Here is a 244,482-nt window from a genome sequence, read left to right on the forward strand (position 1 = left end):
AAACAAAGCAAACATTATTAACCTTGAAATTGATCTTATTTTGTCTACTTTACACTCCAATCGCTATGCTGAATGTCAATATACATCAGCACTAAAACCCAGATTACTAAACTTACATTCTTAATTTAGTTTAATAGGAGTAATTTGGGAGACATAAAAATTTTATCTATTTGCAAAATTGGAGTAATATACTGGGACATGTGTTAAATACGTCTTACAATATACTTTGAATTAGAAGTGGTTATATGAGTATATTATTTTCTTTCTCTAGTAAGAAATTAAGGAGCTTTGGTGGTGGAGTGGGTTATATCCAAATTGGTTGCTAACCACAAGGTTGGCAGTTAAAACCCACCAGTTCCTCCACAGGAAAAAAAAGAAGTTTTCTGCTCCCAACCCTCCCTCCAGTGTCTGGGGTCTTAAAGGCTTGCAGCTAAACAAGCATCCATCTAGCAGGGAAGCAACAAAGCTCACATAGAAGAAACACACCAACCCATGTGATCACAAGATGTTGATGGGATCAGGTATCAGGCATCAGAAGACCCAAAACAAACAGCCATTTCAATGAGAATGTGGGGGGTCAGAATGGAGACATCCCCTCACAGAAGGGACACAAGGAAGGGAAAAACCAGCCAGGTGCAGTATAGCACTGACGAAACACACAAAATTCCTCTAATTTTTTAATGCTCCCTCTGCCTCCCCCCCACCCCCTGCCAACTATCATGACCCAATTCTATTTTACCAATCTGGCTAGACCACAACATGCACACTGGCACAGATAAGAGCTTGAAACACAGGGAATCCAGGACAGATAAACCCCTCAGGACCAATAACAAGAGTAGCAATACCACTAGGGTAGAGGGTAAATGGGGGTAAAGGGTGAGAAAAGGGGAACCAAATGATCAATGTCCCCCCAAGGGGGGGATGAACAACAGAAACATGGTTGAAGGGAGACAGTAGATGGTGTTCAATATGAAAATAAAAATAATTGATAAATTATCAAGGGTTCACGAGGATGGGAGGGTTGGGAGGGAGGTGAAAAAAGAGGAGTTCAAGTTGAAAGAAAATGTTTTGGAAATGATGATGGCAACCTATTTACAAGTGTACTTAATACAAATGATGTAGAAATTGTGATAAGAGCTGTAAGATCCCCAATAAAATGATTTATTAAAATTAAAATGTTTACATTTATAGCCTGGGAAACCTATAAAATCAGTTCTACTCTCTGCTATATGGTTGCTCTGAGTTGGAACCAGCTAAATAGTAGTGAGTTAATTATAGCAAATATCATTTTACTAAATCTTAAGAAAGCTATTTGCATGAAATAGATTATTATATTCATTAAAAACAGTCCAACTTGCTACATGGATTTTATTTTTAAAGTTACTTATTTCAATGTACCAAAAGCTTCTTCCTTAGCTACTATGAGATATCTCATACTCAGGCCCAAAATCAAACTCACTGCCTTTGAGTTGAAGCTGACTCAAAGTGATCCTGTAGGACATGGTAGAACTGCCCTGTGGGTTTCTGAGACTGTAACTTAAAAAAAAAATCATTTTATTGGGGGCTCTTACAGCTCTTATCATAATCCATACATATATCCATATGTCAAGCACATTTGTTGCCATCATCATTTTCAAAACATTTTCTTTCTACTTAAGCCCTTGGTATCAGCTCCCTCCCTCTTCACCCTCCCTCCCTCATGCACCCTTGATAATTTACACTTTTTTTTAAGAGACTAATTCTTCATGGGAGTAGAAAGCTTCATCTTTCTTCCTTAGAACATCTTGTGTATTTTAATCCCTGACCTTGCAGTTAGCAACTCAGAGCATAACTACTATACTACCAAGGTTCCTGGAGTTATTTCTTTCAATGTTCAATTTGTTTATAATTTTGTATGAATAATAGTGAAGGGAATGCAATTACTCTGTAAACAAAAAGTCAGCTACGCTGCATTTGGTGAATTTTCACTGTATTTGGGTTGGCATGGAGTGATAGGAAGGGTTTTTCTTTTCTGTGTTGGTTTAGAAAGTACAATGAAGAATGTTCTCAAACTCAGGTTAAGGTTTAGCTTAAACCTTAGAATAAAAGTTTAAAGTGTATTTTGAGCTACGTCCCAACACCACCACTTATATCTGTGAAGCCTTAGGCAAGTCTGCAATGTTTCTGTAGCTCACTTTCCTCACCTCTAAAAGGAGACAATAGCAGTGCCTGTCTTGTAGCGTAGCTTGAGAAGACTGAATAAATACTCAGAGCAAAATCTGCTGCTAGCGAGTAGTCCATAAATATTACTCGCCATTATTATTATCGTTACCATCATCAATATAGACATTTAAATAAATCTGACTTAAACTCCCATCCCGTCTATGCCGACTCATCGCAGCAGCTCTACAGGACAGGGCAGTGCCCTGTGCTGCTGAGACTGTAACTCCTTATAGGAGTAGAAAGCCTGGACCTTCTCCCATATACTTAAATAAGCATCTTTTAATCTAGATCTGCGAAGCCATCGGGAGATGGAACAAGTACGCATAGTGGCTCTGGAATGTCAGCTCTAGGGAAAGGCCAAGGGCTGAATGGGCCACATAGACTGATGACTCAGACACAGCAGCAGTTCAGATTTCCACAGTGATCCAGTCCTTGGCTTCTAGCCTAGGGCTGACACCAAGAATGCCAATTAGGGGTAAGACTGATGAGATTTTGTAACATGGGGTGCTGTTCATTAGAGAGGGGAATCAGATCACTTCCATCTCACATAGAATGGCAATAGTGAACAACCAAGTTCAGATTCAAACCAATAGCACAGAAGTAAAATGCTTCATATCTAGTTACCATGCTCCTGCGCCATCTGCTTCTGAATTCTAACTTTTCAACTATCCGGTGCCAAGGGGCTAAACATAGCTACAGGACTTAAATTATAATATGATCTGACAAACCATGTATCAAACAAGACGTCGATGGCCAAATAAGTAGAGTGGTGACAAGTATCAGAGCAGTATGGCCCCTCTATAGCTTATGCTTTACAAGAAGACAATAATATCTGAGTGGACTAGCAAATAGGAGCCCTGATGGTATGGTGGGTAATGCATTGGATTGGTAATTGCAACGTCAGCAGTTCTACCCCGCAAGCTGCTCCAAAGGAATCAGATGAGGCAGTCTGTGCCTGAAAAGATGTACAGTCTCAGAAACCCACAGGGCAGTACTGCTCTGTTCTATAGAGTCACTATGAGTTGGAATCGGCTCAGTGGGAGTGAGTTTTGATTGATACTGTAACTATTTCACTTGTCATCTAATCTAAATAAGAACGTTGACATTAAATTTGTATTACATTTTCATTAGCAAAACTATTGCTAAGGTTAAGTGATTTAGAAAGGAGAAATCTAGGCAAGTTAGGGATAGCTTAGTGTTTTGTGAGGCTGAATTGTCTAGCAGGCTAATGTCAAATGCACATTAGCACCACATGAAATAAAATAAAGCTGATTTGGAGCTACTAAATAAATGTTGCGAATGATCACATTGATGACCTGGGACAGATGTTAAATATAAAGGACAGGATTGTTTTAAATCCTATTATATAAATGCTCTTAAGTATTAATACTGTGTTTGAAAATGTTTTATTGAGTTTTATTAGCTATTTCTCATCAGAGTCCTGTCAACAGATTTTCTTTAATCCTCATGTTTTATGGATGAATAAACTAACATCAGAAAGAATAATTAACTTGCTAGGTTTACATGGCAAATCAACACTTTGAAAAAAAAATCTAAGTATTAAACATTGTCATTCACATAAATAATTTTTCATCTTAGTTTTCATTTTATGTACACTAGAGAATTTGACTTAAAAATTAATAGATATTTCAATTGATTTATATGCATTCTAATTTATCAATCCCTGAATCAAATTCATATACAATATGAAACATCTTAGCATAATTCTGTTTTATTTCTTTGGTTTTTTAGTTTAATTTTTTTAATAACAATATTTCAGAGTACACAAATCACGATTATGAACTAGTTGTAAAGCTTAATTTGCACCGAGTTCTAGCATAGTGGCCCTGGGTGATCACCCCTGGGTCCCTTCTGAGATGGTCACTGGAAAACACGACTCCCTGGGTAGACCACCCAAATCTCCGCAGCCTCTTACTCATCTTTTTCTAAATTTTTGTTAAAAGATCATTTTTTTAAAAAAGATCGTTTTAATGGGGGCTCTTACAGCTCTTATAACAATCAATTGTATCGAGCATATTTGTACAGATGTTGCCATCATTATTTTCTCTATTTCTAATTATAGACAATGTTCTTGTTGGAGGCCAGCAAATTGGTTTCAACTTATCACAAACCTACTTACATCAGACAAAACATTGGCCAGTCCTGCACCATTCTGTTCTGTTATCTGATCTACAGGTTACTTATTTTTATAAACATTGAAAACTGTTTTGTTATTTTAAGAAAGCATATGAGTAAGTTCCTTACACTATTAACCTCTGATTGGTCTTCTCTCCAGTATGTCTATAAAGGAGCATTGGTAGTGAAATAGTTAGGTGTTCAAGCTATTAACTAATACGTTTCATTCAAACCCACCACCCACTCTTCACTAGAAAAAACCTGGTGACTTGCTTTTATAAGGGGAGCATTTATGACAACATCTTAGAATCAAAACCATGAGGAAATGACTCCCAGGGCCTTGGTCTCAGGGTACAACATAATTCACCAAGACAATGCTCTACATCCAACACTGGCGAATCATAAAAGCTTGTGAATGACCATGCAAGGTGCAACTATCAGTCACTTCATGTTCAGAAGAAACAAGAGTAAAGAAAATCAAAGACGCAAAGAAATAATCCAAGGCGAATGGACCACAGGCACCACTGTCTTCACTAGCCCAAGTCTGGAAGAACTGGCTCGGAGAGGGATCACAATAGCTCCCATTGAATAGGAGGCCCTGGTTAAGTGGTAGAAAACTAGGGAACAAAACTCAAAATAATAAAGAAGTCCAGGCCTAGTGGTCTGACAGAGCCTGAGGGAATGCTTGAGACTATGGCCCTTAGACACCCTTCCGGTCTGGAAATGAACTTCCCTGTGGATTAACCATAGGCGATCAAAAGGATAGACTGACTCAGCTAAAGCTCAGAAGATAGGAGAGACAGGAGAGAACAAAGGGAATTGGGGAAACAGCAGAGGTGGGAAGAGTGCTGTCACACTGTGGGGATTGCCCTGGTCATCAGACAGAAGGTGCATGAATTTTTAAATGGAAAATCAGTTTGCTGTGGAAATTTTCATCCAGATTATAATCAAAGGGGTTTTTTTAATTAAAAAAATTTTAAGAGATAGAAATGAACTATTTTCCTTATGAGTATATATGTAAATTATCAAAAATATATTGGTGGCAGAGAGTTATGTTGGACTGGGATCTGCTAGTCTTGAAGTTTGAAACCACTAGCTACTCCTCGGGACAAAGACAGGGATTTCTACACCAATGAACTCACAGTTCGACCTGCCCTGTAGTCGTTGAGTCTGCGTGTGCTGGGTGGCTGTAGGCTGGAATACTGCCTAGAAGACCCTGCGGGTAATTCTGCTCCTTTATGTAGGGCTACTCTGAATCAACTCGGTGACACACATTTTATTTTAACTCATTCCCTCAATGTACAATCACTTTTATTCCACTTTCTCGGTTTCCTGTTTCTTCCTAATCCTCTGAATCCCTCCTTGCCCAATCCTCTGAATTAAAAATGAGTTGAAACAAAATGTAGGAATTGTTGAATGTACAACTAATGACCTGCTGTCAATCTTCACTTAATTCATAATACAATTTTTTAAATGAAAATACATAATAAAAAGTAACCATAATTGTCTGGCACAATGGTTCTCAACCTTCCTCATGGTATGACCCCTTAATTATTTTCATTGCTACTCCATAATTGTAATTTTGCTACTGTTATGAATCAGGCAATCCCTGTGAAAGGGTCATTTGACCAATAAAGGGGTTGTGACCCCAGGTTGAGAACCACTGGTCTAACAGTCATGGTTCCGTCTCTGTAAATAAAAGCTTTTACTCTGTAGTAAAAGCTTTGTCCCATCTCCAACCCTCATTGTTTGTGTAACTGGTGTCTAGTCACTTAAATTTTGAATCTGTACAAGTCATCAATTCATGTATTGTGGTCTAAAAAATGTCCTGTACATGTCTAATTGCCTTTTCCCAACAGTACTTTAAATTCTACACCATTGCTAAGTTAATGACCCTAACAATAGAATTACCTTATGCCCCATGAGGATGATGTATAATGCACTCCAACAAAATGATAATGATGTTTCTCAAGTGAACCAGGGACACATATTAACTACACATATCTGACTGGATTCTGAGTTTGCACTGAATTGTAGTCCTAGTCTAGGAACATTTAGTTTTTATGACATGGTCACTGAAGATATAGGTGCTTTAGCAAAGTGTGGTGAAGAAATAAAACAGTGCCAGGTTACCTAAAAGAACAGGGTTAGGGGTCTTAAAAGGTTGTCTCAAAACTAAATGTTTTGTTATTCATCTCAAAAACAAAAGAAAACACAAAACTAAATGTCTCAGAAGAGCGAGTTTGGCTCTTTAGGGCGGCAGCATGGAGGGGGAGGTTGGCGGGAAATGGGGACGCAACAGTGATGAGTACAAGAAAGAAGAAAACGTTCTAAAGCACATTGTGGTGGTGATTGCACAACTCCACAAAACTCTCAACTGAGACCCATAACATCCTAAAATTGGAGCAAAAGTTCAACATGCAATACATGTAAAGGAATCTTAAGAAATAACATGCAAATGTATTTATAAGGGTGTTCATAAAGAACTGTTTATAATACCCAAAATTTAAAAGCAGCATGTACTTTTTAACATGGAAGTATAATCGATATATAAACTTGTGTTTACAAAACATTTCAAAGCAGCAATTACACATATGAAGAAATTCTAGGCAATGATGATGGCAACAGATGTGCAAATGTGCTTGATATAATTGATGTGTGGATTGTTATAAGAGCTGTAAGAGTCCCCAATAGAATGATTTTTAAAAAAAGAAATTCTCATGACCCTTATACCATTAAATAGATGCAAATAAAAACAACCAGATATTCTTTTACCAGAGCATAAGTAGTAAAGTTTAAAAAAAACCCTGCAGAAAACAACAAATGCCAGTGAGGATGTGGAGATATTGGGACCTCATATATTGCTGGTGGGACTGTAAAATGAAGCAATTACTTTGGAAAATGATGTGCTTCCTTAAGAAGCTGGACATAAAAAGACCATATATAATCCAGCAATTCCAGTACTTGGCACATATCCTAGATAAATCAAGCGATGGCATGAATAGATATACACACACCCATGTTCATTGCAACATTACTCACAATAGCAAAGAGGTTGAAATAACCGAAATACTCATCAATAGAAGAGTGAATAAAGAAATTATAATACATACACACAATGGAATACTACACATCATGAAAGAATAAAGATGACTCATCAAAGCACCTCATAACATAGAGGAACTTATTTTAAGTGAAAGAAGTCAATCACAAAAGAACAAATATTATTCACTATTATAAAAGTCAAGGAAGGTTTTCACACTAAAACAAATATCCTTTTATGGGAAGAGTGGAAGAGGAAGGAAAAGAGAATCACCAACTAGAGGGAAGACAACTTGAGTGGAGTGGAAGCAAAATACATAAATTTAAAAACCCAGAACAATGAGAAAAATAATGACAAAACAAACAAAATTAAAACAGTACCAGTAAACAACAGTGCTATAGTTTATAGTTTATGACCTAATACAACTTGACTCTCTATTGTGCAGGGTCAAGTTGATTTCTGAATTAGTCTGATAAGCCCTTTGCAAATTTTTCTGATTCTAAGTAGTGCTGGTTTCTGCAAACATCTACTGTCAATAAAAAGAAAAGACCACAATCTATTAGAATCATTATTGAATAAAAAGTCTTTCTTACTGAAAAGCATTTCTTAATCATTTAATTATATTTAGCACTGACTACCAAATGGCTAAATACTCCGAAAAGAAAGACTGGATCATCAACAGGATCTCCTCACAGAGGACCAGTAGTTAATACTTCCACAGAGGAAGGGTCTCATCTCTTTGGCTACACACTTCTTAAACGTTCCACGGGAAAGATCATATACTGTTTTGTTAGCAGACAATTTGGTATGTATATTTTTAAATAATTTTATTGGGGGCTTATACAACTCTGATCACAATCCATATATCCATCCATTGTGTCGAGTACATTTGTTACCATCATTACTCTCTAAACTTTTTCTTTCTACTTGAACCCTTGGTATAAGCTCCTCATTTTCCCCCTTTCCCTAGCCCCCTCCTCCCTCATGAACCTTTGATAATTTATAAATTATTATTTTGTCATGTCTTACACTGCCTGATGTCTCCTTTCACCCACTTTTCTGTTGTCAGTCCCCCAGAGAGGGGGTTATATGTAGATCATTGTGATAGGTTCCCCCTTTCTACCCAACCTTCCCTCGACCCTCCCAGTATCGCCACTGTCACCAGGGGTCACAATAAAAAGCATGACCACACATTGCATGATAGCATTACTAGGAAATGTACAGAATAAGCAAATCTCTAGAAACAGAAAGCTGTTTGGAGCCTTGATGGAACCGTGGAAAAGTTCTCGGCTGCAGTGGGAACCTATAGCAGAAAGATGTGGTCACCTGCATCTGTCAAGATTACAGCCTTCGTGACTTTGTAGGCAGTTCTGCTATGTCCTATAGGGACAGGGCTGCCTTTGAGTTGCCAATTGGTAAAGCCTGGGTATGAGTTTGGGTGGTTTCTTAGATGTGTGGTTGTATGTGTATTGAAAATGTAAAATTGCAATGGTTACACAATTCTGTAGGTATGTTATGAACTGAAGGATTTACTTTAAATATGGTATGTGAATCACTTGCATATTTCAATGACTAGTTGCCCTCCTGTTCATTCCAAGGCAAGGAAAACGAATGTGTGTATGCACAACTCAAGGCTGTGACCTTTTGGAAGCAGAACACCAGCCCTTTCTTCCAAGGCATCTCTTGGTGGGTTCCAACCTCTCACCTTTCGGTTAGTAGTCAAGTGCTAACCATTTACACCACTTAGGAACTGGTTATCTTAGGACGCTGTTCTTTTAAGAAGATCTGAATTTCTGCCATCTAACTTTCCAACCTTTTCCTATTGAGCGTAGGAGATGATTTGTGAATGGCACTTACTGGTTTTGCCATCATTAAGGAATTGTAATTTTAAAATGCAAGGCCAATCCCATTGCTGTGTGATGGATTCCGACTCACGGAGACCCTGTAGGACAGAGTAAAACATGGGCTATGTGGAACTAAGCTCACTGTCATCTGGTCGGTTCCTATTCACAGAGACCCTATACAACAGGGTAGAACTGCCCTTGTGGGTTTCTGAGACTAACTCTTTACCCGAGTAGAAAGCCTGGTCTTTCTCCTGGAGCAGTTGGTAGTTTACACATGTTGACCTTGCTGTTAGCACCCCAACAGGCAACCCACTACAGTACCAGGACTTGAACTGTCCCCATAGGGTTTTCAAATCTGTAATCTTTATGGAAGGCAGACTGCCATAACTTTCTTCCAAGAAGCTGGCTGGTGGTTTGAACAGCCAACCTTTCAGTTAAGCAGCCCACTGTTAAATTACTGCAGTACAGGAGCTCTGTTCCAATGCAATAAAACCAAAATTCTGATTCATCGTGATTTAAAGCTTTTGAGACTAAAACAGTACAGCAGCAGACAGACTCGTCAGTCTTGCCAAAGCAACTGGTGGATTTGAACTCCCAACCTTGTGGTTAACAGTCGAACCCCTAACCCACAGTGCCACCAGGGCTCCATTTAAAATGCAATATAATAATGGAAAAATGAATTTCAGAGATTCTGACCCTACAGGATTGTCCACACTGCCACATCTTTATCCCCAGGAGTGGCTGGTAGTGTTAGACAAGCTGAATACTTAAACCCTTCTCCTGCCAGAGCATCCGCTCCACACCCCACTCAATAAGGTGAAAGTGGGTGGTTCTGATGAAAACGGCTGGTAGGAATGGATCCAAGACGATTTTAACCACGCATAATCGTTAGAGTCTTGGAGGTATCTTTCTCCTAGGCAATATTAAAAATTTTAAATGACAGGACATCCCCTTAAGAAATTTCTAGCTTTATCTCCTAAGGTGAGTTCTGAGGGAGAATCTTACCTGGCACGAAAACTGTGGAACTCCAAAGGCTACAGAAGGTTCCCGGTTGGGCTCAAGGCCCCTCACCTCACTTGCTGAGGGCAGGGGAGGCTGCCTGTAGCTTTCCCTTCCTGGGCTTGCCCTTCCAGCTAATTTTAGGCTGCTTCCTCATGCGGCTGCCATGGGTATCGGAGCATGTGGCTCCCCTCGGAGGAGCTATTTTCTCCTATGATCCTCACTTGTTTGTTTCCAACTTCTCTGTCGGCTCCAACCCTCCCGGCTTATGTGAGACTGAACTATTTCACAGTATAAAGTCTATTTCAGAATTATGCTCATGCTGGTCTACATTTATTCTGTAATCTAGACCAAGGCAAACATTTTACATGAGATTTTTAGTAGCCAGGTTTCCAAATTATTTATCTAACAAATACTTCTTAGATTCCTATTACAGATAGGATATTTTCATAGGTCACATGCTAGGTCTAGGTAATACATTTTCATTAGTCACAGGTAATCAGTGATGTACAAAGACAACTTGTATTTCACTGGTAAAATGTTGATAAACGAGGATAAAGATTTATGAAAAGATTTATTAAAAGTTTCTGTTGAGGCTTGAGAGTATAAAAATCAGTAATAAAATAATTTGTTCTCAAAGAATGCACAAGACATTTCAATATACAGAGAGATACAAAGAGGCCAGAGCTTATAAAGGCCTCTTGAGATTTAGTTTAAGAGAATAAGTAGATTTACTCATTCAATTATTAGCAGAAATAGGCTTGAAATTATTCTATGAACCTAATACTCAGCTTGTCACCTAATATTACAGGTCCTTTCCTAACAAAGGTTGCGATTTGAATAAGGAATAATTACTCAATTAATAGATATGCACTTAAATATATTAACTACAGATTAATAGATGTTCATTAAAATATGATTACCATATACTCATATATGTCTATAGTCTTCTCCATCAAGTGTTTCATAATTATCTCTTCCCATTGTTTTGGAAGATTTAAAAAAATCATTTTATTGGGGGCTCATACAACTCAACACAATCCATACATCCATCGTGTCAAGCACCTCTGTACATTTGTTGCCATCACCATTTTCAAAACACCTTTTTTCTACTTAAGCCTTTGCTATCAACTCCTCTTTCTTCCCCTCCCTTCCTGCCCGGCTTCCCTCATGAACCCTTAATAATTTATAAATTATTATTTTGTCATGGCTTACACTGTCCGATGTCTCCCTGTTTTGGAAGATTTTATATAATAAAATTTACTAACAATTTCTCATCATTTATAAATCAAAGCAAAATTTTTACCTATTAGAAATTCTGATTAATATGAAACAATTAATGTTCATTCATTCTTGAGGATAAAAATCACTGCCATTGAGTCGATTCTGATGCACAGTGATCCTCCACAGGTTTTCTGAGACCGTAAATCTTTACGGGAGATGAAAACCTCAACTTTCTCCCTCAGCTGGCTGGTGGGTTTGAAACCCCATCCTTGTGGTTAACAGTTGAACATTTACCTGATAATGCCACCTTATTCTTAAAGACAGAAGGTTGCAAGGTCCTGACTATGAGTCCACAGTCTAGTAAAGAAGAACATAGGCATTGTAACTGTTCTGCTGTAAAATGGCAAGTGCTACAGCAGAGGACAGCAGTGTGTGTGTGTGTGTGTGTGTGTGTTTGCGCGCGCGCGCGTTTAGGGGAGAACAGAAGGGTGAATGGTGTGTTTGCGTGGAGGGTGGGGGTGGGGTGGATGTCATCTGTCACAGACAGTTCATTAAAACAGTGTGCCTGAGCTGAGTCTTGAAATATGAAAATGTCACTAAGTTGGAGAAGTAAAATGAAAATGGAAGGTGGTATGAGTCCTGATTTCAGAGTGTATCAACTTAGAGCATGGTGTGATGTGTAGGATGTGGCAGGGATGAGGTTTCAGAGGAAAACATTGAATGGCTAGATAAATATTTAAGCAGACATGATCAAATCTGCATTTTAGAAAGATCTCCCCAATGGCTGTGTAGATAGACAAACCAAAAGATCAGTATTAGATATCTGAAGCTCACAGGGGATGTCAGAAGAGTGGGCTGGAATTGGTGATTGCTTCAACTGAGAATGTGATGGAGGCATGAAGGTTAAAATACGTATAGTTTAAAGCAAACCAAGTATGTTTTTGTACTTTATTGACATCAGAAAACAAATTGCCTACTGATTTATAAGATATAAGTACGCAAGTACAATAAACAACATGGAAATGCTCTGCCGCATCTCAAACCAAGCCAAACACCAAACCCACTGCCATCAAGTCAATTTCAACTCATAGTGCTTCCTAGAGTTTCCAAGGCTATACATCTTGACAGGAGCAGACTCGCCTGTCTCCTGAAAAGCAGCTGATGGGTTTGAATAGAGGACGTTGCGGTTCGCAACCCGACACGTAACACCACATGGACACCAAGCCACTCTGTGCAGCCTCTCAAGGCCTTCTCTATCACTGTGAGCACTTTGCTAAAGGGTCCTGGTGACCTGGTAAGAGAGGCTTCTAATCACAAGGCTGGCAGCTCAAATCCCCCGGTCACGCTGAGTGAGAAAGATGAGGCTGTACGCTCCCATAAGATTTATAATCATGAAACCCTGAGGTGTTGGTGCTATTCTATGGAGTCAGAGGAGTACAAGAAGTCTGGAGAAGGCATTCTAGATGTTAAAGCACAGATGGAAAATGTCAACATAAAAGATACATTTGAATACATTCAACTTAATAAAACTTTTACTCATTTGATCAGTATAATATTGAGCACATCCATCATTTGGTTATACCTTGGGTGTCTGCCCCTGTAATATAGTGATATCCTGCCCCTGACATGACTAAATTCTGCAATATTTGGAAAAAGGTCCTTAACATCTGTAGTCTAGGTACTTTAGAGAAACAAATCCACAGAAACTCATGTATAGGAGAGAGTTTTATAAAACGGTTAAGTGCACATCAAGAAAACATCCCAACCCAGTGCTGCCCAAGCCCACAAGTCCAACATTAACCCATATGTCCAACACCAATCCAGAAAGTCCTCCTCCATCTCACACAACACACACAATGATGCCGACTACAGGAAGAAAGCCGAGTCAGTGAGCATGTAAGCATCTCAGTGCTGGCAGGGGTCTCCTCACGGCTGCTCCAGCACCAGGGCTGCATCGGGGTAGGTCCATGTGGCTTCTCCTCAGGGATGTCTTGCAGGAAGTGAGCCTTGCAAGCTGAAGCAGGGAACTGGCTAAGGCAGCTGCACCCTGGTCTAACCATCAGAAAGCAAGAGATTGGAGAACTAGAAAGGCGAGGCTCACCAAGTCATTTATCGCTCAGCCCTTCAATTAACCCCACGTGTTTATCGGCCAGGTTGGCACAATAAACTAACTCACTATCTTCATGAGTAAAAATAAATTACAAAACACTGGCATCCCAATTGGGTTTAGTTAGATTGACCTCTATAGGGTGGAATAAATTTTGGAATATGGAAAATAATTAGACTGCTATTCAATGGCATGTTAGCAGAATGTCTCTTCGGGTGACATTTCTGATGGCTATTTGAGTCTTTGTCTTTTACACTAAATCATTTACATTAATAATAATGAATATTGATATATATTTAAATCTATTTTAATTTTGAAAAATGGGAGTGCTCCATACTAAATAAAATTAAAGACAGAAGGATTTTTTGCATTACTTGAAAGAAACCATCTTTTAATTTATAATGAATTTGGAGCAGAATGATGATAATTTACCCTTATCATAAATTACTTCAGTGGGTAGTTATATTCTGACTATGCAGTTCTTTAAACATTAAAAAAAAAGATGTTTTCCACACCAATAATAAAACGAACCAAGACTATTCCACAGGCTTTCTATTTTCCTGTCAACACTGTCAGGGCTGGTGGAATGGGAGCAGTGGTAAGTGGCTCTTTGGAAGTCAGCTTACCGAGTGATGAATGCTTCCTCCAAAGACTAACAGATGGAGCTGCCTGTTGAAAGTGAATAGCAGCAACGTTTCAGCACGCCTCTTAAGATCCCTATATTTTAAAAGAGTAAATATTCTCCTTTGGCTATTTAACATTTTTTTTCAATAGCAGCTTGAATCGCATGCATATTTCATGAATAAGCATATTTGTCACTTTAATATGGTTAAACGGCATGTAGGAAATATGAAGGCGGTAACTATAATTTGTCTTCTAGGAACATTGTGTCCTTCCTAGTCACTACTGCTTCACTGCTCTGTCAAGCTATCAGGGCTTACACTGACATTATAAGTACACATGCTTTTAAACACTAATGAAGATCGATCCATAAAAAATGATCGTGTTTTATTAGTTATTTATTTCAGGGTGCCAGCTGTTACGATCATCCTTTACATTTTTTCAAAGAATCCAAGTAGCAGTGTATATTATCAAGCGTTTGCAGTCACTGTACATCAAAGGTATCTCTCTGTATGTATGTTGAAGACAGCTAAAAATTCATTCTCTAACTCAAAAAGGAAGTCACTGCCATTGAGTTTCTTCTTAAGGCGAGGCTCTGAAGTTTCCGGCACCCTCCCCCACCCTGATACCAACCATCCCAGGCTGTTCCTTCTCTTTACCTGCGGTTCTCTGTGATCCGTGAACTTTGGCCATGTTACCATGAGAGGCCTCCTACTACTACTCAGTGCCATCCAGCTGATGATGACGCATAGCAACCCAATAGAGGACAGGGTAGACCTGCCCCTGAGTTTCTGAGACTGTAACTCTTTACAGGAGACTCCAGCAAAAACACATCAAGCTTGGTAAAGTAAAGTAGAGGGCCAGTAAAATCTGCTGCATAAGATGCTACTTTGAGGACCAAAGTGTGACTGACCCAAGCCATAATATTTTCAGTTATTTCATATGCATGGGAAAGCTGAACATTGAAAGACTGGGGAAGAACCAATGGATTGGACATCCCCTCACAGAGGGGCCATTGGGAAGCGATGAGCCAGTCAGGGTGCAGTATAGCACCGATGAAACACACAAATTTCCTCTAGCTCTTTGGTGTTTCCTTCCCCCCACTATCATGACCTCAATTTTACCTTACAAATCGGATTAGACCAGAGCATACACACTGCTATAGATGGCAGCCCAAAACACAGGGAATCCAGGATAGATAAAATCCTCAGGGCCAACAAGGAGAGTAGAGATATCAGGAGGATTAGAGGAGGTGGGGGAAAAGAGGGAGTCAATCACAAGGATCGATCTAGAACCCCTTCCCAGGGGGATGGATAATGGAAAAGTGGGTGAGGGGTGACGGAGGATGATGTAAGATATAGAAAAAATAATCTATAACCTGTCAAGGGTTCCTGAGGGAAGGTGGGTAGGCGGCAGAGGGAGGGGGAAGAAATGAGGAGTTGATATCAGGGACTCAAGTGGGAAGAGAACTCTTTGAAAATGATGATGGCGGCATATGTGCAAATGTGCTTGACACACTGGAGGAATGTATGGGCTGTGATAACTGATGTAAGAGCCCCCAATAAAAGTATTTTTAAAAAATAGAAAAAGAAAATATCATGGATTGCCAGAAGAATCGAAAGGTCTATCTTGGAAGAAGTATAGCCAGAATTCTCCTTAAAATCAAGGGTGGTGAGACTTTGTCTCACATATTTTGGACAAGATCAGTCCCTTTGGTAAAGTAGAGGGATGGATGGATTGACACAGTAGCTCCAACAATAGGCTCAGGAATTTTCATGTTTAGGAGAGATGTGTTCTTGGACTTGATGAAGATTATGCTGCTGGTTTAGGTTAATACAGAACCTGGCAGAAAGAATCAAATAGAGTTACCTTCCCAGATTTCATAATTGAAATATAGCAGCAAACTAGTCCAATATGCTACCCAAAAGTATGACTGGTTTCTTTGCTTTCTTTAAAAAAAACAAAAACCAAATAACATAGTCTTGAAAGATTTGTATACATATAGATCTCATACTTCATACTGTATTGCTTTGATGCTTACTAGTATATAAAATTCATGGAGTCTTCATTCTATGATTGCTGTACATTAAAGTTCATTTTTAAATATAGGTTATTATAAAGTTAAATTTTTGTTTTTTAAAGGAATTTTTTCCTTTACACACACATACACACAAATTTTTTTTCCTTTACACACACACACACACACACACACACACACACACACACACACACACCAAAGTAGCATGTTGAACACTTCATTCAGAAAGAGTAGTAACTGGAGTAAGTGCATAGTAATTTCAAATGCATGAAGATATCCCCACTTGCTGGTCAAGGGTCACATTACATGTGATTTTTCAATATTATGTCTGAATGTCAGTCAATTGAATTACTATAATCAGAGGAGCAAAATCAAACACAAAGAAATCCAAGAGTTTTAAAAAGAGAACATTTAAAAATGTTTCTGGTTTCCATAAAATAAACATTACTAGTGTTTTACACTGGGATACTGAGAAAAAGATGGAAGTCAGAATGTGAATTTGGAGCTGGAAAACGGGTTGGAGATAATTTTGAAAGTCAATGTTGGAAAGGGTTCCTATAATAAATATCCAGAATTATTATTAAGTTGGAGATTAAATGACATATACTATAATATGTAATCCGATCAATAAAATTAAGTTTTGCTTGCATCTATTAAAAAGAAGATCCACAGCTGCTTCTGGCCTTCTGTATTAGTCTGGGTACATTAGAGAAACAAATCCACAGAAACTCACATATGAGAGAGTTTTATATAAAGATTAAGTGAACATCAAGAAAACATTCCAATCCAGTGCTTTCCAAGCCCACAAGTCCAACATTAACCCATATGTTCGACACCAATCCATAAAGTCCTCCTGTATCTCACAACACAGACACAATGATGCTGACTGCAGGAGGAAAGCCAAGTCAGTGAATATGTAAGCATCTCAGTGCTGGCAGGGGTCTCCACATAGCTGCTCCAGCATCCAGGGCTGCATCATTGTAGGTCCATGTGGCTTCTCCTCAGGGATGTCTTGCAGGAAATGAGACTTGCCAGCTGAAGCAGGGAACTGGCTAAGGCAGCTGCACCCTAGTCTGACCATCAGAAAGTAAGAGACCCCAGAACTAGAAAGGCAAGGCTCATTGAGCCATTTATCTCTCTGCCCTTCAATTAACCCCACAAGTGTTTATCGGACAGGTAGGCACAATAAACTAACTACCTCACCTTCCTACTTATTGTCAGGAAAAAGCTCTTTTCCCCATCTCACGCATTTCTGGGCTAGGCCCATAGTGGCCTAGGATAATAGAAAAAGGGTGTTATTGTAATACAATTCAAAAAGAAGAAATATACTTTTTCAAATTTAATCTTTCCAAGACCGAATTATTTTCTGATTTGAATTTTTTGTTGAAACCACGTGTTTTCAGTATTGGAAGGCATTCTGGAGGAAACGGAAAAAAATGTTTAGGTACGATGGATTTTGGTATATAATTAGTGAGATACTATATATAGTAGTCCATGGGTCTCTGGTGCTGGAAATGTTGAGCCATGGCCCATTTCTTCAGATTCCTATAGTTATACACACCCTCCCTGATAGCAGTATGCACTGAAAGTGGACTAGAAGCTTCCCACTCAAGCCAAAGGTGGAAATGTAGGTGGTCATTTTATGTACTACTGTCTGTCTGTAGGTGGTCATAAAAAGGTGAAGGTCAAAGCAGAACACTTCCTAGCCAAAACCTGTCCTCCTATTTCCTATCTCTACCCATTTGAATCTTCTTAAAGGTACTTACTATTCAAAAGCAAACTCACTGCCATCAAGTCAATTTTGACTCTGAAGGATTCTATAAGACAGTCGATTTTAAAATTGGTCAGCATTCCTTCCTTTCTCAGGTTCCCTACAAATCATCGACCATAGCCTTGTTAACCTATCCCCCAAAAACGTTGAATCTACCTTCTTTATCTCCATCCCCACTACCTACTCCCACTTGGATTATTACAACAGAATCTTACTTTAATTTTATGTCCTTTAAGGCAATAACTCGGGAAGAAGATGAAGATTTCTATTCCTGTAAAGATTTACTGTCTCAAAAGCCCACAGAGCAGTAGGATTCTGTCCGAGAGGGTCCCTATGAGTCAGAATGGACTCAGTAGCAGGGAGATTTTAACAGGCTCTTAAATAATCTTGTGTCCTCCATTCTTGTCCTAGTTTAATTTAGCAATCCTGTCCAGTTTTGTAATCTTATCTTTAGCAAATATGATCACTTTCTGGTTCCTCTGGACTTACACCTGTGACGTTTAGGTTTTTCTTTTCTTTTTTTGAATGTTTAGCTTTATGTGTCAACTTGGCTAGGCTACAGTGGCTGGTTGTTTGGCGAAATGCTAGCAGTCTCCTTGCTATTATGAAGTAGTGGCCTGTGAGTAAGTCAGTTGACTTTCAGTAAAGCAGATTACCTTTCACACTGGAAGTGGACCTTAACCTTTTAGGTGAAGGCCTTAGAGGAAAAAGAAATTTCTCAAGGATATCGTCTGCTTCCAGATTATAAGTGGACATTTTACCAGAACTCTTTTACACTTACTTTTTCCATTGGCTGACTTACAAATATGAGGACACAAGCTTCTAAGACTCTCCAGCCTGTCTCTGGACCTACAGATTTGGGACTTTCCAGTTCTCCACAATTTTATGAGCTAATTACTTAAAATAAATCTCATAAAAATATATATTTCACACTACAGACTTGAGGTTTTTATTTTTAACAGAAGTGAAAATAATAAAATCTATTAAAACATTTTACTCTGGTTTTAAATTAAAATTTGTATTACTGATGATGTACAACACTCTCCCAAATGCTCTCTTGTTACCTGTAATTCAGGAGAGATACCCACCTACCCACTGCCATTGAGTCGATTCCAACTCCGAGTGATTCTATAGGTTAGAGTAGAACTTCTTAGTATTGCAGGACTAAATTTTTAGGGGAGAAGAAAGTCGTCTTGCTCTTCCTCAGAACAGCTGGTTGAGGTTTAAACTGCTGACTGTGGCTAGCAGACAAATGCCAACCATGGCTCCTCCAGGAGAGAGCATGCTGCTGTGGAGTCAGTTCCCACTCATAGTGACCCTACTATGTACACTAGAATGAGACATGGCCACAGCCCGTGCCATCCTCACAATTGTTCGTATGTTTGAACCCATTGTTTTGCCAAGGTGTCAGTCAACCCACCTTGTTGAGGATTGTGACAGACTGTCAACTTCAGCAAAGGGGTAGTTAGAGTCTAGCCTGTCACTAAGGTCATAGCCAATGAGGCCTCTGTGTGAGCAAGGCTGTCTCCTTAGGAGTCTGGGAACTCCTGTCTTCATCCCTGGAGGCAAGACACACACTCTCCCTTCGAGACATTCCTGTTGAAAAGCCACATGGAGTTGCACTGATGGAGCTAGAGCCCTGGAGCTGGAGGTGCAGAGTGGAGACCCACACCAGTGCTGAGATGCTTCCACTGCCACTGGATCCATAAGACTTTCCACCTATTGCCCTGTGATTTTCCTGCATTTGGCATCATTACATGTGTTGCGTGAGTCTGAAGAGGAATTTGTAAACTGGTATCGGACATAAGGGCTAATATCAGGCCTATGTACTTGATCTGGACTGGGTTGGGATATTTTCTTAATATACAATTACTCTTTGATGTAAAGCTCTTTCTTATATACATATGAGTGTCTATGAATTTGTTTCTCTAGTCAACCTGGACTAACACAAGGATCTTCCTCTTTTTCACTGCCCCTCTGCTTTACCAAGCATGATGTCCTTCTCCAGGGACTGGCCTCTCCTGAAACACACTAATAATAATAAAAGCGATCTTCTGTAAAACACTTGCTGCATACAAGGTACTGAACACATCCTCTTATGGAATATTAGATGTGAAATATTAGCACCCCTCACTTATAGAATTGAGATTGAGAAATTACTTTCTGTAAATCATAGGACACTTCTGTGTGTTTTGGGGGGATTGACGTACAGTGGTCTTAGATGGGCTACAAGGTTCGGGTTTTGAATCCAGACAAATACCAGAAGCCATAGAGCTTTTATACAACAAATTTGTATTATCCTAAACCTGTGATCCTATACTTGTTTCACTTTAAAGATGATTACTGTCTGTTTTTTGAGATCTTGCACCATAGGATTCACAGGCTCTAAAGTTAAGGACATCCAGAAATATGTATTTTAGTTCTCCAATACAGATCTATTTTTATAAAAATATTTCAGATTTAGATGTGGTACGTGGCAGACAGTTGTCCACCATGCTCTTAATTCTTCTCTAGGAACTAAAAAAGGGATTATATTTCCCAGCTTTTTTTTTTTTTGCAATTACAGGTACAGTTTTTGTTAATGTTAAGGATGCAGAAGTGATATGTGACAATTCCCAGACTGAGTTTTATAAAGCTTCCTCAGTCTCTGCCCCTCCTGGATGTCATTATAAAGTTCATTCATTATGAATATCCATTTGCAACCTTAAAGGAGTAAGAAACACTTTCATTATTAGCATAACACTCAAATGTTACTGTTTATTTGTTGCAAATACCTATCTTAAAGAAAGTGTTTATTTGTTGCAAATACTTACCTTAAAGATCCTGAATTCCATTAACTTTCCCCTTGGATGATATATTCTAAGACATCGAGTCCTAGAGCAATGTAGATGTGAAATAATTAAGTTAAGATTTTTTTTGGGGGGCATTTCCACCACTCCCAATTGTGCAATTATCCTTTTTGAACTTGTACACATCTTGTAACTTTTACACTGTAATAAGCTAAGTATTCTATCTATCAAAGACACTTCCCTTATCTGAAATAGTTTTCAGTAACAGATAAAAGAAAGCCTACTATGGAATCCTTCCAGATTCTCAGTATTTACCAATAAATAGCAGTTTGTAGCACATTCTACCGTGAATTTAAAAAGTCTCTGTTTTAAAAGTTTCCAGTTTTTAAGATGAGACTAACATAGGGAGTCTAGTTTTACTTATTTGTAAATAGCAGGGACTATAGCCCGCACACTACTAATTATCTCACTATGAAGGACGTTCTTGGATATTTCTTTCATAATGTGCAAAGTAATGAGTCAGAATTCTCCGGACCTCCAATAGGTGATGTTGGCACTGCATTGGAGTAGCTTTAACGATTGACATAGATAAGCACTAGTTAAGGATAAGTGACTTCAAAGCCTTGATATTCGGACTTGTGACGTTTCATCTGCTACTTTAAATTCTCCTTACGGAGAGAATAAAATAACTGGATTCTCTTAGACAAACTCCAACACGGCGATTTTTTTCTTCATTAAAAGAGCCTCGTGCATGGTGAAGCTTGTTATTACACTGGTGGACAACTGCTGCCCTCTTCTTCCCACCCCCCCGAAATCCCACTTGCTTTCTGGGTGTTCAGCTTTTCTGGAAGCAACGAAAACCAGCACACTGCGCAGGCGCGCGATCCACGGGGCCTGGGAGGATTCCGGCGCAGGCGCGCGGGCGGGAAGTGGGCGGGCTCGCGAGCGTGCTCCGCGGCCCACTTCCGGCCGGCCCCTCCCCCCTTCCCCGCGTTGTCGCCTCCCCGCCTCCCGGTCTTCCTTCTCCCCTGCCTCTCCCTCCACTCTCCCCGCCCCACACGCTCTCCACGGGGCTCGCCTCCGCCCTTCCCCTCCCGCTCCATCCGGGTCGCTGACGGCTCGTCTCTGGACTGGTCAGCGGTGGCAGCTGCTTTCCTCTGAGGAACCCGGTAAAGTTTCACAGAGGCCAGCGAGGGGAGCCGCGGAGCCGCGGCGCCGACGCCTGAGGAGCCCTGGTGACCGTCGCCCCTGGCTGAGGGCGGGGGTCCAGGAGCTGGAGCCCGGCCCGAGCCGCCGCGTCGCCTGGCTTTCTGGGGAGGGGCCGCTCCGCGTCGCCGTGGGCTCTCCCTCCGGAGGGGCCGGTGAGTCGTTGCCCCCGTGGGTTCGGGAGCGAGTGACGGCGTTCATTCAGGAGGGGGCCGGCCAGGCTGGCGGCTACAGGCCGACCTGGCGCTGGGCGCTTTCTGCGCGAGCACCCGGGTGGGGGCGGGGGCGGAGCTGGGGGAGAGGTCACTATCGGGGCCCCCGGCCCGGGGGCTGGGATGTCGCACCTCCCGGGGGAAGGGCCTCCTGGAGCGCAGGGCCGCCGGGGCCGCCTCTGCGGCTGCTGCGAGCGGGCGGCTGCTGTAGTTGGCTGGTCTGGTCGGTCCACGAGGTTGTGGGGTGCGAGCGATTTCTCTCCTCCGGGCCCCGGCGTGCTGTGGTTGGGGTGCACGGAGTGCAGAGAAGGCTGGGCATAAACTGCTTCGCATCCCCTACCTGTTGCTGGCGAAGGGACTCCTTCCCCAGGCCCCTTCAACTGACTTCTTCAAGAGAAAGGTGGTTAGAAACCTCGTGTGCAGAAATCGGGGTCTTTTCCTGCCTTCCCTTAAAAATTTAAAAAAAAAAAGAAGAAAGAAAAAGAACTACCGGAAGACAATGCGGCAACTCTTGAGTAGTGACGCCCCCAAAGAATGAAATCAAACTTCATTCAGCGGACAGTCGGTGGCATGCGGTAGCTTCAGTGCCTGCTAGGGAGAACGTAGGAAAACGGCATTTTTAAACTAGGCAGGTTCTCTGTGAAGGACTGGGTGTCAACAAGGGGGAAAAGACGAATTTCTCCTAATGCTGTTATTTAGTAATTTGATGTGCTTCAAAATCTACGTAGGATTAGGTGGCGTGGGCTGGGATTGTTACTTGAGTGTTTACAATCAGACATTTGCTGTCAGTGTGCTGGAATGGTCTACGGATTTCGCCATGAAACTCACGGCTCCAGCCCCCCTGTTCCTGTTCTTGAAGAATCGGCAGCGCTAGACTCGTTTGCAGGCTTCCCCATCTTCCAGTGTTTGCCCCAGAGACATAAATAGATAGGTTGGTCACTGGAGAAAGTTCAGTCTCAGCTACCGCCTCTAGTAGAAAATGTTGTCTTTGGCGGAAACATCTTTGTTTCTACTGCATTTCCCCCTCCTGTATTGTGGTTACTAACATTTAGTTTTGAAATTGAATTTGTGTAAGGTCAGAACGTTTCTTTTTTGGATTTGTACGATATAATATTGGAGGCTATTGGCTTAACCTCATGACATAATTGTCTCCACTGCCAGTTAGGACAAAAATAGTGTAAATTATTGGAAGAATTACTTAAATTGAGGGAAATTTAATGTTTTCCTTATTAATTTTGTATGTTACAGATCAGAACTTCATTTTTCTCTTGATGTGGAGGTAGGTATAAGAAGGTTTAATTATGCCATGATTTGTGGTAGATTTCTGCGGTTGGCTAAATGTTTCACTATTTGAATTTTGGGGTGGTGGATAGATGCTTCCTTGCTTGTTCTCCCCCCCCCTTGCTTGTTCTTATTGAAATTATATTTTAAAGCAAGAAATAAATAAAATGAGATTGATTTAATTAAGATTTGGGATTTATCCATTAGTTTATTTCCAAGGTAACAAAAAGTCAAAACTAGTTAGCATGTCTATAATTGTGAAAAGAATCACGGAGGATGGCTGTAATTTCTCTATACTTTTCTACAGGTTATATTTAAAAAATACAAGTAGTTGACTTTTGAAACTTGATGGTGTCAGCGTGGTTTATTATAAAGTAGACTTAACGTAGGCTAGCACTTGAAAAGACAATTACACATCATGTTTTCTTTGAAGCCATATTAACTTTTTCCTTGTCTCCCCAGACATAGGATTACTGCCAGCTTTCCAGTGTCTAAGAAGGGAGTTTTTAATTGAAACTGGAAGACCAAAAGAAATACAAGCATGTTGTGCTGGGGAAATGCATCCTTTGGACAGCTAGGCTTGGGTGGAATTGATGAAGAAATTGTTCTAGAGCCCAGAAAAAGTGACTTTTTTATAAATAAAAAGGTCCAAGATGTAGGATGTGGACTCAGACATACTGTATTTGTTCTGGATGATGGAACAGTATACACATGTGGATGTAATGATCTAGGACAACTAGGACATGAAAAATCTAGAAAGAAACCAGGTAAGTTGGCAATTAATTTTTTTGTTGTTGCTATTTAGAATAAGTATATCACTTAAATTTTGAAGTATTATTTTTCTCTAGTCCTAAATCCACATTCTCTCACACTTTAAAAAATGAAGAAGTTCTTTAAGTAATTATGTTCTTTATATTTGCATGCTTCTAAAAGTATTTAAATTATTTTGCATGTGTTTTAATTTCACAAACCTTTATTGCATGAGGCTTTGGGTTTCAGAACATAAACAACTGATGTTGTAAAATGATGAAAAGGCAGCCTGCAGTGTGTAGAATTTTAGTCTGGAGAGCGTAGGTATATAATATAGTCTGTTGAGCCTCTTTAGTAAAAGTTTTGTTCAACCGTCTTGGGCAGATTAAAAAAAATCATTTCATTGGGGCTCTTGAAGCTCTTGTAACACTCCATACATTAATTGTATCAAGCATATTTGTACTTATGTTGCCATCATTTCCAAAATATTTGCTTTATATTTGAGCCCTTGGTATCAGCTCCTCTTTTTTCCCCTCCCTCCTTTATCCTCTTACCCTGTTGAACCCTTGATAAATTATAAATTATTATTTTCATATCTTATGCCATCCACTGTCTTCCTTCTCTCATGTTTCTGTTATTCATCCCCCTGGGGGTGGTGGTTATATGTCAATCATTGTGATCCATTCCCCCTTTCTCTCCCTTCTGCCCCCCCCCCCACCTTTCCCCTACCCTCATGGTATCCCCTACTCCCATTGTGTTACTGAGAGGTATGTATATCGTGAATTCTGTGTGTTGAGGGTTCTTATCTGTACCAGTGTACATGCTCCGGTCTAGTCGGATTTGTAAGGTAGAACTGGGGTCATGATGTGTGGTGTATGGGAGGGTGGGCGTGGTGGTGGCGGGGAGGAAGCATTAAAGAGCTAGAGGAATGTTGTGTGTTTCCTCGGGCTGACTCATTTCTTTGATCCTTATGTGAAAGGATGTCCAATTGTCTATAGATGGGCTTTGTGTCTCCACTCCATCCCCCCCTTGCCCCCACTCTTTCACATTGATATAATTGCTTGTTTTGGGTCTTTTGATGTCTGATACCTGATCCTATCGACACCTAATAATCTCACAGGACTGGTATACTTCTTCCATGTGGGCTTTGCTGTTTCACTGCTAGAACTTTTTTAACTTCAAGCCATTAAGACCCCAAACACTGTATCTTCTAATAGCCGGGCACCATCAGCTTTCTTCATCACATTTGCTTATGCCCCCATTTTCACTTCAGCTTTCCTTGGGAAGGTGAGCATCACAGAATGCCAGGTCATTCGAACAAAATGTTCTTGTGTTGAGGGAAGACTTTAGTTGAGGCACTGTCCATCTGCTACCTTGATACTTAACATATAAATGTATATACATAGACAATGTTAATATATTTACATATATGAATGTCTGCATTTATAGCGCTATACATGTTTTTATCTCCTAGTTCTTCCATTTCCTTTTACTTTACTCTTGTCGCACTATCACATTGAACCTTCATTCGGCTCTCAGTAATTCCTCTCATTTATATTGCACTTGATCAAACCCCACCAGGTGTTCATCTCCATGTTGGGTAGATTTTGAGCTCATAATTTATGTGGTTTTTAATATATCCCAAAGTAGGGGTGGGGGGGAATGAAAGTTTTAAGGTTTTTTAATATGAAATGTTCTGATTTTGAAGTGGGCATACAAGCCCAGTTTATAATTATAGGACAATATGAATTCTGAAGAATTTAGTCACATGTTGTTTCCTTGGATGTACTTACATATTTTAAAATCAAATGTTACCACTCTTAAAAATATTCTTCATATGAATTTTGCTTTCATTACCAACCAAAAGTTAATAAATCAAGGCGATAAATTTAGATAAGACTAGCAGTACTGATGTATCATTCTCTTAACTTTTTTTTCTCTTTAATGACACTTCTGTGCACCTTTTGAAAAATATCCCTTTATTTAAATAATTTCTTTTGCTAGTCTGCTCTTGAGACATTAATGTAGGTACCCAATAAATATAATTAAGGCATAGTTCTTTCATGATACCTCACCTTTGCAAAACTTCACTTTTTTAGCTTGTAACTGTTGTGTAGTTTTTCTATCTTTGTGGTTAGACTGTATCTCTTTTCTTCTACCTTCCTTGCCTTCATTTGTAACTTCACATTTATTGGCTGAATGGTTGATTTAAGTATTGTGAGGCTCAGGCCAATGGTGGCTTTCATATTCTCTACTAAGATTTTTTTTATGGAACCGTATTAGATTTTCATAATCTCAGCATTGGGGCGATTTTGTTGGTGAAAATGAGTGGTAATATATTTAAAATAAAATGAAAATAACACAAAAATGTTCATTTGAATGGTGGATCTGCTTCTGAATCAGACACTTTTCTTTAGCTTAGAATGCTGTCTCAGATTGAGATTTCCATGACATTAGAATTGTTGCTAGTCCTTGTGCTAACATGTCCCATAGAAATAACACCCCATTATGGTTTTAGTAATTTCTGAGAGGCAGCTGGGCAAATAGCAAGTATAAAGCCAGCAACATAGAAATTGCAGTGTACGTACTGAAATTTATTAAGACTTAAAGATCTTAAATGTTATTAAATGTTCCCTGTTTTATGTCCAGGACAAAGACACTGAGCCCTGATAGTATAATGAATATAATGCCTGGAACAACTTCTGCCTCTATGGAAAGATTCTCAGAAACTTCACTAGCCAAAGAGACTTCTTCCTGGTCATGTTGACATTGTGATGATGGTTGCATTGTGACATCTGTATAAGTCTATTGATTCATCCTGGAAGCATCATTTGGTAATAGAAAGTTGAGAGAATAGGTTTCCTTAGCTTCTGATCTGCCTCTTTATGGCTCATTTCTGACCAGGGTGTACTGTATACGCTAAACTGTGAGACAAAAAAGAGACATGAACTTTGTCTGAAAAATTTAGAGCCTGGGCTGGAAGTTAAGCATACATAAATAAAACAGCTGAAGGTAATGGAATTTGACATGCTGTGTACACACACACACACACACACACACACACACGCATACACACACCTTATATAGTCATGTATAAGTCGAGTTTTTCAGCACATTTTTAATGCAGTTTTTGTGGTAAAATTGTGTGCCTCAGCTGATATTCGGGTCACCTTATACTTGAGTATATACGGTGTGTTTTGAATCTAGAGAATTTAAATAATGAGAAATATCATTGTGGGCTTAAAACTAAAGATTCCGGTGGAAATGAAGTGTTTAGCCAGTAAAAATAAAACGGGTAGCTGTTTAGTTTTTTGGGGGAATAAAGCTTGTGGGAAGAAGGGCAGCTGGTACTTTCCCAAATACCAGCAAAGCTTTTTATTACCAGAAGTCCAAGCCTCAGTGGGAGAAACTAGAAGTTCAAGATAGTTCCTCTGGTAGGAACTTCGTTTAACCTCAGTTGTTTTAAGGTGCTTGAGTGGTAAATTTCCAATAATATTTTTAATGAAAATTATTTCCATTTGGGATTACTCCTTAATGATTTAAATGTGCCCCATCCTCAGAGCTTCTTTTTTTATTTAATAAAAAGTGTGTGTGTACTAGATTAGAAGATAAAGGACTGTTAGAACTTACTTAAATGGGTTTAACTTTAAGGTCTTTTACGGTCATTGAGTTAACCATGTATTTCTAGGACTTTATAATAACATAGACCACTTTATCAGAGCTTTAAACTTGTGTGAGAAAGAAGACACACAGAAAGGATCTCAAGTTGTCGCCTCACAGAAACCGGTTTTACAAACAGATTAAATGGTCTATGGCTAGGAATAGAGTAAAAGAGAAGGAATAATGATAATATGAAGGCTTTGGCTTCACAGTGCAGTAAATAGATTTGACGTATTGACTGTTGGGAGAGAGTTTTCATTCTCCCAAGGTTGAGGTCCATAACTATACCATGAAGGAATCCTGGTGATGCTGTGGGTTAAGTGTTGATCTGCGAACTGCTGGGTCAACCATTCAAACCCACCAGCAGCTCTGCTTATTTGCTGAAAGATGAGGCTTTTTGTCCCTGTAAAGGTTTACATTCTTACCCTGTATAGAATTGCTCTAAGTCAGAATCCATTCAGTGTCAGGAGGTGTTTTTTTTTTGTTTTGTTTTTTAAATATATCCAAGGACCCTTGGTGGTACTGTGGGATAGACATTGGACTTTTAATCATGGGTTCGTGGTTCAAGTCCTGCAGCCTCTCTTTGGGAGAAAAAATGAGGCTGGCTGTTGCTGAAAAGATTTACAGTGTGGAAAACCACCTATAGGATTACTATGAGTCGAAATCAACTCAATGGCAATGTTTTTTTAAAAGTATACGAAGATGTAGATAATGCCCATGCTCATCTCTGCTCTCATGTACAGGCATACCTCAGAGATACTGTAGGTTTAGTTACAGACCATTGTCGTAAAGTGAATATCACAATAAAGTGAGTCACAGTGTTTTCGTTTCCTAGTGTTTTGTTTCCACTCTACAGTAGTCTTTCAAGTGTGCAATAGCATTATGAAAATGCTTGAGAATTACCAGAATGTGATACACAGGTATAAAGTGAGCATATGCTGTTGAAAAATGGCATTACTAGTGTTATTCAACTTAGGGTTGTCAGAAACCTCCAATTTGTAAAAATCTAGTGTCTTTGAAGCTCAGTAAAGTGAAGCATAACCAAACAAGATTTGTATGTACACATATGAGGAAGCGTTTGAAAACTAGTGGAAAAATGGAATGAAAGACATTGGAAATTTTCTGCAGATTTTTTGAAGCCCCTTGGGTATGTATACCCCTTGCTGTTAATATTTGCTTTTCTGAATTATTTCAAGGGAAGTGAAGTTATATTCACTTTCAGGATTGTAGTTTTCCTTCATTAGAACTTATGTAATACTTTTATTTTAAGCTAGTGGCTAGCATTTTCGTAATTTGTCTCTGACAAATGTGTTAATATTTAATATGCTAGACTTATACATCTAAATGATTTGTTTCATTTTTATACACCTTGCAAAAATAATTCCTGAAGATTATAACTATAGGAGATGTATACCTTAATGAACAAGAACATTTACTCACTGTATATCCAATTATAGGTATAATTTGGTGACTCTGGTGCTAAATGTGTTTTATATACCTATTTTTATTTGTTTCGTGTTAGAAAAAGTACTAAACTGTGTTATGACTGCAAATTTGTAGGTGATGATGTATAGTTCTTTCTGAAAATGACTTTTGGTAGCGTTTGTTTACAAAATTCTTTCATGTAGAGTATCTCATTTAAACTCTCAACAACTTTATGAAGGAACTGGAGAGGCAAGTATTGTGGCCTCCAGCTTATTGAAATAGATGCAATTAAATGAGATCACTTGGGCTAATGAATGTGCCGAGAACATTCCAAATCCTGAGCTTTTATCTTTATTCTACAAAGCTTTTCCATTACCATATTTAGGAGGTAGAGTAATTACATGTTTAGGAGGAAACTAGATTCTCACTGGTATTTTGATAAAATCTTTTAAAAAATTTAATTTTATGCTTAATTTTTAATTATAAATTCAAAGAGAAAATCATTTAAGGGCTCATGAGAGGGTTGAAAGTTTCATTTTTAGGACGTGATATTGTGTCAACAGGAATTAAAATTCAAATATATTTAGTTTTTCACTTAACCAGAAGGCCAACTCAACTTGGAAAGCCAGCCATATAAAATTTATCTTTGTCAGTCCTCAACTGTTTTATAGATGATGCATGTTGATTCTGTGTGGCAAAATGTTAATTTCTGTTGTTGGTTCATTCCATTAAAAGCACTTTGGTCACACAGCAATAATTGCTTGCTTGCTTTCCTTTCTTCTGCATTTTCTGACCTCTCTGTAAAACATACATCTAGCAATGAGTTGTACCTTAAAATGTAGTTAAAGAAACAAATATAGGAAAATAAATTTAAATATAGTAGCCACAATTATTCACTTAAAGTAGATTAGAAATACCAAGCTTCACAACACATTTCTTATTGAACCAAAGCATGTAAGACCAAGGAAGCTCATTATATTTTATAAGCTTCTAATTTTATGATGCTTTCTAAGAGAAAAATGTGGACAATATGAAAACTTGAAAAATGTAAATTGCTTTGGTCAGGAGTGTATGTTTGCTTTGGATGCTTTGCTTTGAGAAAGATTAGTTCTCAAGCATCAGTGTCAGGGGTAGGGAAAAAATCAGTATGCAAACAGATGACTACTCTTAGATGTATAATAATACTTTACTTTGTGTAGGACCCCACATCTGAGGAATTTCAAGAACATTACACAATAACTCATGGTTCCTTTCAAAATGCTTGTGACACAATTTGCAAGAATTATCCTCATCTTAGGGGATAAATATACGGAGAAATGGCAGCACAAGTTGGTAAGTAACTTGTCAAAACAGCAAGTGACTGGTGAACAATTATAAATCAAATCTGAAAGTTTGAGTATACCAGTCTCCTACCTTAGTCACGAAAATGTGCTTGTGTTTAGAGTTATTTATAGTAGTAGTATCTTCTGTTGAGGCAGATCAAATACTAATGCACAGATTGTTTCTTTGCCAGTTTATTTGATGGCCTAATGAAACAAATCATTTTACCCAGATGCTTGTGTTCTGATGCATCTTTGGTACTTTATTAATAATCCTGTGTTATAAGCAATATTAAACATAAATGAACAAAAATGTACTGTAGTAACACCCAGATTTTCATCTTTTTTTATATCATAATCTACTACATCTTTGTTATCTAACTGCTATGCTTTGCTACACTGCTATCCAAAGTCTGTACTACCTGCCACTTACAGTTGATTTGGTGGTGGTTATTGGATCTTAGATTTAGGTATTTGGGCTCAAGTCTGCCACATAACTCTCTGGAGGACGCCTTGATTTGGTTTGTAAAACATTTAACCCACATAGAAGACACTAACTGTAGACGCCTGATCTCAACAATCTGACCAATGAAGGCTTCTTTTCTTTTTGTCAATATTTTTATGAAGACTTCTTTTCAAGGGAAGGGAACCAATGGGTTTCTTTCTGTAATTTAGTGCAAGTGAGCCACATACTTCTCTCAGAAGAACCAAGTGTAGTAAATTTAAGTTTCACAGTTTGAGCATTGCCAAATGTTCTTGTTGCAGATAGTAGTTTACGTGGTTTAGTAAGAATTCATAGGGTTTCACGTCCAAGCATGTGATACAAATGACAACATTTGTCATTTGCTAAAGCTCTTTTCTCATAAATCTTAGGCATTTAAAAAATTAAGTTGAATAAATAAGTCAAAAGTCAATATAGATCATTAACTTCGTAAGCTATAAAGAATATCAGGTGCTTGAGATATATAACACCTAGTAGAGCAAATGTATTCAAACACGGTTTGGGCTAGGATTGGGTAAGTGAGTAGAAAAGTGGGTGGCATTAATGGAGAAGTCATTAACGAACTTACTATTTATCTCCTTTTAGCACTTTTCTGTATTTTTTTTCCTGTCTTGATGGAATTAAAAGACCACAATTGGTTTTCTATCTTAATTGTACTACTGTTAGTTACTTTGTATACAAGAAAAAACTATGCTTGTGTGTACTTACACAAAAATATATTTGCGTAATTATTATAAAAGGGCAATGTTGAATTTTGTTGATTTATTCCTTAAACCAATATTTTACTTAGTTAGAATTGCCCTTTTGTATTCATTTCTAGTGTGGCAGGAATTTAGTTGATAAGCCTTTCTTGGCCATAAAGAAAGCATTCTTGAATCCTATTTTAAAGTATCTGAATTATTTCTTTGTTAATATCCTTGTTTTGTTTCATTTTATTACGAGTTATTCTGAAATATGAATACATTAGTTTTTTGTATTCACTACTAATTGTAAAGGAATTGTCTTGAAAATTTGGGAAATGAAGGAAAGTATAAATTAACCATAATGCTATAATGGCATAGATAAGTAGCATTATCATAGGCTTTTCTGATATAGTTGAGATTAAAGATTGGGAATCTGTTCTTGTATCTCAACTTTTTTAATAATAGTTGAATAATGATTGATTTTTGTTTTTACATTTGACTGTTATTTAAGGATATTAATTTAGCATTTTACAATTTCAATGTAATAAAATGTATTCGTGAGTTCTCATTTTTTGGAGTTTATTTCTAGATTTTTTTTGTCTTAAGTAATCATGCCATGAATATATGCACAAATGTTGTCTTTATTCGAATCTTTGTAAGTGAAAAACGTTGGCAAGCTTTTGGTATATATTGTTTAAAAATTTAATTGGGGACACAAGCCTAGTGGAGAAAAGTAGAAACTCATAAGCATGCTTAAAGGGTTAGAAGATATGGAGAGTACCTTGTAGAGATGGATGGTATGACCATTTGGGATGGGTTGAATTGTGGGTGAACAGTGAAGAGAAATCTGATATAAAGTGGAAAGAGATAGTATTTCAAGAAATAACGATGAAGGGTGCTTTTTTAGGTATGTCAGCGTCAGTTAATGAAAATGTTGTGGGAAAAGTGACTAGGAAAGTTAGAAAGGGTAAATATTGAAGTCAGATTATAGAGCTAAAAACTTGAATTTAATATGATGAATAGCCACTGATAAATTGTATTCGTAATTATCAGGGGATTTTAGAAAGGAGGGGTTGGAGGGGAGATAATTTAAAAGTAAAGAAATTAAGTTGCAATAAACAACTCTGTGCCAGCAAGTCAAACTAGGTATAATCCTAGGTGGAATCATTAATTAAAAATAAAAGTAAGGATTCTAGGAAGAGGAAGAATGTCAACTTGGTTAAATTTCAGAAGAGTAGAGAAAAGATGGTGAGATGAATTTTGTTTGGACTTAATGGTGATATATAGGTAGTAGTAAAAAGTCCAGGACTGTAAAAAGGGAGAAAGATCAGGGTTAAAGGCATAAAATCCCCTGATGGTAACCCGCGGGAATCACCACTGACAAGAAGATTCGGAGGTTCCCATCCACCCATAGATTCTGGCCTGGTGTTCTTCCAAAAAATCAACACAGTTCAACTCTGACATACATAGGACTGTCATGAATTGGAATCAACTCCAAGTAGCAAGCTGAAGGCATGAAGTGTTCCATTTTCAATTTTGTTTTATCTATAATTCAAAATAAGCTAACATTCTAGCTATAAATTTCTAACCTGATAAGTAATTAATACCCCATTAGTAATACTTAATTTCATGTCTTTGAGGAAATGCTTAAATTATTTGGTGATACAGGACCTTTATTAATTTAAGGTAATGTAAATAATTACCAATCCTAGTTAATCTGTGTTGTGAAGTTGAATTCTTATATTACTGTATATAGATTGAATTATCTATTTACCTGTTCATTTAAACTTTATTAATAGGTTCATTTACTTATTTTTAGCTGATATAAACCTGATAACCTGTATGTTTTCCTTCATGAACTCTCGATCTGATTGAAAACAGCTTTTGAAGCTGCAGACAATACAATTATGTAGAAGTTGCTTCTGGTTCCAACAGTTACTAAAATAAATTGTTAATTATTGGATATTTGCTGGTAGAGTAGGTGAGAGCTTCTGGGAAAGATAGAGGGCTTCATAAAATTTGTAGGAAAATGGAATTAAAACTTTTTCAAAGAAATTTTGAGCCCTTGCATATGCCCTCTCGAGTTAATGGTGTTGACTTCTGGGAAAGAGGAAAGGGAGTGGGAAAGAAATGGGGTAAGGCGGCTACAGGAACCAAGCAAGGAGTAGATGCAATTGTGTATGGAAGCAATTTCACCTTTGAGTCATTAGAAAAAGTTTGTGGCTTTTTCAGATGGCATGAATAAAATAGAGTTTAGATCACCGCCCACAATTGATTTCCAAGTATTGTTGATAAGATGTGTACTTTCTGGTCTAGGTATTGCTCAACTATAAATTTTATAACTAGGCTTTCTAATATGAAATGGATCTGGCATTCCTCTCTGAAGAATAATTCAGAAAAGGACATGAAAGGCAAATGTTACCTGTGCCCGAACAGAGGTTTATTTATATACTCAGTTGGTAGATTAAGTTTCTGCAATTGGGACAGAGTGAAAGGGAACACTGAGACCTAGTATGGCAATGGGTAATTAGAAAAGAGAAACTTTGTAATAGAGAAATTTAATAGTGAAATGCCATTTAAAAATAGGTACTAAAAAGCTGATTTTTAAGAGTAATGGTAACCAGCATTGGTAATCAGTTTTATGGATGAGGAAATTAAATTTAAGGAAGTAAATTGAGTGCCTTCTATCATTTGCCCCCACCCCCCATGAAAAACAAAAAAGTACTAGGAACAATCTATTTCTAAAATAGTGGAAGATTAAGACAGATAAAATAATACAGGAATAAATTAATAAATGTGCAAGACTACTAAGGAACCTACCGCATATACTCGAATATAAGCCAACCCAAGTATAAGCCGAGGTACCTAATTATTACCTGGGAAACCAGAAAAACTGATTGACTCGACTATAAGCCTAAGGTGGGAATTGCAGAAGCTATTGGTGAGTTTCAATAATCAAAGCAAATGAAAATAAAATGACCAAAAATTGAGACATCAATGGGGTAATGTATTTAAATATTTATTTTAAATAGAAAACATAAAAGGACAAGTCATTTAACATTAGTAAACCAGCGCAGTAAGTGGAAAATAAGTTCATCAAAAACAATAAGGTATCAACAACGATACCTTAAGAGACGATTCCCTGAGCTCAATCAGCAACCAAGCTAAAATGTAAAGAGTTAAAATCCTTCAAAACGGAATTCCTCATCATCATCCGTATCCCAATGCAGAGCTTCAGCTGGTGTGAGGTCATCATAGATGCTGTCCTCACCGATCTCGTCATCATCACCATCACTGCTGTCATTTTCATACAAAGCACAGTCTTCACTGCCATCCATAGCATTACTAATACTACATTTCTGAAGGCACGTCGCACCATGTCTTCTGGAATGTCTTCCCATGCATTTCGAACCCCCTTTGCTATATTAACTCTATTTCAGGCTTCATGAGATTTCTTCCTTTTGTTAGTCGGGCTTGACCAGATGACATCCATTCATGCCACATCCTTTGCACACGGTCTTTAAAAGGCTTAGTCAAAGACACACGTCATAGGACGACTCTGATTGGTTAGATGTGAGTAAACAAACATTCAAAGCCCTGGAGTGTCAGCCGGGTACACCTAGCTGGGGTACCACTGACCTGTGTATAAGCCGAACCCATTTTTCAGCACATTTTTGTGCTGAAAAACTCGGCTTATACACGAGTATGTATGGTAGCTTAAATTTAAACCACATTTGTGGATTCAAAAGAAAAATAAAGCAGTCTTTGTTAAGTCAGTTCTGACTCTTGGAACCCCATGTGTGTCAGAGTAGAACTGTGCTCCATAGGGTTTTGAACTGCTTGTTCTTATTATTTTATTTTTAAATGCCTTTTTAAAAAAAGTAGATCACCAGGCCTTTCTTTTGAGGTGCCATCGGGTGGACTTGAATTTCCAATCTTTCAGTTAGTAGCCGAGAGCCTTGGCGGTTTGCACCACACAGGAATCCTCATGTGAGTAGAAACACCGAACTTCATAATAATGTTACTTCTCTCTAAAATTATTGGTAAATTTAGTGTGATCTTAATGAAAAATTCAACAGTTCTTTTCTGGGACTTGCACAGATGTATTGCAAGTTCATGCAGCAAAGGGGAAAAAAAACAAAGTAGCCAGGAAAAACTCTTAGACTAAGTAGTAACCAAGCTAGACACTATCATTTTAATTTTGAAGTCTTAATACTAAAACTCAGGAGAAAGACACACTTTCTACTCTTGTAAAAAATTTTAGTTTAGGTACCTTCCGGGTAGTTCTACTCTGTTGTACAGGGTTGCTTTGAGTCAAAATTGACTTGTTGGCAGTGAGTTTGGTTTTTGGAATATTTAGACTAAACAATAAATAAACCAGTAAAACATTAGAAAGCTCAGACATAGACCCTAGTCATCTGAAATCAGAAAAGAACAAGTGGGGGACTACTCAATATAAATAAGGTTTTGGAGTAAGAATTAAAAAGTTGAATTAATAACTATATTTGGATAAATTTAAGTGGATTTAATATTTTAGTGCAAAAACTGAATTGATAAATGTACTTAATCATTTTCAACTTGTTGCTGTGAGTTTTAAAAAAATACAGTTATTTTGCAAAAAGGAAAGCCTTTCCAATTGAATAGACAGAAAATAGATTGCATAAAAGTAATCACTATGGATAATTAAAATATCAGTGAAAACATGACTCACATTATAATCAAAAGGCTAAATTGATATTAAAAACACTCCATATGTTGATAAATAATCCAACAACAAAATGGATAAAGCATTCAAAACGACAGTTCACGCAAATAATATAAAAATGGCTCTTAAACAAAAAACAGTTCTGCTTCTTATTAAGGGAACTGAAAGACTAAGGTGCCATTTTAAAGTTTGATAATACACTTTGCTGGTAAAGCTGTCAGGAAACAAGTACTGGTAATCATACGTCGGTATCAGTGTAAATTGGTAAACCACTATGGAGGGTAATTTGACAACGTGTCAGAATTACAAATGCACATATCCTTTATTTCTGGGATATTTTTTGTGTTATATATTTGTAGATATACAAAATTAACAGTTTCAATATTGTTTCTAATACCAAGCAATTAGAAACAACCTTAATGTCTTTCTTTGTTATTTTGACACCGACTAAACAAATTAGAACTGTCCATAGGGTTTTCTTGACTGTAATCCTTATGGAACTTGATTGCCAGGTCTTCATGCTTGGTGGATTTGAACTACCAATCTTTTGGTTAGTGCTTGACCATTGCCCTAGTGTGCTTGACTCTTGCTGTTTTGCGCCCTTGAGTTGATTCTGACTCATAAACTACAGGACAGAACAGGACTGCCCCAGACGGTTTCTTACCCTGTAGTATGTATAAGAGCAGATCACTTGGTCTCTTCTTTAAAGTCATTAGGGGGTTTGAACTGCTGAGTACTTAACCATTGGACTCCAGGACTACTTTGTCTATTAAACCCCCTGCCATCAAAGTGATTCTGACTCAGTGAATTTGTAGGATAGAGTAAAATTCCATAGAGTGTCTGAGGCCGTAAATTTTTTCTAGGAGCAGATTGTCTCATCTATCTCCTGTGACTGGTGGGTTTGAACCTCCCAACATTCCTCTTAGCATCCCAGTATTTAAACCACTGTACCATCCTTTGTTAAGAGCTCTTACATTATGGTCCCATTCAGTGTAATACAGTGTAAGAAAATAATGCAGTTCTTAGTGTACTGATATGGAAAGCTTCCAAAGATATATTAAGTAACAAAACCAAGGCATAGAACATTGAATAGAATGCTATTTTTTAAAAAACAATTTTGGGCGAGGTGATTTCAATTCATGGTGACCCTATATGTTAACAGTATATGGGGGTTTTAATGACTGTGACCTTTAGAAAGTAGATTGTCAGACCTTTCTACCAACGTAGCCCTAGATGAATTTAAACCACTAACCTTTGGGTTAGTAGCCTAGTGCTGAACCATTTGCATGACCCAGCTATATTTGGGTAGCAAATGGAAAAATAAAGACCTGTGTTTGCTTAGCTATACCTAAGAAACCCTAGAAGGATACTAACTAGACGTGTAAAAAAAGCATTGCTAGTAGTGTTCTAGTTCATAAGTGCATGGGTTTATTCTAAACAAAATCTGTTTACATGGGTGGCTGCAGAGAAGTTTTCTTAATAATATATTTTACTAGTCTTATTAGGATTACTTCAAGTAGAAGGTGTCATGGGGAAAAATGATGTTGAGGTAAGGGCTGATAATATGTTTTTAAGAAAACTGAAGTAGACATCTTTCCAAATCATTGAAACTTTGCAACAACTTTACAGTAATGCTGCCCCACAGAAAATAACAACTTTTATATGAATCAGTGTTTTAAGGGAGGTCATGAAGACCACAGATGAGCTAAAAGTGAAGATGGTCAATCACAATGAATTAAACTGTTGCTTACGTCCAGAAACTAATGGAAGAACACTAGAATTACTATTAATGTGTTAGCTTTTGAGATTGGTATCTCACATGGTTCAGCATTTTCAATTTTAAGCAGATCACTTGGCCTCAGCAAGCTTTTGTCTTGGTGGATGCCAAAAGCATTGTGCAAAGATGACCTATCTCAAAGAGCTGTGAAGAAAATTCCATGGAATGAATAGCATCCAAGGATGTTTTGGATTTCCTAAAGTAATCCAGAGAACAAAGTCCAATGAAAATTGGATTCTGCTGACCCAGTTTTAAATTCAAGGCCATGAGATCAACGCAGAAAGTTATGACAACTATTTTTTGAGATTCCAGGGGAAATTTTGATAGATTTTCTCTAAAGTCACAGGACTATCAACGTGGTGGGGAGTACTTAACTAGGAGGAAGTTTCAAGGCAGCTGAAATCTTCATTGGTGAGAAAAAAAGCCAGGAAAACTGCCCTGAAGGATTCACACCCCCACCCCCACCTCCCCCACCTCCCCGCTGTTTACCATACCTCTGCTCATTCTTTGTGATCAGCAGGTACTATTGCACCAAAGGGTTGTCTTTGCGATCATGTCACTGAGAACATCCCACCTATCCTAAAAGCTTGATCTTGCCCCTTAAGATTTTTTGGTTTCTAAAACCAAAAACATTGAAGGCAAAAGTAATTTGTGTCCCTTGAGAATGCTAAAACTTCTGTTTCCACATAGTATAAATCAAAGAGTGCAAATTTTTTCAGGTAAATGTTCATATTGCCATTGAGTCAATGGCAATTCATAGTGACTCTATAGGACAGGGTAGAACTGCCCCTGTGAGTTTCCAAAACTGTTACTCTTTACAGGAATAGAAAGAATATAAAATAGAAAGCCCCATCTTTCTCCTGCAGAGTGACTGATGGTTTCAAAACGCCTACCTTGCAGTTACCAGTCCAACTCCTAACCACTACGCCAACAGGGTATGAGGACGTGTTAGAAGGAAATAATGCATTCATAAGTATGTAGACCTAGATGGAAGGATATACCGAGAAACAATAAGTTCACATATTGACAATTTTGTTTAATAAAGGTTTCTATGATCCTGAAACAGTGCTTTTTGACTTACCCTTGTAAATCTAGTAGCAGGTTATTCTTGGTGCAAAAGCAGGAAAAGCAGGGTTGAGAACTAGAACGATGGACGGTGTGGGTGGCACAGACACTTTATTATAGACCTTTGTTAGAACCATGTAAATATGTGTTCATTTTTCTTCTTTTTTTTGTTTTTAGAATAAGCCCTGTATACAAACTCTAGCTTCCTTATTCATTAGGTATATATGTTATCCTGGAGCCTACTTAAACATTGGTGAAGCCTCTTTGTTTATGTTTTCCTTTCTGTAAAATTAGGATAATCATCACTTCCGGGGAGGCTATATCATGGCTTCAGTTAGATGCTCCTTAGTTCTCAAAATGACATCTTCTTTAATACTTTAAAGAGGTTGTTTGCAACAAATAAGGCCTTAAACGTAAATTAAATTACCTTAAACAAAGTAACATATTGTGTACCAAGCAATTCTTAGCATATGGTGAATGCTTTTTTTAAATGTTTGCCTTAAAGGGGAAAAAAAGGCTGTTATTAGAATGGGAATATAAATTAGGGCCTGCCTTACATTAAATTTGGGCACTAAGCCGTATTTATTCAATAAATAGGTGCCTTTCTTTGTCCCAGACATTGTGCTAGGTATGAAAGTATGTCCTTAATGTTGGTATTCAGTTACTTCCACTGCTTGTTGCACTGTGGTAGCTTTCATGTTGCTGTTATACAGGAAATTAAGCCACTGGTGTTTCAGAAGAGCTTCCCTAGTAAGAATTAGAATAAAGATGGATATTGTAGACACTAGCTTAAATAGACTTATAAATAATTTTTAATCAGAAAATCATGGTTTACTATGGCAGGCATGAGAAATTCAAGATACAGGGCTGCATTCATTGTCAGAAAACATTTTAAGATCTAGAAGTACAGTGCTGTCTGTGGTGGATAATATCTATACACTTGAAAGAAAGACCAGTTAATTGAATCATTTAGATTTATGTACCAAGCCAGTAATGAAGAAATCAATCAATTCTACCAACTTGTTCAGTCTGAAATTGATCCAATATACAGATGTCATTGGTAATTTACTCATGATTGCCTTTAGAACGTTGGAAACAGGAAGCAGCAAGCAGGAAACTCTGACCTTGGTGATCAAAGTGAAGCAGGAGGTAGCATGATAGAATTTTACATGATCAGTTAGTAACTTCATGGCAAATACCTTTATTCAACAACATAAATGGCATACATGTGAACCCTACTAGCTGGAATACACAGAAATTGGATATATAACATCTGTGGGAAGAAATGATGAAGAATCTCAATTATCATCAACCAAAGCCAGGCCAGGGACTGACTAGGAACCAAACCATCACACATGTTCATATTGAAGCTGAAAAAGTAGAATTAGCCCATGAGAGTCAGGGTACGAGCTTGAGTATATCCCACATGAGTATAAAGACCCATTTCAAGAACAGATTTGATGCGGTGAACACTTGTGACCTGAGAAGTGTCAGATGACAGTAAGGACATCATACCTGAAGAAAGAAAAAGGCTATTAAAAGGATAGAATAGGGATGAGGGAAAAAAAAAAGACCAAAGTGGATGTCAAGAGATGCTAAAATTTCTTGAACATGGAATGAATGGAGAATTGGTGAAGTAAAAGAACTGAACAGAAAATTCCAAAGGGGGGCAGCTCAAGAAGACAAAGTATTCTAATGAATTATGAAAAACCCTGGAATTAGAAAAGGGAAGGACATGTTTAACATTTTAAGTTGAAAGAAACGGAATAAAAAGTTCAAACTTCAAGTTAAAATATTTAAGGATTTCATTGGCAAAATAGTGAATGACCTTGGAAGCCTCAAAAGGTAGGAATATATAAGGATCACTGTGTCAGAATAATTGGTTGACGTATTAGTCGATATATTTCCAGAGGTAGCATATGATCAAGCAATGTATTGGTCATATTGATTGCACAAGACCTCTAGTATCAAAGATGTCACTTTGACTACACCTGAATGAAGCTGTGGTATTTTTGATCTCATGTGCATGTTAAAGCTGAACAGTACACTGCAGAAAAATTGTGCTTTTCAATGGTATTCAATGGTGAGGAATATTGAAAGTATTGTGAACTGCCAGAAGAACAAGCACATCTGTCTTGAAGGAAGTACAGACAAGGATCGCTCTGCCAAGTGAGGTTGGCAAGCCTTTGACTCACACACTGTGACATGCTATCAAGAGAGAATAGTCCTTGGAAAGGGACTTCATACATGATAGAGGGTCAGTGAAAAAAAAGGAAAACCCTCCTCAAGATGAATTGACACCAAGTCGGCAACAATGGCTTCACACATAACAATTGTGAAGATGGCCTAGGTCAGGGCAGTATTTTGTTCTGTTGAACATTGCAATGAGTTGGAACCTAAAACAAGAACAGTGGCTTTGTGTGGAGTGATAGTACATTCTGCTAAATTTATGTTGTTTTGAGGATTAACTGATGAGCAGCATTTCAGGTACTTAACAAGCTCTTAAGAGATGTTGGCTATTTTCCTATTTATGGAGCCCTGGTGGCACTGTGGGCTAAGTGTTGCACTACTAACCCAACGGCGGTGGTTCACACTCACTGGCTGCTCCACTGGAGTAAGATGAGGCTCGTCTTCTCCCATAAAGATTCACAGCCTCAGAAATTCTATGTGGTGTCACTATGGATTGAAATAGACTAGACAACAGTGGATTTGTTTGGTTTGGTTTTGGGTATACCTACATGTAGATAGGGAGTCTTGGTGGTGTAGTGGATACTTGTTGGGCTGTGATCCACAAGGTTGACAGTTCAAAAAATACCAGCAGCTCTGCAGGAGAAGGACTGGAATTTCTACTCTATAAATAGTCTCAGAAACCCACAGGGTCTTGCTATGAATCAGTATTGACTTGATGGCAGCGAGTTTGGTTTTTTTAGTTTATATAGATAGAATGCATAAAAGGTGTGTAAACTTGTGAAAAATCCATTACAAAGAATTTTTTAACCTACTTAGTTGTACTTTCATATTTTACTGTGGCCTGTTGACCAAGACATGTAAGTTATGTTAACTTTAGATTTTTATCAAGAAATTTATTATTTTCTTAATTCCGAGTTATATTCATACCAAATCCCTGTTGACAATTACTAGTATTAATTTTAGAGGTAAACATTTCCATTTAATTCTTGGGTATTTTAAGAGTCTACAAAAAGTATCAGTAATCAATTTAAGGATAGAAAAGTATATGCTTCAAGTGAAATAATCTTGGTATTTGTTATTAAACATTATAATAGATGTATTGATTGATATTTTTATTCATAGATGCTTCACTAATCCTTAGTGATTTATGTCTTCCCTTTAAGTCAGAATTGTAAAATGCATCATCTGCATGTTCAATTGACTAATTGAACAATTAATGAGCAATAAAATGAGAAGAAAAACTGTAAAAAAAAGAGGGTAACAATTTTATTTTCCCCCCTCTTTTTTCCCCATATATATCTTATTTGCGTATATATTAAGACTGGGTAGTAAAGACAAGAAAGGCTGGAGCTAAGCTATATATATGTATAAGGTAATCTATTTGTAATTTCATGATACAAGTTCTTGTGAGTTCTAAAATGTGATTTTAGACATGGGTTTTAAGTGCACTTTACATTGTTCTAGCCAAAACACTTGCCCATGAGGTTGATTGTAACTTATAGTAACAGAGTAGAATTGCCCCTGTGGGCTTTCTAGACTGTAAATCTTTATGAGAGGAGAAAGCCTTTTCTTTCTCCCACAGAACAGCTGTGCTTTCAAATTGCTGACCTTGTCTTAGCCCAACCATAACCCACTACACCATCAGTACTCCTTTGCTCTAGTTAGAGTTCTGTATTATTCTGTGAGGAGGGAAGAGGAAACCTGTCTTTTTAGTGACTGGGTCCCTATATAGGTAGGAGAAAGACAGGGTTGTCTACTCCTGTAAAGGTACTAAAGGGCATACATTTATAGAATTATAGTACCCACTGCCAATAAAATTTTATTGCTTGAGGATTGTTTTGAGAAGTGTACCCTTAGTCAATTTTGCTTAAATAAATCTTTTGCCTTACTCTTTTGATTTTTTTTTGTACGGAAATAATGTAATTGTAAAATAGAAACTTATAAATGACAAAATCAGGCTTTGCTGTAATTGATTGCATTTTTCATAAGTTATTTCTACATGTGGGGTTACCTTTAAAACACAGATGGCAATACTTAGCTAACTTTATAGGAATGTCTTTAAAAAACTTTTTCTTTTTTTAGACTTGTTCCAGTTTTTCAGAAAACTTTGTGCAAAAAGTGCAGAGATTTCCTGGTTAATCCTTTTCCTTTATGCATTGTTTTTCCTGCTAACATATTGCATTATTGTTGTACATTTATTATAATTGATGAACTAATATTGGTACATTATTAATTTATGTCCAAAATTAAAAATAAGATCCACTGTGTTGTACATTCTAACAAATGCTTGATGTCATCTGTCTATTACATAATCATTCAAAAATAGTTCCTCTTTCCTAAAAATGCTTCCTTTAAAAATATTTATATATCAAGATCTGTGGATAAATGAAGATGCAGAGTAATCTAGCAATGTGTTTGTTTTCACTCAGTTGCCTGTTTTAGAATTTTGAATATTGTTAGATGCCATCAAGTAAGTTCTGACTCATAATGTCCCTATGCACAGGGAATGCGCCATTCTCAAAATTGTTCCTATACTTGAGCCCATTGTTGGAGCCACTGTATTAACCCATCTGGTTAGTGCCTTCCTCTTTTTTGCTGCTCCTGTATTTTTTTTAATTGATTTCCTTCTTTTTTTTTTTTTTGAGTAGTATGCATTTTATTTATTTATTTTTAACAATTTATTAGGGGCTCATACAACTCTTATCACAGTTCATACATATACATACATCAGTTGTATAAAGCACATCTGTACATTCTTTGCCCTAATCATTTTTTTTCTCCTCTTTTCTTTTTTTACATTTTATTAGGGACTCATACAACTCTTATCACAATCCATACATATACATACATCAATTGTATAAAGCACATCCATACATTCCCTGCCCCAATCATTCTCAAAGCATTTGCTCTCCACTTAAGCCCCTTGTATCAGGTCCTCTTTTTTTTTCCCCTCCCTCCCCTCTCCCCCCTCCCTCATGTGCCCTTGGTAATTTTTTTTTCCTTTTCTTTTTATCTATCTATCTATTTATTTATTTATTTTTATTTTAACAATTTATTGGGGCTCATACAATTCTTTTCACAGTTCATACATATACATACATCAATTGTATAAAGCACATCCATACATTCCCTGCCCCAATCATTCTCAAGGCATTTGCTCTCCACTTAAGCCCCTTGCATCAGGTCCTCTTTCCCCCCCCCCCTCCCCATTCCCCCCTCCCTCATATGCGCTTGGTAATTTATACATCGTTATTTTGTCATATCTTGCCCTATCCGGAGTCTCCCTTCCCCCCTTCTCTGCTGTCCCTCTCCCAAGGAAGAGGTCACATGTGGATCCTTGTAATCAGTTCCCCCTTTCCAACCCACTCACCCTCCACTCTCCCAGCATCGCCCCTCACACTTTTGGTCCTGAAGGTATGATCCACCCTGGATTCCCTGTGCCTCCAGCCCTCATATGTACTAGTGTACAGCCTCTGCCCTATCCAGCCCTGCAAGGTAGAATTCGGATCATGGTAGTTGGGGGAGGAAGCATCCAGGATCTGGGGGAAAGCTGTGTTCTTCATCGGTACTACCTCACACCCTAATTAACCCATCTCCTCTCCTAAACCCCTCTATGAGGGGATCTCCATTGGTCGACACTTGGGCCTTAGGTCTCCACTCTGCTCTTCCCCCTTCATTTAATATGGTATATATATATATACACACACATACATATACACACATACACACATACATACACACGCATGTATAAACATACAGACACATATATCTTTTTTTTTTTTTTTTTTGCATGATGCCTTATACCTGGTCCCTTTGGCACCTCGTGATCGCACTGGCTGGTGTGCTTCTTCCATGTGGGCTTTTTTGCTTCTGAGCTAGATGGCCGCTTGTTCACCTTCAAGTCTTTACGACCCCAGACACTATCTCTTTTGATGCTGCTCCTGTATTTTACCAAGCATGATGTCCTCAAGGGACTGGTCTTCCATGAGATGAAGCCATCACCATTTTGTTTGTAAGGAGCACTTTGACTCTTCTTCCAAGACAAATTTGTCCTTTTGGCAATCCATACTTCTTAACAGTTTTCTTCTCCAGCACCACAATTCAAATGCATCAGTTCTTCTTTGGTCTTCCTTATTCAATGTCCAACTTTCACAGCTTTTAAAGGATGCCAACTGTGAATATATTAGTAATGCATTAATTTTTTATCCAGATAATATATTATTTACTGTTTTCTTTGTTTACATGACTTTTAAAGATGCTGTTTTTGACGGGTATCTTAAGGTTTAAACCCTAGTTAGCAAAAGACTTCTGATTGATTGCTTTTATATTTTGTAGGGGAATTATCTAATAATAGGTGACATTGAGTTGATTTTGGCTCATAATAAACGTATGTGGCAGAACAGAATTGCTTCATAGGTTTTTCTTTGCTGTGATCTTCATGGAAACAGATCATCAGGTCTTCCAAGACTTGCTGGGTGGATTCAAATCACTACCTCTTGGTTAGCAGTTGAGTGCTTATGCTACTAGGGCTTGTTGGTGCTTTTTAATGTAAACCTCATACACAATTATTAAATCAACTTGTGTTACATCCCCAAGTGAGTTTGTATTTCCTAGCTATATCTGACATGTTGGTAAGCATCTACCGTATATACTTGAATATAAGCTGACCTGAGTATAAGCCGAGGTACCTAATTATTACCTTGGAAACCAGCAAAACTGATTGACTCGAGTATAAGCGTAGGGTGGGAAATGCAGGATGTAAATTAACACAGAGACCAGAGGGGAGAGACGGAGTGCAGCTACAGGCACATCCTTCCCGGTTCAGCTGCCGGCGTAAGTGAATCACTGTGGATGCTTCTGGGAATTGGAGCCTGATTGGTTAGATGTGAGTAGACAAACATTTAAAGTCCTGTAGTGCCAGTGGGGCTTTGAATGAACAGCAGAGGAACAGGCAGTCACCCTCGAGATGTTACACCTCGCTGGTACCACTGACCCATGTATAAGCCGAATCCCAGTTTTACTTGGCTTTTACACGAGTATATACAGTAATTTGTTTTGAAATTTCTTCATTGGATTTGAAGGAGTTACCTGTCCAGATTCAGCCAGCTGAATTTTTCTAGATGAATTTTCACAAATTCAGGAATTGATGAGTAAACAGGATCTCAAAAGATATGTTTCTTATCCAACTGTAAGGAGTCAACCGGAAGAACTTACTCATGTAACAAAAACCTGGACCTGTCTTGCTTTTCTAAAAGGATGTGTTAAAATTATTTTTTTTTAATTTTAAGGTGTTTCATCTATCAAAGTTTGCTTGTTTAAAATTTATAAGTGAACAAGTTTATAGTGTGCATACCAAGTGATTAGAAGGAAACTTGATATAAAAATGAAAACTTTTCAGGTTTGCCATTTTAATTGGTTCTTACAAATCTAAAAATGAAAATGCTTTGCAATTATGAAGCTAGAGAAGATGACTACTTTCTCAATGTGATGTATTACCAGTTTTCAAAATAATGCATTTCAAAGATTTAAGTATAAGAAGAAGAATCAGAAGTAATGATGCACTATAATCTTTTAGAGAGGTATTTGAAATCAGATATTAATATTTACAAGATGCCTATGCTTCATCTCTTAGCTTTTTTACTTGTGTGTCTAAAAAAGAAATGTTCTTCCAAAGGCACTTTTTTCCCGCTTGCTTTTATTGTCTGTATGTTCCTGTTTTTTTTTCCTTAAGATCAGTGATAACTTTTTCCAATTTTTTATTTGAACATTTTAAAATGCAAGAAAAATGGAACAAATGGCATAATTATCAATAGTTTAAATTTTTCCTTAGATTACATTTTGATGTAAGGGATTTTAATATGGTATGTGTTTTTTATATAGGTACTTTTAAATTTCTGGTTTATGATTGACTAATGATCATATGCTATTATAACTTTTCCAACAAGTTAATAAACACAATACATTTTTGCTTCCAACATCTTATAAACTAGAAACACCAAACTTAACTGCTGGTGACTCAATTCTGACTTACGGTAGCCCTGTGGGGAGGGGTAGAACTACCCCTGTGGGCTTCTGAGGACTGCCCCTGTTTATGGGAATAGAAAGCTTCATTTTCTCCTGCTGAGCAGCTGGTGGTTTTGAAGTCCTGACCTGACGGTTAGCAACCCAGCTGTGTAACCTCTGTGCCTGTGAATCCAGGAAATCATTGTTTTGTAATGGGTTTGTATGGCAGAATTTCCCTTTGTTTTCTGCCCCCTTAGTTGGATTTTCATACTTTTCCCTAAGGAACTCTGGGTCCCTGATTTTGTAGTGGGTTGTATGTTGGGCTGTTAACTGCACAGTTGATTCAAAATTCACCATTTTCTCCACAGGAGAAAGATTAGGCTTTTTACTCTCATAAAGATTTGCAGCCACAATAACTGATAGGGACAGGTTTTCTCTTCCTGTAGGGTCACTATGAGTCAGAATCAAATTAATGGCAGTGAATTTGGTGTTTCAGATGACCTGTTGTTATTGTAGGTTAGGTGTTGGGTTTAAGTCACAGGTTAAGAGGTTTCAATCCACCAGTCTTTCAATGGGAAATAATAGATGGGGTGTGAGACAGATGGGTCTTTTTGCTCTTGTAAAGATTTCCAGCCTAAGAAACTTAATATGGAGTCTCTGTGAGTCAGAAGTAATTCTGTGGCATTGAGTTTGAATTTTTGGTTTTCCAAAGGTAGGGTGAATTAACTTTTCCCTTAATCTTTCCTGTGTCATTGGCATTATGGCAAGTGTAGCATGGTGCTTAAAAGTTAGTACAGTTAAAAAAATTTAAAAAGTTGATGCACTTAATCAAGCTGGCACAGTGTTTGGTTATGTAAGCTGTTAAATTTGGTATGAATTCTTTGCTTTTTTTCCACATACAGACCTCAGTGAGCCTTGTTTTCTAGCGAATTTTTGTTTTCTTTTATTCCACTTATTCTTCCTTTATTCTTGCTTATAATTGGGTCAATTTTAACAGTATCTTGTGTTGAATATTCAACCAGATTGTGACATGGGTTTGAAATATCACTGTGCCACTGACTAGCATATTTGGAGAAAATGGTTAAGGCTATTTAATTTGATAGATCATTTGAAAAAAAATCTTAAGTAATTAAAAAAATTGTACTGGAGAGATCAATATTGTATCTTTATTATCTGAAAAGTCTGCTATTAGTTACCATTGCCAAGTTGTATAGTTTTTTTTCTAAAGTAGGTAACCATTTTCAAATAGGTTTCTCAATAATGTGGCTGCGTTAAATTTCTGAAAGAATTGACATTGTTTATCCTGATTTTTCAGTTTGTAGAAAAAAGATTGAAGAGGTCTAGTCAGTTTTTAAGTGAAAGCATTGGCTTTTAATACATTTGTTTTAATAATTTTCTCCAAGCTTTTATATTATATTTTGTTTATTTTTTTCTTTAGATCATACATTCACAAGCAAAGCAATATATATATATTCACATTGAAAATTTTTTGTGTTTTCATTTGATTCTTAATTTTTTTCCTTACAATTCGGTTTTTTAAATAATATGAAGGAGTTGTACAACATTACCACAGTCAGTTTCAGGTCATTTTCTTCATTCTGTATCCATTATTATTAGTTCTCCATTTCCCTCCAACCTCAACACTAAGGAGCTATTACTCTAGTTCTTTTTAGATTTATCTGTCCTGGATTTTATATCAAGAAAATCATATTAAAACAGCAACAAAATCAGACACACAGAAAAACCTCAACCACAAAGTGGTCAAAAAAGAAAACAAAGGGCAAAATGTTGAATTTTTAACCTAACTATATCTACAGTCTGCTTTTCAATGCACTTTTGTGGACAAAAGTGTTCACGTCCTGGGCAGTAATAGCCCGACAGAGTTCATTGGAAGCATAATACACTTGGGGACTCTGCAAATGGTTTGGGGCTTTTGCTGTCATTTCTACCCTTTCGCAAACTGTAGGTGCTCAGAATTTAAGTGCTAATACAATTCTCTCCTCTAGTTTTGGTTTTTATTATTTACAATCCTTGGTTCACAGTGGGCTGTGAATTTAGCCGATTATCTCTTCTAGATGACTGCTTATTTTAAGACAGGTGCTCAACCTTCTTAATGCCACGACCCTTTAATACAGTTGCTCATGTTATAGTGACCCCAACCATAAAATTATTTTCATTGCTACTTCATAACTGTAACTTTGTTACTGTTATGAACCGGGCTACCCCTGTTCATTCGACATCTAAAGGGGTTGCAACCCACAGGTTGAGAACCACTGCTTTAAGACAACAGAAGGTATTTTTTCTTAGATCGTGCTATTTCTTCATCAAACTTGGCTGTAATACCCATATCTTCAGTGATCACTTAGTTGAGAACAAGATTGAGCAGGGCCACAGTTTACAGTTAGGTGGCAAGCTGAGGATCCATTCATAGATCTGAGATTTATATACATCCCTGGTCTACTGTAGAGACAGCATTATCAGCTTCTTGAGAAAGAAAATAGGTAACCTGCAGAGGACATGTGATATTTCTAATAAACTGTCATTAATCTAGCCAGTGATTCACAATTTAAAATTCTGAGAAAAGGACAATGTATATCCATCACTCACTCACTCACTCACTCACTCACTCACTCACTCACTCACTCACTCACTCACTCACTCACTGCTGATTCAGCCATCCCCTCTGGATTTCTGAGACTAACTCTTTATAGTAAAAGAAATCCCAGTCTTTCTCCAAGGGAGCTGCTGGTGGTTTTGAACTGCTGATCATGTGGATCACAGCTCAATTTGTAAACACTGCCACCACCTGGGGAAAGGTTATTGGACTAAAATACATGGGACATTCATTCACTTGAACAGATTAAAATCCTGAAATCACTGAATGCTTTTAACAATGAAAGTTAGACACAAAGTAACAATGTTGACAACACTCTTAGGTAAAACTATGCCTCCATTTTTTCCCCTTAAGCCTTCATTCTGTATAGCTAATTAATTTTATGTATATACTTTTCTTTAATATATAACTTTTTATATATACTTTCAAATATTATTTCCCTTTCTCTTCCTTCCACAAAGGATAGCAAAACTCATATGTTCTTTTATATCTTGATTCTGCCAATTTCCCTCCTTCCTCCCCATTATATATATACCCTGAAGATCTTCCATTTTATACAGTTTCTTCCCTCACTCATTTTGTTTTACTTTGTATGGTATTCTGTTGTGTAGAGGGAATCCTCTGTTGATGGATACTTAGTGTTTCCAGTTTTTTGCTGTTCATTAGCTATACTTTTATACTTAGGTATATCTGTAGGATAAATTTCAGAAAGTGCTATTGGCCAGATCTAAGGGTAAGTGCATATCATATGTGTTTTGTTAGATAATGTCGTATTCTTCTTAGAGCTAGTACTGTTTTACTCCCACTATCAGTGCACAACCTGAGAGGAACCCTGGTAGTGCAGTGGTTTAAAGCAGCAATGATACCATTGTGTGCTTTACAGATGTTGCATATCACTGGTTTGCTAACCAAAAGGTTTGAATCTACCAGCTGTGGGATTGATTCCTATTAATAATAAAGTATAGGTCAGTTTCTGAGGTTTTAAATCTTTATGGAAGCAGACTGCCTTATCTTTCTTTTGAGTAGTGACTGGTGGGTAAGAACTTCCAACACTTTGGTTTGCACCTGAGCACTTAAACATTCTTTACTACCAGTGTGACTTCAGTAGAAATTATACTTACCAAGTTTTGGTAAGCCTTACCAAATTTTGGGTATCAGGTGAGAAATAGCATTACTTTGGAGTTTTTTTGTCTCGTGTGTGTTTGTCTTTTAAATTAAACTTCTTAATGCACTAGCCCACATAGAAGAGTACATCAATTGAAAACATATAGCTTGGTGATTTATCTAATTGAACATAATATTGGCTTGTCTGTGTAACCTGACTTTACATTTCTCTCATTAATCAAGTTGATAAACTGTTAATACAAGTAAGGAGCCCTGGTGGTGTATGAGGTTATGAGTTGGACTGCTAACCAGAAGGTTGGTGGGTCCAACCTACCAACTACTTTGTAAGCCTGTAAGACCAGGCTTTCTGTTCTTGTCAAGATTGACATCTCGGAAACCCTCAGGAGCGGTTTTCAACCTGATGGCAGTGAGTTGAGTGTGTGTGTTTCTTTATAGGTCTTTTTTTCCCCCCGTGTTAAGTTTTTACAAATTCGAAAGGTTATTTTTTGTTTGAGATGAGTAACTTTTTTTCTACTATTATTTTCATAAGTCTTTGATTTTCTTTTTAGTGGTATTTGTTTTGGTTTATTTTTACCAAAAGAAATTATTGGAATTTTCCCAGTTAGGTACTTCACATTTGTTTTTTCTAGTGTCACTGTTTCTCAGAATTCTTTCTACTATTATTCAAGGCTTAAATAGATAAGTCATATTTTCATCGCTATCTTTTGTTTATTTTTCTTAGCCTTTCCCATCTTTACCTTATTATCCTGTTTTTCAGTAGACTTTAACCCTTTGATGGCAAGAACCATGTTTCATTTATCATTGTATCTATAGTGCTTGGAAAACAAGAAGTACACTGTAGATGTGTTTGATATGAATGTGTGTGTCTTTTTCGGATTTTGGTTTCTGATTTTACAGCCAATGTTATTCACACTATTTGTCAGTCTGGCATTTTCTACTTTTTACTGTTATTTCCTTTGAGGATTTCCTGGAGACACTTATTTCTTGGACCTCTGTCAAAGCTAACAAATTTTTTATATTGTCCTTTTAATATCATTAAAATTTAGGGAAATGTTCTGATATAAAGAAATGGTATCATACTTCTGATTTTCTTGAGTTGGAGGGAAAGCCAATTATATTCTGGCTTCATTTTTGTTTATATGTATTTCTATAATACAAGGAGGCTTCAAGAGTTTGTAGAATGATGGAATCAAAAGACAGTGTAATTTTTTGAGCTTTTTGAAGTTCCCATGCAAAAAATTTAAACATACACAAAAGGTGTGAGATTACAATAATGAACTTAAGTGTATTGGTCCCCACTTTAAAAAATTATCAACACTGTATTGTAACATGGCTCACTACCATCAAATTGATTGTGACTCATAGCAACCCTGTATGACAGAGTAGTACTACATCTTTTCGGGATTAGAAAGCCGCCTCTTTATTCTGCAGAACTGCTAGTGCATTCAAACTACTGACCTTGTGGTTGGTAGCCCAATGCGTAACCATCACTAGGGCTGATTAAAGTACTTAAAATGTATCATTACGTGTTTTGAGTTATACCTTTAGGTTTTAGTATCTTAAGAGTTATACAAATTGGTGTACAAGATCTAGAGCTAACTTCCCACCCGAAATTCAGGATAATTAGATAACAATTCATTTTCTTCATACCTAGGGATCAATTTCTTTAATGTGGTGTGCTTTATTTTTGAACCGCTGCATTGTATATTGACCCAAAATAATGTTTCTAAAGAGTTCCTAATTGAGCCAGTTCTAATCACTCTTCAACATGTGGCTTTCAGGTTTATTGAAGATAGTAGTTGGAGTTTTCTGATGAAGCTTAAAAGAAAACGTTAATTTTAAACAGCATTTACTAAAACGACTTGCAGTGGTCTCTGTAAGGAAAATTTCATTGCTTATCTTAACAAAAACTAAAAAACAATCTCACTTCTCCCAATTATATGTCAGTGAATACTGACAATCTTATGAAGAGCCAATATATTTTAGTTTCTGGTTTAAAATGTAAACATTTTTAGCCACGTAGAGAATTTTTGTATCTTTTGTTATGAACCCTATCACTAATAGTCATAATTTACTTTTCATTACTCAGTGTATATTTTATAAGATCTTACAGATGTTATCTACAGAAATTTCCAAGTTCAAGTTCATAATTTCAAAATCATCCATTATTTTGTGGTTGGTTGCCTTCAAGTTGATAGTGATTTTATGTTGGCAATTATGATTTTATTGTACTTTTAAAATTAAAAGCACAACTTTAAAAGATACCTTTTTTCAGGTGAATTCTTTACTGGTAATAACTTTGAGTAGAGAAGACTTTCTGAGAGATTTTTTATGAATCTCAATTTCTTGCTTACAGGTTCAAGTCACTATGTGCTACAGTGTGTATCTGCACATATTTGCCACAAAGAGAATTATTTAGTGTGTATTTAAACAACCTAATCTTTTGCATAAAATGAGAATTTCATGTATTTTATTCTCATTGGAAGTTTAAAATTAGAAGGTAATTTTTTCTTCTTGATTTTTTTTTTAGAGCAGGTTGTTGCCCTGGATGCCCAAAATATTGTAGCAGTTTCATGTGGAGAAGCTCATACATTAGCATTAAATGATAAAGGCCAGGTATATGCTTGGGGTCTTGATTCTGATGGACAACTTGGCCTACTAGGATCAGAGGACTGTACCAGAGTACCCAGGTAACAAAGGTGACCAAAAGGTCTTCAACAAATTTGTATAATAAATTTGTTAATATGAAGTTTAGATTGTAAGTCATTTTGCTTAATGTGAGCATTTAAGAGTTGACATTTAATTATTTTCTTCCATTTTAAGTCTTCAGTAGTTCACTGGGTAGGTTATTTAATTTGGTAGTATCTTTTTTTATATGCTCCATATTTTTCTCCACAAGCAGTTAAATTTATATTTATGCTTATAAAGATAAGACATGGGGAATACTCACTTTATGGTAGAATTTCTCACGCTGAAATGTTTGTTACTTTGACTAATTTAAAATATCAGAACTACTTAATACCTTAGCTATTGGAATATTTATTAAATATTGATTGCCTGATTTTTATAACTTACAGACATCTCTATGAATGTAAAAAGTCCATCCTACTTGGTATAAAAAGAGTTTAATTAGTTTCTGATTTTTAATACTTCAATGATCACAATTTAATGTGTTAACTATTAGCTTATATAAAACTAGAAAACAACATGTGTAAGTAGATTTTAGAGAAGTTACCTAATATCTTAAATCATAGAAGTTCTTACCTCTTCCCTAAACTCTTTGGTTATTTCCTTCAGGTAATAGTTATTGGAACAAATGAGAACTCTCTATAGAACCAAAGTATACTTAAACTAAATTTACATTTAGTTCAGGTGCAGGTGACATTTTTTACATACACTTAGTGTATTTTTAAGTTAAGATTGATATGTTTAGAGAGGCGGGAGGGGAAAAAAGATTGATATGTTTGTTTCCGTTGAAAATGCAGGTTATAGCTAATAGGACAAGGGGTATGTCAGGGTGTGTCCTTGCGCTATGCTTTTCCATCTGTGTAGGGAGCCCTGGCCATGTAATGGGTTAAGGCTTGGGCTGTTACTACCAGCCACTCTGGGAGAAAGTTGAGACTGTCTGTTCTCGTAAGATACACAGTCTTGTATCTTATGAGGTACAAGGACATCATGTATGGTAGAGGTGCAATGAAAAATAGGAAGGCCCTCAATGAGATAGATAGACATAGCTGAAGCACAGTGACTGCAGTAATAAGCTCAAGCATAGGAACAATTGTAAGGATGGCTCAGGCCCAGGCAGTGTTTGTTCTGTTGTGTATAGGGTCGGAACCAACTCAACAACAATAGGCTTTTCCTATGGATTTAGAGATATCATTTGGCTTTGAAGGTACTGTTAATAAAGCATATATAGAAAACAGGAGGAAACATATCTGTAAGATTTCTAGAATTTAGTGCTTATAGACTTTTTATTAGTTATCAGAAGAGTAGAAATTCATATTAGGCTATACTTTCTTAACCACTTTTATATGAATATGGAAATTTTCAAATGATTTTAAATTTTAAGAATGTAAAACTTCCTTTTTACTAGATTTTAAATACTTTTTGCATAGTTTAGTTTTGAAACCATTACCACTTGGGAAAGAAATTATTCAGTCCTTTTTTATATAGGATATATTCAAAGGGGCTTCAAAATGTTCCTGGCAAAATGGAATTGGAAGATAGTGGGAATTTCCCCTGAGTTTTTTTGTTTTGTTTTTGAAGCTCCCTAGGATTAGCGTTTATAAAAAGATGTTAAGACCTAATTTTGCTGGCTTTTAAAAAATGTAAATGGTAGTGCATAATTTTCCACATAAACTTTGAAGAAACAATAGCTAGCAAGCTAGCAATAAAATTGTAATGTGTTCTTTATAATTTTATTTCTCTGGTATAGGTATAATTTAAAAGTTTATAAGAAGATGATACAGCTATTCCTAAACTATAGAAACTAAACATGTTTGAGTTAAAATTTATTTCCTGGTTTAAGCCAATTTTAGCAAGAGTATATATAGCACTTGCCTCTTTTTAGCACCTGACTTTAAAAAGAAAAGGTAGGTTTTTTTTTAATTGTAGAGACTAGAGCAGTTGTGAACCTAAAATTTCAAAATTGAAAGATGTTATTTATGCATTTTCTTAAATGACTAAGCAAAATGGTGCCTTAACTAGAAATAGAAAATTATTTTTTTATTAGAAAATATTTAATGCTTCTTTAAGGTTCTCGTTAATTAATGCAGCCTTTTCATTAGGCTTTGTTAACATTAGTTGGGATTTTATCTTCAAAAACGAAAGTGCCAATGCCTACCATCTCCCTTTATTACCATTATACATTAAGTTAGAAATGTAGGAGAATGTAACAGTACACATTTTCAAAGCCTAAAAGGTTTTTCCAGATTCACCGGGAGGTATTTACATTCCATTTCCAAATTCATTAACTTAAAATTTTGAACAGTTTTTTTAAGACTCCAGTGAAGAAATTATTTAGTTCGTTACAATGAACCAACTATTTTATTGGTTCTATTTAAAATTCTTTGATATACTGTAAATATTGGGGTAGTTTTGTTGTTTGAAACCAATGTGTATGTCACAAAAGAATTCATGTTAGGTTCGGTTTAATTTTTTTCTTTTTATAGCCACTCAGACCAATGTTTCAGTCTGATAGGTAAGGAATCTAAAGGATTTTTAAGGCTGTGACCCTTCTCTGGGGAGTCATTTTAATGATAAATAGTCTAAAATATTTGTTGTAAAGATCTGAATTTTGATTTTCATTACATAAAGTTGATTAGTGAGGAATCTATATGCTTTATAGTTTTAGACAAAATCTGACTTTTTTTCAGTGAGTGTATTTTGATCTTTTTAAAAATTTGAAACCCTAAAGCATTTAAATTATATTTTTACCTTAAAAAATGTAATGCTCTTGATAAGTTTTACAAAATTCTATTTCATTAAATATATTCTACTTCATTATCTCTTTAGGAAAAATAGAGCATAGTAAACCTATCTATTAAATTGAATTTTAGAGTTGAGTTTTTTTTAATTTTACATCCCTTAAAGCTAAAACAAAGCATTACAATCTGTCTCACTCCCAGTCTCAACGTATTAATAAATATATATGACGATGAAAGAGAATATTTTGTTGAGCATTCTGATGGCACAGAATAATCTCTTTCTGTAACAGTGGAACCATTCTGTAATATGTAATGACTGTTTTATAGTATGTTTTAAAAATTGTTATTTATGTTGTAGTCCAAACCTTATGATAGGGTTTTGCAAAGGAGAATCATTGAGAGTAAATTGCAGTGCAGACAGATATTTTGTGTAAATTTATTACTAGTTTAACTAAAGCCTCCAAGGCTTTACAAATTCACGTATCCTTTAACGCAGGGGTCCTCAAACTTTTAAACAGGGGCCAGTTCACTTTCCCTCAGACCCATTGAAGGGCCGGACTATAGTTAAAAAAACCATGAACAAATTCCTATGCACACTACATATATCCTATTTTGAAGTAAAAAAACAAACGGGGCAAAAACACCCAGTGGGCCAGATAAATGCCCGGGGGCCGTAGCTTGAGGACCCATGCTTTAATGCATTTAAAGAGCCCATTTGGTATACATTGTACTGTTAACCATATGATCAGCAGTTTTACCCTAAAAGCTGCTCTAAGGCAGAAAGACAAAGCCACATGCTTCTGTAGATTTATAACCTCTCACAAATGCAAAGGGGGCAGTTCTGTGTTCTGTAGGATCACTGTGAGTCAGAATTGATTGGGTGGGTTTAACTGTATACACCATTTGCCAGGCATGATTCGATGCACAAGGGATTCTATAGTAATAAGACACGTAGTGTCTGCCTTCACAGAGTTTATTGTTTAGCAGAGAAACATTTAATGAACAATTAAAATCATTAATCATGATAACTGCTATGAAGGAAAAAAATGGGTGCTATGAGTGTAGCATTTAAACATGTTTTCCTTGGTCTAGCAATTTAGATTTAATACATAGAATAGTTTTTTTTCTTTTTAAATAATATTTTAAAAAATTTCCACTATTCAGTATTTTGGTGCACTTTAAAAGTTTCGTAGATAAATGAAATTAAAAGATAATGGATTTTTTCATGGACTTTTTGAAGCCACTTTGTATGTACATTAGTCCTCATAAGCAGTAATAGTAAATGTTCAATAACTTCAGCACAGCTGTATAAGTCCATGTATTTTTTTATTCCTAGGGTGTTTGTATCACCAGGGTTTGATTTTGCTAATTGCAGAAAAGTGGCATATTACGTTTGAAAATTGAAGTTGCAGATTCAGTTGGATCTCTTTAATTGTAGCAGTACCACTCAAATTTTGTAGTTAACATAAATCCACTCTATAAAAATATTTTTAATACAACAATATAGAATTAGAGTAACTCTCCTTTCTCCTGCTCAAAATTTGATTTGCTGAAGCTGTTTCCCGAAAATCATGGGTATCGACACTCTGGTCAGAACTTGTTCCGGACTCTCATATGGCAGAATCAGGTCAGGTCACAGTATCAGGTAAAGGGAAATAAGAAACATATCCCCTTCCCCATTTTTAAAAAAAAATTATAAAACAGAATGACTAAGATGTAAAACAGAATGACTAAGAGAAGGGGGAAATGCTTACAAAGAATACAGGATGTTTGCAACACAGTAATCTTGGTAACATTTTACAAATTAGCCTTTAGATGGCATTACAATTAAGCAAAGTTTCAGGAAAAGAAAAACAAGGAAATACAAAAATACGGAGCAAATACAAGATGGCAGAAATAAGACTGGAGACATCAGTGATTAAAATAAATGTGAATTGATTAATTGTCCTTAGTAAAAGTAAACTGACTCTTACTGGTTTAGATATAAAGTGGAAAGATAGCCAAAGAAGAGAATATGTTTCATTATTTATAAATTGTGAACATCATAGGAATCTCCATTGCTTCTTAAAGAGACTTGATAGAGAAATATGTCATGAAACATCAGTTTTACACAGATAATATACATTTGTTGTATAAATATATTGTAAAGCTTCAGATTTTAAGCTAAAATTTTAAAAACCTGATAATATAAACATCAGGATTATAAGAGCATATTTCATGTCTAGGTCACATTTGTGATTTGTTTACAAGATATACTTTAGGTAAATTGAGTTTAAATGAGAAAAATAGCATGGCCTGTTAGATCAGTTGAAAACTCTACTTTCACGTAGTTTTATTGATTAGGCATTTCAGATCTGAGTTAAATGGACCTGACTGATCTTGATCTCTTTTCTTGTTTTCTAGAAATATTAAAAGCTTATCAGATATCCAGATAGTGCAGGTCGCTTGTGGATACTATCATTCACTTGCACTATCTAAAGGTGAGTATTGTTTTTTATGCTCCACCCACCTTTGTGTGTTTTGAGTTTTGTTATGTGATACTTTAAAGGAGCAGAAAATCCTCCAACTTTTTCTATTTAAACATATTCACTTCCATGTGAATTTTAGGATTAATTTATTGATTATCACCCACAGAAAAGCATAAAAAGTTTTTTTGGGGTTACATTAACTATGGACTAATTGGAAGTTTTTTATAATATTGAGTCCTTTAATTCTTGAACTGCTGCTATTCACTCATTTAAGTGCCCTTTTCATTTTTCTCAATAGGGATTTGTTTTATGTGGAAAGGTCTTACGCATTTTTTAAATTAGAGGTTTACCTAGTTATTGGATGTATTTCATTGTGAAGTAACTTTTCAGTTTAATTTTTAAGTTTTTCATTGTTAGTATTTAATTTTATAGGTAAACATTTTATAAGCGAGGACAGGGAAGAATTTTGAGCAGCCTATTAGCTTTGTCTGCTTTCCTCGTTTATTCTTTTGACTTATGTGTCAGGTAAAAGATAGATTGTGGATTAATAAAAAAAACCTACATTAAAAAAATAATTTTATCGACCGAGTTCCATTGATGTTGGTATTACACTTTAATGTAAATTTTTAGAAAGTTTTCTATGAATAAAACACTAGGCTAGAGTTGTGGAAAAACACAGATAAGTGAAAACACAGATAAGAGAAAAAGTGTTAGGGAAATACATTAGTGGAAGAAACAAATATGCTGATAGTTTTAGTGTGAGGCAGGAAAAAAATACTATTTGGAAATAATTTTAAAAGTCTAATTGGTTGTAATTGAAATTACAAGGGCATTGGTATTTGATGGAACACTTGAAAGATGAGTAGCTGTTATTAAGAATTGGAGAAGTAGCTAAGGCGGACGGTACACTTAGTGTATTTGGGTATTGGCATATAGTTTTCTTATGTGGGTATTGGGAAGGAGGCATACTAAGAATTGAGGCTGAATTAAAAAATTTGTTAGAGGTCCCTTACATCTACGTCATAGTAGGGAATTAAGACTGCTGTATACACTGGGAAACCTGACGTCTGAATGTATCCATTGCTGCTTTACCAGTTCCAATAATTTGGACCAATATAAATTCAAACCCAAAGATTTTACTGATGGTGGCAGTTTTGTATTTTGACTAATATGTGTTAATAGATGCTTTTTTTTAACTCCCGTGTAGTTTTGTGCTTTAATAGTATCTTACTTAACAAAAACAGTTTTTTGAGCACTGTTAGTCCAGGTAGACTAGAGAAACAAATTCATAGACACTTATATGTGTATAATAAAGAGTTTTATATACAAGAGCAATTGAATATTAAGAAAACATCCCATCCCAGTCCAGATCAAGTCCATAAGTCTGATATTAGCCCATATGTCCGATACCAATCTATTAATTCCTCTTCAGACTCATGAAACACATGCAATGACGCCGAATACAGGAAGATCACAGCCCAGTGGGTGGAAAGTCTTGAGGATCCAGTGGTGGTAGAAGCATCTCAGCGCTGGCGTGGGTCTCCACGTGGCTCCTTCAGCTCATGGGCTCTAGCCTAGCTCCATGTGCCTTGTCCGCAGGAATGTCTCGCAGGGAGTGAGTCTGAGTCCCACCTCCAGAGACCTATTTATCTCCTTAGCACCTCTAAATGAGGTCATCAAGCTGTAACCTGATTTACAGGCTAAACTCCTCCCCTTCACTCTTAAGTCTCAAATTGACAAGATTCTGTAACTACCACAAGCACTTAGAATGATTGGTAGACCAGTGTTGGCATAGTGGTTAAAGCACCTGGCTGCTAACTAACTGAAAGGTGATATTTCAAACCAACAAGCCACTCTGTGGAGGTGGAGGTGTGGCAGTTTGCCTCTGTAAAGAATATAGCTTTGAAAGGCCTATAGGGCAGTTCTACTCTGTTCTATAGGGTTGCCGTGAATCAGAATCGACTTCACGGTATCAGGTTTGGATTTTTGTTTAGTATGAATTAGGTACCGTGTTATGTTAATGGACTAGGTATACAATGTAGGTATACACTACTAGCTTTCATAGTATAATCCTATATACATTGTGTGTAATTGTATACAATGATAGGGACTTTAGAGAAAAAGGTTAGAGCATTTAGAACATATATTGCAGGGGCATTGGGCTTAATCTGGGAAATCAAGGAAGGCTTTCTACAGAATGAAAGTAGAAGTGAACTAGACAAAGATAACCAGATTTAGGCAAAGGAAAAAAGTATGTGGAAAATGGGCGTTGGAGAATATCGAGGAAAGCTAGCATGGCCAGAGCGTAACAGGTGAGGGAGGAATATGAAATGTGCTTGGAAATAAAAGTAGTTTATATAGAGCCCTGTAGTCCTTACCAAGGCATGTTTGTCCTCCAAGGTGGAAGACACCATTATTTTTTTTTTGCAGGGAAGCAACTTCAAATCTGCATTTCTATAAATTCTCTCTGCATACATAAAAATCTTATTTGTAATATGCATAAACATTTCTGGAAGAACATATTAGTCACTGATGAGAGATGTTGTTGCTTGGGCAAAGACCAGGAATCCGATTTTTATAGGGAATTTACTTCTAAATATAACCCATTTTAAGAAATATGTCAATTAATAGTTTGATGAAAATGCGTGTAAAGTTGAAAAGTAAGGCTGCAGTAGGGAAACATGATAGCAGGAAGAACCAGGTGAAACAGCTAATCTGTTCAGATCAGATTTTTCTTTATAAAGCAAACTATGTACACATATGACTTCATAATGGGTTGAATTTCTGAAAAGTAAGAGAGGAGGTGTTTAAAGATGACTCCTTAGGTTTATGACTTCTGTAAATCAGTTATTCCATTTACTGAGATGGAGAACACTGGGGAAAGGTCTTGGAAGTGGAGATGGGGTCATTAATTCAGCTAAGATATTCTGAGATGGAATGTCCTTATACAAGTGGAGATGTGAGGTCAATTTTAATAAAAGGATTTATTGCTCAGAGGGAGAGGTCTGAACTAGTGGTAAGCTTTTAGACATTGTCAGCATATTGCTGAAAATTGAAGCCTTGAGCTTGGATAAATAAACCCTCTTATGAGAAAATACAGACTAATGAAGAGTATAGGTCATCTCCAGTCTATGAATAAGATCCAACCCTTGTTAAAGTGAGTTGGAATAGGTGCCCACGGTTCTTACTAGTCTTTGTATTGATTTAAAAAGTGCAGGTACAGCAGCAAGAAAGGTGATTGTGTGTGAAGAGAGACAGCGGTCAGTGTAAAACCTGAAAAAAAAAAGTATAAATTATCAAGGGTTCATGAGGGAGGGTTTTGAAGATGATGATGGCAACTATGTACAAATGTGCTTCCTGCAGTGGATGTATATATGGATTGTGATAAGAGCTGTAAAGGCCCCAATAAAATGATTTATTATTTTAAAAATGTGATTGTGATGAAGAATTTGTTTTGAGTAGGGGTTTCAGTTGGATCAAGATGAAGACAGATTTACATAATATTAAAGGGCAAGTAGAAGTTGTCTGGCTGTTTGTAAGCCGGAGACTGCTGTACTAAAGAGACAGCCCTTTCTTGAGGTGCTTAAAGAAATTAGACTACACTCATTAGTATCCCAAACTCCTGGCTATTTATTTATTTCGGCTCCTAGCAACCCTAAAGGACTAGGAGAGCTGTGCTCATAGGCTTTCCAAGGCAGTCACTGTGGAAGTAGACTGCCACATCTTTCTCCCATGGAAAGTTCCAGGTGAGCAATTTTAGAATTTAGAATGCTCAAACATATATGTATGTCTTAGTATGTTTCCATATGAAAAACATTTAATTGTAAAAAGAGAAGTACATATTTCCATATGGTGAGAAGGATGGGAAACTACAAATGATGTGTGTGTGTGTGTTTGTGTGTGTGTGTGTGTGTGTGTATGAGAAAAATAGTTAATTTTATGATTTTTATTTCACAGCAAGTGAAGTCTTCAGTTGGGGACAGAATAAATATGGCCAGTTGGGTTTAGGCCTTGACTGTAAAAAGCAGGCTTCACCACAACTGATTAAGTCCTTGCTTGGCATCCCTTTCATGCAAGTTGCAGCAGGAGGAGCCCATAGCTTTGTACTCACCCTTTCTGGAGCTATCTTTGGTTGGGGACGAAATAAATTTGGTCAACTAGGTCTGAACGATGAAAATGGTAAGTTCTCATATAGTTAAATGTACTTTAAAGGAAAGATTGTCTTTTGACATAGAGCAGGGATTCTTAATGTAGGGAGATAATGAGTTGCGGATAAAATTTTCTATTTGATAATAGTATTTGGGGGATGGAAAGACAAAAAATTCCTTTTTATAAAATAAAATATGGAAAGTATATCTGAAAAAAATCTCTGATTTAGCAAGATGTACCTTTAATTTGGAAAATGTTTCAAATTAATAACTAGAATTACTACATTATTGTTTGCCACTGGTAGAAAAAAAATTGGTAAAATTGGGGAAAGTAATCTATTGGAGATTTTCAAGAAAGTTAATTTGAGTCATTAAAACTAATTTTGGTTGAACTTTACTTTTAACACTCACTGGTGCTAGAGTTTTGAAAATGAACATTTTGAATTTTAAAAAATTGTAAGTCCTAGTAATGAGTTGGAATCTTGGAACTGTTTTTTTGTAACTTCATTGGGTTGAATGCCAATATCTGCCCCATAAGACCTGCAGTTTCAAAAAGTTCATTACCTTAATGGCTAACACAACACACAATTGAGTTGTTGCTTTAGTAATAATTTTTAATTGCAAATAATACTTGCAATAAGAATTAAGAGAATATTTTGTTCTCCATACGAAAAATTAAGTCAGATTTAGGACATATATTTTACCTGTTACAGTAACAAAAAATATACTCTTAAAACTTTTAAGTAGCGTCATATGAGTATGTTAAGAGTGAATATAAAAACTGGTGTGTGTGTGTGTAAAATTAGAAGAGTGAAATAGTTCTCAAATTTGTAGATTGCCATATCTCATGCAAATTTTCATATGGGCAGTTTAACACTTGCATTGGTTTTTCAAAACCCCTTCTTTATCGCAGTAATGTAAATAGGCAAATCTGGGAACCCATTTTACTAGACTTGTCCTACAAATTCAGTGAATTATAGTTAATATTTATTTATTCATCATTGTTTATTTAGTTTTGGAAACTAGAGGAAACACATTTTAGAAGAGTTCTAATTTAAGAAACGGCGTTAACGTCTCTTGTTGGAATTTTCAGATAGGTATGTTCCTAATTTGCTAAAGTCACTAAGATCTCAGAAAATAGTTTATATTTGTTGTGGAGAAGATCATACTGCTGCTCTAACTAAGGTATTGTACTTCCAAACCTTTTTATTATTATTCATAGTAGTAGTATAATAATTAATGAAAAATTATAATGTCTACATTAAAACTTGAGTTATTGATGTCAAAATAATTTACCTTGAGGAATAAAAGACATAGATTATTGTTGTTTGAAAAAAATTACCTTTGTGTCCAATTTCATTTTGTTATACATGTTTATTGTGATACATACACTATTGTATTTGGCCACAGGAGAATGATGATGAAGCTTTCTACCCCATAAAGAGTTACTGTATTAGAGACCCACAGAGGGTCCTAGGAGTGAGTTGACTTGATGGTGAGGGGTTTTTTTATTTGGCTGAGTTCATTTTATATGAAATACTGTTGAAATGATACTTAAAGTACTCCCAATTTATCAGGTTTGCTGTGCTGTAGGTATTGATCCCAACATATAACTCTGCTTCATTTTAATTTAAATCATTTTGGCTTATAAGTACTTTATAGCAAGTATCATAAGCCTGTCTGTCAGTAGCTTTAAGTCTGACTTCTCGCTGTCTTGGTTATATGCTAATCAGGGTAGTACTACTAAATTCCCAGAAACCCCAAGTTAAATGAAAATAAAAATATCTTTATCAGGAGCACTGTTTGTGGTAGCTGTGCTAGAGGAAGTTTTGTTTTTTATTGGCTAAACTAGAAATCACTGTTGAATCTTTTTCTCTTTTTTGGCCTATGTAGTAGATAGAATTAGTGTGAAGAAGTTCCCCTCCAATCCAACTTAACTTTTATACCCCCTACTCCCATATTGGAAATTTTAAGATGGGGAAGTGTTCTTAGTTATTGCCATGTATATTGTACTCAGGGTATTAAAGCAGAATCATAATTTATGAAAGTTAATCAGATATTTTACAGTGCTTTATTTTATACATATAGTTGTGTTTATTTTTAAAATCATTTTATTGGGGGTACTTACAGCTCTTATCACAATCCATAGATGCATCTACTGTGTCAAGCGCATTTGTGTATATGCTGCCATCATCATTTTAAAAACATTTTCTTTCCACTTGAGCCCCTATAGTACATTTTTATATGGAAGCTTTATTATACCTGCTAATCTTAATACCATATTATTAACTTTAGCATTTGAATTAAAAATGTAATCCCAAAAGATTGGTAAATTACAAAGTTTAGTTATTTTCTTTTCATTGGTATTAGAAAGAAATAAGGTTGTGTTAAGTAAGAATAAAAGTTATCTTGTATTGCTTCATTTCGTAGTTCTAATTTTGTGATTAGAAACAATCAATGTTAACTGATTTTCTAATTTAGCCTTTCAAATACTTACGTATTTTTCCAGGAAATGTATTTCTATCTGTTGATTTTTTTAAGTTGCTAATTCTATTAATCTTTTGTATTCTTAGAAGACAGTAGATTGTGTATCCTTCTGTTCACTAATATTTTTTATTTATATTATTAACATGTAAATATTTAACTATTTTATATTTTTAGTTTTATTTTATTTCATTTTATAAATTTAAGTTGGATAGTTTTCTGTATTCCCCAAATAAAATAATTTATTTAGAATGTAATTCCACATCGATTTATCTGTTCTAGAAAAAATTTTTTGTAAATAAGATTGCTTTAAGAAGTGGTTTCCTTATGCCAAACTTACATTAGGTAGTTACTTCAAGGAGAGATTTACAGTCAGACATGTTATAGCAGTGTCACTAAAAAATAACAAATTTGTAAAAGTCATTTACAAATTCAAAATGCAGATCACATATGTACATACACAATTTGGTCTAGCAATCTTCAAAGAATCTCTTGGTGTGAAATTTCTATGCAATAACCTACTTATTTACTATGACATATTAGTGAAGACTGGACGAAATCCAAGCGGTCATTAGTAGCAATCTAGTTGAATACTGATAGAATACCGTGACCTGTAAAATGGAATGAGATTTCTATATACTGATGCGGGCTGATCTCAGGCTATGCACTTGGTCTTCAAAAAGTTTGTGGAAGAATTCCAAAATCCTTTCATTGCATTTCTCCCAGAACTTTTTGCATCCTTGTATTGTTAAGTAAAAAGAGCAGAGTAGAAAATAGCTGTCCTTCATGAAGAAAGGTTATAAAAGGTTAATGTGTTATATGTTGTTTAGATTTAAAAAATGAAAGAATAAGTAAAAATTGACAGTTACTCCAAATGTTAATCATGCCTTATAATTTTGACCTTGGAATTTAGTAACTATAATATTTAATTTAAATAGCAAAATTATATCCCCCCCCAAAAAAAAAAACCAGAAAAAAACTCCACTGGGTAGAGCTTTTGTATGTACATTTGGTGGCGATCATGGAACAATTTCCTCTGACTTAGTACACCCAGTTGCTGCTCCTGGGGAGGTTCTCTGATCACAGTGACTTTGTCCGTAAAAGCTGTTTCGCTCAAACCTCGTTTTTGGTGATGAGCGATAGAACTTCATGTGGCTATGAAATTTTGTTTCTTGCTTGGGAAAACTGCCACAGAAACTGCTGTGATGTTGAACACAGTTTACAAGGACAGTGCTATGGGAAAAACTCAAATACACAAGGGTTTTCTCATTTCAAAAAAGGTGAAATGTTGATTAATAACAAACCTCATTCTGGACATCCGTCAACTTCTTGAATAGGCAAAAATGTCGACTTGTTCATTTGGAGCTTGTTCCAGCAATTCAGATTGTTAATCAAGTTTTCTCTTTAGAGGATCTGAAAAGATTGTAGCACTGTGCGACAAAAAAAGGCAGATGAGGAACTTGTTGTACCACCATGTTAATGCACCTGCTTACACAGCCATTTCAGTGCACCAGGTTTTGGCAAAAACCAGCATGCCTCTCTTGCCCCATGCACCTGACTCACCTGACCTCACTCTGTGTGACTTCTTTTTGTTTCCTCGAATGAAGAGGGACGTGAAAGGACAGTGATTTAACAGTGTAGAAAAGGTGAAGGAAAGCATGAGGGAGGTGCTGTCAGCCATCCAAACACATGAGTTTGAAAAGTGTTTCCAAGAATGGAATCGTAGATTTGACAAATGTATTAAGTATAATGGAGAGTACTTTGAAGGTGATAAGGTGGTTTTGTTAAAAAAAAAAAAACACAAAAAACTTAAAATACATAGCTTGCAGGGAGGGGTGTATTCCAGTTTTGGAGGTACTTTCCCATATTTAAATATTTAGAAAAACTTCAAAAATTTGAAAACAAATAAATGAGTGTGACTATCTAACAAATACAACCACACCTGTCTTATGATTCTAAAGAATAGTGTTTTACTATGCACGTCTTGGTGGGAAATAGTTTAAGGATAGACCTAATCCACGAAGAAAATTCAAACTACATTCTGTAATGTGTATAATAATACATTTGGAGTTAACATTTTCAACATTGATAAAAATGTCACTTTATAATTTTTAACTTAAGAGAAACTCTATTAATTTTGAGTCTATTTTGACTCAGCAACCATATATGACAGAGTAGAAATGCTCCTTAGAATTTCTGAGACTAAAATTACCAGGCAAACAGATCTTTTCTTTTACCGAGCAGCTGGTAGGTTTGAACAAGTGACCTTGCAACTAGCAACCCGGTATCTAAACCACTGCCTCATTAGAGCTTTTTTAAGAAGAGTTTACTACCCAAAACACCTAGGAATTAAGTTAAAATTCGGTGACTTTTACTTTGAATCAAAGTATCAGTATTACTTATTTTATTTTTCTCACTGTGGTCAATGAACTAACCTAGAAATAATGAAGATGTATAATGTAGTTATAAGCTTTCTTGAATGTTGTAGACTGTCCCTCCTTAAGAATGAGGGCTTCTTAGAGAAGAATTTCACTCCACTTTTGAAGCAATAAAAATGTATAAAATAGACATTGGACATTTTGTTGTAAGATAAAAAGCAGGAGTACTGATGTTATATCAGAAGGACAATTTGAAGAAGCTCTCACTGGGTACCAAAAAAATGGCTGCAAAAATAAAAACATAATGTACGGTATTACTTGAGTATAAGCTGACCCGATATCAGCCAAGGCACCTAATTTTACCACAAAAACTGCATTAAAAATGTGCTGAAATGGTCAGCAAGAGAAAGCTGAGTCCCCATGAATAGGAGTGGAGAGCGCTCCCTCTGGGCATTTGCTGACTCACAGAGCTAGAGTGTCTTGGGACCAAGGCTTTCTGGCAGAATGGGGTACCTCTGGGCACTTACTGGCAGAGCTAAAGACCTTTGTAACAGTTGCCAGAGTATGGCAGAGGTCAAGAGGCTGCAGAGTCAAGGGACCGGAGAGTCATGCCTGTAGCGCTGCTGAGGAATATTGACCGAGAAGAATATCCCGAGTCTTTGCCAATCCCGAATTGTTACTTGTTACTGCCCTAATAGACTCTGTAATCATATTGTCTGTGAGTTCTATGCGGCCATTGAAATGCGTTATCGCTGGCCAGTAAACCACCTTGCAGATGAGAAAAAAAAATGTGCTGAAAAACTCAGCTTATACACAACTATATACGGTATGTAAAAATTATGGGTTTATAATGATATTCCTAAATCAATGCAAAATTGATTGCTTGGACAAAACTAATTTTTATGAAAATTGGTAAATCTACATTTATAGATTTTATTTTAATTTACCTCATTAATTTAATACTTGATGAGGATAAATGTTATTTGTGATATAATTAAAACTAGTAAGTATACAAGAAATTTTAAAATTAGAAAAATCGCTATTTCACACATACACAAAAATTGCTGTTTTACTTTACATGATGAAGATCATGAATGTAGGCAAAAGTCAACATTCAGTTTAGTGGGGACAGAAAAGACTGACACAATTTGGCACCCTTACCTGTCCTTAAATATCACCATTCAGAACTTCTGTCTGAGATAATGCAACAATATAGGGAAATTGAAACATGGCCCGGGTATTCGTTGACATCAAGAAACATTAATTTCATTATATATTGCAGTATTATTGTAAGGAGCCTCAGTGAGTTACATATTGGGCTTGCTAACCACTCGCTTAACAGTTCCTCCATGGGAGGAAGATGAAACTTTCTACTTCTGTCAGTTTTACAGTCTTGGAAACACCAGGGGCAGGTCTACCTTGTCCTACACAGTTGCTGTGAGTTGGAATCAACTTGGTGGCAATGAGTTTGGTTTTGTTAGTAGTATTGTGACTATATATGTAAATATGTGAGGGTCTAATTCTGTTATAATGATATTAGGATTTTTTTAAAAGCTCATCTTTTGGAGATATGTGCCATTGAAAATGTATAAGCATATATAGGTGTGATTATTTGATGGTCATAGTTTGCTTTAAAAGTATTCCAGTTAAAAAATAATAATTCCATTTTAAACCATTGAATTGTGAGGGAGGGAAAAGTCATTGAAGTAAGTAGGTAGTCCAATGGCTTCTCTTGCCAAAAAAAGGAAAGTAGAGGGATCATTGACAAACCAAGATTATGTCTTTCCCCTGTTGTTGAAATGGAGTGATGGTTACATGATGGTTTATTATATTTTATCTTTTTGTCTGTGTTTGCATTTTTTGTGTGTTTTTGTTTAGAATTTTCTATGATTAAAGGTTTTAGGAAGACATTTCATTCCTTAGCTATATAAATACATAATAAAATATGTAGATTATTAAATAATGAGAGAATATAAAATTGTATGTATAATTAAGGCTATGAAGAAAATCCGTTAAATTAAAAAATAGTAATTGTGGTTGATCTAAGTTGCCATTGCACCTTTTTTTCCCCATTTTTACACATAAGCTCTAATCTATTTACATATTTAAAAAATCTATTTGGAAGAACATTTCTACAACGTAGTAGCTATACCTACAAATACTCATATTTGTGCAGTCTGATTACGTATACTCTTCGAAGAGCTTTATGCTCAAAGCAAAACTAGTTTAAAGACCTAGACAATGGCAGTTTTTTATTTGTGACGTTTCATAGGTGAAATTTCACTAGGGTAGAATGCTGGTGAAAGACACTGCAAAGAGATGATTTTTTTTCTTTAGTGATAACTTTAAGTATAGTGGTTACATAATTAAGTATTTTTAAAATGTGTGAAAATATTTAACCTTCAGCTTGGACCAGGTTTTGATATTTTACTTCGAAAGCCTTTGTTAACTGACAATTAAATTAGGACAATTAAAAAACGATGAATTTCAGATCAGCTTTTTAGCCTCTGAAAATTAGTCTCAAATTTTTTTTAAATTAGGTCTTCTAATGATACTACGTTTTATCCTTTTAGGAAGGTGGAGTGTTCACTTTTGGAGCTGGAGGTTATGGTCAGTTGGGTCATAACTCTACTAGTCATGAAATTAACCCAAGAAAAGTTTTTGAACTTATGGGAAGCATTGTCACTCAGATTGCATGTGGAAGGTAAGCTCTTAATGTATATATAAAAATTTTTTAGTCTTTTTAACATTTGCTTAACAGATGTAAGGATCAAATAACTAAAGTATAGCAATCACCTCCAAATGCCTTGTTGATGAAGTCTTAATAATTTGTTAAAACAAATGTGAGGCAAGGCGTTTATCTGTTTGTCACACTGTTTTTTATTGTATTTAGCATATATAGTGAAGTCACATCACTTGGTGTGGATAGTATCTCCATAGTCTCTGTAATTCCCTCCACGTGAGTCATTGGGAGTGTATACACATAAGGGGTAGAGGACTCTTAGGAGGGGATTAGTCAGTTTTGCCATTTCTCTGGATATAAGTGAGCCATTTTGGAAGCAAGAAGGGAATCCTGCAACCATCATGAAAGAAGAACCAGCAGTGGAGCAGATATATCACTGACATACCTTGACTGAAGGTGAGCAGAGGAGCAGTGCCAAGATTGTGAAGCACAGCCATGAAGTTGACCCAAGAAACAAATAAAGCCAAATGCCTTCATGCAGGAGGCTGCTTGCAGAATAGACTACTCTTTAGGTATCTTTTAATATTAAAGGAGCTTCCTAACATTTTCCCAAGCAGACTAGCTGTTTATTCTTTAAAGTGGGACTAAACATGTTTAGATATGTCTTTGCAATCAGTAAATTACTGCAGACTATGTGTCCCTCCCATCTCTACCACCTCACCCCAGAAACACACATGTTTTAGTCCAATTGGGCTGCATTGTAAAAATAAGTCCAATCAAAAGTTTCTGAGGGGGATCTGCTGGACCTGTTAATTTCAAGACCAGCCCATATCATTGTGGAGACTCTTAGGGAATTTCAAAGGGATAGTCCTTATGAGATTTTCTTGAAAGACACAGGTTAACCATGGGAACTTACTAGAAAGAAGTGTTTAAAAGAGGAAAAAAAGGGGGGTGGGAAACAGTATGGTTGAGAAAATGACAGAAAAGTTAACCAAGGAAATAGTTCTCTAACACCGCAATGCATGCCACCTGTTTATTCGTCCAGTGTTAATTTAAGGATTAAGAATGTACGGATGGAGTCTAGGCTGTCAATTTGGAGAGAGCCAGTGAGACTTCTGTGTGGTCATTGATTGCCTTCTCCTGAGAATTCTGGGAAATCTGGTACTTCCTCCTTGGAGGCGGGAGACACACCTCCCTCTGCTACTCCCTGTGACACATTGCAATCAGACCTTGGAAGACTGAGAAACCACAGAGAGGCCCCTGCCAGGGCTGAGATGTTTCCAGTGACACTGAACCCAAAGACTTTCTACTCAGTGGCTTGTGATCGTCCTGCATTTGGCTTTATTGCACATAGTTCGTGAGTCTGAAGAGGACTTTATATATTGGTATTGGACATATGGGCTAATATTAGACTTAAGGCCTTGGACTGGACTGGGCTGGGATGTTTTCTCAATGTTCAATTGCTCTTGAATATGAAACTCTCTCTCATACACATTTATGTCCATGGATTTGTTTCTCTAGTCAACCCAGACTAATAGGTATCAAGAATTGTCCTTAGGGATTTCTTTGGGAAACTTTACTCCGAAGCCCTAATCTTGCCTCTTTAAAATTCTTTCTATTCCAAGAACTTGAAGAACATATAAAATGAAATTAAATTGAGTGCCTTTGGATGCCAAAACTGCCATTTGATATTATGTAAACCAAAGCACAGATTTCTTTGGGGAAGGGTTAGAGAAATGGAAATACCGCTTATAGAAGTGTGTATAGACATAGGTGAAGAATATGTAAAACAGTAGCTTCACATCTTGATATTTTTTGTTTAATGAAAGGTTCTGTGATGTTACAGTAAATCACCTTACTTTATGTGTATATAACCTTTTACTCTATTTTCTGTTTGTCATCCTTTGTGGCTGCCTTGATTATTTGTGTTTTTTATTGCTGTTCTTTAATTCTAATTCTATGTATCTTTTTATTTATAAAACAGATCATTTGAGGTCTTAATGAAGGTCATTGTGGTTTGCACTTCTTACTCATTCTTTTAAAAATTCTTAATGAACATTCTTTTTGTTGTTGTTGTTGTAAATTTTTCATTCTTATATAAAGTGTGCCCTGAGCCTGGCACCATGTGAAGCCCAGACCATAGGAGGTGCTGCCACATGAGATTTTAAAAAAATGTTATAAATGCAAAATCATGCATTGCAAGTTAGTAGGCGTACTATTCTAGAAGATGATAGAATGAATAGGAGAGATGTAATGTTTAAAGAAATAATAAATGAGAGCTTTTCAAATTTGAAGACATAAAACTTGAGATGGAGTAACATAAGTATTAAATTGTATGTTTTTACTCTATTCCTAAATGTACACTACTGAAATACTACTATCAACAAAAGTATACTGGTGGATCTTTCAACTTTAGTTCTGCAGTTTCTTTTGTTTGTTCCCACTAGAGGAATCTGTGTACATGCAAATAGAAGTCAGTCTCCCCCAAACAAAGGAAGCGTTTCTATTATGTATTGGTATCTTGATATTTGTGGGGATCTTCAAAAAGTAAATGGAAAAAGTATGTAAATAAATTCAGACTAACTTAGTGTATAATGTCTGAACAGGTATCAGTTTGAAAAGAGCCCCTCTCAGAGCAACTTGAATTTTCCAACTAAATTCAAGTTAAACAAACGTCAGATTTTTTTTAGCTTTTTATTTATTTATTTTTAAACATTTTATTAGGGGCTCATACAACTCTTATCACAATCCATACATATACATAAATCAATTGTATAAAGCACATCTGTACATTCTTTGCCCTAATCATTTTCTTTTTTTACATTTTATTAGGGGCTCATACAACTCTTATCACAATCCACACATATACATACATCAATTATATAAAGCACATCTGTACATTCTTTACCCTAATCACTCTCAAAGCATTTTATTTCCACTTAAGCCCTCTGCATCAGGTCCTCTCCCCCCCCCTCTCTCCCCCCTCCCCCCTCCCTCATGAGCCCTTGATAATCCACAGATTGTTATTTTGTCATATCTTGCCCTATCCGGAGTCTCCCTTAACCCCCTTCTCTGCCGTCCATCTCCCAGGGAGGAGGTCACATGTGGATCCTTGTAATCAGTTCCCCCTTTCCAACCCACTCACCCTCCACTCTCCCAGCATCGCCCCTCACACCCTTGGTCCTGAAGGTATCATCCACCCTGGATTCCCTGTGCCTCCAGCTCCCATATGCACCAGTGTACAACCTCTGCCCTATTCAGTCCTGCAAGGTAGAATTCAGATCATGGTAGTTGCGGGGAGGAAGCATCCAGGATCTGGAGGAAAGCTGTAAAAATAAACTTTTACTTTAATGTTTAAATTAAAAACATCAGTAAAACAAATTATCATGAAATTATGGTGAAGCTTGAGTGGAAGAAATCATTGAAGTTTTAGTAAATATTTATGTGGACAATGCCCCCAAAGAAATCAGTTTATAAATGAACAGCTCATTTTAAAGAAGGGACAGGACAAAAACTATAGTGGCTGATCATCCACATTAATTTTCAAGGAAAAGAAATCATTGATTAGCAGGATAAACATCAGTACTGTAGACATCTCAATTGGTTCAGCTTGCATAATTCTGATAGAAAAATTGAGTATACTTTCTGCTTGATGTGTGCCATAACTGTTGGTATCCGAATAAGCTACAGATAGAGGAAAGCTTTCCATGGAAAATTATAGCACAGGGAAATCCAAATCCTAGAGCATTTCTTGGAAGAATTGTAATAGTGTGGTGAAGTATGGGGTATGGTTCTGAACACAAAACACAATTAGAGTACTGGAACTATAGGAGCCCCTGTGGCATAGTGGGTTAGGTGTTGGGCTGCAAACCACAAAGCAGGAGAAAAAGGCTTTCTACTATGTGTTAGTCTGGGTAGAATAGAGAAACAAATCTATGGACACTTGTGTATAAGAAAGAGCTTTATATAGAAGAGCAATAGAACATTGAGAAAACATCCCAACCCAAGGCCGTAAGTCCGATACCAGCCCATATGTCCAAATACCAATCTATAAAGTCCTCTTCACACTCACACAAAAAATGCAAGATGATCACAAGCCAGTGGGTAGAAAGTCTTTTGATCCAATGGTGTTGTAAGCATCTCAGAGCTGATAGGGGCCGTCTGTTTCCTCTGGCTTCAGAGGTCTGGTTGCATCCATGGGCTTGTTGGGCTCAGGGCCCTAGGGTATTTCCCATGTGTCTTGTCAGCTGCAAAATCTCCCAGGGAGTGGCAAAGAGAGACATGTCTCCAGGCTCCAAGGAGCAAGTACCGGATTTCCCAGAATTCTCAGGAGAAGGCCATGCCCACACAGGCCTCATTGGCTATGATCCGATTGACAGACTGGACTCCACCCCTTCACTCATAATCCTCTCAAATTGACAATTACATAACTGCCACATACTAAAGAGATGCAGTCTCGGAAACCCTATAAACAGAATTGACACAATGGGAGTGAGTCAGACCAAGAGGTATAGTAAGTGGTCCAATCAAAGCATAAGCAGACTTGATGAGTCAAGAGCAAAGGTTATGGCAACAGTTTTTTTGAGGTATTCCGAGCATTTTGTTTTACTGTGGAAGGCCAAAGAATGATAACAGTTGCTTGTTCTGAGAGTCTTAAGAAAGTAAGCTAAAAGCTTAGCAGAAAAATGCCCAGGAAAGCTTCTCCAGAGTCCTTATCCACCAAAACATTGCTTTTGCTCATTTTTAGTAAACAAGAGTAAGTTTGCAAGAGTTTCGATAGAGGTATCATTAGACGTTACTTTACATTAAAATAGTGATTTGAATCCTTCTGATTTTTGCTTCCTAATATTAATAAGCCTTTAGAGGACACTCTTCCAGTAATAATTTAAAACAGACTATATTAACATGGTAAATTTCCCAATACCTTCAGTGTTCGCTAGTGTCATTCCTGACAAAACTGTCTTGACCTTGATGGACTTATTGAGAAATTGTTGGGTTTTTAAAAATCTTTCAATTCCATTTTTTTACAAATTTTTGGAAGTCACCCTGTGTACTGTCGCTTCTAATTAGTAGTGGTTTACTTGCCTAAAATTTGGATAGTACTCAGCTGCTGAACCTTCATAGGTTAGCACCCTGACAGAAGGGAAGGGTGGGTAGGGAACCTCTCTTTTGTACCACATTGTTAGATGCTCCTTTAGTTGGAATTCATCTATTATGAGGAATAACAATATGAATCTGGACCTTTTGCATTTTACATGTTTGTGGTAATTTTCTTGACTAATGCTGTCTGCATGTGTGGAATTAGCGCATTTAGTCTAGGATAAAGTCATAAATGAATATAGAGAAATTTTAGAAATTGAAAGGTCTTATTGATAAATTCTTTTTTAAATAATACTTTCATTAGGTTATATTTTCTATGTCTTTTTAAACATGGAATTGTTTGGGAAGTAATACTAATTCAGATTTTCTATCATTCTGTTTTAGGCAGCACACATCAGCTTTTGTTCCTTCATCAGGACGAATTTATTCTTTTGGGCTTGGTGGTAATGGGCAGCTAGGAACTGGTTCAACCAGCAACAGGAAAAGTCCTTTCACTGTGAAAGGAAATTGGTTACCTTATAATGGGCAGTGTCCATCAGATGCTGGTGAGTGCTAGTGTATGAAAAGTGTGCTATATACCTTACAGCTTATATTAAAATGCTGTTCTTGAATGATGAAACTTTTAAAGTCTGAAATGGAAGAATTTCAAGATACCTATTATTAAGTCAAAATAGCAAGAAAAAGAAAAGTTGTAAGAGCTCCGAATAAAATGATGTATTAATAAAAATAAATAAGCTAAATGAAATCTACCTCATTGTTTCCTTATTGATGTTAAGAAGTTCTATGATATTCTTTTATTTAGTATGTTTACACTTTGACTTAAAAGATAATAAAACAAAGCAACATGAATAGACGTGTGCTCCATAGAACTGTCATTGACTGATTGCTCAGAAGTGGATCACCAGTCCTTTCTTCTCAAGCATCACTGGTAGATTTGAGCCTCCAAACCTTCAGTTAGTAACAGCCTGTTAACCATTTATACCACCTAGATACATCTTTTACAAATTATTTTTAAAATGTTTATTTTAAAAAGCACAACTATTTCTTCTGTAATGCATAATTCTAAATCCTGTTGACATTCTTACTTCTATCCAAAATGGAGTCTGAACTTGAAACAAAACCTGATTTTTTAATCCCTATATATGGATCTCAACCCTTCCCAGGCTTTTCATTGTGTTGTGTTAACTTGAATGTTTGTTGAATGCAAATAATTTGGTTTTGGTGCTACAATTTTATATGTCTAGTGTATGTTATCAGTTCTTTGGAAGAAAAAATCTGACCATCTGCTATCACAAAGATAAACAGCCTAGGCAATTTTATGTGTCAGTTAGTTTCCTGTCATGTAAGGTTACTGCGATTTAAACGGTTTTATTGGCATAAAATTCACATATCATACAATCCAATAGTTTGATCATATCAAGAAGAGTTGTACATATATCACCACAATCAGTTTTAGGACATTATTAATAATGTTTGACATCTTAAGTGCTGATGTATTTTCTTATTGCCAACAAAAAGCTGTGTGTGCCACACTACTTTTGTATAGCTTTTATTAAAAGAGAAAATAAATTTATAAATTACTTAATCCATAACATTGGTTATCTTTTTGTTGTTCCTAAAATGTATTTAGAATATCATAGAACTTCTTACCATCAATAAGAAAAATGATGAGGTATATTTCATTTAGCTTATTTATTTTTATTCATACATCATTTTAATGGGAGCTCTTATAACTCTTATAACAACCCATACATCAGTTTTATCAAACACATTTGTACATATGTCGCCATCATCATTTTAAAAATATGCCATCATCGTTTTAAAAATATTTTCTTCTTGAGTCCTTGGTATCAGCTCCTCTTTTCCTTCCCTACTCCATCCTCCCACCCTCGTGGACCACTGATAAATTATAAATTACTATTTTCATGCTTTACACTGCTGTCTCCCTTCGCCCATGTTTCTGTTGTTAGTACCCTAGTTGTCATCAGTTCCCTGTTTCTTCCCCTTCTTCTCCCACCTTCCATTGTGGTATTGCTGCTCCCATTACTGTTCTTGAGGACTTTATCTGTACTGGATTGCGTGTGTTGAAAGCTCGGATCTGTACCAGTGTATATGCTGTAGTCTAACTGGATTTGTAAAGTAGAACTGGAGTCATGATAGTGGCGCGGAGGACGCATTAAAGAACTAGAGGAATGTTGTGTGCTCCGTCAGTGCTATACTGCACCTTTGCTGTCTTGTTCTTTTTTTAAACCCTTCTGTGAGCGAATAACCAATTGTGTACAGATGGGCTTTGGGTCTCCACTCCGAACCCCCATCATTTGTATTTGTATATTTGCTTGTTTTGGGTCTTCTCATGCATGATACCTGATCCCATCAACACCTCGTGATCACACAGGCTGGTGAGCTGCTTCTTTCTGGGCTTTGTTGTTTCTCAGCTTGATGGCCTCTTGTTTATCCTCTGGCTTTTAAGACCCCAGATGCTATATCTTTTAATAGCCGGGCACCATCAGCTTTCTTCACATTTGCTTATGCACACATTTTGACTGTAGCCATCGTGTAGGGAATGTGAAAATCACAATTTGCCAGATTACTAGAACAAAGTATTCTTGTGTTGAGTGAGTACCTGAGTAGAGACCCAATGCCCATCCACAACCTTAATACTAAACATTTAAATATATGTATATAGATCTATGTCTCTCTCGTTATATATTAATATATGTACATATGTGCATGCCTATATTTATACCTCTAAATGTCTTGCCTCCTAGTTCTTTCCACTATTTTTTTACACATGAAATTTAAGTTTTATTTAAAAAGGTAAGACTTCATATACATCTTTTTTTCTTTTGTGAGTGAGTGTGAGTCAGTGAGAGTGAGTGATTCAGTGAATGAGAGTGAGTGTCTATATACATCTTTTTTAATGGAAGTTCAAGTCATAGCATCAAGCAATGAGTCAACATTACAAAACTTTGCAGCAGTTGTTAATATCGTGGTAACATTTTACCAGTGTAAAAATGTAACAATTAAAATCACAACTTGGATCCTCAGTGATTGAAGTATTTCATTCCAGCAATAAGGACTGGTCAGTTTTCAGATAACATCCCTTCGGGAAAGCCGTCGTGGTATTTTCCTTTTCCTAGTGCATGTGATCTCACACGGTAGGGTAACTGGCTGCTGTAGCAATTCCAGTGGTTGTTTGGTTCTTTGGCCAACTTTATGTACCCATCTGTACCCCAAATTGTGCCCCAACTGTTCTTGGCAATCCAGAATTTGTTGTTTGAGTCTGAGTCTTTTCCTTCAAAGCCATAGCCAACCACAGAACCCCATGGTCCTGATCCTTGCTGCTGCAGCTTGAATCAAAATAAATTCCATCTTTATAGAACTGGAAGGTCATCTGGCTTGCATCAGTAGCAACCAGAGATGGGACCCACACATGCCACCGCCTTCATCAGTGCCTTTTCCAGCGGAGGGGTTTTTATGAAGCCCGTATCATTGACAGCAGAATACTGAGGATTGTAGTGGCAATCTCCTGTGTCCATTCTAAGGTGGATGAAATTCCTCTGAATGCAGGCCTCCATTGTGAAGAGCACACAGGAAAGCATTATCCATGAGGCCACCATTGCAGCCCTCACTGCCTTCAGGCCAGGAACAGTCCACCTGGTTCTGTTCACTGAAAGAAACAAGTTTGCCAGTTTTCCGGAACATCTGCCCTTCAAGGGTACTAGTTTAACTAAAAGCCCAATAAGAACCACTCTGACCCTGATTCTTCACAGGGGTCACGTAGCCTTTCTGACTCTAATCCACAGATTGGTGGTATTATCAGAAGGAGGTTCATTGAATGCCTTCCGTTTATTAAGTTTCTGGATTTCAAAGCCATTCATCACCTGCCTGATTCTTCATTGGTCATATCATTTAAAAAACATTCATGCCCAAGGTGTAGCCATGCTTCCCCTGGCTGTATTCTTGATTATGCAGTTCAAGCATCTTCATATTTTTTCCCAGACTGCTCTTCTCCAGCCTTCTTCATTTGCACCATATAGTCTCTTGTATGTTGACTTCCACTTATTCCACCGCACATCTAGACTTTGATCATGTTTTAGAACAGCTGAGACTACTCCCAAGCAAATGATAGCCAGATTGTCATTTGATTCTCAATACTTTGTCTTGGTCACATTGGGCTTGATCAAACCCCACCGGCATTCTACGCCCTCCTCCCCATCTATTTTAGATCTTGTATTGTTCCCTTATCCCTGCGTGCGTTTGTTGGCTTCCTCTTCCCTTTCGCCCACCTCCGACTCTTCCCTGTCCTCCCAGGAGCTGTGGGCCTTGTTGTTTTCTCCTTGGAATTGATTATCCTGCCTATCCTACTGTGGATAGACATGATAAAAAGTAAAAAGAAAGAAAAGTGATGTGGAACCTATAAATAATTCCAAGTCTGTCAGGTAACCCTTTTTACTGTTTTCCAATCAGATCTGGTGAAGTATCATGCATTGCCCACCAATTTCGAAGTCTATTTCTGGGATATATATCTTTTTAAGAACCAATATTTTAGGCTTTTACTCAGTTTTCATCTTCTTTTTGAACTGAACCTACAGTAAAGATAAAAGAGAAGCCTTCAAAAAGTTCGTGCAAAAATTCCATTATCTTTTTTTAAAAAACATTTTATTAGGGGCTCATCAACTCTTACCACAATCCATTCATATACATACATCAATTGTATAACCATTATCTTTTAATTATTTTGCTACTAACCCTGAAACTCCCTCATATCCCAAGAAATAAAATTTTTGTGTATGTTTACAAAAACTTGTAAACTTATGAAACGCTGCTTATGGGATTATTTATTAAACAATACTGGGTCAGTTTCACCTCCATGCATGAGAAGAATTCAATTACGTTATATGATACAAAAAAATAATACTTGAAACATTTGAGACCATTTAAGATACAAGTGTTCTTTATTCGTGTGGAATAAGAGAAAAAGGAGAGTGGAGAACACGGTGAGAAAATGGAATGTGTGACTAGTTGTCTCCATGAGCTACTAACTCCTTGACCATTAGACCAGGAGAAAGGGATAGTACTCAGTGAAAATCTTAAAATATTTTGATCAGGCATTCTATAGGAAAATTATTTTCAAAATGGGGAAATGCAGACCAGAAATTGAAATTCTCATGGACTCCAGACTTTCTCTAGCCATGGGGGGCTATAAGAACCCCTAGAACTATAGTCCTGAGATAATCTTTAAAACTTAAATAAAAAATATCCCCTGCAATCTTCTTAAAGCCAAATGATAGTTTAGCCTTATTCATAAAAATGGCTGGAATTGACTTGATGGTTTGTTTTATTTTATGGTTTTAGTATGCAGGGCCAACTTGACAATTTCAGTTTGAGAGGTTTAATAAGAACCTTCGAGAGGGCAGTGCATTTACATTAGTGAAGGAGAAACAACACAGAAAAGGAGGATGAAAATGATTGTATAACTCGAAGAATATAAATCACTGTCACCAAATTGTACATTTAGGAGGAGTGAATTGGTGTTTGTTTTGTTGTGCACATTCTCAGCAAGTGGACGCTGTAAACGTTTTGATTTAAATTATGGATTTTAATTATTTATTTTTCAGATTATGAAGATTATTTCTGTGTTAAAAGAATTTTCTCAGGTGGAGATCAAAGCTTTTCACATTACTCTAGTCCCCAGGTAACAATATGGTCATATAAATAGTTACTATGCTTGTGTCTTGTTTCTTTTTATAATACCTTCTTTCCTTTTTGACAAATCTACTTATCTTACATTTTAGAACTGTGGGCCACCAGATGACTTTCGATGTCCTGATCCTTCAAAGCAGATCTGGACTGTAAATGAAACGCTAGTTCAGAAATGGCTGAGTTTCCCTTCTGGAAGGTTTCCTGTAGAGATAGCCAAGTAAGAAAAACTCTTTAACAAACATACATGAACACAATTGACACCCCTCTACCCACCCTCAGCGTAGAGCAAGTTTTTACTTGAGGTAAAAATTTCCAAAATAATGGATATTGTTAAAGACCTCATCTAAAATTCCCACTTCTTTCATATGTATAACCAAAAACACCAAACCCAGTGCCATCGAGTTAATTCCAGCTGATAATGACCCTGTGGAACAGATTTAGATCTGCTCTTTAGGGTTTTTAGACTTTAATGTTTTATGGTTGGATATTGCCTCTTCTTTCTCCTTAGGAGCAGTTGGTGTGCTTGAACCACAGTTCAGTGCTAAATCCACTGCATCACCAGGGCTCATTTTCATGAGCCTAGAGTATGGCACAGGACTGGGCAGTGTTTCATTGTGTTTGTTGTGCATAAGGTTGCTATGGACTGAAACCAGCTTGATGGCATCTAGCAGCAGCCAGAAAAAGATGATGTAAATGACAACTGAAAGTGTTTAGGGCTTTAGTCTGAGGTGAAAGTGTTCTTATTGACTTCATGGTGGTTACTGTCGTTTAACTTTTATACCACCTACATGATTTGAGCATTATTTCTTTCTTGGATATTTTACTTAGAGATTAATTTATGTAATCCTTAGGATTTTATGTGTTGATTAGCTTGTTGGTATTTAGGTAGATCACTTCGATAGCATTTTTTTATTCTAGATTATTTTTCCAAATGAAAGTTCTTCTGAAAAGTCAAGTGTGGGCTTCAGAAGTTAACATCCCAGATTCAATTCACCATTTGTGGATTTTTAAAACTTACAAGAGAATATTTCTGGTTTTAAAATGTGTAACAGTTTTTTGCAGAATATGTTAATGCTTTGATGAATCAAAAGGATGAAAGTAATATTTGAGAAAATCCAGGGTAAATGGTAATGCTTTTATCAGCTGTTTAATCTATTAGTAATTTGTGCAATAATATTGTAGTCTATTTTGATATCAGAGGAGTGCTCTGTAGCATTAGATAGAAAATAAAATGTTTTATGTTTTGTTTTATATTTTAAGAAAAACCATTAGTTAAATTACTCATTGATTTTAAAATTTTTTTAGTGAGATAGATGGAACATTTTCTTCCTCTGGTTGCCTAAATGGAAGTTTTTTAGCTGTTAGGTAAGTAAAAATTTTATGACATGCTAATTTTTTATATTAATAAGTGGAATAAATTGAAATTATAAAAATATACATAGATGTAACTCTTTTTATTTTTTTAAAGCAATGATGATCACTATAGAACAGGCGTCAGATTTTCAGGGGTTGATATGACTGCTGCTAGACTTTTATTCCACAGACTTATACAACCCGAACATCCTCAGATATCTCAACAGGTTAGTTTTTAAAATATATTTGTATTATTTAGCCTATTCGGGGTTTTTTTTCAGTCCATGTTATATGTTTATAGCCCAAGTAACTTTATGATTTAATAGTCTTATGATGTACTTTGTGATTTTATGAAATATGCTAGTAGAAGAATTAGAATAGTGAGGATTTATTTTAAAATAATATAACTTAACTGTCAAATATTTAAACACTTGTAATAAGCTCTTAATTTCTTAAATTTATATATAGATGTATGGATGTGCTTTATACAATTGATGTATGTATATGTATGGATTGTGATAAGAGTTGTATGAGTCCCTAATAAAATGTAAAAAAAGAAAAGGGAAAAGAAAGAAAGAAAAGAAAATGATTAGGGCAAAGAATGTACAGATGTGCTTTATACAATTGATGTATGTATATGTATGAACTGTGATAAGAGTTGTATGAGCCCCTAATAAAACGTTTAAAACAAAACAAAACAAATTTATATATAGATATTAGAGAATTTAAGTTGAGATTTGTACATAAAATTGTCTTGGTTTCTTAAATCATTAATTTTCATTGTGATCTGAAGTACATTCCTTGCAAGGCATTATCTTCCTTTTTCTTCTTCATATTTCACATTTGCTATAATAAAAGAGTTTACATTTTTTTGAAAGTGCATTCATTTGAAATGAATTAGGTTTTACTTTTTGTCAAAATATAGGTGGCAGCTAGTTTGGAAAAGAATCTTATTCCTAAATTGACTAGTTCCTTACCTGATGTTGAAGCGCTGAGGTTTTATCTTACTCTACCAGAATGTCCCCTGATGAGTGATTCCAACAATTTCACAACAATAGCAATTCCCTTTGGTACAGCTCTTGTGAACCTAGAAAAGGCACCACTGAAAGTACTTGGTAAGAATTTCCCTTTGACTTTCTTTTGAAATCTTTCTCTTTAAAGGAAAGTGCCTTGTTGTAGGAGAAAGATTAATATGGTTTTGCTTTTGATGCCTTTTACTCGTTTGTAATTATTGCAATGCATATTAGATGTTAGAATTTTAATTGAACACAACAGCAGAGACAGTGTCAGGAAAGATAAAATCTGTTTTCCATATTCCCCTCTCCCATCCTCTGGAGAATGATCTTACTGGTAAAGAAATATAGTAAATTCTTTCTGAATTCTGGTGTCAACCTTTGCCTTGTGTCTGACTTGCTGTCTGATTTTATTCCTTCCTTGAGAAGAGAATCTGCTGCTAACCTGATCTCTGTTTGGGAAGTAAACTTTTCTTGCCTTGATTTTTCTACTTGTATGGATTCCAACTCTATCTCCTGGCCTTTTTAGTTTGCTTGCTACACTTAACACAGTGCTTTCCTTATATGTGGAGCTGAGATATGTAGAAGTAATAAAATCAGGACAAGGAGTTTTAAGCCGAAGAGAAGTAGAAGAAACAACAGGCAAGGGATAGAATCCAAGAATCTGAGGGAATTACCCAGGAATATTTGAGCAAAGTAGGGACTTGAAGAGAATTGCTTCCTTCCTATTAGATGTTTTAAAACCGTTTTTTGTCTTTCATAGGATTATTGTGTTAGTTGCTAATGTTAATAACTACAAATAATAAATGTGGGGGAGGGCATACATAGTATGCTTTAAAATGTTCAGATTCTGTGTTATTTAGGAATAATAATATACCTTTTAAAAGATGGTACTTTTATTATGTGAACTCTGGAGATAACTCTTCAAAAAATCCTTGAGTACTAGAGTAATATAATTTCAAGTGTTTTGTTTAGATATTAAAATTATAATTTTCAAAGTACTTTTTATTACTGGTTTTTATATTAGAGCATGAATTTTTAATATATAGGAAACAAAAAAATATAAATTCCATAGGCCTTTGATATTTTACTTAATTTTCTTAACTTTTAGGACTAGTGTTAAGGATGGAGGGATGGTGGTATAAACTTGAGAAACATTCCAAATATTGTGTTATGTGCATTTTCCTGGGATTTTCAAAGTGTAAAAAATCCATTGTTTAGAAGAAAAAAATCAGTATGATTTTGAAAATTGTGACTTTTTTTGTTCATTTATTTGCATGTTTACCCTTTAATAACAGAAAACTGGTGGTCAGTACTTGAACCTCCACTATTCCTCAAGATAGTAGAACTTTTTAAGGAAGTTGTGGTACATCTTTTGAAACTCTTCAAGATCGGCATTCCCCCTTCTGAAAGAAGAATTTTCAACAATTTTCTTCATACTGCATTAAAGGTTTTAGAAATATTACATAGGGTAGGTTCAATAGTTACTTATTTTCCTCTTTCCACATTCCTACTAACAAATTTATAATTGTTCTATTTAACATTAATAGAGTTTTAGATTGGCATACAATATGTATACTCTTGCATTTTTGAAATTTTATCACCTATAATTTTTTTTTTAAAGAAGAAACATATCGTTTGCAACTTTGGTTCCATTTGTTAGGCATGTATCTATAAACTTGTCTGTAGTTGGACAGAACAATAGCATACTAATGAATTAGAATTCTCTCTACATTTTCTTCTGAAGAACATACTGCGTTAAAGTATTACATGTTATATATTTATAGGTGCTTATCATTTGAAGGAGACTGGGTCCTAGCTGTGATTTTAAGCATTTATTTAATCTCATAGTCTTTCATTATTGGGTACTGATGGCTTAAATCAAAGTAGTACATTTCACTTAAAACATAACTTACTTTAAATGGTAAGCATACATAATTCATTAATATGCCTATTGTTATTTCCTGTCCTTTTTCCCAGTGTAAGAAATAGTACTCTTTACACTTGTAGCAGTTCAAAATTATATGAAGAAGTAGCACCTCAGCTGTTTCATTAATGGTGGATTTGAGTCATCCCTGACAGCTGGTAGGTATATCTCTGTTATGCCATTTGGTATTCTTGATTTGCTATTTACGAGTCCATGAGACATGACCTAAGGGAGAAACATGTTTTTAGCCTTCAGAGGGACTGAAAAATTCACATGAACCTTTGATCTTTATTTAGTTTTTGCCCCTCAGCAATGTCTAGTGTTTTCAGATCCATTTTGGTAGTAAGAAGGTAGATGCTGAGAGGATAAAGGAGCCACTCTGCTCAGAGGAAGACCCTATACCCCAATGCCAGTGAGTTGATTTTGAGTCATAGTGCTCCTATATTGGGTTTCTGAGATAGTACATCTTTATCGGAGCAGGCAGCTTCATCTTTCTCTTGTAGAGTAGCTGGTAGTTTAGAACTACTGACCATTGGGATAGCAGCCCAATGGCCTGTTCCAGATTGCCTCCAGGAGTCCTTATAAAAGAGCCCTTATGTACCCTTTATTTTCCCTTTTTTTTTTCTATTTTATTTTTTAAGTGAAGTTCCTGGGTATTTTTTAAACGGTCATCGCCATTACTTTTCTTTTTATTTATTATGGTCAAGACTCCTAGGACAAGTACCAATTTCTCTTCTCAGTATAATTGGAGAAAGTAGGGCAAGTAAGTTACTTTCCCTACAACAAGACTTTCTTGTAGCATTTCAGTGTTAATTGAATTTTGTAATTCACACTGTTGATAGGAAGGTGCTCTCATTTTATGTGATGAGTCTCTATCTTTTTGCATGTATTTTTCCTAGAATTCAGAGATTAGGTTGTTTCCATTCTTCAGATTCTTTTTTCTTGCTACTTTCAAGATACATCTATTTTTTAACTGGATCCTATTTCCAAATATTCCATTACCCCTCCCTTCTGCTTACCTTAAAAAAAAAAGTTACATTGACATACAATTCATATATCACATACAATAGTTTAAACATATTGAAAGTTGTGCAATCATTACTGCAATCAATTTTAGAAAACTTTGTTCTTTCTTGTACTCATTGTTGCTTAGAGCCCCATTTCCCCCCAGTCCCAAGAAACCATTAATCTAGTTACTGTCTTTATTGATTTCCCCATCCTGGATTTCATATAGGAACCCTGATGGCATAGTGGTTATGGTTTGGGCTACGATCCTCAAGGGAACAACTCAAAGCCACCAGTGGCTCCACGAGGGAAAGATGAGGCTTTCTACTCCCATAAACAGTTAAACGTCTCAGAAACTCACAGCGGCAGTTCTGTCCTGTGCTATTGAGTCGGTATGAGTCATCACTGACCCAGTGGCAGTAAATTTGGAGTTTGGTTTTTGGGTTTCATATAAGAAAAATATAAACCAACAAAAAACCGATAACGAAACATAGAAAAAGCTCAGTTGAAAAGTATATATTTAACTTTTTTGAGGAGTTGCCAACTGTTTCTAAGAAATTTTTATATAAACTTCCACACACATTCTAATTTGCACACAGTTTTACCAACCCTTATTGTCTGTGTTTGTTATTAGTAGGTATATATATGTATCAATGTTTTTTCTTGTATATCATAACTTAATCATGCAATGAATATGTATGCAGTCATCACCACAGTCCATTCCAGATCATTTCTTGCACTCACTGTGTTAGCTGTCCATCCCCGTCCCCCTGCCACGCCCCTGTCGAGTTACTGTCTTTACAGCTGTCAGGTCTGAATCTCTTCCTTCTGCTTATCCTCCTTCTTCTTAAACGTACTTTCCCTTTTTTAAAAAAAGTTTTCTTTTTGTAACACTTAAAATGGAAGGTAGAAAAGGGGAGGAAATTGAAGCATTTTCCTTTCACCTCACCTCAGTAGACTGGATTTGAGCAAGTAATTGAGGTTATCCGTGAAGCTCATCGGGTTCCTGTGAGTCAGTTTTGACTTAATTACTTACAGTGAATGAGTGACGTAGCTCAAAAATTTTGATCTCTCCTGAGATTTTCATCTGCAGAGTCCCTATTTACAGGAGTCGTGGTAGATCAAGGACACTAACTTTTTGCTATTGAAGGGAAAGGAAAATAAAGATTTATTGAATGATAACAATAACCTGAATCAAAACCTCTTTTGTACATTAATTTTTATGTAAACACTTTATATATATTACTCATTGACCTTTTGGACCCTGCATAGTTTCTATTGTTACCCCCTTTTATAGACTAGAAAATCAAAGATCATAAATGAGTAAGTAGCTGAGTTGAAATCAAAATTTACTTCCAAAGTCTCTGGTGTTTCTAATATTCTTCTATGTTAGGAACAGATATAGTAATATGATATGTTTAGAAGGGGAGGTTTTACTGTTATTTTAGGCTGTTCGGCCCAGAAGTTCATATTTGTAAATAGCAATATATTGTGTCATGGACCCTGTAGTATGAATGAAAACTATCTGGGCTGCTTCCAGTCAAATGTGTAAATGAAGAATTACCGTATATGTAAATGAAGAATTACCAATAAAATAATGATGAAATACCTGCCCTTGATAGTATTCTAGGATTGATACTGTTCAAATCATATTTGTATGAAAATGCTTTTAAATTTTTCTAATTTTTATACATATTTTTATCACCATCCACTACCAAATGGTGGAAAAGCAGTACTTTTTACCTGATTCGTTTGGATTAGGAGAAAACCTTTTCTTTTTTCAAATAGTTGCATATTGAAAACAGTGCAATCATGTACCTGTTTCTTAGAATCTCTTTCTGCTAATCCTTTGGGCAGTCATCTTTCTGCTACTCCTTGCGTTTTTACAAAAGTAGATACCTGTAAGTATTCGCTGTCCATAATTCATTTTCCTCACCAGAGGAACCCAAATTATTTATGAGAAACTTATTTTTTTCAAAGATGGCTTATTATTCCTCCTTTGCTCCATGGTTAACAATTTTGGGACATCTCCTAAAACCGTTTACTTCTTGACTTAACCGTTCAGTAGGATTAGGAAGTAGACCATTTCCTAGTGATTTAGTGTCTATAGATGTGCTTCATCCTCCCTTATGTCATGTGCTTTAGACTGTTTTTGAATTAAAAGTCAGTTCTAGTGCTTCAAATGGCATAAAAAAGATACTTTGATACCTGCTGTCAGAAAATGGATATTGTTTTTAGATGAAAGTGTTTATTTGCAAGTAATTGGGTTATTAGTACTTTCTGAATTTTCACACTGTATGTTGTAGAGATACAGTATGTTCCCCCCTCCCCCCAAAAAAGACTTAGTTGTATCTGTCTAGCCTAATTGTTTCAAATATTCTGATCTCCTAAACCAGTGATTGAAACAATTTTTTTTGTAAAGAACCCTTAAATAAAGCTAAACAGAGGATATAATGTTCACCATGTATTAGCCCTGAACTGATGTTTATAAGCCAGAACACTAAACTAATTAAAATATGAAATAGAAGTGTTATGATCAAACATATATAAGTTTTGTTTTACGTATTTTAGGTAATGATGTGGAATGTAATGTGTAGGTTGTATTGAATTTCTACCACATGCTTTCTTCTTTTAAAATTCATTTTGCAAATATTTATTGAGTGCCTACTATGTGTTTATCTTTATGTCAGACATTAGGGTTGTGGTAAGCAAAAGATGTGATTTCTGCCCTTGTTGAGCTTTTAGTGTGGAAAGGTTGTATGCATATAGGTAAATAAGCATTTAGGATATAGTATCATAAATTTTAGAGTAGGGAAAATGTACGGATAGAATTCAGAATACTTAACTCAGGAGTGGAATTTCCTAGAGAAAATGTTTTAATAGATCATTTTCTTCCATACAAATTGAATTGGCTTTTAATTCTTAAAACTCTTGATTTTGTATTCAAATTTGTGTGTCAGCCCTTTGGGGCAAACTTCTGTTCAGTTTTTAATTTCACTATTTTTAAAGCGTTAACATTTTTTTCTGTAGTTATGGATTAGGTGTTTTTTTTGTAGTTATGAAATCATTATAACTAACTCACAGTCATATTTCCTTCCACCTTCCCCTTGTGGTTAAGTTTAGCTGAGATCAATCTATTGTTCCTGAAGCAAACATGGTCTCTGAATCCTGAATTTTAATTTAAATGTCATATCAGAATACCCTTATTTTTTGTATATTTGCAGTACCTGCAAACTGAAACCAGGTAAGGAAACTGGTTTGCCTTTTATAATCAATGGCACATGAATGTGTTTCTAGAAGAATCACTAAATTTAGATTGGAATTAAAATTAGTTGTATACATTTATAAATCTCATTATTAGAAGGAGAAAAGTTGTGTGTGCTTTTTTAGTAGAAGGCATTTGGCTAGTAATTTTAGTTGATTAAAATCAGTGAAAAATACTTTGTATCTTTATTCAGTACAATAGGCCACCTTTTTTTTTTTTTAAATGTAAAAGACCAGATAGTAAATCTTTTATCTGTGGACCGTATTGTTTCTGTTGCAGCTTATTCAGCTTTCAACTCTAACCGGGACAATATCTAAGTGAAGCTGTGTTCCAATAAAACTATATTTACAAAAAGAGTACATGGGCAGGATTTGGCCCAATTCATTTTTTTTTATCTCTGCACTAAGGTTTTCATATCCTTATGTAAACTTAGTAGCTTTATTTTGTTTAAAAGCTAAGATTAGTAGTTTAGTCTAATCACTTTCTCCCAATAAGTTCCCTGATCACAAATGTAAATTGATGAAAACATATTTAAAAAACAACCAAAAAAAGAATTCAAAATGTTTTTGTCAGTGAATAGATAGAACTTTGAAAATGAAAGCCGAATTATGGAATAGATGGCATTTTAACCTGCATTATTTATACTCTCAAGAGTAAGATGCATGCTCAAGCATTGGTGGTTTTTGATAAATAATTTAAAATATTTTTATAAGTAGAAACATGTTTTTATACGCTGTATGTAAACATCTGCATAAAATAAATATTTGAACATGCATTAATGGAATAGGATTTGGGAGTTATTTAGTAAGAATTCACATATATTAGGCCTGAGATCTATGACTCAGATCACCTGTGCAACTTTGGTGATATTATTTTGAACTTGAAGCCATAGTGTATTCATCCATTTAATGAGAGCAGTGACATCTAAATCACTTTTTCATAGTTATTTTAAAGATCAAATGAGATATGTGTGTGAAGTATGTTTCGTGGTTCATTATGATGCCTCTTAATGTGTTACTGATGCATAAAACAGGAGTGCATTTTAAAGCAACATGTGTGCTTTGGTGAAAATGTTAGCGTGTCGTCTGGATGTGCGTGCTCTGAGATTGGGTGTCCAGTGTGGCAGGGAGTGGGAAAGTGGCCGTGGTAAGTGTCTGTTCTTTTTCCATGAGAGAGCTCCTGTAGGGCAAAAGTTTGAAAAGCACAGGGATGATAGAAACCCTCTAAAAATGTTTTTATTGTACTTTTAGGTGGAAGTTTACATAGTAAATTAGGTTTCCATTTAGCAAGTTTTGTACAGATTGTTCTCTGCCATTGATTATAGTGTTCACCATCTGCCAGCATTCTCCTTATTTCCTTTGTATTTGTTCTATTTACATGGACACAGCTTCTCTTCTCTGCTTTTGGGTATATGTTACCTGTTTGGTCTTAGATTATTGATTGTTTAGTAGAGTGCATTTTTCAAAGATAATATTTATTTTATATACCAATCTATTATTTGGCTGCAAGTTGGTCTTCAGAATGACATTTTATAGAAAGTATAGTTCTGTTGAACATTTTTCTCCCACTCTTTTTATTGTGTCCATGGGAGGAACTGTCAATAGTGATAGCCATGCACCACAATCTAGTTCTTTTGGTCTCAGGTTAGAATAGGGCATGGTATGTATGAGCTATTAGCCTGGTAGACTAGTTTTTCTTTGAGCCTTTCATTTTCTTCTTCTTCCTCCTTGCTTCTTATGTTCTTTGTTATATGTATATGCATATACGAGGATAAGATATTGCTGCAAAGTATCAAAACATAAAGCTATTTTTTAATATTTAATTGAGGACTCATACAACTCTTATCACAATCTATACATGCATCCATTGTGCCAAGCACATTTGTACATTTGTTACCATCATCATTCTCAAAACATTTTCTTTCTACTTGAGCCCTTGGTATCAACTCCTCATTTCCCCCTCCCTCATAATTTCCCTCCCCACTTCCCCCTCCCTCATAATTTATAAATTATTATTTTGTTGTATCTTACACTGTCTGACCTCATCCCCAGGGAGGAGGTTATATGTGTGTGAATGTGTTACCAGCATTTTTCCCCCCTTCAGTTATCCAGGCTTGAAATACTAGAAGTGGTCTTTAATTAACTACCAGTACCCCTGCATCCGTGTTTACTATCTAGAAACCGTTGTGTAACTCTGAATCATTTCCCTACCATTAGCCTCTCTACTCATTCTTACATACATAAAAGAGGAGGTAAAACAACTGGAATTGTGCTGGGAGTAGTGGAGCTTTTGTAGTAGGCATTTTTCCTGCTGAGGGAGCATCAAGCAACTCAGTCTTAGTGTACCCAGTGGTGGCACCTGGGAATGTTCTCTCTGGTCACAGTGAATTTGTCCTTAAGCACTTTCACGTGAACCTTGTTTTTTGTGATGGTTGATTTAACAGAACAGCATGCAGCTATGAGATTTTGCTTTCTACTCAGGGGAAAAAATGTGGCAGAAGCTGTGGGAAAAACTCAAGCCTATGAGTGGTTTTCTTATCTCACCAAAGGTGAAATGTCATTGATGACAAACCTCGTGTTGGACAGCTGTCAACTTCCCAAGTAGAAATGTCGCCTTGCAGTGGATTTGAAGTTTGTTCCACAGGTCCGACTATTAGTCAAGCTTTCTATTTTGAGCTGCAGTTCTCCACCTGTGGGTCACGACCCCGTTGGATGTCGAATGACCCTTTCCAGGGTTTCCTGATTCATAACAGTAGCAAAATTAGTTATGAAGTAGCAATGAAAATAATTTTACGGTTGGGGGGGTCACCACAACATGAACTTTATTAAAGGGTCAGAGCATTAGGATGGTTGAGAACCACTGATTTAGAGGTTCTGAAAAGATTGCGAAACAAAAAAGGCCTGATGTGTTACAGATGGGGGACTGGTTTTGCCTGATGATAATGTACGTGCTCACACAGCCATCTCAGTGTGCTAGTTTTTGGCAAACAAACATGATGCCTCTCGCCCTACACACCTTCCTCACCTAACCTCGCTCTGTGTAACTTATTTTTATTTACACAAATGAATCGGGACATGAAAGGACAGTGATTTGAGGATATAGAAGAGGTGAAGAAAAACTTAGGGAGGTGCTGTCAGCCATCCAAACAGATGAGTTTGAAAAGTGTTTCCAAGAATGGCATTACAGATTTGACAAAAGTATTAAGTGTAATGGAAAGGACTTTGAAGGTGATAAGGTGGTTTTCTAAAAAAATTTTAAATACATAGTTTTGAAAAAAAATTCACGCTGAAGCCTGGTTTGTGATCCAAGTGGGTTTTTTTAAAGGATGGAAGAAGTTTCAGGTTTTAAAATCCTTGAACACCCACACGTGGTAGCCTGAGGCCAGAGAGACTTGAACAGGGTGCAGTGGACACAGGGGCCAAAGGATGAAGAAAAAGGGCAAGACCGGGGCAGTCTCGCTGTCAAGGTATTTGAGTCCTCTGGCTGATGGCATGGTCGAAGGTATTGGTTGACCCCATTGACTAAGTAAGCCCACCTGGGCCTAGTTGGGGCTGCCTAGGTATCTGGCTCTGGCTTCAATTGGTGCATGCCCAGTTCGACTTTATGGCTGCCTAAGGGCTTGCCTGATTCTCCTCTAACCTTCTGTAAGGGGCCCTCAGGCATGGAGAGGAGCAACCCCTTGTCCTTGTTTCTTGCTACTTAACATTACTTCTTGTCACCCCATATTTTGTTATTTCCCCATGTATTTGCTTTTGTTGCATTGCATACAATAAAATCTGCTTTGTTGTGTGCAAAATTAACTTCAGTGGATTTTGTTATGATTTTGACTCTTAGCAACTCTAGGATAAAATAAAACAGCCCCACAGGCTTCCAAAGGATATAAATCTCTATGAAACCGACTACTACATCTTTGTGTGGAGGAGCTGAAAAGGTCAAGCTTCTGGCCTTTGGTATAGCAACCAGACATTTAAACACAGCACCACCAAGAAGACACTTTTGGTTTACAAAAATGGGCTTTTATTCTCATTCTTGGGCAATGGGTCCTCCTTCAACCTGAGACTTGACTAAGGGTGGCTGACCTAGACCTAAGCTAAAGTCCAGCTGGGCTTACTTCCCAGTGAAGTAGTGGGGACAGTTTGTGCTGTGGGCCTTTCATGTTCCTTGTGTCAGCAACTTAACTACAGCAAGTACATGCACATTTTTATGCCCTCTTAGCTCAGCCATTTTCTCTGTCTAGAATATTTTTCTTCAAACTTTCATTTCAAAATACTTTAAATTTTTAATAGCTTCATAACAAAAATTTAAAGACACCGATAAGGACATTTTCATATATGATTTTATATATAATTACAGTATCATGTTTTTCTTAAGAAATTTAATTTTTAATTCCACAATATCATATTACCCAGACATATTCAATTTCCTTTATGGGATACTTATTTTTCAGTCCCGGACACAGTTTCCTTAACTAAAAATCCCAACCCAACTCACTGCCTTAAGGCTATTCTGACTCATCACAAGCCTATAGAACAAAATTGCTCCTTAGAGTTTTTAAAACAGGAGCAGCAGGTATACATTGTTGTGATGGAAAAGAAATTCCTTGGCCCAGCTTTCCTGGTCTTTTCTTGCAAATGCAGTTTTCTTTTAAAAAAAAAAACAAACTTTTTCATAATAAACCCCTGTGATTATTTTGTGTTCTTTGAGATAATGTGAAAAGATACCTTTTTGAGATCCTTAAACATTAGCCTACAACTTTCTGAATTGATGTTTTTGCTTTCTGTCTTAGATTTAACTTGCCCAGCAGATCCTCTTGGAAGCCACTGTTTTAATTCACATTAGTAGCAAACTTGAAAGTTGTCTTTGGTGACAATTTCTTCCATAAAAACAGTCATTATTAACTTGGCCTTAAAAGACTGATAAAAAAGATGAGTTCTTTGAGCTAGCTCATCATTGTGTGTCAAAGTTGGCACCTGCCAGCCTGAAAGCTTTCTGAGGCCAAGGTAATCACTAAAATTTTAAAATGCTAAGTCATCTGAGAACCCAACTGCAGTAGCTATCACAATGGTAATTCTATAATCATTTTCCCTGTGAATCTTCTGGACTTCACGTTTGTTTGTTTGTTTTCACTGATCCAGATTTAATAGTCTTGGTTCATTCTTGAGGTCTTCCCAAACTTCCTTTAATTGCTTGAGTCATGTTTTATGTGGGGGTGACATAACCTGTAAAAATTTTAAAGCGCTAATGATTTGGGCATATGTCCAAATTTTTGTTAAAAATTGGTATATGAAACCACTCATTTTTTAAAAAGTACTTTTACTGGGGGCTCTTACATCTCTTATTACAATCCATACATTCCTCCAGTGTGTCAAGCACATTTACACATATGCTGCCATCATCATTTGCAAAGCATTCTCTTCCCACTTGAGCCCCTGATATCAGCTCCCCATTTCTTCCCTCTCCCTCCCTTCCCCTCCCTCCCTCATGAGCCCTTGATAAGTTACGGATTATTTTTCCCTTATGTTACATCGTCCTGTGTCACCCCTCACCTACTTTTCCGTTATTAATCCATCTGGGAGAGAATTCTAGATTGATACGTGTGATCGATCCCCCCTCCCCCCACCCTCTCCTAAACTCCTGTTATCTGTACTCTCCTTTTTGGCCCTGAGGAATTTATCTATCCTGGATTCTCTGTGTTGTGGGCTCTTATCTGTAGCAGTGTGCGTGCTCTGCCCTAATCCCTTTTGTAAGGTAGAATTGAGGTCATGATAATGGGGTAAAGGAAGCACCAAAGAGCTAGAGTTGTGTGTGTGTTTCATTGGTGCTATACTGCACCCTGACTGGCTCATCTCTTCCTGGTCACCCCTCTGTGAGGGGATGTCCAATTATCTATAGATGGGTATTGGATCTCTACTCCATCCCTACCCCCCTTACTCACATTGGGTATAGTTATATTCTGGGTCTTAGATTCTTGATCCCTGATCCCATCAACACCTCATGATCACACAGGCTGGTGTGCTTCTTCTATGTGGGCTATATTGCTTCTGCGATAGATGGCCGCTTGTTTGTCTTCAAGCTTTTAAGACTCCAGATGCTATATCTTTTGATAGCCGGGCACCATCTTCTTTCTTCACCACATTTGCTTATGTACCTATTTTGTCTTCAGTGATCATATCAGGAAGGTATCACCTTCTTTCTCCCACCTCCCCTTCTCCCATATCCCCCTGGAACCATTGTTCACGTTCTTTTCATCTCCGAATTATTTATCCCACCTATCTTATCGAGATAGAGATGCAGATACATTAATAAGTGCAAAAAAACAGGCAAAGCCAAGTAAAACAACAAAGGAAGTCTAAACCAACAAAGCAATAACAACAGCAAAAAACAAACACAATGCTTCTCCTGCTGCATGCCCTCGATGCTCACCCCAGTATGATGGGGTCAGACCATGCACTATTCCTGCACTGTGCCTCTATTGCTGTCCCCCAAGGTGCCATGGTTCCTTGAGGGACACCGTGTCCCTTGGGGCCAGCCCTAAGGTCCTCCCCGTGTGTTGTCTGCTCTGAGCAGGAACATCGTCCTCGTGACTTGGTGGGCCAGGATATCCTCTTCTCCCTCTTCAACCCTTTGCATTTCTCCCGTGTGCTGTAATCAGATGTGCCCCTCTCCCTAGTGCTATCCTTTGAACTGCATTCTTCTGAGGGGTTGGGACTGGCCCCACAGACCTCTATTGGTTCCCTGATATATGCTGCTATGTTGCATGGCACATCGGGTTGAGGCCTGGTCTCTCTCTTCTACTTGGAGATACAAACAGTACCCTCCCCTTGGGTGGATTAGAGTCCTGCTACACCCCCCCCCCTCCACTCATGTCTTTTTTTTCTTTATTTTTCCCTCATTCAGTTGACTGTTGTATGTATCCCTTGATTGGGTTTGGCCCCTGCCCTAGTTGCTCGACCTCACCACAAGGATGTCTAATATATATATATATATCAGCTTTTCCCCTGTGCCTCAGTTTTTTTTCTTTAGGCGTACTTCAGTGGACTCATGTTGTAACTGTCCTTTTGTGCTTGACTCACTTCACTTAGCACCACAGTTACTTTTATCCATGGCACAAAATGGATGCCTATATTTTTAATTGCACCTGAATGAGACAAAGTCAAGTATTTTACTGAGAGAACTTAATTACACCCATGCATTGATCGCAAAGACATGTTTGAACATGTTTTGTATGGAATAAACCTGTGTATGTATAAGCTGAATCTCTCTTGATATTTTATAATGAAGGATTTTATGACTAGGATTTTCATTTTTGTTTCTTAAATTGTTCTTGTGAGTTTGGGTATCAAAGAAAAGATGTGGGAGCCATATTTAACTACCTCTAGTTCCCAAGGTTGATTGCCACCGGCAGGATCATACATGCCTCCACCCTCCGTCCTTTGTAAGCTATTCTCACACTCGTCATTCATCCCATGCATGGCACACTTTCCCTGCACTCTTCCACTGGTTCCCCTCATTCGTGGTAAATTCCATACTGAATTTATAGGCAATACTCGAGATTAAGGGGTATATTAGGGAAATGGACAGGTTGCAATTTATGTGAGAAATGCTCAAGTACAATTGTTGAGTCAGAACAGTCTCCTCTGATGTGTCCATTGGTAGGCCATGTAGCCTCTTGGTATGTGCCGTGCTCAGGTACTGTTCCAAAGATCCTTTAGGGCTGACAATAGTTGCCCAATGGACATGCCATTAGCTTTCTGCCCCAAAGCACTGTTTTACTGTGTCTCATGCTCAGTGTCTTGGTTCTGCTGCTGCTGCTTTCCTGCCACTCCTCTAATCTTAAAGCTGTTTCCTTGATCAAGGAAGTTCAATGCACAGGGCTTTCAGGGTCCAAAGAATACACTCTACTTCTGGCTCTTGTCTCAATGGTAATGAGATATTTCTGCATACTGCTGAGATGACTTGGTGTATGAAACTGATGGCAATCAGAATTAACCCTGTTAACTGTCATTTACAACTGAATCATATGATCCAATCCATATCTATCAGAAAGACAGGGATGTTTTGATGAGCATAACAAAACTGTGGTTAGAAGAACCATATCGCAATTATTTTTACTTAATAAAATAAATTGAATATAACAATCCCAAAAAAGATTATTGTTCACTAAATTAAAAAAAAAACAACAATGCTTGAACTAACTACAAGCTTTCCTTTCTTGTGTTTTGTTTTTTGTCATTGGTTTGGTTTGTTGGTGTTGTTTTGCTGTATATTGTTGCTTGGTTTTGCTCTGTCTTGTTTTTGTGCATGTTGTTTTCTCTGCAGTTCTGTCTAAATAAGATAGGCTGGATGAACAATCTGGAGGATAAAACAACCGGACCTACAGTTCCCGGGGGACATGGAAGAGGGGGTGGTGGGGGGAAAGGAAGTGGTATTAACAAACCCAGGGACAAGGGAACAACAAGTGATCCAAATCGGTGGTGAGAAGGGTGTGGGAAGCCTGAATTGCTGAAACCCTGGTGGGGACTGAGCATGATAGTGGCACAGGAGGAAAGTCAAAGGAAATAAGAGGAAAGAGCTGGGAGACAAAGGGCATTTATAGAGGTCTAGCTAAAGACATGTACATAAGAAAAAAAATATATATATAAGGATGGGGGCATAAATCTATGTGCATATATTAATAGGTTTAGTATTAAGGTAGCCTCTACTCAAGTACTCCCTCAATGCAAGAATACTTTCTTCTATTAACTTGGCTTTCTGTGATGCTCACCTTTCTGACACAACCGCTGAAGACAAAGCGGGTGAATAAGCAAATGTGAAGAAAGCTGATGGTGCCCGGCTATCAAAAGTTATAGCATCTGTGGTCTTAAAAGTAAACAAGCATCATTCTAGCTGAGAAGCAACAAAGCACACATGGAAGAAGCACACCTGCCTGTGTGATCACGAGGTGCCAAAGGGATCAGTTATCAGGCATCAAAGAAGAAAAAATCATGTGTGCTCACCTCCCTGATATGACCACTGAAAACAAATGGGTGCATAAGCAAATGTGGCGAAGGAAGCTGGTGGTGCCCGGCTATCAAAAGATATCTTAAAGGCTTGAAGGTAAACAAGCGACCATCTAGCTCAGAAGCAACAAAGCCCACATGGAATAAACACATCAGCTTGTGTGATCACGAGGTGTTAAAGGGATCAGGTATCAGGCATCATCAGAACAAAAAATTCTTAACATAGTGAATGAGGAGGGGGAGTGCGGAGTGGAGACCCAAAGCCCATTTGTAGGCCATTGGATATCCCCTTATAGAAGGGTCTCGGTGAGATGAGCCAGTCAGGGTGCAGTGTAGCAACAATGAAAGCTACAACGTTCCTCTAGTTCCTAAATGCTGCTTTACCCCCCTCCCCCCATCATCCCAATTCTACCTTGCAAGTCTGGCTAGACCAGAGAATGTACACTGGTACAGATTGGAACTGGAAACAGGGAATCCCGGACGGCTGATCCCTTCAGGACCAGTGGTGTGAGTGGCAATACTGGGAGGGTAGAGGAGCATGGGTTGGAAAGGGAGAACCGATTACAAGTGTCTACATGTGACCTCCTCTTTAGGAGACGAACAACAGAAAAGTGGGTGAAGGGAGACGTTGGACAGGGCAAGATATGACAAAAAATTATCAAGAGTTCTTGAGGGAGGAGAGAGCAGGGAGGGAGGGGGGAAAAACCCAATGCCAAGGGTTTAAGTGGAAAGCAAATGTTTTGAGAATGATGAGGGCAATGAATGTACAAATGTGCTTTACACAATTGATGTGTGTATGGATTGTGATAAGAGTTGTATGAGCCCCTAATAAAACGATTAAAAACAAAACAAAAAAGTGAAAAATAAATTGAATAATATTATCTTTGTTTTCTGAAACCGAGTAAGATTAGTATTTTTTTCCTCTGGAGTGTTTAATAGACTTTACCAATGAAACCATTTGTGACTAATGTTTTAGGGCTTCTGGGTACAGGATTTTAATTTAAATAAATATAGCATATTTCAGATTTTCTATTAGTAAGGTAAACAGGCTAAAGGAGGCAGATAAACATAATTGACAGCACAAAGGGAGAGCAGAAACAGAAATAACTTTATTAAAGGGAAGCTTCTGCCTGAGGTCCCATGGACTAGCAAGTAGCCCAGGGAAGTCGCGCCTGGTAGCCAGGGTGTAGGGTTTTTAAAAGAAGGTGCCTGTGGGTGGAGAAACCTTCCGAGGCAGCAGGTATTGCAAGGCATCCTGAAAACAGTTTGTCAGCTTCTTGTGGTGTTCTGTGTACCGTTACGTAAGGTTTCACTCCCTTGGCCTGGTTATTCCGTCTTGGCTCGATTTGGCGTGGCCAGTTTTCAGCTCTGTCCAGACACTATTTTTGAGTCATTTTTTGCTAAGATGTTTAGTTATTTTCCTCGATTTTTCATACTGTTAATTTGTTTTTGTTGTTTTTTTAGGTTTTCAGTCTGGCTAGTGGTTTATCATTTTTGTTAATCTTTTTGTAAAGATGATGTTAGTTTTCTCCCACCTTTAATATTGATTCCTACTTTGTCTTTTTTTCCTTGCTTTTGCTTTATTTGTCTTAATTTTCTCTTTTAGTAGATTAAATGGAAAGCTTAGATCATTGATGTTAGATCTTTTTTAGCCTTAAGAAAATAGTTGCATTCCATAAGATTTTGTTGAATTTTTATTTTTATTTTCATTCAGTTTAAAATATTTTTATGCCTGCCTTTCTTGTAACTCCAGTCTCTGAGTTATCACTTGAGTATTAATCTGTTATCTGTTTTTTGTTCAAACACTGTTTGTTGTGGTTTTTTTTTGCTGTTTTATTTTTATGTGTGCCTCATCACTTTTGGTTGTATTTATAATAGTAGAGACTTGAAGACCTAGGATCGGAGATAGATATACATTTTTTTGGAATCAAAATATGCCTGGCTGTTACTTTGGATACTGAAGTCAATATAAGCAAGAATGAAACTGAGGTTTTTGGTTTGCCACAGTTATCTTTGGGATCTCTGGGTGATATAAACAGTTAATGTACTTGGCTTATAATCAGAAGGTTGGAAATTTGATTCTATCCATAAGCATATTGAATGAAAACTCTGATAGTTTACTTCTGAAAAATGATCCACTGTTAACTCTGACGTGAATGGGGTCTTTATGAATTGGGGTCCATTTAACTGTTACTGGCTACCAGTGTCTTTAAGTAGTTGTTTTTAAAATATATATTGTTCAGTGTGTATAATTATTATCATGGCAGGAAGATCTATAAAGAACAGCACCAGAATTTCTTACTTTAAAAATGTATTAATAAAAAAAAGTATTAATACCTTCCCACCTTTTTATCCATTCCCATTATCTTGACTTTTTGGAGAATCCTGACTTTTTTTCTAACAATTCCACAATCCAAATTTGTCTTGATAGTCTCTTTTTGGCAATATTTAACTTATTTATCCTTTGTATTTCTTATAAATAGCTATCAAGTGATTTAGTTAGATTCAGGTTAACCATTTTTTGCTTTATAGATGATCGTGGACTTCCTATTGTATTAATAGCAGAAGGAACATAGTTTTGTATTGTATCAGTACTGGTGATGATTAATTGATCATTTGTTAAGGTGCTGCTCTCCATTGTAAACATTTGTTTTTCCCTTTGTAATAAGGAAGTAATCTCTGTGATGATACTCCATTGTTTGTAAGTTACCTAGAAGTCGCCTGTGAACATTTATCCTACGTCGACTCCCTCATAGCCTATGCCGGCAGAGAATAGCACTAAGTGGTAATTACTGTGTGGGCTGTTATTGTTATTTAGGTCCCGTCCTCAACTCTAAAGTTCCTCTTTGCATTTCTTAAAGTCTGTAGTTTGTATGTAACATATGTGCTATGCCGTGCTTGCATAAATGCCCTTTTTTCTACTCTCGTGTGAGACCCTAAGTGCAGATATCACATCTTATAAATCTTTGTGTTTTCCCTAACAGTTACTGTACATATAGCAGGCACTCAGTAAGTAATTTTTATATGAGAAAATTAGCTAAGATCTTGCTCCACAGCTTTTTTCTATGTGTAAATTTTTTTTAAAATCTCTTAAGTTTTGGTTAAATTTAATGTTGATAATACTTTTACTTTCTTGTAGGTAAATGAGAAAACAGGACAGATTATACAATATGATAAATTTTATATACATGAAGTACAAGAATTGATAGACATAAGAAATGATTATATCAACTGGGTCCAACAACAGGCCTATGGAATGGTATGTTTCCTGTTGCATTGTATGAGTTCATTTTTCTTTTTTGGTGAAAATATACTGTCCAAAACACTTGCTGCATGGTTTCCACATTTATAATTAAATGAAATGAATTTTCCATGTTGCTCCACCATTATTATCTTTTTACAAAATATTTCACCATCAGTAACATATATTCAGTGCTCCCAAACAAAAACTCCCTTTTCAGCCCCTGCTGCTGCTACCTTTGGTAACTCTTGATGGTCTTTGATTTCTGTATATTTGCTTATTTCCTGTAATTGAAAATATTTCCGGTTCAGCTGTTGTAATTGACTTGTTTTACTCAGCAGGTTTTCGAGGTTCATTCAGGTAGTGCTATTCACAAGACTTTATTTTACTTCCTGACTACTTAATATTCCATGGTCTGTGTAGACTTAGACTATATTGTTTCTCCATTTGCTAGACATTACATTGTTTCCAGTGAATTCATTTTTACTTTCTGATACAGAAAATTGCTTCTTTTTGAAGTATCAAAGGTTATTTTACTCGTTTTATTATTTAAATCAAAACAGTGCAAAAGAATAGCTAAATATTGTGCAAAATTTGCAAGCAAACATTTCATTTTTATGTGAAAATCTGGTGTAAATAGCTTCCACTTTTCAGAAGAAAAATATAAATGTGAAAAGATTTTTAACGCATTTATTTTCCATGAAGTTGCCTTTTCATTATGTAACAAGGATTGGAGTCCATGAAACTGGCATTCTGAGGATTGCCTTCTACTCTATAGCAGTGTCTCAGAACTACTAGAAGGGAGCTGTTAGGTCATGGACTCCAACCTTTCCTATGTTTTTAAAAATTATTTTGAATCCAAGTGACTTTTATGAGGAAAAGGGAAATTTCAGGTATTCACAGGAAACCCCAGGGGCCAAGAGCAGGAAATCCCAAAAGGGTGCCCTGAAAGGGAGTTCAGGTCCCAGGCCCGGGCAGGGCATGTGTGCCCCTGCTCTCTGACCTGTAAGAGCACACTTGAACAAGAGAAGAGTAAGAGAGGAATTAAAGAGGCTTGGCCTTCCTGTGGCAGGCTTTTATCTCCTCCAGCTGGGGAGGCATGGTTGAATGTATTGGCTGACCTCATTGACTGAGTTTAATTGCACCTGGGTGATCTCATGTGTCTGGGCCTAGTCTGTGCACCCAGGTGGCTCTCCCACCTGGGCCTTGGGGACTTGTGTGTGAGCATGCTCAATCTGGAGCTTTCTCTGGAGCCCCTTTGTGGTGGCCCTATGCAAGCATTTGGGGAGACAATGCCCCTTAGTCCCTATTCTAGCTACCTAACATTCCCCACTGGACTATGGACCCAAATCTTTGAGGTTACTGGATGACGACAGTCTCTGACTACTTCCTGCTGTCAAATGGGGCCTTGGCTCCACAGCTTTCCTGCTCTATTGGGAGGTGTTGTTATCCACTTCAGGGCCCATGGTGGATGGAGTTGATATGATCCAGGCAGTGGTGATCCTGGGGATGGCAAACTTGGATCAGTGTCATGAGTAATCTGATGTCTCTGGAAGAAGCAAAACAGGTGAACAGTTTAGGTAAGGCTATGGCAAGAGCTATGGGGATGGCAATACCCATGAGAGTGTGGGTTAATTTCATACTGGAAGATTCCAAAGGAAATCTCAGGAGATATGGTTAACACTGGATTGACAGGCATATCTTGCAAACATACTTTAAACACAAGAATTGTGTCATAACATTTGCTACCTTAAAGACTTGGAGATTTGAGGTAAGGTGTTCTGTAGAGCACTCATCTGTCTTGGGTGTTGAGGAAACAATCTTAAAGCTGTCTAATGGTTCACAGATGTACTTATATCTTGCTCCATTTGATCTGTATCTGAGGGAGTTGGTTCCGTTGGTTTCCACAGTTTTACCCATGAATGAGAGATCCACCCACTTTGTCCTAGAACTTTAATGGCAGCTGGGAATTGGGGAACCTGTCCTTTTCAAGTTTTTATAAGAACTAGGTCTCCAGGAAGGCACATGGGGATAATTTTTCCTCCCCTTGGACCTGGATAATCGCTTGGGTCTCTTGGCACTGGGCTGCTCTTAATGGGATATTGCTGTAATAGAGCAGCTAGGGAGAGTGTGCTATGCTTTGGCCAGGATTCCCATCACCTAAAATGCACTGGGGCCAGATGGAGTTGCAGATGGATTCTAGTTTGTACTTTGTTAGTGTCTGCCGGTCAATCCAATGAACAGGATGCAACAAAAAAAACCCAGGCATTAAGGTACCACCGGCTATGATTGGCATCTGAAGGAACTTTGAAGCAGATCACCTTATAGGGGGGGACTCAACAGGACCTTTGAAAGAGATCACTGGCTGGTGTGACCCATCAGCACCTTCAAAGGGGGCCACCAGCTAATGGGTGGTCTTAACCAAGACCTTCAAAGGGGGACACTGGCTATGAATGGTCTCATCAGAACCTTTGTAGGGGAGGGGGCCCTGTCTAATGGGTTAATTTGAATGCAGAGAACTCCAGGGAAATTGTATAAGCAAGGGGGCGCAACTGTGTTTAAAATGCCTCTTGAATGGTCTTAAATATGACCAGATTAGCAATTGTTTAATGACCTTACTTTCAAGTACCTTTTGGCCCAAGCTTGTCCAAAGGAAAAATAAACATACAGGAAACAAAGACCAAACACCAAACCAAAACAGAGCTGCACTCACGAAAACAAGGCATTCCCTTTCACCCAGTGTATCTGTAAGCTGGAGGAAGCTAATCTATAATGCCTTGGAAAGGGGTGGGAAGACAAACCTGGAGGGACCCATGGGAAACCAGAAAGGACTAGCTAGCAAATAAGTCCCGCCCCCAGGAAAATGTGGTTAGACCAGTGGGTGGAGTAAGAGGCTCCATCTTGAGATGCCATCATGACAGTGAGTCAGCAGGAGGTCACACGGTCAGCTATCCTGTAAAATGGGAAAGTTAGGGGAGAGAAAAGAATTCATGGGGAGGAATGGGTCCCCTGCGGAAAGTCCAACCGATTTCAATAGCACCAGCAAGCAGCAGTTTGGAGGTTATAAGGAAGGCAGCAACAAGGAGTGAAAGGTGGAAGGGTACACTTGGGAACAGAGTGCTGGGCCTGCAGGCAGCACAGGCAACAGTCCAGTCTTCCAATAGCATCACAGGAAAGGCTTTAGGAGGTGCAGATGGTGATGGGGGCTGGAATCATGTAGGAGAGTAGGAAGGCACATGGGGGAGGGGAAAAGACTCCAGCAGTCATCCTGTCAGAGCACATGATTACTGATATTTACATGTGGACCCAGGCTAACTGGGCCACCTTCAAGTCCATAGCCATATACGGGGCAGAAGCTCCATCTCATCTCCCTCCCACGAAAGCTAGTGGTTTCAAACTGTAAGTCTTGCCCTGTAAGTTTGACACTTAGAAAGTCCCCACTGCCAGAGCTCCTCAACTTCTTAGTGGTTGGAAGTGAAGTCTGAAACAAAAGTACACGGAAAGAGATTTGCTCCTGGCTCCAGGGACCATAAAGGTTTTATACTAGCCTACTTACCTCAAAGGTAGAGTCCAGTTATGTATCCGAGTCACGGCACCAAATATGTCAGGTTTCTGGAGTGGTGTAACTTGGTTCTTAATGCTGAAAGAACATTTCTGATCCAAGTGAATTTTATGACGAAAAGGGTATTTTCAGGTATTCACAGGAAATCCCAAAAGAGTGCCCTGAGAGAGAGACCTGAGAAGGAGCTTGGACCTCGGGTCCAGGTGGCGTGTGTGCACCCCGAACCTTCACAAGCTCACCTGAAAAAGAGAAGAGTAAAGCAGAGTCAGTAGTCAAAGAGCAATTTTTCTTCTTTTATAGGTTGTTTTTGTTTTTTCAAATTTCTGACATAGATCCATGTAGCAAAACTAATTTCTAGGTAACCAGATACATGTTCCTAATAACTAGACACATGATCATCAAAGTAGTAGGATAGTGTTATAAAACTGTAAGACAAATACAGTTGTAATATAGACATGGCTAAACTCACTACCATCCAGTAGATTCTGACGCCTAGTGACCCTATTATATAACAGTGGTTCTGAACCTTCCTAATGCGTGACCCTTTAATACAATTCCTCATGTTGTGGTGACCCCAGAACCATAAAATTATTTTTGTTGCTACTTAATAACTGTAACTTTGCTACTGTTATGAATCGGGCAACCCCTATGAAAGGGTCGCTCGACACCCCACCCCAACCAAAGGGTTCGCCACCCCCAGATTGAGAACCTCTGTCCTATAAGATAGAGTAGAACAGCCTCTCTGAGTTTCTGAAACTGTAACTCTTTATGGGAGTAGAAAGCTCATCTTTCTCTCCAGGAGGGCCTTGGGGTTTGAACTGCTTACCTGGTGGTTAGCAGCCCACCGTGTACACCAACAGAAGGTTAAGTTTAAGTAGTTAGATATCCAAAGTTTAGGCTTCAACACTCTAATTTGCTAACCATGTTTAAAGACTAGAAAGATGAGCTTATGGCTCAAACATGAAAGTGACTAGAGTTTGGGGGAGGTGTCAAAGCAGATGCTGGGTTATAGAATTTATAGATTCTGGGTTATACAGGTGCTGGGTTATAGAATTTCGTAAATTAGGGTTAAAATTTGCATTTCATCTGAAGTGTTAATGTCGGTCATGGGAGGGTAGTAAGCATAGGGATATAATTTGATTTATCTTTTAAAACAATATGTGTTAGCTATATGGAGATGAAGTATTGGGAGTTGGGACAAAAATGAAACAGGAAAATAGAGTATTTTATTAATTAGGGGAAATGATGAGTTTATTTGTTCTATCCTTCGGTAAATTACTTAATTTCTCTGTGATTTTTCCCCCCTGAAAATTAAAGATGAAAATGCTACCTTATCCAGTTATTGATCAGTTCATTGTTTGAATCCACAGGCTTTGAATCTAGTAGAATCCTAATAGAGTGATCTGTTAGCTCCAGTTCTTTTGGAACTTCATCCACATATCATGCAATTCATACCAAGAGTTGAACAGTCATTACACAATCCATTTTAGAACATCTTCTTCCTATACACATTGTTATTTGTCTAATTTTTTTAAATTGTGGCCAAAAATGCACAACAAAACACCAACTCAACAACTTCTACATGTATAATTCAGTGCAATTGATCGCACTTTTTGTGTTGTACAACCATTATTGATACCATTTTCCAAACGATTCCACCACCATTAGCATAAATTCAATGCCTCCTAAGCTAAAACTTGTCCTCCATCCATGGTAACCACAGGTTGTTTTTCCCCACTAGTTTTCTTGATATATATTCACATATCACACACTTTCATAGTTAAATCACTTTTTAAAAGAGTTGTACATACATCACAAATAATTCTAATGCTCCTTCCCCACTCCTGCATTTATTTTCCCTCCCCAAATCCCCTCTTGCTCCCTACCCACCCTCTCCGTTCCTGATAAACCATTGCCATCAATTTTTGCCTCCAGGCATCCATTCCTTGGTACATTATAAACTGGACAACCTAACAGAAACAGTAAAGAACAAAACCAACATGAAACAGAAAGAGGAAAATAATCATATAAATATAAAGAATAAGAAAGAAAACAATATTTAAAAAGCTAGAGAAGAAATTTCTGATGTGGAATAAATGAGAAATATTTGAGCCTAGAGGAAATTCAGGTCAGGTTCAGAGGGTTCAACAGACCATATATCATGTTGTACCATTGTTTGATCCACCACAATCAAATTCACAATAATTTCTGATAGTAAAGCTGTTCGAGTCCCTCACCTGTGGCTCTAAAGGATTTGACTAGGTAATCTGCAGATGGATTTTGGGCCCCCACCATCCTCCATAGCCTTCTACAAATTGGGTGTTCACAATTTAAGCTCATACTTTTTTCATCACATTAAGATTTTGTTATTTTCTTATCTTCAATGATCACTTCAGTTAAGGTGAATATGGAGCAGGGTCCGTGTTACAAGAACCAACTTCTTAAATTGGGCCTAGAATTAGTGTGAGAATCCTAAACCTAGGATCCACCTGCTTGGTTCTAAGTTTGACTCTGGTTTGTTTTGGCAGTCACATTATGACAAAAATTAAAACTACCACAAACAAAAAACAAACAGCACTATCACCTACCACCCAAAAGAAAAACATTGTCAGTCACCCCCTCTCCCCTGGGGTATAACATCAATAAGTTATCCAGTGACATAGAATTTAAGGCACTGTTGATATGAGTTGTTTTGTACAGATTGATTTCTTGATTGAGCTCTGTTTACATTGTGATAGCTCCATTTTCTTGGTACTTTTCTTTGAGTTAAATGAAATTCTTGCTTTTCTTTATTTAAAGTTTTAGTGACATAATTTATATATCATAAAATGTAAGATGTATTATTCATTTGACTTTTGCTTATCAACCATATCACGTGTGTATAAAATCCCACACAATTATAACTGGTGCCTGTTTGAGTACAGTCACAACTCTCTGAACCCACCAGCTGCTCCACGTGAGAAAGGTGAGGGAGCCTACTTCTGTGAAGATTTACATTCTCAGAACTGTTTGGACCAGTTCTGTTGTACCCTACCAGGGAGGGTCATTATGAGTTAGAATTGACTCAACGGCACTGGACTCAATTTTTGTTCTGTTTTGTTTATGTGTTTATGCGGGTGGTAAACTACCTATATTTTGACATGCTAAGGAAATGCTAATAAGATTTCTTTTTAGTTAGTAATAATCTTGTACTACATGAAGAAGAGGTTTAATTCTGTGTTCATAAAATTGGTAGGCCTCGAACCTATTGTCTAAATTTCTTTGAGGATGTAGCTGTTTTAGCTAGCAGAATTTCCATAGGGAGCTATTGTAGTGCTACTGTGTTCTGGTAAGAGAAAGAGTTTATGCATATCTCTTTTTTGCTTCTTTTTGATGATTTCTCTCAACTTTTTATTATTCTCATTTGTATATTTCCTCATTCTTCTTGAACATTGCTCTAAAATTGTGTATAAAAGTACCTTAGCTTCTACTAAAATATTCCCTTTTTCCTCTCTTACTTTTAGTTACTTTACATGATCATCAGTGTATGTCTAAGAAAAAAATTACTAAAATAAAATAGAAAAAGTCTTGGTTGGATATGAGCCTATTTGAATTATTTTAAGGTTCAAGGTAGAATTTTTAGAAAAGGCATATTCGTTTATCTGAAAAATTGTACCTTAGACCATCAAGACATCACATAAAAGCAGGTCCTAATAAAGATTCCTGGAGCAAACTAATTTTAAAAGTTACAGGTTAGATATTATGTTTTATAAATGTATGTCATAATTATTGTTTAGTCAATATTACTTGGACCACGTGTCTACATCATTGTTATTCTTTGGAGTTAAATTAAAATAGGTTTCTTTAAACATTAAACCAGAATTATCCCATAGTCTTCTTAAAGCCAAACAGTATGTTTAAGCTGAACTAGTAAAGAATTACTGCCTTGAGCATTATGCTTTTTTAAGGACCTTGCAGCAATAACTCAAAAACATTAGAATGTAGTGTTCTGAAATGTAAACCTCCACCTAATTCACAATAAAAGTTTGACATTAAAAAAAAGACTAGATAGGAAATTTAAGGGCCCCTGAATTGCCCATTTAGAAACTGTTGGATTTGTTTTGCTGTATATATTCTCAGCAATAAATAAAACTTTAAAAAAATTATTTGGCTTTTAAATGTTGACAATGCTGTGCTAGTAGTAACATGACGTGTTCACCAGGAAAATGGGAAGAAGGTAGGTTAGCAGCTATAGAGCACCTTTGTCATGACACCACCATTACTTAGCTTCCCTAGTTGGGTTTCTTAATTAATGAAATGAGAAAATTAAGGTATATAAGTATTCCTTTGTAAGCTATACTGTTTGTGAGAAGAGTTCATTCTTGCTGTATTATTTTCTTTTTCTTTTTTTTTTTGCTTTTTAGACTTTGACTTTAGATGACATATTTTCTAAGAACTCACGCTCATTTTTAAAATATTAAATCATTTTATTGGGGGCTTTAAAGCACTTTTTTTCTTTTAATCATTGTATTGGAGGCTCTTGCAGCTCTTCTCACAATCCATACATATGTCCATTGTGTCAGTCACATTTGTGCATATGTTGTCAGCATTTTCAAAACATTTTCTTTCTACTTGAGTCTTTGGTATCAGCTCATTTCCCCCTCCCCCACACTTCCTCCCTCATGAACCCTTGATAATATATTCAGGTTTTTTTTCATGTCTTACACTGACTGCTGTCTCCCTTCATTCACTTTGCTTTTGTCCAACCTGGGTTATATGTGGATCATTTTGATCCATTCCCCTTTCCTCCCCCACCTTCCCTTACCTTCCTGGTATCACTACTCTCCTTCCTGAGGGGTTCATCTGTCCTGGGTTCCCTGTAATGTGAGTTCTTATCTGTACCAGTGCAGTGCTCTAGTCTAGCCTAGTCTAGCCTAGTCGGATTTGTAAGATAACATTGGGTCATGATAGTGGTGGGGGAGGAAGCATTAAACAACTAGAGGAAAGTTGTATGTTTCATCAGTGCTATACTGTCTCCTGACTGGCCTTTCTCTTCCGTGTGAGCTTTCTGTAAGGGGATGTCCGATTGTCTACAGTTGGATTTTGGGTCTCCACTCTGCACTCTCCCTCATCCACATTGATAAGATATTTCTGTGTCTTTGATGCCTGATACCTGATCCCATTAAGACTTCATGATCACACAGGCTGGTGTGCTGCTTCCATATGGGTTTTGTTGCTTCTCAACTCGATGGCTGCTTGTTTATCTTCAAACCTTTAAGACCCCAGCCACTATATCTTCCAATAGCTGGGCACCATCACCTTTCTTTACCATATTTACTTATCATCCATTTTGTATTCAACAATCTTGTCGAGAACGTGAGCGTCACAGAATGGTAGGTTATTAAAACAAAGTGTTCTTGCGTTGAGGGAGTACTTGAGTAAAGGCCCAATGTATGTCTTCTACCTTAATACTTAATATATAACTTTATGTACATAGATCTATTTCCCTATTATTAGATATATAAATATATTTGCATATGTGCATACCTGTATTTAGACCTCGATAAATGTCCTTTGCCACCACCTAGTTCTTTCCTTTATTTTCTTTGACATTCCTTTTGTCCCACTATCCTGTTTGGCCTTTCATTCGGGTTTCGGTAATTCCTCTCGGCTACAATGTCCTTGATCAAGTCCAACCAGACATCCTATGCCGCCCTCTCCATCTATTTTAAATCACTTTTTGTTCCCTTTTCCTTGGGTTGGTTGATATGCCTCCCCCCAGAACTGTTGTTTTCTTCTCTGGATTGTTCATCCCGCCTTATTTCATCTAGATTGACATGCGGAGACAGTAACACAAAAAAACAAAACAAAGCCGAACAAAACAACAAAAGAAAACAAACAAAACAACCAAAAAAGAAAAGCCTATGAATAATTCCAAGTCTGTTTGCTGACCTTTAGGAGTGTTTTCCCGTTGAGTCTAATGGGGTGCCATGCCTTGGCCCCACAGTCTATTTTTGGTATTCCCCAGGGACTTAATTGCTTTGCTCCCTTTGCTGCTCTGTTGCATTACCTGTGTTTCACCCTGGTGTGGTGGGGTCAGATCTGGCACAATTCCTGCACTGGGTCTCCAGTGTTGCTCCCTGTGGTACTATGGGTCAGTGAGGGTAGTCATGTCTCATGGTGGGGCCAGCCCTATGGTGTGCATTGGCTGCTCCGAGCAGGAATATCGTCCTTGGGGCATGGTGGGCCAGGATGTGTTCCATTCTCTCAGCTCCTGTGTACTCTAATCAGACATGCCCCTCTCCCTGAGCTGTCGCTTCAGTGCGGTCCTCCATAAACTGCATTCTTCTGAAAGGGATAAGCGGGCGTGGACATGTGCATGTAGTTGTGATTTGGGCCAGTGCGATTGGGGTCAGTGTGCAATCCCTACATCAGTTGTATCAAGCGCTTTTGTACATATGTTGCCATCATTTTCAAAACATTTTCTTTCTACTCGAGCCCTTATTATCAGCTCCTATTTTTGGGTAGGGTATATATAATGTCATTGTTAAACTTTATGCATTGGGTTGCCAAGTTGCATTATGTATGCTTCTTATTTCCTGCAAATATTAAAAATACTGTTTTGTTTTAACTGATAAGACCCTTCTTGCTATGCCATGCCATCAAGATCCAGAAATTAAGAGAATAATCAGCCATAGTTTATCATTTTTACTTACAGTTTTACCATAAGTAAGAAATTAAATATGTCAAGAGCTTCAAATTTTCTGCTCACAACCAACTAAAATCATTATTAACCACTGGTTTTAAAAGCAATCTTACTTAAACCATGAAATCTTTCAAGTAGTTTTCATTCCAGCTTCCAGAACATTGATAATTAAAATTAGGCTTGTCACGATCCAATTTCAGGCTCTATACTCTTGAAAACAACCAACAATTCGTGCTTAAATATGTGAATTTGGAGCTAATAGTAAGTCACAGATGCGTGCCATATTAATTTTTAGCAATAGATCTGTAGTTGATGCGCATGTTTTCCCAAAATCATGCTTCCACCCCCCCACGACCTCTACACACACACACACACACACACACACACACACCACTTTTTTATAAACATCCTTTGGAAAGATTACTTTGAGTGAAAAATTTTTAAAGACTTTTATATTTCAGTGTTCAAACACCTAAAATTTTTAGCCCTAAAATCAAAATTTCTAATCTGGTAATCCCCTTGATTTTATAGATATAGTAATCCCCTTCATCTGATAGATGTGGTAATCCCCTTCATCTTATAGATCATTCTGTGTACTTGCGACCTCATTGTTTTTATTCCCAGGCTTTCTGTATGAGTTACTTCTATATTCCAATCAGCTTCATGTCTGAAATTCATGGTTTTACATGCTAATTACATGGTTTTATATATAGTCTCATTTCATAAATAAAATTCATCTGCCATAATAGAAGCTTTCTTGGTATTTAGTTATCAAACAAGTCAAGGAAGACAATAAATATGGATGGTTTTCCCTTTCCCCTCATTTGCATGTTCATATTAATGGAACTTTTTAATGTCCCACAAATTATACTGTAAAGGGATGTCAAATGATTTCTCAAATTACCTACAAATTAATCTGAATGTAATTGAAAACTTTCTTTTTTTCCAGAAGAGCTTCTAAACTTGTTAACACTCAACAGGCAATTATGTACTGGTGACTTGGTACTTTGGGAATTTCTGAAAAATCTATTATAAATAATTACTTTGTCAGGATTTGAGCAGAATCATATTTTGTTGATAATCTTAGTACTTTAGCTTTATTTAGCAAAATATAGTTAGAGAATCCTAATTCTCTGTTAAAATGCTAAGCTTCTAATTGATACCCCAAGGTATCTGTGTTAAGTATATTCAACATTCAAGAATTTTTCCTATAAGAAAATGCTTTGGAAATGTTGATGGCAGCATATGTATACGTGTGCTTGATACAAGTAAATGATGGATTACTATAAGATTTTAAGAGCCCCCCAATAAAATTATTAATAAAAAATCTTTCATAAAAGATCAAGACATGTTAGAGTTTATCAAGCTACGAAGTGGAAGGCAGCAGTTTATACAAGATTACCCTTACAAGTTCAGAGCATTTCTCAAACCACCTGCAGTTCTCTAGAATCTTGGATCAAAATGTTCCATTCTCCTGATCTCATGTCAAAAGAACCTGTTTTTCTTGGATGCAATTGGCCACATAATCCATTTCCTCCTGTTATTCTTGATTCTCCTTCCTTTATTGCTCCAAGGGGTATAGACAATAATTGTGCCTTGTCACTTGTCAGCTTTTAAGACCCCAGCCACTATGCTGTGAACGAGGAGGTAGAACAGAGCACTAAACATTATTAGGCCAATTAACTAAGATGAAACTGTGGTTCTAAGCTTCTTGAGGTATTTGGCATATAAAAAACCCCAAGAACTGCTCTTCTGTGTCACTGTAAATATATCTACCATACAACTTTGCCAGTTCAACTTTTTAGAGGTGTATAGTCGACTCATTAAGAGCACTTAATTGCATTCCTATCTTTCACCAATGCAGTTTTCTGCCGCTATAAACAGAAAGGTATTCCATGTTAAGTTATCCAGCTAAACCAGTGACACTCTATATACAAGAAAAAAAACCTTTATATTAATTTATCTTATATCAAAAGGACAACCAAGTCCAGTCCAACTCAAGTCCATAAGTCCAATGCATGCTGAGGCCTTCTTCAGACTCTCATAGCTGCAGGCCAATGATTCAGAAAGATGAAGCCAGAGGCAGGGAGATCACAGGCCTCAGTGGGTGCAAAGCCTCATGAATCCTAGGTTGGTGGAAACATGGCAGGGTGCCAGCTGCTCTCTCAGGTTTGGGTGGCCCACACGAGGCTCCAACTGGAGGCAGGCATAGATTCACAGCAAAAAGGAAGATGAGCAAAAGAGGAGGAAAAGTTCCTAGTGTCTCTCAAAAAGGCCCACCTCCCAGGAGGCATCATCAGGTTGATCGACAGGTTGCATTCTGTCCCTACACAAGTACAAGGTGAAAAAATCTAACAACACCCTTCTTCCACTCCCACGGCCCTTGATAACCACTAAGAAACATTGGTCTTTTTACATTTGCCTGTTGTTTTTTTCTTGTTATTGAGGCCACGCCATGTTTTTCTTTTGTGATTGACTTATTTCACTCAAAATAATGTCGTCAAGCTTCATTCACATTGCAGCCTGTATCAAATTTTGGCTTCTCTTAAGTGGCTACGTAGAATTCTGTTGTATGTACCACCTTTTGTTCATTCCTGGTTGATAGACAGTTAGGTTGCTTTGATCCTTCCATTGTTATGATTAGTTCTGCAATGAACATTGATATACAAGTCTCTGTTTGAGTCTCTGCTTTCATGTTTGTTTGTGTTTACCTAGGAGTGGACTTGCTGAACTATGTAGTCATTATATATTTAGGGTTTTTGAGGAACACCACCCTTTCCACAAGGGATGTACCATTTTGTATTTATTTTAGCAAGGGATAAAAGTTCCAATTTTCCACATACTCACAGTATATGTTGTTTTGCTCTGTTTTAATTTTTTTATCTTGGCCATCCTGGTGGGAGCGAAATGATGTCATAGTGTTTTTGTATCTCAGATGGATAATGATGTTGAACATGTTTTCATGTGTTTGGAAGTCATTTGAATGTTTTCTGTAGGTGACATGTCTAAACCAGTAGTTCTCAACCTTCCTAATGCCGCGACCCTTTATTTAATACAGTTCTTCATGTTGTGGTGCCCCCAACCATAAAATTATTTTCGTTGCTTCTTCATAACTGTAATTTTGCTACTGTTATGATATGCAGGATGTATTTCATTGTTACAAATTGAACATAATTAGAGCAAAGTGATTAATCACAAAGCAATATGTAATCATAGATTGTGAAATATTTATTTCTAATGACAAATAAATGAAATTTTGTCTTGAAGCATGGTGTAGCATGGGTAACAGTCTTCACATCAGGTCCTCGGAGGTGGGCATATCTTCATGTGGGTGGACCTGCCTGGAGAAGGGTAGAGGAGCGGTATCTTGGTCCCTAAGACCATCAGAAATACCTGTTTTCTGATGTCTTAGGCGACCCCTGTGAAACATGACCCACAGGTTGAGAACCACTGGTCTAAACTCTTTAAGTCATCAGAGTTTTCTGTTTGATTCTATTTGATCTATGGTTTCTGAAGACATTCTCCCAGTTGATAGCTTGACTTTTCACTTTTGTAAATTGTTTTATTGAACAAAACTATACAATTTTTATGGTATTCCATTGTTTTTTGCTGTTTGTACATTTATTCTGTTAGATAATTTATTGTAAATAGCTAGGCCTTGCAGAGTTAATTTCCCCTGTATTTTCTTCAAAGAACTCTTTGGTTTTAATTTTCACATTTAGATCTTTAATCCATTTTCAATTTGTTTCTGTGTGCGGTGTGAGGCATGTTTCATTTTAGTCAGCTAAATACTGTAAAACATTTACCAAGTTATTACCAAGTCTTAGTGTCTGAAGAATATTTTCTGTAGCTTTTAAGTAGAGAAACTGAGCCATAAAGCATTTCTTCTAGACCAAGTGAGACTTATGACTAATTTTCTATTTTATCAAATTTTGCATGGCGTTTGGGTAGAGGCTTAGTTGCTAAAATGAAATTAAGCCAAAGTTTTTGATGATTTTGTGCTTATAAGTTAGTTGAAATAAAAGCTTACATTTATAGATACAGATATATAAGATGCATGTGATAAGAATAGGTTTTGTTGTAGACATTTTGGTCTACTTTTTTAGATTCAGTTTTCTGCTATAGCAAAATATGTGCAATGCTTCTTTGACTAGAAATAGTTTATCTTGCACACTAACATTGCTTTTCCTCATTGCTACATTCTGCACTGCTGACTTAGGATGTCAACCATGGATTAAGTGAGGTAAGTTTAGTGTAAGAAAGATAAGTTCTGTTTTGTCTTAAGTGATGAGAGTCAAAGGTTCCTTTTTTATGTGCTTTTGTGTTTTGAACGTAAGTATAGCATAAGTGTTGTTCCCCTAATGAGTTTATAGAAATTATCTGACATAGCGTTTCAGTCATTTTCTGAAGAAATTTTAAACTTGTGTTTCAGTTAACACATGTATATGATCCCATGCATTAATTTTTGTGTTAAAGTTTATCCTCCTTAAATATCCTAGTATAGAATTTTGTTCCAGAATATTAAAATGTTTTTATATTTATTATAAATGTTTTAAATGTTTTTAAATTTAATACAGACCTAATAATTGTCTCACATGCTAACTTTATATATAAAGTTCTAGCACCTTGATTTAAGTGGTTAACAACCCTGAACCACCCATTTTCTATTTGGAGAAGTTACTAAACATCTTAGATTTACTATAACTAAATCTTTAGAAGTTAGTATATATCTCATAGATTTTAGGGTTTTATTTTTCTCTGCTTCAGTTTCTTTTTTGTATGTAGTTTTCTTTTTATTTGAATCAATGAAGCCTTTTGAGTTGACTTTATAATCCTAATATTTTTTGCTTCTTTATCCTGAAGTAAAAGTAGCACGTAAAGTTGTGGAAAAATACTGTTTTGATATCTTTGAGATTCAGAGAAGTAAAAGTAGTTTTTTAACTAAGAGCTAGTTAGTGACACAAATACAAGATAGTCTTAAACCTTTCATGGGTAATACCGGAGTGACTGGTAATTTACTGAAAAATGAATAAAACTCTTTATATTATATGATACGTTAATTTATAGAGTTCAGAAAATGATAGCTTCATTTTATTCTTTACCGATTGGGGCAACATTAGGTTATTTCGGTATTGGCCAAAGGTAAGAATGAGTTAAATAAAATACATATAGAAGAAGACATTTAAATTGGAGAAGAGTTGAAAACAAAATTACTTCTTAAATGGTAGGGAAAGCTGGGAATTTTTAAAATTGTTTTATTAGGGGATTTATACAACTCTTACCACAATCCATACGTACATCAATTAATTGCGTAAAGCACATTTGTACATTCATTGCCCTCATCATCCTCAAAACATTTGCTCTCCACTTAAGCACTTGGCCTCTAGTCCAGAATAAAACACAATCTAGGTAAAGCATAAGGAGCTCTGGTGAGGTAGTGATTTTTGCATTGGCTACTAACTGCTAGATCAGCTGTTTGCGTCCTCAAGCTGCTCCGCTGGAGAAAAATGAAACTTTCTACTCTTGTGAAGAGTTGTCCTTTTGGAAATCCACAGAAATATTTCCTCTCTGTCCTGTAGGGTCACAGTGAGTTGAAATCAACTCCATGGCAGGGTATGAGACAGGGGAAAGCATTAGGCTCGACATTTTAAATCCAATATACACTTCCCCTACAAGAATGAATGAAGACTAAGTGGTGCTATGTGATGTAAAGGAATGCAAATATGGACTTAGTAATATAAATAACTTGATCACTAAGAAGGAAGTAGATTGTCTGAGAGTGTACTAATTCTTTACTAAAGCAGAGACTCTCTGTAAGGCCTTTAACACAAATATTGCCTTGTTCTGTAGAAAATTGGAAGATAACTTCTTCCATTTGCAAGAATTTGTAACTGGTAATTGATAGTTCTTCATACTTACCATTGTGTTAAAAAATACCTAGTAACTATCCACTCATTCTCTGTTAGGATAAATAATTGTCTACAAGTGACTAGTGTTTGATAAGGGTAATAGATAAACTCATAGCTTGAAGGTTAATTTTACATACAATCAATGGTGTGTATTTTGTGTGCTAAATGAGTGAACAGATTGTTGGGCTCATAATAAATAAAGTTATCTCAATGAAATAAATAGGTATTCATTAATAGGTTACTTTCATTGGCCTCAGATAGCGGACATTTGGTAGAATTTATCCCTTACATGTGAGCTGCATATTATATTTAATGTAAATAAAAACCAGATCAAATTGATAACAAAGGTGTTCCCAATTTTTGGAAAATATTTCCAACCTATTCCCTGTAAATTGGAATTAATACTAGGGGACTTTGAAAGGTTAGTGGGGAACATACATAAATAATCATTTTCCATTTTTTTTTTTTTGGCTAGATATTTTTTTATTTGACATTTAAGCTGAGTAAGCAGTTTTTTTAAAAAAAACATTACATCAATTGTATAAAGCACATCTCTACATTCTTTGCCCTAATCATTTTCTTTCTTTTTTTTCCTTTCTTTTTTTACATTTTATTAGGGGCTCATAAAACTCTTACCACAATCCACGCATATACATACATCAATTGTATAAAGCACATCCGTACATTCTTTGCCCTAATCACTCTCAAAGCATTTGCTCTCCACTTAAGCCCTCTGCATCAGGTCCTCTTTTTTTCCCCTCCCTCCCCGCGCCCCCCTCCATCATGAGCCCTTGATAATTTATAGATTGTTATTTTGTCATATCATGCCCTATCCAGAGTCTCCCTTCCCGCCCCCCTTCTCTGCCGTCCATCTCCCAGGGAGGAGGTCACATGTGGATCCTTGTAATCAGTTCCCTCTTTCGAACCCACTCACCCTCCACTCTCCCAGCATCGCCCCTCACACCCCTGGTCCTGAAGGTATCGTCCACCCTGGATTCCCTGTGCCTCCAGCTCCCATATCAGCTTTCTTCACCACATAACAGTTTGTTTTTTAAAGATAAAAACTAATATTCTTAAATGAAAACAATAAGGCATTAGTTTTGCATTGCCATGAACTTTTTGAAGCCTCCTTGTATATATTAACATAAGATAAAACTCACTGCCATGTAGTTGATTCTCATTGAACAAGTAGAACTGCCCCTGTGGGTTTCCAAGACTGTAACTTGTAACTCTTCACAGGAGTAGAAACCTAGTCTTTCTCCCATGAGTCAGTTGCTGGTGATTTCAAATTGCTGATGTTCGGTTAGGAGCCCAATGTGTAACCGTGCGCTTATCTTACAGTTTATGGGTTTATACCAGTGCCTCATCTAATTATCATTAAAAGCTGTATATTTAGAAACACAACATGTTTTATAGTTCCTGAATACACAAGAATGAAAAAAAAACTAAGACTGCATTAAGCCTCTAAGTATCATAGGAAAAATTAAGTATATTAATAAGCTAACTTTTTATTTACAGCTGGCTGATATTCCTGTTACGATATGCACTTATCCATTTGTATTTGATGCTCAAGCAAAAACAACTCTGTTACAAACAGATGCAGTCTTGCAGATGCAGGTAAAATATTGTATAATACTAATTTGATTTGAAATGATTTTTAAACTGGTTATACTTTTTAAAAGTAAATTTTAAATTTGTAATAATAAGTGATATTTGGGGGGAAATTTTACATTTGTGGCCTTCCATAAATACCTTGGGTACCTATTACAAGGATTGTTATGTGTGATGTGTATGTTCTTTTTAATACATATATACATGTTTATTTTATTGGGTACTCATACAACTCTGATCACAATCCATACATCAGTTGAATCAGGCATGTTTATACCTATGTTCCCCTCATTCTTTTCTAGACATTTACTTTCTATTGAGCCCTTGATATAAGCTCTTTTGTGTATGTTATTAGGACTGCTTATATGTATGTCAATGAAAACAGAATAGTTTCGCCTTTAAACATTTTATGTAAGCTTATTTCATTACAGAAATATCTAATATCCTTAAACTAGACTTGTATTAACTAGTTTACTTGATGCAAAATAATTGGTTTGTTTCAAATCTTGATTGATGAACAGTAGAAGGTGACTAGAGGTAAGGTGATATTAAAAGTAGGAGATATTTTATCACCTGTTAAAAGGATTTAAAATTTCCTTGAAAAAAACTTTAGTATAAAATAAGGTTGATTGTCAGCTCCCTCCCTCCCTTCTCTCTATACCTCTCCTGCCCATTTAATATTAAACATTCTTTTCTTTATAATCAGGCTTCTGAGGGTATCCTAGGTTTGTTTTATCATTTGAATCTGTAAATAAAATAGCTTTTAAATTTCTTCAGCTTTCAGAATATCTGGCTATATAGGCTGAAAGCTAAAGAAAGGCTACCATAAAACCTTAATGTAATATTTCTAAAAATGAATTGCAAAAACCCTAAAGTGATAATTAGCACTAGAAGGAATTTTAGAGATGTGCCTTAGTTTAATTTTCAACAAGAGAGGAAATAAATATTTTCTAGGTTTTTATACTTCCTCGGAGAGAGATGAGGCTTTCTCTTCCCATAAGGATTTACAGCTTTGGAAACCGATAGGGACAGTTCTTCTCTGACCTACAGTCACTACGAATCAGAATCAACTCAACGGCAATGAGTGTGTTTTTAAACTAACTAGTTAAAACAATAATAACCCATTTAGAAAAAGTACACAAGGGAAATCACAAAATAGAAACAATTTTAAATGGTTTTTGAGTAAATAAGGTGATCACCATACTAGAGGAATTTCTACAATACCTACTTAGCAAGGCTGTTTCTTATTCTCAATTTTTTTACCCCTTTAACTTTTTTTAAGCCTTATATTCCTTTATTTCTATTGTGTTTCACCATTATTATGATCAAATTCTTTATTATTATTACCCATTTATGACCCAGGGCAAAACCTGTGAGTTAGGCAGGTATGGTCTCAGAGGGAGGAAGGGCTGGAGACTCTTCAACAAGCACAGTCACAAATATTTGTTGAATAAGCAAAATATTTGTTGGGCACCTACTGTGTGCCGGGAACTCAGCTTTAGGAGGCTTCTGTTAAGTCATTTCCAATTCATGGCAACCCCAGGTGTGCACAGGGTTTTCAAGACTATGAATCACCAGGCCTGTCCTCCTAAATGCCTCTGGTCCAAACTGCCCACCTAGATTAGAGAGGAGTTCATAACAGGTCTAGCTGCAGAGGTAAACTCATAATTTGGAAGAGAAACAAATGGTCACACCACACAAGACAAAGCAGATCGTGCAGGATGAACAAAGGCAAGGGTTCCCAGGGAGAAAGAAATCACATCCTAAAGAGGGGTTTAGGAAAGACCGTTTTCAGGAAAGAAGTGACATGTAAGAAGACCTATGATGACTTTGACAAAGACATAAGTGCTTCCAGGCATGAGATCACCATAAAGAACAAAATTTGAAGTTTGAAAATCTTTTGTAGACTGGACAGAAGTCCCAATGCATATAGGTGAGTAAGGAATGAAGTAGAAGGGTATTTGGAATCATATGGAGATAGACTGAGTCCCAAGCAGAGAAATCTGTTCTTGCTTCTAGATGCACTGAGAGCTGATTTTTGGAAGCTCGCCAACACTTTGCAGTATGCTTTGAAGAGAGTAGAGGTAGGTAGTCTAGAGATGCCTCTATGGCCCTTTCAGAAGGGCCAACATGAGAACAGAAAAGAGGTGAAGGCAGAGCAGAGCATACTGGGAAATAAGAAATGAAGGGGTTTAGAAGCCTAAAGACAATTCAAGGAAGAGAAGAATCTACAACTGAGTCCAGAGATCTGCATGACATGATGATGGTCTGTGATCAGGACTCCAACTCCAAAAAAGGTCAAAAGGAACGGAGCTGCCATCCAAAGGAGGGCTTCGTTACAGCTAAGCCTAGCATCAGGACTGGGAGGACTTCATCCAGTTACAACCACGGGGCCCTCCTGCCCAGCTCCTGCAACGCAGCCGGGATCCCCACACTGCCAGTCCCTGCGCCCAGTTCACTCACTTTCTTCCCTAGGAAATCCACATTTTGCCCTGAAGTAGTTGTACAGGCTCAAAGCCACGCCCTACATGCACACTGCCACTCCGAGGTGGGCCCTGAAGTTCTGTGTGATGCTCAACACATGCCCACAGAAGCATAACCGACTCTTCCAAGTAAGAATCTGCAAAGAACCTAACCTCGTGCGGGAATACAGACTCCACCTCGGATTCTGCTGTGGACCGGGGTCCACCATCCGGCTGAGCGCACCCAGCTGCCATGTCATGCGCTTGGATCCCGGATCTGCAACTGGGCGCCCCTTCTAACTTTTTATTGTAAATTAGGTGAAGGGTTACAGCATAGTTTTATCAACCCTTTGATCAATAGTTCATTACACACTTTGTCTCAATTCATCCTTTGCAATTTTCTCAATGTACCATCACTTATGCCACTTCTTTGTGATTTTCATTTTCCATTCCTCCTTTCTTAACGATTCGTCTGTCAGTTTATCAAACTGTGGTGGATGGGTGTTACTGTGATGCTGGGAGCTATGTCACTGATGTTTCAAATGCCAGCAGGACCACCCAAACTGAAATGGTTTTACTGGAGCTTTCAGACTAAGAATAGATGAAGAAGGAATTGGTTGTTTACTTTGGAGAAGTTAGCTACTGAAAACCTTATGGGTAGCTTGGAAACATAGATAGTGAAGGCTTCATGAATATAAGCAGAACATTGTCAGAGGTAGTGCCAAAATAGGAGCCCCTCAGATTAGAAGTAACTCAAAATATGAGCAAGGAAAAGCTCCATTCTCAAAGTAGAGTCAATAGTAATGACATGAATGGGAGTAAGACCTGTGGGAGTAAAGCCTTTAGGACCTTCATTTGCTGATGGGCATGGCTCAACATCAGAAGAAACAGTTGTAAAAATCGACTAATAGTAGGAGCTTGGAATGTATGAAATATGAATCTAGGAAATTAGAAGTCATCTAAAATGAAATGGACCCATCAAAATAGCTGTTTTACATGTTATGAGCTGAAATGCACTGGTATTGGCCATTATAAATCAGAAACGCATATGGTTTACTATGACAATTATAAATCAGAAAATCATATGGTTACTATGACAATTCAGAGAAATGGCATTCCATTCATTGTCAATAAGAACATTTCACGGTCTATCTTGAAGTACAGTGCTATTTGTGATAAGAGTATATCTATCCACATTTAAAATATCCAATCAATACATTTTTAGTGTTTTATGTAAAATTATTGAAGACAAAAACAAGTGGAGTCAATGATACTATCCAGATTATTGCTATTTGTGTTCAATGTTGAGGTTGATATCTTTTTTAAAAATTAATTTAATCATTTTATTTGGTGCCCGTACAACTCTTATCACAATCCATCCATCCACCCATTGTGTCAAGCACATCTGTACATTTGTTGCCATCGTCATTGTCTTCAACTTCAACATGAAAATAAGTTCATGGGATCCAAAATATGACCTTGAGTCTAACCTACCTGAATTTTTAAAACATTGAACACTAATGGCAGGGAACTTGATAAGCGGTGGGAGGAAATGAAGAACATAATTCATGAAGAAAGCAAAAGGTCATTAAAAAGACTAGAAGAAAGAAAGAAAAGATCAAAGTAGATGTCAGAAGAGTTTCTGAAGATTGCTATTGATCATAGAGTAGTTAAATGGAAGAAATTATGAAGTCAAAGAGGTGAACAGATAATCTCAAAAGGCAGCTCGGTAAGACAAAATTAAAAATTAGAAAAAAATATGCAAAGACCCAGAGTTAGAAAACCCAAAAGGGAAAACACCTCACCATATCTTAAATTGAAAAAATTCAAGCTTCTACTTGGAGTTAAAACAAGTGGCCATCTAGCAGGGAAGCAACAGCCCCATATGAGAGAAGGATACTAGGCTGTGTGATCATGAGGTGTCGACAGGAAGGGGTATCAGAAGTTCACAAAGCACACTTCCAGGTTGATACGAAGAGGAGTGAATGTAGTGGAGACCCAAAGTCCACCAACAAGACAATTGAACAGTCCCTCTAACAAGGGTCTCACGGAATAGAGATAAATCCAGGGTGCACCATGGCACTGATGAACCACAGAACTGCCCTCTAGTTCTTTTAAGATTTCCTTCCCTTACTATTGTGGTCCATGTGTGATATACTTCATTGGTCATGTTAGACTTATGTATGTTCATTTGTACATTTAAGATCACTTGGCACATGGTATTCAATCAAGATAGAGAGACTGAGGGCAAAGGAAGTAAGGGGGGTGGGTTGAGGAAAGGGGAAGAGGGAACTTGATAGCATTGATAATTATATAGCCCTACCTGATGGGATTGAACATCAGACTGTGTGGTAAGGGGATATATTGGAATGAGTAAGATGTGTCAAAAATACTATTTAAAAAAATAAGTACAGAGAGAAAGAAAAGAATTAAACTGTTGAATTAAAAAAAGAAAAACCTTCAAGCCTCTCGTTGGAAAATTGAGAGATTCTGTTAGCATAATACTGAATGATGCAGGAAGCATCAAAAGACGATCGGAAGAATAGTGTTAATGTTATAAAGAGAACTAGTTAACATTCCACCATTTCAGGAGGTAGCATATGGGCAAGAGCCAGTGATACAGAGGAAGGAATTCACGCTGCACTGAAAGCATTAGTCAAAACAGGGCTCCAGGAATTGACAGAATACCAGTAAAAAATGTCTCAATAAGCGCATACGAGTCTATGCCAGGAAATTTGGAAGACAGCTACTTGACCAACTGATTGGAAGAGATCCATATATGTATCCATTCAAAGAAAGGTGACCCAACAGCATGCGAAAATTATAGAACAGTACAAATAAAGCTATGTTGAAGATCATCTATCAAAGGTTGCAGCAGTACATTGACAGGGAGCTGCTAGACTCTAGAAACTAGAGTAACTAGAGGCTCAGGCTAGATTCAGACAAGGACAGTGGAAGAAGGGATATCATTACTGATGTTAGATGTATCTTAACGGAAAGCAGAGTACATGAGAAAAATGTTTACTATTGTTTTATTGGCTATGCCAAAGCATTTAACTGTATGGATCATAGGAAACTAGATATAGTTGAGAAGAAGGGGAGCTCCAGAACACTTAATTTGGCTCATGTGGAACCTGTGCATGGGTCAAGAGGCAGTTGTATGGCCCAAACAAAGGAATTTTACATGGTTTAAAATCAGGAAAGGTGTGCATCAGGGTTGTATTCTTTTGCCATAGTTATTCAGCCTGTATGCTGAACAGATAATCAAAGAATCTGGATTCTATGAAAAAGAGTGCTGCATCAAGATAGAAGGAAAGCTTCTATTAACCTCAGTGAGCTATGCAGAGGGTACAGCCTTGCTTTGCTGAAAAGTCAGATAAAATGATGCATTGCATTGGGTAAGTCTGCGGCACACAACCTCTTTAAGGAGTTGAAAAGAAAGGAGGTTGTTTTGAAGACCCAGGTGCATCTGACTCATCCCATAGTATTTTGCATTGCCTCATATGCATGTGAAAGTTTGACATTGAGTAAGGAAGACCCAAGAAGAATTGATATGTTTGAATTATGGTTCTGCGGATGAATATTGAAAGTACTGTGGATTTTCAAAATAATTAACAAATCTGTTCAGAATGCTCCTTAGAAACAAGGATGGCCTCTCAGCGAATCACAGTAAAAAGAGAAGAAACAAAACACAAAACCAACAAGTATATTACTGAGTTTGTCTGGAGCTACTCTGATGCCCTAGACATGCCTAAACCTGATATATTTGGAACAAGCGTGTGTGTGTGTGAACTGAAAAAAAAAGAAAAGAAACAAGGATGGCAAGACCTTTCATACTTTGGTCATCTTTTCAAGAGAGACAAGGCCAGTCCCTGGAGAAGGACATCATGTTTGGTAATGTGGAGGGTCAGTGCACGAGAGGAAGACCTTAAGGAGATACAGTAGATTGACACAGCAGCTGCAACAACGGGCTCAAACATAGGAACAATTGTGAGGATGGTGCAGGACTGGGTAGTGTTGCGCTTGTACATAGGGTCACTGTGAGTTGCAGCCAACTCAGGCACTTATGAGCAACAACACAAATCTTTTGTAAACCTTCAAACATTTTCTTAGGTAAATGCTGTCCCCTTAATCCCAAAGAGTTGACCATTCTAAAATGGGGGTGAATAATACCTATTTGAAAGGTGACTAAGGTCTTGAAGGAGGTAAGATGAGTGTCCTGCCAGTCGTGTCTATAACCAGTAAGCCTGGTCCCTCTTATGATTTTGGATTTTGTTACACATTTTTCTTTCCCATTCTATCCAGGAACTTATAAATGTTGTCTTTTACAGAACAACTGGTAATGATGTCCAGGCACCATCTAGTTCATCTGGTCTCAGCTTTGTGGATACTGATTTATGTTGTGGTCCATTAGAATAATTATTTCTGTATGTCTTTTGATTTTCATTCTCATTTCCTCCAGTGTGGGAGAAACCGGTGGTTGTGCTAGATAACTGCACACATGTTTGTAAGACCTCATTTGCTGCTCACCAAAGTAGGATATAGAACATTGATTTTTGTGAGCTCTTAACCCCAATTGACCTTAGTGTTCTCTGCAATTGATTGTGAAGCCCTAGGCCCAGTGACTCATTCCCCTAAGTTATTTGGTTGTGTCTAAGTTTTCATAACTTTGCCCCATATGGTCATGGATATATTTACAAAAAGTAAATACACTTATACAGATAATTTCTACCTGATCTTTTAATACACTCACTCTCTTTTCCTCCCCTTTTCAACCTGTGAGTCTATCCAGCATCTACTTGTAGAGCTCAGTACTGTTGCAGGATGTGAATATTCCATTGTTTGCCTCTGTTTTCTTCACCTCTTGTAATCTTCCCAGTGTTTTACCCGTGCTCTATCATTTTTATTAAACTCTTTTTTATTGTATATTGCTTTCCCCTAACCTAAGTTAACACTTGCCTACTTTCTAACATGTGACTTCTCCCTTCTTTCCTCACCGTTCCATACCTAGTAACCATCAAAGAATATTTCTTTTAGTGTAAAAACCATTTCTTGAGTTTTTATAATTTTAGTCTTTTAGAATATCTGCCTTTTGTGTGTGTGTGTGTGTGTGTCGACCAATTTTACTCAGTAAAAGTCCTCCAGGACGAGCCAGTCAGGGTACAGTGTAGCAACGATGAAACTTATAACTTTTCTCTGGTTCGTAAATGCTTCCTCCTCCCCCACTATCATGATCCCAATTCTACCTTACAAATCTGGCTAGAAAAGAACTGGAAACGCAGGGAATCTAAGGCGGATGATCCCTTCAGGACCAGTGGTGTGAGTGGTGATACTGGGAGGGTAAAGAGAGGGTGGATTGGAAAGGGGGAACGGATTACAAGGCTCTACATGTGACCTCCTCCTTGGGGGATGGACAACAGAAAAGTGGGTGAAAAGAGACACATCGGACAGGGCAAGATATGACAAAATAATCATTTATAAATTATCAAGGGTTCAAGAGGGAGGGGAAGCAGGGAGGGAGGGGAAAAATGAGCTGATGCCAGGGGCTTAGGTGGAGAGCAAATGTTTTGAGAATGAGGGCAGTGAATATACAGATGTGCTTTACACAATTGATATATGTATGGACGGTGATAAGAGTTGTATGAGCCTTTAATAAAATGATTTGTAAAAGTCCTACAGGTTCATCTGTGTTATAAAGTGTTTCATAGATGGATCACCATTCTTTAATATTGCATTTTACTGTGTGCTTTTTGGTGGTGCTCCTGATTTCTGTAGTCTACATAATTTTCCGTGCTGGGTGCATTGTGTTCATGATTTTTTTTATTTTCCTCATTTTAAAATTTTTATGATTTATTAATTTCCTTTGACATTACCCAGTAATTTATTAATTTGTTTCCAGGTTTAATACATTATGTTCCAGAGATATACATGACTTCCTCTCCATTTGAAAGTTCTATAACTACACTATTTTATGTACTTTGTAATTTTCATTACAAATAGCTATCTGATTTCTTACTTTCTGTCTTATGTTTATTTTTTAGATCATTTTATTGGGGGCTCTTCCAACTCTTGTTACAGTCCATACATCAATTGTATCCGACATATTAGTACATATATTGCCATCGTTCTTTTCCAGACATTTACTTGGGATCAGTTCTTCTCTCCCCCCCCCTATGTCCCCTTGATAGATTATAGATTGTTACTACTTTCTTATCTCACACCAACCACTGCCTCCCTTCCTCTCTGTTTTCTGTTGTTCTTCCCCCTGGATGGGTGTGTGTGGTTATGTGCCAATCATTGTGATTGGTGCCCCCTTCCTCCCACCTCTCCCTCCCTTTCCCCCTACCCTTTTGGTATCACTATTCATTCCCATACCTATTCTTGGGTTCCATGTGTCATGAGCTTTATCCCTTGCCTATACTTATGTATATGCTCCCATCTAGTTCATGATAATGGGGGGGTGAGGAAACCTCAAGGAATCAGGTATATTGCGTGCTTCATTGGTGCTCTACTGCACCCTGAATGACTCATCCCCTCCCTGCAACCCTTCTGTGGAGGGATATTCCATTGTCTCCACTCCAACCCCCTCATTTTCACCAACGCGTTTTTCTTTGCTTGTTTGTAATTTGTTATGAAACTTCTGATGCCTGTTACCCTGTCCCGATGACACCACGTGATTGCACCAGCTGCTGTGCTTCTTCCATGTGGGCTTGTTGCTTCCCTGTTGGATGGCTTGTTGCTTCACCCCAGATGCTACATCTTTTAACAGCCGGGCACCATCCTCTGTCTTCATCACATCTGCTTATGCACCCATTTTGTCATCAGCGATAGTGTGTGTGTGTGTGTGTGTGTGTGTGTGTGTGTGTGTGTGTGTATGCATGTGTGTGTTTTGAGGAGGGTGAGCATCACAAAATGCTATTTTGTTGGAACAAAGTGTTCTTGTATTGAGGGACGACGGTATGAGCTGAGGCCCAAGACTCATCCACAGCCTCAGTGTATTGCCTTATAAATATATGTACATAGGCCAGTATCTTATGGATTAAGGTATTTACATTAGTACACACCTCTATTAATACCCTTGTCTATAGCTTTGCTTCCTAGAGCTTACGTCTGTTTCCTTATGTTATTTTATGTTGGTTACTTTCTAACTGGCTTGACTTTTGGGTGGTGTTTTGTGTTGACCTCAGTTTTTTGGTTCTCTATCCATAGAACCACTTTTAGTATTTTTTGCAATTCTTTTAATTTTTATTTGTGTGGAAATGCCCTAATTTCACTACTGAGGGACAATTTTGCTAGGTATATCATTCCTTGTTGGATTTTTTTTTTTTTAAGTTTTATCTCTGTCATCCCATTACCCTTCTTGCTTGCATGGTTCCTGCTGAGAAGTCAGGGCCTAATCTTTTTTTTATTATTATTATCATTTTATTGGGCTCGTACAGCTCTTATAACAATCTATGCATCCCATTGTGTCAAGCACATTTGTACATAAGTTGCCATCATCATTTTCAAAACATTTACGCTCCCATTCATCATGATCCCTTAATAAATTATTAATTATTTTCATATCATACACCATCCACCGTCTCCCTTCACCCGTATTTCTGTTGTTTGTCCCCCTGGGTGTGGGTGTGGGTGTTATACATCGATCATTGTGGTCAGTTCCCTGTTTCTTTCCCTTCTCCCCCCACCTTCCCCTTACCCTCGTGGTATCGCTACTCCCGTTATTGTTCCTGAGGGCTTTATCTTGCCTGGATTCTGCGTGTTGAGAGCTCTTATCTGTATCAGTGTACATACTCGGGTCTAGCCAGATTTGTAAAATAGAACTGGGGTCATGATAGTACGGGGAGGATGCATTAAAGAACTAGAGCAGTGGTTCTCAACCTTCCTAATGCCGTGACCCTTTAATACAGTTCCTCATGTGGTGATCCCCAACCATAAAATTATTTTCGTTGCTAATTCATAACTGTAATTTTGCCACTGTTATGAATCATAATGTAAATATCTGATATGCAAGATATATTTTCATTGTTACGAATTGAGCATAATTAAACATAGTGATTAATCACAAAACAATATGTAATTATATATTGTAAAATACTTATGTTTTCTGATGGTCTTGGGCGACCCCTGTGAAAAGGACGTTCAGCCCCCAAAGGGATCACGGCCACAGGTAAAGAACCACTGAACTAAAGGAATGTGTGTTTCGTCAGTGCTGCATTGCACTCTGGCTGCATAGCCTAATCTTACTAGTTCACCTTTGTAGGTAACTTTTTTTTCTGAGTTCTGACAGGATTCTTGTCTTTGGCTTTGGAAAGTTTGATTGATAGGTCTTGGTGATTTTCTTTTTGGGGGGTCTATCCTGTTTGGAGTTTGTTTCGTCTCTTGAATGTATAGCTTTTCAACTTACATGATAGGGAATCTCTTCCAACAAGTCTTAAGCCAATTTTCTCTTGGCTTTTTGTTGTCTCTTCCTGTTCTTGGATTCTGATTACATCTCATTTATTCCTCTTGGTGTTTTACATCAGTCAAATTATTTTTTTCTTTTTCATGTTGTTCCTCTAGCAGAGTGTTTCCCTGAATGCTTTTAAAGTTTTTTCCATGCTTTCTTTGACCTTTTTCTTATCATATTGAAAAAAGTCTCTATACTGGTCTTTTGAATTATTTATCAGGAAGTTCCAGTGCCTTTCCTTCCTGCTGCCTCTGTATATTGGTTGATTGTTTGCACCACTCTGAATTGATTCATCGTGTTCACTGAAATTGTCTTGTCTCTTAGACATTGCTGTGTTATATTTGGATTTATTTGGTAACTGTATCTTTCTATTTGATTCATAGTTTAATATACATCTCTTGGTAGGTATAATAGAGAATGTGAGTGTGTGTGCAGTTTGTTGTTTGTATAGCACATTTGGGGGGAGTTTTGGTGTTTGTAGCTATTACAGTTTAGGTAGTGTGTTAGTCTGGGTTGACTAGAGAAACAAATCCGGAAACACTCATTTGTGTATAAGAGAGTTTTATATAAAGAGTATGATGTAGTAAGAAAACATCCCAGCCCAGTACACATCAAGTCCATAAGTCCTATATTAACCCATATGTCCAATACCAGTCTATAAGTTCCTCTTCAGACTCACGAAACACATGCAATGACACCGAATGCAGGAAGAACACAGGCCAGTAAGTGGACAGTCTTGTAGATCCAGGGGTGGTGGAACCATCTCAGCCCTGGTGTGGGTCTCTAGGTGGTTCCTCCAGCTCCCAGGCTCTGGCTGCATCAATATAGCTCCATCAGGATTGTCAGCAGGGGTATCTCCCAGGGAGTGTCTGTGTCCTGCCTCGTGAGCTATTTATCTCTGTAGCACCTCTAAATGAAGTCATCAAGCAGCAACCTGATTGACAGATTAAACACCACCCCTTCACTCTTGAGAGTCTCAGGTTGGCACCAGATTATGTAACTACCACAGGTCATATTGAAGGGGTTGTAACTTTCACTCAGCAGTGTAGATGTAGGAGACACACATGTGACTGGGCTGTGGCCACAATTGCTATCTCCTTGGGTCGTACAAGGAGATTTTTAAAAAGAAACATCATCCAAAAAAGAAGCAAAGAAAAAATTTTTAAATAAGTCGGAAAAAGCAGAAAGACACAGCAAGGAAAGAGATTTCTGTAACTCAACCAGGGAAGTAAAATAAAGCTATAGGGGGAAAAAAGAAAATATGATCAGAATTAGGGAGGACTAAAAGAGAAACAGAAAGAAAAATAGAAAAAGGGAAGCAGGGAAAGGATAAGAATCAAGGGAGGAAAAGTAGAACAAAGGAGAAAACTGGTGCAAGGGCTGAAACCAGAGAGGGGAAAGTGGGTTACTGGAGTACCCAGTGTGGAGATCACAGGCTAAAGAAGTTAGGGGAGGTAGGGAGCCTGGCTTAGATGGATTTCCTGCAGACCTAGCTTTATGGGGTTAAGGAACTTACTTGAGAAGTAGTTTGTGCAGGTGTATCCAGTGGCTGCGATCGGGCTGCGGGTCCCTGAAGAAAGGCAGCTGGGGCCGAGGCTAGTGGTTATAGAAGGAGTGCTTGCCCACTAAGGGAGGCCAGCAACAAGTCACACGGCTTTCTACCATTCTGATGAAGTAATTTAACGTACTTCTAGACATAGAGTTTGTGTACCAAGAATGATCCACAGAGATATGTGGTTATGCCCTCAAAGATTGTGCCAGGGGTGTTGTAATGGCTGCTGGGCAAGTGAGTTTGGGGACTGGCCAATGGGGGGGAGCAAGAGAGGATCCTACCTTTCTCATCAACCACCAGTCTGGGTGTTTGTACTGATTGTGAGCACATGGAGCAATTATGGTCAAGCTGCATCCAGCCAACCGCCAGTGTGCTCAGCCAACCGCCAGTGTGCTCATCTGTTTCTTCTCTAGCTGCTTCTGTTCACTTGCCTCTAGTCACTATTCAGTCTACTTCTCTTTCCTTTCCAGGGTTATCACTGTTATCTGTTTCATTTGGTGTTTTTGTTATAGAAATTCTGTGTAGTATGTCTGCCTAGTCTACCATCTTGCTATAAATCTCTTCCCTATTCTGCTTTAGAGGTTTATTTTATGCTGTTTTCCTTCTAAGTTTTGCCTCTACGTTAATTTTTGGAGAAATGAAAATTTGTTATCAAATTCTGTGCTTGTTTGGCAGTGTTATTAGTTTATACATTATGTTAATCATTCCAATCCACTTTTTCCATCATTAACTGTGATACTAATAATCTTAAATTTAAAAACCCACTTTTCACTTCTCTGTGTAGTTCTGATATCAGCATGCAGCACTTCTTCCTCTGACATTGAAGCTAGGTAAGAGCACACAAGTTAAAGAACCCAGTTCACCAAGCTGCCAAATAGGACAGCAACTTCACATGCTGTGTTACCAGGGCTTTCTTCTTATCTGTGTAGGATGTCAGCTGCACACTCAGGAGCCCCTGGACTCTCACATTTCTGACATGCTGCCTAAAAATTTCAGATTTTCCCATTGCCTCATCAGAATGTCCGCTGCTAGTTCTGAGTTCTCAACTGCCCTCATTTTCAGTCTGCTGGCTCGCAGTACTCTCTTGAGTTTGATAAATTGCTGGAACCACTCACCAAACTCAGAGAAAGTAGTTTACTTAATTACTATCATTTTATTTTGGGGGAAAAATAAGATAGAAATGAAACATGAGGTTTGTCAGAGTTCCCATCATGAAGCTTCTATGTCCCAGAAAGAGATATGGCATACCCTGTAGGTTCATGGATATCTTTCATCAACCAGGAATCCCAGGGACCTGTTAGGTTCAGAGTTCATATTGGGGCCCCTTTATGTAGCCACTGTTGAGTTACACATTTTCCACACTTAGATTGACTGAGAAATCACAATGTGGACTTTCTGGCCTGGTCAGCTCCACCTGAGTTAACCTGCATAATCTGTTAAGTCTGGCTCAGAGACAATGGCACCTTGCTTATGAAATTGTAAGCAATTTATGGTGCCATAGTGGTTATGGGTTGGGCTGCTAACCCCAAAGTCAACCGTTGGAAACCACCAACCACTCTGGGAGAAAGACAAGACTTTTTACTCTTCTTCAGAGTTAAACAGTGTCAGAAACCCACAGGGGTAGTTCTACCCTGTCTTAGGGTTGTTAGGAATCGGAATTGACTTCAATTGTAAGTTTGGTTGAGTTTGTGGGGAGACCTGGTGGCATAGTAGGCGGCTAACTGCAAAATAGTCCATTCAAAACCTGCTCCTGGCTGCTCCTCAGGCAAAAGGTACACGTTTCTACTCATTACAGGAGTTGCAGTCTCAGAACCCACAGGGGCGGGCGGTTCTATCCGATCATGTAGGGTTGCAGTGAGTTCGAATTGACTTGATGGCAGTGAGTTTTTTAGTTTGACAGTTATCCCTCAGGAATCAAGGACAGGTAAATTATATTGAGTAGAGCTAATATAAACCCCACATACACACACATTTTAATTGAAAGATTTCGAGTTTGCTAAAAATGTATTAAGCTCCTATGCTATCCTGGATATTATGTTAGGTGGTGTGTGACTTCAGTAGCATAGGAATCCACATCATACCTAAATAATAAGTAAAGATCATGTCCAGTCATAGTAGTAGCCTTGCCATTAAAATTGTAATCTTTTGTTTTCTAGATGGCTATTGATCAGGCCCACAGACAGAATGTCTCCTCTCTTTTTCTCCCAGTGATTGAATCTGTGAATCCCTGCTTAATTCTAGTGGTGCGGAGAGAAAATATTGTGGGCGATGCAATGGAGGCTCTTAGGAAAACAAAGAATATAGATTACAAAAAACCACTCAAGGTAACTTGATTTTCTTCTGAATAATTTGGATTTTATTCAGAAACTGTGTATTGTTACTCTATTTAAAAATTAATATTTTGTTGTGATAAATCATCACCCTTCACAAATTCAGTGTCCCTTAAGCATACTGGCTTTTCTTTTTCTACTAGTTTTTAATGTTGTTTATGGTACTTAATGAATGTGTATATAATTTTTTAAAGATTAGTAATTGCTGAATATTTGTTAGTAATAAGTAACATTTTAAGGGGTCTCCAGAATATAGTTCATTGTTTTACAATCTCTTTGGCTTTTGCATTGTGGCATTTTAGGTTATTTTTGTTGGAGAAGATGCTGTTGATGCAGGAGGGGTGCGCAAAGAATTTTTCTTGTTGATCATGAGGGAACTATTGGATCCCAAATATGGCATGTTTAGATATTATGAAGACTCCAGGCTTATTTGGTTTTCTGATAAGGTAAAAAGTTCTAACCATCTAATTTACTGCTTGTATATGCGTATGTTTGTATATCAGTATGTATAAAGTTAATTTAGTCAATGTAAGTATTACACTAACATTTTATTCAGACATCTGCTCGACATCAACTTTAAAATTATAAACTAGATTTAATATCATCATAATTTATTAATGTTGACCATTATTTCTGCTTAAGGAGCCTTCATGGTGCTGTCAAGTAAGCGTTGACAGTTAAAGCCCCATCAGTCACTCCTCAGAAGAAAAATGAAGATTTATAGCTTTGAAAACCCTATATAGGATCATCAACTTGTGGAAGTTGGTTTAGCTTGCATTTTTAAAAATTCCTTGTTATTTCTATTTGGAGATTGACTAATAATTACTAGTTTAAACATTTCTTCTGGGCAGAATTGAATTATCAGTAGGAATCAATTTTTTATGTAGGGCAGGGGTCTACAAGTCTGTTCTTCCTGGTCCATACTTTTGTAAATAAAGATGTAGCCATTCATTTACCTGTTGTCCATGATTGTCTTAAGGAGCCCTTGTGATGCAGTGGCCAAAATGATCAGCTAATAACTAAAGGAGTTGGTGGTTCTGACCCACCAGCTGCTCTGGTAAAGGCCACAGTGTTGGAAATCCAAGGCAGTTGTATTCTATCCTAGAGGGTCACTATGAGTTGGAATCAACTTGAGAGCAAAGGTAGGACTACTATTGAGCTACAATGGCGAGATCCTATGATCAACATAGCTTGAAATATTTACAATCTAGTCCTTTTTTAAAAATCATTTTATTGGGGGCTCGTACAACTCTTATCACAATCCATCCATCCATTGTGTCAAGCACATTTGTACATGTGCTGCCATCTACATTCTCAAAACATTTGCTTTCTACTTGAGCCCTTGGTATCAGCTCCTCAGTTTTCCCCTTCCCTCCCCGCTCCCCCTCCTTCATGAACCCTTGATGATTTATAAATTATTATTTTGTCATATCTTACACAGTTTGTCATCTCCCTTCACCCAATTTTCTGTTGTCCGTCCCCCTGGGAGGAGGTTATATGTAGATCCTTGTAATTCATTCCCCCTTTCCACTCCACCCTCCCAGTACCGCCACTCTCAGCACTGGTCCTGAAGGAATCATCTGTCCTGGATTCCTTGTGTTTCCAGTTCCCATCTGTTCCAGTGTACATCCTCTGGTCTAGCCAGCTTTATAAGGTAGAATTGAGATCATGATGGGGCGCGGGGGAGGGCAAGAGGGGAGGAAGCATTTAGGAACTAAAGGAAAGTTGTATGTTTCATTGTTGCTACACTACACTGGCTCGTTTCCTCCCTGTGACCCTTCTGTAAGGAGATATCCAGTTGCCTACAGATGGGTCTTGGGTCCCCAATCTGTACTCCCCCCACATTCACAATGATTTGATTTTTTGTTCTTTGATGCCTGATAACTGATCCCATCGGCACCTTGTGATCACACAGGCTGGTGTGCTTCTTCCATGTGGGCTTTGTTGCTTCTGAGCTAGGTGGCTGCTTGCTTACCTTCAAGCCTTTAAGACCCTAGACACTATATCTTTTGATAGCCGGGCACCATCAGCTTTCTTCGCCACGTTTACTTATGCACTCACTTTGTCTTCAGTGATTGTGTCGGGAAGGTGAGCATTATGGAATTCTAGTTTAATAGAACATAGTACTCTTGCATGGATGGAGTACTTGAGTGGAGGCCTGATGTCCATCTGCTACCTTAATACACGCTAGTCTTAACAGAAAATATTTCTATCTGTAATTGAGGGAATGTACTGGAAATTAAAAGTTGTTTCTATTTGTAGAACTTTGAGTTAAAAGAAATACTAATAAAACAGCTAGCTACTGTTGGGTTCTAAATTCCTTGATATATTAATTAATAGATTGATACATTCCAGGAGGCTGGCTAATTGTGTGATGCTGCCTACCAGTTATGGAAACTCAGTTCCTTAATGTTGTCAGTTGCTGAGCATACAGCCGCTAACTGAAATGCCGATAGTTTGAACACACCAACAGTTTTGAGGGAGAATTACTTGATCTGCTGATGTAAAGATTGAAGTCTTAGAAACCCTCTTTGGGCAGTTGCATTCTGTCATATAAGGTCACTGTTGATCCCAGTGGTACACAAGAATATCAGTAATTCATACGAGAAAGGATTCTCTCACTTTCATAATTACTACCTTAATTAGCAACGGTTTTCTTTTTCATTTTGCTTTGAAGTATTCATATACATTTAGTTTCAAACATATTCAATGGTTGTCAAATTATTATCCTCACTAATATTCATGCTTCCCATATTCATACAGTAGATGCTCTTCAAGTTAGCTTTTGAGTCCTTTTGATTCCATAGTAATGGGGTTAGTACTCTGATGATTTCCTTGCTACCTAATGTATTTGTTAGGGCAAAAGTGTTTCAGACTTGCCTAGTGATACCATCATTACTACCAGTGTTATGAATTTAGAAAAATTACACATATATCTCTGTTTCTGCACTTTTTTCTTGAGAGATAGGAATGAATACAAACATTTTTTCCTTTTGTTTTTGCATTACTTTTCTGTATCTTTAAATTTTTGTTAAAAGTATATTTAATCAGAAAAATAGTTTTTAATGTCTTAACTGAGAGGACTTTAAGTTATTTTTACCCCCCCTCTTTGTTTTTAGACATTTGAAGACAGTGATTTGTTCCACTTGATTGGTGTCATCTGTGGATTAGCCATCTATAACTTTACTATTGTGGACCTCCATTTTCCTTTGGCCTTATATAAGAAACTGCTAACAAAGAAGCCATCCTTGGATGATTTGAAAGAACTAGTACCTGATGTTGGGAGGTTAGTTGTAAAATGTGACCAGGAGGGTGTTTGCAAGTTAGGAAATAAAAAATACAGGGAGTTTTCCGTCTCGGAATCATTGTGTTTTATTGTAGTCTTGTTCAATTTCCAATTTTAATACTTTATGAATGGTTTGAGTACTTTTATAACTGAGATCATGAATAACAGATCATGTTTTCCTATGGATAATAAAATGATTCATTTGGACTTTCATTTCTGATCTAGTTCATTCAGTGCAAGACTGTATAAAATTTCCTTTTTATTGATGACACAAAATGAAAAGAAAATTGTATTTAAATACAAGAAATGTTGAGAATAGGTAACAAGATGCATAATCATTGTATTAATGAGAGATAAAAACCTTAATAGTATCCTCCCTTTGCCCCACAAAATTGCACGTGTCCTGTTATTGCACATCAGCATTCTGAAAGAAGCTTAAAGGTACAAAGTAACAAATAGGATTTTATCAAAGCGTGTATGGAAAATAAATGCTTATAAACAAAATAGTAAAAGATTGTCCAATAGTGTTTTACTTCAACAAAGCAGATATATTGTTTTGCAGAAGCATGCAGCAATTACTGGATTATCCAGAAGATGACATAGAAGAAACATTTTGTCTTAATTTTACGGTAAGATGAAAAGACATAGGTTGGTCTGATTTTTGTTGAACAAGTATACCTTTTGTTTTCATTATTTTGATAGTTACAATTTGTTGAGAATTCTTAAGCTTACATTGATTGAACATCTACCATGTGCAGGCCTGATACAGATTCTGATGGTGCAGTAGTTAAGCATTTTGCTGCTAACCTCTGGTCATACTTTTAAACCCACAACTACTCCAGAGGAGAAGGAAGTTACGTCCACTTTAGTAAGGATTGCAGTTTTAGAAACCCTATTGGGCAGTTTCTAATCTGTCCTATAGGATGACTGTAAGTTAGAATATACTCAGTGGCTAAAGATTTAGATTTTTTGTTTTAGCCATGATACATGCTTTATTTTAATTAACTCATTACAATCCCCCAAATTGTAAGTGTTCTATTATTGCACATCAGTATTCTGAAAGGAGTTTAAAGGTACAAAGTAACACAGGATTTTATCAAAGAGTAAATGGCAAATGTAGGTTTAAAAGCAAAACAGGAAATGTTTAAAAAAGCAAAACAAAAAAAGCAAAATAGGACCCCCATTTTACAGATGAAGAAAACTGAAAACAATCCTTATATGTCAGAAACAATATTCATACTGTGAATTCGAAGCCTGTGTGCTGGATCAGAATATAAAGATTTTTATAAATTCAAGGCATCCTCTATCCAGGTGTTCTTTTTTTTAAAACATTTTAGTCGACAATTAAAGGAATTCTTAGATAAGATTATAAGAATGTTACTGCTTCACAGTAGCATCTGTCTATCCTGCCTTGAGATGACATATAATAAAAATGCATAGTAATAATAATACCATTGTATTCAATACTATTTGGGAAAAAATTGCAAGTCTTGTAAAAGATGTAAGCTTGTGTCAGATTTGTGAAAGGAGATATTAAATAACTGACCCAGTCACATGCAAAGCCACTAAGGAATGAAGGTCTAGCCAAATTAGACTACTTGTCAGTTAGAGAAAAGTTGCAAGAATTATGAGTGATTTAAATGCTGTAAATAAGACTTTAGGAGAAATGATAGAACATACATGTTTTTCCCTTTTTTGTTTATTTTCCTCCCAAATAACCCATGTTTAAGAAGGCGCATGGTGTAGTTAACAGCAAAATTTACCAATTTAAGATAGCATGAATCAGTGTAATTTGACTGTTCCATTTCTATTTGGACTTTTTCTATGTACTATAAAATTTTGGTTCCTCTTCAGTTGATTCATCTATTTCCATAATAATTATCCTTGAATCTTTATTGATCCCTCCCTTGATTGGGATCTGAGGAAAATAATTTTTAATTTGTTAAGTGTGTAAACTCTTACATATGCTTAAGAATTTTGTTAAGTCAAACATTCCCTCGCCCTGCCATTTCTTTCTTTGAAATTTTTAGTGGTTCTTAGTGGTTGAGGAGCCTTGGTGAGACACTGAGTAGTTAACCGGGGCTGCAGGCTGAGGGAGAAAGATGAGGCTGTCTGCTCCTGTAGTGAGTGACAGTCTGAAAAACCTTACTGAGCAGTTCTCCTCTGCCTGGGGTTGCTGTGAGTCGGAATCAACTTAATGGCGATGGATTTGGTTTGATTTTCTTTGCAAAATAATAAATTAAAAATGTGTTTCAGATATTTGTAGTCTGGTTTTCTTTGGATTTCCTTGTGTTTCTTCATTCATCTCCATATTTATTATATCAAACAGTATTCCTTAATATACATTTTCTTCATTGTTTTTTAGGGAATATACTATAATAAGTTTTCATAGCTCGGTGTTCATGTTTGTGTCTATTCTTTGTTGCATCTGTGTGCTCAGTCTAAAATTCCACCCACTCCCAGTCACTCAGAATGATAAGCCATCATTCTAGGTGTTTCTCAAATAGCGTTTCCTCCTTGGTTTTTCATACTTCCCTACATTTAATTTAGAATTAAGTTTTCTTTGTCATATTATAACATTGTGCTTATGATAACATGATTTTACTATAGTGAATTGTTGCCGTATCACATTTCCTCTCTTTTGCTAGCTAGTTAACTCCAGAGCACGGATATATTTCCCACACCCTGTTACCTCACTACCTGTTAGCAGATACGAAAAATAAAAGATAATAATCAAAAAATAGGGGGAACAAAAAAAGATGCAGAGGTTGGAATGGTATTATTTGGAGGAATTAGTCAAACTGGTAAGGAAAACAAAAAGTGAGATTAATCAACAGATATAACCAATACAGAAGTAGTAATTATAATGTGGGAAAAGGGTATGTTTTACGCTGATTACATACTTACACTTTGATTTTGTTGCTTATCGAAGGAAAACATTCTTTCTGATTAATGCTTTATTCCTGACGTAATTGTTCTAATATGTTGTTTACAAAAAGCACTTTGCTGTTCCTAATTAACTTAAACATTTGGCAATTTGTAATCAGTCAAGGTAAGATTTCAAACTACTAGAAAGAATGTAAATTTTTAGTCTTCACTTTATGGAGAATTAACAAATAAGCTTACAGAAATTTACCTCAAACGTACTACTACATAACATTTAATAAAAGAATGCTAGAGTATATTAATAGATTATTAAAGTTTGAATCTGACCTTGATTTTATAAAATTTCAATTAATAGATCACAGTTGAAAATTTCGGTGCAACAGAAGTGAAAGAGCTGGTTCTAAATGGTGCAGACACAGCTGTTAACAAACAAAATCGGTGAGTGGTAGCACCTTTAATTCAAGTTTTAAGATTGAGTAACTCCCCTTTACTCCCGAATATTTAGAAACATGTCACAGCCTTAGATTGTAACTCTTCTAAACTCCGTTTTTGAGTAGTTATCGAGGAAGTAATCTGTCTTTACTTCTGAGGTTCCTTTAAAGCAGCATTAGTGTGAAGTAAATTTTTTAAAAGCACAATGATGACAGAGAGAAGAGGGAGAATCCAAAAGCAGCCCGCGGAGGCCAGACTTTGATGGTGCCTCGCTTCACGCCGCCAGAAAGCTGCAGCGTTCGCACAGAAGCCAGAGTCAGCAGGCTCGCGTTGCAGAGCCAAAGCTCAGGCATGTAAACAACAGAATCCATTGGAAAGTGTGTAGGGTTGGCCCAATGCTGAAAACAGGAAAATTGGCTCTTAAAAGAAACAGAAATCTTTGCCCTTTAGAAAATCAATAGTCTGGCACTGCCTTTCTCCAACCTGAGCAAAAGATTAGAAACTTCCATCCAGAAAGATTGAACTAAAGGGATTGTGGACTTGAGGATACCTCACATCACAGCCATAGGGAAGGCCCTGAACGGAAAACTAACGAAACTGAGCACAAGTCCATAGTTCCCTTCTCCTTGACCCTGTAAATTGAAGGCTGCTTCTCTGGAGGAACTGATTAACTTAAATATGAAAGGATAGCCAGAGGTCAATGGCTATTTAAGAAAAAGCAAACTAAACCAATGATAAAGAATGCCAAGGAACCAGAAACAAAGCAGAATAAACCAAAAAAAGAAAGAAATTACTGTCCTCAAAGTGTTAAGAGTAATGTCCAGGTAGATACTTTGCAAACATTGAGGGGAAGATTTTACAGAACATACTGGAATTTATCAAAGAATGGTATAAGAAAACAACCCAGAGTTAACGAAGTGTCTTTTAAGATAGAACCCGTGGAGGATGAAAAACAGAACCATTCCTAGGCACCAGTTAGCCAGTTGCTATCAAATCAACCTCAAGTGTTGGTGATCTCGTGTCAGATTAGAGCTGAGTTCCACAGAGTTTTCAGTAGCTGATTTGGGGGAAGTAGATTGTTCTTTCTTACAAGTAGTAGATCTTCCAAGGCAGCTCTAGGTGGACTCCTTTCCAGCCTTTCAGCAACTGGACCACCCAGAGCTTCTAGAGAGGGTGCATGAAATTTTAACATTCCAGAAACAGATCCTAAAATTTCCCCCCAAAGAAAAGCATTTACAAACAACTAATTTTCTCACAACATCAGACTTTTAAGGAACAAAAAGATAAAAATCCTGGGAGATAAGCTATCTTAGCTTAGAATTCTGTATCCATAAAGTATCCACGTATGTGGATGTATAAAAACAACATTTCCATACATGCACAGTCTCGAGAGAATTTACTTCTGATATATTTTTCACAGGAGGTTACTGGAGGGTATGCTCTACCAAAACAAGGAATTAAAACAAGAATGAGGAAGACACAGAATTCAGAACAAAAACCAAAACAAAAGTCAAAAAGCAGAATCCAGTACAGGAGAGTGGCAAAGAGCAATTCCCTCTGCAGGAACCGCATCTGTTTAGATTTAGGAAGAGCTGCCAATCCTGGTTGGATCAAGAGAACAAAGGGATCCAGAATGATTGCCTCCATGAAAAAAAATGTTTAAAAGAACTGATGCTAATATATTTGAGTGAATCTACAGGACATTGACATTTCTGTTGGAGAAGTTGAGGATAAATCAGCAAACTAGGAGAAATAAAAAGTCCTCTTTAAGAAAAGTAATGTAACATGATAATTGAGGTTGCTATGAATATTTGTGGTCATAATGATGATGGCAATAGAACCACAGTTGTTTAATACATATGAGAGCATGGAGAAAGGAATAGGGAGTGGGACAATTAAGTACAAGGTAAATTTTACATTTTTTTTTAGCTTTCAGTTTGTTGAAAATCAAGGAATGGTTGCGCTGTCCTCAAAACCTGAAGATAAATGGCAGAAGGAGTAGCAAGAGAGCTAGCAGACCCGTGCTTGCCTTTGAATAGCTTCCATTCAGGAGGCCGGTGGAGGCTAGAGGCTTGTCTCTTGTTTTCTTACAGTTCTGTAGACAAACTAACTTTGTGGCTTTTGCCAGAGACTTGCTCCATTGATTTTAATCCTGATTCTGCTACTTTAGAGTTATGCAATTTTAAGATAAGTTGGTTGATCTTGGCTATGCCTCAGTTGCCTTTTCTTGAAAAGTGGAGAATAATTATAACTTCTCTTAAAGGGTTACATGAGGTAGTAATTGTAAGATGCTTAGAATAATACCTAGCACTTGTACATGTTCAGTAAGTGTTGGATATAATTATTATTATTAGACATTTAAAACTATTCTTAGTAATAAGCTGTTTAAGTGATAAGTAAATTTTTAGTCAAAATTTTGAAATGAAAAAAAGCTTAGAATATGTTTTTGACACAACTTTGACTTTAGAGAGGTTTTCTTTCCTGCTTAGAGTTTCTCTTGTTGGAATAATCTAAATAATACATATTGTTTCACATTGATGATCCTAGTACAGGTGTCATCAAACTACAGCCCGCGGGCCACATGCAGCTCGCCGAGGACCTGTATCTGGCCTGCCGGGTGTTTTGCCCCGTTTGTTTTTTTTACTTCAAGATAAGATATGTGCTATCACTTTCCTCTAGTTTTTAAATGCTTTCTCCCCCCACTATCATGATCCCAGTTTTACCTTACAAATCTGGCTAGACCAGAGGATGTACACTGGTACAGATAGCAACTGGAAACACAGGGAGTCCAGGACAGAAAACTCCATCAGGACCAGTGGTGAGAGTGGCAATGCCTGGAGGACGGAGAGAATAGAAATAGAAAACTGATTACAAGAATCTATGTATAACCTCCTCCCTGGGTGATGGACAGCAGAGAAGAGGGTGGGGGGAAATGTCGGACAGTGCAACACATGACAAAATCATAATTTATGAATGACGAAAGGTTCATGAGGTAGAGGGGAGTGGGGGGAGGGGAAAATGAGCAGCAGATAGTAAGGGCTCTAGTAGAAGGCAAATGTTTTGAGAATTGTGATGGCAACAAATGTACATATGTTCTTGACACGATGGATGGATGGATGGATGGATGGATGGATGGATGGATGGATGGATGGATTGTGATAAGAATTATACAAACCCCCCATAAAATGATTTTTTTAAGATGTGCAGTGTGCATAAGAATTTGCTTATAGTTTTTTTTTAATTACATTCCAGCCCTCCAACGGTTCTGAAAAACAGTGAACTTGTCCCCTGTTTAAAAAGTTTAAGGACCCCTGATCTAGTATATAAGTAATTAAAAACTTTTGTATATACTACCAGTCCTAATTTGATAATGAAAGCATTATAGAAAAAATAGGTTGATACAAAACAATTTTGCTTTTTTTGTTTTAGAACTTGGTAAGAATATTGTCTTTAGATTTGTGAATTAACTAATATCCACATTTGTAGAATCATCTATTATTGTTTGGGAAACCAAGAAGGTGAAATGTTGAAGCCCTCCAGTTTACCTTCTCTCTCTCTTTTTTTTTAACTAGATAGTGGGTAAAAAAGAATTAATCTGATTGACCAGGTAGTATATAAAAAATAAATGTCCCGTTTCCTGGAAACCCAAGGGGAAATAAAAGCCTCTAAAGCCTTAGCAAATAGTCTGGATTCCAAAGCTCTTTATTGTTCATCACTTACTATATTTTAACAGATCACTCTTTTCAGGCGTATCTGTGGGGTAGTGCATATAAATTTTGAATGGTTTGTGAAAATACTTTTAAATTATTTTGAAAGTAATTTGGATTGTTCTGCCTACCAACTAGCAATAGATATGTTCGGTTAAGAGTAGCCTACCGATGACAGCAAAATGAATTTATATGCCTCATTGATATACAAGTTTTTTGTAGAAAGAAAATAGGTTTCTTTATAAAAATCTTTACACCTTTACATACCCACAAAAAACCTGATGTGTTGTGAAGTGGGAGATAGTACAGTTGGAGTTTGTTCCACCAGGTCAGACTGTTAATCAAGTAGCCTGATTTGTGGCCGACAGACTGGTTTTGCCACTAAGACAACGCATCTGCCCACGCACCCATTTCAGTGTGCCAGTTTTTTGGGGGATTTTTTTGTGGCAGAAATGGCATGCCTCTCTTTCCCCACGTTCTTTACTCACCTCATCTCGCTCCATGTGACTTCTTTTTGTTTCCACGAATGTACAAGGACATCCACGAATGTACAAGGACATGAACGAACAGTTATTTGAGGATAAAGAAGAGGTGAAAAAAAAATGAGGGAGGTGCTGTCAGCCATCCAAACAGATGAGTTTGAAAAGTGTTTCCAAGAATGGAATCGCAGATTTGATAAATGTATTGAGTGTAATGGAAACTACTTTGAGGGTGATAAGGTGATAACGTTTTGTAAAAGAATTTAAATACATAGCTTTGAAAAAAATATTACGTTTATTTGGGGAGCTCATACACATTTTCAGTTTTATAGCGAAGTTTTAAAAACAAACAAAATGCAGTGCATTCAAAGCTTTAAAAAAGACTCTGTACTCTACACACAAATGATTTTTGTCATGTGCATGCGTGTGGTTTCTTATTCCTAGGCAGGAGTTCGTGGATGCTTACGTGGATTACATATTCAATGCATCGGTGGCTTCCCTGTTCGCCGCCTTCCACGCGGGCTTTCATAAGGTCTGTGGTGGGAAAGTCCTTCAGCTCTTCCAGCCTAATGAGCTGCAAGCGATGGTGACTGGGAACACCAACTACGACTGGAGGGAGCTGGAAAAGGTAGGAACAGCAATCCATGGCACCGCTTAAATGAAATGTGGAGAGAAGAGCATGGCTTATTGGTGGAAATCTTGCTCTCCCATTCATTGTTTTCATGTTACAGAATTTATTGCTGTCATTTTATAGCAACCCCCCCCCCTTTTTTTGTGCTTATTCCACAGTGAATGGATTTAAATTGTGTATGAAGCAGAGGTAGAATTTGGGGTTTGTTATACTGATGCTCTTCATATGTAGAAAGCTATTGGTGCAGGCGCAAATGTCAGCCCCAGCTAAAACTGGATTTTCCCTCTGCCTCAATTCTAGAGAAAACATTACGAAATACACTTGTAATGCATAAGATCTTTGTTTTCTTTTTTACTGATTAGTCTTAATTTTAAGATTTTAATAATTGAATAAATTCATGTCATAATCATTTAAGTGATTTCATTATTTATTTTAACTAATAAAGGGAGATTTGGGGAAAAGACTGGGGCTTTTTAAAACAATTTTTTACTTTTCCTTCCTCTGTATCCATGTTGTGAAATCTTTCTTCAGAAAAAACATTGACTACAGAGTTATAGGTAAAATCAGCTCTGAGAAAGATATATTCTGGGTAGACTTGTAAACTTTCTATCTGTATTTGAACAACTTATGGAAATTTTGTATTATTAATTAGGTATTGCACACCTATTAGAATAGCTAACAAAAATGCTGATAATGTTAAGTGCTAGTAAAGATACAAAGCATCAGGAACTCTTCTCATACAATATTAATGGGAATGCAAAATGACACAGCCTCTTTGAAACCGTTTGATTAAGTCCTATGTTGTGTTGTTGTTGCCGCCGCCAAGTTATATTGGCCCTACCTACGTCAGAAACATTGCCGCCATGTCCTGTGACATCCTCACAACTATTGCTAGATGTATATGAGTCCATTATTGGAAACAGTTTGATACGCTCTCCTTTCCCAAATGTGATGTCCTTTTCAGAGATTGGTTTTATCTTGATACTACTTATACAACCTAGTAATTCCATTTTTTGTTCACATAATATCCACACAAAAAATATTTAAATGAGCCAGTTTGCATGTGTAGCTCTGCTCCCTTCTAAAATCATACTGGGAAGGCAATAAAGGAATAAAAATAGGAATATACCCACCTTGTCCATCCCCCCACAGTGAAAACAACACAGCTTTGGAAGATGGAAAACAAATAATAAATGAGTGACTTAAATAGAGCACAGAAAGCTTCCTTATAAACCTCCAGAAGGACAGCCCTAAAGAAGCAACCTATTTTGTACCCTCAAATCTCTGGAAGGCTTGAGAATTGGTACACCCGGTTGTTAATAGCAAAATTATGAGGTCAGACTGAAAGCAAAAGGACTAGTTCAAAGACAGTTAAAGGAATCGTCAGACTTCTTTTATATTCCCTCTCCTATTGACCAGTAGAAACCTTTGGTGAGAGGCTTTAAAATCTTGGATACCAGTTAAAACTCTGGGGACGTTACCAGAAATCTGCTGGTTGTGATGTTAGGTACCTTCACGTCAGTGTTGACTCAGCGATTCCAGGTACAACAGAAGGAAGTACTGCCCTCAGCAGTCATTCCCGCAGAAGTCCCGCGGACTGCTGGAAGGACAGACTGATCTGTCTTGGAAGAAGTACAGCCAGTGCTCCTTACAGGCGAGGGGCCAAGACTTTGTGTTACATACTTTGGATGTGTTTGTAAGGTGTAAGGAGAGACTAGTCCCTGGAGAAGAACCTAATGCTTAGGAAAGTAGAGGGGCAGCAAAAAAGAGGAGGGCCCTCAAGGAGACGCCTGGACACTGTAGCTGCAACAGTGGACTCAGTCATAGGAACGTTTGTGAGGATGCGGAACTCCAGGCTGTGTTTCATTCTGTTGTGCAAAATAGTGCATGTCAGAACGGACTCGATGGCACTAACAAGTCCATTTATACACGCCCTGGTTTATTCCATGCGTACACGCTTTGTGTGTGTGTGCGTGCACATATATTTGATTCATATACAAGGTACAAGGAATTTCTCCAGATCATTTACATTAAAGAAAAAAAGTTACCCTTTTTCTTTACCACATGGCTCACATAATTTAAATAAGTTAATATATTAATTAATCTTAAGATTTAAGTCTTTATTCAAACTTGTTTGCAAATAACAGCAAGTATTTTGCAAAAACTGGATTTTAATTGTGAGCTCAAAATTCAAGAAGCTCCTGAGAAAATGTTTATTGAGCTGCTTACTAGATGCCTGATACTATTTTGAACTCATGGAGTTACAGTCCAATAAAGATGCTAGACATTAAATACTTCATTAAATTGTGATAAGCACACTGGTTCAATACAAAGAGATTTAATAAGTGAGATGGAAGGGTGAACCGAACTTAGGCCAAACAAATGTGGGAACCTCCTCTCAGTAGGTAGTTAGTTAGCTACAGGAGGTAAAGTTTTTGCTCCCTGCAGGTTTTTGTTAGGACCTGAAACTGACTAAAGCTTACCATATGTTTGTTGAATAAATCAATTAATAAATTAACTCATATTTAAAGGCAAGTAGAAATAAGTCTGACAAGTAATAAAATAAAGAGAAAATGTCCTAAATCAGCGGTTCTCAACCTGTGGGTAACAACTCCTTTGGGGGTCAAACAACCCTTTCACAGGGGTTGCCTGATTCATAACAGTAGCAAAATTGCAGTTATGAAGTAGCAACAAAAATAATGTTCTGCTTGGGGGTCCCCACAACATGAGGAACTGTATAAAAGGGTCACAGCATTAGGAAGGTTGAGAAACACTGGCCCAAATCATTAGCTGAGGGAACAATGTGTCCTAAAGCACTGATGCTGGAAGGCGCTTGTTACCTAAGACGAAAAGTGAAGACCACTTATGACTGGATCACAAGAATATTTCAGTGTCAATTTATTATGCCTTTACCCTATTTTTTATAGCTAGCATTCCTGAAAGTACAAATATTATATTACTTATATATTGCTGTAAAATTTCTCAAACTTAGTGACATAACAATGACATCTCACATAGTACCTGTGGGTCAGGAATTCAGAAATCCCTTCCTAGGGTGCTTCTGGCTTGGGGTCTCAAGATTGAAGGTCGTGGCTAGCATCAAGGAAAGAAACCCTAACAGATGCTCCAAAACAGATGAGCCTGGGAACATTATGCTGAACTGGGGGAGGGGAGAAAACATGATAACACACACAAAAAAACACCAAATATTTTATCTCATTTTATTAGAACTGCCTAGAGATCGTCGTTGTCGTGAACTTGCAGGGAGGAGTGCAGATGGAATATATCGTAATGAGGACAGAGTTTCTTTTTGGAATGTTGGTTGCACAACAACATTGTATTAGTGACATCAGATTTTACAATTAAAATGGCAAGTTTTGCACTGTGTATTTTAACTATTTTTAAAGGATATATGTTGGCAGGCACTGCTATTATCTGAAGGCTTGACATTTTCTTCCAGTGGGACCTACTCACAAGGTTGTTGGCAGGAAGTCCCTTTCTCATCGCATAAGAACCTCGTTTCATAAGGATGTTTGAATGCTATTATGACATAGCACCTGTGTGTCCCCACTGGGTTGATCCGAGAGAGGTGTGGGAGTTATATAATCATTTGTCAATTTGAGGATTAAGAGTGGAGGGGTGGAGTCTAGCCTGTCAACCAGATTGTACCTAATGACACCTCTATATGGCCATGGCCTTCTTCTGAGAATTCTGGAAAATCCGGTACTTCCTCCTTGGAGGCAGGAGAGACTCACTCTCTGCCACTCCCTGGGAGACATTGCAGGTGACGAGACACATGGAGCTACCCTGAGCCAGACAAGCCACATGGGTGCAACCAGACCTCTGAAGCTGGAGAAGCTACAGAGAGACGACCCCTGCCAGCACTGAGATGCTTATAACGCCACTGGATCCAAAGACGTTCTACTCACTGGCTTGTGATCGTCCTGCATTGATTTTGTTGCATTTGTTTTGTGAGTCTGAAGAAGACTTTATAGATTGGTATTGGACATATGGGCTAATGTCAGACTTATGACCTTAGACTGGACTGGGTTGGGATGTTTCTTAATGCATATTGCTCTTTTACATAAATCTCTTCCTCATCCACATGTTTGTGCGTGGATTTGTTTCTCTAATCTACCCAGAGTGACCTTGGGAGTGGGGCACTGGAGAAACAAATCATAAGATGGAGAGTAGATGTTTGCTTGACCTCTCCCTCAAGGTAGTGTTCCTTCTTTGGCTAGCCAGAAGTCAGATATATCGTTGCAGTTTACTGAGGGTTTTTCTGGAAAGAATATGGGAAGTTAGAGTTTTGATTATTATGTTTGGTTGTAATCTTTGGTAATTCCTGTTTGAAATGGTAAAAAAGTGAATGTTAATGTATATTTTGAGCTCAGGGTAGAAATCACCATTTGAATTTCTCAGTATCCATGCAGCTTAAGGAAAATGGCTGACAGAAGGTCGAAATGGCTGACAGAAAGCATGGATCTGTTTTGATGCTCTCAGACCTAATCCCATATTTTTGTATCAATAGAATAGCTTAGATAAGGATTAAGGTAAGCTAAATAAGTATTGAACTTAACTGCTTTAAAAGTTTTTAGTATCTGATTCTACTTTGTTTCTGACTTCCTCTATTTATTATTATTGATATAATAATTGATAGAAATGTTTATTGGAAAGTATGAAAATAGAGCGTTTGTAAGCCCATTTGTTGTCGGCCATTAAAATTGGGTTTAAGACACACCAGCAGAGAAGGCTTTGACAAGCCCCACCCAGTGCTTTGGAGTACTCAGAACATTTGCATTCCAAGAGACTTGCCTGGGGACAACATTGACAGATTGAAGATTTTTTAAAGAAAGGAACTCTTTGGATTTGAAGTTTGAACTCTAGTGGTTTTTGTCAGAAGCTGGAAAAAATCTGGAACCATGATGAAAACTCTAGGACTGAACATTAAAGGGAGCCTGTTGGCAGGCTGAAATGCTTGATAGGTGAACACCTGGATCCACTTGTTAAGTGGAAGTGGGAAAAATGTAGGAATAAAGAGATGGGTTGAGTTTGGCCACTGACACCTGTGGACTAGGTTTACAAGGAACTAGAGATGATGATGAGAGTGGTTGACTGGTCTAAAAATGGCCTAGCCAAGGGGCTGGCTTGTTGAGAATATATGATGGGGCTAGGCGTTCAGTGGGCACCCTGGTGAGGCTAAGTGAAGCAGCCCACATGAGTTGACCAGAATCCAACCAGATAAAGAAGATATTAGAGCCTGTAAATTGGTGCATATTGCTGCAGACTTTATGGATGGTCTGTTCTGATTTGACTTTGCTTATGGATGTGGATTTCACAAGGTTCCAACTGGAATGAAGATTCTTCATGTGAAGAATATGATTGTCTCCTGGGAGCTCTGGGTTGATGTAAGTGGGTAGTATAGAAATTGGATACCCCAAATTTTGGGCTAAAGGCATGAAGTGATTGGTTTACAAACTTTCACAGGTGGGGGAATATATTCATAGGATTATAGGATTAGGGGATAGGTGTTACTTATCTGCAGTTATTAGTCATAGGATATTTTTGTTTACTTACAGAATATCATATTTAAATAAGAGTGTCACATATTGAATTGTACGCATTTTAGTTTTATCCTGTTAGGTACAGATAAATATTGTTTGAAATGTACATGTGGGTGCAGAATTATGTGAACGTGTCGAATTGACAAGGGGTGGTCTGTGGTAGTTATATAATCATTTGTCAAATTTGAGGATTAAGAATGGAGGTGTGGGGTCTAGTCTGTCAATCAGATCATAGCCAGTGAGGCCTCTGTGGGCATGGCCTTCTGAGAATTCTGGGAAATCCAGTACTTCTTCCTTGGAGGCAGGAGAGACTCACTCTCTGCCACTCCCTAGGAGACATTGCAAGTGACAGGACACTTGGAACTACCCTAGGGCCCTGAACCGGACAAGCCGCATGGATGCAACCAGACCTCTGAAGCCGGAGAAGCCACAGAGAGACCCCTGGAACCAAGCACGCCAAATTGCAAAATGTCCTGGAAATAGTAGATAATCAGCTGGATTACACAAGTTTCATGTTTATGTACCATGTTAGTTTTGTATATTCAGGAAGCCGGTGTACCAAATTTAATACAAAACTAATCTCCCTTAATATTAATAAAATATTACGTTGTGTTTAGAATACAGAATACAAAGGAGAGTACTGGGCAGAACATCCCACGATTAAAATTTTTTGGGAAGTATTTCACGAATTGCCATTGGAAAAGAAAAAACAATTTCTGTGTAAGTATTCTTTTCTAGTTCTGTTTGTTATTGAGAATGGAATCTAATTCCCACATATAGTAATTTAATGGATCCATTTTCACGTATTTTAATATGATTGTTCCACAGTACTGATTATAGTCAAGATAATTTTTAGCACAGCCAATCTACATTCTTTATTACATGTTTTCTTTTTTTTTCAAAAGTTTAGTTTGCCGCCAAAATAGCATCAATTCTTTCAAATGAAAAACAAACTATGGCAGATTAGAGTAGAAGTGTAGGATTCCTTTAGAGTAGGGGTCCTCAAACTTTTTAAACGGTGGGGTGGGGGCAGTTCACTGTCCCTTAGACCCATTGGAGGGCCGAACTATAGTTAAAAACAAAACCAAAAAAACTATGAACAAATTCCTATGCACACTGCACATATCTTAATTTGAAGTCAAAAACAAAACGGGGCAAAAACACCTGGTGTCTTCGGTGGGCCGCATGTAGTTGGTGGGCAGTAGTTTGAGGACCCCTGCTTTAATGTTTCTGAGAACCACTCTGGTATGTAACTCTTGTGTTATGTTCTTTGCTCCAGCACCAAAAAATTTTCCAGGTCTTAGTTCCTTCATTTATAACCTAGTATTTGTGTCATTGATCTTTTGAAATCTGTATTCTAAATTGAAATTACTTCTTTTAAAAATTAAAAACTATTCTAAGTTTTTAATCTAAATCTCTGATGCCACTCCTGATGTTAATAAAAATATTTAGCAGTGTTTTTTTGAGAATTGATATGAAGTCTTAAAATTGCTTTGCATATGAATATCAATATTGGCAAGTCAATATTCTTTGAAAGTGATTTACCTCATGGCTGCCCATTAAAAAATACTTTAAGCCTATACAGAAGCCTTAAAACTTCCTATTTGTATTTTTAGCTTGACACCCATTCCCAGAATAGCTCCCCAAATTGTTTCATGATTAAGTCATTCATTTAAAGCTGTTAACCATCTCCTGCGCGCCAGTTTTCAGATGATGCTTTTTAAGGGGAAATTTTATTTGCATGTTAATTAGTATGTCTCTCAAAAATGTTGTCTACTAAATAACAGCATTTGCTATTGTTTTGACAAAATGGCTGACTTGTCTTTCTTGGCAGTGTTCTTGACAGGGAGTGATCGCATTCCTATTCTTGGCATGAAGAGTCTAAAACTAGTCATTCAGTCAACAGGAGGTGGTGAGGACTATCTCCCAGTTTCCCATACATGTTTTAATCTTCTGGATCTTCCAAAATACACAGAAAAAGAAACTCTGCGATCTAAACTGATTCAAGCTATTGATCACAATGAAGGCTTCAGTTTAATATAACTTTGGAATTATTGTAACTATTGAGTTTAGTGCAAGAGCATTAAACTATTTGTGTTATTCTTGTGGTAATGAATTCAACAAGGTGACAGAGGCACTATTCTAATTCTTCCTTGCGAAATGTTTAATGCTATTCACAAAAGCAAAAAATTCTTGAAAATGCATAACCTGTCAATATCAATGTTATTGTACAGAACATGGATTCTTTTGCCATCTTCCAATAAATAAGTTGTGAATACATTAAAGTTTTACAAACTGAATTTTAAGAGTTTGCATATTTTAAAAATGATTGGTGTGTGAGTGCATGGGAATATTGCTTAGTTTTTCTTCAATCACTGGGTGAAAAACCTTTAACTTTGGCCTGCAATAGCATTTTTATTATTTTTTTCTCATTTTGTAAATAAAGTTTTGTAATAAAATAGTTATGTTCTGATACCAGTACAGTTTCTATGGTTGTGATTGAACTGATCTGACTTTTTAAAGGAAAAAGTCATGCTGGAAAAAACCTAGATGAGCATTAGAAGAAAAGACTGTAGTTCTTTACTCTCTTGTAAACAGTGAGATCCTACTCATGGGAGGTTATTTATCCAAAAGCTTAATGACTTATAGTGGAAAGACTTTATGCTGCGTTATCACATCCCAGGAATAGAAACATTTGCTACTATGAGAACCAATCATGGGTCTACCTTTCAAAATGATAGATACTTCAAGTTAGCAGTTACACAATTTTCCGTGTTTTATAACTCTCTCCTTGCATTCTTTTATGGTCCTGATTCCTAGGTATCACATTCGATTGTAAAAGTGAGTCGTGACTTTCAGTTATAATGCAAGCATTTTTAGATTTTTTGTAAATGCATTGAAAATGATTTAATAAAGATTGGTTTAACCTATTAACTTCCATTTTAAATACATTCCATTGTAAGACCCTAGAATATTTGTAATTACCTGTTTCCATTTCCACAGAAATTTATTTTGGTCTAGGTGCTACCCCAAACCTCAGTGAGGTGCCATATAATATGCAAAATGTAACTGCGAGGCCAAAGGCTTTCGGGTAAAAGATTATGTTCCTGTACATTTTAGTTCTAAAAAATGTAAAGCAGGTCTATGTAGAGGTTAGGTGTTTTTTCATGAGTAACTTGTGTGTGCTCTGAAGCTGATCTATAGGCAGATATTTTAAACAAGGGCCTAGCATCTCATCTGGTAGCAACCCAGTACAAAGATCTGAATATTACTGACCATCTCTTCCTCCTCCTGTTGCTAGATGATGATGCAGTGGCATCAAGAGCAAAATTCTTGATAGAAAGCTAAATAGTAAAGACATTTTGAACTGTCACATTTTATTACAGTAACAATATCATGCTGAATATCCTAAATTGTTGGTCAGCGAATCCCATCTTAAATTTTGTAGTAATTTTAATCCAATAGCTCTTTTCCGTACTGATGTAAAAGGCAATAGAACCAAGACACTCCTTAAGTTAAAACCAGACAAGCTAGCTTTCTCAGGGTCCATTCTTAAGGATCAGTTCAAATAGACTATCACTTTGAGGCAGAGTAAGCTCCCTCGTTGTCAATGTTCCTGCTTCGCAGCCACCTGACACTCCCCAACTTGGGTATTTTGATCATCCAAAATGCATTATTTTAATTCTTTACTAAAGTTCCTTATTTCATTAGGTATCCACTCCTTGCCATTATTTGCTTATAGGACCAATTCATCTAATCAGTGAATTTCTGGAGGTAAATTTGGCTTATTTCCATATGGCTCAGTCTACCTACCTGGCCTCCAAACCTGAGTTAGAAGCAAACTCTAGTTTCCAGCTAACAGTGACTCTTAACACGATTTTTTAATTACCTGAGGGCATATTTTCATACTGTGCCACAGCCCCACCTTACATGCAGCTATGTCTCTTTTAAGAGGTTAAGTCTCAGGTCACTTACACCTTAAACTCCCTAGGTAATCTTTTACGTTTCTGTTGAGCATTTATAGAGGATAATTTGGTGGTGTTTTGTTTTTTTTTAAGATTACAGGTCTAAATGAAACTTACCAAAATGTAGGAAATAATGATGTAAAATAAAGGGCTGAGTACTGTATATACTCATGTATATTTCAGCACATTTTTAATGCAGTTTTTGTGGTAGAATTAGGTGCCTCGGCTTAGAGTCGACTTATACTTGAGTGTACATAGTACATGATTTTATGTTGTGTTAAAAGTGCTAAACCAACTGCCATTGATTGGGGTATTAGTAAAATATATATACAATGGTGAGTTATTCATAGGCTGTTAGCCTCCTTTCTTTTTAAAATTATGCATCACCTAAGGTATGAACTCCCTTTTCCAGTGTGCACACCTAGAATCTCACTGTCATTTATCTGTATAGCACCACAGCATAGGATTTTACAGGAACTGGTCTAAAGCACAAACGGCATACAGAGGGCCAGTGTCAGGGAGGCAGAAACTTGGCAGCAGGGAATTGCCAGTTAATGTCTCATCCAAGTACTTGGTTCCTAACATAACAAGTGCCTGCAGGTTCTTCTCCCAGGCGGCGATAGTCGTCCACTGTGATCTTAGATGTAGTGCCAAAGAGTAACGCTCACAGCTAACCTGACCTTTGTGGTACATGTTCTTACAAAGTCCTACTGTGGTAAGGCTAAAGTTAATGCAATTGAACAAATGTCCACATGTGTACTTAGAATAATCAAACCCATGGCCTGCCACAAACAGTTCCAACTATAAGGTGACTTTACGTGTCAAGGAAGAATTGTGCTCCATAATAGGTTTTCAGTGGCTGGTTTTTTTCCAGAACTAGAGCATCAAACTTTTCTTCCGAGGTACCCCAACCACCAACCTTTCCGCTCAGTCAAGCACTTCAACAGCTTGCACTGCACTGCCCAACGTCTTCAAGAACTAAGAAGAAAGACAGCCCCTCAAGGCTGTGCAAACTCTACACCTCCCCCTCCCCAAATTTAACAGAAGAGAAATCAAATGACGATTTTAATAGACTTTAAAACAGTGTACAAGTATAAAACACTGGTTTTGTATTTCAAAAGTTGGAAGATATTCAGTCATTAAACAGTCTACAAAACATATGCCGTAGATTACATAAAAGACTATGTACAATATAAAAAGAGCTGAAAACAGTCTCCACTGTAAAAATAATTTAAAACAAATTTTTCAATTTAAAATATCATCTATAGCACAAACACATATCATGCAAATGGAAAACTAAATATACTGCATTCTTTAGTGTAGCCAAATAGATTGAGACATCTTTCACATAGGAAAATGGCCGTTCAGTACAATTTCTTTTCTTGATAGGAGTGGACCTAGCTGGGGGTTTTAGGCTTTAAAGAACAGCTGTATTTCCAACCCTTTTTTATTCTAATAGTAAAGCAATGTATGAGTAGTCTATAGTTGGGGGATGTTGGAAACAAGATCAGGAAAATAAATGCCAGCTGTGCAGTTTTATACGGTATGAACATTAAAAGGCTAGAAGCTTCTGCAGCTGAGAAAGTTGACCTCCAGTTTTAAGGCAGGCTAAGCTTTTAAATAAACATATCATAGGAATTAGCTTCATACATTTACTATTTTGCTAATAGACGTTACATCATGTTCACCTCCATAATACTAGGCTAGTAGTTTGGTGTTTAGGACACCAAATTTTCTCCCAATAGGAGTCGTGCAGTGTGTCTCCAAGGGACATGTATTTTCTGACTGTTAAAATTAACATATACTCTGGAATTTTAACTCAGGGCCTGTTGCTCTCATTAATAAAAAGAAAAACAGTCCAAAATATTACACATTCCCCAGTAGAAGTACCATTATTACAAATTCAGAAAGGTTTTTGCATATTCACATCTTGGCAGTTTAATACTTGTGGAAAAGGACCAGTTCAGGCTCTACTACCACAGTGATAGGTATTTAAACAATGAAAAATACTCTCAAAACTAAGGGGATTTCAAGCAGGCAGTATTGTTTCTAAAGCAACTGAAACATTTCCAAAGCATTTACTTTTCAGTTTAGTTTTATGAGCCAATGTAGACATTACTACATGTCTTCAGGAGCCACCAAAGCCATCTTCATGTGACTATAACATTCCTGGCGCTCTTAGCACTGACTTCTACAAAGCAAGCACCAAGGCCTACTTCAAAGACAATTGCATGTTCTCCCATATATCGCAAACTCACTTTACTCACATTGCATGTATGTCACTTGAGATTTTATAAAAGTTAGCTGCCACAAGTTTTGGAAAATGCCAGTGTTTAAAAATAGGTTAATTGTGCTAAAGAATCAGAAGTTTAGCAGACAGAGATTGAAGGATGTTAAACTGTTTGAAGTTACAAAGGAAAGTGAAAATACCATTCTTTGGTCTAGATAAAGCTGTTCCCTTCATATTAATTTTAACATTCCAATGGCTTTTTGAAAACTTTAAAATGTTAAAAATCACTAGGCAAAAACAAAATTATATATACATATGGATGTATCACACAAAGGAACCTTTACAAAAGAATGTGAACATCTTGACCAAGAGCTGATTAAAGATACTTAGTACCTTTAAGGGGAAAAAAAAGTTAGTGTTGAGTGTACAAATACAGAAATAATGAAATTATCCATGAAGAAACAATCTATTATCTGTCTATAAATATTACATCTTTCTGGTTTCCTTGCTCTATTGAGTTCACAAGTAAACATTCATTTTGACATGCTAAAGTTCCTAATGCTGGTAGAACAATTTCTGTCCCTAGTACTACTATTACATTATGATTTGGTTGATAAATAGTTAATGTCTGCTGCTTCCTGTTTCACAGATAAAGCTTCATTAATGGCCTCTTGATCACTTCCCTCAGTCCCAAATCCAGGTCCTCCAGGTCTTTCTGAAACCTCAGCATCATCTTCCAATCCATTGTAGAATTCTTCAATCTCACTTTCATCCTCCAAGGGTTCTTCTAAACTTGGGCTGTGGCATGTTCCACTGTCACTGTTACTGCCGCAAGAACTAGAGGATAAGACATCATCTTCAGAATCTGAATATACCTCTGCGCCATGGAAAATGTAACGATTTGGTGGTAAAAACAGATATTGATTACCTGAAAAACAAACAGTAAAAGAGGAGTTATTTTCAGTTTTCTAAAATAGTGGTCACCTGGGTAGCCTACTAGAAGGTAATTTTCAACTGTACTGGATTCCATTACTAGGTATCTTAAGTATCGTTACCATATCTCATTACTAGTGTTCTCAGTTCTGGGTTCTTATTTCTCAGATCATAGTCCTACACACCTGACTAGATTTATAAACATGCACAATTGTTTCTGCTTCAATTTCCTCATCTGGAAAGTTAGGAAGAAATGTAGAAAACTGTTCTTCAATAAAGTTATTTAAACAAATTCTTTTAAAGAGACTTTATGAGAAAAACTGTATGTCCAGCATAGCCTGCATTAGATACCGAATTCGTGTTCTTTAAATATAAATATCCTTAAGGCACTTACTATAAATGTTTTTATTTAACCTTTTCTCTACCTAGTTTAAACCTCATGTGAAGATTGTCCATCTGTCACTGCTGATGTAATATGTGGTCTGGGACACTGGAACATCACCTGGGAAGCATACTTTTAGATTCTCCGATCCTATCACCCACCTCTAACAGGGGTATCTGCATTTTGTCCAAGAGTCCTGCTGCTCTACAGATTGAACACTGATTTAGCACTGGACTTTTAACCTACCTTCCTTCCCTTAAACCCTCAAAATTTTATACTCACAGTGTAATAATTCACCTAAGATGATCATGAAGTATAAGTTCCCTTTTATTTGGCCTACTGCCCTCTATGTGGAAGAATTACGCAGTGCCACCTGGCAACTGAAATCTTTTGTGCTATGACCCATACTCCACAATAAAGTGTAGGTATATGCTTTTGCAGCCCACCCCTCTGCCCCCTGGATAATTCCAGTGCCCTCCCAGGGGCCAATAATGCTAACTTTGGGAAAACTGGTCAGAAGAGTCATCTTCTCTTAATCCATGGACCTCAGGCCAAAAACTCTTTTAAGAGATTCTATCTTAGAGCGACACATGTATGTTTTTAAAAGTCTCTAGCACTCCTAATCAACCAATTAGGATTAACTTATTCAATTTGGGTTAATTTCTTTTGTTTACATTATTAAAGTAAATGGAGAGGAAATTCAAATTTCTTAAGTGTTTTCTACCCTCCAATTCAAAAGTAGTTCCTTGTCTATTTTCACATCATAAATTTTTTATTGCCCCATATCCCAGACTGATTCACAAAAGCCTGATTACTACAGTCTTATCTTTCAGACATTTTTGTACTCATCCTGAAACAGCCTAATGGAAATAACTTTTTAAATGCTGATCTGAATTGATTTTAAAGTTTATCGTACAGAATAGATCACAAGCTGCTGCTGTTTGAAAACCACTTCTTTTCCTAATTAAGCCACTAGTTATCATTTGTCTGGTTGGAGTAGGGAGTCAGGGCTTGAATGCCAGCTGTAACACAGCACTCCCAGCACTCATTTGAATCACTTCCACTTCACTTTTAAAGGGTCCCAGAACACAGCTGTCACGCACTTGTTTTTTCAGTCGTTTAGACCCATGCTCCTAAAATGGCTCATTTTGCATTGTTTCCCAAACCTGTCTGGGCCTTCTTGGCAATCATCAAGACAAATACACTTTCTTTGTACGTGTTCCCACCTCCTTTTTAGCCTTAACCTCACCTCAAACATTGTTTTCAATTCTGTGAGGCCTGTACTACTTCAACCCTACTTTACAAATTAGGACGCTGATGTGGATACACGGATCTATTTTAAACAATGTTCTGGTTTTAATATTTTCTGCTTTTTGATTGAGGTTTTTATGTTTTTGTTACTGTTGTTTTTAAATGTTTTTTCTATGAAATCCAGGATAGGTAAATCTAGAGAGAATAACTGGATTAATGGTTCATTGGTTCCAAGGGTGGTTGGGTGGTAATGGGAGCTAATAACAATGAGTACAAAAACTAGGAAAATGTTCTAAAACGGATTGTGGTTATGATTCTACCACTTGATAGAGAATATATACCAGTAAAAGATAAGAGAATTATGCTAAGAGAATTATATACCAGTAAAACTTACCAAAAAAAGTTTAAAGTATTCAAGAAAATTCCTAGTACAAACAGGTAGGCTAACTTTCTATATATTTGTATGACCCAATTAAAAAATTTTAAACTCCTGCATAAAGCATACAGCATCTATTATTGTAGATAGCTCTAAAATGTACTAATTTCAGTCCTTAAGATTATATTCAAAATGGCACATACGAGGGGGTACCGAAAAAAAAAAAACCTGGATGTGATGTGAAAGGACATAGTGCATTTGGCGTTCGTTCCACCAAGTCAAACTGTTAAGCTTTCTGGTGAGAGGTTCTGAAAGGGGCATGAAAAATGCAACAACAAAGTCCTGATTTGTGGCAGACGGGGGCTGGTTTTGCCTCTAGGACAATGCACCCGCTCACACAGCCATGACAGTGTGACAGGTTTTTGGTAAAAAAAGAAACAGCATGCCTCTCTTGTCCACACACAACTTACCTGACCTCGCTCCATGTGACCTTTTTGTTTCAACGAATGAAGAGGAACATGAAAGGACAGTGATTTGACGGAAGTAGAGGAAGTGAAAAAAAACGATGGAAGTGCTGTCAGCCATTCAGACAGATGAGTTTAAAAAATGTTTCCGCCAGGGCGTGGTGCCCCAACAGACTGGACTGGAAAACGCTCCTAAGGGCCAGCAAACGATCTCTGAACTAACTACAAGCTTTTCTCTTGTGAACTGTTTTATTCTGTTCTTTGTCAGTGGTTTGTTTTTGTTGTTTTGTTGTCTGGTTGTATACTGTTGCTTTGTTTTCCTCTGTCTAGTTTTCGTGCATGTTAGTGACTCCACAGGTCTGTCTGAATAGGACAGGCTGGATGAACTACCTGGAGGAAAAACAACGGGACCGACAGTTTTGGGGGGACTTGGGGTGGGGGGGTAGGGGGGGTAAGGAAGTGGTGTTAACAAACCCAGGGACAAGGGAAAAACATGGGACCCCAAATGGTAGAGACGTGGGAGTGGCAGGCCTGGTGGGAAATGATCAAGGGTAAGGTTGCTTAGAGAAGAGGTATACTCTAGCCCAGGTGGCGATGAAGCATGGTAGAAGGGCAGGAGGAAAGCCAAGGGAGATGGAGGAAAGAGCTAGGAGCCAAAGGGCATTCATGGAGGTCTAGACAAAGACATGTACATGCAAATATATACAGGAGGATGGGGAAATAGATCTATGTGTCTATATTTATAGGTCAAGTATTAAGGTGGCGGAAGGACCTTGGGCCTCTACTCAAACACTCCCTCAATGCATGAATACCTTCTTTTATTAAATTGGAACTCTATGATGCTCACTCTCCCGACACAACGGCTGGAGCCAAAGTGGGTGAACAAGTAAATGTGGTGAAGAAAGCTGATGGTGCCCGGCTATCAAAAGAGATAGTGACTGGGGTCTTAAAGGCTTGAAGATAAACAAGCGGCCATCTAGCTCAGAAGCAACAAAGTCCACATGGAAGAACACACCAGCCTGAGTGAGCGAGTGGCCCCAAAGGGATCAGTTACCAGGCATCAAAGAACAAAAAATCCTATCATTGACTGCACACCTCCATGATAGGATCGCTGAAGACAAATGGGTACATAAGCAAATGTGGTGAAGAAAGCTGATGGTGCCCGGCTATCAAAAGAGATAGTGTCTGGGGTCTTAAAGGCTTGAAGGTGAACAAGCGGCCATCTAGCTCAGAAGCAAATAAGCCCACATGGAAGAAGCACACCGGCCAGTGCGATCACGAGGTGCCCAAGGGACCAGGTATAAGGCATCATGCAAAAAAAAAAAAAAAGATATAAGTGTGTGTGTATGTATGTGTATATATGTGTATATGTATATATATATATATATATGTATATATATCATATTAAATGAAGGGGGAAGTGCAGAGTGGAGACCCAAGGCCCAAGTGTCGACCAATGGAGATCCCCTCATAGAGGGGTTTAGGAGAGGAGATGGGTTAATTAGGGTGTGAGGTAGTATCAATGAAGAACACAGCTTTCCCCCGGATCCTGGATGCTTCCTCCCCCCAACTACCATGATCCGAATTCTACCTTGCAGGGCTGGATAGGACAGAGGCTGTACACTGGTGCATATGAGGGTTGGAGGTACAGGGAATCCAGGGTGGATGATACCTTCAGGACCAAGGGTGTGAGGGACGATGCTGGGAGAGTGGAGGGTGAGTGGGTTGGAAAGGGGGAACTGATTACAAGGATCCACATGTGACCTCTTCCCTGGGAGAGGGACAGCAGAGAAGGGGGGAAGGGAGACTCCGGATAGGGCAAGATATGACAAAACAACGATGTATAAATTACCAAGGGCATATGAGGGAGGGGGAATGGGGAGGGAGGAGGGGGAAAAAAAGAGGACCTGATGCAAGGGGCTTAAGTGGAGAGCAAATGCCTTGAGAATGATTGGGGCAGGGAATGTATGGATGTGCTTTATACAATTGATGTATGTATATGTATGGATTGTGGTAAGAGTTGTATGAGTCCCTAATAAAATGTAAAAGAAGAAAAAAAAAAAAGAGAAAATCCAAAAAAATAAAAATAAAATCAAAAAAAAGAAAAATGTTTCCAAGAATGGAATTGCAGATTTGACAAATGAAATGTATTAAGTATAATGGAGGGTACCTTGAAGGTGATAAAGGTTGTTTTGTAAAAAAAAGTTTTTTGTAAAAAAAGTTTTTTGTAAAAAAAGTTTTTAAACACAGCTTTGAAAAAAAAAATCCATTTTGGAGGCACCCACTCATATGCATTTGGGGAAATAACCACTTTTATCAGAAGTCAAAAGGATCCTTTATCCAAACATGGATTAAACTGGTTGATTAATCTATTAACGCTTTACACTAACAATACCTAACCCAAATAAATGACTCAGGAAGTTCTTTGTTGTTAACAAAAGTAAATTTAAAAAATCCAATTTTCAATATTTTTATTTGATATATTTTCCACATTAGCAAAAACATCCTATGTTTTTCTTTGAAAAACTTTCCTTACTTTTAACTCCATATTTATTCCTAAAAGAGAACTTCAAACCAGTCCTATTTGGATCAGTCATGGCTGATGAAGCGAAATCAGAACAAGACCAAATCTGCACAATGTAGTTGTGTACCAGAATGACAAGTGGAAGAGAAAAAATGATGGGTCAAAACTATGCTAAACCAATGGAAAGCAACCCAAGCTCTTGATTGGAATTCAGAACTATCACTGCCCCAACACAAAGCTGGCAGCAGCTCAAGCAACAGCTGTGAATGTCTGTCTCTTGCCGGTCAGGTCCTAAGGGCCTCGCTATACTGTGCTTTTTCTGAATCTGCTTTTCTAGTGCTTTGGCCTATAATCTGTCCCTTTCTGGTACACCACATTTCATAAATTCATATCCTGGTTTCATTTTATCAGCCATGGTTGAAGTACTGTGCTCAAGTCCAGTGTATTTTGGAAAGCCTTCCATAACCAATAGTAAAATACTTTTGTTTCACACCTGAACACATGTACTAAAATGGATTAGTGCTCATCTCCTTTTAAAATGATACACAAGCATCATGTGATAGGTAAGCTTATTGTGCCAACCTGCTCAATGATCATGTGGGATTAATTGAAGGGCGGAGAGATAAACGGCTCAGCAAGCCTCACCTGTCGTGTCTCTTGCTCTTTGATCATCGGACCAGTGTGCAGCTGCCTTAGCTTGTTCTCTGCCTCAATTTACAAGCTACACTACCTGTGGAACACCTACCCGATGGACTGTGTTGCTGTTACTTTGAGGTTCCTTTGAGGCCTGCTTTACCACTACTGGAGTATACATCGCTTAAGCTGGGGACTGTCGGACCCTGTTATCTGACTGACTGTTGGTGACCTGCCATGCTGTTTGCTGCCTGTGGCAGGATAGCTTGAATTGCTCTACAGAGGACTCAGCTGTCTACTTCCTTAACTTGCACCTGGTGGCCCTAATGACTAGGACTGCCAGTTTAGCTGTCTCACAGAAGTGAGTTTCACTGAGTCATTTGTACTGTTCTATAGATTGTTTATTTCTTATATACCGATCTATATAAATATATATAGAATCATAAGTGTCCTGGTTTTGGAACACTGTGTAACAGACATCACTAGATTATGAAAGCCTATCATCTGCTGATCCATGCATCTCTAGAACTTAACAGTACCTAAATAAGAAAAAGGGACCCAACACCTTAGACCCAACTAAAATTTACTTACTAGCAGATGGTTACAATAGGTGTCAAAAGGTCTACTCATTTTCCACCAATTATTAGTAAATGGAATGGAACTTAAATGTTCCAAACTGTATAAAGTTGCTACAATTAGAATGAAAGAGGTGGAGATTTTTGTTTTTTTTAATTGCATTGCTTAAATACTATTTTCCATTATCATTCTTGGATTTAACCATTCTTCCCAAATGCTTAGTGATTAACAGTAATCAGAAACAGTGGACAGCCTACCAATTACGCTGTGACCACACACACACAGCATAATGGCAATGAGGGCAAAAGCCCTGAGGACAGACAAGGATTAAGGTGGCCCACTTCCCAGTTATTATACCCCTTGGTCCTCAGTTTCCCCACCCGTAGCTGAGAAGTAGTAGTTCCTACTGCACAAGGTAGAACCGGAACACACAGCAAGCCCAATGCATAGTCATTATTTCTACTAGGCTAAAGTTTAACAGATAATGGCAGAACACACAATTTTATTCTCGATCTAATGCTCATCTTTCCTTCTGGAGCAACAACATGCAGAATAGACTGCATTATACAAGATACTCACTAGTTTATTTGCCTCTAGCATAAATTACACACAATCAACTGTCCTCATTCAGCTGCCAAAAACTAAATTGCTAATTTCTTGCAAATATTTTTCTGTAATAATTACACTTCCAAAATGGTTCAACACCCATTCTTACCATCAAGGCGCTTACTAATCTGTTCCTTTGCAAGTCGAATGGGCCAGCACTTCCTCACTGTTTCAGCAACTGAAGTTCTTTCATTTTTCTCTCCAATATTGGAGCCAACATTCTTCAAATCTGGATTCTCCATCTGTTCGGTAATGCTTTCAATGTTCCTAGTAGAAATCTGTACTTCCTGTGATTTTTCTTCCATATATTCTTTTGATTCTGGCACATTTGAATCAGTATTGCTCTTAGTTGGGTCTAACAGTGTGACAATCACCGAAGAATCTGGTGGTGAAGTTCTTTCTGGTGAACTTGAGTCTTCTGAAATATTAAGAGGTGTGGGTGGCAATTCTGACAAATGAACCAACTCTCTTTGTGTTCGTGGAGGTTTTTCGGTAACTTCAGAAAGTTTTACCGGGTTGCAACAAAGTTTGGCATATTCACCACCTAGCCTATGACACAATTCATTAATTATGACATCACAGTCTCCAAGAAGCTCTACATCAAAATGCAAATGAGGCAAAGGTTCCCTATTAATTAATATCTGAGGCACATCATGGGGTATGGAACCTAAAAACAAGAGGGAAAAGGAACTGTTAGAAAAAGGGTAACGAAGCTGTGTTAGTCAAAATGAATTAGGGTCCTGGTTTTGTTATTCTAGGAAACCCTGTCTAACATAAACTAATCTAATCAAGTACCAACAAACATGCAAAAATTTAACATAGATTTTCGTAAGAGCCCAGAACCAAGTATCAAAAGAAACTCTCCATACTTAAGGCATTAAACTTACCTAGTAAGCAAGTGAACAGTTAAATCATCTTTTATAATTTAGTGACAGAAATGTTAGTGTCTGTCCTATCACCTGATAAACACTTTTCCATTTTGTATCTAAATTTCATCATTTATACAATGGGGATAATAATAGCAGTACTTTTTCCACCTGGTTGTAGCAATTAAGAATCAAATCAACATTATTACCATTCTAACGAAGTAGCTCTTGCTGCAACCAATAAAAATACACACTGTTGATTCGGACTCATAGTGGCCCTGTAAGACAGAGTAAAACTTCTCCATAATGCTTCAAAGATTGTAAATCTTTACAGGTGCAGAGATCCTCATTTTTCTCCCCTAAAGCACCTGGTGGGGCTAAACTGATAACCGTGAGGTTAGTGGCCCAATGCTTAGCCCAATGCACCACCATGTCTCCTTCCTGCATCATCTTCACAATTGTCATCATTTGAATCCACTGTTGCAAACACTATGTTAATCTGGCTCTACTTCAAGACATAGAGGATAGAAATTATACACATCTAGCTATAGGAGCCCTAGTAGTGTGCTGGTTATGCTTTGGGTTGCTGATCCAACAGTCAGTAATTTGAAACCACCAGCTGCTCCTTAGGAGAAAGTTTTCTACTCCCTAGTTGATGGCTGGTGTGGGAATCTAGCATTCGTTAGCGGGTGGATCTTCTCTTTCTCCTTCCTCACTTTGGAGAATGTATCTGCTTAATAGTCCCTATTTTCCACATTAGCAGAAGATTAAAAAGAGAAAAGTGTGGAACTTAAATTGTATTTGGACCTTTTTATAGACACTAGAGGGTAATCCAGATCCGCAGACCATCACTGTGGCATGGGATGGCTGTTATTCCTATAAGAATGTACCAATCACTTTGAGCCTCTAAACACCACCCTTTGTAAGTACATTACTCATCTGTCATCTATTCATTTGAACTTAATGAAATCTGAAATCAAGTAAGGTTGAAAGAGCAACAACTCCTTCCTAGGAATTCAATCTGTTAAGATGCGTTCAACTTCTGTGTGGCTATTAAGAAATTCATTAAAATTGAAAGTATATAGGTCAAGGAGTGTTTCATAACTAATTCCTATCACATTAAAAATATTAAGTGAACTGTTTACTTTCATGTAAATTAGATTCTGCTATCACTTAAGATACTCTCCCAGCCCAAGGTTAAGAAGGACCATATCAACTAAAAATTAAAACTAAGCTCTTCTAATAACTCTTTAACCCAAAGCAGGAAAAGATTACTGGAGTCAATTATAATTAGTAATTATTAATATACCAGAGTGTATAAATTCTTTCACAACGCATGGCATATTAAGACAGAAACATTGTCCAAACACCATCACCAACTTACTTGGAATTAGTGCTACTGGTCTTACTTTCAGGGAAGACCCAATAACAATGAGGAGATCAACTTCATCTTTGTCATACTTCATGGCTCTATGAAACTGTTCTGGTAAATTCTCACCAAAAAAGACAATCTCTGGTTTCATGATAGCAAGTGGTTCATCAGCTGGGCACCTAGGACATCGAGGAACCACCTGCATTTTATGTTCCATATTTTGAAGGGGAAAGAGAAAAAAAGCCCAAATTGATTTAGTCAACACTTCCACATTTTCCAAAAATTCATTTCCAATTATCAAAGAAAACACAATCAGAAAAGTTAAATACGTAAACAAACAAACAAAAAAAATCCAAATTCACTGCCAGTGTCGATGCCAGCCCATAGCAACCCTATAAAACTGCCCCATGGGTCCAAAGACTATACATGACTATAACTCCATTAAAAAATATATGTATTATATCATTTCATAGTTCAATCATATCCAGCAGAATTGTACAACTGCTACCACAATCAGTTTCCAAACATTGTTTTTCTACATGGACTCCTTGACGTTGTCTCCCCTTCCCTCTCTACCACTTACCAACCCCACCCCCACCAAACCCTTAGTCTACTTGCTGTCTCTATAGGTTCATCAATCCTGGGGTTCATATGTGACCTCCAATGACATAACACCTCTAAGATAACACTCTAATATGGACAAGAAACAACCATTCAGAACAATACAAACCACAGACAGACAATTTAGGAGACCAGATGAGGTTCAGTATTCATTGTAAGGGGGGAATCTATTGACAGGACTATAACTGTTTAGGGGAGAACTCATTGTCATTTTCCAGAGAAGGAGCTGGCAGTTTTAAACTGCTGGCTTTGTAGTTAGCAACCCAACAAGTAAGCACTACACAACCAGGTTGCCACATAGGTAAATAGGGAAAATTAGATATAATCTAAAGATTAGTTAATAAAGTATAGGGATCATACAATGAAATATTAGGCCACTGTTTAAGTTATGTATAAAACTAGTACATTGGATATTCCAAAGTCCCTAATATAGTAAGAGGAAGTTTTCCATATAATAAATATAGAAAAATATTTATGGAAAACTATTGCTTTAAATTGTCCTTGTGTTCCTAGGTAAAAGGTATATACAAGCTGATCTTAACTTCAATGAGAATGAGTACTTTACAAATAAGTTGATAAAATACAATCATTTCATTTTAATATACTAACTTTATCATAATTAAATATGCATGCAGCTAAGTATAATGACTTGGTTTTTTACCTATTTTTATTTACCCAAAGGGGTTCCAAACAATTCATGAAAAAGAAAATTAAGTGGAACTTTTCCACAAACTATGTGAAGTCCCCTGTGTTTTGCCAGAGGTGCCCTAGTGGCATAGGTGGTTATGGGTTGTGCTGCTGGCCACAAGGCCAGGAGTTTAAAACCACCAGCTGCTCTGTGGTAGGAAACAAAGCATTCTATGCTCATCAAGAGTTACAGTCTCAGAAACCCAGGGTAGAATGGGAAGTTCTACTCTGTCCAATAGAGTCGCTATGAGTCGGTTAGAATCAACTGATGGCAGTGAGTTTGGTTGTATCTTCCTATATGTTTTCAGTGAACATTTAATTCCTTAAGTGTCTTAAAGCATCACACAACTAATTTAAAATTCTAATCTAATAGGCACTAAAAGAGTAAAGTAAAATAAAAAGACAAAATGGCAACACTTTTGCTTATGTTATTGTTTTTTATGTTCAGTCTTGGATAGTAAAAAAGCAAATATATCATTTTGAGAGAGATTACTTTGGAGCAATGATTTCTAGTTAGGTATTAAAAAATTCATGTGTATTTTACTGGAATTCCTAATACTAATTACTTTCTTCACGGGTTTTTCTGCATCACAGAAATACCTCTACCCCCTAAAAAAGACTAGATCAGAGTAGACAAAATTGTTAAAATATAGGTGATAAATTTACCTGATTAAAAATATCCCCTCGTACAGCTTCACAGTCAACTTTATATTTACAAATCAGGCAAGATGCTGTTGCAAAGGATCCTGAAAACCACCAATATATTTGCTTTATTAAAGAAGTTAGTTCCATTTCTTAAACATGCCACATATGTTTAAGACTATAATACAAACTTTGACACCAGGAAAGCTTCATGGTTTAGAAAGACAACTACTGTGAGTGTCAAGGGGGTGATGTAAGAAACAAAAATTCGTATGGGTCCCTAATAAAATGTAAAAAAAGAAAAGAGGAGAAAAAAATGATCAGGGCAAAGACTGTACAGATGTGCTTTATACAATTGATGTATGTATATGTATGAACTGTGATAAGAATTGTATGAGCCCCTAATAAATTGTTAAAATTAAAAAAAAAAAGAAACAAAAATTCCACAAATAAAGAACCAAGTCATGCACTGCTGAGACAGAACAAATAAACTCCTTTGTTCAACAGTTGTGCTTTAAGAACACTTTTAGATATTTAAGAAAATTTCTAATAAACTATTCATACTCTAGATTGAAATGTTCTATATTTTTAAATCCTATTACATCTAAATAACAAAGGGGTACCTCCCTCAAAAAACATAATTGTGCTGGGCAGTGTTCAGAGTACACAATTTTCCTGCTAGGTGAACATCAAGCATCTCGCTCAGAGTTAGTGCATCTAGTGGCGTTGCATGGGAAGGTTCTCTATAGTCAGTGAATTTTTTTGAAAGAGCAGTTTCATTCCAACCTTTTTTGTGATGAGTGATTTAAAGAGAATAGTGTGGGGCTGTAAAATTTTATTTCCTGCTCGAGAAACATTCTGCAGAAATGTTGTGATGTTGAACAAAGCTTTTAAGAACAGCACTATGGAAAAATCTCAAGTGTACGAGTGGTTTTCTCATTTCAAAAAAGGTGAAATGTCAATTGACAGTAAACCTCGTCCTTGACATTCAAACAGAGGAAAATGTTGACTTTAGTACATTTGGAGTTCGTTCCAGCAGGTAAAATTGTTAATCAAGCTTTCTATTAGGGGTTCTGAAAAAGAATGCATAACAGCATGTGACAAAAAGGCATGATATGTGGTAGACAGGGGACTGGTTTTGCCACTACAACAAGGCACTTGTTCATGTAGCCATCTCAGTGCGCCAGTTTTTGGTAAAAAAAAGCATGTCTTTCTTGCCCTGAACACCTTACTCATCTGACCTCACTCCATGCGACTTCTTCTTGTTTCTGTGAATGAAGAAAGGCGTGAAAGGACAGAAATTTGACAATGTAGAAGAGGTGAAGAAAAAAACAAGGTAGGCACTGTCAGCTATCCAAAATGGTGAGTTTGTAAAATGTTTCCGAGAATGGAATTGTAGATTTGGCAAATGTATTGAGTGTAACAGAGAGTATGTTGACGATGATAAGGTTGTTTAGTAAAAAAAAAAAAAATTTTTTTTAATGGGACCAATAATGAGATTAGTGATACCAGGAGGGTAATTGGGAAGGTAGGGGAGAAATGGGGAGCCAATCACAATGATCTATATATAACCTCCTCCCTGAAGGACAGACAACAGAAAAGTGGGTGAAGGGAGACACTGAACAGTGTAAGACATGAAAAAATAATAATTTATAAATTGAGAGTGAAAAAAAATTATCAAGGATGAGAGAGGAAGGGAGTGGGGGAGGGAGGGGAAAAAATGAAGAACTGGTACCAAGGGCTTAAGTAGAAAAATGTTTTGAGCATGATGATGGCAACTAATGGACAAATGTGCTGACACATTGGATGGATTTAAGGATTGTGTTAAGAGTTGTACAAGGCCCCAATAAAATGATTTTTTTAATGTAAATACATAGCTTTGGGGGGTGGGTGGATTCCAGTTTTGTTTGGGTATCCCCTCATATATAGTTTCTTTGGTTTTATAAACTGAAGATGTCCTGTTTTTTCATACATAACCAGTAACAGAAAGTTATTTAAAAGAATTTAATGGCATGTCACTGGAATCCCTCTTGACATTATAAAGTACATTAGTATTTGATACTTCATACAATTAAGTATCAAAACTTAGATTTATTATTTCATTTTTTTGCATTTTCCTTTTCTTAGGTTATCTGCAGTTAATCAGATAATGTGATCAAATAATAATGCTTCATTTCTACTTCTGTAGTCCTGGATGGCAGGCACCTTCCATAAACATACTTTTCCTTATAAAATTAATAAAATTAACAAGAAACAATTCGAAAGTTTACTGACCATGACACTGAATTATCCTTTGAATTCCTGCAACCTGCTCCAGTGTGTCTATGTTCTGAGTATAGTTGCGAAGTAGTTTTCCTTCTTTATCTGACAAAGCTATAAATTTGTGACAGAGAGATGGCTGGAACTGTCCAGGATATATTTCCTGTGTAAGACAAAAGGTAAAAGTAAAACGTTTACAATAACGAAATAAATGAAGCAATGTACATTGCATGTTAAGCAAATAAAGTTAGTGATCCAATAAAATTACCAATAATAATCACTCATGTATAAATAATTTTAAAAACTATAATACAAGCATTTTATAAACATCTAGATGGATACAGCAGGTTCGTACAGAAGAAATGTTCCTCTCTTATGTATAAAGCTCAGGATAGTGAACTTGGCCCTTTGAAGAAAAGGATATCGTCTATTCATAAGTAACCCTAACATGTTAATATGTATTTTAAAAGTGAGAAGTACACACTTCAAGAGTTATCTAACTTTTGCTGGCTGCAAATTCTTTGTTTTTTAAATGTGAACATGGAAACTGAAATTATAGATATTAGAGACTTTTAAACTTAAGACACTGTCAACATAGGAATATTAAAAAAATATTTTTGAGTCATCATTCACTGTAAATATCAACCTGTTGGAAGTTCAAAGCTGAAGTTTTAATTCCTTACCAAAATTGTTTCCTTCCACTGCACAGGCACATACTGGTATAGCATAGAGTTGCTCATGAATGCTGAGTTGCTGGATTTTGTGTGTGTGTTTTCCCCCCAAATAATGCTTCAATGTTGTTTCTTCTTTAAAAACTAAGAATTCAGATATACACATGGCAAAAAGATCAGAGAAAAAGTATCAATTTTGATTCTCTCAACTTTTGACAGTGTTCTTCTATTAAATTTCATTTATTAAGTGGCTATGGCAAAGGAAGTTTCTTCTCTACTTTTTTAAAGTAGCACTGCTATCTACATACTTCCTTACCATTAATGACATGTTCTATGCTATTAAAATGCCAGCAAAAAACTAGATACAACCATTATGTCCATTAATATGGACGGACTGGTTGTATAAATATGGCACCATCCATAAGAGAATATGCAGCCACTAAAAAGTATGGGGGATATTTGGATGCACTGACCTGGAAATACAAGTTAATCATCAGTGTACAGGTTTTTGTTATTAAATAAAAACTGAAATTATATGCACATGTATATAGTTATGTCCACAAGTAAATAAAAGTAAAAGAGACAAACAGTTATAAAGAGAGGTGAGGGAACTTTCACTTCTGATACTATAGCAAAAAAAAAAATCTGAGCAATACATGCTCTCTTAAATATTAAAAAAAAATCTTTAAATGTTTTTTTTATCGACCTCCCAGAAAGATGTTTTGGTAAACATTAAATAAATAAATCCCAGATACATTTCATAGGCAACTTTACAATTTAAGAAATAGCTCAAGATACACATGGCAGGCAACTAAAAAGGAGGGGAGGAAAGGGAAAAAAAATAACATAAAAGAAATGGGTAGCGGGGGCACAGGGCACTAACCCACCCAAGGGGATGGTATTGTTTATATCTCCACAGGGAAAGAGGGACCAGACGTCAACCCGGTGCTCCAAGATGTGAACGCAACGTGCCGGCATGGAGTAGGGAACAAGTAGAGAGGTCTGGGGGGCCGACCCCAATCCCAACTACTAAGTGGACACCTGCACCTACCCCCAGAAGAATGTATTTCAAAAGAAGGCACTGCATCTGCAGCTCGGGAGAGGGACATATCTGATCGGAGCACATGAAGGGGAGGAGGTTCTCACCAGGCCTGGAGGACGATGTTCCCAAATAGAGCAGCCAGTCCACAGAGAGGACCACATGGCCAACCCCACTATGAGACATGAGGCCTCTCACTGACCCATAGCCCTTCAGGGGACAACACCGGAGACACTGTGAGAATTGCACCTGATCTGATCCCACCACACTAAGGGGGTGCAACACTAAGGCAAAACACTAAGGGGGTGCAACAGAACAGCAAGGAAGTGGAGTGGCAAGGTCCCCAGGGAATGCTGAAGATGGACTTTGGGCAAGGCCATGGTGCCCCAACAGACTGAACTGGAAAACACTCCTAAAGGCCAACATTCCTTGAACTAACTATAAGCTTTTCTTTCTTTTTATGTTTTGTTTTTGTCATTGCTATGTTGTTGTTTTGCTGCATATTGTTGCTTGGTTTTGCTCTGTCTTGTTTTTGTACATGTTATTATCTCCGAAGGTCTGTCTAAATAAGATAGGCTGGATGAACAATCTGGAGGAGAAAAAAAATGGGACCTACACTTCCAGGGGGACGTGGGGGGAAAGGTAGTGTAACAAACCCAGGGACAAGGAAACAGCAAGTGATCCAAACCGGTGGTGAGAAGGGTGTGGGAAACCTGGTAGGGCATGATCAAAGGTAATGTAACCAAGAGGAATTGCTGAAACCCAGGTGGGGACTGAGCAGGATAGTGGGACAGGAGGAAAGTCCAAGAAAATAGAGGAAAGAGCTGGGAGACAAAGGGCATTTATAGAGGTCTAGACAAAGACATGTACATATGCATATATATATATATATGAAGATGGGGAAACAGATCTATGTGCATATATTTATAGGTTTAGTATTAAGGTAGCAGAAGGACGTTGGGCTTCCACTGAAGTACTCCCTAAACGCAAGAATATTTTCTTCTATTAACTTGGCTTTCTGTGATGCTCACCTTTCTGACACAACCACTGAAGACAAAGCGGGTGAATAAGCAAATGTGGTGAAGAAAGCTGATGGAGCCCGGCTATCAAAAGATATAGCATCTGGGGTCTTAAAAGTAAACAAGCATCATTCTAGCTCAGAAGCAACAAAGCCCACATGGAAGAAGCACACCAGCCTGCGTCGAAGGATCAGGTATCAGGCATCATCAGAACAAAAAAATCTTACCATAGTGACTGAGGGGAGGAGTGCAGAGTGGAGACCCAAAACCCATTTGTAGGACACTGGACATCCCCTGGCCGAAGGGACTCGGGGAGGAGGTAAGCCAGTCAGGGTGTGATGTAGCAACCATGAAAAAATACAACTTTCCTCTAGTTCCTAAATGCTCCACTCCCCCTCTCCCACTATCATGATCCCAATTCTACCTTACAAATATGGTTAGACCAGAGGATGTACACTGGTACAGAAAGGAACTGGAAACAGGGAATCCAGGATAGATGATCCCTTCAGGGCCAGTGGTGAGAGTGGCGATACTGGGAGTGTAGATGGAGGGTGGGGTTTGAAAGGGGGAACCAATTACAAGGATCTACATGTGACCTCCTGGCTGGGGGATGGACAACAGAAAAGTGGGTGAAGGGAGACAGGGCAAGATATGACAAAATAATAATTTATAAATTATCAAGGGTTCATGAGGGAGGGGTTAGCGGGGAGGGAGGGAAAAAATGAGGACCAGATGCCAGGGGCTTAAGTGGAGAGCAAATGTTTTGACAACGAGGGCAATGAATGTACAAATGTGCTTTATACAATTGATGTATGTATGGATTATGATAAGAGTTGTATGAGCCCCTAATAAAACAATTAAAATAAATAAATAGTTCATATAGGAAGGAGTAACCATAAAGGCTTCTTCTACAAAGCCAGTGCTTATAGAAAATAAAGTTACAAAAGATTCATCGTTCCTATGATATTTCTAATTATTTTAGATTACTTGGTTTGTGCTAGGAAACCCTGGTGCCATATGGGGTCACAAAATGAGCTGCTTACCACAAGGTCAGCAGTTTGAAACCACCAGCCACTCCTCAGAAAAAAGATAAAGCTTTCTACTCCCATAGAGTTACAGTCTCAGAAACTCAACAAGGGCAGTTTTACCTGACTCGATGCAGTGAGTTTGTTTTTGGTTTGGATTGGTGCTTTACTGACTACTACATTACTTTGGAATGCTTTGTTCTCAGTGAGAAGCAGGTCAGAAGCACAAAGATGTGTGCGACACTAGTCAGCTCCACTTGGTTCCCACAAGTCAAGATAGTTTCAACCCGTAATGAAATTCAGAAGCCAAGTTTTGTACTCAAAGATAATTTCTGAAGGTCTTTCTTTTGTTTTAAAGCTTACAATTTATGTGCTAGAACCCAAGTAATTGGAGTTTTAACGTTTTTTTTTTAATGAGTGAGTGAGTCAGTGGGAGGGTGAGTGAGTTAGTGAAAGAGTGAGTGAGTGAGAGAGTGTTAGTGAGAGAGTGAGTGAGAGAGAAGATGAGAGAGTGAGTGAGAGTGAGAGAGTTAGGGAGTTAGTGGGAGGGTGAGAGGAGTGAGTGAGTTAGTGAGAGAGTGAATGAGTGAGAGAGTGAGTTAGTGCAAGGGTAAGTCGGAGTTTTAACTTTGTCTATTGTCTTTCAAATATAAAATTAACTGTGCCTGCTTTAGATTTAAATTCAGTGTTGAAAATTCTCTCAGGGTCTAAAACTAGGAAGAAAATTATCCTAGAAGGTCTTAACAGAAACCTAAAAATCAAAAGGCTGGGATACAACTTTCCAATAGAACATACAGTAATTCTTCCATGTTGGAACCATTATCTGTGGTAATAAGATATAATGCTTGCTAGCCAGTTCTGAACACAGTAAAGCCCTTTTAAAAAAAACAACCACATGAGATAGGTTGTCCTATTTTAGTCACAGAAGCTTCATAACTCACAAATAGGAAAAGAGCAGGTCTAAGTGGCTTGGAAAACTCATCACCTTGTTTCTAAACACAACTGTGTCCAGAAACACACAAATAACCCAGGAATGAAATACAGGCAACCAGTGAGGTAAAAAAAACCTAAGCTTTGGAATTATTTATCTGCCCTGGGAAGCTTTCATGTAGGAAGAAAAGCTTTCCTCCGGAGATGGAACAGCTTTCTGGGATTTCTAATAATGTGACAGGGATGTTACTGTAGTCCTCAAAACTCCGAAGTTTCAGAGCTCCCACTGTTTATAACTATTTACCCTCCTCCTATTATGTAGAGCAGAGTAAGGTCTTAACTCATCTTACTTTTCTAAGTTGTCCATGCTGCCAAAAGAGAAGTGAAACAGTTCAAGATAATCTCTTATCTTGTTTCTTATATCCCACAAAACCACACTTCAATACACCACTCATTCACTGCCTAATCAAACAATACTGACAAATATGTTAGTCACCTGAAAAGAAATCCCACTGCATTTCCCCCCCTAATTCCATTTTCCAAAAAGTTTAGTGCCCTTAGGAACCCAAGGGTTAGGCAAGCTTTTTCTGTACACGCTAAGATAGTAAATATTTTAGGCTTTGTAGGCCACATGATTTCTAACACATGACAGCATAAAAGCAACCACTGACCAATTTCATATAAAACTTTATTTATGGACAATGACAAAATTTCATAGTGCCCACATGTCCTTAAATAGTATTCTTCTTTTGACTCTTTCCTCCAACCATTTTGAAGTGCATTCTTAGCTCATGGGTTATACAAATACAGGTAGGATATTGCTGTAAGACTGAACTCATAGTTTGCCAACTTCAGTGTTAACAGTATTTTACTAGCCAAGGTATTTGCTATCACTTAATGAATTTCAGCACACACTAGCCCTAACACATGCTCTCATCATAAAGCTGTCAACCAATCTGAGGGTTGGATATTTTTTTAAGGGTTGCCAAGAAAAATAATACACAATACACTTGACGTGGCTCTCAAAGAAGGCCACAAACATTTATTTACTATCTGGTTCTTTACAGAAAAAGTTTGTTTTATTTTTAAATTTTTTTAAAATTATGCAAGAAATTAAGTTACAAAAGTCATAGGACCCTGGAAAGTAGCAGGGCTATCATTCAATGCCAGTTCTTTAAGACTGCCAGTAACACATGGCTTCTTAATTTTTGATCCCTTCACATCTCACATCTTCTATTTTCTTTTAGACAAACACCATTTCTATTTTAGTACTGTAAAACTAGATCATTAAACACACAGGTGTTTTGCCTATCTCCAGGGATTTTTTTCTTTTAAAATTTATTATTAATTGGGAGTTAATATATATATTAACATATATATGTCACATCATTCTATGATTCAAGCATGTCAAGCAGAATTGTACAGCTGCTATCAGTTTCCCAACATTCTTTTTATTCCTGGACTCCTTGACATCATCTCCATTTTACAGTCTGCCTCTACCACCACTATACCCCTGCCACCCCCAAATCCTTATTCTACTTGCTGTCCCAATAGGTTCTCCAGGGACTTTTAATTTCAATATGCCACTAATAAAAAGTTAGAGTAATTTTTCCATGAAAATTTTGAAGCCCCCTCACATATCCACAACATAAGACACGCCCCAGGTTACAATTAGCTTTCAGACAACCACTTGTCTGGCAGGTTACAGTATTGTGATACTAGACGCTATGTCACTGGTAGTTCAAATGCCAGCCAGGTCACCTTAAGTTAGCAGGTTTCAGCAGAGCTTCTATATTAACTCAGCTCCCCATTTTGGAGGAAGGAGTTTAAAAACCTTATGCATACCTTTGAAACAGACAATTTGGCCTCGTTTACAAATAATCAAACCTCCTCTTGCTTTCAACAAATCATCACTATCACCTCCACTTGTTGTTCATGCAGCTTTTTAGCGGAGAAGTCTTCTATTCTCTTCTTGCAAGCCAAAACACCCCAAACCCACTGTCACGGAGTTGATTCCAATTCATACCAAATCCTAGAACTGCTCCTAAGTTTCTGACACAATACAGTTTTATGAGACCAGCCTCATATTCCTCCCATGGAGTGGCCAGTGGGTCAGAACTGTTGACCTTGTGGTTAGCAGTCTCACACTTATCCCATTGCAGCACCAGGGGTCCTTTTTTGTACTAACAACAAAACAACCAAACTCGCTGCCATAGGATTGCTTCCAACTCAGTGTTCCTACGGGACAGTAGAACTGCCCCTGTGTGGTTGTTCTGAGACTGTATAACTCTTTAAGGGAATAGAAAGCCTTACCTTTCTCCTGTACAGCAACAGTGGTTTTGAACTAATTTTGTAGTTAGCAGCTCAATGTGTAACCACTAAGGCAAAATAAAAACTGACTCACCTATAAATTGCACTTCAAAACACAGTTAGGAATGATCTCCTTCATAACCAGAGGGCTGCTTGTATAACAAACCACAGAGAGGCAGTTACGGAGGGTTCCTTGACATAGTCAACAACCCATAGGACTGACTGCCAGGGTTAAAGGTTTGGAACTATAGCCTCAGTCGTCAACTGATGAAATACAGTTCACAGCGTTAACGTTCTAGATAATAGGTTCCCAAATTTATTGGCCTACCAAATATTTTCAGACAATAATTACTCAGCACCCCCTTGGAAATTAACAGTTTTTTTTTAAGTGCCCATAATCCAAGATAAAATGGAGGCATTTGCTTTTGGAGCCCACCAGGGAAACACTGCTCTATATCCCAGTTTAGTGAGTAAGAAGTCTGGGGTCTTCAAAGCTTGATCTAAGAAACAACGATTGGTTTCATATAGAGCAAAGGAGAATGGCAACTAAAGGCTCAAAGTTCTTAAGACTTAACAGTCCGTATAAGAAACCTCAGACCAGAAGAACTAGATGGTGCCCAGCTGTCACTACGACTTCTGTAGAGACACAATAACAATTCCCATAGAGAATGGAAAAAAATATAGAATGAAACTCAAATTCCTACAAGAGGCCAGACTATTGGATCAATAGAGACTGTAAGAACTCTCAAAACTCATGCCCCTAGAAAATTTTTGAATATGAAATTCAAGCTAGAACAGGCTATCAAAGAGCTTGTGGAAATATTCCATTATCTTCTAATTCCATTTTTCTGTGAACTTTTGGAATTGAAGCCCTTTGAATTTCTGTAAGTCATTATTTCAGCCAGGTAAAAGATTGGCTTATAAAATAAACCGTAGCACCTAAGAGGGCTGTGCTCCTTCAACGATTAATTACCTGAGAGCAAATAGTCAACATCTGCCCAAAGCAAAGATAAGAAGACAAGTAAGGAAGGGAATGACACATCAAAGGGAAAGAACGGGGTTCTCACCAGCTGGGAAACTCTTAACAAACTGAAAAGAATTTGAATAAAATTACTAAATTGAAAGCAATTTGCTACGTAAACTTTCATAACAAAAATACATAATGTTCATGCATTAGTTAAAAGCACAATGTTCTCACAAATCCATACGAAAAATATAAATATCCCAACTGGAAAAAATTGGTGAAGAACTAACATTCAAGTCAAAGACAACCAGCCACATGACTATATACAGTCACCTACACTAGTTAAAAAACAAATAGAACAGTAACACGACCATCAAGAGATGTTAATTTTTTACCTGACATGCTAATAGTTTCAAAAAGTATGTTAAAGACAACCTAGATAGTCATCCCTTGGGGACTGGTTAAACACATTATGGTACAACTATGAAACAGAAGACTGATGTGGTTTTTTTTTAACTAGGTATATATTAGTTACATGGCATTATGAAACTAAGAATATTAAGTGGAGAAAAAAAACAAGGTAGCAAGAACAGTATGTATGATTCTACTAATCATTTTTTGTTTATTAAGTATGGTTAAAATCTGACACTACCCTAAGCACACACAAAAACAGGTATACTCAAGTTTCTTGTTCTGGAAAGATACTCACGAAACCTGTTTACCCACATTAACTCTGGAGAGCAGAGACAGGAAAGGTTAAAAAGGGAGATGCAGATTTTATGTTTTGCATTATTTGATTATGTTTAGTCTGTCACACACACACACACACACACACACACACACCACATACAATACTTTAGTATTCATCGTGGGTTGTTAGGGTTTTCTTGTGTGTTGTGGTGATTTAGAAATGCCATTGGAGCCATGCCTGACCTCCTCTGGCTACAGGGAAAGGAGATCCAACTCATTTGCTCAAGGATAGCTTCTACGAGACAGAGGCCAGTCATGTCTCATCTTCCAGCCTCCTTACCATGGTTCTTACACTGACCATCCCTCCCACCCCCAAGGAACGCTAATTCGCTGCTGGGTTTAATAATCCATTGCAATGGAGCCACAGGCCACACTCAAAATTATGGATTTTTTATGTTAACAGATTACAGCAAAACAAGATCAGAAAACATTATATGGATACAGATATTTTGTCCATAGCAGTACATTTTCTGAGCTACACCACCATGCTATCTTTCTCTGGTCCCTTAACCTCTTCCCTGCTTGGTCCAGTGTTACAAAGTTCCTCCAGCACTAATAAATTCCAAATGAGCACCCAAATTCCAAGCCAGCCTCCTGCCCTGTTTTCATGGTCTCAGTGCCCAACTGACGTGTCTGGGGCCTCTCCCATTTCAGGCAGAGGTCTAGAAAGTGCTCCACTAGTGGCTCGCTCGTCTTTCTTGACAAACCTGGGATGCTCTGATCTTGCCTCTGAGATGGCTTAGTGCAGTGGTTCTCAATCTTCCTAATGCCGTGACCCTTGAATACAGTTCCTCATGTGGTGGTGGCCCCCAACCATAAAATTATTTTCGTTGCTACTTCATAACTAATTTTGCTACTGTTATGAATCATAATGTAAATATCTGATATGCAAGATGTATTTTAACTACTACAAATTGAACATAATTAAACTTAAAGCACAGTGATTAATCACAAAACAATATGGAATTATATATTGTATGGAATTATATATTGTGAAATATGTGTGTTTTCCTGTGATCTTAGGCAACCCCTGTTAAAGTTTCATTTGACCCCCCAAAGGGGTCACAACCCACAAGTTGAAAACCGCAGGCTTAGTGGAATGGCAAAACTAACCAATCCCCAAATTCGACTCCTCTGTTATACCTTTTTTGCATAATCCCTACCAAACATTTGGTGAAAATTACAGACTCTGGATATAAGAGTCATTTCACTTCCCTGAGAGACTGGTAGGGTACCAAGGATACGCCTTTACAACAGCATATCCTAGTTCAATGTTTTTAAGGTGGCAGTAAGACAAAACTTAAGTAAACGTTTCTTAATCAACCAGCCAGGAACATACCGTATATATTTAAGTATAAGCCGACCTGAGTATCAGTTGAGGCACCTAATTTTACCACAAAAATAACATTAAAAATATGCTGGGGTGTTTGCTTCGGCAGCACATATACTAAAATTGGTGCAATACAGAGAAAATTAGCAAGGCCCCTGCGCAAGGATGACACACAAATTCCTGAAGTGTTCCATATTAAAAAAATATGTATGCTGGCAAAACTCAGCTTATACACGAGTATATACGGTATTAGGAACTGAGTACAAATACAATATTTACATGGACCCATCCTCCACTTTTAGGGATACTATCCTCATCTTTAAAGTGTCTCTTGTTATTATTTGTTAGACCCAAATTACCTCATATTATCTCTCCTACATGTAAGTATTAGCTTTCCGAGCTACTTAAGTAACTAGCTTTCTTCTCATCAGTTCCCACTGTGAAAACTTATAGACAAAAATATACGAATAGCAATTATAAGGTTCGTTTATTGAGCTCAGACCATAGAGAAACTGCTACCTCGTTATGGGAGTAAAGAGCCCAGTTTTTCTCCCTCAGAGAAGCTGCTGGTTTCGAACAGTTAGCAGCCCAACAAGCAACCACAATACCATCAGAGCTCCTTTATTTCAACTGTTACCAAGTCTCAAGTGTTTCTTTTCTTTTTTTTCTATTTTCCATTGTGAATTGAGTGAAAATCTACAGAAAATTCAGCCCTCCAATCATGTCTCAAAAACTCTGACTCATCTCACTGGTTGCAATTCCCACAATGGAAAATCACTTATCCCATTTCTTCCCTGTGCTTCCTGTTTATATTCCTCCCCTTTCCTACCCTTCTGCACTTTGTCTTTGAATAAATGCTGCCCTTCTGTTATCAAATAGTTGATATCAAATGATGTGCACACCTACCAGTATTGTTATTTGCCTGTATACACCTGTCCCTTGCTTGGCTGAAAACTGAGCCATGGAAGTGAGTTCATTTCCAGACCTGAAGGGTTACCAAGGCCATAGTCTGAAAGTCCCGTCAGCCCTGTTCAACCAGTAAAAAGACTGCTCTTATTTTTCAAGTGTCAAAACAATACACAGAAAATTGTTTGAAGAAAAATTTTAAAAACCACATTATCAAGTCAATTCCAACTAATAGCAACCCTATATAGTGTTTCCAGGGCTGGAAATCTTTAAAGAAGCAGAGCCTCATTTTCCTCATCCAGAGTAGCTGGTGGATTTAAATCATCAACCTGATACTTAGCCCATATCACCACCAGAGCTCTAAAAGAAAAGTGTTGATAGTCTACTTAAGTAAATATGCATAGGTTAACAAAAAAGCGATGATTCTAATATTGTGAATGAGTGCTATTGAAAGTTTTGCCCTATCACCAACCCCTATTGTTTGCATAAATGTCTAGTCACATAGTTTAATCTGTACAGGTCAACAATCCATGTATTAAGGTTTAAAAAGCCAAGGTACCCATACTTATATAACTTCCCTTCTCAACATTATTTTAAATTCTATACCACTGGCTAAATTAATAACACATTATGAAAAGAATTACCCTATGTCCCAATACTGAGGACACATGGCTGGGAGGTAGTGCAATCTGAACTCCCCACAGTGAGGCAAACCAAAAAGGGAACATAACAAATCAGCAACCGGAGCAAAGAAAAGCCACAAAGCCCCTAAAAAGTCCCCCAAATAGAGTTCAGGCCAGGAGGGACAACTCCCAGAATTCCCCCAGGACCAGTGGGGAGATAGTTATAAAGGTCAGAAGACAGACCTGGAATGATGTTTTGTTTTAATATTTTATTAGGGACTCATACAACTCTTATCACAAACCATCCATACATCAATTGTATAAAGCACATCTGTACATTCTTTGCCCTCATCATTTTCAAAGCATTTGCTCTCCACTTAAGCCCTTTGCATCAAGTCCTCTTTTTCCCCTCCCTCCCTGCTCCCCCCTCCCTCATGAGCCCTTGATAATTTATAAATTATTATTTTGTCATATCTTGCCCTGTCCGGCGTCTCCCTTCACCCACTTTTCTGTTGTTGGTCCCCAAGGTTTTTTTTCTTGTCTTTTTTCACTCTTTAGTTTTCTTTTTGTTCAGTCTATGTCATTGCTGGTTTGCCTACTTATGTAAGAGGCATGGGAAGCAAGCTTGAGGAGAAAGCAATGGAACCAACAGTCCCAGAGGGGCTTGGGCTAAGAAAGGGGAGGGAGGGGGAAGGGTGCAATCTAGGGGGTGTTGGAGCAACGGCAATCTAGCTGAAAGGAAGTACTAAGAGGCAAAAGTAGGGCAAGCATGATGGTGGGGCAGGAGGAAGGTAAAAGGAAACAGGAATGATCTAGGAAGCAAAGTTATGGATAAGGAAAAGCATAGGTGTATACATATGTAAACACATTAATCCATAAAAAGAGGCATTGGCCTATGTAAATATATTTACACGGCAATACATTGAAGTAGTGGACTTTGGGCCTCTGCTCATACCCTCCCACAATACAAGAACACTTTTGCTCTAACAAATTGGCATCCTGTGATTCTCACCCTCCAGGAACAATTGCTGAGGACAAAATGGGTACATAAGCAAATGTGAAGAAAGTTGATGATGCCCGGCTAACAAGTTACAGCGTCTGGGGTCTAAAAGGCTTGAAGTTAAACAAGCAGCCATCCAACAGTGAAGCAACAAGTTCACATGGAAGACACACGCTAGCTTCTTGAGGTGTCATCGGGACCAGGTAACAAGCATCAGTAAACCCGTAACAAACAAAAACATTGTTGAGAACAAGGAGGTTCAAAGACCCAAAGCCCACATGTAGACAATGGGAAATCCCCACCCCAGAGGGGACACAAGGAAGGAATGAGTCAACCAGGGAGCAGCAAAGCACTGATGAAATACACAATATTCCTCTGGTTCCTTGAGGCTTCCTCATCCCCCACTATCATGACCCCAGTGCTCAATCACTTCGGCCTAGACCAGAGCATGTACACAGCTATAGATAAGAGATAGAGCTCATGACACACAACATCCAGGAAGAGAAATGGGAATAGCGATACTGGAAGGATAGGGGGGGAGAGGGGGAAAGAAAGGGGGAACCAATTGCAACGATCAACACATAATCACACATGCCCCTCCAGGGGAAACAACAGAAACGATGGGGGAAGGGAGACAGCAATCAGTGAGATAGGAAAACAAAAATTGATAATCTATCAAGGGGTTACGGGGGGAGATGAGCCGATACCAAGGGCACAATAAAAAGTAAATGTTTAGAAAAAAATGATGGCAACATATGTACAAATGTGCCTGATACACTTGATGTATGGATAGTAATGAGTTGTAAAAGGCCCCAATAAAATGATCTATTAAAAAAAATTACCTCATGTCCCAAGGGGATTATGTTCTCTATCATAAAGTTAAAAGGTATCTCTAAAGTGAACCAGATATATATATAAAAACCACAGCTAATGAAAAGAGGCTCATACTTAATCCTTGTCCCAACTTAAGAACAATCAGTTTATGACATGGTCCTGCTTGATGGCTGCCCTCATGAAGAGATCACTGAAGAGATGAGTGCCATAACAAAGTGTGGAAGAAACGACATGGTGCCTGCCTATCACAAAGTGGAGCTTCTGAGGTTTTAAAGACTTGTCTAAAAACAAGCAGTGATCTAAGTGAAGCATCAACTAAGTCCACATGAAAGACATATTCCACCCAGAGTTTAATTCTGAACACCCAGGTTTACAGAAGGCTATGGACAGTGGAAGCTTAAAATCCATTTGCAGGACCCCTATGTGGACTGAACATCTGGTGAATTCCCCTTGGCCATAGTCCAAGAATGTGAATGTGAACAGCCTTGCTATCAGAGAGAAAAGTCTATTAAGTGATAAAGTTAAGTTGAACTGTAGCACCTTATAATTTAATCTTTTTTACATTTTATTAGGGGCTCATACAACTCTTATCACAATCCATACACATACATATATCAAATGTATAAAGCACATCCATACAATCTTTGCCCTCATCATTTTCAAAGCATTTGCTCTCCACTTAAACCCTTTGCATCAGGTCCTCTTTTTTCCCCCCTCCCTCCCCGCTCCCCCTTCCCTCATGAGCTCTTGATAATTTAAAGATTGTTATTTTGTCATATCTTGCCCTATCCGGAGTCTCCCTTCCCCCACTTCTCTGCCGTCCGTCTCCCAGGGAGGAGGTTGCATGTGGATCCTTTCAATCAGTTCCCCCTTTCCAACCTACTCACCCTCTACTCTCCCAGCATCGCCCCTCACACCCCTGGTCCTGAAGGTATCGTCCACCCTGGATTCCTCCAGCTCCCATATGCACCAGTGTACAACCTCTACCCTATCCAGTACTGCAAGGTAGAATTCGGATCATGGTAGTTAGGAGGAGGAAGCATCCAGGATCTGGGGGAAAGCTGTGTTCTTCATCGGTGCAACCTCGCACCCTGACTGACCCATCTCCTCTCCTAAACCCCTCTGTGAGGGGATCTCCAGTGGCCGACAAATGGGCTTTGGGTCTCCACGCTGCACTTCCCCTTTCATTCACTATGGTGTGTGTGTGTGTGTGTGTGTGTGTGTGTATGTGTGTGTGTGTGTATATATATATATATTTTGGGGGGGGTGCATGATGCCTTATACCTGGTCCCTTTAGCACCTCGTGATCTCACAGGCTGGTGTGCTTCTTCAATTTAATCTCTTTTAAAGTTGTTCAAGTGGTTAATATTTTCTGCTTTCTTTTTGATTGAGGTTTTTCTGTGTTTTGTTATTTGCTTCCTGTTTGAGTTTTGTATGATTTTCTGCACTTAAATCCAGACCAGGTAAATCTACAAAAACAGTAACTTGATTAATAATTACTAAGGTACATGGCGACCAGGCTTTCTATTCCTGAAAGGAGTATTAAGTCTCGGAAACCACAGAGGTAGTTCTACTCTGTCCTATAAGGCTGCTATGGGTCAGAATCAACTCGATGGCAATGAGTTTTTATTTGAATTTGTGAGGGACATGGCAAGGGAGGTTTGGGGAAATGGAAAGCTAACAGTGAGTATGAGAAGAAAATGTTCTGAAATTGATTGTGGTGATGAATGCACAACTCATATTATGACTGAATGATTAAATGGTAAGACATTAATTTTTGAAAATTGCAAAAGGAAAAAGAAAACGCTAACAGGATTTTGTTTGGGCAATGTTTTGCTTCCCCACAGAACTTTAGAGTCAAATCTTATGATCACTAGTCAATAAAGCTTTTAAGTAATCATATATAAGCTAAAAAAGTTATCCTATTAAAAGTGTTCATTTCTGCACTTATGCTGTGAAATTTGGACATTGAATAAGGAAGACTGAAGCAGCCATGCATTTGAGTTATGTTGTTGGTGAAGAGTATTAAAAGTACTTCAGATGGCCAAAAGAACCAACAAATGTGTCTTGAAAGAAGTACAGCCAGCCCCTCTCTCCCCCCAGAAGAATTCACTTCAGAAGACAGCACTGAAGCTACAGCTCAGAGATAGGGGCACATCTGATAAGAGCACACAGGAGTAAATGAAGGAGAGTGGAACACATCCTGGCCCACCAAGCCTTGAGGATGATATTCCTGCTCAGATGAGCCAATTCACAGAGAAGACCATAGGGCCGGCCCACGAGACACATCTCTCACTGACCCACAGCCATACAGGGGACAACACTGGAGGCAGAGTGCAGGAATTGTGCCTGATGTGATCCCACCACACCAGGGCAAAATGCTAAGGGTGTGCAACAGAGCAGTAAGGGCAGACTGTGGGGCCAGGGCATGGCACCTCATCAGACTCAACCAGGAAAGCACTCCTAAAGGTCAGCAAACAGACCTGGTACTATGTATAGGCTTTTCTCCTTTTGTCGTTGGTTTTGTTGTTGTTTTGCTTTATTTTGCTCTATCTTCTTTTTGTGATTATTTTCTCTGCACATCTATCTAGATAAGATAGGCAGGATAAATAATCCAGAGGTAAAAACAACAGCACCGACGGTTCCAGGGGGTACACAGGAGACGGGGAGGCAGGGGAAAGGTAGGGGGTACCAACCAACCCAGGGAAAAGGGAGTAAGTGATCTAAAATCAATGGCGAGGAGGGTATACAGGATGACTGGTGGGGCTTGATCAAGGACAATGTAACCAAGAATTACTGAAACCCGAATGAAGGCCAAGCATGATAGTGGGTCAAGAGGGAAGTAATAGGAAAGAACTAGGAGGCAAAGGACATGTATAGAAGTCTAAACACAGGTGTGTACATATGTAAATATATTTATATAATTATGGGGAAATAGATATATGTACATGTTTTTACATTAAATATTAAGGTAGCAGGCAGACATTGGGCCTTTACTCAAGTACTCCCTCAATGCAAGAACACTTTGTTCTAATAACCTGGCATTCCGTGAAGCTCACCTTCCTGACACGATCACTGAAGACAAAGTGGGTGCATAAGCAAATGTGATGAAGAAAGCTAATGGTGCCCAGCTATCAAAAGATACAGTCGGGGGTCTAAAAGGCTTGAAGGTAAACAAGCGGCTATCTAGCTGAAAAGCAATAAGTCCACAAGGAAGAAGCACACTAGTCTGTGTGATCATGAGGTGTCAAAGAGATCAGGTACCAGGCATCAAAGATCCAAAACAAAAAATCTTATCAATGGGACCAAGGGGGAGTGCAGAGTGGAGACCCAAAGCCCATCTGTAGAAAACTTGACATGTCCGAACAGAAAGGTCACAAGGAAGAGACGAGCCAGTCAGGGTGTAGTATAACACCAATGAAACATACAAATTTCTGCTAATTCTTTAAGGCTTCCCCCCCCCCTTTTCATGGCCCCAATCCTACCTTACAAATCCAGTTAGACCAGAGCATGTACACTGGTACAGATAAGAGCTCGAAACACAGAGAATCCAGGACAGATAAAACCCTCAGGACCAATAATAAGAATATCGATACCAGTAGGTTAAGGAGAAGGGAGGGAAAAAAGGGGTAACTGATCACAATGACCTACATGTAACCCTCTCTCGGGGGTGCAGACACAGAAAAGTGGGTGAAGGAACACATCGGTCAGTGCAAGACATGAAAAAATAATAATTTATAAATTATCAAGTGTTCATCAAGGAGGAAGGGTGGGGAAGAGATGGAAGCAAAACGAGGAGCTGATACTAAGAGCTCAAGTAGAAAGAAAAATGCTTTGAAAATGATTATGGCAGCAAATGTACAAATGTGCTTAACCCAATGGACTTATATATGGATTGTGGTAAGAGCTACACAAACCAATAAAATGATTAAAATCTTTCTTTCTTTCTTTTTTTTTAAGTACAGCCCGAATGCTCTTTTGAGGAAGAAGGATGAGGAGACTTGGTTATCAGTTATGAGGAGAGACCAGTCCCTGAAAAATGACATTATGCTTGGTCAAGTTGAATGACAGTGAAAAAGAGGAATACCATTCACAAGAAGGGCTGATACAGTGGTTTCAACAATAGGTTCAAACCTAGCACAATTATGAGAACGATGCAGAATCAGGTGGTGTTTCATTCTGTTGGACTCACAGGGTCACTATTAGTTGGAACCAACTGGACAGTACCTGTCAACAAAACTAGCTTATATCAGCATGCTATCTAGATCCAATTCTGAAATACTGTATAACAAAAGTGGTAAATACTGTACAACAAAAGTTGGCCTTCAGGTCATGTCATTAGTACTGTCAGCGCCAGTATGTTAAAACAATTAATCTTCAGATTCATAATCTTGTGGGGGAGGAGAAGGCAGACACCAGCATGTTATTTATTCAATCCAAGTGGGAAGCAGATGTCTGCTCTATTCCATAGTCAAATAAAAACCCCAATACTGAGTATCTTAAAAACACTTTTCTTCAAAATACTAAGCAAAAAGGTGACACTAAAAGCTAGATATAGAAAACAACCACTATTGCTAATAGATAAAGTAAGAAGTTCAAAATTTTAGGAAGTTTCAAGCTAATTGTTAGAAAAAAATGGAGTCTTTAAAGACTGAGAACTTCTCACATTTGGTTTTTAGTTTTAATAAAATATATTCAAAGGTTTTTATTTTTTCAACTTGACTCTAATAGCTATTTATAAACTGTACTTGAAGTAAATGATTTCTTTAAAGACAATCACCAATCTGAATTAGCAGAGCTTTTCCCATAATTGTGTAAATAGATATGATTTGAAAAGAAATCAAGTCACACTGTAAATTTCACGTGTACTAATTTCCAGGTTCAATAAAAAGTACTAACACAAAAGACACACACACACATAGTGGAGTCCAGCTATAAAAACTTTAAAATTTTCTTTCCATAAAACTATAGTAAAAAACAAGTTTTTCAAATAATTAAAATCCTCTGTATTCTAGAGCAGTGCTGTCCAATAGAAAACAGTGCTAACCATATATAATTTTAAAATGTCTACAAACCATATTAGAAGAATGAACAGGTAAAATGTTAAAAAAAATTGTTTCTAAAGTATTACTTCTACATATAATCAACATAAAATTTATGAGCATTCTTACATTCCTTTTCCATACTAATTTTTCAAAATCTGGTTTTTTCCTTACACTACATTTCACATACTCAGCAGCCATACTTAACAAGTAGCTTCTTCTTTTTTGTGTGGTTTTATTTTTATTTACTTAGATCATTTTACTGAGGGTTCTTACAACGCTTATTACAATCCATACATCAATTGTATCAGGCATGTTTGTACATTTGTTACCCTCATTCTTTTCTAGACACTTATTTTCTATTGAACCCTTGGGATCAGCTCTTTTCCCCATGCCCCCGCCATCCTCGTGATTCCTTGATAGATTATAAATTAATATTTTCATATCTTACAACAACCACTTTCTCCCTTCCCCCATGCTTCCCATTGTTCTTCCCCCTGGAGGTGGGTGTGTGATTATGTGTTGATCACCATAATCGGTTCAACAAATAGCTTCTGAAGCGAACAATGTAGCCTATGACACTCGTGCAGAACAGGCCCCTCGACAATCTGCTAACAGCATGCAACCTAAGAATCTTCTCCATTTTTAACCATGTGTATTTTCAGGCAAATTTTCATGCACCAGGTTAAACATAACAAAACAGATTTTATCATCTCTTTTTATAACCCCTAAAAACTATTAAAAATAAAAATGTATTAGTGATTATGTGTTGGGCTTCTAACTGCACGAAGTAGTGCTTTCTACTCCCGTAAAATTAGTCTCAAAAACTCACAAGGGTAGCTCTATCCTATCCTATGTAGTCATTGTAAGTGGGCACTTACCTGAGGGCAGTGAGTTTTAGGTTTTAATATGAATTGGGAGGGGGCAGGGTTGAGCTCAAGTAATACCAAATAAATGCCTTAATAAAAGTGCATCTTTGAAAAATATACATTATCTTTGAAGATAAACTCAATCCTTAAATGAAGTAGATAATATTTGCTTCTGGGGAAAAATTGATAGCCATGAAGTGTTTAAATTCATTGATCTTATTGCACTATAGCACTTGGATATCCAGTTTACTAGACAATGAGTGTCAAGTTTAAAAGGACTATAAATGTGGCACAAAGGAGTCCTGTTGGCACTGAGTGTGCAGTGGACTGTTGACCTCAAGGTCAATGATTCAAACCCACCAGCCACTCCATAGGAGAAAGAAGATGGTCTGCTTCTGTAACGTTTGTCTCAGAAACCCCCTGCGGCAGATCCGACTCGACTCCATAGGGTCAGGTCACTAGGAGTTAGACTTGACAGCACTGGGTTTGGTACAATACTTGAAAGACTTTGCATGAAAGGGGGCAAACACAGCTGGGAAAGTTATCACTACCTTTGCAAACTTGAAGAATGGTCTTGGATCCTTTCTGAAATATTCAATATCAAACATTGCTTGAGGGTCGGGAAGGTCTGGGAAGTCTACTGCAAGGCGAGCATAAATACCATCTCTTGACCTGAAGTCAGGTATTCCACAGGAAACAGATACCTGAAATAGTCAGCACAATTTGTACAATTAAATGTCATACCATCACAATTATTAGCTCTCTTTCCATATACTTAGGCAGAAGGTGAAAAGAAACTTTTAGTTTGAAACTTCTTTTAGGAAATACAAATATTACTTTCCCCAAATTTCTAGCAGAAATAAAACAGTTTAAAGAAACCTACCATATATTCCTGTCTTCAATAGAACTAAGTTTACTCAGGGTAAATTGTAAAAATTTTAAGCATTTAATCAGCAAATTGAATCGGGTGGAGTATGATCAAAAGGAGGGAGTAAATAGTTTCAACCAGTTATTTTAAATAGAAAGCAGGCATGGGTTTTTATTATAAATCAAGTTTCTACAAAGTGGGTCATCTGGTCGAGGTTTTACTAGCCCAAAGCAAGATTAAATTTCTACGTTTTCTTTTAAAACTGTACTGTACAATATTCCAATTCTTGTTTAAGACTAGATTCATGCACTGTATCTTTTTTACCTACAAAGAAACTGTAACACATCCAATAGGGATTTCTAAAGTTTTTCCTAGAGTCACCTCCTCTCTGACCTACCTCAGAGTAAAACAAATTTTTCTAAAGCATACCTAAAAGCAAAACATTGCTATTTTTGATGTTCATATAAGAGTAAACAGGATGAAATAACTCAGTCTATAACTCAAAATGGCACAAAGCAGAATTGAATTTAATTTTAACAGTTGCTCTGGTCACTACCATAATATAATATCATATAACATTTTGTATAAATAACTCAGTTCCCTATTTGTGAATATGTTAGGTTCCTGGCTTAAGTGATGATCTACCAAACAGCCAATTTCTTCACAGGAGCTTGACACACCTTAAGATAAGCAAATTGTAATCCTTGGCACCTCTTTTAAGACCTGTAGTATAATGCAAGTAAAATTCTTACTGTAATTCCACTTATCTACAATGCTTCCTATAAATATTGTTGGAGAGGTTTAAAAAAAACCGAAACAATTTAGCAACTCTTCTGACACAAACAATGTATTAGTTTCCCATAAATACACTCATAAACATGGAGAATAAGTTCAAAACAGGAAAATGTTTCATTGGAAAAGCATTTTTAAAAAGAATATACCCTCCAAGCATTTTAGTGTTTAATACATCTTACATACCCCAGCTCCAGTAAGAACTATGATTTTTTTGCACTCCTGTAGTAATTTCACAGCATCTTCAATTGTATTAATATCTTTCCTTTTTTTTCTTTTTGGTGGTTCTGAAAGGATATTGATAACAATCTGCCACAGCGTCATATCATCCAATTCTGGTGGAGGGATTGTTTCTGGTAGCAAATCTTTTAGAATTGTTCGAGGGTCTGTTCCAATCATAAGGTGTTGTTGAACAAAAGTATATGGACCTGTATTAAGAGTTAGAAGGAATAGATAAAATCCAATTCCAAATAATTCAAAAACCTTATTTATTATCTGAAGTAACAAACTAACAATGTCTTGTTTTCAAATTAAGAAAATGAAATTTACAGGTGGTATTTCAATTTCAAAAGTATGCTAATCCCAATGAGATCAAAGGCAAATGGATTTCACAAGTAATCAGAGACTTAACCATGAGTTATTCTGGCCCCTTTGGCTATGCAATACCAAGTCTATATATGTTAGAGTCAAACTAACTAACACTACCAGAATTATCTTTTAGTGGTTAAAATCTAGAAACCAACATTATTTTTAAAAAGTCATTTACAAGAGTCCTACAAATCAGTATAAAAAAGATCTCATTAGTTGCTGTCAAGACCAGTACTAAAACACCATAATATTTATCACTGAGAACATGAGAAATAAAAGAAATCTTACAGATACTTACTACCTTTAAAATTTTTTCCACAAGTAACTTTTGAATTGATATTAACAAAAGGAAGCGAGGCTATGAAGAGGTTTGGCTGGGCTGTAGTACAGCTAACAGGATTATAGATGGTAGATCATGTCTGCCTGGTAGATAATGTCTGCCTTACTAACGAGCCCTGGTGGCACTGTGGGTTAGGCACTGAGTTCCTGATCACAAGAGGCCTCAACCCACCAGTCACTTCTCAGGAGAAAGACCAACCTGCTTGCTCCTGTAAGAGGACATAGGGTCAGTATGACTTGTAATTAAAATGATTGCAGTGGGTTTTGGGGGTTTTTTTGGGGGGGGGAGAGTAAGGGCTAAAGAAGTGAGAGAGGCAAGGCATTCTATATAGGGAGGAAGCAAATTCCAGAAAGAGGGTACAAGGGCCTGAGGAGTTAGAAACACTTGGCTGTAAGAGAAAACAGCAGAGATTAAAAAAAAAAAAAAAACAGCAAAGGAGGCCAGCTTTTCAGAAACAAAACTAGACTTTCGCCAAACTGTTCCAAGTTTGATTCTGACTAATGGCAACCCCATGTGTTTCAGTGTGGAATGGAGGCACAGTACGTTTTTTCTCTTGGCTGTACTCTCTAAAGAAACAACTCGCTAGGACTTCTTCCTTCCTTGTAGTCACTGGGGAGTTCACACCGATAGTTAGAGGAGTACAAACCACCTGCACCATCCATGGACCTTCAAAGGACCCCAGTGCTGACAACGAGTCTTACGTAACTCACAATAACCCGGGCATCAGGTTTTAGGGGGATAGAGAATTAAACTTTTCGTTCACATAAAATAAAAAGCACTTAGTCTCTCAAGCTGCACAGCTCTGAAATCATACCTATCCGTGGCCTTGGAGTCCAGTCACTAGAGCTTGCATGTGAGGCTCTGTCATCCTCATCACTTTCACAGGAATGAAAGCCATTAGTGATAATTTCATCACTGAACAGAAGATTATCTGCAAAAGAAGCCAAGAGTAACCGAAGATGCTGAGGCAGCTTACATCTAAAAGGTACTGAGACCTATAATTGTTATACAATACAGTGATTTTCATTTAATGGAGCACCTGTCATACTGTATGCATAAGGAATGCCTCTGGGGTCTGGCTAGACCTTTCCCAGAAGTATCCTCATTGTTAAGGAGCTACATATCATCTAAAAGTTAGTCTACCAAAATCTAGAGATTGAACCTACGAAAGTCAAAACAAAATTTTAAAAAGGCAGTTGTCTAGATTGCATAACAATCACAAATAATGGCATTTATAAAAAATATAAAAAATAAATTTACAAGAATGCAAATATAACCCAATTTGCACTTCTAATGCACATTCGATTACTAATTGTATTAACCAGTTATGTTGAGACATCTGTGCATTGTTTCCCCTATTAAACTATGAATTGTTTTCGAGCTGTTTTATTAATCTATCCCTAATGCCCAGTTAATTTGTACATGAGCAAATGGTCTACTCTCCTTAAATCATTATAGGCACTTTGCTAGAGGAGAAAAAAAACAACACAAGAATCTTAAAAGTATATTCAAAATACTATTACTCTCTAATCCGACTATTAGGTAAATCAGAGGTGGGTAATTAGTCTTTAGACGTAAGGTTGCTCTTTATATTTTGTAGTTTCAAGTTTTAAAAACATAGACCCTTAAAAAAATAATACACCGAACAGGTGTCAGGTTGCAAAGGCAGTCGCAAAGGGACAGGCAAAAGTTGCAGGCTTAAACGTGGGTGAAAGGCAAAAATCTGAAACACAAAAAGCGCTGCGCTGAAGGAGTCGGCGGGGAGAGTAAACTTAGGTTCAAGTCAACGGCAAGCGTTCCCCTCGCAGGCGCGGAGGCGGCGCCGCACGGCCCGGGCGGGCCGAGGGCCGAGGGCAAGGGGAGGGGAGCAGCGCGCCCGCGGGGCGCCCCGAAGCCGGCCCAGCGGCCCCCGAGGCGCGCAGCCGAGGGGGAGAGCGAGGTGGGGAGGCAGACACCCCCTCGGAGTCGTCCCCCTCCCCGGCCCGGCCCCCGGGACCCCCGACACCGCGCCCGGAGGGAGGGCGGGCGGGCGGGAGATGTGCAGTCCCGGCCGCCCGCGCCCTGCACACCTCGGTACCCAATCGCCGCTGCCGCTGCCTCTTCCTCCTCCTCCCCGTCGTCGTCGTCTTCGAAGTCGTCGGCCGGCGGCGGCTCCCGGGATAGGCCCTGCAGGCCCAGCCCATTGTCTTCTCCCCCGGTCGCGACGGCCGCCAGGGCGCCCGCCTGGGCCTCCAGCTCCGCGCCCGCCGCGGCCGCCGCCTCCCGCCACAGCTGCGCCGCCGGGCAGCCGCCGGCCGCCGCCGGCCCCTCACGCTCGGAGGCGGCCCCGCCGGGCTCGCTCGGGCTCCGTCCGAGGCCAGGGCCATCTCTCCGCGGCCTCTTGCGGAGCGGCTCTCCGGCGGGCGGCGACGCGGCCTCCCTCTCGGCCGCCGCCGCCGAGGGGGAGCCGCCGGGCTGAAGGGCGAGCGCCGCCTCGTCCGCCATCTTCCAACTGCCTCTCTGGCCCTCCTCCCTCGCCTCCTCTGCTCCCGCTCGACGCGCGGCACTGGCGCCCCCGCGGCTCGGGCTGCGGGAGATTTAAACCCCGTCACGTGACCCGCCCCTCGCCGCCCCGCCCCCCACGCGGGCCGGCCCGCAACAGGACGGGTCACGTGGCGGGCGGGGCGGGGCGGGGGCGGCGTTCCCGGCGCGCCGTGGGTCCGGAGCACTCGCAGCGCCGGCCGCCAGCGGCCCCGCCCCTCGGGGCTGGCGCGTCGCGCAGCCCAACCCGCCTTTCAACTTCGCGCTCGCCGCCCCGCCCCCGAGCGCGGGCCTCCGGCTCGCTCCCGGGCGCTCTCCCACCCTCGCCGCGGAGCTCACCTCGGCCGCCTCCGCGTGTCGGGCTGGCGAAGGGTTAGAACTTCGTTTCTGACAGCGCTGTGGAACCCTTGCTTCCTGAGGAGCGACGCGGGTCCTCCCACCCAGCACCCCGCGGACAGCGTCTCGGGTTCCGCTTCCCACCCCCCTCGGCAGCACTCGGAGGGGTTGCCCAGTCCCCGAAGGCGTGTGCCCCGCCGGAAAGACATTTGCCCCGGTAATTTAATGTTAACACGAATGAAGAAATGTGCACGTTTGTTGTGCATCAACTCCATTTAGTTGGTTGCAAGGTAATCGTACCAAGATATGGAAGACGTGGAGATACTCATTTAGAACTTTAGAATTAGCAATGACAATAGTGCAAAGGTTAGCGTCCCAATCTTTAGACTACTTTCTACTTAGAAAGGAGGCTTGACATTTTCAAAGTAGGTGGAAGGTCCCTTGCAGCTAAAGTTGGAGACCAGCTTGGGGACGGGGGAGGGTAGACTCGCCAACCTCTGCTTTTATAGAGCATCAAACACCTTGTTTGCATGCTCCTACCCAGTCACTTGGTGGACGTTACAAAAACCGTGCGTTTAAAAGTCACAACACCAGAGTTTCCCAGTACAACTCTTGCAGGACAGAGTTTAAGTCGACTCCATGGCAGTGGGCTGAGTTTTGCTTGTCATTTGTTTTTCTTAGCAGTATTGAAAGCACTATAAAAACATATGTACTAGTAACTGACCTGAGATTTGAGAATTTAATATAGGCATACATAACAACATTTGACCTGAATAGGATGAAAAGCCGCTGATCTACTTTCTGGCCCCAGTTTGGCCACAAATACATGTCAATTCCTTCCTCCGGGTCTCCGTTTTCACGGGTGCAGAATGATGATATTGGGCAAAAGCAGCCGTATGTTGCAAGACACAAATGCATAGGACTTTGCTCAGGGGTAAACACACTTTGGAGACAGCAGAGCCAATCCTGTACCTCAAAACAATTCAAAAATTATTTGAGAGCCATAGATATATATTTTACAAGCAAATGAAATTATCATTATCTGAATAATATCCTTTAATTTTTTTCAATTTTACTTCAGAGCCACGTGTACATACTGAAAGAGCCACATAGGGCTCCCAAGCAGCAATTTGCCAACCCTGCTTTATCCACACCTGGGTATGAGTTAGAAATGAGGGTTTATGTTAGGCTGGGTAGACTAGATAAATAAATTCATAGACACTGATATGTGTGTAAGAAAGAGCTTTATATACAAGAGCAATTCTATATTAAGAAAACAGCCCACCCCTAACCAATCATGTCATCCCAGTTATGTGATATCCCTGTTTTAGATATCCTATGGTTTCCCGATGGTCATTCAGCCAGTGATGAGTTTCTACTTCTCCTGAACAAGGATGTTCTCTTCTTCGCTGTCCAGTGGAGCATCCATCTTCAGTCTGTGAATGACCAGACTGTCTGTGGAAGTGCAATAAATTTCTTAATTTGAAAAAAAAAAAAAGAAAACAGCCCACTCCAGATCAAGTCCATTAAGTCCGAATATTAGCCCATATGTCTGATACCAATCTATAAATTCCTCTTCAGACTCATGCAACACATGCAATGACGCCGAATGCAGGAAGATGACGGGCCAGCGGGTGGAAAGTTTTGTGGATCCAGTGGCTGTGGAAGCCTCTCAGCACTGTCATGGGTCTCCACATGGGCCCTCCAATTCCAAGGCTCTAGCATAGCTTTCTGTGTCTTGTCAGCAGGAAGAGGAAGCAGAGAAAGTATGTGTCCCACCTCCAGGATGGAAGGTAGGAATTCCCAGAATCCTCAGGAGAAGGCCATACCCACACACAGGTATTATTGGCTATGACCTGATTGACAGGCTAGACTCCACCCCTTTGCAAGTTGACATGAGATTATGTATCTACCGCAGGGTTCTTCTTGCTTTGATAGAGTAATTTATGTGGGCTTTTTACCCAAATTCCTTATCTGTAAGATAGTTGTATATGGGTGAGATCAACCACGCCACTATATTAATAATTAAAGGCTTTATTAAACAGCTGCACAGAGAGTAGGATAGCGTCTGGAAAACTCAATCCAGAACAAAGAATTCCAAACTTTTATAGTTCAAAATATAGTTTATGACTCAAGGGATATTCTAGCCATTACATTCTTATCAAGTTGGCAGGGTAGCGAAATTGTAGGGATGGAGGGTACAGCACAGTTGCAGGTGCTAATTCAAGGTGTTACAAGATAGTGTACATTTCTTGCTAACTGGACAGGCAGGGTTTGGAGACTTCTTGAAACAGTTAAGGTTTTGTTGGGAGAGCCGAAAGAGGGAAGAAGACGAGGGGTGGGGGTGGGAGGGGTGGCACTAACTGCCAGCAGGAGTCAACGGCAGTTTGAAAGAGGATGGGGTTCTTCATGTTAAGCCAGGTGACTACAAGAGTCATACCTGTTTTGCAGAGTTAAAAAGCCCAGGTGACATAGTGGCTTACTCAGTGAGCTGCCAACCTAAAGGTTAGCAGTTTCAATCCACCAGCCACTCCATGAGAGAAAGATGAGGCTTTCTGCTTCCATAAACATGTACAGTCCTGGAAACCCACAGGGACAGTTCAACTCGGTCTATGAATCAGAATTGACTTGATGAAAGTCAGTGATTATGTTTCCCTCAGTTTACATTTAACTAATTTCATTTTACCTCAACTCTATAAATCAGAGTCGATGTTTGCTAGGGAACCTACTGCCTGTTCTTAGGTGCCATTGACTCGATTCCAACCCGTAGCAACCCTATGCACAGCAGAAAGAAGCACTGCCGTTTCCGGCGTCATCTTCACAATTGATTAAGAGCCACTTTGTAGGTCTCCCGACCGTCCACACTGATCTTTCCCTTCTTTGCTACATTTTTCTGGCCTTTTGCTTCCTTCGTGTGTGATGTTCTTGATGACCTCCTACAGCTCGTCCGGCCTGTTGTCACCAGTGGTCAATGTAGCAAATCCGTACTTGAGGTATTCTCGAAATTCAGTGGGGCTAGGCTCAAAGTATGTATTTTGGCTCATGAATTTGTTTGACTTTTCTTCAGCTTCATCTTGAACTGACATATGAGCAATTGATGGTCCGTTCCACAGCCAGCCCCTGGTTTGGTATTAGCTGCTCATATTAAGCAGCTCTTCCCACAAATGTAATCAGTTTGATTTATGTATATTTCATCTGGAAAAGTCCATAATACTTTCAATATTCATACTGAACATCATAGTGGAAATACATCAATTTTTTTTGGTCTTCATTACTCAATATGCAACTTCCTTTTTAAAAGATTTTATTTTTTTAATAATTTTATAGGGGCTCATACAACTGTTATCACAATACATACTTACATCAATTATGTAAAGCACATTTGTACATTCATTGCCCTGATCATTTTCAAACATTCTCCACTTAAGCCTCTGGCATCAGCTCCTCATTTTTCCCCCTCCCTCTCCACTCTCTCCTCCCTCATGAATCCTTGATAATTTATAAATTTTTTGATCATATCTGACACTCTGACATCTCCCTTCACCCACTTTTCTGTTGTCCGTCCCCACAGGGAGGAGGTTTTATGTAGATCCTTGTAATCGGTTCCCTCTTTCCACCCCACCCTCCCTCCACCCTCCAGTATCACCACTCTCACCATTGGTCCTGAAGGGATCATCTGCCCTGGATTCCCTGTGTTTCCAGTTCCTGTCTGTACCAGTGTACATCCTCTGATCTACCCAGATTTGTAAGGTAGAATTGGGATTATGATGGTGGGGAGGAGGGGTGGAGGAAACATTTAGAAACTAGAGGAAAGTTGTAAGTTTCATTATTGCTACACTGCACCCTGACTGACTCTTTTCTTCCGCAGTGACCCTTCCATAAGGGGATGTCCAATTGCCTACAGATGGGCTTTGGGTCTCCACTCTGCACTCGCCCTCATTCACAATGATATGACTTTTTATTCTGATGATGCCTGATACCTGATCCCTTCGACACCTTGTGATTGCACAGGCTGTGTGCTTCTCTCATGTGGACTTTGTTGCTTCTGAGCTAGATGATTGCTTGTTTACCTTCAAGCCTTTAAGACCCCAGATGCTATATCTTTTGATAGCCGGGCACCATCAGCTTTCTTCACCACATTTGCTTATGCACCCATATGTCTTCAGCGATCCTATCGTGGAGGTGAGCACACAATGATATGATTTTTTGTTCTTTGATGCCTGATAATTGATCCCTTCGGTACCTCGTGATCGTGCAGACTGGTGTGATTATCAATATGCACGTGAAGCAATTGAAAATACCATGGCTTCGTTCAGATGCACCTTAGTCCTCAAAGTAACATCCTCGATTTTCCTTACTTTAGAGAGATCTTGTGCAGCAGTTTTAACCAGTGTAACATATCTTTTGATCTCTTAACTACTGGTTCCATGATTGTGGATTTTGGATCCAAGCAAACTGGAATCTTTGATAGCTGAGTGTATACAACATAGTGTATAAAGGGACTGGGGCATGGTGGGGTGAGCTTATTTATTTATTTATACATATATAAAAACCCATTCTGGAGACATTTATTGTGTGTGTGTGTGTGTGTGTAAAGCACATTTGTACATTCATTGCCCTCATCATTCTCAAAACATTTGCTCTCCACTTAAGCCCCTGGCATCAGCTCATTTTTCCCCTCTTTCCCCACTCCCCCATCCCTCTCGGACCCTTGATAATTTATAAATTATTATTTTGTCATGTCTTGCCCTGTCTGACGTGTCCCTTCACCCACTTTTCTGTTCCATCCTCCGGAGAGGAGGTCACATGTAGATCCTTGTAATCGGTTCCCACTTTCCAACCCACTCTCCATCTACGCTCCCAGTAGCACCACTCACACCACTGGTCCTGAAGGGATCATCCACCCTGGATTCCCTGTGTTCCTATCTGTACCAGTGTACATCCTCTGGTCTAGCCAGACTTGCAAGGTAGAATTCGGATCATGATAGTGGGGGTGGGGGTGGAGCATTTAGGCATTTTGGAACTAAAGGAAAGTTGTATTTTTCATTGTTGCTACACTGCACCCTGACTGGCTCGTCTCCTCCACAAGACCCGTCTGCCAGGGGAGCTCCAGTAGCCTACAAATGGGCTTTGGGTCTCTACTCTGCACTCCCCCCCTCATTCACTATGGTGAATTTTTTGTTCTGATGATGCCTGATACCTGATCCCTTCGACACCTCCTGATCACACAGGCTGGTGTGCTTTTTCCATGGGGGCTTTGTTGCTTCTGAGCTAGATGGTTGCTTGTTTACCTTTAAGACCCCAGACGCGATATCTTTTGATAGCCGGGCACCATCTGCTTTCTTTGCCACATTTCCTTAGGCACCCATTTGTCTTCAGTGATCGTATCAGGGAGGTGAGCACACAATGACATGATTTTTGTTTCTTTGATGCCTGATAACTGATCCCTTCTGCACCTCGTGATAACACAGGCCGGTGTGCTTCTTCCATGTGGGTTTTGTTGCTTCTGAGCTAGATGGCTGCTTGTTTACCTTCAAGCCTTTAAGACCCCAGATGCTATATATTTTGATAGCCAGGCACCATCAGCTTTCTTCACCACTTTTGTTTATTCACCCATTTTGTCTTCAGCGGTTGTGTCAGGAAGGTGAGCATCATAGAATGCCAATTTAATAGAAGAAAGTATTCTTGCATTGAGGGAGTACTTGAGTGGAGGCCCAATGTCCATCTGCTACCTTAATACTAAACCTATAAATATATGCACATAGATCTATTTCCCCATGCTCAGACATAAATATATTTGCATATGTACATGTCTTTATCTAGACCTCTATAAATTCCCTTTTCCTCCCAGCTCTTTCCTCTATTTCCCTTTGACTTTTCTCCTGTCTCACTATCCTGCTTAGTCCCCACTGAGCGTTTCAGCAATTCTTCTTGGTTACATTACCCTTGATCATACCGTACTAGACCTCCCACACCCTCCTCACCAGCAATTTGGATCACTTGTTGTTCCCTTGTCCCTGGGTTTGTTAAAACCACTTCCTTTGCCCCCTTCCCTTCTCCCATGTTCCCCTGGAACTGTCAACCCCGTTGTTTTCTCCTCCAGATTGTTCATCCAGCCTATCTTATTTAGACAGACATATGGAGATAATAACATGCGCAAAAACAAGACAGAGCAAAACCAAGTAACAATATACAACAAAACAACAACAAACCAATGACAAAACAAAACACAACAAGAAAGAAAAGCTTGTAGTTAGTTCAAGGATTGTTTGTTGGCTTTTAGGAGTGTTTTCCAGTTCAGTCTGTTGGGGCACCATGCCCTGGCCCCAAAGTCCACCATCAGCATTCCTTGGGGACCTCACTGCTCCATTCCCTTGCTGTTCTGTTGCACCCCCTTAGTGTTTTGCCTCGGTGTGGCGGGATGAGATCGGGTGCAAATCCTTCACTGTGTCTCCAATGTTGTCCCCTGTAGGACTATGGGTCAGTGAGGGGCGTCATATCTCGACATTTCTTAAGATATATATCTGCTACATATTTATTATATTTCTTCCTATGTCTCTGTCTAGAATATTGTTGGGCATCATCAAGTCGATGCCATCTCAGAATAAGAACTGCCACACGCACACTAAAAAAGAAGAACCACTCACATTGAGTTTTCTAGGTTGTAATCTTTAAATTCTTAACCTGGTGATTTACGCTAGTGCCCTGAGCTAGTGGAGTCATGCAGAAACCCCTGCCATTGCTGAGATGCTTATACTACCATGGGATCCACAAGGCTTTCCGCCCACTGACCTGTCATCTTCCTGCATCCAGCATCATTGCATATGTTGCGTGAATCTGAAGAGGAATTTATAGATTGGTATCGGACATATAGGCTAATGTGGACTTATGGACCAGCCTGGGATATTTTCTCAATATTCAATTGCTCTTGTATATAAAGCTCTTTCTTATACACATATCAGTTTCTCTATGAATTTGTTTCTTTAGTCTACCCGGACTAGCACATGGGCACATGTATTTGTGGAATGATATATTAGAATACAAATCTCAACAAAATAATAATTTATAAATTCTCAAGGGCTCATGAGTGAGGGGGAAGAGGGGAGGGAGGGGAAAAAGAGGACTTGATGCAAAGGGCTTAAGTGAAAAGCAAATGCTTTGAAAATGATGAGGGCAAAGAATATACAGATGTACTTTATACAATTGATGTATGTATGGATTGTGATAAGAGTTGTATGAGCCCCTAATAAAATGTTTTTTTTAAAGAATACAGATCTAAATGAAAATTTCCATAGAGGAAAATACTTCCTGAATGAACAATGAGATTCAACATGAAGTTGGGAATTTGTTACTTTGTCTCCAGCACAATTTAGGTAAAAGAGTCCCTAAAATTGATGGCACATGATTTGGGGCGCCTGATTTAACGGCGTAGAAATAGGTGTATGTGACTTCTGGCAGTCGCCCTGAAGGTGTGTGCACACTTTCTAACTCTCACACCCCTAAGCTACCTTCAGTAGCAATTTGACGTCAGAAATAGAATCTCTCATTGGAGGGGGGGTGGATGTTCAAAGGGCCAACAGTACTATTCTGGCTCACAAAACAAAACTTCACTGCCATCAAGTCAATTCTGACTGACACCCTGTAGGACAAAGTAGGAGGCCCTGTGGGTTTTCCAAACTAAAGCTCTTTACAGGAGTTGAAAGCCTCATATCCCCCCATGGTGTGGCTGGTGGCTTCAAACTGGCAGCCCAGCACATCAACCACTAAACCAGGAGGGCTCCTTTCTGGCTCAATTGGCTGCTCTTTTTCTATGAACTTATTTTAAAAAGCCTGACAGCTTTGACGCCTTTCTTGTGTAGCTGGTTAGTAGGTGAGCTGTGGTCCATTAGTATGGTATTTCTAGCCATAATTCCTTATGTGAGATACTGTAATTATGGACTCTACGTCTGTTCTTGATCTGGACTTTCTACTGAAACCTGTTCCGTTTGGGTGGCCCTACTGGCATTTGAGAGCCCTGGTGGCATAGTGGTTACATGCTAGGCTGCTAACTGCTAGGTCAGCAGTTCAAAGCCACCAGCTGCTCTGAGGGAAAGAAACAGAGTCCACTCCCATAAAGAGTTACAGTCTTGGAAACGCATAGGTGCAGTTCTACCCTGTCCTATAGGGTCACTAGGGGTCTGCGTTGACTTAATGGCAGTGAGCTGAGTTTTTCAGCTGTTACTTGAAAATAGCAGTGAAAGAAGGCCCAGCAACACACAGCCACCACAGTACCACACACAACATCAACAATGATAGGAAGATGTCTTACAGAAGAAGTACTTGTAGATGAGTAAAATGACATATATTAAAGAATATTCACTGCAGCAGTATTTATGTAGTAAAAAAATTAGAAATACTCACACAGCAATTGTCCATTAATGAGTAACTGGTTAAACATATTACAGTATACCAGCACAATGCAATAAAATGTAATTGTAAAACTATAAGTCAATTCAAAAATTCTATTTGAATTGATAGGAATAGTCTTCAACATGGGAGAAAGACGGTGCTTTCTAGTGTCATAAAGAGCAACAGGGCAGTTCTACCCTGTCGTGTAGGTCACTATGAGTCAGCATCACCCTAATGGCAGTGAGCTGAGTGTTTGAGCTGGTATTTGAAGATACCAGTGACATGATTCCAGTATCACAGCAACACACACGCCACCACAGTACCACAAATTGACAGAATAATGCTAGCCTTCCAGAAGAGATCTTAATTTTAATGTAGACTAATTGATCAATCCTTTATTATAACTTTTTCCTGTCTGTGCTTTCTAAGTTTTATTGTTATATAATGCGCATATCATACAGTTAAATAGTTCAGTCCCATCAAGAAGAGGCATACCCTCTTCACCACAATCAGTTTTAGGACATTTTCTTCACCCTGTGCTCACCTTTAGTAGTTCTCCATTTCCCATCATCTCCCTGCCATTAGAAACACTCACAGAGCCACTCATTCAGTTACTGTGCGTACATTTCCCTACGCTGGATTTCATATACAGAAAACACCGAAACAAAAACTAACAGCAATAGCAAAGTAAAACATTAAAAACTGAACTGCAAAGAAAGCATAAATTATTAAAAACCAAAAAAGTATTAAAAACAAGAACAAATTTAAATGGATGGTAAGGGAGATCAAATGATGGGGTGCTGAATTTTAACATCTTCAACAATCTACTTTCCAGTGCATTCTGCATGATAGCAAGGCTGTTCACAAATCCGGTCCATGGTCAGATGGGATTCGCCAGGGCCTTAATTCATGTGTATTTACCTTCACTTTTTTAAAACAATTTATTAGGGGCTCATACAACTCTTATCACAGTCCATACATATACATACATCAATTGTATAAAGCACATCTGTACATTATTTGCCCTAACCATTTTCTTTTTTTCTCCTCTTTTCTTTTTTTACCTTTTTATTAGGGACTCATACAACTCTTATCACAATCCATACATATACATACATCAATTGTATAAAGCACATCCATACATTTCCTTCCCCAATCATTCTCAAAGCATTTGCTCTCCACTTAAGCCCTTTGCATCAGGTCCTCTTTTTTTTCCCCCTCCCTCCCCTTTCCCCCCTCCCTCATGTGCCCTTGGTAACTTATACATCGTTATTTTGTCATATCTTGCCCTATCCGGAGTCTCCCTTCCACCCCTTCTCTGCCGTCCCTCTCCCAGGGAGGAGGTCACACATGAATCCTTGTAATCAGTTCCCCCTTTCCAACCCACTCACCCTCCACTCTCCCAGCATCGCCCCTCACATCCATGGTCCTGAAGGTATCATCCACCCTGGATTCCCTGTGCCTCCAGCCCTCAAATGTACCAGTGTACAATCTCTGCCCTATCTAGCCCTGCAAGGTAGAATTCGGATCATGGTAGTTGGGGGGAGGAAGCATCTAGGATCTGGGGGAAAGCTGTGTTCTTCATCGGTACTACCTCGCACCCTAATTAACCCATCTCCTCTCCTAAACCCCTCTATGAGGGGATCTCCATTGGCCGACAAATGGGCTTTGGGTCTCTACTCTGCACTTCCCCCTTCATTCAATTTACCTTCACTTTATAAAGAAACTTAAACAGCTTTAAAAATGAGTAAAAAGGAAGATTATTCCTATCCATTTTAAAGAACTGGATAGGACATTTAACATTAAAAACCTTGATAATGAGTAAAAGGTAGATGATACTACATTTTGATCTAACCATGCCCTGCAGATGCCCTTGTGGCAGTGGTTAAGCATTGAGCTGTGGCCATCAGCTCTGCAGTTCAAAACCACTAGTGGCTCCATGAGAGAAAGATAGGGATTTCTATTTCTGTTAAGTTACAGTCTTGGGAACTCACAGAGGCAGTTCTACCCTGTCCTATAGGGTCGCTGTGAGTCAGCATTGATCGATGGCAGTGTATTTGGAGTTGAGTTTATGTCTGTCTTAACTGACTTTACAATCCTCTCTGTCTGACAATGGCGCTATTCACATTCCTCAAGTGTGATCAGAGGGGATTCCCCAGTGGTTTAATCCAGGTGTGGAACCTAAAAATGGAATTTGGACTTCTACGGTCATCCATAACCTTCTGCAAACCAGGTGTTCACAATTTAAACTCTGATACCATTCCCTCCTTTGGTTTTGGATTATTTTATTTTCTAATCCTTGGATCACACAGGCTAGTGTGCTTCTTCCATGTGGACTTAGTTGACCCCTCTCTTACTTGGCTATTTGTATGAGAACAAAGCCTTTAAGACCCCAGATGCTGTTCTTTCTGTTAGTGAACCTGTAGAACAGAGGAAAGCTACTCTATAGGGTTGTCTCATCTTTTTTCCACAGCACAGGTAGGGGGGTTGAAGGGCCAGCCTTTCCATTCGCATCCCAACATTTAACCCAGTACATCAACAGGGGCTTCTTTTTAGTTCTCTACAAATCCACTGCTATCAAGTAGATTCAGATGGATAACAACCCTATGGGTTTCTGAGATGGCAAATCTTTACAGGAACAAGCAGCTTCATTTTTCTCTCTCCTGAAGAGTGGCTAGTGGGTTTGAACCTAGCACCTTACAGTTAGCAGCCCAATCTCTAACCCATAGTTCCACCAGGTTTCCTTTTTCAGATCTATAATTCACTTGAACTTAATTTTTGTGTACATTGTAAAGTAGAGTCTCCATGGATAGATGAATGAAGGATAGATATCTCATTGATTGTGAGCTTGTTTAAAAGGCCATCTTTGCGGTGAAAGTGATGCCCAGGCATATGACTGATAATGTTCTCTAACGTAAAACGACAGTGGTCTCTGTATGGTGAAGCAGAGACATAGATGAATCAAACATGCCAGAATTAATTTTGGGCTTCCACTGAATTCTAGCCCTAATGTTAGAACAATTAGTTCTTATGGAGTGACTGTGCTTGATGCTTGCCTTCATGAAGAGATCATGGAACATATGGATGCTACAGCAAAGTGTCGTGAAGCAACTAGGTAGTGCTCAGTCTTAAAGGCTTGTTTTCAAACAAGCAACCATCTAAGTGAGGCATCAACTAAGGCCACGTGGAAGAAGCATACCAGCCTACGTGATCCAAGGATTGTTAGCAGTATAATCCACAGCTAAAGGATGGAATGGTATCAGACCTTAAATTGTGAATACCTTGTTTGCAGAAAGATGTGGATGGCAGTGGGAGCCCCAAATCTATTTTCAGGGTCCACACAGGGTTTAAGTCACTGACAAATCCCCTCTGATCATAGTTGAGGGATCTGAACAGCCCCGTTATCAGACAGAGAGGATTGTAAAGTCAATTATGGCAGATATAGTTAGGTTAAAATGTAATATAGCATTTGACCTACTTTTGAACCACTTTAAAGCTGTTTCCATTTTGTTTTATTTTTAAGTGAAGGGGAAATACACATGGATTAAGCCCCTGGCCAATCCCCTGTGACCTGGACCAGGGATGTATATGGCCTTGCTATCATGCAGAATGCATTGGAAGAGGATTGTTGCAGATGCAGTTAGGTTAAAATTTAGCACTCTATCATTTGATTTCCCTTATGATGCATTTAAATTTGTTCTAGTTTTTAATATGTTCTGCTTTCTTTTTTTCAATTGTGTTTTTTCTATTTTATTTTGTTATTGTTAGCTTTTGTTTTAATATTTTCCTGTATTTTAAATCCAGTGTTGGTTGAATCTGTAGAGGCAGTAATTGGTTTAATGGATCCTTGGGGACATGGGAGGGGACGCTCGGGGGAAATGGAGAGCTAATAATGGTGAGTACAAGAATGAAGAAAATGTTCTAAAACATTTTAGTGAAGTGCTTAGTATAGTGAAGCGAATGGATTGTAGTGAAGATTGTACAACTTTTCTTGATGTGTCTGACTGAACTACTGAATTGTATGATATGTGCATTATATGCAACACAAAAAATAAATAAATAGTTGGAAATAAATAAATACAAGCCAGCCTTTCACCACTGGTCCAGTTGTGAAGATCTTTGTTTTCTTTACATTGAGTTGTAGTGCACACCGAAGACTGCATTCCTTGATCTTCACTAGCAAGTGCTTCAAGTTTCACACGTTCGCTGATTTTAGACCATGCAATATTCCTTTGTTCTTTTTGTACAACTACCTCTTGATCCATGCACAAGTTCCTCATAAGCACACAGGATGTCCTGTAATTCCTGTTCTTCACCAGGCTAGCCATAGTTTGCCACGGTCTACACAGTCGAATGTCTTGGTATGACCAATGAAACACAAGTAAGCATCTTTCTGATATTCTCCACTGTTAGCCAAGATCCATCTGACATCAGAGTCATATCCCTCATTCCACATCCTCTTCTGAATGTGGCCTGAACCTCTGGCAGCTGCTGCCACTGTACTGTGGAACTGTTTTTGTACCGTCTTTAGTAAAAATTGTTTGCATGTGATATCAATGATATTATCCTATAACTTGTGCACTCTGTTGGGTCTCCTTTCTTGGGCTTGGGTTTAAGTAAGGATCTCTTCGAATCAGTTGGCCCAAAGTTATCTTCCAAATTCCCTGGCATAGACAAGTAAGTGCCTCCAGGGCTTCAACAGCTTGTTGAAAAATGTCCATTGGGATCCCATCAATTCCTGGAGCCTTATTATTGGCTAATGCTTTCAGAGCAGCTTTGAACTTCTTCCTTCAGGACTTGGCTGCCCACTTTGGAGGAGGTAGGAACTGAACAGTTTATTGTGTTTTGTTGACTATACCAAGCATTCAACCGTGTGGACCGTAACAATCTAGGGGTAGCCTTAAGAACAGGAATCCCAGAATACTACATTGTGCTCATGCAGACTCTACATGGATCAAGGGGCAGTTGTCTGAAAAGAACAAGGGAAGTGTGGTTTACAATCAGGCAAGGTGTGCATCAGGGTTGTATCGTCTCACCATACTTACTCAATCTGTATGCTGAGCAAATCATCAAAGAAGCTGGATTCTATGAAGAAGAATGGGACATAGGCTTAGAGAAAGGCAAATTAACAACCTTCGAGATGCAGGTGACAAAGCCTTGCTTGCTTAAGGTGAGAATTTGAGGCATTTGCTGATGAAGATGAAGGATTGTAGCCTCCAGTATGGATCACAACTCAATTTAAAGAAAACACCTGGACCAATAAATAGCATCATGACAAACGGAGAAAAGACTGGAGTGGCCTAGGGTTTGTGTTGCTTAGGTCCACAGTCAATGCTCATGGAAGCAGCAGTCAAGAGGTCCAACAGAGCATGCATTTGGGCAAATCTGCTGTATACCACCTCTTTAGAGTGTTGGAAGCAAAAATGTTACTTTGAGGACTAAGTTGCATCTGACCTAAGCCATAAGATTTTCATAATATTTTCCTCATATGTATGTGGAAGTTGTATGTATGAATAAGGAAAAACCATTGTGTTGATTACATTTGTGTTAGTCTGGGTTGACTAGAGAAACAAATTCAAAGAGACACTCATGTGTGTGTAATAGAGAACTTTATATCAGAGAGTAATTGAATATTGAGAAAACATCCCAGCCCAGTCCAGATCAAGTCCTTAAGTCCGACATTAGCCTATATGTCTGACACCAATCTATAAATTCCTCTTCAGACTCATAAAACACATGCAAGGACTCCAAATGTAGGAAGATGACAGGCCAGTAAATGGAAAGTCTTATGGAGCCATTGGCAATGTAAGCATCTCAACGCTGGCAGGAGTCTCCACGTGGCTCCTCCAGCTCCAGCTCTAGCATAGCTCCATGTGTCTTGTCAACAGAAATGTCTGGCAGAGAGAGTGTGTGTGTCCCGCCTCCGGTGACATATTTATGTCCTTTGTGCCTCCAAATGAGGTTGCCCTCGTCATTCTCAAAATTCGCCTTTGACTTGGGTTCCTGGAATCAGCTCATTTTCCTTTTTTTCCCTCCCCCGCCCTCCCCGCTCCACCCTCCCCCATGAACCCTTAATAGTTTATAAATTATTATTTTATCTTATCTTACACTGCCCGGCGTCTCCCCTCACCCACCTTCCCATTGCCCATACCCCAGAGAGGAGGCTACACATAGGTCCCCGAGATCGGTTCTCCCTTTCTACACCCCTTCCCTCCCGGTGTCGCCACTCTCACCGCTGGTCCTGAGGGGTCCATCTATCCTAGATTCCCTGTGTTTCCAGATCCCTACTGCACCGCTGTGCATCCTCTGGTCTAACCAGGTTCACAAGGCAGAATTGGGATCATGATAATTTGGAGGGGAGGAAGCGTTCAGGAACTAGAGGAAGGTTTTGAGTTTCATTGTTACTACACTGAACCCTGAGTGACTCATCTCCCCCACTACCCCTCTACAAGGGATGTCCAGCTGTCTACAGATGGGCATTGGGTCCCCATCACGCACTCCCCCTCATTCACGGTGATGTGATTCCCACCACCTCCCCTGCCTTTGTTGTTTGAGACCTGGTCTCTTCTGCCCTTCACGATCACCCATGTTGGTGTGCTGCTTCCGTGTGGGCTTTGTTGCTTCTGGGCTAGATGGCCCTTGTTTACTTTCAAGCCTTCAAGTCCGCGGACGCTATATCTCAATAGCCAGGCACCATCAGCCTTCTTCACCACACTTGCTTATGCACACATTCGTCTTCAGCGTTTACATGAGGAAGGTGATCACACAATGATGGTTTTGGTTCCTTGGTGTGTGCTACCTGGTCCGTTCAACACCTTGTATTTGCTTAGGCTGTGTGCTTCTTCTCTGTGGGCTTTGTTGCTTCTCAGCTAGATGGCCGCTTGTTTGCCTTCAAGCCTTTAAGACCCCAGACGCTATATCTTTTTGATAGCCGGGCACCATCAGCTTTCTTCACCACATTTGCTTATACACACGTCTGTCTTCAGTGATCATGTCGGGAAGGTGGGTATCATGGAATGACCGTTTAGCTGGGCAAGGTGCTATTGTATTGAGGAAGTGTGCGCGAGGAGGCCCAATGTCCACCTGCTACCCTACTACTGAACCTATAAATATATGTACATAGATCTATTTCTCCCATAATCATAAATATATTTACATATGTATATGTTTGTATTTAGGCTTCTATGTATGCCCTTTGCTTCCTACTCCTTTCCTCTATTTCCTTATGCTTTCCTCCTGTCCCATTACCATGTTCAGCCTTCATTCTGGTTTCAGTAATTCCTCTCAGTTACCTCACCCTTGGTCACTCCCTACCAGTCCTCCCTTCCCCTCCCTGGCACTGGTTTTGAACCACTTGCTTTCCCTTGTCCCTGTGTTGGCCAACACCCTTTCATCTTCTTTTGATGTGTCTGGTGCCATTCAATATTTTGCACATAGAATTCTTCAATATTGCAACTTGAGGGAGGAGTGGTTTTGTTCTTCATTCCTTTCAGCTTGAGAAATGTTGAGCATGCTCTTCCGTTTGGGCATGCTAGCCCTGTCTTTGACCTTCTCCTTAGAAGACTTTACTTTGTCTTCTTGAGCCACTTTGTGAAATCTCCAGCTCAGCTCTTTGATTTCATAATTTCTTCCTTTACCTTTAGTTATTTTACCTTCAAGAGTAAGTTTCAGTCTCTTCTGACTTTCACTTGGTTTTCTTTTTCTCTTTCTTCTCCGTGTTACTAATTATCGTTTGATTTCGTCAAGGGTGGCGATCGATCAAGATGCTTTCTTCTTGTTTTCATCCCACAACTATGTAAGACTCAGTGGTTAACATTCGAACCAAAGCAATGTGGAAATGGCACAGGAGGGCAGGGGACCCTCCTATCTCGTCTTGCCTTTGCTGGATCATGCCTCCTCCTTCAAGAAAATGAGCTGGCCTTTATCAGTGGCTTCATGCTTGCTTCCAGAGAGTTGCTGAGAAATGCCTGATTCTTCCATGACTTTTATATTCTTCTGGAAACCTGCCTCTTTTCCAGATTGCTACTCTTTCTCCTGTGGCAGGGCTGGTACTTTGGAACTGCTGATCTTGCGGTTAGCAGTTCAACAAGTCTCCATTACACCACCAGGATTCCTCTTACCAACCCGATGGGACAGTTTCCACGGCCGTAATACTTATGAGATCACACCGCCACCTCTTTCATGGACCATCTGATGGGTTCAAACTGCTGACCTTTCTAGGCCAGTTGACTCTGCTTTCTGGAGCACATATCCCCTAGCAACCATGCCCCTTGAGTGTTGGTGGGACCTGTGAATTTGTGGGACAGTTGCTCTCTTAATTGTTGTTAGGTGTCGTCTAGTCACCGTCAGTTCCAAGTCATAGCAACCCTATGCATGAAAGAAGGAAACACTGTCCAGCCCTGTGTCATCCTCAGAATCCAGGTTATGTTTGCAGCCATTGTGTCGATCAATCTTGTTGAGGGACTTCCATTGTTTGATGACCCTCTACAGCACAAGCACGATGTCCTTCTCCAGAGACTGGTCTCTCCCGACAACATGTTCAAAGCATGTGAGACAAAGGCTTTTCATCTTAACTGCCCCAGGAGCATGCTGGTGTCCTGCTTCCAAGACAGATTTGTTTGTTCTTCTGAAAGTCCATGTTAAACTGAGTATTCTTCACCAACACCATAATTCCAAACTGTTAGATCTCTCCTGAGATAGAGTTATACCTCCATCCTTTGCTCCGCGGGCGAGAGAATTCACGCCGAAGCCTGGTTCGTGATCCAAGTGAGTTTTATGAGAGTTAGAAGAAGCTTCAGATTTACACGGCACCCATAGGACTCCTCCCGACCATGCAGCCTGGCAGAAGCTGCTTGCTCAGCATCACGCAGACAAAATTCTCTCCCTCCCTCTGGACTCTAGGCTCCTGCTTTTTCAAGCATTCTATGGGGAGGCATGGTGGACGACCCCTGTTCAACCCCATTGGCTGAATTGAATTCACCTGGCCTAGGTGGGCCAATCCAGGTTTAGGACCCACCCATACCTACCGGCGGGAAACCTGAGCCTCTGAGCATGTGCAGTGCGCCACTCCTTGTTCCGTGCTTGGCTCGCTGGGCATGCGTTAACAGACATTCCCCCTACCTACGCTAGAACTACCTAACAAAACCACCCACTATTCTTTAGTGTTTGTTTCCATGCATAGAGGACAATTGACAACACCATGTCTCTGGTCAAGTGTACCCTGGTCTTCAAAATGACATCTGTGCGCTTTAGGACTGTACTTGGAATCCACTGGGGTCTCCTTGCACAGGTTTGAATCTTTCTTCCTGTGGAAGAAGTTACCCTCTTGATTGGGTTATATTATGTAATACTGTCCTAGCTGACTGGAGAATTAGAGCTTAAGTTCTGAACACCTGTTTGCAAAAGGTTATAGATGGAGGTGACAGCCCAGAATCCATTTGCAGGGTCCCCAAATAGATTCAGGTGCCACGGAATTCTTTCTGCTCCTCAGCCAAGGATATAGATAATCTTACCCTCAGGCAGAGTGCCTTAGAAAATAGATGACTTTTACCCTGCTCCAGCCAGCCCTCTCTTAGGGGCTTGTCTGGGTGTGTCCTTGATGAAGGTCACTGTAAAAGGGACAGAACAGGGCGTTTTGTAATAATGCGTCATGCCCCATCAGTTGTGGCCTGAATGCATTGATCAGAAGGCCCTGGACTAATTGTAAGGAAAAATCATAACCTTTGGAAAAGAAACTCAATGCTTCCTCATTCCCAGCACACACCCATCCCATGACGCCATCTCTCCTTTACTAATGACCTTATCTGCGTTAGAAATCATGACCTTGCTTGCTTCTGTGACCTTGCCCTCTTCTGGGAACTTGCGCTTGAAGATAACGTATAAAAAGGTCTGCCCACATCTTTTGGAACACTAGTTCCTCTGGATGGCCAGCTAGTACATTTTCCCCATTTCAAATTCTCCGAGAGTACCTCCCGCTCATTCCCGAGTCATGCTTATTTCTGTTACCCTATCTTGTAAGTGCTTCTATCTAGTGTGATACATGTGTCCCCATCAGGTCCTGCTCTGCTCCTGTAGTCGCACCTGTAACTATGGTGTATTGAACTGCCATCAACCATGAATTTGGGACAGTCTCCTTTGTGTTTCATGCCTCATTGAATCAATTGTGCGGCTATGAATCATTGAATGCCATTTTGACTGAGTGCTAATGGGGTTTCTTTTGTACCCTAAAACATTGGAAACATTTTCCTTCTGATTCTGAAGAAATAAGTGCTATGTTGTGAAGCGGCTTCTAAAAGAGCCACATGGCAAAAATGGCAGAGGCTTCTGAGAGCTGACAGGCTTCCCTGGCTGTTAGCAAGAAAGCTGAGACTTCAGTATTACAACCACATGGCACTAAATTTTGCCAACAACCAGGGGGCTTGGTAGACCGCTGAGTCTCAGATGAGACTGAACCTCCAGATTTTGACTGCAGTCTTTTGAGAATTAGTTTTCAGTTCTCTGGACTCCTGACTCATGGAAACTGTGAGACAATAAATGTATGTTGTTTTGAACTACTCAATGCATGAGTCATGGGAATTTGTTTCACAACATCGATAACAAATACAGATGGTAAAGGAATAAATATTTCTCTTATGCTTAATACAACACATTTTAACTACTTTATTGAATAAGTTACAGAAAATCTAAAAGATGTGAAATATTTATCTATGGATTTGACCTAGTGCCAAACTTTTGAAAATGTTCGTGTTCAAGGAACTTTTCAAGATATATTTAGAAGCGGTGGCTTTGCTAATCTGTATGGCTTCAGCTCCTCAATCTTGCTTCGATTTCTAGCGAATGAGGCTGCCCAGAACTGGGTAGTAGTTCATTCTGTTGTAATGACAATGACACATAGCTGAAGAGGATTTCAAAGAATCTGAAACACATGGAGCCCAATGAATCAGAATCCCCTCTTTGACAACTGGGCACTGTCCAGTAAAAGCTTCCAGGGACAGGGGTTCTGGTTATCTTCCCTCATTCATTCCTTACCTCTGACTGAATAAAGCTGGGCATGACAGATAAAAAAAAGTGTAACCAAGAGGGTTAGTCAGAAATTGCACCCAAAAGAAAATGACAACAGGACATTGCCAAGAGTAAAGGCTTCCTGGGCCACATGAGGATTAGGTCCAAAGACTAGATCTCCTGGCTTCAAAGAGCCCTGAGATGGAGACAGGGACAGCAAGTCAAAGCTCCAACTAAATGCAGGCACCCAGTGTGTGACCAGGTGATGAGAAACCACCAAAATCAAAACCTAAATGTAGGGATCTTCACCATTAACCTAAATATTCTAATAGAAAGCCATGGCAGTGTCTAGAGCCCTTATTGTGCAAACATGCTCTGTGTATCTTTGAAGAGTGCCACTGGAAAGATGGCCGCTGGTGGTGGTGGGTGGGGGTTTCCAACCAGAATAGGCATTAAAATCATGTGAAAGCCTGATGCATTACATCTTAAACTCATCACATCAGATGTACTTGGGCAGGGGGTGGGGCATGGAACCAGTTGCTCAGCTGATTGCAATGTTCTTGCAAAGCTAAGAGCCACAGAGGGAGGACTTTTGCAAAGGGCTGGGATACCCAGATGGTTGTTGTCATTGTCGTTAGGTGCCATCAAGTGGGTGCTGACTCAGCAACCTTATGTGCAACAGCCAAAACACTCCCTGGTCCTGCCTCTACCTCACAACCTTTGGTGTGTTTGAGCCCCTTGTTGCAGCCCATGGCTAAATCCATCTCGTTGAAAGTCTTCCTCTCTTTCACTGTCCCTCTACTTTATCAGGGAACCCTGGTAGCGTAGTGCTTACATGGTGGGCTGCTAATCACAAGGCCAGGAGTTTGAAACCATCAGTTGTTCCATGGGAGAAAATATGGGGCATTCTTCCATAAAGAGTTACAGTGTCAGAAACTCACAGGAGCAGTTTTACCCTGTCCTATAGAATCACTATAAGTCAGCATTGACTTGATGGCAGAGAGTTTGGGTTTTGGTTTCTATTTTACCACATGTGTTGATCTGGGAAAACTAGGGAAACAAATTCACAGAAACTCTTATGTATAAGAGAGAGTTTTATATAAGAGGTAAGTGGACATTAAGACAGCATCCCAACCCAGTGCTTCCTGAGCCCAAAGTCCAACATTAACCCATATCTCCAACACCAATCCACAAAGTCCTTCTCCATCTCACAAAGCAGACACAATGATGCTGACTGCAGGAGGAAAGCCAAATCAGTGAACATGTAAGCATCTCAGTGCTGGCAGGGGTCTCCACATGGCTGCTCCAGCACCCAGGGCTGCATCAGGGTAGGTCCATGTGGCTTCTCCTCAGGGATGTCTTGCAGGAAGTGAGCCTTGCCAGCTGAAGCAGGGAACTGATAAGGCAGTGGCACACTGATCCAACCATCAGAAAGCAAGAGACCCGAGAACTAGAAAGGGGACGCTCACCGAGCTTTATCTCTCTGCCCTTCAGTTAATGCTACATGTGTTTATCCGCCCAGTGGGCAGAGTAAACCTTAACTATCTCCGCACCATGATGACCTTCCCTATGCACTGGTCTCTTTTTAATAACATGCCAGAAGTATGTGAGACAAAGTCTCACAGATTTATTTGGGTTTGTTTTTCTTTTAGCAGCCTGCTGTACTTTCAATATTCTTGACCAACTCCATAATGCAGATGCAGTGATTCTTTTGTGGTCCTCCTTATTCAATGCCCAGCTTTCACATGCCTATGCGGTGAGTGGAAATAGCATGGTTTGGGGCAGGTGTGCTTTTCGTCTTCAAAGTGACATCTTGCTCTCCAATGCGTCAAAGAGGTTGACTCGTGCAGCTCATATGACCGATGCAACCTGCCATTTGTTTTCTCAAGTGCTGAGCCCTGGTGTCATAGTACGTTACGAGTTGGGCTGCTAACCACAAGGTCGGCAGTTTAAAACCACCAGCTACTCAGCAGGAGAAAGATGAGGCTTTCTAATTCCACACAAAGTTATAATCTCGGAAACCCACAGGGGCAGTTCTACTTTGTTCTTTCAGGATTGACTCAATGGAAGTGTGACTTTGGTTTGCTTCCACGAGCATTGCTCATAGTTTTGAGCAAAATTAAATCCTTGACAGCTTCTATCTTCTCTCTAGTTATCATGATGTTTCTATTGGTTCAGTTTGTTTGTTTTTTCCATTGAATTGCAATTCATACCGAGAGCTTCAGTCACTGATCTTCATCAGCAGGTGCTCCTCCTCACTCTGCAAGCAAGATCCTGTCAACTGCACCCCACAGGTGGTTGATAAGCCTTCTTTTGATCCTCATGCTGAGTTCTTCTTCATACAGCCCTGCTTCTCAGGTATTTTTGTTCAGTCTACACATTGAATGAGTATGGTGAAAGGATACAACCCCAATGCACACCTTTTCTGATTGCATTATTATTGTTTCTTTTCTCTCCCAATTTTAAATCACACAGTATCCTCGTGTTCTTTTCAAACAAATGTCTCTCAGTCCATGTACAAGTTCTACATGAGCACAATGAGGTGTTTTGGCATTCCCATTCTTTTCAAAGTCATCCACAGTTTGCTATGCTACTTTGGAGAAGTGAAATTTCTTAGTATGGTTCTTCTATCCATGTCTCCGGAGCTCTGGTGGCATAGTGGTAAGGCTGTCTACACCTGTAAAGATGGAAAGTCTTTCTTCTGAGAAGCAGCTGGTGGTTTTGAACTGCTGATCTTGTGAATTATAGCCAAATTCATAACCACTACCTACAGAAGTATCTATTGGACTTGTTCTATCTCTCCCTAAATATCATCAACCTGCTGCTGCCATTTCATGATCACCTCTCTCTAGACTAATGGTTCTTGCCCTTCCTAATGCCGCGGCCCTTGAGTACAGTTCCTCATGTTGTGGTGACCCCCAACATAAAATGATTTCCATTGCTCCCTCATAACTGTCATTTTGCTACTGTTATGAATCATAATGTAAATATCTGATATGCAGGATGTATTTTCATACGTACAAATTGAACATAATTAAAGCATAGTGATTAATCACACACACACACAAAAAAGATGGAAAGTCTCTTTCCGCCCAGGGCCCGGAAGGTGATATGGCTGGGGTTCCGCCAGCCTCACTATGTCTGCCACCTTCGGTTTTCAGAGTCTGTTGACTGTAATCTTGCTGCTTATATGTACCTGTGTTTATATTCAATCCTTGGCTCCTAGCATCCTGGATAGAAATAAAACTGGACTGTTGGGTGTACTTTGGAAGTGAGCTAGAACTGGTGAATGGAAGAGTCCTTATATTGCAGTATGTTGTATTGTGATGGCATTCAGCATCCTGTTCACACAGTAGCTTGGAAAAATGCCAGAAATTAATCACCATCAGATTTCATTATGAAAAAGGACTTACCAACAGAAAATAGTGGACAGATTGGTTAACCTTTTTATCTCTGAACAGTGAGTGAGATCTGTTTCCCGCTGCTGCTCTCCATTTCTATGGTATTGGACCAATGTTCTATAGAAATATGATGCAACCATTTCATACTCAAAGAGTTTAATATGTCTATAAAATCAATTTCAGTATTGTCACTACAATATTCCATTCTGCAATGTCATTCTGTTCTGTTCAATACCAATTTTTGTGAGATATCTATCGCTAAGGCAAATAGTAGACAAGATCGGTCAGTTGTACTAAATTCTTTTCACTGTGATCTAGAAATGATGTCTTTATAGAGTCTTGAGACCTCTTTGGACTGGTTTTTTTACTAGGAGGAAAACTTGTTCCACGGGTGTTGGTCATGATTGCATGCATGGTTAATCATGCTTGCTGCTTCTTTGCTGCCGACACCATTGTGGATGCACGTGCACCAGGGTACCTCTACCCTCAGCAAACTCTAGTTTATGATGGGTTCTGACTCTTTAAAAGACTATACATTTCTTGAGGGACATAAACCAGGTGTGATTTCAGAGTTTTAGGAGAATGCTCTTGTTTAAAAGAAGTTTAGACTAACTGGTATAGTAGCCAATGAAATTTCTGGTTGAATACAGATAAACAAAGGTCTCAAGTATAAATTTGACCAGCTCACTATCTGTCTCTGAAAAAGACCCTTTTTAGAATAAAATAGAAGAATTCTAGAATTAAAAAAAAAAGATGGAAAGTCTCAGAAAACCAAAGGGTCAGTTCTACCCTGTCCTACAGGCTCAGTATGAGTCAGAATCTACTTGATAGCAGTGTGAGATTCATGTCCCTATAACTTCAACTGTTTGAATGGGTGGGAACATACAAACCGGATGGATTGAATGTGCTAATAGAGGTGTGTTAGGCAGGGTTCTCTAGAGAAGTAAGACTGGTGGTGCTTGCAAAAGGAGAATTGCAGTATGAACCCTCTGAGGTAAGTGTGATTGGCACAGTAGGTACGGAAGAGAAGCCGTCTACATCACAATATTCGGGTTGAGAAACAGGGAGTTGGGAGGAGGTTTAGACCAAACCCAAGGAGGTACATGTTGGTCCGACACAAAGAAGGGGAAAGGGGGGGTGAGAAAGAGAAAAGGGGTGTGTGTGAAAGTGAGATGATGAAGGAGGGAGCAGGGCACTAACCCACCCAGGGGGAAGGTACTGGTTTTGTCTCCACAGAATCGGGAGTGGGCATGCGGGCCCTACCACGGTGCACCACACCATGATGGCAATGTGGCCGCGTGGAAGAATGCATGAAAAGAGAAGCCCCCAAGCAGAGCCAAATTGACCCCTCCTTAGAAATAGGTGTGACAAAGAACAACATTAAGCCTACAGGTTGGGGAGAGGGGCCAGCATGCCACACACACACAGAAGCAGACCAGGAAGGAAGAAGAGAAAGGGACAGCCAGGCTGAACCCCATGCGTGCACACCAGGCCCAGAGGATGACATCCCTGTGGAGAGCAGATGGGACACAGAGGAAACTGTGGGACTGACAACAGTCTGTGTCCTGCTGTCCACTTACTGGATTAGACTGTGATAGAGGACAATTCTGGGGTCACACTCTGGGGAGGTAATACAGTCTGAACCCCCTAAGCAGGGTGAACCAGGAAGGGAACAGACCAGCAACTAGAGCAAAGCAAAGCTATGAAGCCCCTGAAGAGCCCCCAAAATGAGCTCCAGGCCAGGAGGGGCAGCTCCTAGAGTTCCCCCACATCCAGTGGGAAGGTAGTAATGAAGGCCAGCGAGCAGACCTGGACTTTTTTATATATATTTTTCTCTCTCTCCCTTCTTTTCTTCCTTTTTCTTTTCTTTTTACAGTCCTGTGGGGTTTTTTGTTTTAGTTTGGACTATGTCATAGTCAGTTTGCCTACTCATATAAAATAGGAATGGGAAGCAACCCCTAGGAGAATGCAGTGGGACCAACAGCCCCGGGGGGGAGAGGGGGGCCTGGGAGGTGAGGATGTTGGAGGAAGGGGGCAGTGGGGGAAGGGAACAGTGATCAGGCAGCCCCATAGACAGGGGAACAACTAGGGAATTATAGTCAACAACAAGGAGGATATAGGGATGGATGTGTGTGTCAGAGCAACAGCAAACTAGCTAAGAGGAGGTACTAAGGGGCAGAAATAAGGGGAAAGTGACAGTGAGGCAGGAGGAAGGTAAAACGAAACAGAGGAAGGACCTAGGAAGCAAAGCAATGGATAGCGGTATAAACATAGCAGTGTACATATGTAAATGCATTAATCCACAAAAATAGAGGTATTGGCTCATGTATATATATATTTATATGCAAATACACTGAGGTAGTAGACGGACTTCGGGCCTCTGCTCATACCTTCCCTCAATACAAGAACACTTTATTCTAACAAATCGGCAGTCTGAGATGCTCACACTCCCCCACACAATTGCTGAAGACAAAACAGGTGCATAAGCAAATGTGGTGAAGAAGGCGGATGGTGCCTGGCTATTAAAAGATACGGCGTCTGGGGTCTTGAAGGCTTGAAATTAAACCAGCTGCCATCCAACAGTGAAGCAACAAGTCCACATGGAAGAAGCACACTGCCGGTGCGACCAGAGGAGCCATCAGGACTGGGTAACAGGCATCAGCAGACACATAACAAACATACAAAAACATATCGTTGAAAACGAGGGGGCGTGGAACAGAGACCAAAGTCCTTCGGTGGACAATGGAACAATCCCTCCCACAGAGGGGCCACAGGGAAGGGATGAGTCGATCAGGGTGCAGTAAAGCATCAATAAAACACATGATATTCCTCTGGTTCCTTGAGGCTTCCTCACCCCAACTTTCATGACTCCAATGCTACTTCTCAGACTACACTGGAGCATGTGCACAGGTATAGATAAGAGATGTGCTCATGACACATGGAATCCAGGAACAGGAGTGGGAATAGTGATACCAGAAGGGTAGGGGGAAGGTGGGGAGAGGAAGGAAGAAAGGGGGAAACCATAGCAATGATCAACACATAACCCTACATCCCTCTCCAGGGGGAAGACCAACAGAAAACACAGGGGGAGGGAGACAGCGGTTGATGTGAGATATGAAAACAATAGTTTATAATCTATCAATGGGTTATGAGTGTGGGGGTGGGGGAGGGAGGGAAAAAAAGAGGAGCTGGTACCAAAGGCTCCATAGAAAGTACATGTCTAGAAAAGAATGAAGGCAACATATGTACAAACACACCTGATATAATCGATGCATGGATTGTAACAGGAGTTGTTAGAGTCCCCAATAAAAATGATCTTTTAATAAACAAAAACCAGTGATGCTTGTGTGTGTTTGTATAGAGATTTATATCAAGAAATGGCGCACACAGTTGTAGAAGTGGCTAAACACAATCCGAGCAGGCCAGCAGAATTACCAGACCTGCTGTCTGCTGCCTAGGCAGGAGCCCTTGCTGGCCCCGCAGGACGCCATCCTCCCTGTGTTGGCTCGGTGACTTCGTGGGACTTGCCCCCTCTGGCTGACCCTTACCACAGGCCTGCCAGAGCTTAGGGCAAGTGGAGCCCCGCAGGGGCTGCAGGCTGTGGAGCGCCCAGGGTCAACTCAGCCTCTGCTGCGGGGAGAGCCCGAGCGCAGAGGCTGGAGCAGCTGCGAAGCGGGAATTCTCTGCGGGCCAGTTGCGGGCCCAGCTCCGGCCTCTCGCCTCCGCTCAGCACCCTGCGGCCTGGGGCCCAGCACCTTCCTCAGCCTCCAGGAGGCCCTCCGCGGGGCCTGCCAAGGTGCCGAGCCACTGAAGACGCTGTCGCTGTCCTACAGAGCCTTGGGTGCCCGTGCCCTGGCCAGCCTGCCGGCTCGCTCCTCCTGCACCTGGAGCTCTGCTGCTGGCGCGGTCTGCCAACCTGACACCAGCGGGCGGCCTGCGACAGCTCCTGCCTGCCCTCAAGGAGTGTCCCGAGGCCTGGGGCCCTGGACAAGGTCAGCGAACACCTGCAGGCGCCGCCTCACCCCTGGGGACCAGGCGGCCCTGCGCCCTGCAACTCAGGTCTCAGCACGTGCGGCTGGATTGGCGCCTAGGACGAGCCTCCCCGCTTGCTGGGACCTGCTGCCTTCAAAAAAAACCTTCAGTTCAAGCCTGCCGGTCAGATGTAGTAAGCTAAAGGCTCCTAGCTCCTGTGGCTTAGGAGCTGGTGAAGAGGAAGTAGAAAGACAACAGGCTGGAGAAGGCAGAGCTGAACGACTCTGAGGTCAGGTTAGCCCAATGATCCAAGATCATCTAGGCACCCATGGCTCCTGGGTTGTGACAGGCAGTAGAACAGGAGGCCGAGGAACCAGACTGAAAACTCACTGCCATCGAGTGGATGGGGACTCAGAGGGACCCTAAAGGACAGCTAGAACTGCCCCTGTGTTTCTGAGATTGTTTACATGGATAGCAGCTGAAGTGAGCTAACTTCTGAACACGGTCAGTCTATATTCAGAGTAGACCAGATCCTTAATGAAACCTTCCTTTGAAAAAAATCATTTTACTGGGACCTGTTACAGATATTGTAATAATTCATAATTCAATTAGATCAAGCATAATTGTACAATTGCTGCCACCATCAATTTCAGAACTTTTTCTTTCTTCTTGAATTCCTTGATATCAGCTCCCCTTTATTCCTTCCCTCCCCTTCCCTGCCTCCAAGAACCCTTATTATATTATATATATTATATTATGTATCATTTTTGTTGTTATTATTTTTGCTGTATCTTACATCATGCAATATATCCATTCACCTGCAATTCTGTTGTTCATTCCCTTCACGTGGGGTTATACAGTCATCATTACTATCAGTTTCCCCTTTTCTCCTTCCCGTATTACCTCTCTTCCTGTACCCTCAGGGAATTATTACTTCCATTACTGTTTCTGAAGGGTTACCTATCTTGGCTTTCTTGCTTCAGATGATCTTAATTATACAAATGGACTTGTGCAGGTAAGACAATGCAGGTAAGATAATGATCATAATGGCAGTTGGAGGAAATACTAAAGAACTAGAGGATAATTATGTATTTTATCAGGGTTATACTGCACCCGAGATATATCATCCCTTCCATGTGGCTCTTCTGGAAGGGACTGTCCAATTATCTTACAGGTGGGTTTTTGGTCTCCACCTTGTCCACACTCCTTCAAGTCAATTTTATTGCTTGTTTTTGAATGTCTGATACCTGATCCTGTTGACACCTCATGGTCACACAGGCTGGTGTGCTTCTTCCATATGAGCTTTGTTGCTTCCCTGCTAGATGGCTGTTTGTTTAATTTCAAGACTTTAAGACCCCAGATGGTACGTCTTTTAATAGCTGGGCACCATCAGCTTTTTTCATCACATTTGTTTGTGCAACCATCTTGTCTTCAGCGATCATGTTGGGAAGGTATCATAGAGTGCCAAATTATTAGAACAAACTGTTTTTGAACTGAGTAAGATTTGAGTATAGGACCAGAGTCCATTTGTTTTCTTGTTCTATTTATTTATTTATATACACTGACTTGGGAAATTAAACCTATCTTTAGATATTTACATATATCCATATCAATATTTATATCTATATATTTAATTTTTACTTTGTACTTTTTCCTCTTTTTCTTTCCTCCTGCCTGACCATCATGTTTACCCATCGTTCAACTCTCAGTAATTCCTCTCAGATACATTTTAATTGATCAGACATGACCAGGAATGCTACACCCTCCTCACCATCAATTTCAGTACCCTTGCTATTCCCCATTCCCCTGTCCCTGTCGCTATTGGCTCACCACTCCACTCCCCCTGCCTCCTCACCTCCCATGCCCCTCCCCCAAACTGTTGGTCCCGTCCCTCTTTTCTTGGGCTTGCTTATGCTGCCTATCTTAAATAGACACCAAAGAAAAAATAGAAAGGCCATACAAATAGTTCCAAGTCTAATTTTTATCCTGACCCAGAGTAAATGAGTATCTCTCTGTGAAATAGAGAGAAGGACATGTTATTAACTGTCAGTCCAGTTCCCATTTCTCTCAGAGTTCCAGATCCTGGGGGCTGAAATCTTCCTTATTGCATGAAGTCTGTGACCAGATTCAGAGTTGGTACTTGTTTTAGGCCAGGTTGACTAGAGAAACAAATCCAGAGACACTCATATGTATAAGGAAGAACTTTATATAAAGAAGTACTCATGTATCAATAAAACATCCCAGTGCAGTCCAACTCAAGTCCTTAAGTCTGATACTAGTCCATAAGTTCCTCTTCAGACTCACGAAGCCACATGCAATGATGCAGAATGCAAGAAAATCACCAGCCAGTGCGTGCGAAGTCTTGTGGATCCAATGCCAGTGGACGCATCTTCAGGCTTCACACAGGTCTCAGTGTGGCTCCTCAACAGGAAGGTGAAGGCAGAGAGATAGGGGAGGTTCCCAAGATCCTCCTTAAGAGAAGGCCACGCCCATAGGGAGGTACCATTAGGCTGTGATCTGATTGACAGGCTCGACTCCACTCTTTTATATCTTCAAGTTGACACAAACTTATGTAACTACCATTCTTCTCAGAACTGTTTAGTTGCTTCACAGAAATGTCCCTCATGGAGCTGAGCACAGTATGTTAGATCCTATCATGGGAGAATCCTGGTCCACCCGATTTGACATAAACCGAACTACAGCAAGGTGGGATTGAGCAGTGCTGTATATGAGAGAGTCATCTTAGAAGCAGGAAGAGAGAGGCATCCTGACGCCATCAAGGAAAAAGCCACCAGCAGAGAATTTTCTAGATCCCTGCCTAAAATTGCAGAGGCCGAGGCTAAAGGCCCCAAAGGCTGCTGTGTTGGAGACAATAGGATAGAGGAAGGAGTTATGCCAAGACAGAGGCAAGGGGCTGAGCCACTGAAACCACGAGGCAATGAGGTGGAGTGGCAATCAGACTGCCTGGCACACAGAGGCAGATCTCAAGGGACCATGTGGCTGAGAGATTGAGGACCAGTAAGAAAGACTCAGCTGCTGGCTGAGGAGAGGTTACTGTGTACCAAAGGCTATATCCTTCATGTGTTCTCATTCTGGACTGTGGTTACCTGTCAACTTCCCTAACAAACCCCAATAATTGTGTTGACTATGACTTCTGTGTAGCCACTGCAATGGCTTATTGAAATAAGCTGGAAATTTGAATGTTGTGAGAGGAACTGTTGGTGTCAGAATCACCTAAAGAAAGATGAAGGATGGAGGTAAGTCTGATTTCTACCTTCTGGTAATCAGCATTGGAGGTGGAGACAGATTTTCCTTCCTTGTATGACCAGCAGAAGTAAGATATACCTCTTTTCTGATTTCTCAGGGTGTCAGTCCAGGTAGAATACAGAAACAAATTCATAGACACTCATATGTGTGCAATAGAGAACTTTATATCAAAGAGTAATTGCATATTAAGAAAGCATCCCAGCCCAGACTAGATCAAGTTCATAAGTCTTATATTAGCCCATATCAATCTGTCAATCTATAAATTTCTCTTAAGACTCATGCAATGATGCCGAATGCAGAAAGACCACAGGCCACCAAAGCACCAGCTCAGGGTTCACCAGGCAGGTGTGGTCTACTTTCAAACATACTCTCCTTGAGGTCAAAGCTGCTCCTCCCTAGGTTTGCCATGTTTTTTAAAATACATACTCAACTCAAACTCAATGCCTTCCAGTCAATTCCAACCCTGTAGGACCCAGGAGAGCCACCCCTTTGGGTTTCTCCTACAGAGTGGATGCTGGGTTCAAACTACTGACTTTGGGGAGTGGAGCTAATTCCGGGGCAGTGAGGTCGATTTTTTAGTTTGATGGGTTAGTAGAAGGTGGGTTAGTGGCACTGCTGGGTAAGTCTTGGGTGCCACACCCAAACCAAACTCCCTGCCTTCAGTCCATTCTGATTCATAGTGACCCTGTGGGATGAAACAGAACTGCCTCGGTCGGTTTCAGAGACTACAATTCTGAAAACCTCATCTTTTTCCTGCAGAGCACGTGGTGGTTTCAACTGCTGACCTTGTGGTTAGCAGCCCAACACGTTACACATTAGGGCACCACGGCACCTAGGAGAGGGCTACTAACCTCAAATCTGGCTGTTCAAATCTACCAGAGTTCTAGCTGAATTACGGTGCTGACAGAGAATATTGAAAGTACCATGGACTGCCAAAAGGACAAACGAATCTGTCTTGGAAAAATACAGCCAGACTGCTCCTTCGTGGCAAAGACGGTGAGACTTGGTCTCAGGTACTGATGATCCTAAAGGTAGGCAGTTCCAAATCACCAACCGCTTTGGGGGGAAAGCTGAGGCTTTCTACTCTCGTCAAGAGTTGTATTCTTGGAAACTCACACCGGCAGTTCTACCCTGCTCTCTAGGGTCACTGTAAGTTGACATTGATGTCAATGAGTGATCAGGACAGATAAGTCTCTGAAGAAGGACGTATGCTTGGTAAAGTAGATGGGCAGTGACAAAGAGGAAGGCTCTTGACAAGATGCAATGACACAGTGCCTGCAACACTGGCCTCAAACAGAACAATAATTGTGAAGATGACCCAAGCCCTGGCCGGGGCTTTTGTTATTGTTGTGCATGTACACAGGGTCGCTATGAGTCAGAACTTACCCCGCGGTCCCTCACAACAATGCCTGCTCTCGCCAGGATTCACAGCCCCAGAAACCCTGTGAATCAGAATTGACTTGCTAGCAGCAGCAGCCCTGGCGGGTTTCCAGGCGGACTGCGGAGCACAAAGTCAGCAGTGTGAAACCACCACTTGATGCTTGCAGGGAAAACGAGGCTTATGTGCTCCCATAAAAATAGTACAGTTTGGGAAACTCATAAGAGAGTTCTATTCCATCCTGTAGGATCACTATAAGTCAGACCCTCCTCCATGGTAGTGAGCTTGAGTTTTGATAGACATATTGCTGGTTTATTGGTCAGAAAGAACTCTAATGGAGTCTGAATTTGGGGGAAGACTTAAATGAAGTTAAAGCTCTCTCTGTAGTTTTCAGAAACCAAGTGCTGTGGAAGTTAAGCTCTAAGAAATGCCTTGTATTATAGATGAGAGAATGTACCCTGACGGTGGAGTTGTTACACGCTGGACTGTAACTCCCAGGCCAGGAGTAGGGACACCACCGGCGGCTCTGTGCAGAAAGATGACAGTCTCATCATCTCACAGGGGTACTTCTACCTTGTCCTCCACGTCACTAGGAGTCAGCATCAACCGGATGGCAGTGAGCCTAGCATTTGGTGAAATAAGAAAGAGTCCTACACATGACGTCACTCAAAATGCCCGTGTTGAAGAACATGATGATATGATTCCGTGAGGTCCGCTGGCTATGACCTGCAATCCCCACTGTGTCATACTTCGTCAGCCACCACGCACAAAATGCTCATTGTAGTTAGCATGCGCTACGTGGTAGACAAACTACTTGATCTACAAGCATTCAAAGTTGTACGCCGAGGGGCGGACTCAAAGGTGAGTGCATTGCTCAGTTAGTCCTCCATTTGATAATTGGGGAATATATTCCTCAGCAGTGATGTGGAGAAGAGAGTACATTTCTTTATCAGTTGGCCTCTCTTCTTAGCCTAATGCTTTCTCCACCAGTTTTCAGTACAGGCAAACCTTTCCTTTGGTCACACTTGGCTTTATTGTGTGCTCCACAGAGATCACCATTCTTGCACGTGAAGGCTTGTGAGAACCCTGACTTGAGCAAGGCTGGCATTTCTATCTTCCCAGCAGCTTGCGGTGTGCTTGCGTTGTGTCGCTTAGTTATGCTTTGGTGACTGTCGGAACATTTAGAATATTTTCATAATGTTATTTGTTGCACACTTAATAGACTACAGTTTAGTGTCAACATAAGTTTTTAAAAATCGCTTTATTAGGGGCTCATACAACTCTTATCACAATCCATACATACATCAATTTTGTAAAGCACATTTGTATATTCATTGCCCTCATTATTCTCAAAACATTTGCTCTCCACTTAAGCCCCTGGCATCAGGTCTTCATTTTACCCTCTTCCCTCCCCGCTCCCCCCTCCCCCTCCCTCATGAGCCCTGGATAATTTATAAATTATTATTTTGTCATATTATGCCCTGTCCGACGTCCCCAACATAAGTTTTATATGCAACAGGAAACAACAACAACAAAAAAAAGAATGGAAAGACTCTGTGACTCACTTTACTGTGCTCTTCCCTTTGCTGCAGTGGTCTGGAACCAAATGAGCCCTGGTGGAGCAGCGGCCACGCAGTGGATGCGATCTTCAAGGTCCATTCAAAGCCATCAACAGGAGAAAGATGAGGCTTGCTATTCCTTTAAAGACACGTGGGTGGAGGGAGGCATCGGTCAGTGTAAGACACGAAAAAAAAGTTTATAAATTATCAAGGGTTCATGAGGGAGGGAGGGTGGGGGAGGAGGATAACTGAACTGATACCAAGGGCTCAATATAAAGAAATGTTTTGAAAGTGATGATGGCAACATATGTACAAACATGCTTGACACAATGGTTGGATGTATGGATTGTGATAAGAGCTGTATGAGCCCTTAATAAAATTATTTTTTAAAAAAAAGAGTTACAATGTCGGAAAATCACCTGGGCAAGTTCACCCTGTCCTAAAGGGAGTATCCGCTATGAGTCGTATCAACATGTAGCAGTGAGTTTGGTTTTGGAGTTTGGAACTCAAAGCAGTGTATCCATGGTTTGCTTTATTTCAGTTATGGTAATTAAGGAGATTATATTTGTTCAAAGGAGCCCTAGTGGTGTAGTGGTTATAGGTTGGGCTGCGATTTGTGAGGTCAGTATTTCAACCCCCCAGCTGCTCCGAGGGAGAAAGACAGGGCTTTCGAGTGGCAGAAAGAGTGATGGTGTGGAAACCCACAAGGGCAGTTTTACACTGTCCCATAGGGTCGCTATGAGTCAGCACGGACTGATGGCAGTGGATTTGGTTTGAATTATATTTGTTCAAGGAGCTCTTGAACACTATGCACTATACGTAAAGCACTAGTCATAATCACAAGTTTGGCAGTTCAAACTTACCATCCACTCCAAGGTGGTCTATTCCTGTAAGGTTCATAATCTTGGAAGGCCTATAGAGGGACACTTTGAGTTTGAACTTGACTTGCTGGCAATGGGTTTAGTTTCCGTTGGTTTTATATTTGTTCAGTACAGTTAACCCTCTATATCCTTGGGCTCTGCATCTATAGATTCAACTAATCATGGATGGAAAATATTGGAGTTAGAGAAGTAATTCAATAGTCAAACCAACCTCTTAAAGGCTGAGAGCATAAAGCACCATTGATGTAGCATTTACATTGCATTCACTATTACAAGCAATCTACAGATTATTTATAAGTATAGTGGAGGATGTGCATAGGTTATATGCCAATAGTACACCACCTTATATAAGATATTTAAGCATCCTTGAATTTTGGTGTCTGCAGGGGCCTGGAGCCAATTTCTCACAGATATCAGGGGACCTATATAGTCTGTTCTGTTGGGACAACTGCCTCTTGATCCATGTACAAGTTCTGCACGAGCACAACGGAGTGTTGTGGAATCCCCGTTCTTTTCTGGATTATTCAGAGTTTGTTATGCTTCACACAGTCGAATGTCTTGGCATAGTCACTCACACACAAGTAAGAATCTTTCTGGTATTCTCTGCTTTGAGCCAAGATCCATCTGACGTCAGCAATGATATCCCTTGTTCCACGTCCTCTTTTGAATCCAGCCTGAACCTCTGTGAATGTCTATCTAAGAAAACTGACAAAAAAATTCAGAATACAGTTGCAATAAAAAAGAGGCTTGTAACATATAAGCCATATTAATTGAAAGAAAAACAGTTCAATCGTATGTACAGCATTCACTCACTTACTTAGTCAATTAAAGAAATGCTTTTGAGTCTCCCTTGTGTATTCTATATCTCAGAGCTGCATTTGGAAGACTTGGGGATAAGGAGGAGGACAAGGCAGCCTAGGTCCCTGCCTTCGCAGAGCTGACATTTTTGTCTGACCAGGTAGGCCCTAAAGAAATGAACAAGGGGGAGGAGATGAGTCACTCAGGGTTCAGTGTAGTAATAATGAAACTCACAACCTTCCTCTAGTTCTTGAAGCTTCCTCCTCCCAACTATCATGATCCCAGTTCTACCTTGCAAACCTGGTTAGACCAGAGGATGTACACTGGTACAGATGGGAACTGGAAACACAGGGAATCCAGGACAGATGATCCCCTCAGGACCAGCGGTGAGAATGGCGACATCGGGAGGGAAGGTGGGTTAGAAAGGGGGAACCGATCTCGGGGATCTACAGACAACCTCCTCTCTGGAGGATGGGCAACAGAAAAGTGGGTGAAGGGAGACACCGGGCAATGTAAGATAATATAAAACAATAATTTCTAAATTATCAAGGGTTCATGAGGGAGGGGGGAGTAGGGAGGGAGAGGGAGGGAAAAAAGGAAAATGAGCTGATTCCAGGAACCCAAGCGGAAAGCGAATTTTGAGAATGATGAGGGCAACGAATGTATAAGTGTGCTTTACACACTTGATGTATGTCTGTATGGTGATAAGAGTTGTATGAGCCCCAATAAAATGATGAAAACAAAAGAAATGAACAAGGTGTTTTCAGACCCAGATAGGAGCAAGGATAAGCCATGGTGAGGCAGCAGCGTGTCGGGTTGGAGAGTGGTGAAGTGGCCTGTGTCGCAGAAGGCCTCTCTGAGGAAATGGTGCGCGCGGTGACAGCCGGTGATGGGAAAGGAGGAAGTGCCCAAGATCTGGGCCAGGACAGCGGTCTGCGGAGGCCCTGTAGCAAGAGCAAAGGTCTTGAGGTTGGAAGAAGTTTAGCTTCCGTTGAAGCCTGGAAAGGTTTGAATGGCTCTCGACAAGTGGTAGGAGATGAAGTGAAAGTGCAGGCAGGCCTGTTAGTCATCTGTGGCTCTAATTAATTTAAATCGGTTCTAGCTGGAAGAATACACAGACTCTTAGGAACCCGGCTGTCCTCTGGTAGGGATCCTGGCGGGTAGTGGTTTCGCACTGGGCTGCTGACAGGAGCGCTTGGAAATCACAGCCTCCTTCCTTGGAGAAAACCCCCGGGGTGTTAATCCCTTAGAGTCTCAGCCTCTCACTCCCCAGGGGTGGGGTGGGGTGTGTGTGTGTGTGTGTGTGTGTAGGGGGGGGGGGGCGTGCAGTTGTATTCTGTCCTATAGGGTCACTCTAGGTCCACATCGACTCGTTAGGGGATGAGTATTTTGTGGGTTAGGAGCCCCAGTGAGGTGGTGGATCAAGCCTTGGTTTGGGCTTCTATTTCGGCGGTGGGAATTGGCAATTTGGCGTGTCAAGATGAGCCCTTCATTTCTTATTTTCGAGTAGAATCTGGGTTTTTAATTGTACTTTAGAATGCATAAAATATGAAAAATTTTCAGGAAAAAAAATTAAGAAACAAAAAAAACTGGCGCAAAGCAAGAATCATTGAAAATGAGGCCCCCAATGATTTGATGATTCCTTTGGCTCTAGTCCCTCTAGTGGTGAGCGTCGAGTAATGCCGGTGACCACGTCCGGAGAACGAAGCCTACGTTGAGTTAAAAGGTCCTTCATACATTTCTGAAACGCCCAGCAGAAGTTTGAGTCCTTCTCGAAGTTGCGTAATCCTTGCCAGGTGGTGGGTAGCAAGTCCCCAAATCGCTGTAGTGATTGTTGTAGTCGCCTACTGAACATACATCACGAGACAAAGGCCAGCAGACTTGAGTCTTTAAATGAAAAGCATGAATTGCGTGACTCTCCCAACTGCATAGCTTCAGTGTCCAGACCCTGGTCACACCTCTTCTGAGCCTTTTCTCAGGCCGACACCACTCTGTCGTCTCCCCCTGTAGGCAAAGCCTTCTCTTCTTCCACATCTTCATGACCTCTTTAACTCTAGGGTTGAAGACCCGACCTTGTGGTGAGCGATCCCGCACTCCTTAATCCAGTTCTCAGCACTTCCTGACCGAGAAAATCGCATTCATAGCTAACATTGAGTTTGTAATTTTAGTTTTTTACTTTTGACTTGGAATTTTATTATGTACGTACATAGCAATGTGACAACACGGGCCTCTACGGCTGGCATATGATCCCCAGGTGAAAGGATCCCATTTAATATGGCACCACCCAAGATACAGCACGGTGCACATGAGTTTGTCCTGAGGAAGACTGCAGTTTGCTATGTTCATACTGACTTCTTTATTTTTTCTGTAGAAATACTGATTTACCAGATGGTGTTTCCAATGCTTACCTATTATTGATTAAAATGATCGGAGCCAAGTGCAGTGTCCTTTTTTCCAGGTGTGTTTTTCACATATCCTGTCTTTTAAAAGTTCTTTCATAAATATCCCATAGCTATGTAGCCTTGCAAACCACAGTCAGTCAGACGGCGGGTCACAGACAGAAGCAGTGATTCGGATGAAACACGGAGCTAGACCCCGTCCTTATTCTTGAGCAGCCAGGGAAGAGGATCCCAACAGCTAGCAAAGCCAATGGCACCAAGCCTTGGGGAAAATCCAGGAAGTACACTCTGGATATAATCATTGTCCTCTACTTCGCTACCACCCCACCCCACCCCACCCCGACACACTGAGCCTTGGGCCTGAAGTGGAAGTGTTTCCTAGAGCCTGTTGCTTCAGAGGTTTTACATAGGGACTAGATACCACGTTACCTCCAAGACCTGGAATAGGTTCATTCTGGCATATTTGATACAGTATATCTGGGAGGGAAATGCAAGTTCTCAACAGGAGATGGAACTGGAATGAACTGGTTAATCGTGTTATCTTGTTCAATTCTCAATTCCACCATGCGAGGCAAATGTTCTTATCTTCCCTTTATTTGATGGGGCAAATGGTTCGTGCTAAATTCTGAAGAAAGGCATAGCAATTTGCTTCGGGAAAACTTATAGCCAATGTAACTTGTCATGTCCTACCCTGTCATGTCACTCTCCTTGGTAGCACATGTTCGTCACGAGTCAGAACAGTCTTGAAAGCAGCGGATGCCCAGAGCAGGCAAGTCTGATCACTAGAGGAGCAGCTTGGATTTGAATCGCTGCCTCTAGACAGCATGCATTTAGGCACTAAGCTCTACTTGAATTGATTGCTCTCTTTTTGGATAGATACTGAATCTATGTTTTAATGAGTGTGGATCACAGATCATAAACTCACATACTTATAGGGACAGGATATAAATAAACAGAATTTTGTAATAATCTTTGTTTTTTTCAAAGAAAGATGTTTTCTCTAATTTTTCTTGAAACACGAAGTCTCTCGCTCTCTTTTGCATTTGATCAAAATATGGATCAGGAAATATTGTCCTCATATCATAAAAATGTAACTGAAATGGTGACAGTGCTTGGCAACTGACAATCTCTCAGTGCAGGGGACATGGGGACTGTGACAGTCAGTAGCACAGGCTCTATGGAGTGGGAGAGGGCTCAGCTTCGCGGCAGGCAAAGGCTGCCTCCAGGAATGGCAAGTGTACAAGCGACAACCAGAACATCCAATTTTTCAAGAGGAGGCTGAAACCTGTCATTTTATGTAAATTATTTTAATTTGAAGAAGTTCGCAACTCATTCACAAATTTTGGGGGTGGGGTAAAATTGTTTGGGAGTCTCTATGTGCTACAGGTTCAGTTTTTGTCTTTAATTGCAGTGGGCGCTCCTTGCAATGTAAAACCTCACTGCCAAAAAAAACCCCCAAACTCACTGCCATTGACTTGTGTCTGACTCATAGCAACCTTAGAGGACAGGCTGTAACTGCCCCATGTGTTTCTGCGACGGTCATTCTTATGGGAGCAGACAGTTTCATCTTTCTCCTGTAGAGTGGCTGAAGATTTAAAAAGCAAATCAGTTTTCCCATCAATGAATTCATACACTTTATATCTCGTGTCACTGATTGCAGTCCCCACAAAGTAACTTCAGGCACCCCGCTTCTCCCCTGTTTGCCATGTCCAGGCCCTTTTCTAACCCTCTGCACTTTGTCCTGGGCGCATGCTGTCCCTTTGAGCACAAAGGGTGAGGTTCTCAAGTGGGTAGAGCAGCTCCCCAGTGTTATTAATTGTTATGGATACAATTCAATTGGTCGCGCGACCAGAGAAGCGCCACCCTCCTCGCCATCAGAATACTAGCCATAGAATACTAGCTATCCCCTCTCCCCGTCACCACTCACCTCCTCCCGCCCCCTTCCTTGCAGGTTAAGAGCATTTTCTTCATTCTTGTGCTCATCATTATTGGCTCCCCTGGACCAATTGTTTCCACGTGTCTTTGATTGGCTTCACTCTATTCTCCAGACAGCAAGGAACATTTTAAATGCTTGTTTTCTGTGCATACTTCATTAAGTGTCTTTTCAAGAAAGTTTGTTCTAATTGTCTAAAAGAAATCAAGGAATTAAAAAAAAACCCACATATATCCACTGCCGTTGCATCACTCTGACTCATAGGAAACACGTGCACAGGTAACAACTTAAAAGCTATAAAAATAAGCGGTAAGGTTTTCCTTCTATTCCTGTATCAGCCATCCAGGAAGAAACTACTCTGAGGGGTTTCTTGTTTATCTGTCTAGAAGCATTATTAGGATAGTTAAAATAGTTCTTTTACTGGGGGGAGGACGGGGATATGAGGTGTTTCAAATAAAGGATTCTTCCTCCTCATTGCCGCCTAGTCGATTCGGACTCACTGCACCCCATTGCACAGGGTAGAACCACTCCTGTGGTTCTCAAGCTGTCACTCCTTACAGGAGCACACACCCTCTTCGTTCTCCCATAGAGTGTCTGGTGGTTTCGAACTGCTGACCTTGCAGTTGACAGCCAACATGAAACCACGGCACACCAGGACTTTCTAGGAATCTTTAATCCCTCTCTTATTATCCCAAACCCTCTCTCCTCAAACTCCCTGTCAATAAGTCAATTTTGACACTTAGTGACCCTATAGAACAGGGTAGAACGGTCCCTGTGGTTTTTTGATATTGCAAATCTTTATAGGAGTAGAAAGTTTCATCTTTTGCCTGAGAGGCACTGGTGGAATTGCTGGCCTTGCAGTTAGCAGCCCAATGTGTAAAGTATTTGTGACAGACTATCTTAATATTTTCTTGGTAGGAAAGGTGTTAAGATTAGACAGAGTTCGGAAAAAGTGATTTATTCGGAGAGTTTTTTATTTGAAAGTATCTGAGAGGTTACTTGCTAGTCCAAGAGTGGTTCATGGATCCACACTGCCCTCATCTGGGCGCATGCTGGAAGTGCAGAATCTCTGGCCTCACCCAAAAATCCAGAAGCAGAAGTAGCAGTTTACCCAGATCCCTTGGCAATTTGTGGGCACGTTTAAATTAGAGAATCATGCCTGGTCCAATCTCCTTTCTTCACAAATCAAGGAAGCAAGACTCAGCCATGGAGAGTTGATGCTATTAATCAGGTCTCCTAATCTCATGTCTGGTTATTTTTCTAATATGTCAGCATTATGCCCAGATAATTTAATGCTGTATGTTTCATTCATTTTCTTCACCATGGACTTTGGAGTCCAATAAAGCAGGGTTCATATCCAAGTTCTGCCCCCGGTATGCAGTAGTAGCTCAATTGTGATGATTGTATTTCTTTTATAGTGTTTAAACAACAGGATTAGTAGACTTGTTACTGCATCTGATTACAACTCCTCCAAAGCAGTATTTCAATAGCTTTTAAAGAATCACGTACAAATTTTGTTCTGTGTATTTTTTGTTCTATGGCTTAGTATACTCTTTTAAACATATCCTGGCTCTTGTATCAGAATGCTTTTGTAGGCTTGCTGCTGACACTGTGCAGAACTGACATATATTTAGCATATTTAGAAATGTTCATAAAGTATTTCAATTATTTAGGTTCTTATTAACTGAAGATATCCAGTGGCTCAGAGAATAATTTAGAAATAGCATGATGGGTGGCTATCCATGTAGGATAGTCAGGATAACCAATACCGGGGAGAAAATAACGGGACTGACGGCCTTGGGGGGGACATGGGAGAGGGAGAGGTGGGAGAAAGGGAGCAGGGAGCCAACAAACCCAGGGCCAAGGGAACAATTAGAGAGCTAAAATCGATGGCAAGGGGCCGTAGAATGCCTGGTGGGGTTTGATCAAATGCAATGTAGCTGAGAGAAAGTATCGAGAGCCCAATGAAGGTTGAACATGATAGTGGGACAGGAGGAAAGTAAAAAGAAATAGAGGAAAAAATTAGGTGGCAGAAGATATTTATAGAGGTATAAACATAGGCATGCACATATGTAAATATATTAATATACAATGATAGGGATATAGGTCTTTAAATGTTAACATATCTTTAAATGTTAAGAATTAAGGTAGTGATGAATTAAGGTAGTAAGGTATCTGGAGAAAAAACAACGGGGCCAACAGTTCCGGGGGGACTTGGGTGGGGGAAAGTAGGGGCGTAAGGAAGTGGTGTTAACAAACACAGGGACAAGGGAACATCATGGGACCCAAAATGGTAGTGAGGGGGGAGTGGCAGGCCTGGTGGGGAATGATCAAGGGTAAGGTTGTATAGAGAAGAGGTATAGCTGTAGCCCAGGTGGGGATGGAGCATGGTAGTGGGGCAAGAGGAAAGTCAAGGGAGATGGAGGAAGGAGCGGGGAGTCAAGGGGCATTTATGGAGGTCTAGACAAAGACATGTACATGCAAATATATATGTCAGGATGGGGAAATAGATCTATGTGTCTATATTTGTAGGTTTAGTATTAAGGTGGCGGAAGGACCTTGGGCCTCTACTCAAGCACTCCCTCAATGCATGAATACTTTCTTTTATTAAATTTGCACTCTATGATGCTCACTCTCCCGACACAACTGCTGAAGCCAAAGCGGGTGAACAAGTAAATGTGGTGAAGAAAGCTGATGGTGCCCGGCTATCAAAAGAGATAGTGACTGGGGTCTTAAAGGCTTGAAGATAAACAAGCGGTCATCTAGCTCAGAAGCAACAAAGTCCACATGGAAGAACACACCAGCCTGTGTGATCGCGTGGTCCTGAAGGGATCACCTATCAGGCATCAAAGAACAAAAAATCATATCATTGGCTGCACACCTCCATGATACGATCACCGAAGACAAACGGGTGCATAAGCAAATGTGGCGAAGAAAGCTGATGGTGCCTGGCTATCGAAAGAGATAGTGTCTGGGGTCTTAAAGGCTTGAAGGTGAACAAGCGGCCGTCTAGCTCAGAAGCAATAAAGCCCACATGGAAGAAGCACACCAGCTGGTGCGATCACGAGGTGCCAAAGGGACCAGGTATAAGGCATCATGCAAATATATATATATATATATATGTGTGTGAATATCTATATCTATCTATCTATCTATCTATCTATCTATCTATCTATCTATCTATCTATCTATCTGTCTGTCTGTCTGTCTGTCTGTCTGTCTGTCTGTCTGTCTGTCTGTCTATCTATCTATCTATCTATCTATACCATAGAGAGTGAAGGGGAAAGTGCAGAGTGGAGACCCGAGGCCCAAGTGTCAACCACTGGAGATCCCCTCATAGAGGGGTTTAGGAGAGGAGATTGGTCAGTCAGGGTGCAAGGTAGTACCGACGAAGAACACAGTTTTCCCCCAGATCCTGGATGCTTCCTCCCCCCAACTACCATGATCCAAATTCTACCTTGCAGGACTGGATAGGGCAGAGATTATACACTGGTGCATAGGGGAGCTGGAGGCACAGGGAATCCAGGGTGGACGATACCTTCAGGACCAGGGGTGTGAGGGGCGATGCTGGGAGAGTGGAGGGTGAGTGGGTTAGAAAGGGGGAACTGATTGAAAGGATCCACATGTGACTTCCTCCCTGGGGGATGGACGGCAGAGCTGGGGGGGAAGGGAGACTCCGGATAGGGCAAGATATGACAAAATAACAATGTATAAATTACCAAGGGCACATGAGGGAGGGGAGAGCGGGGAGGGAGGGGAAAAAAAAAGAGGACCTGATGCAGGGGGCTTGAGTGGAGAGCAAATGCTTTGAGAGTGATTGGGAAAAGGAATGTATGGATGTGCTTTATACAATTGATGTATGCCTATGTGTGGATTGAGATGGGAGTTGTATGAGCCCCTAATAAAATGTAAAAAAAGAAAAGAAAAAGAAAGTGGATAATTAGCGCAAAGAATGTACAGATAATGCTTTATACAATTGATGTATGTATATGCATGGATTGTGATAAGAGTCCCTAATAAAATGTTTTAAAAAAAAGAATTAAGGTAGCAGATGGGCATTGCGTCTCTACTCAAGTACTCCCTCACCTCAATGCAAGAACACTTTGTTCTAATAACCCGGAATTCTGTGATGTTCACTTTCCTGCCCAGAATACTGAAGTCAAAATGGGTGCATAAGTAAATGTGGTGAAGAAAGCTGATGGTGTCTGGTTATTAGAATATATAGCATCTGCGGTCTTAAAGGATTGAAGTTAAACTAGCGGCCATCTAGCAGGGAAGAAAGAAAGCTTACATGGAAGAAGCACTCCAGACTGTGTGATCACAAGGTGTCCATGGGATCAGGTATGGGATCAGGTATCAGGCATCTGAAGACCCAAAACAAACTAATATATCTATACAAATGATGGGGTCTGAGTGAGATCCAAAGCCCATCTGTAGACAGTTGCATCTCCCTCAGAAGAGCCGCAAGGAAGGAATAAGTCAGCCCAGGCCCAGTATAGCACGAACGAAACACACAATATTCCTCTAGTTCAGTGGTTCTCAACTTTCCTCATGCCATGACCCTTTAATACAGTTCCTCATGCTGTGGTGACCCCCCAACCATAAAATCATTTTTGTTGCTACTTCATAACTGTAATTTTGCTACTGTTATGAATCGAAATGTAAATATCTAATATGCAGGATGTATTTTCATTGTTACAAATTGAACCTAATGAAAGCATAGTGATTCATCACAAAACAATATGTAATCCTATATTGTGAAATATTTATTTCTAGTGACAAATAAATGCAATTTTTGTCTTGAAGCATGGTGGAGCACGGGTAACAGTCTTCACAAAGGGTACTCGTATGAGGGTGTATCTACGTGTGGGCGGACCCGCCTGGGGATAGAGGAGCGGTGTCTCCGTTCCTAAGACCATCGGAAATAGGTGTTTTCTGATGGTCTTAGGTGACCCCTGTGAAAGGGTCGCTCAACCCCCAAAGGGGTCCCGACCCACAGATAGAGAACTAGACTCTAGTTCTTTAATGCTTCTTCCCTCCACTAACATGACCCAGTTATACCTTACAAATCCGGCTGGACCCGAGCATGTACACAGGTACAGATAAGAGCTCTGGACACACAGATACACTCAGGAACAGGAATGGGATAAGCGATACCACGAGGGTAGGGAAAGATGGGGGCAAGAGGGGAGTAAAACAGAAACGGACTAAAGTGATAGACGTATAACTCACCCCCCCCCCCAGGGGGACAAGCAACAGCAACGTGGGTGAAGGTAGACAGCTGGCGGTGTAAGATATGAGAATAATAATAATTTATAATTTACCAGGGGCCCACGAATGTGGGAGAATGGAGATTGGAGGGGAAAAAAGGATTCCTAGGTCTCAAAGCAGAAAGAAAATGTTTTGAAAACGATGATGGCAACATATGTATAAATGTGCTTGATACAAATGATGTATGGATTGTTATAAGAGCTGTAAAAGGCCCCAATAAAATCTTTAATAATTAAAAAAACAGCATGATGTAAAACAAAATGTATATATTTTTAAAATGAAAAGATATACGGAGTATTTCCACGTGGGAAAAAGGTTTGTTGTTTATTTGTTTTTAAAGACAGGATTATTTGGTCATTTATTATCTCATCTCTATGAAGTGCTTCATTTGTTTCCTGTTTTTGACGTGGAGTTAACGGATCCCAGGGAGGGAAACGAGCGGGTCAGTTCCACGTTCTTTCGGCTGGATCTTCGGTCGCAGTGACATCAGTAGATTCTGGGGCACAGGTGCTGGAAAGCCGCCAGCTAAATGGGATCCGAGGCCCTTCCATTAGAGCACGCGGATGTCCAGGGTTCCTGCAGGTGCTGGATTGTGGTAGAAAAGTGCCCCCCCCCCCATGGTTTTGCTCGGTAGAATTTGGCGCGAGACTGGAAGATAGAGAAAGGTGGGACAGTTGCACCTCTGGCGGGTCTACGGAACCCGCCCTAAGCCGCAGCTTCTGGTCCGTCAGCTACGTTCCTTTTATTTGTGCTGATTTTCAGTGCCCGTTTCCTTCTCACTTCCACAGGAAAGGGCTTGCGGGGCGGACAGACGCACTTCCGTAGGCTCATTTCCTGTGGCTCCTTCAGCACCGCCCCCGCGAAGCCTTTTGGGTGCTGTAGTCCCGAGGCGGTGACGCCGCCTGAGCGGGACGAGATGCTTCCCCTGAGTTTGGTCCCTGACTCTCCCAAGAGTTTTAACTCTGTTCAAAATGTCCTATGCGATTGCTCCTATATAATAGACTGTGTCTTAAAGGTTTTCATTAACCAGCGTATGTAATAAAACAAATATTTGCTCTTTTAAAAACTAAAATGGAGAACTCATTACCGTGGATTCAGTGACCTCAGGTAGGGTTTCTGAGTCTCTAAATCTTTGCATAGCAGATTTAGCCCTCTCTCCTGGGGTAGGAAAGCACCTGGGGTCTTAAAGGCTTGTCTTCAAATAAGCAGCCCTCTAAGTGAGGTATCTAAGTGCACATAGAAGCGCACCAGCCTGGGTGATCCAAGGATGGTAAATAATATCATCCAAAGCTAAAGGAGGGACAGGTTTCAGAGCTTAAATTGTGAACACTTGGTTTTCAGAATCCCTCAATCCTTTTGCAGGGTCCACTCATAAATTAAGCCTCCAGCGACTCCCCTCCGACCATAGCGAATAGGCTTGTTATCCCACAGACAGCATACTAAAGTTTAGTATGGTAGACATAGTTAGGTTAAAAATCTTATCATTTGATCTCCCGTTTGATTCATTTGAATGTTGTTTCAGCTTAAAGAAAAAACAACAAAAGTGAACAGGAGATAAATGTGGATTAAGTTCTTGGTGATCCTCTCTGATTATAGGCCAGGGATATGAAAAACATGCTATCCTGCAGAGGGCATTGGTCAAAGAATGACTGCAGAGTGGCTAGCTTAAAGATTGAACACTGTAGCATTTGATCTCCCTTCTGACTCATTTAAAATTTGTTCTAATTTTTAGCATTTTCTGTTTATTTTTTGATTAAGGTTTTTTGTCTCCTTTGTTTGCTATGGTTAGTTTTTATGATATGTTTTTCTGTATATCAAGTCCGGGATAGTAAATCTATAAAGACAGTAACTGGATTAATGTGTTCTCGGGGTTATGGCAGGAATGGTTGGGGGAAATGAGGAGCCAATAACAATGAGTACCAGAAAGAAGACAATGTTCTAAAATGGATTGTGGTGATGATTGTACAACTTTTCTTGAACTATTGAATTGTATCATACATGGATTATGTGCCAATAAAACTGTTAGAAAAAAGAAAGGCCTTCTGAAGAGACACACCTGTGAAAGGTCTATGGAATACATTTCTGTTCTACAAATTCACTCATTAATGTCATGTGTTCACCATGATAGGATTGTACAGAATAGTTACAAGGTCCTAAAAGTGCCCTGTGCTTTGCACATTTCTCTTGGTCTCTTCTTATATAACAATAGTGTATGAACATTTTTTGCAGGCATAAAATATTTTCCCACACCTTTTAAAATGATCACATCAAAATAATAAAGATGAGCCAGTCAGGGTGCAGTACAGCACCGATGAAACAGACACTTTCCTCTAGTTCTTTAAGGCTCCCCACCCCCCAACCCGCCACTATCATGACCTCAATTCTACCTTACAAATCAGATTAGACCAAAACATGCCCACTGCTACAGAAAAGAGCAGGCAACACAGGGAATACAGGATAGAGAACACCCCCAGAGGCAACAATGAGAATGGAGATACCAGGAGGATAAGAGGAAGGAAGGGAGAAAAAGGGTGAATCGATCACAAGGAACAACATCTAACCCTCTCCCAGGGGCACGAACAACAGAAAAGTGGGTGAAGAGTGACAGAGGATGGTGTAAGATATGAAAATACTAATCTATAACTTACCAAGGGCTCATGAGGGAGGGAGGGAAGGAGAAGGAGGGGGAGAATAAGGAGCTGATATCAAGGGCTCAAGTAGAAAGAAAATGCTTTGAAAATGATGATGGCAACATAGGTACAGATATGCTTGACACAATGGATGAATGTATTGATTGTGATAAGAGATGTAAGAGATTCCAATAAAGGTATTTAAGAAAAAAATGATTATATAGTATACTACTCTATATGAATTATTATATGATAGCTGAACATGTAATTAAGAACATTCAGTATTATTGCTATTGTGATAAATAAAACTATCACTTATTGTTATATTTCTGTGCACAATCTTTAAAAAATCTTTAAATAAAGTTCTATGCATGGAATCGCTTAGTCAAACACCCTGAACAATTTTACAACTTGCTATGCCCATTTCAG

The 244,482-nt window shown here is 38.8% G+C and overlaps 2 protein-coding genes, 1 non-coding gene and 2 pseudogenes across 5 annotated transcripts; 3 read left to right on the top strand and 2 right to left on the bottom strand.

Annotated features, from left to right (window-relative positions):
• Window positions 1–21,784: 21,784 nt before the first annotated feature.
• HERC4 (HECT and RLD domain containing E3 ubiquitin protein ligase 4) lies at window positions 21,785–154,510 on the top strand. 3 transcript variants are annotated; one of them, XM_075534773.1, is made up of 26 exons: window positions 21,785–22,135; window positions 23,441–23,471; window positions 23,936–24,240; window positions 53,822–53,981; window positions 59,121–59,197; window positions 63,143–63,364; window positions 64,427–64,518; window positions 70,769–70,899; window positions 76,363–76,523; window positions 81,600–81,676; window positions 81,777–81,901; window positions 82,990–83,049; window positions 83,153–83,264; window positions 83,963–84,152; window positions 85,349–85,521; window positions 102,386–102,505; window positions 116,954–116,977; window positions 120,162–120,260; window positions 134,874–135,041; window positions 135,350–135,493; window positions 138,167–138,333; window positions 138,896–138,962; window positions 141,575–141,657; window positions 146,282–146,465; window positions 152,650–152,752; window positions 153,867–154,510. In XM_075534773.1, the coding sequence occupies exons 3-26, from the start codon at window positions 24,015–24,017 to the stop codon at window positions 154,073–154,075; spliced, it is 3,174 nt and encodes a 1,057-aa protein (XP_075390888.1). In that variant the 5' UTR covers window positions 21,785–22,135; window positions 23,441–23,471; window positions 23,936–24,014; the 3' UTR covers window positions 154,076–154,510. The 3 variants fall into 3 exon arrangements, with proteins under 3 accessions (XP_075390888.1, XP_075390889.1, XP_075390890.1); XM_075534774.1 differs by lacking the exon at window positions 116,954–116,977 and having other exon boundaries at window positions 21,786–22,135; XM_075534775.1 differs by lacking the exons at window positions 21,785–22,135; window positions 23,441–23,471 and adding an exon at window positions 30,508–30,640 and having other exon boundaries at window positions 24,101–24,240.
• LOC142429711 (procathepsin L pseudogene) lies at window positions 79,130–80,108 on the bottom strand (annotated as a pseudogene).
• Window positions 154,511–157,082: 2,572 nt separating the features above from the next.
• On the bottom strand, window positions 157,083–196,861 carry SIRT1 (sirtuin 1). The gene is made up of 9 exons (XM_075533907.1): window positions 196,389–196,861; window positions 195,134–195,250; window positions 193,578–193,819; window positions 192,283–192,435; window positions 172,435–172,582; window positions 170,185–170,264; window positions 168,223–168,409; window positions 166,082–166,639; window positions 157,083–159,155 (listed from the first exon to the last, which is right to left on the bottom strand). Exons 1-9 carry the CDS (start codon window positions 196,801–196,803, stop codon window positions 158,827–158,829), a joined length of 2,229 nt encoding a protein of 742 aa, XP_075390022.1. The 5' UTR covers window positions 196,804–196,861; the 3' UTR covers window positions 157,083–158,826.
• LOC142430004 (U6 spliceosomal RNA) lies at window positions 182,551–182,657 on the top strand. Its single transcript, XR_012780497.1, has one exon. It is a non-coding gene; the product is annotated as a U6 spliceosomal RNA (small nuclear RNA).
• A 22,840-nt stretch (window positions 196,862–219,701) lies between the features above and the next one.
• On the top strand, window positions 219,702–219,920 carry LOC142429855 (protein kish-A pseudogene; annotated as a pseudogene).
• The last annotated feature ends 24,562 nt before the right edge of the window (window positions 219,921–244,482 follow it).

The sequence above is a fragment of the Tenrec ecaudatus genome, chromosome 16 (assembly GCF_050624435.1).
Source record: "Tenrec ecaudatus isolate mTenEca1 chromosome 16, mTenEca1.hap1, whole genome shotgun sequence".
Lineage (NCBI taxonomy): Eukaryota > Metazoa > Chordata > Mammalia > Afrosoricida > Tenrecidae > Tenrec > Tenrec ecaudatus.

Bases quoted from the DNA above. Each gene is read 5' to 3' on its own strand.
- SIRT1 (XM_075533907.1), bottom strand. From the start codon at position 196,803: ATGGCGGACGAGGCGGCGCTCGCCCTTCAGCCCGGCGGCTCCCCCTCG. The intron at 195,251-196,388 runs GTGTGCAGGGCG...CTTCTTTTGCAG, and splicing joins AGCGGCGATTGGGTACCGAG to ATAATCTTCTGTTCAGTGAT. The intron at 170,265-172,434 runs GTCAGTAAACTT...GGTGGTTTTCAG, and splicing joins AAGGATAATTCAGTGTCATG to GATCCTTTGCAACAGCATCT.
- HERC4 (XM_075534773.1), top strand. From the start codon at position 24,015: ATGTTGTGCTGGGGAAATGCATCCTTTGGACAGCTAGGCTTGGGTGGA. The intron at 64,519-70,768 runs GTATTGTACTTC...TTATCCTTTTAG, and splicing joins ATACTGCTGCTCTAACTAAG to GAAGGTGGAGTGTTCACTTT. The intron at 83,265-83,962 runs GTTAGTTTTTAA...GTCAAAATATAG, and splicing joins ATCCTCAGATATCTCAACAG to GTGGCAGCTAGTTTGGAAAA.